Genomic DNA, 288,358 nt, shown 5'->3' with positions numbered 1-288,358 from the left:
TAGTATCTAGTGGGAGTGGTGGAGTGCTAAAAGAACGAGTCAAAGTCTTAGTTACAAAACTCTTATCGGCACCCGAATCGAATAAACAAGAGACATAAGAATCGTTGAGAAGGAACGTACCCGTGACTAGTTCATTGTCATCCCGGGATTCCTCGGTGTTGATGTTGAAAGCTCGACCGTGTGTATTGGGGTTAGCTTTCTTCTTTGGGCACGCATTCCTATAATGACCCGGTTGGCCACATTCATAACAAACACCTGGTCTTGGTGCGTTGGGCCCCTTTTGAGCAACGGGGGCGGTATTCCTACAATCGTGGGCCACGTGGCCACTCCTTTGGCACTTGACGTAAAATGGTTTGCCACATTCACCAAGATGATGTTTGTAGCACTTGTTACAATAAGGCAAGTTTCCGGCATAATTCTTCTTGCCGTCGGAGGTGAAAGGCTTTTTGGTGAAGTTGTTGATGTTGTTGCTTGATGGAGTGGCTTCCCATTTTCTTTTGTTGCCACCCGACTTGTCCTCGGCTTTAGGTGCCGATACTATGATTTCATCCACCGTTTCAATCAATTTATGGGCCATATTCAAAGCTTCTTGATGATTGGTGGGTTTGAATGACATTACTCCGTGTTTGATGCTCTTTCGAAGACCATCCATGTAAAGTTCAACCATTAAAGACTCGGGGTTCACAAGGTTTGGGAACATCAAGGCTAGTTCGGAAAATCGTTGATTATAAGCCCTGAGGTCGTTTCCGACCACCTTTAGAGTTCTTAGCTCTTGTTCGAGCTTTCGGGTTTCCTTGCGCGGAAAGTATTTGGTGATCATCTTTTCTTTCAAATCGGGCCAAGAGAGAGCGTGGGCTTCATCGGTACCTACCGATTGTACATACGTGTTCCACCACGTGAGAGCTATACCGACAAAAGTGTGGGTGAAATATTTAACCTTGTCTTGGTCCCGGCAGCCGCTTATGCTAAAAACGGCTTCCGTTTGCTCAAACCATCGAGTGAGAGCAACCGGTCCTCCGGTCCCATCAAAAGTATGAGGTTTGCACCCCATGAAAGCTTTGTAGGAGCATCCCTCGTTTGAGTTACCGGCACCATTGTTGTTGTTGTTGTTGTGGTTGTTGTTATTGTTGTTGTTGTTGGAAGAGTGACCGGCCATGGTCGCATCTACGGCGGTGGCTATCATTCGTTGAAGAGCTTGTTCGGGAGTTTCATTGCATGGTACACGGCGAGGAGGCATTGTTCCTTCAAAACACAAGAATATCGTTGATTAGTATTCTCAATAATACTAACCGTGATATGGAATAAGGATAAAGAGAAAAATTTCCTTGACTCGCCTTAAATTCTTTATGTCATAATGTCGGAACGTTCATATGAGTCACCGTAATATAATCCTGGAAATTATATTACCCTGATTCATATGAGCATTCGACATTATTTCATATAGTCAAGGTGGCGTGTCAATCAAATTAAAAAATGTGAGATTAAGATGAAACAAGAGTAGATATGAGTAGAAACGTTTGAGTATAAATACACAAGTAGTCAAGTAATTCCTACTTCAAGTCTATATGCCGGTTGTAGTCTAGACTCACTAATGTACCCTATGACTCGGGGTTGACACTAATGAACTCTAAATCCCAACAACCAACGCTCTGATACCATCTGTAGCGACCCGACAAAATCGTCATTGACGGCGCCGTCAATGACGATTTTGTCGGGTCGCTACAGTTCAAATTGATTAAGGGAAAACTAACTGCTAAGGCAATTTTAGACTATCTTGATGTTACATATGATGGTATGGATGAGGTTAGACAAAATAAGATAATAGCATTGAAAAGAGAATATGAAATGTTCTTTGCCTATAAGAGTGAGACCCTTAAGCAAACCTTCATTAGGTTTAACTCCTTAGTTGAAAGTTGAAACCTTCATTAGGTAAGGATGGTATGGTTGATGTTCTTTGCCATACAAAGTGAGCAAGAAACCAAGAGCTAGGTATGGTAGTAAATCAGTCAAGGGCCCTAAATCTGAGTGTTACAATCGTGGGAAGGTAGGACACTTTGCATCTGAGTGTATGTCCAGGAAACCTTCATCACATGCTAACTCATTTTCTAAAGCTAAAAAGTACAAGAACAAGTACAAGGCAATGAAGGCTCAAATGAAGGAGAAATCAAAGGTTGATAAGAAGGAGAAGAAACCAGTAAAGGTGCTAGTTGCTGAACATCATGATTAGGATGAAACCAGTTCATCTTCATCTTCCGATAGTGAAACTGATGAGGATTGTGCGGGTTATGCTTCTGGTAAAAAGCTGTGTTTGATGGCTAAAGAGGTTGATGAGTTTGGTGAGGATCATAGTTGTAGTGACCCGAACTTTTCCATGTTTATATATATTAATTGAGATTGATGTTTACATGATTAAATGTTTCCAACATGTTAAGCAATCAAACTTGTTAAGACTTGATTAATTGAAATAGGTTTCATATAGACAATTGACCACCCAAGTTGACCGGTGATTCACGAACGTTAAAACTTGTAAAAAAACTATATGATGACATATATATGGTTATATATATAGTTAACATGATATTATGATAAGTAAACATATCATTAATTATATTAACAATGAACTACATATGTAAAAACAAGACTACTAACTTAATGATTTTGAAACGAGACATATATGTAACGTTTATCGTTGTAACGACATTTAATGTATATATATCATATTAAGAGATATTCGTACATCATAATATCATGATAATATAATAATTTAAAATCTCTTTTGATATTATAAACATTGGGTTAACAACATTTAACAAGATCGTTAACCTAAAGGTTTCAAAACAACACTTACATGTAACGACTAACGATGACTTAACGACTCAGTTAAAATGTATATACATGTAGTGTTTTAATATGTATTTATACACTTTTGAAAGACTTCAATACACTTATCAAAATAATTCTACTTAACAAAAATGCTTACAATTACATTCTCGTTCAGTTTCATCAACAATTCTACTCGTATGCACCCGTATTCGTACTCGTACAATACACAGCTTTTAGATGTATGTACTATTGGTATATACACTCCAATGATCAGCTCTTAGCAGCCCATGTGAGTCACCTAACACATGTGGGAACCATCATTTGGCAACTAGCATGAAATATCTCATAAGATTACAAAAATATGAGTAATCATTCATGACTTATTTACATGAAAACAAAATTACATATCCTTTATATCCAATCCATACACCAACGACCAAAAACACCTACAAACACTTTCATTCTTCAATTTTCTTCATCTAATTGAACTCTCTCAAGTTCTATCTTCAAGTTCTAAGTGTTCTTCATAAATTCCAAAAGTTCTAGTTTCATAAAATCAAGAATACTTTCAAGTTTGCTAGCTCACTTCCAATCTTGTAAGGTGATCATCCAACCTCAAGAAATCTTTGTTTCTTACAGTAGGTTATCATTCTAATACAAGGTAATAATCATATTCAAACTTTGGTTCAATTTCTATAACTATAACAATCTTATTTCAAGTGATGATCTTACTTGAACTTGTTTTCGTGTCATGATTTTGCTTCAAGAACTTTGAGCCATCCAAGGATCCATTGAAGCTAGATCCAATTTTCTCTTTTCCAGTAGGTTTATCCAAGGAAATTAAGGTAGTAATGATGTTCATAACATCATTCGATTCATACATATAAAGCTATCTTATTCGAAGGTTTAAACTTGTAATCACTAGAACATAGTTTAGTTAATTCTAAACTTGTTCGCAAACAAAAGTTAATCCTTCTAACTTGACTTTTAAAATCAACTAAACACATGTTCTATATCTATATGATATGCTAACTTAATGATTTAAAACCTGGAAACACGAAAAACACCGTAAAACCGGATTTACGCCGTCGTAGTAACACCGCGGGCTGTTTTGGGTTAGTTAATTAAAAACTATGATAAACTTTGATTTAAAAGTTGTTATTCTGAGAAAATGATTTTTATTATGAACATGAAACTATATCCAAAAATTATGGTTAAACTCAAAGTGGAAGTATGTTTTCTAAAATGGTCATCTAGACGTCGTTCTTTCGACTGAAATGACTACCTTTACAAAAACGACTTGTAACTTATTTTTCTGACTATAAACCTATACTTTTTCTGTTTAGATTCATAAAATAGAGTTCAATATGAAATCATAGCAATTTGATTCACTCAAAACGGATTTAAAATGAAGAAGTTATGGGTAAAACAAGATTGGATAATTTTTCTCATTTTAGCTACGTGAAAATTGGTAACAAATCTATTCCAACCATAACTTAATCAACTTGTATTGTATATTATGTAATCTTGAGATACCATAGACACGTATACAATGTTTCGACCTATCATGTCGACACATCTATATATATTTCGGAACAACCATAGACACTCTATATGTGAATGTTGGAGTTAGCTATACAGGGTTGAGGTTGATTCCAAAATATATATAGTTTGAGTTGTGATCAATACTGAGATACGTATACACTGGGTCGTGGATTGATTCAAGATAATATTTATCGATTTATTTCTGTACATCTAACTGTGGACAACTAGTTATAGGTTACTAACGAGGACAGCTGACTTAATAAACTTAAAACATCAAAATATATTAAAAGTGTTGTAAATATATTTTGAACATACTTTAATATATATGTATATATTGTTATAGGTTCGTGAATCAACAGTGGCCAAGTCTTACTTCCCGACGAAGTAAAAATCTGTGAAAGTGAGTTATAGTCCCACTTTTAAAATCTAATATTTTTGGGATGAGAATACATGCAGGTTTTATAAATGATTTACAAAATAGACACAAGTACGTGAAATTACATTCTATGGTTGAATTATCAAAATCGAATATGCCCCTTTTTATTAAGTCTGGTAATCTAAGAATTAGGGAACATACACCCTAATTGACGCGAATCCTAAAGATAGATCTATTGGGCCTAACAAACCCCATCCAAAGTACCGGATGCTTTAGTACTTCGAAATTTATATCATATCCGAAGGGTGTCCCGGAATGATGGGGATATTCTTATATATGCATCTTGTTATTGTCGGTTACCAGGTGTTCACCATATGAATGATTTTTATCTCTATGTATGGGATGTGTATTGAAATATGAAATCTTGTGGTCTATTATTATGATTTGATATATATAGGCTAAACCTATAACTCACCAACATTTTTGTTGACGTTTTAAGCATGTTTATTCTCAGGTGATTATTAAGAGCTTCCGCTGTCGCATACTTAAATAAGGACGAGATTTGGAGTCCATGCTTGTATGATATTGTGTAAAAACTGCATTCAAGAAACTTATTTTGTTGTAACATATTTGTATTGTAAACCATTATGTAATGGTCGTGTGTAGACATGATATTTTAGATTATCATTATTTGATAATCTACGTAAAGCTTTTTAAACCTTTATTGATGAAATAAAGGTTATGGTTTGTTTTAAAATGAATGCAGTCTTTGAAAAACGTCTCATATAGAGGTCAAAACCTCGCAACGAAATCAATTAATATGGAACGTTTTTAATCAATAAGAACGGGACATTTCAGTTGGTATCCGAGCGTTGGTCTTAGAGAACCAGAAAATTTGCATTAGTGTGTCTTATCGAGTTTGTTAGGATGCATTAGTGAGTCTGGACTTCGACCGTGTTTTCTTTAAAAATGATTGCTTAACATTTTTGTTGGAAACTATATATTTTTAACATATGAATATTATGTGATATATTAATCTCTTAACGTGTTTGATATTATGTGATAGATGTCTACCTCTAGAACAAGTCCCATTGACTCACCTAATAATAATGAAGAGTCAAATGTAAATTGGAATGATTTGTGGACTGATTCACAAGTTCCCGAAGAGGAACCGGAAGAAGAGTCGGAACCGGAAGAAGCATCGGAACCGGAAGAAGAATCGGAACCGGATGAAGAAATAGAACCGGTGGGAGAAATAATAAAACGGTTAAGTAAAAGAAAATCCTCAACCAACCGACCAAAGTTAATTATGGTCAATGGTGTTTCCGCCAAGGAAGCAAAATATTGGGAGGATTACCAATTCTCCGATGAATCGGATTCCGACGAGAATTCCGATGATGTTATAGAAATTACCCCAACTGAATTTAAAAAGGCAAAAGAAAATAATAAGGGAAAGGGCATAAAAATAGAGAAATCTAATTCCAACCCCGATGAACTTTATATGTATCGTCAACCCCCGAAGTCCTTAAGTTGTAACAATGACCCGGGAACCTCTAAACCACCAGGTTTTTCTAAACCAATGTGGACAACGACGGCTCGTATTAGGGGAACATCATATATCCCTAGAAACTTGGCAAAACGAACCAAAACCGAAGAAGAAGAAACGAGCGAGTCGGAATAAGATAGTTGTATTCGTGTGGTGTAATATATGGAATATAGTGTTCTTATGCTTTATGATATATGTAAAAATTGCTTGTATTAATAAGTATTTTTTTTATGAATCTAACTCTTGTCTATTTTACAGTTTAAAAACACAAAATGGATAGACAACCCAATATTTTAAGAGACCTACCCGGAGACATGATTGATGAAATCTTGTCTAGAGTCGGCCAGAATTCTTCGGCACAACTATTTAAGGCGAGATCAGTTTGTAAGACATTCGAAGAACGTTCCAAGAATGTCTTGGTTTATAAGAGACTTTCGTTTGAAAGATGGGGGATATCACATTGGGAAACCCATAAGTTACGATGTGTTTACTTTGACGCATATATTGCGGGGAACCCAAATGCTATTTTACGCAACGGGTTAAGAAATTATTTTGACTCAATATATCCGAATATTGGACTTCGTGATTTAGAAAAAGCGGCTAACATGCAACATAAAGAAGCATGTTATGCTTACGGATTAGTAATGTTCGCTTCTCACCAAAGTGAGAACAAGAACATCGGGCTACAACTATTAAACAAAACGTTTCCACAAGTGACGGAGTCGGTAATTGGGGTAAGAAATGAGGTTTTTAGATTATTACGGGACTGTTGGACATTACGTAACCCTCGTCCCTTTGATGACGTTACAACACGCTGTCTTATCAACGGCCATAACGGTTATGTTGCACAAGACCAAGGATGGGAAGTAGTCCTAGTAAAACCAGAATGCATGACTTGTTTCTGGACGTATGAATTACGTGTCTTTATTGCCTTTGCTGAACGACTTGTGTACTAGCTAGAATTGTCTTCACAACTATCTTGTATCAAAGTTATTGTGTGCTATATTTCATGCTTTATGTAAAATAAGCGGTATTGTAAGTTTGTAAAATATTGTATAACAGTTTGAACGCGAAATATTATTATAATCAGTTTTTCATATAGAATTGTAGTAGTTGAATTGTATATTAGCTACTAAGTATGAACTTAACGGGTAGGTACTACCCGAATTTAAACTTATAAAACGCTAATATGAAGAAAAAGCTTTTATAAATGAGTTCATATTATGCTACGAAATACTATTAACTACTCTTAATATTCTGTATGATTAACTTGTTCCATTTAACTATTTTGAAGGAAATGGCACCGACTACTCGACACACCGTGAATATGAATGAAGAGGAATTCCGTACTTTTCTAGCTTCAAACATAGCCGCAGTACAGGCTGCGCTACATACCAACAATAACCTTGGATCTAGCAGTACAGGAAATCGTGTAGGATGCACCTACAAAGAATTCACTGCCTGTAAACCTTTGGAATTTGATGGAACCGAAGGACCGATCGGATTGAAACGGTGGACCGAGAAGGTTGAATCGGTGTTTGCCATAAGTAAGTGTACTGAAGAGGACAAAGTGAAGTACGCTACGCATACCTTCACAGGTTCTGCGTTAACATGGTGGAATATCTATCTAGAGCAAGTGGGACAAGATGATGCGTACGCACTACCGTGGTCAGCATTCAAGCACTTGATGAACGAGAAGTACCGTCCCAGAACCGAGGTCAATAAGCTCAAGACAGAACTTAGAGGGTTACGAACCCAAAGATTTGATATTACCACGTACGAAAGACGATTCACAGAATTGTTCCTATTGTGTCCGGGAGCATTCGAAGATGAGGAAGAGAAGATCGACGCGTTTGTGAAAGGATTACCGGAAAGAATCCAAGAAGATATAAGTTCACACGAGCCCGCCTCCATACAACAGGCATGTAGAATGGCTCACAAACTAGTGAACCAGATTGAAGAAAGAATTAAAGAACAGACTGCTGAAGAGGCCAATGTGAAGCAAGTCAAAAGAAAGTGGGAGGAAAACGGTGATAAGAATCACCAATACAACAACAATAGCAATTACAACAATAATCGCAACAATTATCCCAACAATCGCAACATCAATCGCAACTACAACAAACGGCCCAACAACAACAACAACAACAACAACAACAGCAACTACAACAATCATCCCAACAACAATAATAACCGCAACAACAACAACAATCAGAAGCAACTATGCCAAAGGTGTGAAAAGAATCACTCGGGGTTCTGCACCAAATTTTGCAACAAGTGTAAAAGAAATGGTCATAGCGCGGCGAAGTGTGAGGTCTACGGACCAGGGGTTAATAGAACGAAAGGAACAAATGGTGTCGGAATGAGTAATGGCGGAGCAAGTAGTGTCGGAGCAAGTTATGCCAATGTAGTTTGTTATAAATGTGGAAAACCAGGCCACATTATTAGAAATTGCCCGAACCAGGAGAACACGAATGGACAAGGCCGTGGAAGAGTTTTCAATATTAATGCGGTAGAGGCACAGGAAGACCCGGAGCTTGTTACGGGTACGTTTCTTATTGACAATAAATCTGCTTACGTTTTATTTGATTCGGGTGCGGATAGAAGCTATATGAGTAGAGATTTTTGTGCTAAATTAAGTTGTCCATTGACGCCTTTGGATAGTAAATTTTTACTCGAATTAGCAAATGGTAAATTAATTTCAGCAGATAATATATGTCGGAATCGAGAAATTAAACTGGTTAGCGAAACATTTAAGATTGATTTGATACCAGTAGAGTTAGGGAGTTTTGATGTGATAATCGGTATGGACTGGTTGAAAGAAGTGAAAGCGGAGATCGTTTGTTACAAAAATGCAATTCGCATTATACGAGAAAAAGGAAAACCCTTAATGGTGTACGGAGAAAAGGGCAACACGAAGCTACATCTTATTAGTAATTTGAAGGCACAAAAACTAATAAGAAAAGGTTGCTATGCTGTTCTAGCACACGTCGAGAAAGTACAAATTGAAGAAAAGAGCATCAATGATGTTCCCATTGCAAAAGAATTTCCCGATGTATTTCCGAAAGAATTACCGGGATTACCCCCACATCGATCCGTTGAATTTCAAATAGATCTTGTACCAGGAGCTGCACCAATAGCTCGTGCTCCTTACAGACTCGCACCCAGCGAGATGAAAGAACTGCAAAGCCAATTACAAGAACTTTTAGAGCGTGGTTTCATTCGACCAAGCACATCACCGTGGGGAGCTCCTGTTTTGTTTGTCAAGAAGAAAGATGGTACATTCAGGTTGTGTATCGACTACCGAGAGTTGAACAAACTTACCATCAAGAACCGCTACCCACTACCGAGAATCGACGACTTATTTGATCAACTACAAGGCTCGTCTGTTTATTCAAAGATTGACTTACGTTCCGGGTATCATCAAATGCGGGTGAAAGAAGATGATATTCCAAAGACTGCTTTCAGAACACGTTACGGTCATTACGAGTTTATGGTCATGCCGTTTGGTTTAACTAATGCACCAGCTGTGTTCATGGACCTTATGAACCGAGTGTGTGGACCATACCTTGACAAGTTTGTCATTGTTTTCATTGATGACATACTTATTTACTCAAAGAATGACCAAGAACACGGTGAACATTTGAGAAAGGTGTTAGAAGTATTGAGGAAGGAAGAATTGTACGCTAAGTTTTCAAAGTGTGCATTTTGGTTGGAAGAAGTTCAATTCCTCGGTCACATAGTGAACAAAGAAGGTATTAAGGTGGATCCGGCAAAGATAGAAACTGTTGAAAAGTGGGAAACCCCGAAAACTCCGAAACACATACGCCAGTTTTTAGGACTAGCTGGTTACTACAGAAGGTTCATCCAAGACTTTTCCAGAATAGCAAAACCCTTGACTGCATTAACGCATAAAGGGAAGAAATTTGAATGGAATGATGAACAAGAGAAAGCGTTTCAGTTATTGAAGAAAAAGCTAACTACGGCACCTATATTGTCATTGCCTGAAGGGAATGATGATTTTGTGATTTATTGTGATGCATCAAAGCAAGGTCTCGGTTGTGTATTAACGCAACGAACGAAGGTGATTGCTTATGCGTCTAGACAATTGAAGATTCACGAACAAAATTATACGACGCATGATTTGGAATTAGGCGCGGTTGTTTTTGCATTAAAGACTTGGAGGCACTACTTATATGGGGTCAAAAGTATTATATATACCGACCACAAAAGTCTTCAACACATATTTAATCAGAAACAACTGAATATGAGGCAGCGTAGGTGGATTGAATTATTGAATGATTACGACTTTGAGATTCGTTACCACCCGGGGAAGGCAAATGTGGTAGCCGATGCCTTGAGCAGGAAGGACAGAGAACCCATTCGAGTAAAATCTATGAATATAATGATTTATAATAACATTACTACTCAAATAAAGGAGGCGCAACAAGGAGTTTTAAAAGAGGGAAATTTAAAGGATGAAATACCCAAAGGATCGGAGAAGCATCTTAATATTCGGGAAGACGGAACCCGGTATAGGGCTGAAAGGATTTGGGTACCAAAATTTGGAGATATGAGAGAAATGGTACTTAGAGAAGCTCATAAAACCAGATACTCAATACATCCTGGAACGGGGAAGATGTACAAGGATCTCAAGAAACATTTTTGGTGGCCGGGTATGAAAGCCGATGTTGCTAAATACGTAGGAGAATGTTTGACGTGTTCTAAGGTTAAAGCTGAGCATCAGAAACCATCAGGTCTACTTCAACAACCCGAAATCCCGGAATGGAAATGGGAAAACATTACCATGGATTTCATCACTAAATTGCCAAGGACTGCAAGTGGTTTTGATACTATTTGGGTAATAGTTGATCGTCTCACCAAATCAGCACACTTCCTACCAATAAGAGAAGATGACAAGATGGAGAAGTTAGCACGACTTTATTTGAAGGAAGTCGTCTCCAGACATGGAATACCAATCTCTATTATCTCTGATAGGGATGGCAGATTTATTTCAAGATTCTGGCAGACATTACAGCAAGCATTAGGAACTCGTCTAGACATGAGTACTGCCTATCATCCACAAACTGATGGGCAGAGCGAAAGGACGATACAAATGCTTGAAGACATGCTACGAGCATGTGTTATTGATTTCGGAAACAGTTGGGATCGACATCTACCGTTAGCAGAATTTTCCTACAACAACAGCTACCATTCAAGCATTGAGATGGCGCCGTTTGAAGCACTTTATGGTAGAAAGTGCAGGTCTCCGATTTGTTGGAGTGAGGTGGGGGATAGACAGATTACGGGTCCGGAGATTATACAAGAAACTACCGAGAAGATCATCCAAATTCAACAACGGTTGAAAACCGCCCAAAGTCGACAAAAGAGCTACGCTGACATTAAAAGAAAAGATATAGAATTTGAAATTGGAGAGATGGTCATGCTTAAAGTTTCACCTTGGAAAGGCGTTGTTCGATTTGGTAAACGAGGGAAATTAAATCCAAGGTATATTGGACCATTCAAGATTATTGATCGTGTCGGACCAGTAGCTTACCGACTAGAGTTACCTCAACAACTCGCGGCTGTACATAACACTTTCCACGTCTCGAATTTAAAGAAATTTTTTGCTAAAGAAGATCTCACTATTCCGTTAGATGAAATCCAAATCAACGAAAAACTTCAATTCATCGAAGAACCCGTCGAAATAATGGATCGTAAGGTTAAAAGACTTAAGCAAAACAAGATACCAATTGTTAAGGTTCGATGGAATGCTCGTAGAGGACCCGAGTTCACCTGGGAGTGTGAAGATCAGATGAAGAAGAAATACCCGCATCTATTTCCAGAAGATTCGTCAACACCTTCAACAGCTTAAAATTTCGGGACGAAATTTATTTAACGGGTAGGTACTGTAGTGACCCGAACTTTTCCATGTTTATATATATTAATTGAGATTGATGTTTACATGATTAAATGTTTCCAACATGTTAAGCAATCAAACTTGTTAAGACTTGATTAATTGAAATAGGTTTCATATAGACAATTGACCACCCAAGTTGACCGGTGATTCACGAACGTTAAAACTTGTAAAAAAACTATATGATGACATATATATGGTTATATATATAGTTAACATGATATTATGATAAGTAAACATATCATTAATTATATTAACAATGAACTACATATGTAAAAACAAGACTACTAACTTAATGATTTTGAAACGAGACATATATGTAACGTTTATCGTTGTAACGACATTTAATGTATATATATCATATTAAGAGATATTCGTATATCATAATATCATGATAATATAATAATTTAAAATCTCTTTTGATATTATAAACATTGGGTTAACAACATTTAACAAGATCGTTAACCTAAAGGTTTCAAAACAACACTTACATGTAACGACTAACGATGACTTAACGACTCAGTTAAAATGTATATACATGTAGTGTTTTAATATGTATTTATACACTTTTGAAAGACTTCAATACACTTATCAAAATAATTCTACTTAACAAAAATGCTTACAATTACATTCTCGTTCAGTTTCATCAACAATTCTACTCGTATGCACCCGTATTCGTACTCGTACAATACACAGCTTTTAGATGTATGTACTATTGGTATATACACTCCAATGATCAGCTCTTAGCAGCCCATGTGAGTCACCTAACACATTTGGGAACCATCATTTGGCAACTAGCATGAAATATCTCATAAGATTACAAAAATATGAGTAATCATTCATGACTTATTTACATGAAAACAAAATTACATATCCTTTATATCCAATCCATACACCAACGACCAAAAATACCTACAAACACTTTCATTCTTCAATTTTCTTCATCTAATTGAACTCTCTCAAGTTCTATCTTCAAGTTCTAAGTGTTCTTCATAAATTCCAAAAGTTCTAGTTTCATAAAATCAAGAATACTTTCAAGTTTGCTAGCTCACTTCCAATCTTGTAAGGTGATCATCCAACCTCAAGAAATCTTTGTTTCTTACAGTAGGTTATCATTCTAATACAAGGTAATAATCATATTCAAACTTTGGTTCAATTTCTATAACTATAACAATCTTATTTCAAGTGATGATCTTACTTGAACTTGTTTTCGTGTCATGATTTTGCTTCAAGAACTTTGAGCCATCCAAGGATCCATTGAAGCTAGATCCATTTTTCTCTTTTCCAGTAGGTTTATCCAAGGAAATTAAGGTAGTAATGATGTTCATAACATCATTCGATTCATACATATAAAGCTATCTTATTCGAAGGTTTAAACTTGTAATCACTAGAACATAGTTTAGTTAATTCTAAACTTGTTCGCAAACAAAAGTTAATCCTTCTAACTTGACTTTTAAAATCAACTAAACACATGTTCTATATCTATATGATATGCTAACTTAATGATTTAAAACCTGGAAACACGAAAAACACCGTAAAACCGGATTTACGCCGTCGTAGTAACACCGCGGGCTGTTTTGGGTTAGTTAATTAAAAACTATGATAAACTTTGATTTAAAAGTTGTTATTCTGAGAAAATGATTTTTATTATGAACATGAAACTATATCCAAAAATTATGGTTAAACTCAAAGTGGAAGTATGTTTTCTAAAATGGTCATCTAGACGTCGTTCTTTCGACTGAAATGACTACCTTTACAAAAACGACTTGTAACTTATTTTTCCGACTATAAACCTATACTTTTTATGTTTAGATTCATAAAATAGAGTTCAATATGAAATCATAGCAATTTGATTCACTCAAAACGGATTTAAAATGAAGAAGTTATGGGTAAAACAAGATTGGATAATTTTTCTCATTTTAGCTACGTAAAAATTGGTAACAAATCTATTCCAACCATAACTTAATCAACTTGTATTGTATATTATGTAATCTTGAGATACCATAGACACGTATACAATGTTTTGACCTATCATGTCGACACATCTATATATATTTCGGAACAACCATAGACACTCTATATGTGAATGTTGGAGTTAGCTATACAGGGTTGAGGTTGATTCCAAAATATATATAGTTTGAGTTGTGATCAATACTGAGATACGTATACACTGGGTCGTGGATTGATTCAAGATAATATTTATCGATTTATTTCTGTACATCTAACTGTGGACAACTAGTTATAGGTTACTAACGAGGATAGCTGACTTAATAAACTTAAAACATCAAAATATATTAAAAGTGTTGTAAATATATTTTGAACATACTTTAATATATATGTATATATTGTTATAGGTTCGTGAATCAACAGTGGCCAAGTCTTACTTCCCGACGAAGTAAAAATCTGTGAAAGTGAGTTATAGTCCCACTTTTAAAATCTAATATTTTTGGGATGAGAATACATGCAGGTTTTATAAATGATTTACAAAATAGACACAAGTACGTGAAATTACATTCTATGGTTGAATTATCAAAATCGAATATGCCCCTTTTTATTAAGTCTGGTAATCTAAGAATTAGGGAACATACACCCTAATTGACGCGAATCCTAAAGATAGATCTATTGGGCCTAACAAACCCCATCCAAAGTACCGGATGCTTTAGTACTTCGAAATTTATATCATATCCGAAGGGTGTCCCGGAATGATGGGGATATTCTTATATATGCATCTTGTTATTGTCGGTTACCAGGTGTTCACCATATGAATGATTTTTATCTCTATGTATGGGATGTGTATTGAAATATGAAATCTTGTGGTCTATTATTATGATTTGATATATATAGGCTAAACCTATAACTCACCAACATTTTTGTTGACGTTTTAAGCATGTTTATTCTCAGGTGATTATTAAGAGCTTCCGCTGTCGCATACTTAAATAAGGACGAGATTTGGAGTCCATGCTTGTATGATATTGTGTAAAAACTGCATTCAAGAAACTTATTTTGTTGTAACATATTTGTATTGTAAACCATTATGTAATGGTCGTGTGTAGACATGATATTTTAGATTATCATTATTTGATAATCTACGTAAAGCTTTTTAAACCTTTATTGATGAAATAAAGGTTATGGTTTGTTTTAAAATGAATGCAGTCTTTGAAAAACGTCTCATATAGAGGTCAAAACCTCGCAACGAAATCAATTAATATGGAACGTTTTTAATCAATAAGAACGGGACATTTCAATAGTGGTAGTACATTTTTGGCTGATATGAGGGAAGCTGACTTGAAAAAGGATTCACCTCATTGGAAATCTGAAATGCTGTATAAGGTTGATAATTTTCGAACTTATACTGATGATGAAAAAGCTAAAATGTTTGACTATCTAAGAGTTGACTTATGCAGAGGCAGTAAACGTGAAGAAGTTTTTTATGTTGACTTATTTAAAAGCTGCAATCCGATGTTCATTTTCTCACTTTGGTAAGAAGCGAACATCACTAACCCGTAAGCATAACATGCTTCTTTATGTTGCATGTTAGAAGCTCTTTCTAATTCACGAAATCCTATGTTGGGATATGTTGAGTCAAAATAGGTTATTAACTCGTAGCGTAAAATTGCATTTGGGTTCCCCGCATTTAACGCTTTAAAGAAAATACGGCGTAACTTAAAGTCTCCCCAATGTGATATACCCCACCTATCAAAGGAAAGCCTTTTATAAACTAAGGCATTTCTGGAAAGTCTTTCAAATGTTTGACAAGTTAATTTCGCCATAACTAAATGTGCTGATGAATTCTGACCGACTCTAGACAAGATTTTCTCAATCATATCCTCTGGTAGGTCTTCTAAAATATTCGGTTGTCTACCCTTAACGTCCATTTTGTTTTTATACTGTAAAATAGACAAGGATTAGATTCGTAATAACAAACAATACAAGCAATTTTTGCATAGAACATAAAAGTACAAGCACACTACAATACATTTATTACACAACATGCTCACACCCCTCTAATCTGAATCACTGGTTTCTTCTTCTTTGGACTTGGTTCTTTTTCCTAATATTTTAGGGATATATGATGTTCCTCTAATACGAGTAGTCGTTTTCCACATTGGTTTAGAAAAACCTGGTGGTTTAGAGGTTCCCGGGTTATTGTCACGATATTGAAAATACGGGTGTTGACGGTACATATAAAGTTCATCGGGGTCGGAATCAGATTTCTCTATTTTGATGCCTTTTCCCTTATTATTTTCTTTTGCCTCATTAAATTGGGTCGGGGTAATTTCTATAACATCATCGAAATCCTCATCAGGATCCGATTCATCGGAAAATTGGTAATTTTCCCAATATTTTGCTTCCTTAGCGGAAACACCATTGACCATTATTAACTTTGGTCCATTGGTTGAGGATTCTCTTTTATTTGACCGGTTTTCTGTGGTTCCTACTATTCCCCCCTCTGTAACCTCTTCTTCTTTTGGTTCCTCTTCTTCTGGTTCCTCTTCTTCCGGTTCCGTTTCTTCTTCCGGTTCTTCGGGAACTTGTGAATCTTGCCAATATATATTCGACTCTTCGTTATTATTAGGTGAGTCAATGGGATTTGTGCTAGAGGTAGACATCTATCACACAATATCAAACATGTTAAGAGAATAATATATCACATAATATTTACATGTTAATAATATATAGTTTCTAATAAAAATGTTAAGCAATCATTTTTAAAGAAAACACGGTCGAAGTCCAGACTCACTAATGCATCCTAACAAACTTGATAAGACACACTAATACAAATTTTCTGGTTCTCTAAGACCAACACTCTGATACCAACTGAAATGTCCCGTTCATATTGATTATAAACGTTCCATATTAATTGATTTCGTTGTGAGGTTTTGACCTCTATATGAGACGTTTTTCAAAGACTGCATTCATTTTTAAAACAACCATAACCTTTATTTTATCAATAAAGATTTAAAAAAAAACATTACGTAGATTATCAAATAATTATAATCTAAAATATACTGTTTACACACGACCATTACATAATGGTTTACAATAGAAATATATTACATCGACATATGTTTCTTGAATGCAGTTTTTAAACAATATCATACAAATATGGACTCCAATTCTTGTCCTTATTTTAGTATGCAACAGCGGAAGCTCTTAGTATTCACCTGAGAATATACATGCTTTAAACGTCAACAAAAATGTTGGTGAGTTATAGGTTTAACCTATATATATCAAATCGTAACAATAGACCACAAGATTTCATATTTCAATACACATCCCATACATAGAGATAAAAATCATTCATATGGTGAACACCTGGTAACCGACATTAACAAGATGCATATATAAGAATATCCCCATCATTCCGGGACACCCTTCGGATATGATATAAATTTCGAAGTACTAAAGCATCCGGTACTTTGGATGGGGTTTGTTAGGCCCAATATATCTATCTTTAGGATTCGCGTCAATTAGGGTGTCTGTTCCCTAATTCTTAGATTACCAGACTTAATAAAAAGGGGCATATTCGATTTCGATAATTCAACCATAGAATGTAGTTTCACGTACTTGTGTCTATTTTGTAAATCATTTATAAAACCTGCATGTATTCTCATCCCAAAAATATTAGATTTTAAAAGTAGGACTATAACTCACTTTCACAGATATTTCCTTCCTCGGAAATAAGACTTGGCCACGGATCGATTCACGAACCTATACAAATATGTACATATATATCAAAGTAAGATCAAAATATAATTACAACCATTTTTATTATGTTTTAAAGATTTGAGTGTATTAAGTCAGATGTCCTCGTTAGTAACCTACAACTAGTTGTCCACAGTTAGATGTACAGAAATAAATCGATATATATTATCTTGAATCAATCCAGGACCTAGTGTATACACGTCTCAGGCTAGATCACAACTCAAAGTATATATATTTTTGGAATCAACCTCAACCCTGTATAGCTAACTCCAACATTACTGCATATAGAGTGTCTATGGTTGTTCCAAATAATATATATACATGGGTCGATATGATATTCAAAACATTTGCATACGTGTCTATGGTATCCCAAGATTACATAATATATTAGAATACATGTATAATACAATATAAGTTAGCTGGGATATGATTTGTATAGATTTGTTAAACATTTCCCGTAGCTAAAATAATCAAAAAAATATCCAATCTTGTTTTACCCATAACTTCTTCATTTTAAATCCATTTTGAGTGAATCCAATTGCTATGGTTTCATATTGAACTTAAGTTTATGAATCTATACAGAAAAATTATAAGTTTATAGTCAGAATTACAGGTTACAAGTCGTTTTTGTAAAGGTAGTCATCTCAGTCGAAAGAACGACGTCTAGATGACCATTTTGGAAAACATACTTCCACTCTGAGTTTAACCATGATTTTTGGATATAGTTTCATGTTCATAAGAAAAATCATTTTCCCAGAAGAACAACTTTTAAATCAAAGTTTATCATAGTTTTTAATTAACTAACTCAAAACAGCCCGCGGTGTTACTACAACGGCGTATATCCGGTTTTACGGTGTTTTTCGTCTTTTTCGTTTTTAAATCATTAAGTTAGCATATCATATAGATATAGAACATGTGTTTAGTTGATTTTAAAAGTCATGTTAGAAGGATTAACTTTTGTTTGCGAACAAGTTTAGAATTAACTAAACTATGTTCTAGTGATTACAAGTTTAAACCTTCGAATAAGATAGCTTTATATGTATGAATCGAATGATGTTATGAACATCATTAATACCTCAAGTTTTCTGGATAAAGCTACTAGAAATGAGAAAAATGGATCTAGCTTCAAAGGATCCTTGGATGGCTTGAAAGTTCTTGAAGCAGAATCATGACACGAAAACAAGTTCAAGTAAGATTTTCACTCGAAATAAGATTGTTATAGTTGTAGAAATTGAATCAAAGTTTGAATATGAATATTATCTTGAATTAGAAAGATAACTTATGGTAAATAACAAAGGTTCCTTGATCTTAGATGATTATTTGGAATGGATTAGAAAGCTTGGAAGTAGACTTGCAAACTTGGAAGTATTCTTGATTTTTATGAAACTATACTTATGGAATTTATGAAGAACACTTAGAACTTGAAGATGGAACTTGAGAGAGATCAATTAGATGAAGAAAATTGAAGAATGAAAATGTTTGTAGGTGTTTTTGGTCGTTGGTATATGGATTAGATATACAGGATATGTAATTTTGTTTTCATGTAAATAAGTCATGAATGATTACTAATATTTTTGTAATTTTATGAGATATTCCATACTAGTTTCCAAATGATGGTTCCCACATGTGTTAGGTGACTCACATGGGCTGCTAAGAGCTGATTATTGGAGTGTATATACCAATAGTACATACATCTAAAAGCGGTGTATTGTACGAGTACGAATACGGGTGCATACGAGTAGAATTGTTGATGAAACTGAACGAGGATTTAATTGTAAGCATTTTTGTTAAGTAGAAGTAATTTGATATGTGTCTTGAAGTCTTTAAAAAGTGTATGAATACATATTAAAACACTACATGTATATACATTTTAACTGAGTCGTTAAGTCATCGTTAGTCGTTACATGTAAATGTTGATTTGAAACCTTTAAGTTAACGATCTTGTTAAATGTTGTTAACCCAATATTTATTATAACTAATGAGATATTAAATTATTATATTATCATGATATTATGATATATTAATATATCTTAATATGATATATATACATTTAAATGTCGTTACAACGATATTCGTTACAGGTAAGTCTCGTTTCGTAATTCTTGAGTTAGTAGTCTTGTTTTTACATATGTAGTTCATTGTTAACACACTTAATGATATATTTAAATATCATTTTATCATGTTAAATATAGTGTATCAATATCTTAATATGATACATATGTATTTAGTAGACGTTATCATAACGATAATCGTTATATATATCATTTCGAGTTTCTTAACTTAGTAATATCATTTCTTATGTATATCACACATTGTTAATATACTTAGTGAGATACTTACTCATCATAATCTTATTTCAACCATATATATATGTCTATATATATACCACAACATGTAGTTTTTACAATTTTGTAACTTTCGTGAATCGCCGGTCAACTTGGGTGATCAATTGTCTATATGAAACTTATTTCATTTAATCAAGTCTTAACAAGTTTGATTGCTTAACATGTTGGAAACATTTAATCATGTAGATAACAATTTCATTTAATATATATAAACATGGAAAAGTTCGGGTCACTACAGTACCTACCCGTTAAATAAATTTCGTCCCGAAATTTTAAGCAGTTGGAGGTGTTGACGAATCTTATGGAAATAGATGCGGGTATTTCTTCTTCATCTGATCTTCTCATTCCCAGGTGAACTCGGTTCCTCTACGAGCATTCCATCGAACCTTAACAATTGGTATCTTGTTTTGCTTAAGTCTTTTAACCTCACGATCCATTATTTCGACGGGTTCTTCGATGAATTGAAGTTTTTCGTTGATTTGGATTTCATCTAACGGAATAGTGAGATCTTCTTTAGCAAAATATTTCTTCAAATTCGAGACGTGGAAAGTGTTATGTACCGCCGCGAGTTGTTGAGGTAACTCAAGTCGGTAAGCTACTGGTCCGACACGATCAATAATCTTGAATGGTCCAATATACCTTGGATTTAATTTCCCTCGTTTGCCAAATCGAACAACGCCTTTCCAAGGTGCAACTTTAAGCATGACCATCTCTCCAATTTCAAATTCTATATCTTTTCTTTTAATGTCGGCGTAGCTCTTTTGTCGACTTTGGGCGGTTTTCAACCGTTGTTGAATTTGGATGATCTTCTTGGTAGTTTCTTGTATTATCTTCGGACCCGTAATCTGTCTATCCCCCACTTCACACCAACAAATCAGAGACCTGCACTTTCTACCATAAAGTGCTTCAAACGGCGCCATCTCAATGCTTGAATGGTAGCTGTTGTTGTAGGAAAATTCTGCTAACGGTAGATGTCGATCCCAACTGTTTCCGAAATCAATAACACATGCTCGTAGCATGTCTTTAAGTTTTTGTATCGTCCTTTTGCTCTACCCATCAGTTTGTGGATGATAGGCAGTACTCATGTCTAGACGAGTTCCTAATGCTTGCTGTAATGTCTGCCAGAATCTTGAAATAAATCCGTCATCCCTATCAGAGATAATAGAGATTGGTATTCCATGTCTGGAGATGACTTCCTTCAAATACAGTCGTGCTAACTTCTCCATCTTGTCATCCTCTCTTATTGACAAGAAGTGTGCTGATTTAGTGAGACGATCAACTATTACCCAAATAGTATCAAAACCTCTTGCAGTCCTTGGCAATTTAGTGATGAAATCCATGGTAATGTTTTCCCATTTCCATTTCAGGATTTCGGATTGTTGAAGTAGACCTGATGGTTTCTGATGCTCCGCTTTGACCTTAGAATACGTTAAATATTCCCCTACGTATTTAGCAACATCGGCTTTCATACCTGGCCACCAAAAATGTTTCTTGAGATCCTTGTACATCTTCCCCGTTCCAGGATGTATTGAGTATCTGGTTTTATGAGCTTCTGTAAGTACCATTTCTCTCATATCTCCAAATTTTGGTACTCAAATTCTTTCAGCCCTATACCGGGTTCCGTCTTCCCGAATATTAAGATGCTTCTCCGATCCTTTGGGTATTTCATCCTTTAAATTTTCTTCTTTTAAAACTCCTTGTTGCGCCTCCTTTATTTGAGTAGTAAGGTTATTGTGAATCATTATATTCATAGATTTTACTCGAATGGGTTCTCTGTCCTTTCTGCTCAAGGCGTCGGCTACCATGTTTGCCTTCTCTGGGTGGTAACGAATCTCAAAGTCGTAATCATTCAACAATTCAATCCACCTACGCTGCCTCATATTCAGTTGTTTCTGATTAAATATGTGTTTAAGACTTTTGTGGTCGGTATATATAATACTTTTGACCCCATATAAGTAGTGCCTCCAAGTCTTTAATGCAAAAACAACCGCTCCTAATTCCAAATCATGCGTCGTATAATTCTGTTCGTGAATCTTCAATTGTCTAGACGCATAAGCAATTACTTTCGTTCGTTGCATTAATACACAACCGAGACCTTGCTTTGAGGCGTCACAATATATCACAAAATCATCATTCCCTTCAGGTAATGACAATATAGGTGCCGTAGTTAACTTTTTCTTTAACAATTGAAATGCTTTCTCTTGTTCATCTTTCCATTCAAATTTCTTCCCTTTATGCGTTAATGCAGTCAAGGGTTTTGCTATTCTAGAAAAGTCTTGGACGAACCTTCTGTAGTAACCAGCTAGTCCTAAAAATTGGCGTATGTGTTTCGGAGTTTTCGGGGTTTCCCACTTTTCAACGGTTTCGATCTTTGCCGGGTCCACCTGGATACTTCTTTGTTCACTATGTGACCGAGGAATTGAACTTCTTCCAACCAAAATGCACACTTTGAAAACTTAGCGTACAGTTTTTCTTTCCTCAATACTTCTAGCACTTTTCTCAAATGTTCTTCGTGCTCTTGATCATTCTTTGAGTAAATAAGTATGTCATCGATGAAAACAATGTCAAACTTGTCAAGATATGGCCCACACACTCGGTTCATAAGGTCCATGAATACAGCTGGTGCGTTAGTCAATTCAAACGGCATAACCATAAACTCGTAATGACCATAACGCGTCCTAAAAGCAGTTTTTGGAATATCATCCTCCTTTACTCGCATTTGATGATATCCAGAACGTAAATTGATTTTCGAATAAACCGACGAGCCTTGTAGTTGATAAAATAAGTCGTCAATTCTCGGCAGTGGATAACGGTTTTTGATGGTAAGTTTGTTCAACTCTCTGTAGTCAATACACAACCTAAATGTACCATCCTTCTTCTTGACAAACAAAACAGGAGCTCCCCATGGTGATGTGCTTGGTCGAATGAAACCATGTTCTAATAGTTCTTACAGTTGGCTTTGCAGTTCTTTCATCTTGCTGGGTGCGAGTTTGTAAGGAGCACGAGCGATTGGTGCAGCTCCTGGTACAAGATCTATTTAAAATTCAACAGATCGATGTGGAGGTAGTCCCGGTAATTCTTTCGGAAATACATCGGGAAATTCTTTTGCGACGGGAACATCATTGATGCTCTTTTCTTCAGTTTGTACTTTCTCGACGTGTGCTAGAACAGCATAGCAACGTTTTCTTATTAATTTTTATGCCTTCAAATTACTAATAAGATGTAGCTTCGTGTTGCCCTTTTCTCCGTACACCATTAAGGGTTTTCCTTTTTCTCGTATAATGCGAATTGCATTTTTGTAACAAATGATCTCTGCTTTCACTTCTTTCAACCAGTCCATACCGATTATCACATCAAAACTCCCTAACTCTACTGGTATCAAGTCAATCTTAAATGTTTCGCTAACCAGTTTAATTTCTCGATTCCGACATATATTATCTGCTGAAATTAATTTACCGTTTGCTAATTCGAGTAAAAATTTACTATCCAACGGCATCAATGGACAACTTAATTTAGCACAAAAATCTCTACTCATATAGCTTCTATCCGCACCCGAATCAAATAAAACGTAAGCAGATTTATTGAAAATAAGAAACGTACTCGTAACAAGCTCCGGGTCTTCCTGTGCCTCTGCCGCATTAATATTGAAAACTCTTCCGCGACCTTGTCCATTCATGTTCTCCTGGTTCGGGCAATTTCTAATAATGTGGCCTGGTTTTCCACATTTATAACAAACTACATTGGCATAACTTGCTCCGACACTACTTGCTCCGCCATTACTCGTTCCGACACTATTTGTTTATTTAGTTCTGTTAACCCCTGGTCCGTAGACCTCACACTTCGTCGGGCTATGACCATTTCTTTTACACTTGTTGCAAAATTTGGTGCAGAACCCTGAGTGATACTTTTCACACCTTTGGCATAGCTGCTTCTGATTGTTATTGTTGTTGCGGTTGTTATTGTTGTTGGGAAGATTATTGTAGTTGTTGTTGTTGTTGTGCCATTTGTTGTAGTTGCGATTGATGTTGTGATTGTTGGGATAGTTGTTGTTGTTTTGGTGACTCTTATCACCGTTTTCCTCCCACTTTCTTTTGACTAACTTCACATTGGCCTCTTCGGCCGCCTGTTCTTTAATTCTTCCCTCAATCTGGTTCACTAGTTTGTGAGCCATTCAACATGCCTTTTGTATGGAGGCAGACTCGTGTGAACTTATATCTTCTTGGATTCTCTCCGGTAACCCTTTCACAAACGCGTCGATCTTCTCTTCCTCATCTTCGAACGCTCTCGGACACAATAGGCACAATTTTGTGAATCGTCTTTCGTACGAAGTAATACCGAATCCCTGTGTTCGTAACCCTCTAAGTTCTGACTTGAGCTTATTGACCTCGGTTCTGGGACGGTACTTCTCGTTCATCAAGTGCTTGAATGCTGACCACGGTAGCGCGTAAGCAGCATCTTGTCCCACTTGCTCTAGATAGGTATTCCACCATGTTAACGCAATACCTGTGAAGGTATGCGTAGCGTACTTAACTTTGTCCTCTTCAGTACACTTACTTATGGCAAACACCGATTCGACTTTCTCGGTCCACCGTTTCAATCCAATTGGTCCTTCGGTTCCATCAAATTCCAAAGGTTTGCAGGCAGTGAGTTCTTTGTAGGAGCATCCTACACGATTTCTTGTGCTGTTAGCTGTATTGCTAGATTAAGAGTTATTGTTGATATGTAGCGCGGCCTGTATTGCGGCTATGTTTGAAGCAAGAAAGGCACAAAATTTCTCTTCGCTCATATTCAAGGTGTGTCGAGTAGTTGGTGCCATTTCCTTCAAAATAGTCAAATGAAACAATTTAATCATACAGAATATTAAGAGTAGTCAATAGTATCTCGTAGCATAATATGAACTCATTTATAAAAGCTTTTTCTTCATATTAGCGTTTTATAAGTTTAAATTCGGGTACTACCTACCCGTTAAGTTCATACTTAGTAGCTAATATACAATTCAACTACTACAATTCCATATGAAAAACGGATTATAATAATATATCACATACAAATATTCTTCAAACTTACAACTTCGCTATATTACATATAACATGAAATATAGTACACTATGATACAGGACAGTTTTGAAGATAAATCTAGTTAATACGCAAGTTGTTCAGCAAAGGAAATAAAGACACGTAATTCATAAGTCCAGAAACAAGTCATGCATTCTGGTTTTACTAAGACAACTTCCCATCCTTGGTCTTGTAGAAAATAACCGTTATGACCATTAGCTAGGCAACATGTTGTAATGTCGTCAAAAGGACGAGGGTTTCGTAATGTCCAACAGCCCCGTAACAATCTAAAAACCTTGTTTCTCACCCCAACTACTGAATCCGTCACTTGTGAGAAAGTTTTATTTAAAAGATGCAATCCGATGTTCTTTTTCTCACTTTGGTAAGAAGCGAACATCACTAAACCAGAAGCATAACATGCTTCTTTATGTTGCATGTTAGAAGCTCTTTCTAATTCACGAAATCCTATGTTGGGATATGTTGAGTCAAAATAGGTTCTTCACTCGTAGCGTAAAATTGCATTTGGGTTCCCCGCATTTAACGCTTTAAAGAAAACACGGCGTAACTTAAAGTCTCCCCAATGTGATATACTCCACCTATCAAAGGAAAGCCTTTTATAAACTAAGGCATTTCTGGAAAGTCTTTCAAATGTTTGACAAGTTAATTTCGCCATAACTAAATGTGCTGATGAATTTTGACCGACTCTAGACAAGATTTCCTCAATCATATCCTCTGGTAGGTCTTCTAAAATATTCGGTTGTCTACCCTTAACGTCCATTTTGTTTTTATACTGTAAAATAGACAAGGATTAGATTCGTAATAACAAACAATACAAGCAATTTTTACATAGAACATAAAAGTACAAGCACACTACAATACATTTATTACACAACATGGTCACACCCCTCTAATCTGAATCACTGGTTTCTTCTTCTTCGGACTTGGTTCTTTTTCCTAATCTTTTAGGGATATATGATATTCCTCTAATACGAGTCGTCATTTTCCACATTGGTTTAGAAAAATCTGGTGGTTTAGAGGTTTTCGGGTTATTGTCACGATATTGAAAATACGGGTATTAACGGTACATATAAAGTTCATCGGGGTCGGAATCAGATTTCTCTATTTTGATGCCTTTTCCCTTATTATTTTCTTTTGCCTCATTAAATTGGATCGGGGTAATTTCTATAACATCATCGGAATCCTCATCAGGATCCGATTCATCGGAAAATTGGTAATTTTCCCAATATTTTGCTTCCTTAGCGGAAACACCATTGACCATTATTAACTTTGGTCCATTGGTTGAGGATTTTCTTTTATTTGACCGGTTTTCTGTAGTTCCTACTATTCCCCCCTCCGGAACCTCTTCTTCTTCTGGTTCCTCTTCTTCTGGTTCCTCTTCTTCCGGTTCTGTTTCTTCTTCCGATTCTTCGGGAACTTGTGAATCTTGCCAATATATATTCGACTCTTCGTTATTATTAGGTGAGTCAATGGGATTTGTGCTAGAGGTAGACATCTATCACACAATATCAAACATGTTAAGAGAATAATATATCACATAATATTTACATGTTAATAATATATAGTTTCCAACAAAAATGTTAAGCAATCATTTTTAAAGAAAACACGGTCGAAGTCCAGACTCACTAATGCATCCTAACAAACTCGATAAGACACACTAATACAAATTTTCTGGTTCTCTAAGACCAACGCTCTGATACCAACTGAAATGTCCCATTCATATTGATTATAAACGTTCCATATTAATTGATTTCGTTGCGAGGTTTTGACCTCTATATGAGACGTTTTTCAAAGACTGCATTCATTTTTAAAACAACCATAACCTTTATTTTATCAATAAAGGTTTTAAAAAAACATTACGTAGATTATCAAATAATGATAATCTAAAATATACTGTTTACACACGACCATTACATAATGGTTTACAATAGAAATATATTACATCGACATATGTTTCTTGAATGCAGTTTTTAAACAATATCATACAAATATGAACTCCAATTCTTGTCCTTATTTTAGTATGCAACAGCGGAAGCTCTTAGTATTCACCTGAGAATATACATGCTTTAAACGTCAACAAAAATGTTGGTGAGTTATAGGTTTAACCTATATATATCAAATCGTAACAATAGACCACAAGATTTCATATTTCAATACACATCCCATACATAGAGATAAAAATCATTCATATGGTGAACACCTGGTAACCGACATTAACAAGATGCATATATAAGAATATCCCCATCATTCCGGGACACCCTTCGGATATGATATAAATTTCGAAGTACTAAAGCATCCGGTACTTTGGATGGGGTTTGTTAGGCCCAATAGATCCATCTTTAGGATTCGCGTTAATTAGGGTGTCTGTTCCCTAATTCTTAGATTACCAGACTTAATAAAAAGGAGCATATTCGATTTCGATAATTCAGCCATAGAATGTAGTTTCACGTACTTGTGTCTATTTTGTAAATCATTTATAAAACCTGCATGTATTATCATCTCAAAAATATTAGATTTTAAAAGTGGGACTATAACTCACTTTCACAGATATTTCCTTCCTCGGAAATAAGACTTGGCCACGGATCGATTCACGAACCTATACAAATATGTACATATATATCAAAGTATGATCAAAATATAATTACAACCATTTTTTATGTTTTAAAGATTTGAGTGTATTAAGTCAGCTGTCCTCGTTAGTAACCTACAACTAGTTGTCCACAGTTAGATGTATAGAAATAAATCGATATATATTATCTTGAATCAATCCACGACCCAGTGTATACACGTCTCAGGATAGATCACAACTCAAAGTATATATATTTTTGGAATCAACCTCAACCCTGTATAGCTAACTCCAACATTACTGCATATAGAGTGTCTATGGTTGTTCCAAATAATATATATACATGGGTCGATATGATATTCAAAACATTTGCATACGTGTCTATGGTATCCCAAGATTACATAATGTATTAGAATACATGTATAATACAATATAAGTTAGCTGGGATATGATTTGTATAGATTTGTTAAACATTTCCCGTAGCTAAAATAATCAAAAAATATCCAATCTTGTTTTACCCATAACTTCTTCATTTTAAATCCGTTTTGAGTGAATCCAATTGCTATGGTTTCATATTGAACTTAAGTTTATAAATCTATACATAAAAAGTATAAGTTTATAGTCGGAATTACAGGTTACAAGTCATTTTTGTAAAGGTAGTCATCTCAGTCGAAAGAACGACGTCTAGATGACCATTTTGGAAAACATACTTCCACTTTGAGTTTAACCATGATTTTTGGATATAGTTTCATGTTCATAAGAAAAATCATTTTCCCAGAAGAACAACTTTTAAATCAAAGTTTATCATAGTTTTTTAATTAACTAACCCAAAACAGCCCGCGATGTTACTACAACGGCGTATATCCAGTTTTACGGTGTTTTTCGTGTTTTCCGGTTTTAAATCATTAAGTTAGCATATCATATAGATATAGAACATGTGTTTAGTTGATTTTAAAAGTCAAGTTAGAAGGATTAACTTTTGTTTGCGAACAAATTTAGAATTAACTAAACTATGTTCTAGTGATTACAAGTTTAAACCTTCGAATAAGATAGCTTTATATGTATGAATCGAATGATGTTATGAACATCATTACTACCTCAAGTTTTCTGGATAAAGCTACTGGAAATGGGAAAAATGGATCTAGCTTCAAAAGATCCTTGGATGGCTTGAAAGTTCTTGAAGCAGAATCATGACACGAAAACAAGTTCAAGTAAGATTTTCACTCGAAATAAGATTGTTATAGTTGTAGAAATTGAATCAAAGTTTGAATATGAATATTAACTTGAATTAGAAAGATAACCTATGGTAAATAACAAAGGTTACTTGATCTTAGATGATTACTTGGAATGGATTAGAAAGCTTGGAAGTAGACTTGCAAACTTGGAAGTATTCTTGATTTTTATGAAACTATACTTATGGAATTTATGAAGAACACTTAGAACTTGAAGATGGAACTTGAGAGAGATCAATTAGATGAAGAAAATTGAAGAATGAAAGTGTTTTTAGGTGTTTTTGGTCATTGGTATATGGATTAGATATACAGGATATGTAATTTTGTTTTCATGTAAATAAGTCATGAATGATTACTAATATTTTTGTAATTTTATGAGATATTCCATACTAGTTGCTAAATGATGGTTCCCACATGTGTTATGTGACTCACATGGGCTGAAAAGAGCTGATCATTGGAGTGTATATACCAATAGTACATACATCTAAAACCTGTGTATTGTACGAGTACGAATACGGGTGCATACGAGTAGAATTGTTGATGAAACTGAAGGAGGATGTAATTTTAAGCATTTTTGTTAAGTAGAAGTAATTTGATATGTGTCTTGAATTCTTTCAAAAGTGTATGAATACATATTAAAACACTACATGTATATACATTTTAACTGAGTCGTTAAGTCATCGTTGGTCGTTACATGTAAATGTTGATTTGAAACCTTTAAGTTAACGATCTTGTTAAATGTTGTTAACCCAATGTTTATTATATCTAATGAGATATTAAATTATTATATTATCATGATATTATGATATATTAATATATCTTAATATGATATATATACATTTAAATGTCGTTACAACGATAATCGTTACAGATAAGTCTCGTTTCGTAATTCTTTAGTTAGTAGTCTTGTTTTTACATATTTAGTTCATTGTTAACACACTTAATGATATATTTAAATATCATTTTATCATGTTAAATATAGTGTATCAATATCTTAATATGATACATATGTATTTATTAGACGTTATCATAACGATAATCGTTATATATATCATTTCGAGTTTCTTAACTTAGTAATCTCATTTCTTATGTATATCACACATTGTTAATATACTTAGTGAGATACTTACTCATCATAATCTTATTTCAACCATATATATATGTCTATATATATACCACAACATGTAGTTTTTACAATTTTGTAACGTTCGTGAATCGCCGGTCAACTTGGGTGATCAATTGTCTATATGAAACTTATTTCATTTAATCAAGTCTTAACCAGTTTGATTGCTTAACATGTTGGAAACATTTAATCATGTAGATAACAATTTCATTTAATATATATAAACATGGAAAAGTTCGGGTCACTACAGTGCCTGCCCAAGTAGAAGCCTTCTTGCAGAAGTTGCCTTTATGGACCCTACTCTTGAAACTGATCATGAAGCTTTCTTGCCAAATACCTTTGCCAAGATAGTTAAGGTTAAAAAGGTCTTGATAAATAAGTTTGTCAGACCTACAGTGACCCCACCACTGTTCATGAAAGATATCTTGGAGAGTGAAGTTAAAGCTAAGGAGGTCAATATTTCAAATGATGAGAATAATTATCCCTCAAGCATCTACTACATGACTCCCAAAGAAAGACATATCAAGAAAGAAATAACTGAAAATAATCGAAGAAATTTAAAAATAGTTAAATCTTCAAGTTGTCTGAATGCTGAGCATGCTGCAGAAATTCATACGGGTCAACCAGAAGCAACAGACGAACCAGTAAACCCTAATACTGGTAAGTCCAAAGTGACTGCTAAGACCCCTACTGGTCAACCAGTAGCAGCTGACAAACTAGTAACTTTCCACACTGGTAAGTCAAAATCTAAAGGCAAAGCAGCAAACCACGATAATGGTACTGGCTCCACTCCAAAAGCTGCACATAAGGGAAAAGCTAAGATAGTAGAGTCAAGTATTGAGGCATCTATCACTGAGATACTGAATGTAAAGCTCGACTAGCTACTACTGGCTGTTACTCAAAGCCAGCAGCAGAACAAGTCACCCAGTACATCTACTACCAATCAGCCATCGAGACCAAAAGTGAGAAAATGCTACAAATGTGGTAGCAAAGCTCACTTAGCTAACCAATGTACAGAAACCATGACCCCCACTGCTATTGCTCCTTCAAGCAAACCAGCGAAAAGGAAGAAAACATTAAAGATGACTCTTCCAAAACTCATCCTTGGATGGGTTTCCAAAAGAACTAATCTCTTAGCTACTGTGCATGTCATTCGAAATAAGCAAATCTGGTATCTTGACAATGGATGTTCGAGACATATGACCGGATATAAGTCCCTGCTGATGGACTATCAAGAAAAAGATGGTACAGTTGTTTCATATGGAGATAATTCGTTAGGTTACACAAAGGTTTTGGTACTTTAAAAAATGGGAATGTTACATTTATAAATGTGGCATATGTCGTTGGGCTTAAACACAACTTACTTAGCATAAGCCAACTGACAAACAAAAGAAAGATAGTCCAATTCAGAAGGAAAATTGGTACTATTTTTGATAAGATAGGGAAGCCACTGCTGACAGTAAAAAGACATGAGAACATGTATCAAATTGACATGAACACAGCAGTCACAACAATTGATAGTTATTTTTATTCAAAGGTAGCAGATAACCTCAAGTGTTTATGGCACAAGACACTCTCACATCTCAATTTTAAAGATATTCATAAACTTTCAAGTAAAAGTTTAGTGTCTGGGCTACCCACTTTGTCATATGTGAAGGACATATTGTGTCCTGGTTATGAAAAAGAGAAGCATCACCATGCATCATTCAAGTCAAAACAGATTTCATCTGTTGAGAAACTATTTCACCTACTTCATATGGATCTCTTTGGTCCTGTTAATGTAGCCAGTTGTAGTGGTAAGAAGTACACATTGGTTATTGTTGATGAATATTCCAGATACACTTGGGTATTCTTTTTGAAGCAAAAGAGTGAAGTTGCTGATGAAATTATCAATTTTATCAAAAGAATGGAGCTATTGAATGGGCAATTGGTGAAGCAGCTAAGAAGTGATCATGGTACAGAATTCAAAAATGCAACTTTAGAAGAATTTTTTACTGACAAAGTTATTTCACAAAACTTTTCTGTTGTGAGAACACCTCAACAAAATGGTGTTACAGAAAGAAGAAACAGAGCTCTCATAGAAGCAGCAAGATCTATGTTGTCTGAGTCTGGGTTGAAGAATTCTTACTAGGCAGAAGCTGTGAATACTGCATGTTCTACCCAAAATAGATCTTTAATAGTGAAAGACATCAAAAAACTGCTTATGAAGTTCTCAAAGGAAGAAGACCCTCAATTTCATTTCTCATGTATTTGGCACTCCTTGTTACATTCGAAACAATAGGGACCATCTTGGCAAATTTGATGCTAAAGCTGATGAAGGAATATTTCTTAGATATTCCAACATGTCAAAGGCATATAAGGTCTACAACAAACAACAAAAGAAGGGGATGTTTTGAAGAATTTATTAATGTTACATTTGATGAAACTGTCCCCACCTTATCTTCTAGTCAAGAAGATGAGGAGTTACTATTTGAAGAGCCTACTCAGCAAGCCCTAGATGATGAAGAAGAACCAGCAACAATTTCCTCACCAATCCATGCTGCTGGGTTCTCTGATGATGAGATGGAATACTCTATTCCATCTGTGTCTAAGCCAAGTGGACCTACTGACTCTACTGAAGTACTACAACTTGAGCATAGGTCTGCTGGTTCTGAAGAATCACAACTTGGTACTGATTCCACTAATAATGAACAGTAGTCTCCTACTGCTGTGCATACTACTGAACCAACTTATGATCAAGATGTTGTATGTTCCACAACAAGCTCACCTATTCATAACACTAGATGGACCAGGGAGCATCCAATTGAGCAGATTATTGGTAAACTGGCTAGTTGTGTTAAGACAAGGAGGCATGCAACCAACAATTTCTGTATGCATGTGAATTTTGTGTCTACCATTGAACCTACTTGTCCTGAAGTAGCAATGAAAGATCCTAACTGGGCAGGAGCTATGCAAGAAGAAATCTACCAGTTTGATAGGAACAAGGTTTGGACATTGGTACCTAAACCTGATGATTAAACAAAGAAAATCATTGGTACCAAGTGGGTGTTTAAGAATAAGATGGATGAAGATGGGATTGTGGTCAGAAATAAAGCTAGATTAGTAGCTCAAGGGTTTAGACAAGAAGAAGGGCTGGATTATGGAAAAACATATGCACCAGTGGCTAGGATGGAAGCTATCAGATTAATTTTGGCATATGCTGCTAAGATGAACTTTAAAGTATTCCAGATGGATGTTAAATCTGCATTTCTTAATGGGAAGCTGCAAGAAGTCTATGTCAAGTAGCCACCTGGTTTTGTAAGCAGTAAATATTCAGACCATGTCTATAAGTTAGATGAAGCTCTTTATGGCCTAAAACAGGCACCAAAGGCATGGTATGAGACATTTCGTGTGTATCTCACTGGTTTAGGTTTTAAAATTGGAACGATTGATACCACTGTATTTTCAAAAGAGGTAGATGATGATCTCTTGTTGGTACATATATATGTGGAGGATATTATTTATGGTTCTACAAATGAAAAACATTATCAAAGGTTTTCAAAACCTATGTCAAAGACATATGAAATGAGCTTACAAAGAGATTTACAATACTTTCTAGGATTGCAAATTAAACAACTTGATGATGGAATTTTTATAAGTCAAGATAAATATATCAATGATATGTTAAAGAAATTTGATCTAACCTGTTTAAAAGACATAGGGACTCCAATGGCAGCATCCATTAAAATAGATGTTGATCTCAATGGTGAACCAGTCAATATCACTGAATATAGAGGTATGATTGGGTCCCTACTTTATCTTACAGCCAACAGACCTGATATTATGTTTGTCACATGTCTTTATGCAACGGAGTCCCCGAAGTTGCTCCACTGGAGACTGACAGAACAAGAGAATTATATGACTATTTCTTTAAAAGCAAATATGCTGATGTGATGACCAGAAGATCTAATCCTGGTAGGATCATCAAATGTCATAGAGCAACTAAGAGGACCTTCAGTATCAGCAGGGATAACAATGTTCATGAAAGAATAGATTATAAATATTTGAGGACATTTGGATTTGATGAATGGATGGAGATGCTGTAGTACTTCACTGTAAAAGGTCAAAGTAATCTCAAAGATACACTGAAACCTGAGTTACAAGACTTGTTTGATAAAGCAGCCAAGTATGGGAATGCTCCAATAGTAATAGTAGAAGAAGTGCTGGCTCAAAATCCAAAGAGGAAAAAATCTATTGGAAGTGGACCGCACATAAGAGATCTAATCATCTTGCCTCCTCAAATACCTGTATTCAAGATGGAAGACTTGCCTGGGCTGTTTTCTAAAGCCTGGAGAGCTGTTAAGATAAAAGAAGAAGAACTATCTGAAGAAGAAAATGAAAAGGAAAAAGATAAAGATAGATAGTCTTCTGTAGCTTAAAAAAATTGTATCTTTTGTTATTTCATACTCATTGTATTGGTCTGTAATTACTATATATATTGGTATAATGAATGTGAAATGAGTTCATCTTCAAAATCATATCAAATTATAAGATATAGATAATTCAGCAAAAGATCCCAAAACAAACCTAAAAGGGACAAAATTACTGTCTATTTTCATTAAGTCCTTAGTGCTGGCTTTAGTGTTTTCTTTATTAGTCATAGGTTTTGTCATCATCAAATAGGGGGAGATTATTGAGTCCCAAAAATAATTAAGGATTTAATTATGACAAAACAGCAATTACGAACACTAGAATGTTATGTGCAGCCAGCATAGGTTTAGTTATGTATAGACATCATTTGTTGATATGTCGAGTGTTCTCGTATGCTGCCTGGTCTACCAGTACAAGGTAGACAGTATTCTTCATTGAGCACAGGATGAGTGCCCAGTAAATCATGAAGATCAAGTGAATCAGTATAGAAGAGCTAGAATAGCTAGTAGCAGCATACAACACTTAGATAGCTATGCTCCATTACAAGCATAGTAGTTTCCTGAGTGGTCTACATCAATTGTACTATTCAACAGAAGTCAAAGACAAAGTTGAATAGAGAAGGACGCGTGTTGACGGCTGACAAGTGACCTTACAAGACCATGTGGAAATGCAGAAGTTTAACGCATGTGCAGACATGTGTAATACTTTGTCAATGCCTAGGAAACCCAACATTCTATTTGTTTATTCAAATAGTGGTGTCAAACCGAATTGGGGTGTTCCTGCAAATAACTACCAAAGAGGAAAGAAGAGAGCATGCTCTCTGATGCAGTTGTCCCCACAAGTATAGACATCCTTTGTACCAATGGACAATAGAACAATTACATGGATAATAGGACTACTATAAATAGAAGTATCCACTATTGTAATATTTAGTGGTGTGGCTTTATTTAATTAGAGTCCAAACGTGTAATAGCTTAAGATATCCTCTCTAACTAAAACTTAGGTGTAATCTGTAATCAACCAACTGTTATTCTGTCAAGAACAGTTGTGATTCTTTGTGATTCATATCAATAAAGAATAACCGTTGAAAATTACCCTTGACTCTTATTTAAATTGTATGCTTGAATACTAAACTGTTATATCACTTCAGGTAAACAAAACAATTGTATTCACCCCCTCTACAATACTCATGTTGTTAATTAAGGGACTAACAAAATCCTATGACGAACTTATTTGTATAAACGGAAGCGGATATTAGGAAAATTAATTCAATTATTTTGATTAGTAATCTGATTACAAGCATTATATACATAGACTACAAGCTAATTGCTAATTACAGCTACTAACAACCTCTAACAACCACTTGAATATGGTTTTATCACTGAAACAGAATTAGAATAGATTTACCATATTTAACCCTTTACTTTGCATATTTACAAAAGTTACTAAAACTTTATAATATTCAATATCCCCTCAAGTTAATGTCTTCAAACCCCAACCTTCTCGCAAGGATGGAGTGTTCTTGACTCAAAAACTTTGTCATGGTATATGTTAGTTGTAAATGAGTTGGGATATATGAAGTGTGTATGAATCAATATTGAATTTTATTCTTTTGAATTAAGTGGCAATCAATATCAAGGTGTTTTGGTCTTTTATGAAAGCATGTATTAGCATCAATTTTTGAGCTACTTTGTTGACAGAGAACATTCTAATTGAAACTTGCACCTGTATATGTAAATCTCTAAGCAAATAAGTCAACCATATCAAATCATAAGTGGTTGTGGTCATACTTATATATTCTGCTTATGTGGATAATCTTAATACAATGATTTGTCTCTTGATTTTCCATGAGACTAATGAATGACCCAGAAAGAAACAATAGCATGTAAGTGACTTTTTGGTCATTAAACTGGATGTCCAATTAGCATTTGAAAATCAATCAACCATGAGTAATGGTTGAACTGGATAAAATGACTCTTTGAGATAGAACCCTTTATATATCTCAGCAAATGTATGGCTGCATGCATATGTATAATTATTAGAGCGTAAAGGAATTGGCTAAGGTGTTGTAGTGAATAAGAGATATCACGTCATTGACAAGTATAATAAACGTCTTATGAGTCTTTTGTATGAATCTGTAGCAGGTAAAGGTTTTCCTTGTGTTAGAATAATTATAACCTATCCCTATATTAATGTCCTAATCTATTTGTGTATCATGATTGTTATCATTTAATATGAATTATGATAAACATTAAGTTGTAAGACGTTATGAGACTCTTCGTAAAAGCTCTATTTAGTTACCATAACGAAGTGATTTTAATACGTCTTGATGGGAGACTATGGAGATGCCACTCCTTAACGTACGGGAGTTGATCCCTACGTTGACCTCTCCTATAAATAGAGGTTTATGTTTTACCTCATTATGCTTATCACAATAACACATAACTTACTCCAATTCCATCACTAATTGAGAGGATCAAGTAGAAGATCAATCATCCTAACTCATGCTTATAGTTTCCACATCATCTTTCAGTTTAAGTAAGCTTTATCGTTATGCTTAATCTTTATGTTGTTATGTATTACATGATTAACATGATATGTTTAACACCTTCATCTAAAGATAACTTCAAATTCAAAGGCACTAGTAAATTAGTTGGCTTACTTGTAGAAAGCCATGCATACTTAACACATTAAGACTGTATTTCTTTTAATGAATATATGTGCCATTTTAAACTCCACACAACACAATACCCAAAAAATATCATGCAAACTCTATTTCTTTTATGGTAAATTTATCATCCATGTCATGTTTAAAAAGTTTCATCTCCATCTCATAATTGTCTGTAATTAAAATATCATCTATATAAACTAAGGCAGCTGTGAATAAACCTTTATCCTCCTGTGGAAACGAAGGATAATCATTTTTGGAATGTATAAAGCCTAAAAAACAAGATATTTGTTAGTTCATGATTCCATTGTCAAGAAGCTTGTTTCAAATCATAAAGTTACTTATTCAATTTGCAAACTTTTCCTGGTAAGCTTTAGTATATCCCTCTGGAGGATACATGCATATTTCTTCATCTACATAGCCATGTAAAAAAGCATTATTTACTGTTGGAGCTAATCGATCCATTGTGTCCCACATCAGAAAATGAAAGAAACAAATATGCATATATAAGTTTATGGGAACCTTCCTCTATCATCAATTGGTTTTAGAGAAATGTGGAACTCATGAATTTATATGCATGGCATGTTGGTGGACATGAAAACGATCCTACAAATGGTATCAGAGCCTGATTATAGCCCATATGTGTGGATGGTGCAGAATGGTAGTGGAGGTTCAAACCGAGATGACTATGGACGTGACCGAGGAGGAGGTCGGGTGTCCGGGAAGAGTCGAGATGGTATTGAACGTATCTGTGGAAGTAGCGTGGAATGAATCGATTAAGGGGGTGATTGTTAGAGCTAATCGATCCATTGTGTCACACATCGGAAAATGAAAGAAACAAATGTTTATATATAAGTTTATGGGAACCTCCCTCTCTCACCAATTAGTTTTAGAGAAATGTGGAACTCATGAACTTATATGTTGTATATGTTGGTGGACCTGAAAATGATCTTACATTTACATCATAAAACTTAAATGCTAAGCTTTTGTTACTGTAATAGCAATTATGACTCATATAATTGTTGTTTTAGCAACCTGTGAAAATTTGGTAGTGAGTTCCTTGTTCATAACCTCTACCCAACTAGCATGTGAAGCAGCTTATGAATATGTTGTTGGCTTAGTTGATGACAACACAATAAACAAAGAATCAACATATTCCTTTGTGAAATCTTGAGATTCATTCTAACTAAATAAAGGTGTGATACTGAAGAAGTGATATGATTAACTTTTTACAAGTATCAAGACTACTGGACGAGCCAACAGTTAGCTCAACAATGCATTAAAGCAAAGCCTACTGATATATTTCTATGCAGTTATTATCCCAAAATTGGCACAACATGGGTCAAGTCCTTGGCTTTTGCCATCATAACCCAAGAAAATTTTGATGATTCCATCACTCCTTTGCTCACCAAAAATGTTCATGAATGTGTTCAATCCTAGAAGGGGGACTTGACATAGTTGAGGAAAATTCACAAAAACTCAACCTACCACTTGTGCTCACCCACCTTCCTTACCCATCATTGTCCAAATCAGTTATTTCTTTAAACTGCAAGATAGATAACATGTATCACAACACCAAAGACGTCATAGTTTCTCATTGTCATTTTTGAACGAAAACGTTGAACTTAGCCAGTGAAGATGCGCCTTGTGAGGAAGCGTTTGACAAATTCTATTAGGGCATTTCAGGGTATGAACCTTACCGTGATCATATTTTAGGGCACTGGAAAGCAAGTCTTGAAAATTCATATAAAATTCTTTTATTGAAATACGAAGATCTCGAAAAGGATCCTACAAGCACTGCGAAGAGGCATGCATAATTCATCGATACAGCTTTTCAAGCGAAGAAGCGAGAGCTGGTGTAATTGAAACATAATAAGCTTATGTAGTTTTGTCAATATGAGCAACTTAGAAATGAATAAAATGGAAATAATTTACTTCACAAATCAGATGAAAGAAAAGATAGAAAAACTGATGTATGAAAAACTTGATGGAACTGGTTTAGTTCTCAAGTAAAGGAGAGCCATTAGAGATCACACCAGCCACGTTACATAAGTATGATATTATATGCTTTATTTTAGTTTTTATTTCAAAGTTATTTTATTGAATAATTGAGGGTTATATATGTCTCTCACAACTATCTATTTAAATTATATTTTTGTTACCGAGTGTGGATTGAATGATAAATTATGGTTAATTAAGTGCGATTATGGTCATGTTTTGATCTAATGTCAGCATACACGTTAACTTTCAGAGCGAGATTATTTTTCTGCTCGGCAAGATCACTTAGTCAAGCTTAACTCATCTTATGACCATACATCATGTTACGAGAGAAGTGTAATTCATGAAAGTTGGTAAAATCCTTTTCAAGACTTTATTTGTATGAACGAAAATATTATGAAAAGTAATTAATATTTCTTTTTGAACATCAACACCAACACACACTTACTTTTTGTTAACGACGTGACTCGAACTCACAACCTCACTAGTATTATATTGTTTACTTATCTAATTACAAGCTTTATTTAATTACCTAGACAACAAGCTAATAGCTAATTACAACCACTTTCAATCTCTAAAAACTATTTGACAATGACTTAACCGCCTACACTGTATTAGAATAATTTACATATTTAACCATCTACTTTGCTTATTTACAAAAGTGACTCAAACTTTATAATATTCTATATCCTTTTCTCAACTTTGAAAGGTCGAAACCCAACTTGCTCAAGGGAAAGAGTGTTGTTGACCCAAAACCTTTGTCGTAATGTATGCTAGCTGTAAATGACTTGGAATATGTGTAGTTTGTAAGAATCTATCTTGAAGTTTATTCCTTGTGAAGTAGCAATCAATATCAAAGTGTTTCTTTCTTTCCTGAAAGCATGTGATATCAGCTATTTTTTGAGCTGCTTTATAGTCACAACATAATGTAATTGGAACTTGCACATGTATATCTAGATGTTTAAGCAACTAAGTCAATCATATCAATTCACAAGTAGCTGCGGTCATACCTTCTTGTGTGAATGAGCTTGATACAGTGCCTTATTTCTTGATTTTTCATGAGGCCAACGAATGACCCAGAAAGACACAGTGGGTGACTTTCTGGTCATTAAACAAGATACCCAATCAGTATCTCAAAATCCAACAACCTTGTGTAATGGTTGAAATGTATAATAAACGCTTTTTGATATCGAATCCTGTAGAAATCTTAAAAATGTATGGTTACCTACCTATGTATATCTGTTTTGGAATGAATTGGCTAAGGTGTTTTAGTGAATAAAAGATATCAATTTTGGTCGTTAACAAGTATAACAAACATCCCATTTTGAACTCTGAACAACTCAATACCCAAAACATATGTTTCCAACCCCTGATCTTTGGTTAGTTTTGTTGGAGGTTTTATTAAAACTTTATGTAGGGTAAAATAAGCGATATCCGGATAAATCACTGAATCGTGGTATCACTTTTCGAAAGTAATTATTCGACCCTTGTTGCATGGGTTACACGAATATCATTTTGGGATAAGACAGAGATTAGTTCTTGTTATTGGCAGTAAACAAGAACTCTTTTTGCATAAGAGTATTAAGGTGTTTGTGTGTGTTTTTTTTATCATGAATGATAGTCCATATTTATAGGCACCCAAAAACAAGTATTATTCCACGATGGAGATGTTTCACCTACTCCACGATAGAGATGTTTCACTAACTCTACGATAGAGATGTTTCACTAAATCCACGATGGAGATGTTTCACTAACTCCACGATGGAGATGTTTCACTAACTCCACGATGGAGATGTTTCACCAACTTTTTAACAGCAAAAGTGGGTGCAGGAATAATATTTTCGTAATCACTCAAATTTGTGATGATGGAAAACCACTTTCGGGTCTGGGTAATCTATCACTTAATGGGTGTACACTCCGTACATCCTAACCCATTTACAAGTGTAGATTAAATCCCTCAATTACACTAAATTTCCAACAATCCTTCCCAATTTAGTGCAATTCGTTTCATGAGAATTAAACAAATTCAAACAAAAACTTATACATAAATGAAAATATCTTGAAGATTGAATTTTCACCTTAGTACATTACACATTCCAAATATTCGAGAATCGGGGTGTTCTAAGAATTGAACCCTTCAACCCATTTGAATAACTGAAAATAATATACACATAAGTTTTCAAATACTCTAAAGCTATCCTGACACTTTACAAGCCATGTGTCCATATCCTTTCATGAATGTATCTAAAGTAAAAGTCCAAGCTTTGTTAAAGCGGCAAAACTTCACATTCACATAGGTACTTCATTTCAGTCATGCACCTGCTCATGCACTTTTTCAAATGAACTATTAAGAAGCTAGTCTTCAACCTCAACTTCAGCAGGTCCGAGTACATACCTTACCTTGAGATGATATAAAATTTATATACTCCAAATTTCTAAGTATAAGCCTTCCACATTGAATTCAGCTTCTGATTTTCATCAGAAGGGAATTGGGTATCTTATAATTAGAAATTTATGTGGACTTTAAACCCATCCCCATAGCAGACTTGTCAACCAACTCTCTTGCCAATCCCTTCGTCAAGTGATCAGCTAAATTCTGTTGTGACCTCACGAACACTATAGAAATCACCCCATTCATGATAAGTTCACGAATCATGCTATGTCTGACACCTAAGTGTCTAGACTTTCCATTATACATCTGGCTATAAGCCTTTCCCAATGTCGTAGCACTATCACAATGAATAGACATGGGTGCTATAGGTTTAGGCCATAATGGTATCTCATGAAATGTCCCGTTCATATTGATTATAAACGTTCCATATTAATTGATTTCGTCGCGAGGTTTGACCTCTATATGAGACGTTTTTCAAAGACTGCATTCATTTTTAAAACAACCATAACATTTATTTTATCGATAAAGGTTTAAAAAGCATTACGTAGATTGTCAAATAATGATAATCTAAAATATACCGATTACACACGACCATTACATAATGGTTTACAATAAGAATATATTACATCAAAAATACTTTTCTTGAATGCAGTTTTTACATAATATCATACAAGCATGGACTCCAAATCTTGTCCTTATTTTAGTATGCAACAGCGGAAGCTCTTAATAATCACCTGAGAATAAACATGCTTAAAACTTCAACAAAAAATGTTGGTGAGTTATAGGTTTAACCTATATATTATCAAATCATAATAATAGACCACAAGATTTCATATTTCAATAAACATCCCATACATAGAGATAAAATTCATTCATATGGTGAACACCTGGTAACCGACATTAACAAGATGCATATAGAATATCTCCATCATTCCGGGAGACCCATCGGACATGATAATTTTGAAGTACTAAAGCATTCCAAATTCCAGAATGGGGCTTGTTGGGCCCGATAGATCTATCTTTAGGATTCGCATCAATTTGGGGGGTTTGTTCCCAAATTCTTAGGCTACCAAGCTAAAAATGGGCATATTCGGCTTCGATCATTCACCCATATAATATAGTTTCATTTACTTGTGTCTATTTCGTAAAACATTTATAAATTTGCATGTATTCTCATCCCAAAATATTAGATTTTTAAAAGTGGGACTATAACTCACTTTCACAGATTTTTACTTCGTCGGGAAGTAAGACTTGGCCCCTGGTCGATTCACGAACCTATAATAAATATGTACATATATATCAAAGTATGTTCACAATATATTTACAACATTTTTAATACGTTTTACTGTTTTAAGTTTATTAAGTCAGCTGTCCTCGTTAGTAACCTACAACTAGTTGTCCACAGTTAGATGTACAGAAATAAAGCAATATATATTATCTCGAATCAATCCACGACCTCGTGTATACAAGCCTCAAGCTAGATCACAACTCAAAGTATATAATATTTTGGAATCAACCTCAACCCTGTATAGCTAACTCCAACATTACTGCATATAGAGTGTCTATGGTTGTTCCGAAATATATATATAGATGGGTCGATATGATATGTCAAAACATTGTATTCGTGTCTATGGTATCCCAAGATTACATAATATAATAGAATACATGTATAATACAATATGAGTTAGCTAGGATATGATTAATATAGATTTGTTACCAATTTTCACGTAGCTACAACAAGAAAAATTATCTAATCTTGTTTTACCCATAACTTCTTCGTTTTAAATCCATTTTGAGTGTTTCAAGTTGCATGGTTTCATAATGAACTTAAGTTTATGAATCCAAACAGAAAAAGTATAAGTTTATAGTCAGAAATACAGGTTACAAGTCATTTTTGTAAAGGTAGTCATTTCAGTCGAAAGAACGACGTCTAGATGACCATTTTGGAAAACATACTTCCACTTTGAGTTTAACCATGATTTTTGGATATATTCATGTTCATAAGAAAAATCATTTTCCTGAAAGAACAACTTTTAAATCAAAGTTTATCATAGTTTTTAATTAACTAACCCAAAACAGCCCGCGGTGTTACTACGACGGCGTATATCCGGTTTTACGGTGTTTTTCGTATTTTCTGGTTTTAAATCATTAAGTTAGAATATCATATAGATATATAACATGTGTTTAGTTGATTTTAAAAGTCAAGTTAGAAGGATTAACTTTTGTTTGCGAACAAGTTTAAAATTAACTAAACTATGTTCTAGTGATTTCAAGTTTAAACCTTCGAATAAGGTAGTTTTATATATATGAATCGAATGATGTTATGAACATCATTACTACCTCAGGTTTTGTGGGTAAACCTACTGGAAATGAGAAAAATAGATCTAGCTTCAAAGGATCCTTGGATGGCTTGAAAGTTCTTGAAGCAAAATCATGACACGAAAACAAGTTCAAGTAAGATTTCCACTCGAAATAAGATTGTTAAAGTTATAGAAATTGAATCAAATTTTGGATATGAGTATTACCTTATATTAGAAAGATATCTTACTATAAATAAGAAAGATTTCTTGAGGTTGGATGATCAATCAAAGTGGATTTACAAGATTGGAAGTAAGCTAGCAAACTTGGAAGTGTTGTTGGTGTGTTCTTGAGTAGTTGTTTTATAACTTGGTTTATGTATAGATTTATGAACTAGATTGAGCTAGAATTTGTTGAAGATGATGAAGAACACTTAGAACAATGGAAGAACACTTGAGAGAGAGTAATTTGATTCAATAAAATTGCAAAGTGAATGTGTTTGTGTGTATGCATGATCACGTGAACTAAGGCCTTCAATATAGGCTCCATTAGTTTGTTGTTTTGTTAGATATTTCTTGCTAGATGTTAAATTATGGTTCTCACATGTGTTAGGTGACTCACAAGGGCTTCTAAAAGCTGATCATTGAAGTGTATATACCAATACTAAATACATTTAGAAGCTGGGTATTGTACGAGTCCGAATACGGGTGCATACGAGTAGAATTGTTGATGAAAGTGAATGAGGATGTAATTGTAAGCATTTTTGTTAAGTAGAAGTACTTTGATAAGTGTCTTGAAGTCTTTCAAAAGTGCATGAATACATATTAAAACACTAGATGTATATACATTTTAACTGAGTCGTTAAGTCATCGTTAGTCGTTACATGTAAGTGTTGTTTTGAAGCCTTTAGGTTAACGATCCTGTTAAGTGTTGTTAACCCATTGTTTATTATATCAAATGAGATGTTAAATTATTACATTATCATGATATTATGATGTATTAATATATCTTAATATGATATATATACAATTAAATATCGTTACAACGATAATCGTTACATATATGCCTCGTTTCGAAATACTTAAGTTAGTAGTCTTGTTTTTACATATGTAGTTCATTGTTAATATACTTAATGATATATTTACTTATCATAATATCATGTTAAATATATATATATATATATATATATATATATATATATATATATATATATATATATATATATATATATATATATATATATATATATATATATATATATATATATATATATATATATATATCCATATATATGTCATCATATAGTTTTTACAAATATTAACGTTCGTGAATCACCGGTCAACTTGGGTGGTCAATTGTCTATATGAAACCTATTTAAATTAATCAAGTCTTAACAAGTTTGATTGCTTAACATATTGGAAACACTTAATCATATAAATATCAATTTCATTTAATATATATAAACATGGAAAAGTTCGGGTCACTGCAGTACCTACCCGTTAAATAAATTTCGTCTCGAAATTTTAAGCAGTTGGAGGTGTTGACGTATCTTCTGAAAATAAGTGTGGGTACTTCTTTATCTGATCTTCTAATTCCCAAGTGAACTCGGGTCCTCTACGAGCATTCCATCGAACCTTAACAATTGGTATCTTATTTTGCTTAAGTCTTTTAACCTCACGATCCATTATTTCGACGGGTTCTTCGACGAATTGAAGTTTTTTGTTGATTTGGATTTTGTCTAACGGAATAGTGAGATATTCTTTAGCAAAACATTTCTTCAAATTCGAGATGTGGAAAGTGTTATGTACAGCCCTGAGTTGTTGAGGTAACTCAAGTCGATAAGCTACTGGTCTGACACGATCAATAATCTTGAATGGTCCAATATACCTTGGATTTAATTTCCCTCATTTACCAAATCGAACAACGCCTTTCCAAGGTGCAACTTTAAGCATGACCATATCTCTAATTTCAAATTCTATATCTTTTCTTTTAATGTCAGCGTAGCTCTTTTGTCGACTTTGGGCGGTTTTCAAGGGTTGTTGAATTTTGATGATCTTCTCGGTAGTTTCTTGTATTATCTCCGGACCCATAATCTGTCTATCCCCCACTTCACTCCAACAAATCGGAGACCTGCACTTTCTACCATAAAGTGCTTCAAACGGCGCCATCTCAATGCTTGAATGGTAGCTGTTGTTGTAGGAAAATTCTGCTAACGGAAGGTGTCGATCCCAACTGTTTCCGAGGTCAATAACACATGCTCGTAGCATGTCTTCAAGCATTTATATCGTCCTTTGGCTCTGCCCATCAGTTTGTGGATGATAGGCAGTACTCATGTCTAGACGAGTTCCTAATACTTGCTGTAATGTCTGCCAGAATCTTGAAATAAATCTGCCATCCCTATCAGAGATAATAGAGATTGGTATTCCATGTCTGGAGATGACTTCCTTCAAATACAGTCGTGCTAACTTCTCCATCTTTTCATCTTCTCTTATTGGCAGGAAGTGTGCTGATTTGGTGAGACGATCAACTATTACCCAAATAGTATCAAAACCACTTGCAGTCCTTGGCAATTTAGTGATGAAATCCATGGTAATGTTTTCCCATTTCCATTCCGAGATTTCGGGTTGTTGAAGTAGACCTGATGGTTTCTGATGCTCAGCTTTAACCTTAGAACACTTCAAACATTCTCCTAGATATTTAGCAACATCGGCTTTCATACCTGGCCACCAAAAATGTTTCTTAAGATCCTTGTACATCTTTCCCGTTCAAGGATGTATTGAGTATCTGGTTTTATGAGCTTCTGTAAGTACCATTTCTCTCATATCTCCAAATTTTGGTACCCAAATTCTTTCAGCCCTATACCGGGTTCCGTCTTCTCGAATATTAAGATGCTTCTCTGATCATTTGGGTATTTCATCCCTTAAGTTTCCCTCTTTTAAACCTCCTTGTTGCGCCTCCTTTATTTGAGTAGTAAGGTTAGTGTGAATCATTATATTCATAGCTTTTACTTGAATAGGTTCTCTGTCCTTTCTGCTCAAGGCGTCGGCTACCACATTTGCCTTCCCCGGGTGGTAACGAATCTCAAATTCGTAATCATTCAATAATTCAATCCATCTGCGCTGCCTCATATTCAGTTGTTTCTGATTAAATATGTGTTGAAGACTTTTGTGGTCGGTATATATAATACTTTTGACCCCATATAAGTAGTGCCTCCAAGTCTTTAATGCAAAAACAACCGCGCCTAATTCCAAATCATGCGTCGTATAATTCTGCTCGTGAATCTTCAATTGTCTAGACGCATAAGCAATTACTTTCATTCGTTGCATTAATACACAACCGAGACCTTGCTTTGAGGCATCACAACATATTACAAAATCATCATTCCCTTCAGGTAATGACAATATAGGTGCCGTAGTTAACTTTTTCTTCAACAATTGAAATGCTTTCTCTTGTTCATCCTTCCATTCAAATTTCTTCCCTTTATGCGTTAAGGCAGTCAAGGGTTTTGCTACTTTGGAAAAATCTTGGATGAATCTCCTGTAATAACCATCTAGCCCTAAAAATTGGCGTATGTGTTTTGAAGTTTTCGGGGTTTTCCACTTTTCAACGGTTTCAATCTTTGCTGGATCCACCTGAATACCTTCTTTTTCACTATATGACCGAGGAATTGAACTTCTTCCAACCAAAATGCACACTTTGAAAACTTAGCGTACAATTTTTCTTTTCTTAACAACTCTAGCACTTTTCTCAAATGTTCTTCATGCTCTTGGTCATTCTTTGAATAAATAAGTATGTCATCGATGAAAACAATGACAAACTTGTCAAGGTATGGTCCACACACTCGGATCACGAGGTCCATGAACACAGATGGTGCGTCAGTCAACCCAAACGGCATAACCATTAACTCGTAATGACCGTAACGTGTCCTAAAAGCAGTCTTTGGAATATCATCCTCCTTCACCCGCATTTGATGATACCCAGAACGTAAATCAATCTTCGAATAAACCGACGAGCCTTGTAGTTGATCAAATAAGTCGTCGATTCTCGGTAGTGGGTAACGGTTCTTGATGGTAAGTTTGTTCAACTCTCGGTAGTCGATACACAACCTAAATGTACCATCCTTCTTCTTGACAAACAAAACCGGAGCTCCCCATGGTGATGTGCTTGGTCAAATGAAACCACGTTCTAAAAGTTCCTGTAATTGACTTTGTAATTCTTTCATTTCCCTGGGTGCGAGTCTGTATGGAGCACGAGCTATTGGTGCAGCTCCTGGTACAAGGTCTATTTCAAATTCAATTGATCGATGTAAGGGTAACCCCGGTAATTCTTTCGGAAATACATCGAGAAATTCTTTTGCGACGAGAATATCACTGATGTTCTTTTCTTCAGGTTTAACTTCCTTGATGTGTGCTAGAATGACGTAACAACCTTTTCTTATTAGTTTTTGCGCCTTCAAACTACTAATAAGATTTAATTTCGCATTGTTCTTTTCTCCGTACACAATTAAAGGTTTTTCTTTTTCACGCATAATGCGAATCACATTTTTGTAACAAATGACCTCTTCTCTCACCTTTTTCAACCAGTCCATACCAATTATTACATCAAAACTCCCTAACTCGACTGGTATTAAATCAATTTTAAACGTTTCATCCCCCAGTTTAATTTCTCTATCCCGACATATATTAATTTACCATTTGCTAATTCGAGTAAAAATTTACTATCCAAAGGCATCAATGGGCAACTTAACTTAGCACAAAAATCTCTACCCATATAGCTTCTATCCGCACCTGAATCAAATAAAACATAAGCAGATTTATTATCAATAAGAAACGTACCCGTAACAAGCTCCGGGTCTTCCTGCACTTCTGCCGTATTAATATTGAAAACTCTTCCGCGGCCCTGCCCATTAGTATTCCCCTGATTCGGGTAATTACTTCTAATGTGGCCCGATTTTCCATATCCATAACAAACAAATGCGGCATTACTTTTTTTGCCACTATTTATTCCTTTAGTTCTGTTAAAATTTGGTCCGTAGACCTCACACTTTTTCGCACCATGGCCAGTTCTTTTACACTTGGTGCAAAATGTCGTGCAGAACCCATTCTGGTGGTACTCTTCACACCTTTGGCATTTTTAGTTTTTGTTGTCGTTGTTGTTATTGAGGTTGTTGTTGGGATTGTTATTGTTGTTGGAACGGCTGTTGTAGTTGTTGTTGTTGTTGGTACGTTTGTTATAGTTATTGTTAGGATTGCGGTTATTGTTGCGATTGTTGTTGCGGTTGTTGGGATAGTTATTGCGATTGTGGTTGTAATTGTTGTTGTTGTTGTATTGGTGACCCTTGTCACTGGTTTCTTCCCACTTTCTCTTGAGTTGTTTCGTGTTGGCTTCTTCGGCCGCCTGCTCTTTAATTCTTCCCTCAATCTGATTTATGAGTTTATGAGCCATTCGACTTGCCTTTTGTATGGAAGCGGGCTCGTGTGAACACACATCTTCTTGAATCTTTACTGGTAACCCTTTTATAAACGCGTCAATCTTCTCTTCTTCATCTTCGAACGTTCCTGGACATAATAGGCACAACTCTGTGAATCGTCGTTCATATGTGGTAATGTCGAACCCTTGTGTTCGTAACTCTCTAAGCTCTACCTTGAGCTTATTGACTTCGTTTCTAGGACGGTACTGCTCGTTCATCAATTGCTTGAATGCCGACCACAGTAGTGCGTAAGCAGCATTTTGTCCTACCTGTTCAAGATAGGTGTTCCACCACGTTAACACAGTACCTGTGAAGGTATGCGTAGCGTACTTAACTTTGTCCTCTTCAGTACACTTACTTATGACAAACACCGATTTGACTTTCTTGGTCCACCGTTTCAATCCAATTGGTCCTTCAGTTCCATCAAATTCCAAAGGTTTGCAGGCAGTGAATTCTTTGTAGGAGCATCCTACACGATTTCTTGTGGAATTAGTTTCACTGCTAGATCTAGAGTTATTGTTATTTTGCATCGCAGCCTGTACTGCGGCTATGTTTGCTGCAAGGAAAACACGGAAGTCTTCCTCGCTCATGTTCAAATTCTGACGAGTCGCCGGTGCCATTTCCTTCAAAATAGCCAAAAGAATTGAGTTAATTATATAGAATTTAAGAGTAGTCAATAGTATCTCGTAGCATTATATGAATTTATTTATAAAAGTTTTTTCTTCATATTAGCATTTTATAGTTTTAATTCGGGTAGTACCTTCCCGTTAAGTTCATACTTACTAGCTACTATACAACTACTACGCTTCTATATGAAAAACTTATTATAATAATATTTCGCGTTCAAACTTTATACAATATTTTACAAACTTATAATATCGCTATAATACATATAGGATGAAATATAGCACATAATAACTTTACTACTCGGCAGCTATAAAGGCAATTCTAGTTAATACGCAAGTTGCTCAGCAAAAGAAATAAAGACACGTAATTCATAAGTCCATAAACAAGTCATGCATTCTGGTTTTACTAAGACGACTTCCCATCCTTGATCTTGTGGAAAGTAACCGTTATGACCATTGGCTAGGCAGCATGTTGTCATGTCGTCAAAAGGATGAGGGTTTAGTATTGCCCAACAGCCTCGTAGCAATCTAAAAACCTTGTTTCTTACCCCAACTACTGAGTCCGTCACTTGTGAAAATGTTTTATTTAAAAGTTTCAACCCAATGTTCTTTTTCTCAATTTGATGAGAAGTGAACATTATTAACCCGTAAGCAAAACATGCTTCTTTATCTTGCATGTTAGAAGCTCTTTCTAAAGAACGGAGTCCTATGTTGGGATATATTGAGTCAAAATAGGTTCGTAACCCGTAGCGTAAAATTGCATCTGGGTTTTCCGCACTAAATGCCTTACAGAAAACTTGGCGTAACTTAAAGTCTCTCCAATGTGATATACCCCATCTTTCAAAGAAAAGCCTTTTATATACTAAGGCATGCCTGTAATGTCTTTTAAACGTTTGACAAACTAATTTTGCCGTAACTAATTGTGCTGATGAATTCTGCCCGACTCTAGACAATATTTCATCAATCATATCTCCTGGTAGGTCTTCTAAAATTTTTGGTTGTTTATCCTTAACGTCCATTTTGTTTTTATACTGTAAAATACACAAGGATTAGATTCGTAAAAGATAATTAACAAACAATACAAGCAATTTTTACATAGAACATAAAAGTACAAGCACACTACAATACATATAATACACAACATGATTACAATCCTCTAATCTGAATCATTGGTTTCTTCTTCTTCGGACTTGGTTCGTTTTCCTAATTTTCTAGGGATATATGGTGCTCCTCTAATACGAGCCGTTGTTTTCCACAATAGTTTAGAAAAACCTGGTGGTTTAGAGGTTCCCGGGTTATTGTTACAATTTAGGAAATACGGACGTTGCCGATACATATAAAGTTCATCGGGGTTGGAATCAGGTTTCTCTATTTTTATACATTTTCCCTTATTATTTTTTTTTGCCATATTAAATTGGGTCGAGGTAATTTCTATAACATCATCGGAATCCTCATCGGGATCCGATTCATCGGAACATTGGTAATCTTCCCAATATTTTGCTTCCTCGGCGGAAACACCATTGACCATTTTTAACTTTGGTCTGTTGTTGAGGATTTTCTTTTATTTAAACGATTTACTGTAGGTATCAATATTTCTTCCTCCGAAACCTCTTCTTCTTTCGGTTCTTCCTCCTCCGGTTTCTCCTCTTCCGGTTCCTCTTCTTTCGGTTCCTCCTCTTCCGGTTCCTCCTCTTCCGGTTCTTCTTCGAGAATTTGTGAATCTTCCCAAATTATATTTGACTTTTCATTATTATTAGGTGAGTCAATGGCATTTGTACTAGTGGTAGACATCTATCACACAATATCAAACACATTAAGAGGTTAATATATCACATAATATTTACATGTTAATAATATATAGTTTCCAACAAAAATATTTAGCAATCGTTTTTAAAGATTACACGGTCGAAGTCCAGACTCACTAATGTATCCTAACAAACTCGATAAGACACACTAATGCAAATTTCTGGTTCTCTAAGACCAACGCTCGGATACCAACTGAAATGTCCCGTTCATATTGATTATAAACGTTCCATATTAATTGATTTCATCGCGAGGTTTTGACCTCTATATGAGACATTTTTCAAAGACTGCATTCATTTTTAAAACAACCATAACCTTTATTTTATCAATAAAAGTTTAAAAAGCATTACGTAGATTATCAAATAATGATAATCTAAAATATACTGATTACACACTACCATTACATAATGGTTTACAATAAGAATATATTACATCAAAAATACGTTTCTTGAATGCAGTTTTTACATAATATCATACAAGCATGGACTCCAAATCTTGTCCTTATTTTAGTATGCAACAGCAGAAGCTTTTAATAATCACCTGAGAATAAACATGCTTAAAATGTCAACAAAACATGTTGGTGCGTTATAGGTTTAACCTATATATTATCAAATCATAATAATAGACCACAAGATTTCATATTTCAATAAACATCCCATACATAGAGATAAAATTCATTCATATGGTGAACATCTGGTAACTGACATTAACAAGATGCATATAGAATATCTCCATCATTCCGGGACACCCATCGGACATGATAATTTCGAAGTACTAAAGGATTCCAAATTCTAGAATGGGGCTTGTTGGGCCAGATAGATCTATCTTTAGGATTCGTGTCAATTTGGGGGTCTGTTCCCAAATTCTTAGGCTACCAAGATAAAAAGTGGCATATTCGGCTTCGATCATTCACCCATATAATGTAGTTTCATTTACTTGTGTCTATTTCATAAAACATTTATAAATTTGCATTTATTCTCATCCCAAAATATTAGATTTTTAAAAGTGGGACTATAACTCACTTTCACAGATTTTTACTTCGTCGGGAAGTAAGACTTGGCCACTGATCGATTCACGAACCTATAACAAATATGTACATATATATCAAGGTATGTTCACAATATATTTACAACATTTTTAATACGTTTTACTGTTTTAAGTTTATTAAGTCAGCTGTCCTCGTTAGTAACCTACAACTAGTTGTCCACAGTTAGATGTATAGAAATAAAGCAATATATATTATCTCGAATCAATCCACGACCTCGTGTATACAAGCCTCAGGATAGATCACAACTCAAAGTATATAATATTTTGGAATCAACCTCAACCCTGTATAGCTAACTCCAACATTACTGCATATAGAGTGTCTATGGTTGTTCCGAAATATATATATAGATGGGTCGATATGATATGTCAAAACATTGTATTCGTGTCTATGGTATCCCAAGATTACATAATATAATAGAATACATGTATAATACAATATGAGTTAGCTAGGATATGATTAATATAGATTTGTTACCAATTTTCACGTAGCTACAACAAGAAAAATTTTCCAATCTTGTTTTACCCATAACTTCTTCGTTTTAAATCCGTTTTGAGTGTTTCAAGTTGCTATGGTTTCATATTGAACTTAATTTTATGAATCTAAATAGAAAAAGTATAAGTTTATAGTCAGAAATACAGGTTACAAGTTGTTTTTGTAAAGGTAGTCATTTCAGTCGAAAGAACGACGTCTAGATGACCATTTTGGAAAACATACTTCCACTTTGAGTTTAACCATGATTTTCGGATATAGTTTCATGTTCATAAGAAAAATCATTTTCCCAGAAGAAAAACTTTTAAATCAAAGTTTATCATAGTTTTTAATTAACTAACCCAAAACAGCCCGCGGTGTTACTACGACGGCGTATATCCGGTTTTACGGTGTTTTTTGTATTTTCTGGTTTTAAATCATTAAGTTAGCATATCATATAGATATAAACCATGTGTTTAGTTGATTTTAAATGTCAAGTTAGAAGGATTAACTTTTGTTTGCGAACAAGTTTAGAATTAACTAAACTATGTTATAGTGATTTCAAGTTTAAACCTTCGAATAAGGTAGTTTTATATATATGAATCGAATGATGTTATGAACATCATTACTACCTCAGGTTTTGTGGATAAACCTACTAGAAATGAGAAAAATAGATCTAGCTTCAAAGTATCCTTGGATGGCTTGAAAGTTCTTGAAGCAAAATCATGACACGAAAATATGTTCAAGTAAGATTTCCACTCGAAATAAGATTGTTAAAGTTATCGAAATTGAATCAAAATTTGGATATGAGTATTACCTTATATTAGAAAGATATCTTACTGTAAATAAGAAAGATTTCTTGTGGTTGGATGATCACTCAAAGTGGATTTGCAAGATTGGAAGTACGCTAGCAAACTTGGAAGTGTTGTTGGTATGTTCTTGAGTAGTTGTTTTATAACTTGGTTTATTGTTAGGACCTCGAAGTTGTATAGTGTTAATGTGAATTAAGCTTAAATGAAGGTTCCTTAGAAGAGGGCTATATAAGGAACCTAAGTAGTCCTAATTAGATAGCCATTGTATTGTAACTGAGTTCTAGAAGCTGTGGAATGTAATTTGTACCGATTCTTTCTCATACTGAGTCTTCTTCCTACATACCGAATCTCACTCTATCTTATCATTTCTCTCAATCTTAACATGATCTGACCTGTCATTTGGTATCAGAGCTTCCAGGAAGTGATTCTACATCACTATATCGATCCAGAGATTGTAGATTACAGAATCTGAATACTCTCGGTAAAATGAATCAGATTCGGTATTATCGAAATTGATAATCTGACGTTCAGATTCTTGTGATAAGTTCAGCGAAGGTGTATTAGGTCTATCAGAAAGAGTTTCGATCATCATTACAGCTTATTAACTTCAATTATGGAGAATCAAGTTGATTTTTAGAGTTTGTGGCTAAAAATCTCGGTATTGCTTAATTCAAGCTTGATTCTAGATTTTTGTGAAGATTTAAAGATTCAGTTGTGTTCGTGAGGTGTTAAATCACATTTCTGTCAGTTCAATTTCTTCAATTCTTCAAGTTTTGAAGATTTGATCAACATTCGGTATCATAACCGTCATACCGAGTCTGCTTCATTACTGAAAATTCATCTTAAGTGTTGCAAATTGTGGTGTGTTTGTGATTTTATCACATTCGGTTTGATTATACGCAGCTAATTGGTGTAGTTTGAGAAAGGATTCTGTTATATTTCTAAGTTTTAGACTTAGACTCGGTATTGTCAACTGCTACAGTTGACATTCAGTATCCTGAATCTTCGATATCATTGATATTCTGTTTGTTACTAACTTGTTTTCTTGTGCATCAAGGTTACCGAATCTAATTCAAGGGAATTGGATTGAGTTTACACATAATATTTTACAGAATTTGACTACCGAGTCATTTACCGAATCAGAATCTCGGTTTCACTTAATTCTTTGGTTTTAAGTATTCTGAGGCTTCAAGTTGTGTGGTTACCGAATCCATACCGAATTTGGGTGTGTTACTTGTGATTCTTATCAGTTTCTGATACAGAATCTAGTTTACCGAATTGTTACCGAATCTGCTACAGTACCGAACCACTTACCGAATCTGCTACTATACCGAATCTTTACCGAATCTGACATTCTTGTTAGATTTTATACTGAACCCTGATCATAGATTGTGTTTAATACCGAATCTATACCGAATCTACCTCAATTTAAGATGTCTACTCAGGACACTCTTATCATTGGATCAGATTCCCGACCTCCAGTGTTGTTTGATGGCAAGTACACTCAGTGGCTTCATCGTATCACCCAGAATATAGACTATAAGGGTGAGAAAGCTAAACATATATGGGCTTCTCTGAGAGATGGTCCAGTTGTTGATTTTCATCCGGATACTGGTATGCCAATTCCAGTCTATGAACTTTCTGGTGATAAACGTGAAAGAGCTCAGGGTGACATAGAGGCTAAGAATATTGTCATGCAAGAATATTGTCATGCAAGCCCTCTTCTATATCCCACCATTACAAGGCTTAGCACACAATCTATGCAATTCCCGGGGTTCTAACAATCTCCCCCTTTGCATTGATTGTGTGCAAAAATTTAGCAACCTTACATATTACATACAAAAAATCTAAAACTACTAAACTAGTCTTCGATTTATGTATGTTGCCGTTGTTGATGATCTTGAATTTCTTAAATTCTTTGAGCTTCAACAGACTTCTTGAGAATCTTCTTTGATTTTGCAATTTGCTGAAGATCCCGTACTTTCCCTTATATCTCCCCCTCAAAATGTGATTATCCCTTAAGCATATTTTGATCTAAGAGGGAAAGGGTATCAGAGCCTACATAAAGATAATCGGCGTTGAATCTTCATGCATAGCTCCCCCTTGACTAATGCGGAAACTTAATCAAGGTATCAGAGTCAGGAATCGTGGTAAGCATGTGTTCACTCTCCCTGGAAAGAATAACCGGTACTCCCCCTGGAAGTAAGAACACTTTCTCCCCCTTGACAAGTTACGTCAGTCAAGGTATGATGTTTAACATCTATTTGAAGATCGGGTCCCATACTGAAGTATATGGAAACCGTAGTGAAGTTAAATCATCTTTGTTTGAAATACCACTGATAGGTATTATCAATGGCATCTATGGATTCTTCACTCCACTTTGTCGGGACACTTGGTTTAGCTTTTGAGAATAGTTCTGGTGATAGTGAAGGGAATGAAGTTTTAGCCATATTCACGGATCGTGGCTTAAACTTGAGCAACTCTTGAAAAGAGTATTTGGTTGTAGTTGTTGTTGTTGCTGAAGCAGGTGTGGTTCCAGCTTTGAATGATACTTGTTTCGGAAACTGAAGCTTTGAGGTTTGAGAAACAAGGTCCACTTTGATGCGAGGGGTTTTTCTCGAACCTGTGGATGACTTCTTGGTTTTGTGTGGAAACCAACCATATTGATCACGATAACCCATAATTTCTCTATTCTCCCCATATGTGGTTTTCAGAAACGGACGATTCACGTTGGTTTCATAACCGGAATAAATCTTTTTGCTCGAGGAAAATGTTGTCTTTGGTTTAGGAACTGTAGGAGGAGTGGATTCCATCTTGAGGACCTTCTTCTCAACCGTTTGAGGAGAATCTGGAATCGTAGACGTTGATTTATCCACTACAGATATCGGATCAGTATTAACTCCTAGTGACACCGTTTTGGGTTTTGGAATTGGTGTTGATTTAACATCTAACTCATTTTGTAACTCAGACATACGTTTCTCAAATTCACACATTAATGTTTGATTTTGAATCCGAGCATGATAAAGATCATTGCGAAGTTGAGTGATGATCTTTGAATCAAGCTCACGTTCCTTGAAAAGTATCAGTTTTTCAACAACCTGTGAACTTTGAAGAGTAATCACTTTCTTTTGAAGCTTTTCAGATTCTGATTTACTGTATGCAACGAGAGATTCCAGTTCTTTGATTTGAGCTTGCAACTTGGAAATTTCTGAAGATGTCGTTTGAACTTCTTGTTCTTTCATCTGCTCAAGTTCTGTTTGAAGTCGTTGATGAAGTTTGTGTTGTATAAAGATACAATAGGAAGGTTCACTTCTGTTGTGGCGTGAACAACTATATTCATAATGTGCAGTCTTTTCAACAGACGATGGTTCGCGTGGAGTCATTAACAAAGCAATTGACTCAAGTTGTTTAGCTTTTGTATCTTCCATAAATCTGATAAAAGCACATTTTTCGGGAGTGTTGTAACAACAAGAACATCTCTTGTCTCGATGATTGAATCTTACAATGAAATCGGGTGTCATCATCACGAAACGTTGAATAATATCAAGTATTATCGTCTTTTCTCCCCCTCAAAATATGATTCCGGTGAATCAAATTTTGTTTTTGAACGTTTTGTTGACTTTCGTTAAGTCCTCGTTAGTCTAGATTCGGTAACAGACCACCCTTGTAAATTATGATAAACTGACAGGGGCTGAATTGTCAAATATGCTGTCAGATTTGGTAAGAGACAGATCTTGCAAAAATTGAAACCTATCAGGGACTAAAAGTGACAATTTTGCTCCTGATTACCAAACTTGGGCTTATAGATTCGGTAACAATTGGGCTGATGAGTTGATTGGCCCAATAGCAATAAAACAAATATCCAGTACCGAGAGTCTGAATCAAATGTAATCAGATGGTGATTGTTCCTCAACTACCAAAGATAATATACCGAAGCTAATACCAAGTGTTGTACCGAATCAGGAGCCTAGTTGAATACCGAATGGATTACCGTAGTTAATACTGAATTCACTATACCGAGTGTGAACCGAGTCTGGTTGCTAGTATTATCATCTTCATCAAACATCTAGTCATGAAGAAATTCACCAAAATCTTGTAACCTTCAAATTGAGGTCTAAAATAGCCAAGTAAAGGCTCGATTAACACCTTTTGTTAAGCATCGAAGTCCACAACATCTTCAAAATCACTGAATTAAAGATGAAAAGCTCCAACAAAAATGAAGAACAAGCTAAAAATTGAAATCAAAATTCGTAGTGTTTCAGGTTATGATTCCTTGACGAAACTTGCTTAGAATCAATCCAGGAACACTCGAAAATTATCCTTATAACATAAAACCTCCTAAATCGTTCGAGTTAAAATGTTGACCGAGATGAGCAAATGGTTGACTTCGTGAATTCGAGTTTGAAACTTGAAGTTTGGATCTGAGATTTTGCGTACACGTTTACGATGAGATTGTGAACATATCTGCAATTTTACTTTGCTCTAATTCGTTCGAAATCATTCCGGAGACCAAACGAGCTTGAGTTCAGTTAACGATGAACTCGAGTTGATACGCCACTGCTTTGTTGTTGTTAGATCGAATTGAAGGTTGACGAGTGTTAGGATTTGCTTGTAGATCACGAATTTGTATCTAAATTGTGTTTATAATCATCTTTGAACGAATTGATGATTTTGAGCTTGAATAAAGATGAAGAACATGTGTAACTGTAGTGACTCTGACTTTTAATTTTTTGATTTTTATCTTCAAACACTTAACATGTTTATTCTATATCTTTCTGATCTGAAAACTCAAGCTTATTTGGTTACAGAATCTCAAGTTTTCATGACTACCGAATCTGCTTGAATTGTGTTTAAAAATTGACTAAGTGTTGTTCTGATTCTTTGTGTTATATAATTGATTTTGCATGATGAATTTGTATTGTGATGAATATCATATGAATGTCATGATTGTCAATTACTTGTTCATATTTGAGAATAAAGGATTTTTATATCTTTGAAAAACCATAAAAATCATAAAATATAAAAGATAAAACATATACAAAGGATTTCAAAGGCAAATAAGAATAGAGATATATGCTTTATGTTAAATATCTTGTGGTCTTCTATTTCTTATTTATACAGCTAAATGACGAACAATCACTTCATCAACTCTGAAACCAACATTCCCTGCAACTACTGGACTGCAATTCTAGAGAGACACACTCTGTGGCCTGCTCTAAACTCTACAGTCAGTGTACCTGTAACAGATCTGGAGCTACTTAACAGAACAATTAGGTTTGTGGAAGCTACACAACCTACTGCTGAAAATCCAGATGGAACACAAGCTCGTTTTGAATTTCAACTGAGAGGAATTCAAGGGAGGAGGAGTATCACTAAGGCTGATTTCAGGAGGATATTCAAACTTCCTATTGTGCAGAATGCTCCTGCTTTTCCTACTACTCAGCAGATGATGTCATCTGTCTTCGATCTTGGTTATGTTGGAGCCCGCAATGTTCCTCCGGCTAAGTTTCAGAAGAAATATATGCACTCAAGGTGGTATGTGATCTTCTCAATCATCAACGGATGCTTGCTGATGACAAGGAGTGGATCCGACAGCCTGACTGTGCCTATGCTGAAGTTGTTCTACTCTTTCATAAGAGTAGAAGCTCCTGACTATGCAGAACTAATATGGGATTTAGTTCAAGCTCAAGTTGATAAACCAAGGGGTTCATACATCCCTTGCGAAAGGTTTTTCTGTATCTTTATCCATGATGCTATAAATGCTTGCAGAAATGCAAATATATTTGTACCAGGTACACATGGATTACAGATGAAACGATTTTGGGAGCTAAAGATGAATACCCCGATGGTATCTGATAATCAATTCACTGCGCCGTTTCCAAATTGGCTAGTGAGGCAAGCTGAACCCCAAGACGCTCGTATGCGTTCTTATTTTGAGGCTGTAGGAATACCTCTTCTGAACCCGGTACAACAAGAACAAGTTGAACCCGCCGCGGTTCCAGCCCCAGAGGTTGTAGAGGAACCTGTAGTACAACCACCTGGACCAGCTAATCCTCCACTTAGGGTGAACCTTAAACGATCTAGGGCAGCACACCAAGCTCAACCCATGAGGATCAGGGAACCTAGTCCAACTAGGATTGAACCAACCCTTTCCACAACACCCGAAGTGAGCAGTGACACCGACACTTCAGCAACATCATCTGAATCATCTCCCAAACATTCTCCTAAGAGAAATCGATATATACCTGATGAGATGATTCAGACTCCGCCAACCCAACGAGTAACTAGATCTAGGACTTTGACACCTATCGTCCGCTAAACAGTTACTACAACCGTTGGTGATACGGACCAAGACCTAGAGCCAATTAGGTCACCCTCACCCATCTCCGTATCACATCCAATAATAACAGTAAGCCCTACGCTAAATGAAGTGCAAGCTTCAGTAGGCAAGAGATTTAAATGCATGGATGGTACAAAGACCACTAAGCCCATCCAATCTAAACAGGACTTAAGAATAAATCCTACAAAGCAAGGTGCTTCTGCATCTAAGGAAGTAAAGTCTTCCTCTGCAGTAAAGTCTGCGTTGACTCAATCAATTGAGGAAACTCAATCATTGAAGTCCAGAACAGCCGAAGGGGAGCCGAAAAATCTTGAAAAGGCACCCTACGTATCGGCTGGAAATCCTCCTGTGCCTCAACGTACAACAGGGTCTCGAGGTCCGGCTTATCTTGATGAGGGAGATCTGCCGCGTCCCATGGAAATGAGTCAACATGACAATCCTTCGGGATATTTATCAGACTTCCAGCAGACTGATCCCTTGGTTCATGAAAGTGATCCATTGGATCAAACCACTTCTCTTCTGGATTCTGAATCTTAGGGTCTGGAGGAAGAGTCCTTAACTGAAAGAGATTTGCCACCTCATGGTATATCAATGATTTCGGGAGTCGGAGATAGCAATATCTCTGCGAGAGCTAAACCGACGGGTAGTTCTGCTACTCTGTCAGAGTCCCATGAGACTAAAGTCATGGAGGCGGATGCTTCGAAAGAAACTTCGCCGGTGACAACTCCGGTTGTTACCCTCATGAATCTGACTAGTAGTATGTACAGCCCTACATATAAGAATAATACCGCACAATCATCCTTACCTACCCTCACGACAACTCAAACACTTCCATCGACATCACCTTCAACAGGTACTGCTGCTGCTACTGTTCCCATTGTTACTTTTCCATCATCACCCTCTCGTTTACCACATTTCTATGATGCTTTGGAGCAAGAATATTTCAGTCGTATGTTTTCTAGAGTCAATCTTGATGTTCTTCGACACACTTCACTTCAAGCATTGTTTCGTGCTCGTGTTCGATATCCACTTACTTCCTGCTCTTCTCCTTTGAGTCCTCACCGTGATGATGAACATGACGATTCTGATCCTCAGAATAGTCATGAGGGGGAGATAGGAGTAGATGGAGAATATCTATCGATGAACATTTCAACCAAGGGTGGTGGTGTGAGGTCTTCATTAGCTTCACAAGCTCAACAAGTTCAAACGGAATCAGAAATGGTTTCTACACATGATGAAATTGATGATAAGGAGCCTGAGCAAGTTATAATTCCAATTGTTCATAATGAGGCTGATAGTGGACCAGTAGATGAGGATTTGAACTTAAGTGATTTTTATCTTGAAGAGACGGATAATGATGGGTTTGTCATCTTAAGCAAGTTATCTTCAGTATCTTCAATTCTGGAAGATGTAGAGATTGTAGATGAAGGGAATCCTGATCCAGTAATTGAAAGTGATGATGAAATGGATTCTTCTGATGACGATGAAGACAATCTTTATGTTAATCCAAATGATGATGATATCTTTGATCATATTGAAGATAATGATGTTCCAAATGATGATGCAACAAATCCTGCTGATCATTCATCGAATTCTACATCCTCATCGAGTTCACATCCAACAAATGCTAATGAAAGCTCAACTTCTGGTGCATCTACATCAAGTGAAATAGTAAATTCTAGATTCAAATACAACCATGGAATATTCTTTAAGAATCAGGAACAAAGATTGTTATTGGGAGTTGAACATGATTTTATAACGTTACGAAACACATTCATGGAAGAAAATGCTTACAAGATCTTCCACATTAATGATACACCAAGGAGTAAAAGGTTTACTTATATAGGTTCACGATTGCTTCTAGCAAGTGAAAGGAATTGGTATGAGTTTATGTGGAGGAAACATATCAACAAAAATGAAGATGATTTGTGGCTTCAAAGAAAATATCGTATTTCAGAAGTGTTGAATATTGCTCGAGTCGGAGTAGAGATAAGTGAAAAGAAAGACGTCATCAGTCAGTTCCACGTTATTAGAGAAGATGAGAAAGAGTACAAGTTCACAGAAGCAGATTTTCATAATCTTGATATGCTTGAAATCATTCACATCTACAACTATCTCAGTATCATCACCATTCGACCTTTTGCTAAAGCTCAAGCTTTGAAAGCTGTGAAAAGATATATGATGGAGACAATTAAACTGATAAGACGTGAAGATTTTCAAATAGGTCTCGAAGCAAATAGGAAAAAGATTCGAATAACATGTCCGAATCAATTTACGGAGGGACTGAAGGATATGAGGATGTTTCAAATGCAATTCAAACCCGAAGGGTTTGTATTTGTAAATTCTCAAAAGGAAAAGGTGTTCATTCATACTGAAGAGCTGAATAAATATTCAGATGGAACACTTAAGGCTGCACTGAAGTATCTTAAAATTCGTCAAAGCAAGGTTGATGACTTTGATATAAAAATGGGTCTTGGAGAGTTTATAAAGCATATCAGAGATTGTTTAAAGCTCCGAATCCGTACAAGACAGTTTGAGATTCTTCATGGCCAGAGAAAGAGAAGGTATTTCAAGGAAATGGATGAATATCCATTACATGAGGGAGATCCAAGGAAAGTGTGGGGAGTCTGGAAAACTTCTAAGCAAATTTCAGAAAATCAAGTAGAAGTTTCAAAACTAGATGGCTCACGATGGAAACTAACGTTTGGACCTCTCAAGATTTCACAATAGGATTATATTGTAAAGTTCACATTTAACACTAAGGGGGAGATTGTTAGGACCTCGAAGTTGTATAGTGTTAATGTGAATTAAGCTTAAATGAAGGTTCCTTAGAAGAGGGCTATATAAGGAATCTAAGTAGTCCTAATTAGATAGCCATTGTATTGTAACTGAGTTCTAGAAGCTGTGAAATGTAATGTGTACCGATTCTCTCTCATACCGAGTCTTCTTCCTATATACCGAATCTCACTCTATCTTATCATTTCTCTCAATCTCAACATGATCTGACCTATCATTTATGTATGGATTTATGAACTATATTGAGCTAGATTTTGTTGAAGATGATGAAGAACACTTAGAACAATGGAAGAACACTTGAGAGAGAGTAATTTGATTCAATAAAATTGAAAAGTGAATGTGTTTGTGTGTATGCATGATCACGTGAACTAAGGCCTTCAATATAGGCTCCATTAGTTTGTTGTTTTGTTAGATATTTCTTGCTAGATGTTAAATGATGGTTCTCAAATGTGTTAGGTGACTCACACGTGCTACTAAGAGTTGATCATTGAAGTGTATATATGAGATGGCTCACCAAAATCCCTATTGACGCAGCACATCATTCATCGGTCCCATTACGAGGTTTTCCCTCTATATGATACGTTTTACAAACATTGCATTCATTTCAAAAGACGCGCTTTCTATATAAGAAAGTTTTAAAATTTGTATACATTTTTAAAGCATGTACATAAATATTTTTGACTTGTGGTGATTTCTACATATAGACAATCTCAATAAATGATAGTTCCTAATAATACATCAGTTGATTAAACAGTCAAAATATAATACATATTAATGTTTGAATGCAAGTTTCCTTAAAAAAATATGCCATGTAAGTCTTCATGCACATAGTAGTTAAACAGCGGAAGCTTCTATATACCTGAGAATAAACATGCTTAAAAGTGTCAACCAAAAAGGTTGGTGAGTTCATAGTTTATCATAATCAATCATTTCCGTAATAGTAATAGACCACAAGATTTCAATTTCCATAAATATTCGTACACTCGCAAGTGTATAAAAGTATTCTATAAGTTGTTGAGCGCTTCGGTAACCATACTTAACAATTAATGTGGCATATTCCCTTTATTATGAAATCTCCATACACTGTACCAAGTGTAGCAAAAAATGAAGTACTATGCAATCGTTTACGATACTTGAGCGACTAGCCCGGTTGGGATTGTCAAACCCGATAGATCTATCAATAGGATTCGCGCTTACATGCTCTTACAACATGTAAATATTAGTTACCAAGCTATTAGGGAAAAATAGCAAAGTGGTACAACTCAACATAGAATATGTTTTTAGTACTTATGTCCATTTCGTAAAACAGTTATAAAATACGCATGTATTCTCAGCCCAAAAATATATATAAAAAGGGAGCTATGAAAACTCACGTATCAATATTGTGGTTCAATATTGTAGGAAAAGTATGCAGACGTAACGGAAATGATAAATGCAAGGTTGGCCTTTGATTCACGAACAATACCCCCGATCAATACCCATAACCTCCTTTTTTAATACCCATGAATTCCTTAGCTTTAACCCATTTGAAAAATCAATTTTGAAATCACTTGAACATAACCTCGTCGTAGTATTTTATGTATATTACTAATACTAATATTAATGATTAATGATACTACTTAATAATAATACTAATATTAAAATTAAGAGTAATAATAATAAAAATAATAATAAGAATTTAGTACTACGGAGTAATATATCTATATCAATCTATGTGAATGAATTGAACCAGAAACATAATTATTCCATATATATAGTATAAATATAATAATTTAATAATATTGAAATAAAATATAATAATATAATATTATAATAAAGTAATAATATAATAATATTAAAATAATATAATAATAAAAGGAATCAAACGTGTGAATTAGAATTCAATAATATCTGCCGACAGTTTTTACGAACCGGTATTTCGTACTCTTGTTGCTAATAATTGACGGGTAAAAGTATGAGTAAAAATTCCACTTTTTATATTTGAATACATATATATCTGTTTTGGTCTTAAGCTTTATGAAATTAGTTGTAAAAAGATTCATTTATAAAGTTTATAAGCGTAATATGTGTTTTCCTAGTTTTTGACAGGACAAAGATATATAATATAATATAAATTTTAATATAACAATATAATAAATATAATAATATAATAATATTAAAATAAAATATAATAATATAATAATAAATTTAGAATCAAATTTGAATCATAACCTTTTAAAAAGTCGTATTTATTAAATACTTCAGGGGTATATTATGTAACTTATAATTAATAATTTCTATCATGTCACTTTCGTATGAATAGTAAATTAATTAATTTCATTTCATTTACTATTCATATGAATAGTAAATGAATTAATTTCGATTCAACTATTTAAGCTGCACGTTGTTGTACGTTGTTCTTTACAAATTGTACATTTTTAATTTAACTTCGTTTCTTAAAAAAAATTACAAAAGTTATATCATAAAAATAAAACGACTTAATGCGTAAAATTTTTAATTTGAAATAGCATCGTTTAATAGTAAATTTTTATCATTTCATATATAAATCATGACGGGTTCGAGTTTTAAATTATAGGTTGTTCGTGAATCGTAGGGTAAAGTCCAATGGTTAAAAAAATATTTTAATGCAACACATCAATTTGCTTATCTTGTCGGAATTATCATATTTTAAATTTGACCGAAATTTCCGGGTCATGACAATATTCCAATAGTAATTACATTTAGAAACTGGGTATTGTACGAGTACGAATACAGGTGCATACGAGTAGAATTGTTGATGAAAGTGAATGAGGATGTAATTGTAAGCATTTTTGTTAAGTAGAAGTACTTTGATAAGTGTATTGAAGTCTTTCAAAAGTGTATGAATACATATTAAAACACTACATGTTTATACATTTTAACTGAGTCGTTAAGTCATCGTTAGTCGTTACATGTAAGTGTTGTTTTGAAGCCTTTAAGTTAACGATCCTGTTAAGTGTTGTTAACCCATTGTTTATTATATTAAATAAGATGTTAAATTATTACATTATCATGATATTATGATGTATTAATATATCTTAATATGATATATATACAATTAAATGTCGTTACAACGATAATCATTACATATATGCCTCGTTTCGAAATCCTTAAGTTAGTAGTCTTGTTTTTACATATGTAGTTCATTGTTAATATACTTAATGATATATTTACTTATCATAATATCATGTTAACTATATATATATATATATATATATATATATATATATATATATATATATATATATATATATATATATATATATATATATATATATATATATATATATATATATATATATATATATATATATATATATATCTATATATATGTCATTATATATTTTTTACAAATATTAACATTCGTGAATCACCGGTCAACTTGGGTGGTCAATTGTCTATATGAAACCTATTTCCATTAATCAAGTCTTAACAAGTTTGATTGCTTAACATGTTGGAAACACTTAATCATATAAATATAAATTTCATTTAATATATATAAACATGAAAAAGTTCGGGTCACTACATCTCATGAATCAAGTTTCTAAGCCATTCTGATTCTTTACCAGCAGCAGGTAAAGCAACAAACTCAGATTCCATAGTTGAGTTGGTAATATATGTCTGCTTCTTAGAAGCCCATGAAATAGCACCTCCCCCAAGCAAGAATACCCAACCACTCGTTGAAGAATGATCTTCAATATTGGTTATCCAAATCGCATCAGAATATCCTTCTATTACCGAAGGAAACCCATTGTAAGATAAACTATAGTCCATAGTTTTCTTCAAGTAATTCAGTACCCGTCTAATTGCTTGCCAGTGATGAGTACTAGGATTACTAGTATATTTACTCAGTTTTCCCACTGCAAAAGCAATATCCGGCCTTGTACAAGTCATGACGTACATCAAACAGCCAATCACCTGAGAATACTCAAGTTGTGATACAGCTTCACCTTGATTAGGCAAAAACTTCTCACTTGGATCCACAGGGGTACTCACAGGAGTACATTCAAAGCAATTGAACTTTTTCAACACCTTCTCAATATAATGAGATTGACAAATTGAAATTCCTTTGCTTTCACGTTTGATCCTAATGCCAAGGATAACGTCAGCCTCCCCCATATCTTTCATGGAGAATTTTGATGACAAAAATTCTTTTGTTAAATCAACCTGAATTTGGTCAGTCCCAAAGATTAACATGTCATCAACATATAGACAAATTATAACTCCTTTACCAGAATTATCAAATTTACTATATACACATTTATCTGCTTGGTTTAATTTAAAACCACTAGATAAAACCACTTCATCAAACTTCTGATGCCATTGCTTAGGTGCTTGTTTCAAACCATATAAGGACTTCACAAGTTTACACACCTTGTCTTTATTTCCTGGCATGACAAAGCCCTGAGGTTGGTTCATATAAACCTCTTCATCCAATTCACCATTCAAGAATGATGTCTTCACATCCATCGGGTGAAGAGCTAGATTGTGAATCATAGCCAAAGCAATCAACAGTCTAATGGTAGTGATACATGCCACGGGAGTATAAGTATCAAAATAGTCAATTCCAGACTTTTGTCTAAAGCCTTGAATGACTAACCTTGCCTTGAACTTTTCAATAGTTCCATCCACCTTCATCTTCTTTTTGAAGATCCATTTGCAACCCAAAGGTTTGCAACCAGGAGGTAGATCAGCTAACACCCAAGTGTTATTGCCCATGATGGAATCCATCTCATCATTAATTGCCTCTTTCCAGAATGCAACATCCTGATACCTCATTGCTTCATCATATGTTTTGGGATCATCATCAACATTGAAACAATAAGAATATTGGGTAGAAACATCATCCCTGGAACCTTCAACTAAGTATAGTTGAAAATCTGGTCCAAATGATTTAGGTTTCCTTTCTCTTTTGCTTTTCCGAAGCTCAAGTGACTGATCAACAGCCTTTTCAGAGACTTCATCGTTACAATCCTTGTTGATTCCATTGTTACTTGGAATCATATTCTTTGGTCTATGTATAGATGAAAATCGATTTTCATCAAAGATTGCATCCCTTGAATCAATCACAGAATTGATTGAGACAAACTCATTAGGCTCTATTACATAGAACCTATATGCCTTGGAATGTTCAACATATCCAACAAATATGCAATCTATACCTCTTTCACCTAAACTTTTCTTCTTGGGATCAGGCAGTCTTACGAAGGCCCTATGATGTGAAGCGAGGTGTATATAAAATAGTTATTATTTTACTAGGAAAATACTATTAAATACGATACAATTTTACACAAGATATTTATTTATTTATAGAATGGATATACTTAAACCTTGCTACAACACTTATAGGCAGTGTACCTAATCGTACAGTAGTGTAGTTTTTAGTAAGTCCGGTTCGTTCCACAGGGAAATCTTTAAACAAAGCTCAACGCTATATTAGTTTACTTTTATAAAAATACAAATATATATATAAGTAATATTATTATTATAAAGGGGGGTTTTTTACCGTTTAATGACCGGTTTGTCGATTTTAAGACTTTAGTCGCAGTTAAAACCTAATGTAAAATATAAAATAAATACAAGACTTAAATTAAAGCGTAAAGTAAATAACGATAATGAAATTGCGAATAAAAGTGCGATAAAATAAACTTGCGATAATTAAAAGTACGATAATTAAAAGTGCGATTAAATAATAATAAAAGTGCGATAATTAGAAGTGCAATTAAATATAAAATAAAAAAAATAAAATATGAAATAAAAGAATTATGCTTATTTAAACTTCCGTAATCATGATGTTTGACGTGTTGATTTTAGTTTTATGCCCATGGGTTAATTGTCCTTTGTCCTGGATTATTCAATATGTCCGTCTGGTTTTTGTCCATAACAGTCCATCAGTCATAAATATAAATTGCAAGTGTCCTTGTCAAATTATTATTATACCCGAAGTTAAATATTCCAACTAATTGGGGATTCGAATTGTAACAAGGTTTTAATACTTTGTTTAATGAATACACCAGGTTATCGACTGCGTGTAAACCAAGGTTTTACTACTTTGTTAACAATTACACCAATTACCCTTGAATGTAATTTCACCCCTGTTTTAATTATTCTAGTGGCTATTAATCCATTCCCGTGTCCGGTTAAATGAACGATTATTCGTACATATAAATACCCCGCCCATCGTGTCCGATTGAGTTTATATGGTAATTTATAGGGACGCCCAATTGTAAATCTTTATATTAACATTAACAAACTTTCATTTAGTTAAACAAATATAAAGCCCATTAATAGCCCATAGTCTAATTTCCACAAGTGTCGTTCTTTTGTCCAAACCCCAATTATGGTACAAAGCCCAATTACCCAATTTTAGTAATTAGCCCAACATCATGATTACTTCGTTTTAAATAAGCATAATAATAACTTAGCTACGAGACATTAATATAAAAAGGTTGAACATAACTTACAATGATTAAAAATAGCGTAGCGTTACATGGACAGAATTTCGACTTACACCCTTACAACATTCGCTAACATACCCTTATTATTAGAATTAAAATTAAAATTAAAATTAAAATATAAATTATATATATATATTACTCGTATGAATGAGAAGAAAAAAGATGATATAATTTGATCAGAATTCGGTTGGCTTTATAGCCAGAGTTGAAAATTGGGGCTCCGCGACTCGCGGCAAAATGCCCTTAAAACTCCGCGAGTCGCGGAGAGGTATTTACAGCTCACACCCTTGGAGTTTCTTGCTGCCGACGGTTTTTATTATATATATATATAATATATATATAATTAATATAATTAATTATATATTATATTATATTTATATACATAGTTAACTTGTAATTTTTAGTCCGTTGCGTCGAGCGTTAAGAGTTGACTCTGGTCCCGGTTCCGGATTTTCGAACGTCCTTGCGTACAATTTTATATTTTGTACTTTGCGTTTTGAATCTTGTACTTTTGTGATTTCGAGACGTTTCTTATCAATAATTGGAACCTTTTTGATTGTCTTTTGTACTTTTGAGCTTTTTGGTCGTTTGCGTCTTCAATTCGTCGAATCTGTCTTTTGTCTTCACCTTTTATTATTTAAACGAATATCACTTGTAAATAGAACAATTGCAACTAAAAGCTTGTCTTTCTTGAGGAATAATGCTATGAAATATATGTTCGTTTTTAGCATTATCAAATATTCCCACACTTGAGCGTTGCTTGTCCTCAAGCAATATCGTCTTAAAATACTAGAATCACTTCTTTATTCTTCACACTTTGTACATCAGTGATTTCTATACGGCGGTATAAACAATGGTAGTAACGATATAGTTTACAGTCCCACATGACTATAAAAATTTAGATCCATTAAGGAAATTGGATCTTTATGAAAACATTTGATCTTTTGAAAATTAAATCTAGTTTTTACCCTAGATAAGTTTTCCGGAATAACCCTTTACCGGTGTTTGCAAAATATTTTTGTGGGTTTGGTGGGTTTCAGATTTGAAAATTTTAGCTCAAAACTTGCGGTTTTGTGTCACCCACTTGCTAACCTTGTATTTGGAAAGCAACACGTCCAGTTTACTTGTTCCGTATATTACCTTTCGGCAAACTACCGTCCGGTTGTAAAGGAAAGCGTTGAACAAGCAACTGTTTAAGGCAATGTCCCGTGACATGCTTTTGATTATGGTCTATAACGTGTCGGACGCAATTACTATCCTTGGTAGGAGCAATAGTAAAGCTCACCCTTATAATTTGTCGGTCTGGCACAAGGTCCTGTCTTTGACCATGCTATGCAACCACCGTTCTTACGGTTGACACCCGATTTAGTTCAGGTGACCTAATGAATTCCAGGTGAATTCCTAGGATTTTACGTTCAATCGTAATGAACGCATTGAAAATAGGGTTTTCAGAAAACAAATCGGTTTGTAATTTTGATCAAAATATTTTCTCGTTTAAGCTCGAGTTTAGATATCATCGAATTCCATGAGTTTGAATTCTCAATCTTTAAGGTCAATCTCTAGGATTGAGTAATATCAGTCTTAAAAGCTGATTTTTAATCTTTAAGGAGATTATCCTTTCTGGGGATCTGATTCATTAGTCTTATCAAGCTAATTTGCACGGTGCCTCCCCATTGTACGAGATAAATCCTTCTCATGGTTAGGATAAATCTGACCACTTGGCGACCCTGTTTAATGCTGAGGTCCGTGGATTTCCTGCTGATTTTAGTGATGACTTTTCTAGATTTTTCGTCAACCTACAGCTGGTCTGGACGACAACTTCATGACCTAAATCAAGAAGCGCGTGTCTTTTTCGGAAGACTTTACTTCCTTTTAATGATGGAATTGATTCATCGTGTAGATCCATCTCTTCTTTTCTTTCATTGGGTAAAACAGTTTAGTTTAGTCCAAAGCAAAAGTATTTTCAGTTATTTGTTACAGATATATGTGACATATGTTTAAAATAATTTGGTAAATTTTCCCACACTTGGCTTTTTATTTTTCTTTTTATCGTCCTCTATTCCATTTTAAATGAATTTTAACATTTTAATTTGTTTCTCAATTTATGTCCTTTCCGAGGTAACAATAATTTCGGTGTTAAAACCTAGTTTTATCGTTCATAAATATGTATAAACATGATTTTGAATTCATTTAATTGAAAATTTTGAAAAATTTTACTAGAATTGGGTAGTCAGTATATAAGACTAGGGCTGTTCTTTTTTATCAGAGAGCACTAGATTCTAATACAACTACTGCTTTACTAGTATTTTTAATGGTAACCAAGTGTATAAAGTAAAAAATTTTAAAATCCGAAAGAATTTAACCCCTTCCCACACTTAAGATCTTGCAATGCCCTCATTTGCAAGAAATCAGTAACAATTTAAATTATTGAGGGTGATTTGTGTGAAAATGATTAAATTTTTACCAAAGTTTCCAAATATATTGGCGTTTGTTTGCTGAATGATAAATGGTGCACATCATTTGTTCATTCCGTCTTGTTGTTATTTCACATATATTTTGCATCTTGTCGTCAAAATTAGTTGCTTTTGCTGAACTTAATGCCAGTCTTTGAAAATGCGTTGTTTTACCCTGTTGTGTACATAAGATAAACTGCAAACATATATACATATTTTTGAAGTTTGGTTTATTACCCCACATTCAAAAATTATTAAAATCTAAGAATAAAAGTTAGATAATTATAAAAATGATTACAATATTAACAAAAAATATTAAATGTATCAATAATTACAAATTACAAAATAATAAAAAATAATAAGTAAACTAAGGATGATATTGGTACCAATAGGGGTTCCACGCATAACCATAAGTGCTATAGAATGCTTCGGCAGGGTCATACGTAGGATATGGTGGCTGCATCTCTATCGACCAAGGAGGGAAGACGGGTTTTGGTGTAGGAATATAGTTTCTACCTATATGTTGGCAATGCGCTATGATCTGGTTCTGATGAACTTGCCAATCTTCAAATGCTCTCTGTCTAGCATTTTCGTATTCCTGAGAAGCTATAAACCTATGCATTTCTTGCATCTCATTCCCCCCTCCTACATTACCTTGTTCCTGGTTTCTCTCTACCTGTGGATGTCTACCATTGTATCGTACTGCGGCGTTATTTCGCCGCTTCAAAACTTTCGCACCATGGTATACATTTAAACCTATAGTGTCGCGGGGTTCCGGCTCTTCTAGTAATAATCCCCCCCGACTTATATCCACACCGAGATATTCACCAATCAAAGTAATAAAAATACCACCTCCTATTATGCTATGTGGACGCATCCCCCGAACCATAGCTGATAAATAATAACCCACACAATATGGTATACTTACAGCGCTGTGTGGGTCTCGAATACACATATGGTAAAACAAATCTTGTTCATTTACCTTTTCTTTGTTTTTACCCCTTTGTGTAATCGAATTAGCTAAAAACCTATGTATTACTCTTAATTCGGCTCTATCTATATCCAAATAAGAGTAGTTTCCCCCTTTGAAACGGTGATGGCTTGTCATTTGACTCCACACACCGTGTGTATCAAAATTCTCATCTATCTTTCTACCGTTTAGTATCAATCCTCTACAATCGGCAGACGCTAATTCCTCAGGCGTATATATACGTAAAGCCTGAGCCATGTCCAGTAAAGACATGTGGCGCATCGAACCGCCTAACAAAAATCTAATAAAAGAACGATCGGTTAAACTAGCTACCCGATCATTCAACTCTATACTACATAACAACTCTTCACACCATACTTTATATACAGGTCTGCGTATGGTGAATAAACATATCCAGTCATTAAAAGAAGAATTACCATACCTCTGTACCAGTAATTCCCTAATTGGCCCGGCCAATTCTACAGCTTCTAAGGGTCCCCATTCTATGACCCTCGGTACCTCAACAACCTTAGAGTGAAGAGTATGCAAACCCCGTTGATATTTTGGATAATCTATCCAAAGTCTGTCAAATCTCAGGTTCGGGTGCAACTGTTCCAAGTGCATATCTGAAAAGGTCATGACTGGATGAGGTACATCCTGCTTGTAGTAGTTATCTACCTCCTGTTGTTCCAAGTTCTTAGCAGGAGCATGGCGGGCTTGGGATGAAGATTCACCCCATTCATTCTGCAAAACACATCAAACACAAATTTTGTGCATCCAAATATGCATTAGTGTCAGCAAAATCATCAATCAAAATAATTACAATGACATTATCAATTTATATCAAACTTAAGCTCATTTTCACATTTTTATCAAATCTACACTTTTTCAAATAATCATATATGAAAATTTTTGCCAAGTTCATAAGCATTCAACTCAAATAACATGTCAAAATAATCATTACTAGCAAATAAACAAGTCTCAAATGGCATTATCTTTCAAAAATCAAGTTCATGAATTTTGGACTTGAAAAAGTCCACTTTAATTCTCAAAATCATGTTTAGGCTCAAAGTTTGGATCATTTAACTACCTAGACATGTTACACTACTCAATTTAGCAACAATTCATGACAAAAATCGGCCATAACCTGTTTATATCAAAAAGCCCCAAATTACTCAAGAACACAAACCCTAGATTATTCAAAATTTGAAGTTTAAGGCTTCTAATCATGTTAAACAGCATCAATCTAGGTTATACAATCATAATACATAAACAATTTAAGTCTAATTACACTAAAAAGCATCAAAATCAAATTGGGAAAAAAATAGCTCAAGAACACTAAAATTCGAATTAAATGGTGTTTAGGTGTAGAAATTTACCGTTTTTCTTGAGTAGTTCTTAGATATCATCCTTCTCAACATGATTTTAGCAAAAAATTTGGTGATTAACGGTTAAAAATTGAGATTTTTGGAGGTGATTTTCGGTGGTTTTCGGGTTCTTTTTTCGCAGTATTTGGGTGTTTATGTGTGTGGGAGAGTGAACTGATCGTTCAGCTCTTTTATTTTTTTTCTGATTTTTGATCCCTCCGCGACTCGCGGAGGTTTTGCACTGCAAACTCCGCGAGTCGCGGAGTTTACTCTCTTTTTTTTTTTTTTTTTTTTTATAATCTTTAACTTATAAAACAATTAAGAAATTAATTTTAAAATTTTGTTTCCCTTGTTATTTAGGACGAGGTCGTTTCGGATCGATGTCCTAGTCCGTCCTTCGACAAAATTTTAAAATTTGTCTTTTTGTAGCGATTGTTTTAAAAGCTAAGATTTTTGGTTTTTTTTTTTTCAATGTTTTTGGCATACTTTAAATCAATAAGATTAAAAATAATGATAATAAAAGTTCTCGTCCCTCCCTCGGGTAAAGCAATTTCGGTTCAAAGACCTAGTCTTCAACTTACGACGAATTTTAAAAATCATATTCTTAACTTAATGAGATAAAGTAAATTTTTGTTTTTAAATTCACACAACATAAATATAAAATTCAAAATTAATATTAAAAATTAAAAATTCACACCAAACTTAAAATTTGAAATGCATAAAATTAAAATTTCATATTTTAAAAATTAAAAATTCACACCAAACTTAATTTAAAAATTCATATTATAAATTCACACCAAACTTATATTAATTTTTCAAATATTTACAATTTTAAAAATATTGTTTTTACAAAGTTTACAATATTAATTTAAGATTTAAATATTAATTTTAAATATGGTAAAAATAAAATTAAAAATCTTTTTGTCTTTTTATCCCACTTTAATCAATCAAATATTATCAAAAATATGCGCCCCTCTTTTCGGTAAAGTAATTTCGGTTCCAAGACCTAATTTAACTCATGACGAATTTTTGAAATATTTTGGGTTGATTGATTAAAGATATTTATACCTTAAGAATAAACGTTAAATTTCGCAGTGATGTAATAAATTTTTGAAGGATATCAATAATTTCGGTCGCCAAACCTAATTTTATTTAATACCAATTTAATACTTTTTAGCGAACAAATTAGCGTTTATTATCAAAAGGTTAAAAATAAAAAAAAATAAAAACTGTACAGACATACCTGTGAAATAGATTTCTTAGTTATATGATCTATTATATTCATAAGATAGTCGGTTTAATTGGTTTTCCATGGCTGCATAGGCGTAACCTCGAGCATTCATTGTCTTTTCTTCTAAACATATGAACGGTCCGTCTCTGCATAAAGTAACAAATTCGGTATTTGAATAGGTTTGATTATTTGAACATTTACCTCCATGTGACCATTTTCCGCATTTGTGACATCGTTCTAGGTGTCGTGCTCTTCTTTTCGCTGCGGATTTTGATTTTCCTTTACCAAATTGTAACTTATTATCTTCGCATCTGGATCCTTTTCTAACTCTGTCCATTCTTTCTCTGATTACTGATACTAATTCACCGGTAGTATGTCATTATTTCTTTTAGTGATCAAAGCGTGTAGCATTAGACCATGGTTTAGTTCACAGGCAGTCTTCATTTCGTAAAAACCTAAAAAAAATAAAAATTCAGAATGGGGGGAGAAGACTAGTTCTTTAGGGTCTGCTAGGGAAAGACCATACGTGTTCCATTTTCGAGAACTACACGAAAACAGACAATCTAACTCTAACAGAAATACATATTATCCTTTAAAGACTTGATTCTCCCCACACTTAGTTAGCTGTGGTGTCGAAATTGTGATTAACTTCGTTGTCGACTTCCATCGGACCATGTATGTAATGTTTAACTCTGTGACCATTAACTTTAAATTCAATCCCATTTGAATTTATTAATTCTATCGTTCCGTATGGGAAAACTCTTTTGACTATGAATGGTCCAGACCATCTTGATTTCAATTTTCCAGGAAATAGCTTGAATCGTGAATTGAAAAGAAGAACTCTGTCTCCTTCTTTAAATTCTTTTGAACTTCTGATTCTTTTATCATGCCATTTCTTCGTTCTTTCTTTATAGATTAACGAATTTTCGTATGCTTCATGTCTTAATTCTTCTAATTCGTTTAGTTGACTTAATCGTAGACGTCCGGCTTCATGTAAATCAAGATTACATGTCTTCAAAGCCCAAAATGCTTTGTGTTCAATTTCTACTGGAAGATGACATGCTTTTCCATAAACAAGTCTAAAAGGTGTGGTTCCAATTGGAGTTTTGTAGGCTGTTCTAAAAGCCCAGAGTGCATCCTCCAATTTAATGGACCATTCCTTCGGATTTGATCCTACGGTTTTCTCTAGAATACGTTTTAAGGCTCGGTTGGTATTTTCAACTTGTCCACTTGTTTGTGGATGATATGCGGTGGAGATTTTATGAGTTACTCCATATCTTTTAAGAACTTTCTCAAGTTGATTATTACAGAAATGAGTACCCCGATCACTTATTAAAGCTTTCGGTGTTCCAAACCTTGCAAAAAGACGTTTTAAAAAGTTGACTACAACTCGTGCATCGTTAGTTGGGAGAGCTTGTGCTTCCGCCCATTTAGATACATAATCAATGGCTACGAGTATATATAGATTATTATGAGATTTTGGAAATGGACCCATAAAGTCAATACCCCAAATGTCAAATACTTCACATACTTGGATGACATTTTGTGGCATTTCATCACGTTGACTTATTCTTCCGGCCCTTTGACATGCATCACAGGATTTGCAAAGAAGGTGTGCGTCTTTGTAAATTGTAGGCCAATAGAATCCAGCTTCATAAACTTTTCTTGCTGTTAGTTGAGGCCCATAATGCCCTCCTGTTGGTCCTGTGTGACAATGGTTTAAAATTTTACTAGCTTCATATCCAAATACACATCGGCGTATTATTCCATCGGGACAACTTTTAAACAGATGTGGATCTTCCCAGAAATAGTGTTTTATATCACTGAAGAATTTCTTTCGTCTTTGGTACGATAATCCTTTTTCAAGGAATCCACAAACTAAGTAGTTTGCAAAGTCTGCAAACCATGAGATTTCTTTATAATCTATCTTCAATAGATATTCATCAGGAAAGTTGTCTTTTATGGCTGATTCATTTAGAACTTCTAACTCAGGATTTTCAAGACGAGAAAGATGATCAGCGGCGAGATTTTCTGCTCCTCTTTTATCTCGGATTTCAATATCAAACTCTTGTAAGAGTAAAATCCAACGGATTAATCTTGGTTTAGCATCTTGTTTTGAAAATAGGTATCTAAGAGCAGAATGGTCGGTATAGACCACCGTTTTTGCTAGAACGAGATATGATCGAAATTTGTCAAAAGCAAAGACAATAGCAAGGAGTTCTTTTTCAGTAGTTGTATAGTTCGTTTGTGCTCCTTGTAATGTCTTACTAGCATAATATATAGGTTGAAATCGTTTTTCAATCCTTTGTCCTAAAACGGCTCCCATTGCAAAATCACTTGCATCGCACATTAGTTCAAATGGTAGATTCCAATTTGGTGTTATCATGATCGGCGCATTAGTGAGTTTTTCTTTAAGAATATTAAAAGATTTGATACACTCATCTGAAAAGATGAATGGCGCATCCTTTTCTAGGAGTTTATTCATAGGAGTGGCAATTTTAGAAAAATCTTTTATGAAACGTCGGTAAAAACCGGCATGCCCTAGAAAACTCCTAACTCCTCTAACATTTGTGGGATGTGGAAGTTTAGCAATTACATCTACTTTAGCTCTATCCACTTCAATTCCTTCTTTTGAAATTTTATGTCCAAGAACGATGCCTTCTTTAACCATGAAATGGCATTTCTCCCAATTAAGTACTAGATTTGATTTTTCGCATCTAATTAGCATTCGTTCCAGATTAACTAGACATGATTTAAATGTATCACCGAAGACTGAAAAGTCATCCATGAATACTTCCATGCATTCTTCTATCATGTCATGAAAAATCGCCATCATACACCTTTGAAAGGTTGCAGGGGCGTTGCAAAGTCCAAATGGCATGCGTTTGTAAGCAAAAGTACCATAAGGGCACGTAAATGTGGTTTTCTCTTGATCTTCGGGTGCTATTGGAATTTGAAAATATCCGGAAAATCCATCTAGAAAACAATAGTAACTATTTCCGGCTAATCTTTCCAACATTTGATCTATGAAAGGTAAGGGAAAGTGATCTTTTCTGGTGGCGTCATTTAATTTTCTATAATCAATACATACACGCCATCCTGTTACAGTCCTAGTAGGAATAAGCTCATTTTTCTCATTTGTGATGACAGTCATGCCACCCTTCTTAGTTACGCATTGAACTGGGCTTACCCATGGACTATCAGAGATTGGATAAATTAAACCTGCATCTAGCAGTTTAATAATCTCTTTCTTAACTACATCTTGCATATTAGGATTTAGTCTTCGTTGGCGTTGCACATACGTTTTATGACCTTCTTCCATAAGGATTTTATGTGTGCAATACGAAGGACTTATTCCTTTAATATCATGAATCTTCCATGCAATGGCTGGTTTATGAGCTTTCAACACAGAAATGAGCTGTGATTTCTCATTTTCAGTAAGAGAAGACGATATTATTACAGGTAATTCAGATTCACCATGTAAATAAGCGTATTCCAAATGGTTTGGAAGTGGCTTTAACTCTAATTTCGGAGGTTCTTCTATCGATGATTTATATCGATATCTGTCTTCTTCTTTTAGCATTTGAATTTCTTCTGTTGTTGGTTCATATCCATTAGCTATAAGTGTAGCTAACATTTCAGCTTCATCAATTGGTTCATTTCCTTCTCCTAAAGAACATTCTCCTGTTCCTTGTAATTCTGGAAATTCTTCTAATAATTCTGCATGTGCATCTATAGTTTGAATATAATAACATGTATCATCTGCAGATTGTGGTTGTTGCATGGCTCTATCAACTGAAAAGGTAACACTCTCATCCTCTATACTTAGGGTCAGTTTCTTACCGAACACGTCTATCATTGCTTTAGCCGTGTTTAAGAATGGTCTTCCTAATATGAGAGGAACTTGAGAATCTTCTTCCATGTCCAAAACAACAAAATCTACTGGAAATACTAAAGTACCAACTTTAACTAGCATGTTCTCCATTATCCCTCTAGGATATTTTATTGATCTATCGGCTAGTTGTATGCTTATTCTGGTTGGTTTTAATTCTCCGAGGTCTAGTTTAGCGTATAGTGAATACGGCATTAGATTTATACTAGCACCTAAGTCTGCCAATGCTTCTATTGAACTAAGACTACCCAGAAAACATGGAATTGTGAAACTTCCTGGATCAGATAGTTTTTCTGGTATCTTATTCAATAGCACTGCTGAACAATTAGCATTCATAGTAACAGCCGAGAGTTCTTCCATTTTCTTTCTATTTGAGATTAGATCTTTCAAGAATTTAGCATATCTAGGCATTCCTGAAATCACATCAATGAAAGGAAGATTTACATTTATCTGTTTAAACATATCCAAGAATTTGGATTGCTCGGCTTCAAGTTTCTCTTTCTTCATTTTACTCGGGTAAGGAAGTGGTGGTTGGTATGGTTTAACATAAGGTTTATCCTTAACTGTGTTATCTTCATTAACCTTTTCAACTACCGGTTCTTTTTCCTTATCTTGATCAGGTTGTGGTTCTTGTGGAGTAGGAATAGTTTCATCAGAAGTTACAGGTATTTCAGGTGGTTTAAGTGTTGTACCACTTCTTGTGGTAATAGCTTTAGCTGTTTCATTCCGGGGGTTAGCATTTGTATCGCTTGGTAAACTTCCCGGTTTTCTTTCACCTATTAACCTTGCTAGGTTACTTACTTCTTGTTCCAGATTTTGAATAGAAGCTTGTTGATTTCTAAATGCTTGAGCATTTTGTTCATTGGTTTGTTTTTGAGATGTGAAAAACTGCGTTTGAGTTTCAACTAGCTTCGTCATCATATCTTCTAAATTCGGCTTTTTATCATCGGTTTGTTGTGGTGGTTTGTTTTGGAAATTCGGTCTTTGCTGATTATAAGTATTATTGGATACTTGTTGATTGCTAGGACCTTGTTGGTTATTGTATGGAATATTTCGGTTATAATTCTGGTTTTGATTGTAAATCGGTCTTGGCGGTTGATAATTATTCTGATAATTATTTCCAGGCCTTTGGTTTATGTATGAAATATTCTCTCTTTGTTCCATTGTTAATTCAATACTGAGACAATCTTTTGTCAAATGTGGTCCTCCACACTGCTCACAACTAATTCGTATTGAGTGAATATCCTTAGTCATCTTTTCCATTCGTCTCTCGAAAGCATCTATCTTTGCGGAAATGGAATCTAAGTCATGGCTAGAATCGGCTCTAGCTGCTTTAGATGATCTAATGATATCTTTTTCTTGGTGCCACTCATGTGAGTGGGAAGCAGTGTTATCAATAATTTTGTAAGCATCAGTTTCGGTTTTCTTCATAATAGAACCACCAGCTGCTATATCTATATCTTTTCTTGTAGTGATGTCGCATCCTCGGTAGAATATTTGTACTATTTGACAGGTGTCTAAACCATGTTGCGGACATCCTCTTAATAACTTTCCATATCTTGTCCACGCCTCATATAGAGTTTCATTTGGCTTTTGTGTAAACGTAACAATTTCTGCTTGAAGTCTTACGGCTTTAGATGCAGGAAAGAATTGTTTAAGAAATTTGTCAATTAAAACATCCCATGTATCGATCGCCCCTTCAGGTAACGATTCCAACCAATCTTTGGCTTCTCCCTTTAAAGTCCAGGGAAATAACATGAGATATATCTGTTCATCCTCCACTTCTCGTATTTTAAATAGTGTGCAGATCCTATTAAAGGTACGTAGATGTTCATTTGGATTTTCCTTCGGCGCACCACTAAATTGGCATTGATTAGTCACCATGTGTAAAATTTGTCCTTTGATTTCATAATCTGGCGCATTAATGTCTGGATGAGTAATTGCGTGACCTTGGCCAGTGCGTTTAGCTCTCATTCGGTCTTCCATACTTAAAGGTTCCAGATTCTCCATAATTGAATTTGTTGAATCGGTATCACTGAATGATTCTGATTTAATAGTTCGTTCCTCAACAATCTCTGTTTGAATGATTGGTGGTTCCGGAGGAAAATTTAGTGGTTCAGGATCTATGAACCGTTCCTGAATATTCTCTGGATTCTCAATTGTGAGGTTGGTTTCAAAAACTGGATTATCGGAAATTTGAACTGAAGTACTTGGTCGACTGGATGACGATTCTAAAGAAAAATCAACGGCGGTTATATTTGTTAAACGATGTCTTGATCGAGTTACAGGTGGTGAACGTACAAAAGGTGATGAACGTCTTGCTCGGTGCATTCACTGAATATCCTATTAGTTTTAAAAAGGAAAGAAAAATTATAATAAGTTATCCAATCAATAGACTTTTCTGATTTTGCCCACGTTTCGAATAGCCAAAAGATGCAGCAGAGGGGCAGGATTCGTTTGGTCTCAATATAATTGAGGACTGTTTGGCTCCAATAACCCGGTCCACGTACAAATCCAACTATTACTACGAACCAGAAAATTTTGATGTCTATTAATTTAACCACTTAAAATAAATTTTCGTAATTTTAAGAAATTTAGATAAGAAGTAGAAAAAATTCTAAGTCCTAAAAACTAGAATAGCGAGAAATAAGAAAGACAAAGAGTTCGTCGAAAAAAAATCGAAAAAGAAAAAATGGTTGAAAAATAAAAGGTGACGGAAAAATAAAAGAAACTTATAAAAACTTAAAAATACTTAACTAACCTAACCTTATTACTACAACTAACTTAAAATTATAATCGCAAATTGAAATTACTAATTGGAATGATAATTGATACATAGTAAAAGGTGTCTAAAAATATTAAAGCTTACAGTAGAAACTAAATCCCAAATGGAAATAACTTAAAAAGAAACTAAAACTTAAAAAGTCGTCGCAAAATTCTAAAGCACCTAAATCTTAGTCTAAAGAAAAAGCACTTAAGGAATTCTACGGCAAAGCCTAAAAATATAGGAGTAAAAATAACTATAGCTAAAACTAAGTTTAAAATTAAATATGAGCTAAAAAAAAAAAAATATTACGCTACAATGATTAAAAAGGTACAAAATATAAAAATATACAAAAAGTTGTAAAAAGTACAATTTTTATAAAAATATTATTTTTATATTATTTATTTTACTAAACTACTAATTTTATAATTTAATAAAACTAATTTAATACTAAATACATAAATAAATAAAAAGTAAAAATAAAAACTAAAACTAATAATAATAATAATAATTATAATTAGGTTTTAATAATAATAATAATTAAAAATAACCCGTAATCAATGCTTGATTAGGGTTTTTGTCCGTGTGTCAGATGCCCTCCGCGAGTTGCGGCAAATAAAGAAGAAATCCCCGCGAGTCGCGGGGTTCCAGAATTCAGTTGACAGGTTTCACTTTTTACGCGTTTTTCTTTATTTTTTTTTTTTTTTTTTCTGTTTTTAATTTAAATAAACGATTTTAAAATAAAACTTATATTTTTATAAACTAAAATAGAAATAAAGAAACTTATAAAACTTAAATATTTACAAAATCTTAAAAATACATATATTTTTGTTTTTCTTTTTATATTTTTGAATATTTAAAACGTATTTTTACAAAAACGACTTTTAATAAAAGTAACTAAAAATTTTTTTTTTCCTTTTTATATTAGCGTTGCGCTTCCGGCTTTTAAGATACTCCCCGGCAGCGGCGCCAAAAATAACTTGATGTGAAGCGAGGTGTATATAAAATAGTTATTATTTTACTAGGAAAATACTATTAAATACGATACAATTTTACACAAGATATTTATTTATTTATAGAATGGATATACTTAAACCTTGCTACAACACTTATAGGCAGTGTACCTAATCGTACAGTAGTGTAGTTTTTAGTAAGTCCGGTTCGTTCCACAGGGAAATCTTTAAACAAAGCTCAACGCTATATTAGTTTACTTTTATAAAAATACAAATATATATATAAGTAATATTATTATTATAAAGGGGGGTTTTTTACCGTTTAATGACCGGTTTGTCGATTTTAAGACTTTAGTCGCAGTTAAAACCTAATGTAAAATATAAAATAAATACAAGACTTAAATTAAAGCGTAAAGTAAATAACGATAATGAAATTGCGAATAAAAGTGCGATAAAATAAACTTGCGATAATTAAAAGTACGATAATTAAAAGTGCGATTAAATAATAATAAAAGTGCGATAATTAGAAGTGCAATTAAATATAAAATAAAGGAAATAAAATATGAAATAAAAGAATTATGCTTATTTAAACTTCCGTAATCATGATGTTTGACGTGTTGATTTTAGTTTTATGCCCATGGGTTAATTGTCCTTTGTCCTGGATTATTCAATATGTCCGTCTGGTTTTTGTCCATAACAGTCCATCAGTCATAAATATAAATTGCAAGTGTCCTTGTCAAATTATTATTATACCCGAAGTTAAATATTCCAACTAATTGGGGATTCGAATTGTAACAAGGTTTTAATACTTTGTTTAATGAATACACCAGGTTATCGACTGCGTGTAAACCAAGGTTTTACTACTTTGTTAACAATTACACCAATTACCCTTGAATGTAATTTCACCCCTGTTTTAATTATTCTAGTGGCTATTAATCCATTCCCGTGTCCGGTTAAATGAACGATTATTCGTACATATAAATACCCCGCCCATCGTGTCCGATTGAGTTTATATGGTAATTTATAGGGACGCCCAATTGTAAATCTTTATATTAACATTAACAAACTTTCATTTAGTTAAACAAATATAAAGCCCATTAATAGCCCATAGTCTAATTTCCACAAGTGTCGTTCTTTTGTCCAAACCCCAATTATGGTACAAAGCCCAATTACCCAATTTTAGTAATTAGCCCAACATCATGATTACTTCGTTTTAAATAAGCATAATAATAACTTAGCTACGAGACATTAATATAAAAAGGTTGAACATAACTTACAATGATTAAAAATAGCGTAGCGTTACATGGACAGAATTTCGACTTACACCCTTACAACATTCGCTAACATACCCTTATTATTAGAATTAAAATTAAAATTAAAATTAAAATATAAATTATATATATATATTACTCGTATGAATGAGAAGAAAAAAGATGATATAATTTGATCAGAATTCGGTTGGCTTTATAGCCAGAGTTGAAAATTGGGGCTCCGCGACTCGCGGCAAAATGCCCTTAAAACTCCGCGAGTCGCGGAGAGGTATTTACAGCTCACACCCTTGGAGTTTCTTGCTGCCGACGGTTTTTATTATATATATATAATATATATATAATTAATATAATTAATTATATATTATATTATATTTATATACATAGTTAACTTGTAATTTTTAGTCCGTTGCGTCGAGCGTTAAGAGTTGACTCTGGTCCCGGTTCCGGATTTTCGAACGTCCTTGCGTACAATTTTATATTTTGTACTTTGCGTTTTGAATCTTGTACTTTTGTGATTTCGAGACGTTTCTTATCAATAATTGGAACCTTTTTGATTGTCTTTTGTACTTTTGAGCTTTTTGGTCGTTTGCGTCTTCAATTCGTCGAATCTGTCTTTTGTCTTCACCTTTTATTATTTAAACGAATATCACTTGTAAATAGAACAATTGCAACTAAAAGCTTGTCTTTCTTGAGGAATAATGCTATGAAATATATGTTCGTTTTTAGCATTATCACCCTACAACCCCATACCCGAAGATAATTCAAGTTAGGTTTCCTTTTATTCCAAAATTCATAAGGTGTAATCCTGTTTCTTTTGTTAGGAACACTATTAAGCAAATAACAAGCTGTTAACATAGCTTCCCCCCAAAATCCTTCACTTAAACCCGAATATGATAACATGGAATTAACCATTTCCTCGAGGACCCTATTCTTCCTTTCAGATATACCATTTTGTTGTGGAGTATAAGGAGCAGTGGTCTCATGGATAATACTAACGGATTGAAAATACGATTGGTCAATGTATTCACCTCCCCTATCCGTTCTAAGTCTTTTAATCAAAGCCTTTTGTTGTAATTCTACTTCAGTTTTAAATATTTTAAATTTATCTAATGCTTCATCCTTAGTATGTAACAAATAAACATAGAAAAACCTAGAAGCATCATCAATAAAAGTCACAAAATATTTCTTGTTCCCTAAAGTAGGAGTAGCATGCAAATCACATAAATCACTATATATTATTTCCAAAATTTCAGTATCACGATGTACATTTTGAAATGGTTTCTTAGTGATCTTTGTTAACATACACGTTTTACACTTTTCATTGTTCATGTCAAAGGCCGGTATTAATCCATCTTTAGACATATCTTGCATTCTTTTAAAGTGTACATGTCCTAGTCTAGCATGCCAAAGTGTAGAATTATTTATGCTAGAAGTAGATATAAAAGCAAAATTAACATTCAAGTGATTAATGTTAAGTCTAAACATTTTATTGCATAAATAACCAAAACCAACAAACATACCATGTTTTGACAAAACAAACCTATCAGATTCAATCACTTGTTTATAACCACAATAATTTAACACACTACTGGAAACTAAATTTTTCCTTATTTGTGGTACATGCAAAACTGTAACACCCCGTTTTCCCCGTATATGATTTATAGGTAAATTGGTTATGTACGAATGGTGTAAGAAAGGTTCGGGGCATTTTCTAGTATTAAAGCTTTGGGTGCGAGAAGTTATGACAGGTCACGCCTTGGGTCGCGGCGCGACACAGAAGGCCGCGGCGCGGCATTACACTAGAATCAGGATCAGAAAGCTTGTAAACAAAGTCACCAGTTCGAGGCATCCATCGCGGCGCGACGAATTAGGTCGCGGCGCAGCAATACGGGCAGACTGGCACCAATTTTGTGTAATTTTAAATGAGGAGCAAGGGCATTTTAGTCTTTTCACATTTGAGCCAGATTTGGGGTTTTAACCTCATCAACTCATTCATTTTCTTATTTTCTTTTATCTTTTCTTTTCATTTTCTCTCAAGAAACTCAATTTCCCCAAGTGATTCAAGTGAGATTTTAGAAAGGAAGAAGCGGGTTTTGATCTTTGGCGTAGTTGACAAGTTTGTTCTCCTCGTTCTTAGCTACACGGTGATACTAGTGGTAAGCTCTAATGTAACGACCCGTCAAAATCGCTATTGACGCGGCACGTTAATCATTGATTCCACAGTGAGGTTTTGACCTCTATATGATACGTTTTGATAAAATATTGCATTCATTAAAATAAGTAACTTTCTAAACATAGAAAGTTATAAACATGTGGGCAAGTGCTTAGGTATAAGCAAAACCCCGAAATACATAAGTCTTTAATTTACAGGTTGACATCACAGTCCAATTATTTATTACACAACGCAGTTTTATTTTGAATGCAATAAACTTTGTACAAAGCATGAGAGACTCCATGCAGGCAACAAGCACATCACAGCGGAAGCATTCTAAGAACCTGAGAATAAAACATGCTAAAAAGTCAACACGAATGTTGGTGAGTTATAGGTTTAATTGCTCGAGTCATAAACATATATAAAGATAGACCACAAGATTTCATCAAAAGTTAATAGATTCTACGTAACAGAGCACCCTGGCAACTAAACTTAACGCTATAGTGATAATTACCCCATTCGTTTTAATACACGCAAACCAACGTGTCTTAAACTCAAATAACATACGTCCGTTAAAAGGCTAGCGCTCTAGCTCGGACGGGGATGTCAAGCCCTATGGATCCATATACAATTATTCGCGCCCACCAGTCCATATCCTATGTACTGGCAGCTACTAGTTACCAAAGCTAAGGGATTTTCGGTTTAACTCAGTGTAGAATTTAGTATGTACTTATGTCTTATCGCGTTTAAAATAAATTGCATGTATTCTCAGCCCAAAAATATTTAAAGTATTCAAAAAGGGAGACTATAACTCACAGTTCAATATTGTGATTCAATATTGTAGGGAAATAGCGTAGACGTAATGATGGTAGACGACTGTATGGTTGGCCTTGGATTCTAGAACAATACCCCGAACAATACCCAATATTACCTTAGCTTGAAACGGTTTGAAACCCGAATTAAAATACCCTCGTAAATACCTTATTATTATTAAACTTAAATTATAATATTAAAATTATAAATATCTTATCGTTTACAGAAGGAAGAAAAGAAATTGGGGTGAGTAACTCGTCGAACAAACTGGCGTATTTATAATACTTTTTCATTTACTGTAGCTCATGCGATCGCATGAGTTTTCAGTGTTTTTGCCATGCGATCGCATGGCGTTTTGTTTCTAGTTTGTCGACATCAAATAGTGCTACTGTAGCAATTCACTGTAGCAAAGTCAATTTTACTGTAGCAATTCACTGTAGCAAAGTCAATTTTACTGTAGCACTGTAGCAAAGTACGATTTCACTGTAGCAAATAGTGTTTTACTGTAGGAAAGTCGTTTTTACTTGTACATATACATATATACATACATATAATTGTTCATGAATCGTCGAGAGTAGTCAAAGGTAATTGTATATATGAACAGTTCTAAAATTTTGAGACTCAATCTAACAGACTTTGTTTAACGTGCCAAAATAATAAATCGTATAGAGAATTGGTTTAAATTAGTCGAAATTTTCCGGGTCATCACAGTACCTCCCCGTTAAAGAAAATTTCATCCCGAAATTTTTGAGTAGTACCTGTTCATGAGCGATATCAGTGAACAAATGTGGATACTTTTGCTTCATTTGATCTTCACGTTCCCAAGTAAACTCGGGTCCTCGTCTTGCATTCCAACGAACTCTAACTATCGGTATTTTGCTTTGTTTTAATTGTTTGACCTCACGGTCCATGATTTCAACAGGTTCTTCGACAAAATGGAGTTTATCATTAATTCGTATTTCGTCAAGAGGAATTACGACATCCTCTTCAGCTAAACATTTCTTCAAATTTGACACGTGAAATGTGTCGTGAACACTACTAAGTTCTTGCGGTAGCTTTAATCGATAAGCAACTGCTCCAATTCTTTCGGTGATTTCAAAGGGTCCTACGTACCTAGGACTTAGCTTTCCTCGTTTACCGAATCGTACAACGCCTTTCCAGGGTGACACTTTCAACATGACTTTGTCGCCCACTTGAAATTCTAGCGGTTTTCTTCTTACATCAGCATAACTCTTTTGGCGACTCATGGCCGTTTTCAATCGCTGTTGTATTTGAATGATCTTTTCGGTGGTTTCGTGAATAATTTCTGGTCCAGTAAGTTGTCTTTCTCCTACTTCACTCCAACAGATAGGAGATATGCACTTTCTACCGTAAAGTGCTTCAAATGGTGCTGCGTTGATGCTCGTATGATAGCTGTTATTGTATGAAAATTCTGCCAACGGTAAGTGTCGATCCCAACTGGTTCCAAAGTCAATCACGCATGCCCGTAACATGTCTTCCAATGTTTGTATTGTTCTTTCACTTTGACCATCTGTCTGTGGGTGATAAGCGGTGCTCATATCTAATCGAGTTCCCAATGCTTTTTGTAATGATTGCCAAAAACGTGATGTGAATCGGGTGTCACGATCAGATATGATGGAGATAGGTACACCATGCCTGGAAACTACTTCCTTCAAATATAGGCGTGCTAATTTCTCCATACTGTCTGTCTCCTTTATTGGTAGGAAGTGAGCTGATTTAGTTAGACGACCAACTATCACCCAAATAGTATCATGACTACTTGCAGTCCTTGGCAATTTCGTAATGAAATCCATGGTTATTCTTTCCCATTTCCACTGCGGAATTTCTGGTTGTTGTAGTAATCCTGACGGCTTTTGGTGCTCAGCTTTGACCTTTGCACACGTCAAACATTTGCTTACATAAGTAGCAATTTCTGTCTTCATATTAGGCCACCAATAAAACTTCTTGAGATCGTGGTACATTTTCCCATTTCCTGGGTGAATTGAGTACCTCGTTTTGTGTGCTTCATCCAGTACTAGTTGCCTTAGGTTACCATGTTTTGGTACCCATATCCTACCAGCAAAATACAGGGTTCCATCGGCTTTTACTTCAAGTTGTTTTTCTAACCCTTTGCTCATTTCGCCTTTTTCGTTTTCTTCTTTTAAAGCTTCTAACTGTGCTGCTTGAATTTGCTTTGTGAGATCAGTACGAATTGTAATATTCAAAGCTCGAACCCTAAGAGGTTTTACTCTTTCTTTTCGACTTAAGGCATCAGCTACAACATTAGCCTTTCCGGGGTGGTAACGGATTTCACAATCGTAATCGTTTAACAACTCTACCCAGCGACGTTGCCTCATATTGAGTTGTTTTTGATCAAAAATATGCTGAAGACTCTTATGGTCAGTGTACACTGTACACTTGGTGCCATATAGATAGTGTCTCCATATTTTGAGTGCAAAAACTACTCCTCCAAGTTCTAAATCATGCGTCGTATAGTTCTTTTCATGAATTTTTAGTTGTCGTGAGGCATATGCGATGACTTTTGTGCGTTGCATTAATACACATCCTAAACCTTGGCGTGAAGCATCACAATAGATCACGAAATCATCATTTCCTTCCGGTAATGACAAAATGGGTGCAGACGTTAACTTCTTCTTTAATAACTGGAATGAGGATTCCTGTTCTGTGGACCAATCATACTTCTTTCCCTTTTGAGTCAATGCAGTTAAGGGTTTGGCGATTCTAGAGAAATCTTGAATGAATCTTCGGTAGTAACCAGCAAGACCTAAGAATTGGCGAATTTGTGTTGGAGTCTTCGGGATTTCCCATTTACTAATGGCTTCGATCTTGGCGGGGTCAACTTTAATTCCATGTTTACTGACAACATGGCCCAAAAATTGTACTTCTTGTAACCAGAAATCACATTTCGAAAATTTTGCGTACAATTCTTCTTTCTTGAGTATCTCTAGTACCAGTCTTAAGTGTTGCTCATGTTCTTCCTTGTTCTTTGAGTAAATCAATATGTCGTCGATAAAAACAATAACAAATTTGTCTAAATACGGTCTAGAGATGCGATTCATTAGATCCATGAATACTGCTGGAGCATTAGTTAATCCAAAAGGCATGACTAGGAACTCATAGTGACCGTAACGGGTTCTGAACGCGGTTTTAGGAACATCTTCTTCCTTCACTCTCAGTTGATGATATCCGGAGCGTAGATCAATCTTAGAATAAACACTTGATCCTTGCAATTGATCAAACAAATCATCAATCCTCGGTAATGGGTACCGATTCTTGATCGTTAATTTGTTTAATTCTCGGTAATCTATGCACATTCTCATAGATCCATCCTTCTTCTTGACGAACAGAATAGGAGCACCCCAAGGTGAAAAACTAGGACGAATAAATCCACGGTCTGATAATTCTTGCAACTGGTCTTGTAATTCTTGCATTTCTGAAGGTGCAAGTCTATATGGAGATCGGGCTACAGGTGCAGCTCCTGGTATGAGATCAATCTGGAATTCTACACATCTATGTGGAGGTAGCCCCGGTAATTCTTCTGAAAATACTCCGGGATATTCTCTTACAACCGGCATGTCATTAATGCTTCTTTCTTCAGTATCGATCTTCTTTATGTGTGCCAGAATAGCATAACAACCTTTTCTTATAAGTTTCTGGGCCTTCATACAGCTGATAAAGTTCAGCTTTGAGTTGCTCTTCTCCCCATAAATCATTAATGACGTTTCATCCTTACGAGGGATGCGGATTGCTTTCTCAGCGCAAACAACTTCCGCTCTTGTTTTGGACATCCAGTCCATGCCAACGATTATGTCAAAACTTCCTAATTCTACGGGTATCAAATCGATTTTGAAGGTTTCACCAGCGAGATTCATTTCGCAACCATGGCAAATTTTATCGGCTTTTATCAGTTTACCATTAGCTAATTCAATAGTATATTTATCGTCTAGAGGTAATGATGCACATTTTAGTTTAAAACTAAAGTCTTTACACATATAACTTCTATTAGCACCCGTATCAAACATAATAGAAGCTAGTTGATTATTAACGGTAAACGTACCCGTGACAAGATTAGGATCCTCACGTGCTTTACTGGCACTAACATTAAATGCCCTCCCACGTGCGGGTTCTTTGTTCTTCTCCTTATCAGGGCATTGATTTATAAAGTGACCAGACTTCCCGCATCCAAAACATTTCTTGACATCGGTCAGTTTTGTCTTTACTTCAGAAACGGTGGCATAACAATCTTTCGCCACATGTCCTTTCTTGTTGCACTTATCACAGACCACTTGACAATAACCTGCATGATGTGTGTAACATCTTTTGCAGAACGGATGGGGTCCCTTATAGTTTGGACTTGCAGTTGCCCCATCTTGTTTACCTTTAAAAGTTTCTTGTTTCTTCAGGTGAGTACTTTTGCCCTTATAGTCTTCCCATTTCCTCTTTCCTTCAGTTGTCTTGACTTCGGTAATTGGTGCCTTAATCGAACTCTCTGTGATCTGGTCCATGAGTTGGTGTGCCATTTTCATGGCTTCCTGCATCGTATTCGGTTTGGACGATGTAACATTTCCTTTGATATTGATCGATAAACCGTCAATATACATTTCTATCTTTCGTTTCTCATTTGGCACCAATTCGGGACACAACAAGGCTAGTTCCATGAAACGCTTTTCATAGTTATTGAGATTCGCGCCGATAACCTTCAGATTACGTAACTCAGATTCCATTTTTCTGATCTCGTTTCGAGGACAGTACTCCTCGATTAGCATCTTTTTCAGTTCTTCCCAAGAGATATCATATGCCGTATCTATTCCTTCTGCTTTAGCATAATTGTTCCACCAAGTAAGTGCACCATCTTGCAACGTGCACGAAGCATACTTTGACTTGTCTCCGTTCGCACAATTACTGATTTTGAAAACGGACTCCATCTTTTCAAACCATCGGGTTAGACCGACTGGTCCCTCAGTTCCACTAAACGTCTGTGGTTTGCATCCTTGAAAAGTTTTGTATGAGCATCCGTTTCGTGAATTTGTGTTTACGGCTACTGCTTTAGCTGCTGCTTCGGCTGTTGCTTTTGCTGCTTCGGTTGCAGCAATTCTTTCATTCACACGTTTCTCGACTAGTTGCTCAAACTCAGCATCCGACATTTGAGGCATGTTTCTTCAATAAACACAACAGATATAATTTAATCATATAGAATATTATAGGTAAAATGAGTTGTCAATAGTTAATCGTAGCATATTAATAATATGAACCGATTATTATAAAAGCCTTTTCTTCTTATTAGCATTTTATAATTATTTCTAGGGTATTACCTACCCGTTAAGTTCATACATAATAGCTAGTACAAGGAATTAACTACTAAAATCCTAACAATATTCCACTATGAAAAATTATAGCGAGTTACTACATTATTATGTAATAATAATAGTAAGAAGTAGTAATAATACAAATAATCATTCCATGCATTTATTATTAATAAACCAAAATAATACAATACCATACAATACTGATATTTTACATATGCTTATTTTACATAACAAGATAGAGTAGCACACATAAGTAATAAAATAGCGCATGGAAGATTTATGGTTGCGAGGTCGTTCATTCAGAACTATCAGAAACTTCTTCCCATTTGGTTCTCTCTGCCAATTGTTTGTGTGCACATGGTCCGACAGACATTCTGGCAGTGTATTTTATTTTTAGTTGGGGTTTTGAGGTACCCGTTACCTCAGTGGGTTTAATACAATAAGGGTGGTTACGGATCGAATGGTCCTGTTCTTTTTTAATAATTAAGGACATTTTATTATTGTGGTTGTTTTTATTATCTATAGCAAGTTGGAATTTCTCCTTAGTGATCTCTTTTATTTCATTAGCGAAATCCTCCTCCTTACTGATTTCGTCTGATGACGAACTGTCTGAGTCATGTGTAGGAGAATATGATGACGAACTGCAAGAATATGTACCGGTGGTCATGAACCGAAATCTGCCAGGCGTAATCGGCACAACCCGCCCGTCGGCGGTATATCTGGACCAATGTCCATATTTGTTTAGAAATGGACGATCCTCGTTTACTCCAGGGATCATGGGTCCATGCCAACGATACTGTGGCTCTGGAAAACTAAAGCTGGGTGGAGCTGGAACCTCCTCTGGGTTTACCGGGAGTTGAGATTGCCCGGCTAACACAATTTCTTCTTTAATAGGTATTGGAACGCCCTTTTTAGTTGTGGATAGAATAGATTCTGTGTCCGATTCCGAGTCGTACAAAATGATAGGATTAGAAGAAGTCATCTATCACATAATTGAAACAACAATTACGTTAGCATATAAATATATCACATATAATGTTTTTGACCAAATGATAAGTAAAAATCAGTAAAAACAGATATGGTCATAGTCCAGACTCACTAATGCATCCTAAAAATTACCAGTTAAACACACTAATGTAATTTCTAGTTCCCTATGACCTCAAGCTCGGATACCAACTGTAACGACCCGTCAAAATCGCTATTGACGCGGCACGTTAATCATTGATTCCACAGTGAGGTTTTGACCTCTATATGATACGTTTTGATAAAATATTGCATTCATTAAAATAAGTAACTTTCTAAACATAGAAAGTTATAAACATGTGGGCAAGTGCTTAGGTATAAGCAAAACCCCGAAATACATAAGTCTTTAATTTACAGGTTGACATCACAGTCCAATTATTTATTACACAACGCAGTTTTATTTTGAATGCAATAAACTTTGTACAAAGCATGAGAGACTCCATGCAGGCAACAAGCACATCACAGTGGAAGCATTCTAAGAACCTGAGAATAAAACATGCTAAAAAGTCAACACGAATGTTGGTGAGTTATAGGTTTAATTGCTCGAGTCATAAACATATATAAAGATAGACCACAAGATTTCATCAAAAGTTAATAGATTCTACGTAACAGAGCACCCTGGCAACTAAACTTAACGCTATAGTGATAATTACCCCATTCGTTTTAATACACGCAAACCAACGTGTCTTAAACTCAAATAACATACGTCCGTTAAAAGGCTAGCGCTCTAGCTCGGACGGGGATGTCAAGCCCTATGGATCCATATACAATTATTCGCGCCCACCAGTCCATATCCTATGTATTGGCAGCTACTAGTTACCAAAGCTAAGAGATTTTCGGTTTAACTCAGTGTAGAATTTAGTATGTACTTGTGTCTTATCGCGTTTAAAATAAATTGCATGTATTCTCAGCCCAAAAATATTTAAAGTATTTAAAAAGGGAGACTATAACTCACAGTTCAATATTGTGATTCAATATTGTAGGGAAATAGCGTAGACGTAATGATGGTAGACGACTGTATGGTTGGCCTTGGATTCTAGAACAATACCCCGAACAATACCCCGAACAATACCCAATATTACCTTAGCTTGAAACGGTTTGAAACCCGAATTAAAATACCCTCGTAAATACCTTATTATTATTAAACTTAAATTATAATATTAAAATTATAAATATCTTATCGTTTACAGAAGGAAGAAAAGAAATTGGGGTGAGTAACTCGTCGAACAAACTGGCGTATTTATAATACTTTTTCATTTACTGTAGCTCATGCGATCGCATGAGTTTTCAGTGTTTTTGCCATGCGATCGCATGGCGTTTTGTTTCTAGTTTGTCGACATCAAATAGTGCTACTGTAGCAATTCACTGTAGCAAAGTCAATTTTACTGTAGCAATTCACTGTAGCAAAGTCAATTTTACTGTAGCAAAGTACGATTTCACTGTAGCAAATAGTGTTTTACTGTAGGAAAGTCGTTTTTACTTGTACATATACATATATACATACATATAATTGTTCATGAATCGTCGAGAGTAGTCAAAGGTAATTGTATATATGAACAGTTCTAAAATTTTGAGACTCAATCTAACAGACTTTGTTTAACGTGCCAAAATAATAAATCGTATAGAGAATTGGTTTAAATTAGTCGAAATTTTCCGGGTCATCACAGTACCTCCCCGTTAAAGAAAATTTCATCCCGAAATTTTTGAGTAGTACCTGTTTCATGAGCGATATCAGTGAACAAATGTGGATACTTTTGCTTCATTTGATCTTCACGTTCCCAAGTAAACTCGGGTCCTCGTCTTGCATTCCAACGAACTCTAACTATCGGTATTTTGCTTTGTTTTAATTGTTTGACCTCACGGTCCATGATTTCAACAGGTTCTTCGACAAAATGGAGTTTATCATTAATTCGTATTTCGTCAAGAGGAATTACGACATCCTCTTCAGCTAAACATTTCTTCAAATTTGACACGTGAAATGTGTCGTGAACACTACTAAGTTCTTGCGGTAGCTTTAATCGATAAGCAACTGCTCCAATTCTTTCGGTGATTTCAAAGGGTCCTACGTACCTAGGACTTAGCTTTCCTCGTTTACCGAATCGTACAACGCCTTTCCAGGGTGACACTTTCAACATGACTTTGTCGCCCACTTGAAATTCTAGCGGTTTTCTTCTTACATCAGCATAACTCTTTTGGCGACTCATGGCCGTTTTCAATCGCTGTTGTATTTGAATGATCTTTTCGGTGGTTTCGTGAATAATTTCTGGTCCAGTAAGTTGTCTTTCTCCTACTTCACTCCAACAGATAGGAGATCTGCACTTTCTACCGTAAAGTGCTTCAAATGGTGCTGCGTTGATGCTCGTATGATAGCTGTTATTGTATGAAAATTCTGCCAACGGTAAGTGTCGATCCCAACTGGTTCCAAAGTCAATCACGCATGCCCGTAACATGTCTTCCAATGTTTGTATTGTTCTTTCACTTTGACCATCTGTCTGTGGGTGATAAGCGGTGCTCATATCTAATCGAGTTCCCAATGCTTTTTGTAATGATTGCCAAAAACGTGATGTGAATCGGGTGTCACGATCAGATATGATGGAGATAGGTACACCATGCCTGGAAACTACTTCCTTCAAATATAGGCGTGCTAATTTCTCCATACTGTCTGTCTCCTTTATTGGTAGGAAGTGAGCTGATTTAGTTAGACGATCAACTATCACCCAAATAGTATCATGACTACTTGCAGTCCTTGGCAATTTCGTAATGAAATCCATGGTTATTCTTTCCCATTTCCACTGCGGAATTTCTGGTTGTTGTAGTAATCCTGACGGCTTTTGGTGCTCAGCTTTGACCTTTGCACACGTCAAACATTTGCTTACATAAGTAGCAATTTCTGTCTTCATATTAGGCCACCAATAAAACTTCTTGAGATCGTGGTACATTTTCCCATTTCCTGGGTGAATTGAGTACCTCGTTTTGTGTGCTTCATCCAGTACTAGTTGCCTTAGGTTACCATGTTTTGGTACCCATATCCTACCAGCAAAATACAGGGTTCCATCGGCTTTTACTTCAAGTTGTTTTTCTAACCCTTTGCTCATTTCGCCTTTTTCGTTTTCTTCTTTTAAAGCTTCTAACTGTGCTGCTTGAATTTGCTTTGTGAGATCAGTACGAATTGTAATATTCAAAGCTCGAACCCTAAGAGGTTTTACTCTTTCTTTTCGACTTAAGGCATCAGCTACAACATTAGCCTTTCCGGGGTGGTAACGGATTTCACAATCGTAATCGTTTAACAACTCTACCCAGCGACGTTGCCTCATATTGAGTTGTTTTTGATCAAAAATATGCTGAAGACTCTTATGGTCAGTGTACACTGTACACTTGGTGCCATATAGATAGTGTCTCCATATTTTGAGTGCAAAAACTACTCCTCCAAGTTCTAAATCATGCATCGTATAGTTCTTTTCATGAATTTTTAGTTGTCGTGAGGCATATGCGATGACTTTTGTGCGTTGCATTAATACACATCCTAAACCTTGGCGTGAAGCATCACAATAGATCACGAAATCATCATTTCCTTCCGGTAATGACAAAATGGGTGCAGACGTTAACTTCTTCTTTAATAACTGGAATGAGGATTCCTGTTCTGTGGACCAATCATACTTCTTTCCCTTTTGAGTCAATGCAGTTAAGGGTTTGGCGATTCTAGAGAAATCTTGAATGAATCTTCGGTAGTAACCAGCAAGACCTAAGAATTGGCGAATTTGTGTTGGAGTCTTCGGGATTTCCCATTTACTAATGGCTTCGATCTTGGCGGGGTCAACTTTAATTCCATGTTTACTGACAACATGGCCCAAAAATTGTACTTCTTGTAACCAGAAATCACATTTCGAAAATTTTGCGTACAATTCTTCTTTCTTGAGTATCTCTAGTACCAGTCTTAAGTGTTGCTCATGTTCTTCCTTGTTCTTTGAGTAAATCAATATGTCGTCGATAAAAACAATAACAAATTTGTCTAAATACGGTCTAGAGATGCGATTCATTAGATCCATGAATACTGCTGGAGCATTAGTTAATCCAAAAGGCATGACTAGGAACTCATAGTGACCGTAACGGGTTCTGAACGCGGTTTTAGGAACATCTTCTTCCTTCACTCTCAGTTGATGATATCCGGAGCGTAGATCAATCTTAGAATAAACACTTGATCCTTGCAATTGATCAAACAAATCATCAATCCTCGGTAATGGGTACCGATTCTTGATCGTTAATTTGTTTAATTCTCGGTAATCTATGCACATTCTCATAGATCCATCCTTCTTCTTGACGAACAGAATAGGAGCACCCCAAGGTGAAAAACTAGGACGAATAAATCCACGGTCCGATAATTCTTGCAACTGGTCTTGTAATTCTTGCATTTCTGAAGGTGCAAGTCTATATGGAGATCGGGCTACAGGTGCAGCTCCTGGTATGAGATCAATCTGGAATTCTACACATCTATGTGGAGGTAGCCCCGGTAATTCTTCTGAAAATACTCCGGGATATTCTCTTACAACCGGCATGTCATTAATGCTTCTTTCTTCAGTATCGATCTTCTTTATGTGTGCCAGAATAGCATAACAACCTTTTCTTATAAGTTTCTGGGTCTTCATACAGCTGATAAAGTTCAGCTTTGAGTTGCTCTTCTCCCCATAAATCATTAATGACGTTTCATCCTTACGAGGGATGCGGATTGCTTTCTCAGCGCAAACAACTTCCGCTCTTGTTTTGGACATCCAGTCCATGCCAACGATTATGTCAAAACTTCCTAATTCTACGGGTATCAAATCGATTTTGAAGGTTTCACCAGCGAGATTCATTTCGCAACCATGGCAAATTTTATCGGCTTTTATCAGTTTACCATTAGCTAATTCAATAGTATATTTATCGTCTAGAGGTAATGATGCACATTTTAGTTTAAAACTAAAGTCTTTACACATATAACTTCTATCAGCACCCGTATCAAACATAATAGAAGCTAGTTGATTATTAACGGTAAACGTACCCGTGACAAGATTAGGATCCTTACGTGCTTACTGGCACTAACATTAAATGCCCTCCCACGTGCGGGTTCTTTGTTCTTCTCCTTATCAGGGCATTGATTTATAAAGTGACCAGACTTCCCGCATCCAAAACATTTCTTGACATCGGTCAGTTTTGTCTTTACTTCAGAAACGGTGGCATAACAATCTTTCGCCACATGTCCTTTCTTGTTGCACTTATCACAGACCACTTGACAATAACCTGCATGATGTGTGTAACATCTTTTGCAGAACGGATGGGGTCCCTTATAGTTTGGACTTGCAGTTGCCCCATCTTGTTTACCTTTAAAAGTTTCTTGTTTCTTCAGGTGAGTACTTTTGCCCTTATAGTCTTCCCATTTCCTCTTTCCTTCAGTTGTCTTGACTTCGGTAATTGGTGCCTTAATCGAACTCTCTGTGATCTGGTCCATGAGTTGGTGTGCCATTTTCATGGCTTCCTGCATCGTATTCGGTTTGGACGATGTAACATTTCCTTTGATATTGATCGATAAACCGTCAATATACATTTCTATCTTTCGTTTCTCATTTGGCACCAATTCGGGACACAACAAGGCTAGTTCCATGAAACGCTTTTCATAGTTATTGAGATTCGCGCCGATAACCTTCAGATTACGTAACTCAGATTCCATTTTTCTGATCTCGTTTCGAGGACAGTACTCCTCGATTAGCATCTTTTTCAGTTCTTCCCAAGAGATATCATATGCCGTATCTATTCCTTCTGCTTTAGCATAATTGTTCCACCAAGTAAGTGCACCATCTTGCAACGTGCACGAAGCATACTTTGACTTGTCTCCATTCGCACAATTACTGATTTTGAAAACGGACTCCATCTTTTCAAACCATCGGGTTAGACCGACTGGTCCCTCAGTTCCACTAAACGTCTGTGGTTTGCATCCTTGAAAAGTTTTGTATGAGCATCCGTTTCGTGAATTTGTGTTTACGGCTGCTGCTTTAGCTGCTGCTTCGGCTGTTGCTTTTGCTGCTTCGGTTGCAGCAATTCTTTCATTCACACGTTTCTCGACTAGTTGCTCAAACTCAGCATCCGACATTTGAGACATGTTTCTTCAATAAACACAACAGATATAATTTAATCATATAGAATATTATAGGTAAAATGAGTTGTCAATAGTTAATCGTAGCATATTAATAATATGAACCGATTATTATAAAAGCCTTTTCTTCTTATTAGCATTTTATAATTATTTCTAGGGTATTACCTACCCGTTAAGTTCATACATAATAGCTAGTACAAGGAATTAACTACTAAAATCCTAACAATATTCCACTATGAAAAATTATAGCGAGTTACTACATTATTATGTAATAATAATAGTAAGAAGTAGTAATAATACAAATAATCATTCCATGCATTTATTATTAATAAACCAAAATAATACAATACCATACAATACTGATATTTTACATATGCTTATTTTACATAACAAGATAGAGTAGCACACATAAGTAATAAAATAGCGCATGGAAGATTTATGGTTGCGAGGTCGTTCATTCAGAACTATCAGAAACTTCTTCCCATTTGGTTCTCTCTGCCAATTGTTTGTGTGCACATGGTCCGACAGACATTCTGGCAGTGTATTTTATTTTTATTTGGGGTTTTGAGGTACCCGTTACCTCAGTGGGTTTAATACAATAAGGGTGGTTACGGATCGAATGGTCCTGTTCTTTTTTAATAATTAAGGACATTTTATTATTGTGGTTGTTTTTATTATCTATAGCAAGTTGGAATTTCTCCTTAGTGATCTCTTTTATTTCATTAGCGAAATCCTCCTCCTTACTGATTTCGTCTGATGACGAACTGTCTGAGTCATGTGTAGGAGAATATGATGACGAACTGCAAGAATATGTACCGGTGGTCATGAACCGAAATCTGCCAGGCGTAATCGGCACAACCCGCCCGTCGGCGGTATATCTGGACCAATGTCCATATTTGTTTAGAAATGGACGATCCTCGTTTACTCCAGGGATCATGGGTCCATGCCAACGATACTGTGGCTCTGGAAAACTAAAGCTGGGTGGAGCAGGAACCTCCTCTGGGTTTACCGGGAGTTGAGATTGCCCGGCTAACACAATTTCTTCTTTAATAGGTATTGGAACGCCCTTTTTAGTTGTGGATAGAATAGATTCTGTGTCCGATTCCGAGTCGTACAAAATGATAGGATTAGAAGAAGTCATCTATCACATAATTGAAACAACAATTACGTTAGCATATAAATATATCACATATAATGTTTTTGACCAAATGATAAGTAAAAATCAGTAAAAACAGATATGGTCATAGTCCAGACTCACTAATGCATCCTAAAAATTACCAGTTAAACACACTAATGTAATTTCTAGTTCCCTATGACCTCAAGCTCAGATACCAACTGTAACGACCCGTCAAAATCGCTATTGACGCGGCACGTTAATCATTGATTCCACAGTGAGGTTTTGACCTCTATATGATACGTTTTGATAAAATATTGCATTCATTAAAATAAGTAACTTTCTAAACATAGAAAGTTATAAACATGTGGGCAAGTGCTTAGGTATAAGCAAAACCCCGAAATACATAAGTCTTTAATTTACAGGTTGACATCACAGTCCAATTATTTATTACACAACGCAGTTTTATTTTGAATGCAATAAACTTTGTACAAAGCATGAGAGACTCCATGCAGGCAACAAGCACATCACAGTGGAAGCATTCTAAGAACCTGAGAATAAAACATGCTAAAAAGTCAACACGAATGTTGGTGAGTTATAGGTTTAATTGCTCGAGTCATAAACATATATAAAGATAGACCACAAGATTTCATCAAAAGTTAATAGATTCTACGTAACAGAGCACCCTGGCAACTAAACTTAACGCTATAGTGATAATTACCCCATTCGTTTTAATACACGCAAACCAACGTGTCTTAAACTCAAATAACATACGTCCGTTAAAAGGCTAGCGCTCTAGCTCGGACGGGGATGTCAAGCCCTATGGATCCATATACAATTATTCGCGCCCACCAGTCCATATCCTATGTATTGGCAGCTACTAGTTACCAAAGCTAAGGGATTTTCGGTTTAACTCAGTGTAGAATTTAGTATGTACTTGTGTCTTATCGCGTTTAAAATAAATTGCATGTATTCTCAGCCCAAAAATATTTAAAGTATTTAAAAAGGGAGACTATAACTCACAGTTCAATATTGTGATTCAATATTGTAGGGAAATAGCGTAGACGTAATGATGGTAGACGACTGTATGGTTGGCCTTGGATTCTAGAACAATACCCCGAACAATACCCCGAACAATACCCAATATTACCTTAGCTTGAAACGGTTTGAAACCCGAATTAAAATACCCTCGTAAATACCTTATTATTATTAAACTTAAATTATAATATTAAAATTATAAATATCTTATCAATTTTACTGTAGCAATTCACTGTAGCAAAGTCAATTTTACTGTAGCAAAGTACGATTTCACTGTAGCAAATAGTGTTTTACTGTAGGAAAGTCGTTTTTACTTGTACATATACATATATACATACATATAATTGTTCATGAATCGTCGAGAGTAGTCAAAGGTAATTGTATATATGAACAGTTCTAAAATTTTGAGACTCAATCTAACAGACTTTGTTTAACGTGCCAAAATAATAAATCGTATAGAGAATTGGTTTAAATTAGTCGAAATTTTCCGGGTCATCACAGTACCTCCCCGTTAAAGAAAATTTCATCCCGAAATTTTTGAGTAGTACCTGTTTCATGAGCGATATCAGTGAACAAATGTGGATACTTTTGCTTCATTTGATCTTCACGTTCCCAAGTAAACTCGGGTCCTCGTCTTGCATTCCAACGAACTCTAACTATCGGTATTTTGCTTTGTTTTAATTGTTTGACCTCACGGTCCATGATTTCAACAGGTTCTTCGACAAAATGGAGTTTATCATTAATTCGTATTTCGTCAAGAGGAATTACGACATCCTCTTCAGCTAAACATTTCTTCAAATTTGACACGTGAAATGTGTCGTGAACACTACTAAGTTCTTGCGGTAGCTTTAATCGATAAGCAACTGCTCCAATTCTTTCGGTGATTTCAAAGGGTCCTACGTACCTAGGACTTAGCTTTCCTCGTTTACTGAATCGTACAACGCCTTTCCAGGGTGACACTTTCAACATGACTTTGTCGCCCACTTGAAATTCTAGCAGTTTTCTTCTTACATCAGCATAACTCTTTTGGCGACTCATGGCCGTTTTCAATCGCTGTTGTATTTGAATGATCTTTTCGGTGGTTTCGTGAATAATTTCTGGTCCAGTAAGTTGTCTTTCTCCTACTTCACTCCAACAGATAGGAGATCTGCACTTTCTACCGTAAAGTGCTTCAAATGGTGCTGCGTTGATGCTCGTATGATAGCTGTTATTGTATGAAAATTCTGCCAACGGTAAGTGTCGATCCCAACTGGTTCCAAAGTCAATCACGCATGCCCGTAACATGTCTTCCAATGTTTGTATTGTTCTTTCACTTTAACCATCTGTCTGTGGGTGATAAGCGGTGCTCATATCTAATCGAGTTCCCAATGCTTTTTGTAATGATTGCCAAAAACGTGATGTGAATCGGGTGTCACGATCAGATATGATGGAGATAGGTATACCATGCATGGAAACTACTTCCTTCAAATATAGGCGTGCTAATTTCTCCATACTGTCTGTCTCCTTTATTGGTAGGAAGTGAGCTGATTTAGTTAGACGATCAACTATCACCCAAATAGTATCATGACTACTTGCAGTCCTTGGCAATTTCGTAATGAAATCCATGGTTATTCTTTCCCATTTCCACTGCGGAATTTCTGGTTGTTGTAGTAATCCTGACGGCTTTTGGTGCTCAGCTTTGACCTTTGCACACGTCAAACATTTGCTTACATAAGTAGCAATTTCTGTCTTCATATTAGGCCACCAATAAAACTTCTTGAGATCGTGGTACATTTTCCCATTTCCTGGGTGAATTGAGTACCTCGTTTTGTGTGCTTCATCCAGTACTAGTTGCCTTAGGTTACCATGTTTTGGTACCCATATCCTACCAGCAAAATACAGGGTTCCATCGGCTTTTACTTCAAGTTGTTTTTCTAACCCTTTGCTCATTTCGCCTTTTTCGTTTTCTTCTTTTAAAGCTTCTAACTGTGCTGCTTGAATTTGCTTTGTGAGATCAGTACGAATTGTAATATTCAAAGCTCGAACCCTAAGAGGTTTTACTCTTTCTTTTCGACTTAAGGCATCAGCTACAACATTAGCAATTCACTGTAGCAAAGTCAATTTTACTGTAGCAAAGTACGATTTCACTGTAGCAAATAGTGTTTTACTGTAGGAAAGTCGTTTTTACTTGTACATATACATATATACATACATATAATTGTTCATGAATCGTCGAGAGTAGTCAAAGGTAATTGTATATATGAACAGTTCTAAAATTTTGAGACTCAATCTAACAGACTTTGTTTAACGTGCCAAAATAATAAATCGTATAGAGAATTGGTTTAAATTAGTCGAAATTTTCCGGGTCATCACAGTACCTCCGAATTTCATTTTCGTGTTCATCATTCAAATTAGGGGCTTTTGATTGTATGATTCATAGATAGAACCCATTTAGTTGTTAATTGAAGATTAACACCAAGATTCGGGTTTGTAAGTGTTAGAGGCGGGTTTTGGGTTGGTTAATGATTTAACCATGTTTAAGACTCGTAAATGGTGTACAATCACTAGCATTAGTGATTATTGGTATTTTGGAGACTTTTAGGGTTTTCGTGGTTGACTAATTTTGACTAGAGTCAAAATTAGGGTTTGTTGAGGATTATGACCCGAATGTCGATTCGATGCGGTTTGTAAACTTAAAATGGATTAAGTTGAAGTATAAAACCGAGTTAAACATGTTTTGGTGTCAAAACTTGTAAATGGTGAGATTTTGACCTTATGGGTCAAAATTAAGGTTTATGGGCGATTTTGAGAACGATAAGTGTTTAACACTTGTGTTCGGATTTAATTGGCATATTAGGACCATTATCACTTGTGTTAGTGATTATTGGGTAGTTTGGGCGCGGTTTGTCCTTGGAAGTGCATTTGGGTCGAAATTGCACTAAGTGTCGAATTGGGTGGTTTGTAGATCCAATCTAAAGTGTGTTGTTGAATTTGTGATAATGGATTAGGTACTTTCCATTGATGAGTTGCAGATTACTTGGTAGCACTTCTGCAAGGCGACAAGGTGAGTGTTAATATCCTATATGCATATGTATGTGTAGGATGGGTGCGGGTCGGGTGAAGTGGTTCTCGGTTATAGAGCTCACTTCACCTATAGGTGGATTGATGGACTTGTGTATAGGTCCAATTGTCACGGTTGTGCGTTTTGGTTAACCACCTTTGACGAGGTGTACAACTTGTGTGTACGTTACCACCTGGGCGTGTGATGTGGATTATATAACCCCAATGGCGAAGGGTTAATATTGTGAGTGGAATAATTATACGTATGTGTATATGGCGTATTTATTTGTGAATTTTATGGTATGAACCATCGAGCTGGTAGTGCCATAATGTGTGTGTGTGTGTGATAGGATGTGAACCACGAGCCGGTAGCATCAAGTGTGAACCACGAGCCGGTAGTACTATAAAATAATTGATGTGAACCACGTGCCGGTAGCATCGAGTGTGAACCACGTGCCGGTAGCACTATAAAATAATTGATGTGAACCACGTGCCGGTAGCATCGAGTGTGAACCACGAGCTGGTAGCACTATAAAAGAGTATGGCTCAAATGCGTTTGGTGTGAACCACAAGCCGGTAGCACCATAGCGTTATGGTTAACCTTGGGTGTTTTACGCGTTGTTATATATATATATATATATATATATATATATATATATATATATATATATATATATATATATATATATATATATTGCATACGTATAATGTTGTATTGACGTGATGTAGCTAACCTTCTGGTTGTAGCTTATTGGCATTGTTCACCACGTTGTTTGCGAACTTACTATATTGTTGGTGTTTTTAGCTTGTGCTTAGTGAACGTACGGTATGCTAGGTTTAGCTTGCCTTATACTTTATGCTTCAGTTTGCGCTATTTGATTATTATTGTGGCGTGCCCATTTTATGCATATATATGTATGTAGTATATTTTCACTCACTAAGCGTTAACTTACCCTCTCGTTGTTTATATTTTTATAGATTTGCGTGGAGGCGGTGGCTCGGGTAAACGTGGGGACTAGTGGACTCGCGTAGTTTGCTTTAGAAGATGTGCTTTTGGATTTATTAGGATTGGGTAGCGTATCCCCAATCACCATGCTCGGTTTTGTGGAAACTAAATTAGTCGGGTCGTGTATGCCTGTTTGGATAATTAACTCACGTATTAAATGTTTTAAGGTTATTGAACCTTCTATTGTATTAAAGATGTTTACGGAAACACAATTGGGACCTAAAGTGTTATTTAAAGTGTATTAAAAGGAAAAAAATTTATGGGCCGGTTTTAATACGGGTTGGGTCGTTACAAGTGGTATCAGAGAATGGTCTAAGGGATTTAGGTGACTTGAGATAGGTACCTAGACTTAGACTTTTGTGTGTGATTATTTTTTGCGGGACTTGTAGGATTACGGGTCGAAATGGGTTTAGTTAGTGCCTTGTTTATAGGTTGACTAACGTTTATATTAGTAATGCGGATATTATTAATATATGATTGTGTTGTGATGATAATTCTCGCGTGTGTTTATATCGCGTAGAATTTCGTTTGTGTTTGTTTATATCATCGAGCGAGGCAGTCATTGTACTAACGAGTTGAGATGACGTGTGTGCGTAATAAGGACTTGCAAACCTTATTACGAGTGCAAATCGTGTCAAACAAGGGATGTACGATGAGTGTTTAGCAAGATGGGGCGGTGTTGTGTGTGTGTTTTATACGTTCGTGATCTAATCGCTTTGCATTCTTTAGAATGACGACGCGAAACGAGATCGGGACGAATGACGAGGAGTTTAACTCTAGAGTTGCGGCCGCCGTTGCGGAGCAAATGAGTGCGTTTCGAGAAGAAATGGATAGGAAGTATTCCGAATTTCGGGGTAGTAGTGAAATGGAGCGTTGTCTTAAGAGCTTCATGAGGACTAAACCCCCGATGTACGACGGAAAACCGGATCCTTTAGTAAGCACAACTTGGATCTCGGATGTCGAAGGGTGTTTTCGTACTATTGAATGCCCTCCCGAGAAAAGGACAAGACTCGCTACTAGTTTGTTGCGGGGTAGGGCAAAGGATTGGTTGGATGGTAAGATTGATCTTGTCAGTGGCGAAAAGTTTATGGCCTTATCGTGGGACGAGTTTAAGGAGGAATTCTTCGAGGAGTTCCGGACTTCGGCCGATTTGTAGGAATTGCGTAATGAGTTGCGAAATTTGCGACAAGGGTCTATGGATTTGAATACTCTCAAGACGCCCTTTATGGCGAAGGCTCGTTTTTGCCCAGAGTATTTGGGGAATGATCATTTGTTGATGCAAGATTTCTATCGAACCTTGAATGATGACTTGAAGAGTAATATTAGCAGAGTTCAGGAAAAATCGTTTGCGGAGTTATTTGCCGCGGCTAGAGGTTTCGAGTCGTATTCACGATCGAAGAAAGGTGAACCTTCAAGGGAGAGAAGGGTTGTTTCGTATGGTGCTCCGAGTAAGAGGACTAAGGGTCCGAGTGTGAGCACGGTGGTACGCGGACGGGTATACCGGATTCTAGTACATCTAGATGTTACAATTATGGCATGAGGGGTCACAAGTCTTGGGAATGTTCGGTACCAAAGGGTGATGGTATGGTGTGTTTCAATTGCCAAGAAGAAGGACATCGTAAGTCGGAATGTCCCAAGTTAGCGGGGACGGGTGCGGCAAGGAGACGTTAAGGTACGTTTCGTTTTAATAAATATGCCCTTTGATTATTTATTAAGTACCGTTTGAATTTGAGTTTATTAAATGCATTGTGTTGTGCATGTTGTTGTTATGGGTGACGTTCCTAATGGAAGTACCCTATGGTGACGTTTGATTGTCGGGCGAAGGGCGTAAGACTTGGTGCAATTAAGCATTCCTTAGTATTTGGGAAATGTTTCTACCAAGCCATGGAAATGGGTTTTGGTGTTCGATTGTTAAGCGCGTGTTCGCTTGTATGTTGGAGTTGATGAACCATGAGGTTCGACGGGTGGGATGAAACCCTTGAAATCGAGTGTTTTGGATCTCGATGTACATTGGTAAAAGAGTCTACGTGACGTGACATTAGGTGCCTCTTTTATATCTACTAGCGTGATGTTCGACTTCGATTGTGTTGCGGTTACATTGTACTTGAGGTACCGAAGTGAAACCCCTAGGTACATGAGTAAACGGGTGGAATTTGACAAACTATAGCAATTGGATGATTGCTAGAGTAAAGTTTGCGTAGTGGTGATGAACTCTTCGTTCGAAGTATTAATGGATTGGTTGAAATCCTTCGTGTGCTCAAGGTTGGAGCAAGATGTAGTGATGGGTCTTGTGAACCCAATTGTTGGTAAAGTCTACCTTTGGTAGCATTGTACGGGTGTACGAGATGCGGTTATGCAACGTAATTCCAAGTGGGGAGTTACACTCCCGCACGAGGAGGTTTTAGTGTGAGATTTCGGATAATGCTTATGGTAGATCCGAAATTTGTGTCGGGACCTAGATTTGGTCGATTTGTGGTGGAGTACAATTTCGGTAAAATTGTACCTATCATTTTAGATTTGAAATATCACCAAGGTGGTAATGTGGTAAATCTTGTTGAGAGATAATGGACGGGTATGGCAAGCAGGGTGGAATCCCTCGGTTAAGGGATGTGCGTGGTGGATTCTCTTATAGAGAATTATTGTTTTGTGCCTATGTTCGATATAGGTGGTTCTTGCTCGATTGTGTGAATGGTTAGTGGTATCCGTTAGGATTCACTATAGCGTAGCAGAGCGCGATGCTACGCTACTCGTTGTTCGAGGCCAAAAGGGCGTTGATTGGTGAAGCATGACCTTAGGGGTCCGCTGACTTCATCATGGTTATCGATTGGTGAAGCATGACTTTCGGGGTCCGCTGACTTCATCAAGGGAGTAGTGTTACGTCGTCATGGTATAACATTATCGGGAAATGCGAGTACCAGTGGGAAATGAGAGTACCATTCATGAGTTGTGTTGTGGGACGTGAATATCGGGTTGTTCGTATTCACAATATTTCGGGTTGTTTCGGCCATGTTGTGTTGTGATCTATTGGTTGTTTTATACACCAATGGTGGGGTCGTAAGGACCGTGTGGTGTGATCTATCGGTTGTTTTATATGCCAATGGTGGGGTCGTGAGGACCATGTTGTATGATTAGTGATACGATAGCCGCGCTTCGCTCACGTGTTGTTACGGGTGTGACAATAGTCGATTTTGTACACCTTGGGTTAGCATTGCCATGGTCGTTTTGGGCGCTAACGGTTTTAGCCGTTGCTTGTTATGATGTTACGGTAGTTGCGTATTGGTCGTATTGCGCACTACAAGGGATGTATAGTGATTGGTGTTATCCGTAAGGATTCGTTTGGTTCGGTCTTCATCGTTTCGGGTTGTTGACCTTAGGTTTAGACTTGGTTGCCTTTAGCGTTGTACTCGGTAAGGGTACGCTAAGGGGTTGATATCTCGGTGCAAGATTGGTTGAGTTTTCCCGATATGAGGGATTGAGTTAGTGCTAATGCTCGGAAATTGTAGAATTTGATAAATCGCGGGTGACGATTTAGTTGTTAAGGGTAACTCTTTGAGAAGAATTGTCTAAGGGATCGTTGTAGACTTCGGTTGTTGCGTGTATTGTACGTCTCGAGAATGCAAGCAAGTGTGTAATTTGTCATTGGATTAACCTTCGGGTTAGTGAAATTGTGGTAGAAGTCGGTTTGAAACGCATGTTCGAGGACCATTGAGTATGGGTCCGTTTGAGTTTGTGACTAGGATCACGAGGACCTGATCGAATTTAAGTGGGGGAGAGTTGTAACACCCCGTTTTCCCCGTATATGATTTATAGGTAAATTGGTTATGTACGAATGGTTTAAGAAAGGTTCGGGGCGTTTTCTAGTATTAAAGCTTTGGGTGCGAGAAGTTATGACAGGTCACGCCTTGGGTCGCGGCGCGGCATTACACTAGAATCAGGATCAGAAAGCTTGTAAACAAAGTCACCAGTTCGAGGCAATCGTCGCGGCGCGACGAATTAGGCCGCGGCGCGGCAATACGGGCAGACTGGCACCGATTTTGTGTAATTTTAAATGAGGAGCAAGGGCATTTTAGTCTTTTCACGTTTGAGCCAGATTTGGGGTTTTAACCTCATCCACTCATTCATTTTCTTATTTTCTTTTATCTTTTCTTTTCATTTTCTCTCAAGAAACTCAATTTCCTCAAGTGATTCAAGTGAAATTTTGGAAAGGAAGAAGCGGGTTTTGATCTTTGGCGTAGTTGACAAATTTGTTCTCCTCGTTCTTAGCTACACGGTGATACTAGTGGTAAGCTCTAACTCCAAATTTCATTTTCGTGTTCATCATTCAAATTAAGGGCTTTTGATTGTATGATTCATAGATGGAACCCATTTAGTTGTTAATTGGAGATTAACATCAAGATTCGGGTTTGTAAGTGTTAGAGGCGGGTTTTGGGTTGGTTAATGATTTAACCATGTTTAAGACTCGTAAATAGTGTACAATCACTAGCATTAGTGATTATTGGTGTTTTGGAGACTTTTAGGGTTTTCTTGGTTGACTAATTTTGACTAGAGTCAAAATTAGGGTTTGTTGAGGATTATGACCCGAATGTCGATTCGATGCGGTTTGTAAACTTAAAATGGATTAAGTTGAAGTATAAAACCGAGTTAAACATGTTTTGGTGTCAAAACTTGTAAATGGTGAGATTTTGACCTTATGGGTCAAAATTAGGGTTTATGGGCGATTTTGAGAACGATAAGTGTTTAACACTTGTGTTCGGGTTTAATTGGCATATTAGGACCATTATCACTTGTGTTTGTGATTATTGGGTAGTTTGGGCGCGGTTTGTCCTTGGAAGTGCATTTGGGTCGAAATTGCACTAAGTGTCGAATTGGGTGGTTTGTAGATCCAATCTAAGTGTGTTGTTGAATTTGTGATAATGGATTAGGTACTTTCCGTTGATGAGTTGCGGATTACTTGGAAGCACTTCTGCAAGGAGACAAGGTGAGTGTTAATATCCTATATGCATATGTATGTGTAGGATGGGTGCGGGTCGGGTGAAGTGGTTCTCGGTTATAGAGCTCACTTCACCTATAGGTGGATTGATGGACTTGTGTATAGGTCCAATTGGCACGGTTGTGCGTTTTGGTTAACCACCTTTGACGAGGTGTACACCTTGTGTGTACGTTACCACATGGGCGTGTGATGTGGATTATATAACCCCAATGGCGAAGGGTTAATATTGTGAGTGGAATAATTATACGTATGTGTATATGGCGTATTTATTTGTGAATGTTATGGTATGAACCATCGAGCCGGTAGTGCCATAATGTGTGTGTGTGTGATAGGATGTGAACCACGAGCCGGTAGCATCAAGTGTGAACCACGAGCCGGTATCACTATAAAATAATTGATGTGAACCACGTGCCGGTAGCATCGAGTGTGAACCACGTGCCGGTAGCACTATAAAATAATTGATGTGAACCACGTGCCGGTAGCATCGAGTGTGAACCACGAGCCGGTAGCACTATAAAAGAGTATAACTCAAATGCGTATGGTGTGAACCACGAACCGGTAGCACCATAGCATTATGGTTAACCTTGGGTGTTTTACGCGTTGTTATATATATATATATATATATATATATATATATATATATATATATATATATATATATATATATATATATTGTATACGTATAATGTTGTATTGACGTGATGTAGCTAACCTTCTGGTTGTAGCTTATTGGCATTGTTCACAACGTTGTTTGCGAACTTACTATATTGTTGGTGTTTTTAGCTTGTGCTTAGTGAACGTACGGTATGCTAGGTTTAGCTTGCCTTATACCTTAATGCTTCAGTATGCGCTATTTGATTATTATTGTGGCGTGTCCATTTTATGCATATATATGTATGTAGTATATTTTCACTCACTAAGCGTTAGCTTACCCTCTCGTTGTTTATATTTTTATAGATTTGCATGGAGGCGGTGGCTCGGGTAAACGTGGGGACTAGTGGACTCGCGTAGTTTGCTTTAGAAGATGTGCTTTTGGATTTATTAGGATTGGGTAGTGTATCCCCAATCACCATGCTCGGTTTTGTGGAAACTAAATTAGTCGGGTCGTGTATGCCCGTTTGGATAATTAACTCACGTATTAAATGTTTTAAGGTTATTGAACCTTCTATTGTATTAAAGATGTTTATGAAAACACAATTGGGACCTAAAGTGTTATTTAAAGCGTATTAAAAGGAAAAAATTTTATGGGCCGGTTTTAATACGGGTTGGGTCGTTACAAAAACATCAAACAAACAAACTGTTTTTCCAGAACTAAAACACAAATCCACACTTCCACGTCCATGAACAAAGGCTGTTGACTCATTTCCGATATGAAGAATTGATCCATCAGTCACGGACTCGTAAGTCTTGAACCAAAATCTATCCTTGCATACGTGGGTGGTAGCTCCCGAGTCAACCCACCGCGCGACATCATCATCCTGCACAAAATAAGCCTCAGATATATATATGAAACATAATAATTCTTATTTGAATTATTAAATATATTCTGACCTTTTGAGTTGTGGTTGTTTAAATCATTTCTGGAACCGCTTGTGCTAGATCCTTTGGCATTATTATTACCAAAAATAACCTTGCAATCCCTTTTCATGTGTCCAGTTTTACCACACTTCCAACAAGTCAATTTAGACTTCTTATTCGGATTAGCCTTGTTATAATCTTGATGTTTACGTTTGCCCTTTTTGTCATTATTACCAGTGAACTTTTTATGTTCCACCATATTGACAACAGACGTACCAGCAACTTCGTTGCTCTTTGGCTTGCCATTATCCTGCAACCTGAGGGATTCCTCAATACGCAGATGACTACCTAACTCAACAAGAGTTAACTCCTCCTTCTTATGTTTCAAAGAATGTTTAAATTCTTTCCAAGATAGAGGTAGTTTATCAATTATGCTTGAGACTTTAATAGACTCATCCATATTCATTTTATGTTGTGTGAATTGACCAAGTATACGAATGAGCTCATTGTATTGTTCCAAGACCGGTCTAGAATCGACCATCTTGTAATTATTAAAATTACTCACAAGGAACTTTTTACTAGAAGCATCCTCAGACATATACTTGGTTTCTAAACAGTCCCATAGTTCTTTAGTAGATTCAAGATTTTGGTAAATATCAAAAAGGGAATCAGGCATACCATTGAGGATTAAACCTCTAGCGATGTAGTCATCGTTCTCCCACTTGCACCTTTTCCGAGTTTATTCAACAGTGGCATCATCACCATGATCTTCAGGAATTGGTGTGCTGAGTACGTACACCACACTCATGCTGCTCAGAAAGAAGTGCATCTTCTTTTGCCATCTCCTAAAATTAATTCCCTCAAACTTATCAAGTTTGGAGAAATTCGTCGTCATGTGTTTCATCGTAGCCGCCATCGATTATAACAGATAATTACTTTCGATTGTTGGAGGTTTTATTAAAACTTCGTGTAGAGTAAAATAATCGATAGCCGGATAAATCACTGAATCGTGGTATCACTTTTCGAAAGTAATTATTCGACCCTTGTTGCATGGGTTACACGAATATCACTTTGGGATAAGACAGAGATTAGTTCTTGTTATTGGCAGTAAACAAGAACTCTTTTTGCATAAGAGTATTAAGGTGTTTGTGTGTCTTTTTTCTCATGAATGAAAGTCCATATTTATAGGCACCCAAAAACAAGTATTATTCCACGATGAAGATGTTTCACCTACTCCACGATAGAGATGTTTCACTAACTCCACGATGGAGATGTTTCATTAACTTCACGATGGAGATGTTTCACTAACTCCACGATGGAGATGTTTCACCAACTTTTTAACGGCAAAAGTGGGTGCAGGAATAATACTTCCGTAATCACTCAAATTTGTGATGATGAAAAACCACTTTCGGGTCTGGGTAATCTATCACTTAATGTGTGTACACTCCGTACCTCCTAACACATTTACAAGTGTAGATTAAATCCCTCAATTACACTAAATTTCCAACAAATTTTATTTTCATCCAAGGATTATTTTAAGTGTTTTATATAATAATTGTCAGTAATTAAAATATTATCCACATAAACGAAGGCAACTGTGAAAAAACCTACAAACAATGAATAGTCATGTTTAAATTGTACAAATCCTAATAAACAAGATATTTAATCATTTCATGATTCCATTATCTAGTGGCTTATTTTAAATCATAAACCGAATTAGTACATTTACAGATTGTCATGGTAATGCTTTAATTTAATATATCCCTTCGGAGGAGACATACAAATTTTTACATCTAGCTGGCCATATAAAAAAAGCATTATTTACCTAATTAATGTAAAGGCCAAGCTTTTGTTGTTGCAATAGAAATTTTGAATCTTACAGTCGTTGCTTTAACAACGGGTGAAAAAGTATGTTTATCATCAACTCATTCCATATGGTAAAAAACCCTTACACTAATCCTTCGTTCCATCCGCATTATATTTAGTCTTGAAAACCCACTTAAAAGTAATTTCCTTATTGTGTGGCGAGTAACTTAGACGTCATGTCTGCAGTATTGTGTTGGTGACGGAGTACTCATGAAGTTGTGGATCAGACTAATAATGTTGATAAGTCGTTATAATTCATGTGTTTCCTAAAACATTAAAAGAACCGCCGAAAACACTAGAAGAACCACCCCCTTGGAAGCAGCCTGACCATATAAAGTGGGGAGGAAGAGATGGTATTTTGGTCAGGTTAGGGTTCAATGATTTCTTTGTGCGTTCTATGTTGTAATAGCATATTCTTAGCTTTCAAAATCGAGGGAATGGTTTAGAACGGGTAATCACATCTATGATGCTTTTATTAGAGGGTGGTAGTTTTTGAACTATTTGCATCACAAGTCTTATATCGGTAATGGGAGCATAGGGAGCATCAACATCCGCTAAATTATCAGATACATTCCTTAAGGTATAACAACAATCAGTTATAGTAAGATCACCTTTTTGGGTATTGTGAAAGGTGTCTTGCAGTTGTAGGCGTCTACTAGACATTTTGTGATGTAATGAAAAAAATTTAAATTCATCCCACGAGATCTTTTGGGGTGCATTCATCATTAGATATATAAGTTAAAATAGGCCAGAATCGCATATGGTATAAAATCCGGATTTAACATTGGAATTTTTTTTTTTTTTTTGAAAGGCAATAATTTATTAATATAAATAAGACTAGCAAAAAGCCAGTATTACAACATCCCTAAATAATAATTCCTAGACTCCACGATCAACAATTCCTAAAATATCTTACAACTCGATTCAAAATACAATGACCTCGACTAGTAGGACACATGGTTACAATCAAACAATCTAATAATCTACCACCATTCAATTAACTTTGGAATTCATGGCACCCCATAGTCCATCATTATCACCGGTGGCTTTTTACTTGCCGGTAATATGTCCAGTTACCATGGAACCATTGCACAAGTCTAAAAAATATGATTTTAAACTTTGTATTTTATCCAAAATGGATTGTGAGTATACATTGCCTTGAGAAAAGACGAGTTGTGTGGTGTGGGTATGATAATGAAGGTTAATACTAATGAAAAATTAAAAGAATAAAATAGAAATAAAAAGTCAGTACCATTACCTTAGGTTACAATATTAACCAATAAACCCCTATAAAATTTAATATCTATCAACTATCTAACAACAGTTTCTTTGTATGTATGTTTCTTTGGTTGTAAGGTGTTTAATATTGAGTGGTAAAATGGTATGTTTATTACGTATTACATTAACCACTATATACAGAGTACATGAATCATAAACCTTAACGGGCCAAGCTCATTAATACACTTGGGATGAGCCTAATCTAAATACATTACAATTACCTATGCACTAACATCCCCAGCAATTTTATTGGGAGGAGAAATCCAAAATATTAACTGGATATGAAATTGGTGAATAGAGATGTAGGTAGACCCTTGATGAAAATATATGCATAATGAAACCTTGATGCAACATGTAGAATTTTAAAAATTCCAAGAGCAACCTGGTCACGAACAAAGTAAATATTAATCTCAATGTGCTTGGTTCGTTGGTGTTGTATTGGATTAGCTGTCATATAAACTGAACTGATGTTCACATGAAACAATAGTAGCCTTAAATGGTGAGGTATGAAGTTCTCGTAGAAGATTGTGTAGCCAGCATGTCTCAGCAACAACGTTGGCAACACCCCAGTATTCATCTTCGACACTAGATCTTGATACTACCTATTGCCGCTTCGAGGACCATGATAAAAGATTATCACCAAGAAAGACACACTGTTCAGATGTGGAACGACGTGTGGTGGGGTATCCACCCCAATCAGCATCATAATATGCAACAAGACCATATGTGGATTAGACGTGTATATGTAGACCATGATCAAGTGTGCCACGAAGGTAGCACAAAATGCGCTTAAGAGCAAGAAAATGTGACTCGCGTAGATCATGCACAATAAGGCATATCTGCTGAGCTGCATAGGATATGTTAGGCGAGTAACTGTGTGTCAGCAGGCGTGCCACAAGGATTACACTATGTAATGACCCGGAATTTTCCGACCAAATTATACTTATGAGATTAATATTTACATAAATTAAACCATACCAACATGATAAGCAATCCAAATTGTTGAGACTTGTGTTTATGAAAAGAGTTTTACACAACGTTTGACCATCCAATATGACCGATGATATCACGAACTATATAACATACGATAATTATACGTTTGTGTATATATATATATATATGTATTTATATATATTTAACATGATCTAAGGATGGTTTAACATCTCATTGTGTACTAATGACAATGAGTTATAAGTATATTTTGAAACTACTAACTTAAGTTTTCAAAACGATAACTATACGTAACATTCTTTGATATATATACTTATAACCTATAATGCTTATACATGTATCGTATATATAATGTATTTAATTACTTTTTAAGGACTTAAATACATAAAACAATATAAGTATATTCACAAAAGATAGCTATATTTGAATTCTCGTTCCGTTTCCTCAAGATTTCTATACGTATATCTAGGGTATATGTACCCGTATCATACCCAGCTTCTATACGTATTTACTATTGGTATATACACATCAAATCAACATCCTAATCAATATTATTACTGCCCTAGATACGAGGTAACTAGGTTTTGTCAAGTAGTATGAATTATTAGTAAGAAAACAAAATTAGAAATCTTTTTTTTTTATAAACTAAAAACGTTTTTATAAATGAACACCATTTCTTCACTCCATTTTCTCATACCTACACCCTCATTTCTCTCTCAAAATACTCCTAACTTCATACTTGATCATCTCCAAGCATTTTTCCCATCATTTAGCTTCAATTACAAGCCTTAAACACCATAAGAAAACTCTTTCAAGAACATATCAAAATAACCACCCATTTGAAGAAGTTTACTTCCAACCTTTTGATCTAACTCCACCACTCTTTGATTCCAAGATTTTTTCTTATCTTTTGCAGTAACTTTGTCCAAGTAACTTGAGGTAGTAACCTTGTTCATAATCTTATTCAATTCATATTCATATAGCTATCTTATTTTGTGGTATAAAATTTTAACAACAAGAACATAGTTTGAATGATTTCAAACTTGTTCGCAAACTAAATAGATCATTCTAACTTGACTTTTAAAACACTTCAAGACCTGTAATATATCATAATGATATGCTAACCTAACAAGATATAACTTGGTTTTACAAAGAACATCATAAAAACTGAATCTACGTCGTCGGAGTGCAACCGAGGGCTGTTTTGGGTTGGATAATTAAAAACCATCTTGAACTTTGAATTGGAAGTTCATGTTCTGGAAAAATGATATTTCTTATGAATATGTTAACATATAAAAATTTCATGGTTTAACTCAAAGTGTAAGTATTTTTAGAAAAATGATCATTAAATGTTGTTTTTATGATGGAAAATGATCACTTTCATAAGTTTCACCAAAGTTTGACCTATAACCTATGATTTCGAATACAAACTAAGGTATTTTCAGTTCATATTCTTAAAATTTGACTCGATCCAAGGAAGTGGCAAGTTGAACCAACAAAAACGGAGTTGTAATGAAGAAACTACGACTAAAACAAGATTGGGTATCCGAAGCTAGTTTAGCTACGAAAATATTTGGAGAAAAAGTAAATTAATCATATCTTTTCTAATTAATATGATATTTTATATATAATTACTTATGATTTGATTTTATATATTTCAGGACCACCTGTAAACAACACGAGAAGATTAATCATAAGACCTCATGATTGTACGCAACACGTCATTTGACAACATGGTACCATGGGTCGAGATTAATTATGATCAATACGAATACGACGGGGTCTTTATTTATTTTATTTAAGCAACTAATTGTGGACCACTAACATCGGACTGCTAACTACGGACTAAGAAAATATTAAAAGTATTAAAAGTATATATATATATATATATATGTAACGATTACTTAAAAAGAAAATATGTTGATATATTATATATATGGTTAGGTTCGTGATATCTATCGCAGACCAAGTTGAATTAAATACCTTCAAGGCAAAGGTGAGTTTCATTTGCTCCCTTTTTAATTGCTTTTGCAATATATATTTTTGGGCTGAGAATACATGCGCTGCTTTTATAAATGTTTACAAAATAGACACAAGTACTTAAAAATATATTCTACGTTGAGTTGTACCACTGGCATATTTCCCTGTAGCTTGGTAACTACTATTTACATGGGTATTGTAAACGCGAATCCTATTGATAGATCTATCGGGCCTGACAACCCCAACCGGACTGGACGACCAGTATTCAATGGTTGTACAGTACTTCGTTTTGGTGACTACACTTGGTACGGTGTAGTGAGATTTCATAATAAAGAGAATATGCGACGTTGATTAAATGTTAAGTATGGTTACCAAGTGCTCAACCACTTAGAATGCTTTACATACACTTGCGAGTGTATTATGTTTATGATTATGAAATCTTGTGGTCTATTAACATATTGAAATGATTGTTATGATAAACCTATGAACTCACCAACCTTTTGGTTGACACTTTAAAGCATGTTTATTCTCAGGTATGAATTAAGTCTTCCGCTGTGCATTTGCTCAATATAAGGACATTACTTTGAGCCGATCATCGCAATGGGACCAAATGTTGATGACTTCGTCCAGGTGGATTAGGACGGGTCCTTTAAGTTGGTATCAGAGCGGTGGTCGTAGCAAACCAGGTCTTGCATTAGTGTGTCTAACAAGTAGTTGTTAGGATGCATTAATGAGTCTGGACTTCGACCGTGTCTACATGTCAAAAGTTTTGCTTATCATTTCTAGTCGGAAATCATCTGCTTATCATCCTTAGGAAATTACCTGCTTATCATTCATAAGTCTATACACATTTTACTGCATTTACTGCATTGATAATGTATAGACGAATTCTTATCTTAGCATATCTGTTATTGCGAACTTTGACTGATATCTTTTCAAAGATTCTCCGTAATTTACGGGATTTTGGTATTATATATACATATGTAAATTATGTATTGAAGAGTACCAAATCTAACTCCTATAATCTATCCCATACCAAAAATTCATTTTCCCCATTATACAAGATGGATTCCGCATCTAGTTTGAATTCTTCAGATTCCGACAGTTATGCCGATATGGATTTCCATTCGGGCTCCGAAAGCAGCGTCACCGGAATGGATCAACCAATTTCCCATCATCTATTCTGGATGAATTGGGGATGGGTTCATAATATACTAAATCACTAGAGACAAGAAGAAGGTGATCCATTCCATCCACCAAATTGCCCTCTTGGCAATGAACCTGAAGCACATACCGGCGAACCTATTTGAAACACCATTTTCTCTCTCATTTCTAGAGTATCTCATCACGATTATATACTATCTCATATTACAAATCTTGTTCATTCGCTCGCTCCAACCGCCAATCATCCCGGTGTACTAGCAGAAGTTAACGGACTTCGCGCTCGCGTGACAGCTTTGGAGAACATGGTGCGAAGGTTGCAAACACCAGCAGCAGCACCAACAGCATAATCAGCACCACCATCAATAACATCAACAATACCATCATCACCACTAACAAACAACATCCGCATCACACGTCTCGACATCATAATCTGTCCCACAAACATCAACATCATACGCACCATAGATACCAAGGAGTACCAACAATAATGAACGATGAAGTATTGATCCATAACTTCATTAATATTCTGCGAAGAATATGTGGTTTCAAAAAGTTTTAGAGATTTCTTATTCTAGCTCAAACCGAAAAGCAAATGAGTTTAATATCATATTAACTCATTAAATTCATGATTTCATCTGAAGAAAATATATATGTATATATGTTTTCATAAAGATTGTAATTAAAAGTTCTTTTGTACAAAATATTAATGGTGAAATATTTTTTTAACGAGTAGGTAATACCCGAGGAATAATTAGATTTCATCTTAATAAGTTACATTGTACATTCGTCAAAGCTGATTCAACAGTCATTTACTATCCTACTTACAACCACCGATATACGTATCCGTTCACCGCAGAATAACCATTTTCATTCAATTTCATATTTGTATTTTGACTTCCCAGAATCCAACAAGTGGAATATGAAGAAAACATATGACAAAATAAAATCTGTTAGAAACAAACAAATTAACTATGAAAAATTTTGTAAAGAATCCACGCTAAATGTTCCAGCTAACTGTTCCTAGCTAACTGATTACATTTTATTTATCGCAGTTTATTTATCGCAATTTAATTATCACACTTTTATTTATCGTCATTTAATTTCTGTAATTATTTTACGCACTTTAAATATCGGGACACGTATACAATGTTTTGACATATCATATCGACGCATCTATATATATTATTTGGAATCACCATAGACACTCTATATGCAGTAATGATCGAGTTCTCTATACAGGGTTGAGGTTAATTCTACAATAATATATATAGTTTGAGTTGTGATCGAGTCTGAGAGGTATACGGGTCACGACACGTATTAATTAATTCGTATATTATATATTAAACTATATATGAATTATTGGACTGTTACTGTGGACTATCGACTGTGGACTAATGACATTGGACAATTAAAATGAATTAAACATATTGATTATAACCTATGAAACTAAACATTTCTTCAAGATTGCCACTTGATTTCATCTTAAACCTCATTGTATCTCGACGATTACAATTAGCGTTCAAATCTATCATTATTCTTAAAAACACCTCAATCGAGAGGATAAACCAACCGCACTTCATCTACGGAAGAAAAGATTGATGCATATAGTTATGCACCTGAAAAACCCTCGGAAACTGAGTAAACATTTGACACGTATCTGTTCTAGTTCCTTTGACGTTGTTACCGAAGATCGTTTTGCAATCCCTTTCCAAAGTAGCTAATTTTGTCACAGCTCCAACAAGTCAACTCCGACTTTTCATCCGAAACAACTTTATTATAACCGCGATATATATGCGTACTCTTTATTGTTACTGGGGAACCTTTTATATTCCACAATATTACCATCAGCGATTAATCATTCTAAAAACACAATTCTCCTGAAACTATCTCAGTTTGATAACCGATGACCCAGATCAGTTAACTTTGAAAATGCTGACGAAGCAGCATGTTGTAGATGATCTTAATGGCCAAAAGTTTGATGATAAAGAAAGGAGTGTTAGGAACGCTCGATAGAAAATTTAGTACCGAAAAGCGGATTATGTGAAACTATGAAGAAAGCCGTGGACAAATCACAAAGAATAAGTTTGCCTTCAAAGAATCCAAATGATTCTGTGCCTGCTGAAATCGTTAGCAAACATCTTATTTCTCATTCTAAACCTTCACAGATAAATCTTCTTCATCATCCATTGATATTAGAAATTCTAAGATATTCTCGTATGTTCTATTATAAATATCCTCCATATTTCTGGCGATATTTTCACAACTATTCTTATCTGAGATCATTTATCTCTCCACAATATCTGAAGCATGGATTAGTATAATATAATGACACTTGATCAACGTCATTATATTACAGTAAGTCATGCTGAGTTTCTAATGAAGCATGATGATTCACAGTACCGTCATCATGTGCCATTTACACGACTCTTACATTCTATCTAATCTCTAAACATATCAAGAGAATATTTTTCTGGATGACTCGGTCTTCTCCAGGGTATTCTGGTAAATTAACAAATCAAAATCGTTCGATTACCATTTTCTTCTTAGAGCATTAGCTATGTTCATTCTGGATTTCATATCTACGAATTTCGGACCATTACTCGCTTGACTCGAAGTCGGGAAGAGAAAACGAAAGCATGAAGTTCCGAAAAATAATGAAGAATATAAACTTCGATAATAACCCCGTAATTACAAACCGTGTATATCGATACAGATAGCAATATAGAGACACGGGAGAATTAGAAACACTATAAACACAAGAGTATAGTAGAAGTAAATAGATTCTTCTGGTGGTAGATGAAAAAAAAGAATGACAGATATAAAAGTTAGGAGTATATCAAGAATCAGGACTGGATGGAGCATATTGATGAATGCTTTAAAGTAAGAATCAAGGGAGAAAGAATAGAAGGTGTGAGTCGTGGAAAATAAGGAAACGAAGGGGTGAATTTATAGTGAAATATCCGACAGAGCAATCGAAACAGATTATTGCATATAATCAAAGAAGATCCTGATTTCCTTAATCACCAAAGAACCAAATCTTATTACGTAAGATTCTCTTTAAATCCCTTAAATCCCGGAAACCAATCATAACTACGTCATCGGTTAAGACGAATATATTTTACTCATCTCACTCTTTTACGATAGTCTCATTTATATTCTTCGCATAATCGAATCGTTTTATCTACATTACTCAATGATGATAAAACTCCATTATCACCTTATATTTGTCATGAAAACCTTCTTATTGTTATCCATAACAACCTCTATCAAATTTCGGGGACGAAATTTCTTTAACGGGTAGGTACTGTAATGACCCGGAATTTTCCGACCAAATTATACTTATGAGATTAATATTTACATAAATTAAACCATACCAACATGATAAGCAATCCAAATTGTTGAGACTTGTGTTTTTAAAAAGAGTTTTACACAACGTTTGACCATCCAATATGACCGATGATATCACGAACTATATAACATACGATAATTATATGTTTGTGTATATATATGTATTTATATATATTTAACATGATCTAAGGATGGTTTAACATCTCATTGTGTACTAATGACAATGAGTTATAAGTATATTTTGAAACTACTAACTTAAGTTTTCAAAACGATAACTATACGTAACATTCTTTGATATATATACTTATAATCTATAATGCTTATACATGTATCGTATATATAATGTATTTAATCACTTTTTAAGGACTTAAATACATAAAACAATATAAGTATATTCACAAAAGATAGCTATATTTGAATTCTCGTTCCGTTTCCTCAAGATTTCTATACGTATATCTAGGGTATATGTACCCGTATCATACCCAGCTTCTATACGTATTTACTATTGGTATTACACATCAAATCAACCTCCTAATCAACATTATTACTGCCCTAGATATGAGGTAACTAGGATTTGTCAAGTAGTATGAATTATTAGTAAGAAAACAAAATTAGGAATCCTTTTTTTTTTTATAAACTAAAAACGTTTTTATAAATGAACATCATTTCTTCACTCCATTTTCTCATACCTACACCCTCATTTCTCTCTCAAAATACTCCTAACTTCATACTTGATCATCTCCAAACATTTTCCCCATCATTTAGCTTCAATTACAAGCCTTAAACACCATAAGAAAACTCTTTCAAGAACATATCAAAATAACCACCCATTTGAAGAAGTTTACTTCCAACCTTTTGATCTAACTCCACCACTCTTTGATTCCAAGATTTTTTCTTATCTTTTGCAGTAACTTTGTCCAAGTAACTTGAGGTAGTAACCTTGTTCATAATCTTATTCAATTCATATTCATATAGCTATCTTATTTTGTGGTATAAAATTTTAACAACAAGAACATAGTTTGAATGATTTCAAACTTGTTCGCAAACTAAATAGATCATTTTAACTTGACTTTTAAAACACTTCAAGACCTGTAATATATCATAATGATATGCTAACCTAACAAGATATAACTTGGTTTTACAAAGAACATCTTAAAAACTGAATCTACGTCGTCGGAGTGCAACCGAGGGCTGTTTTGGGTTGGATAATTAAAAACCATCTTGAACTTTGAATTGGAAGTTCATGTTCTGGAAAAATGATATTTCTTATGAATATGTTAACACATAAAAATTTCATGGTTTAACTCAAAGTGTAAGTATTTTTAGAAAAATGATCATTAAATGTTGTTTTTATGATGGAAAATGATCACTTTCATAAGTTTCACCAAAGTTTGACCTATAACCTATGATTTCGAATAAAAACTAAGGTATTTTCAGTTCATATTCTTAAAATTTGACTCGATCCAAGGAAGTGGCAAGTTGAACCAACAAAAACGGAGTTGTAATGAAGAAACTACGACTAAAACAAGATTGGGTATCCGAAGCTAGTTTAGCTACGAAAATATTTGGAGAAAAAAGTAAATTAATCATATCTTTTCTAATTAATATGATATTTTATATATAATTACTTATGATTTGATTTTATATATTTCAGGACCACCCGTAAACAACACGAGAAGATTAATCATAAGACCTCATGATTGTACGCAACACGTCATTTGACAACACGGTACTTTATGTACGCAACACATCATTTGACAACATGGTACCATGAGTCGAGATTAATTCTGATCAATACGAATACGATGGGGTCTTTATTTATTTTATTTAAGCAACTAATTGTGGACCACTAACATCGGACTGCTAACTACGGACTAAGAAAATATTAAAAGTATTAAAAGTATTAAAAGTATATATATATATATATATATATATATATATATATATATATATATATATATATATATATATATATATATATATATATATATATATATGTAACGATTACTTAAAAAGAAAATATGTTGATATATTATATATATGGTTAGGTTCGTGATATCTATCGGAGACCAAGTCGAATTAAATACCTTCAAGGCAAAGGTGAGTTTCATTTGCTCCCTTTTTAATTGCTTTTGCAATATATATTTTTGGGCTGAGAATACATGCGCTGCTTTTATAAATGTTTACAAAATAGACACAAGTACTTAAAAATATATTCTACGTTGAGTTGTACCACTGGCATATTTCCCTGTAGCTTGGTAACTACTATTTACATGGGTATTGTAAACGCGAATCCTATTGATAGATCAATCGGGCCTGACAACCCCAACCGGACTGGACGACCAGTATTCAATGGTTGCACAGTACTTCGTTTTGGTGACTACACTTGGTACGGTGTAGTGAGATTTCATAATAAAGGGAATATGCGACGTTGATTAAATGTTAAGTATGGTTACCAAGTGCTCAACCACTTAGAATGCTTTACATACACTTGCGAGTGTATTATGTTTATGATTATGAAATCTTGTGGTCTATTAACATATTGAAATGATTGTTATGATAAACCTATGAACTCACCAACCTTTTGGTTGACACTTTAAAGCATGTTTATTCTCAGGTATGAATTAAGTCTTCCGCTGTGCATTTGCTCAATATAAGGACATTACTTGGAGCCGATCATCGCAATGGGACCAAATGTTGATGACTTCGTCCAGGTGGATTAGGACGGGTCTTTTCACACTACATCATGTCTGAACCCTGTAAAATGTCCATAACATAGTTATGTTGAGATAAAAACTTGCGTGTAGTGTTGCGAGTAGCAGAAATACCAAGAAAATGGTTAAGGGACACTAAATCAGTCATAGAAAACTCACTATCGAGTTGTCCAATAATGTTTTGCAACAACGAAGTAGAGGATGCAGTAAGGAGGATGACATCAACGTATAGAAGTATGTAAGCGGTCGGTTTATCGTGATGATAGAAAAATATAGACCAGTCAGTCAAATACGCAGAAAACCACGTGTCAGACCATAGTCAGCATATCATTGATACCAAGCGCGTGGGGCTTGTTTCAGGCCATATAGAGAGTGCTGCAGGCGACATACATAATCAAGGAATCTAGTATCTCGGTATACAGGCGGTTGATCCATATAAACAGTCTCCTGTAATTCACCATGAAGAAAGGCATTCTTCACGTCTAGTTGTTGAATGGGCCAATGACATGAGACAACCAAACTTAACACGCTACGAATGGTGGCCGGTGATGAGTTCGTTGCAAACATGATTTCTTACTCTCTTTTAACTTTATAATTTAATTAAACTTTGACTCGACTATGAATAAACTCACGAGAAACAATGACTCGGTAGTTGTAGTTAGCAAGTGTTCCGTTTAAGATTCTTCTCAAGAGAGCGGTGAATGCTAGTTGAATCGATGAAAACTCATAATCATCCTAAGGTTTGTTTGATTGGGGGTTTTAAAGTTTAGATATTAACAAAACTAATTCAATTTAAAACTAGAAACTAAAAATGATTAAGCAAATATTAAATATTAAAGGCATGTACACTTGCTTAATCCACTTGATGCATTATGGTTGTTCTATTGTTCACTTAAGAGCTAATTGTGTTCAAATTTTGGACTAGTATCCCTACTAGATGTTAATATGATCAATCAACACTTACAAATTCCCATAAGCTTGCATTAATTGAATCTAGTTGAATCATCTAATTACCTTTAGTACCTAGCCTAGGTTAAAGTCCCCTAAAACCCTTTGGTAATCAAAATCCCTTAAGAAAACCAACCTCACTATGTTGACTAAAGACCAAATGAAAACCAACCCAATTTAAGACCCCAATCCCTTGAAAGCCCCAAATTGATTGTCTAGATCACCTAAGTGTTGAAGTATGGTATGAAATGCTTCCCTAATCAAATCCGTTTGAAAGTTCCACAAATAATATAATTAAAGTCAAGCCTAAAACAAGCATAGCAAAGGATCTTGTGACTAGTTCTAATGACAAGCCAAGATTATCAACTCAAATGATCATCCAAACATAATCAATTAATAAGATAAGAACAACCCGTAGCAATCAAGTAACATAAACAAGTGTACATAATAAGTCTAGCCAATCATGGCTAGAACAAGATCAATACAAGCTATAATAGTAAATATAAACATCATTAAGAAATAAACAAGAATAGATTGTACTAAAATTAAGAAATTACAAAAGTGACTAGATGAAGAAGATGAAGATGGTGAAGAACAAGCCCTAGAACTTGATTCAATCTTCAAATCTTTGATGTAGAATGGAATAGATGATGGAATCTTGATGAAAACCTTAAGAAAATAGCTAAGAAACTCTATTTTTGATCAGCCACCATGAACTATTCTAATGAGTGAATGATATATTAAAACCCTTAATCTCTTCTTTTTTATACTCTTCAAAAACTGCCCAGAAAACAGAGGTGGAACGTCGTTCCTCTATAAGGAACGCCGTTCCTTTACTCTTGATGTAGAATGCTGTTCTGGATGTGAGAACGTCGTTCTTGGCTTCATGTGGAATGCCGTTCTTAATTCAAAACGTCGTTCTTGAATTGTGCTAGAAATGCCATCTTGTTCTGCCTTCATTTCCTTTGTAAATTTCCCAAGTAGAACGTCGTTTCTGGCTTTGGAATGTCATTCTTATGTATGGAACGGCGTTCCCTGATTATGGAACGTCTTTCTTGTCTTCCAGGATGAGCACTTTGCAGTTTTCTTGAAACACTTGCACATTTTGGTCAATTTTACACCACATTTACACTTAAAACTACAATAGCACTCAGAATGCGATAAAACCAAAGATCATAAATTTTCGAGCACTTTGAAAACGAAAACTGAGTAAAACGAGGTACATTTGCGTGAGAAACATAGTGTGGATGAGCAATATCAGCCGGTTTGACAACAGACTAAAAGTCTAATCGCAATCAATACCAATTTATTGGCTATTACCATTAGCAACTAACCTGGATTTTTAACGAACTAGGGAACCATCAACTTGATACTTCTACTTAAATTACCACACAAAATGAACTACAGTAGCCCCGGGTGGGCATGGAACAAGTACCCAAGTGCCATTAGAAATAAGATCATGATATTCCTTATCCATGGCTTTATGCTAGGTAGGATCCTTACGAGCCTGTAAATATGACCAGGGAACGGAAGAAGGGTTAGTAATAGTAGTAGTGTGTAAGTTGAGCAGGGTGGTAGGTTTAGTGATGTCGTGTTTGCCACGGGTCATCATAGGGTGTGGAGAAGGAGGTGATGGAGAGGTGGTTGGGGTGGGAGTGGGTGAATCAATGGTCGAGGTAGCAGAATGTTGGGTAATAGGTGTAGGTTGAGCCTGAAAGGCTGGAGGAAATGACGGTGAAATAGAGTCAAGAAACTCATAAGATGGATGTTATGTGGGAATACCGAACCAAACAGAAAGACGGTTTCATTAAAGACAACATGACGTGAGATGGTGATCTTTTGAGTAGAATGATCAAGGCAACAAAACCACGATGATCTGATTGGTATCCAAGGAAGATACAAGGCGTGGAGCGTGGTGCTAGTTTGTTAGTGGTACTAAGGTGAGGAAAACACACGTAACTGAAAACACGTAAGTGGGTATAAGCTGGGTGTTGTTTGAAAAGTCGAAAGTGAGCTGTGTCATTTTGAATGGTTGAGGAAGGTAGAATGCTAAGAAAATGAGTGAACGTGTTAAGGGCCTCTGCCCAATATGTGGGCGGAAGACGTGCATGAGATAATATGGTGTGAATGTTGTTGTTAATAGTTGGAAGCATTCTTTCAAACTTACCATTTCGGTGAGGCATGTATGGGCAAGAAAAACAAGAATGGATGTCATTATTGGTAAAGAAGTCATGAAATGCATTATTGTCGAATTCACCTCCTTTGTAATATTGAAAGGCTTTTACTATGCATTTAAATTGGGTTTGAACATTCGTTGAGAAACGTAGACATTTTTTAAATACATCATATTTGTGTCGTAAAGGATAAACTCACAAGTAATAATGCGTATAATAATCAAGAAAAATAATATAATATTTTAAACCACTCAAGCTATTAATTTGTGATGTCCAAATGTCAAGATGGATAATATTAAAAGGGAAATTGAAAATAGAATTCAAAGTATTAAAAGGAAGTCGGACGTGTTAGTCAAGCTGACACGGTTTGCACAACACACACAATTTTTCTTTATGACAAGAGATAAATTGACTTGAAGTTAATTGTTAAAGTGTAGTGTATAAATATGTCATGTTTAGCTAGCCTACCTACTAATTTGTCTTGATCCAAATTTAATATTAAGCGGACAGCAAAGTTTGATTAAAATATTACGGAGTAATTATGGAAGATGCTACTAAGTATGTAGTAATAATGCATGTAATATTTTTTTCTAATTAAAAAGTAGTACTATATTATTAGATTAGATGTTAATCTGCTATACCTACCAAGTATCCAGACTTAGTAATAAATAAAATATAAGAAACGTAAAGCACGATATAGCTGCACCTATGGATCTTTAAATTTGGAATTAGTTTACTTACTAAATTCACAATCCTCACTAAAAAGTAACAAAACTTGCTAAACCATCCTATCCATCTTTTTAATGGAGGAGATGTTGAAAACACTTCCTCAACACACTTGTAGCTGGTCTAAAGGCAAGATAACTTTTTACAAGTATCAAAACTACTGGACGAGTCAACAGTTAGTTGTGGGAGGACATCTAGCTCAACAAAGCTTTAAAGCTTACCCGACCGATATATTTCTATGCAGTTCCCCCAAAACCGGCACTACTTGGCTCAAGTCGTTGGCTTTCGCCATCGTTACCCGACAAAAGTTTGATGACTCCACCACTCCTTTGCTCAACAAAAATGTTCATGAATGTGTTCCATTCCTAGAAAGGGGACTTGAAATAATTGAGGAAAATCACAAAAACTCGGGCTTACCACTTGTGGCCACACACTTTCCTTATCCTTCATTGCCCGAATCAGTCATTGCTTCAAACTGCAAGATAGTTTATGTGTATCGCAACATTAAAGATGTCATAGTTTCTCATTATCATTTTCGTACGAAAGCGATGAACATAACCAGTGAAGACGCGCCTTTTGAGGAAGCGTTTGAAGAGTTCTGTCAAGGCATTTCGGGGTATGGACCTTATTGGGATCATATTTTAGGGTACTGGAAAGCAAGTCTTAAAAGGCCAGACAGAATTCTTTTTTTGAAATACGAAGATCTGAAAAAGGATCCGACAAGCAATGCGAAGAAGCTTGCAGAGTTCATGGGTTACCCCTTTTCGACTGAAGAAGAGAAAGCGGGCGTTATTGAAAAGATTACAAGTTTATGTAGTTTTGAGAATATGAGCAACTTGGAAGTTAATAAAACGGGAAGTATTAGAGTTGGTGGGTTGGAAAACAAGCTTTATTTCAGAAAGGCTGAAGATGGAGATTGGAAAAACTACTTTACAAATGAGATGAAAGAAAAGATAGACAAATTAATTGATGAAAAACTTAATGGAACTGGTTTAATTCTCAAACATAACTGTTAAATATCACACTGGCCTTGTTACATATGCTTGATATTATATGCTTTAATTTTAGTTTTCATTTCAAAGTTATGTTATGTTATTGAATAATTGAGGGCTATGTATGCCTCTCTGTACTGTCTATGTCAGTTACTTGTTTGTTAAAGAGTGTGGAGTGAATGATGAATTGTGGTTACTAAAATGTGATTATGGTGTTGTTTTATTCAGTTGGTAATATTCAAATGAGTTTTTTCAAACTATGTTTACAGGATCTGAGTTGTCTGAAACATGAGAGTGTCTAACAGATCTTATATCATCCATGTGAGTATGTGACCATGTCAACCCGACCCGTCCAGACCCGTTTTGACCCATTACCTAACCAACCCAATCACATCTTTACTTGAACGAAAAAGCACACTAGAAATGGCGATTCATCGTACTATGTAAAAGGACAAGCCGGTTTGCAAACATGCTTTGCAGCTTATTTATAGACATTCACACATTCAGTAACACTGCTGTTCTAACCACAGCTTGATCAAACAAAACATCCAATAAACAGTATAATTTAAACCATTCTGTATAATATAAAACTTACCAGCACAATCCATTATTTAATGTATCTTCAATTATATAATTTTGAAATTTATCATGAGCTCGCTCCATAAACACGAATCCTCTGTTCGATAAACACACGGCAAACAGGACATGTTGCCCGTCCCCGGGTCCCGGGTCCCGGTTCCATACTCATCATTACAACTAGCACAAACAACTTGATGTGCACAAGGCAAGAACACAACAGAAACTTCATCTTTCAAGCAAATTATGCATTCGCAATCGACCCCATCTTCTGTTTCATCAAGATCATCTAGTTCATTAAGCAACCTTGCAATGGTTGGGAGGGGCCCATTTGGAACCTCTGATGTTGATCGATTAGTTGACTGGTTATCTAAATTAATAGTGGACGTTTTAAGACGTGAATTTTATGTTCGAGTCTTTGAAGGTCATCTTTGTGACGTTGGAAGTCGAGCTCGATTTTGGACCATAAAGCAAATAAAAAGCAAATACAACACAGCTAACAATTAACAACAATTTCATCATCTTAGCTTCACGTTTTGTTTTTTTCACATCTTGTTCAGTCATGTTCTTGTAAGCCTACAAACCGGGTATAATGTTAACTGATCTAGCGCACATCCGAGGATCGAACCAATCAATAAACTTGCAATTCAACATTTGCGATCAAAAGAAACAAAATGTCAACGAACTTAACACTTTATTCAATTTTTCAGCAATTTAGGTTACAATACCTTTAATGGAGACGCATAAAAACAAGGATCGGGGTTTCTCTGAGTCCAGGAAGTTCGAATTACAGATAGACAACTGTACTTGTTAGACTATAGATTTATGATAGTCCATATAGTTTGGTTAATGGGCTTAGACTATCTATATAGTCTAATCTATCTATCTATACTTTCTATTAAATTGCTAAAATGATGATGTTATCCTAACCTTATTTTAACCCATCATTTGACACATGTCATCTTCATAATAATAATGGTGATGTCATTAATATTTAATAATTTATATAAATAAATAAAACAATTTAGAAAATAATTAAATCTATCATTTTTTTCTTAAAATATTAAAATTTAATTTTATAACGAGACTTACACTTCATAAATTAAAAAAAATCTACTAATTTTGTTTTGAAAATATTAAAAGAAGTTTACTATTGTGTAGTATTATTTTGTATTTTTAGTACAAGTGCTATTAAAGTCATTAGTTTTTAGCTATGTTTAACAATTGTCTTTTAAGATTTCATATGAGAATATTTATCAAAAGTTTGATAAGTCATGTGTTGTACATTTATTTTATATCTCTAAAATGATAATGTCATAAATAAATTTTATTTAAGCTTAAAAAAATTTTAAAATAAAAGAGAACATTTTAAACCCCCATGATGATGTCATTAAAATAATTAATTGTATTTAATAAAAAAATTAACATGTTAATTGTATAATATATGAAGCATAATGTACAACTTTATGAAAAACATCTCATTACCATATGTACAATATTTGAGACATTATGTACGACATTATGATAAAACACATGCATAACCATATGTATAAACTTTAAAACAAATAGTACACTCTTTTACAAAACACCCCATAATAATATAATAATATAATAATAATTATTGTTATATTATTATTCAAATGCGAGTTCTCTTTACGGGATTAATTACGTTATATATGTATACGAAATACATGTTTTGATACAAGATGTAGTGTATGCTTTTATGACAAGAAAAATAGTAATTGTAATAAAAAGTGAAAGATGGTGATGAGAGAATAAATGTAGTTCAGTTATTCTGATCAATTTAAGTACGTCGATATGTTTGTAAAAACAACGACAACTTTCTTAGTCGGAATCCGTGATTTCACGGGTCATTAAACTAAATGACTTTAGCATTTACGTTCACTTAATGCCTAAAACATATCATGTTAAACTGTTTCGTTTAGATAAACCCGTGTTTTCACGGGTCATTTCACTAGTAAACTTCTCAAATGACAACATCATTAAGCTAAATTACCCTTTATTTTTCATAATGATGATGTCATAATTATATATTAAATTAATTAAAAAAATAATACAAAATTTTATATAATAGGAAATATTAATCTCTCCTAAATTGTATTTTTTTGTTCTAAAAAAATTAAAAGGCATTTATTATTATTAATAATTATTATTATTATTAAAAATATAAATATAAATATTCAACTTTGAGCGAACTTTATGTTTGTAAAATCAACGACAATTTTCTTAGTCGGAATCCGTGGTTCCACATGTCAATAAACTAAATGACTTTAACATTTATATTCACTTAATATCTAAAACATATTATTAAACAGTTTCATTTAAATAAACCCGTGTTTCCACGGGTCATTTCACTGGTAAATTATGATAGTCCATATAGTTTGGTTAATGGGCTGAGCTCTATAACCAAACTATATGGACAGTAGCGATTCAAGGATTGAATCTCAGTGGTGTCCCGAATTTTTTTTCAGTACCAATTATATTTGAATGTAATTTTATTGGTTTATTTACCTTTAGAAGATTACAAATTCGAAATATATATGGGGTCCGGCTAGTAAAATTTAGTAGTTTTCTATTTCCTATAAAGTTTAAAGAAAACGCTATAAATTCGAAAAACATATAGGGTCATGTAGTTAAATTTAGTGGTGTCCTATACAATTTAAAGGTATTTTCTACACAAAATTTTTAAACTAGTGGTGTCTTGTGACCCCACGAGCCATAAGTTAAAGTCGCCACTGTATAAGGACTTCTATAGTCTAAGACCATCTTTATCCCTGAAGGGGATGATGGGTGTGTTGGGTGGGGTGAGGTTCTTGATGAGCGTGCTGCCATACCGGTGTGTAATGGGGTGGAGTGTTAAGTGGCATGTTGGGTGATGTGTTAAAATCTGATTGGAAGTTGGGTGAAAAGGGGGATAAAAACTAATTAAAAAATGGGAATAAATGCAACACGCGTACGAAGGTATCGGTGCTTACTTGAAGCACGCCTGTAGCACATGAAGCAACACACCATGGTTATAGGTGTGTTGGCCAACACATGACCCAACACGCCAGGGTTAAAGAAGGTCTAACAGTACCAACATTCGACTATAACGGGATAGGTTTTTTTATTTTGTTAATTTGGTACGTCAAAGAGTCTAGGATTTTTTCAAACGATGGTGTTAGATTGAATGAATCGTTTGGTTCAAGGAACTGTTATAAAGCATTCCACACAAAGGAAATGACGTAAATAACCCTCACTTATTGTACTCGTGATGTGACTTAATGGTCACTTTTAGCGATACTTTGACATAGGGACCACTCACGTAACCTTCGTAATCAAGGTCCCGAGTAGATATAGGTATGGTACTGTACCTGTTGTTACCACTATTTTCTTTCTTCAAAATTGGATACCGAGTACCGTACCATTATTACGGTTCATTAACGGTATATGATAGAAGCCGGTTCGAGATGGCTAGTCTCCAAAGGATTAAAGAGAAAAATAGACTTTTGGCTAACACCAATTTTCATTCATCATACTTAAAATAAAAGATGCAATACAATTTATACTAAATGAATAAAAGGAAACGTGCTACTGTAACTACCTACTATCCTAATAATATGGAGATCATGGAAATAAGCATGCCTACACCACTATCCACTTCTTGGAAAATAAAAGAATACATGGGCCATGATGCAAGTGACATGGCAGTAAAAGAAAACATTCAATTAAAAAGAACAAACGTGCAGATCTTTGCTAACGGCTAGACTTGCTTTACTTCTGACTTAGCAATACTTAGACTTGTCCCATGCCAAGATGCTATCAATACCCCCTAGTTCAACTTCAACCTTGTCCTCAAGGTTGTAACTTGTCGTTGGAAGAGTTTCAGATGTCTCGAGAAACAAGAATTGTGGTGGATTGCAACGGTGACCAGGGTAGAATTTTTCCGGGAAACGAAAGCACAAACCTTGGCTACGTCGGCTTTGAACTTCTGCTGGGGTTAGACGAAGAACGGGAAGGGTGGTATTAGTGGTGCTAGGGCTGGACAGTAAGGGTGTGACAGGAGACGTAGAGGCGATGGTGTTCGTGGTGGGAGTGTAAGGAGGTGTCTCGATTATGGAAGGAACTAAATTATGACCCGAGGCTAACTTATCTTCAATTAACTTGGCTAAGCCATAGGTTTGGTGTAGTGTGGTGGGGTTGCGTGTTGCAATTTCCCGTTGGATATCTGGACATAACCCGGAAATAAAGCAATTGAGGAGTGCGGTTGGAGAGAGCCCCGTAACACAATTGATAATGCGCTCAAACTCAGTTTGATAGGCGGCAACAGACCCTGTTTGTTTAAGCTTAAACAAAGTGGCTTGATGATTTTCAAATGATGATGGGCCGAACCTTAGTTCTAGGTTTCGGGTAAACATCATCCAATCACCGAGCAAGTGGTTGTTGTGAAGATACTTGAACCAACTAAGGGCTTCACCTTGGAAGTGGAATGAAGTGATAGAGACTCGTTGATCATTAGGAATGTTGTAGAACGATAAGTATTGATCGGCTTGGAACAACCAATCTAGGGGTGCGGTTGTAGTGACCCGAACTTTTCCATGTTTATATATATTAAATGAAATTGTTATTTACATGATTAAGTGCTTCCAACATGTTAAGCAATCAAACTTGTTAAGACTTGATTAATTGAAATAGGTTTCATATAAACAATTGACCACCCAAGTTGACCGGTGATTCACGAACGTTAAAACTTGTAAAAACTATATGATGTCATATATATGGATATATATATATATATATATATATATATATATATATATATATATATATATATATATATATATATATATAGTTAACATGGTATTATGATAAGTAAACATATCATTAAGTATATTAACAATGAACTACATATGTAAAAACAAGACTACTAACTTAAGGATTTCGAAACGAGGCATATATGTAACGATTATCGTTGTAACGACATTTAAATGTATATATATCATATTAAGATATATTAATACATCATAGTATCATGATAATGTAATAATTTAACATCTCTTTAGATATAATAAACAATGGGTTAACAACATTTAAAAAGATCGTTAACCTAAAGGTTTCAAAACAACACTTACATATAACGACTAACGATGACTTAACGACCTAGTTAAAATGTATATACATGTAGTGTTTTAATATGTATTCATACACTTTTGGAAGACTTCAATACACTTATCAAAATACTTCTACTTAACAAAAATGCTTACAATTACATCCTCGTTCAGTTTCATCAACAATTCTACTCGTATGCACCCGTATTCGTACTCGTACAATACACAGCTTTTAGATGTATGTACTATTGGTATATACACTCCAATGATCAGCACTTAGCAGCCCATGTGAGTCATCTAACACATGTGGGAACCATCATTTGGCAACTAGCATGAAATATCTCATAAAATTACAAAAATATTAGTAATCATTCATGACTTATTTACAAGTAAACAAAATTACACATCCTTTATATCTAATCCATATACCAACGACCAAAAATACCTAAAAACACTTTAATTCTTCAATTTTATTCATCTAATTGATCTCTCTCAAGTTCTATCTTCAAGTTCTAAGTGTTCTTCATAAATTCAATAAGTTCTAGTTTCATAAAATCAAGAATACTTCCAAGTTTGCTAGCTTACTTCCAATCTTGTAAAGTGATCATCCAACCTTAAGAAATCTTTCTTATTTACAGTAAGATATCTTTCTAATACAAGGTAATACTCATATTCAAACTTTGATTCAATTTCTATAACTATAACAATCTTATTTCGAGTGGAAATCTTACTTGAACTTGTTTTCGTGTCATGATTCTGCTTCAAGAACTTTCAAGCCATCCAAGGATCCTTTGAAGCTAGATCTATTTTTATCATTTCCAGTAGGTTTACCTACTAAAATTAAGGTAGTAATGATGTTCATAACATCATTCGATTTATATATTCGAAGGTTTAAACTTGTAATCACTAGAACATAGTTTAGTTAATTCTAAACTTGTTCGCAAATGAAAGTTAATCCTTCTAACTTGACTTTTAAAATCAACTAGACACATGTTCTATATCTATATGATATGCTAATTTAATGATTTAAAACCTGGAAACACGAAAAACACCGTAAAACCGGATATACGCCGTCGAAGTAACACCACGGGCTGTTTTGGGTTAGTTAATTAAAAACTATGATAAAATTTGATTTAAAAGTTGTTATTCTGGGAAAATGATTTTTCTTATGAACATGAAACTATATCCAAAAATCATGGTTAAACTCAAAGTGGAAGTATGTTTTCCAAAATGGTCATCTAGACGTCGTTTTTCGACTGAAATGACTACCTTTACAAAAATGACTTGTAACCTGTATTTCTGACTATAAACTTATACTATTTCTTTTTATATTCATAAAATATTCATAAAATAGAGTTCAATATGAAACCATAGCAATTTGATTCACTCAAAATAGATTTAAAATGAAGAAGTTATGGGTAAAACATTGTTGTAGCTAGGGGAAATATTGTAACAATTCTATACAAATTATATCCTAGCTAACTTATATTGTATTATACATGTATTCTAATATATTATGTAATCTTGGGATACCGTATACACGTATGCAAATGTTTTGACATATCATATCGACCCATGTATATATATTATTTGGAACAACCATAGACACTCTATATGTAGTAATGTTGGAGTTAGCTATACAGGGTTGAGTTTGATTCCAAAAATATATATACTTTGAGTTGTGATCTAGCCTGAGACATGTATACACTGGGTCGTGGATTGATCCAAGATAATATATAACAATTTATTTCTGTACATCTAACTATGGACAACTAGTTGTAGGTTACTAAAGAGGACAGCTGACTTAATAAACTTAAAACATTAAAACGTATTAAAAATGTTGTAAATATATTTTGAACATACTTTGATATATATGTACATATTTGTTATAGGTTCGTGAATTGACCAGTGGCCAAGTCTTACTTCCTGAAGAAGTAAAAATCTGTGAAAGTGAGTTATAGTCTGAAATGTCCCATTCATATTGATTATAAACGTTCTATATTAATTGATTTCGTCGCGAGGTTTTGACCTCTATATGAGACGTTTTTCAAAGACTGCATTCATTTTTAAAACAACCATAACCTTTATTTTATTTATAAAGGTTTAAAAAGCATTACGTAGATTATCAAATAATGATAATCTAAAATATACCGTTTACACACGACCATTACATAATGGTTACAATAAGAATATATTACATCAAAAATAAGTTTCTTGAATGCAGTTTTTACATAATATCATACAAGCATGGACTCCAAATTTTGTCCTTATTTTAGTATGCAACAGCGAAAGCTCTTAATAATCACCTGAGAATAAACATGCTTAAAACGTCAACAAAAATGTTGGTGAGTTATAGGTTTAACCTATATATTATCAAATCATAATAATAAACCACAAGATTTCATATTTCAATATACATCCCATACAAAGAGATAAAAATCATTCATATGGTGAACACCTGGTAACCGATATTAACAAGATGCATATAAGAATATCCCCTATCATTCCGGGAAATCCTTCAGACATGATAAAAACGAATTCGAAGTACTAAAGCATCCGGTACTTTGGATGGGATTCGTTAGGCCCAATAGATCTATCTTTAGGATTCGCGTCAATTAGTAGATCGGTTTAGTAATTCTTAGGCTACCAAGCAAAAGGGGCATATTCGGTTTCGATCATTCACCCATATAATGTAATTTCATATACTTATGTCTATTTCATAAAACATTTATAAAACTGCATGTATTCTCATCCCAAAATATTAGATTTTAAAAGTGGGACTATAACTCATTTTCACAGATTTTTACTTCGTCGGGAAGTAAGACTTGGCCACTGGTCGATTCACGAACCTATAACAAATATGTACATATGTATCAAAGTATGTTCAAAATATATTTACAACATTTTTAATACGTTTTACTATTTTAAGTTTATTAAGTCAGCTGTCCTTGTTAGTAACCTATAACTAGTTGTCCATAATTAGATGTACAAAAATAAATCGATATATATTATCTTGAATCAATCCACGACCCAGTGTATACACGTCTCAGGCTAGATCACAACTCAAACTATATATATTTTTGGACTCAACCTCAACCCTGTATAGCTAACTCCAACATTACTGCATATAGAGTGTCTATGGTTGTTCCAAATAATATATATAGATGGGTTGATATGATATGTCAAAACATTTGCATACGTGTCTATGGTATCCCAAGATTACATAATATATTAGAATACATGTATAATACAATATAAGTTAGTTAGGATATGATTAATATAGATTTGTTACCAATTTTCACGTAGCTACAACAAGCAAAAATAACCAATCTTGTTTTACCCATAACTTCTTCGTTTTAAATCCGTTTTGAGTGAATCCAATTGCTATGGTTTCATATTTAACTTAAGTTTATGAATTTATACAGAAAAAGTATAAGTTTATAGTCGGAATTATAGTTTACAAGTCGTTTTTGTAAAGGTAGTCATTTCAGTCGAAAGAACGCCGTCTAGATGACCATTTTGGAAAACATACTTCCACTTTGAGTTTAACCATGATTTTTGGATATAGTTTCATGTTCATAAGAAAAATCATTTTCTCAGAAGAACAACTTTTAAATCAAAATTTATCATAGTTTTTAATTAACTAACCCAAAACAGCCCGCGGTGTTACTACAACGACGTATATCCAGTTTTACGGTGTTTTTCGTGTTTTTCGGTTTTAAATCATTAAGTTAACGTATCATATAGATATTGAACATGTGTTTAGTTTATTTTAAAAGTCAAGTTAGAAGGATTAACTTTTGTTTGCGAATAAGTTTAGAATTAACTAAACTATGTTCTAGTGATTTCAAGTTTAAACCTTCGAATAAGGTAGTTTTATATATATGAATCGAATGATGTTATGAACATCATTACTACCTCAGGTTTTGTGGATAAACTTACTTGAAATGAGAAAAATAGATTTAGCTTCAAAGGATCCTTGGACGGCATGAAAGTTCTTGAAGCAGAATCATGACACGAAAACAAGTTCAAGTAAGATTTCCACTCGAAATAAGATTGTTATAGTTATAGAAATTGAATCAAAGTTTGAATATGAGTATTACCTTGTATTATAAAGATATCTTACTGTAAATAAGAAAGATTTCTTGAAGTTGGATGATCACCTTACAAGATTGGAAGTAAGCTAGCAAACTTGGAAGTATTCTTGATTTTATGAAACTAGAACTTATAGAATTTATGAAGAACACTTAGAACTTGAAGATAGAACTTGAGAGAGATTACTTAGATGAAGAAAATTGAAGAATGAAAGTGTTTGTAGGTGTTTTTGGTCGTTGATATATGGATTAGATATAAAGGATGTGTAATTTTGTTTTCATGTAAATAAGTCATGAATGATTACACATATTTTTGTAATTTTATGAGATATTTCATGCTAGTTGCCAAATGATGGTTCCCACATGTGTTAGGTGACTCACATGGGCTTCTAAGAGCTGATCATTGGAGTGTATATACCAATAGTACATACATCTAAAAGCTGTATATTGTACGAGTACGAATACGGGTGCATACGAGTAGAATTGTTGATGAAACTGAACGAGGATGTAATTGTAAGCATTTTTATTAAGTAGAAGTATTTTGATAAGTGTCTTGAAGTCTTTCAAAAGTGTATGAATACATATTAAAACACTACATGTATATACATTTTAACTGAGTCGTTAAGTCATCGTTAGTCGTTACATGTAAATGTTGATTTGAAACCTTTAAGTTAACGATCTTGTTAAATGTTGTTAACCCAATGTTTATTATATCTAATGAGATGTTAAATTATTATATTATCATGATATTATGATATATTAATATGATATATATACATTTAAATGTCGTTACAACGATAATCGTTACATATATGTCTCGTTTCGAAATCCTTAAGTTAGTAGTCTGGTTTTTACATATGTAGTTCATTGCTAATATACATAATGACATGTTTACTTATCATTTATCATGATTAAACATAGTGTAACAATATCTTAATATGATTCATATGTAATTAGTAAGACGTTGTTATAACGATAATCGTTATATATATCGTTTCGAGTTTCTTAATTCAATAAACACAATTTTTTGTATATAACTCATTGTTAAAATACCTAATGAGATACTTACTTATCATAATATCATGTTAACTATATATATAATCATATATATGTTATCATATAGTTTTTACAAGTTTTAACGTTCGTGAATCACCGGTCAACTTGGGTGGTCAATTGTCTATATGAAACCTATTTCAATTAATCAAGTCTTAACAAGTTTGATTGCTTAACATGTTGGAAACACTTAATCATGTAAATATTAATTTCATTTAATATATATAAACATGGAAAAGTTCGGGTCACTACATAGTCCCACTTTTAAAAATCTAATATTTTGGGATGAGAATACATGCAATTTTATAAATGATTTACGAAATAGACACAAGTAAATGAAACTACTTTATATGGGTGAATGATCGAAGCCGAATATGCCCCTTTTTAGCTTGGTAGCCTAAGAATTTGGGAACATACCCCCAAATTGACGCGAATCCTAAAGATCGATCTATCGGGCCCAACAAGCCCCATTCTGGAATTTGGAATGCTTTAGTACTTCGAAATTATCATGTCCGATGGGTGTCCTGGAATGATGGGGATATTCTATATGCATCTTGTTAATGTCGGTTACCAGGTGTTTACCGTATGAATGATTTTTATCTCTATGTATGGGTTGTATTGAAATATGAAATCTTGTGGTCTATTATTATGATTTGATAATATATAGGTTAAACCTATAACTCACCAACATTTTTGTTGACGTTTTAAGCATGTTTATTCTCAGGTGATTATTAAGAGCTTCCGCTGTTGCATACAAAAATAAGGACAAGATTTGGAGTCCATGCTTGTATGATATTGTGTAAAAACTGCATTCAAGAAACTTATTTTTGATGTAATATATTCTTAATGTAAACCATTATGTAATGGTCGTGTGTAAACGGTATATTTTAGATTATCATTATTTGATAATCTATGTAATACTTTTTAAACCTTTATCGATAAAATAAAGGTTATGGCTGTTTTAAAAATGAATGCAGTCTTTGAAATACGTCTCATATAGAGGTCAAAACCTCGCGACGAAATCAATTAATATAGAACGTTTATAATCAATATGAACGGGACATTTCAGTTGGTATCCGAGCATTGGTCTTAGAGACCCAGAAATTTACATTAGTGTATCTTATCGAGTTTGTTAGGATACATTAGTGAGTCTGGACTTCGACCGTGTTTTCTTTAAAAACGATGGCTTAACACTTTTGTTGGAAACTATATATTATTAACATGTAAATATTATGTGATATATTAACCTCTTAATGTGTTTGATATTGTGTGATAGATGTCTACCACTAGTACAAATCCCATCGACTCACCTAATAATAATGAAGAGTCGAACATAATTTGGGAAGATTCACAAATTCCAGAAGAGGAACCGGAAGAAGAGGAACCGGAAGAAGAGGAACCGGAAGATGAGGAATCAGAAGAGGAGGAACCGAAAGAAGAAGAGGTTCCGGAGGAAGAAATATTGATACCCACAGTAGATCGATTAAATAAAAGAAAATCATCAACCAACAGACCAAAGTTAAAAATGGTCAATGGTGTTTCCGCCAAGGAAGCAAAATATTGGGAAGATTACAAATTTTCCGATGAATCGGATCCCGATGAGGATTTCGATGATGTTATAGAAATTACCTCGACCCAATTTAATATGGCAAAAGAAAATAATAAGGGAAAAGGTATAAAAATAGAGAAACCTGATTCCAACCCCGATGAACTTTATATGTATCGGCAACGTCCGTATTTCCTAAATTGTAACAATAACCCGGGAACCTCTAAACCACCAGGTTTTTCTAAACCATTGTGAAAAACGACGGCTCGTATTAGAGGAACACCATATGTCCCTAGAAAATTAGGAAAACGAACCAAGTCCGAAGAAGAAGAAACCAGTGATTCAGATTAGAGGGTTGTAATCATGTTGTGTATTATATGTATTGTAGTGTGCTTGTACTTTTATGTTCTATGTAAAAATTTCTTGTATTGTTTGTTAATTATCTTTTACGAATCTAATCCTTGTCTATTTTACAGTATAAAAACACAAAATGGACGTTAAGGATAGACAACCAAAAATTTTAGAAGACCTATCAAGAGATATGATTGATGAAATCTTGTCTAGAGTTGGGCAGAATTCATCAGCACAATTAGTTACGGAAAAATTAGTTTGTCAAACGTTTGAAAGACATTCCAGGCATGCCTTAGTATATAAAAGACTTTCCTTTGAAAGATGGGGTATATCACATTGGGGAAACTTTAAGTTACGCCAAGTTTTCTTTAAGGCATTTAGTGCGGGAAACAAAGATGCAATTTTACGCTAGGGGTTACGAACCTATTTTGACTCAACATATCCCAACATAGGACTCCGTTCTTTAGAAAGAGCTTCTAACATGCAACATAAAGAAGCATGTTATGCTTACGGGTTAATAATGTTCGCTTCTCATCAAATTGAGAAAAAGAACATTGGGTTGGAACTTTTAAATAAAACATTCTCACAAGTGACGAACTCAGTAGTTGGGGTAAGAAACAAGGTTTTTAGATTGCTACAAGGCTGCTGGGCATTACGAAACCCTCGTCCTTTTGACGACATTACAACATGATGCCTAGCCAATGGTCATAACGGTTACTTTCCACAAGATCAAGGATGGAAAGTCGTCTTAGTAAAACCAGAATGCATGACTTGTTTCTGGACTTATGAATTACGTGTCTTTATTTCTTTTGCTGAACAACTTGCGTATTAACTAGAATTGCCATTATAGCTGCTGAGTAGCAAAGATATTATGTGCTATATTTCATCCTATATGTATAATAGTGGCATTGTAAGTTTGTAAAATATTGTATAAAGGTTTGAACGCGAAATATTATTGTAATAAGTTTTTCATATAGAAGCGTAGTAGTTGAGTTGTATAGTAGCTAGTAAGTATGAACTTAACGGGTAGGTACTACCCAAATTAAAACTATAAAATGCTAATATGAAGAAAAAGCTTTTATAAATAAGTTCATATAATGCTACGAGATATATTGACTACTCTTAAAATTCTATATGATTAACTCAATTCTTTTGGCTATTTTTGAAGGAAATGGCACCAGTGACTCGTCATAATTTGAACATGAGCGAGGAAGACTTCCGTGTTTTCCTTGCAGCAAACATAGCCGCAGTATAGGCTGCGATGCAAAATAACAATAACTCTGGATCTAGCAGTGGAACTAATTCCACAAGAAATCGTGTAGGATGCTCCTACAAAGAATTCACTGCCTGCAAACCTTTGGAATTTGATGGAACTGAAAGACCAATTGGATTGAAACGGTGGACCGAGAAAGTCGAATCGGTGTTTGCCATAAGTAAGTGTACCGAAGAGGACAAAGTTAAGTATGCTACGCATACCTTCACAGGTACTGCGTTAACATGGTGGAACACCTATCTTGAACAGGTAGGACAAAATGCTACTTACGCACTATCATAGTCGGCATTCAATCAATTGATGAACGAGCAGTACCGTCCTAGAAACAAAGTCAATAAACTCAAGGTAGAACTTAGGGAGTTACGAACACAAGGGTTCGACATTACCACATATGAACAACGATTCACAGAGTTGTGCCTATTGTGTCCAGGAGCGTTCGAAGATGAAGAAGAGAAGATCAACGCATTTGTAAAAGGGTTACCAGTAAGGATTCAAGAAGATGTGAGTTCACACGAGCCCGCTTCCATACAAAAGGCAAGTAGAATGGCTCATAAACCCATAAATCAGATTGAGGGAAGAATTAAAGAGCAGGCGGCCGAAGAAGCCAACACGAAACAACTCAAGAGAAAGTGGGAAGAAACCAGTGACAAGGGTCACCAATACAACAACAACAACAATTACAACCACAACCGCAACAACAATCGCAACAATAATCGCAATCCTAATAATAACTACAATAAACGTTCCAACAACAACAATAACTACAACAATCGTTCCAACAACAATAACAATCTCAACAACAACCTCAATAACAACAACGGCAACAAAAACCAAAAATGCCAATGGTGTGTGTAACGACCCGACCAAAACCGTTATTGACGGCGCCGTTAACTTAGGTCCCGTTGCGTGGTCGTAGTCCCTATATGAGACTCGTTTGACCAAAATTATGTCGCATTCATTTGAAAGGTACAAGACTTGCAAGTTTAGTTTACAAAACCGTTCGACAACAAGTCTAAGTTTACAAAAGTCATAAAGTATAAATGAAATAACTTGCGACAAAATTAGTTTAAAAACACAGTTGCTATAAATAGCGTAAGTATGTAAACAAAAGTTTGAATCCAAAAGTGCTATCCCTAGCGTATGTATGCATGGTTGACTCCAATCAAGTAATCAAAGAGTGCGGAAGCATGTATCAAGTAGCCAAGTATGAACCTGAGAAAACATGTAGAAAACTATCAACGAAAAACGTTGGTGAGATCATAAATGTATTTGTGAAAGTATGTTTTTGAATCACAAGGTTTAGTATCAAGGCGTATACATCTCTAAAGATGTGTTTGTAAACCATAAGATTTAGTATAAAGTGAATATCTAGCGTATACATCCCAAAAGATGTTGTCTGTATCACGAGCACCCAATTACCAAAACTTAACTGAATCTTACCTCTGCATAATAGTGTTAGAACCTACACTATATACTGAAAATACGTTTCATCCGTCAGATGAGGGTTCGTCAAACCCGCATGGCCACACAACATAATTTCTCGCTCACACCCTACAAGTGTAACTAATGGTAATTGAACTTGAGGATTTTCGTTCTAACTCGTATGTATCTTTGCTCTTGTATTCGCATTTGTATTCAAAGTATGAAAGTATAAACCGTATAAATGTATATAAAGTATATGTTTCTCAGCCCACGATTTAAAAGTATAAAAGTATTTGCAAAGGTGGGACTATGATCTCACCTCGAGTGCACGAGTATAAAAGTACTTCACAAAGTAACGTATGCATGAAAGTTGCTTAGCCTTGACCTAAACAAGTAAGTTGTGTCAATTAACCGGTTACGATACAAGGTCGGGTGAAATGTGTTCAATTAGTCCTATGGCTCGTTACGACTCGATTAAATATAGCATGTGAATCAATTTGTCAAGTTTCATACAAGAATCACATATAAAAGCATGTTAGAACGATTGCATAAAAGTTTGGTTAAGCTTGACTAAAAGTCAAACTTGGTCAAAGTCAACGAAAAAGTCAACACGTTCGGGTCGGGTCCCGGACTATTTTTCTATGCTAGTTATTCATATACAAGTATATTAGAACAAGTTTCATGTGAATCGGAGGTCGATAGCTAGTCAAACATTTCACGTGAAAAGGGACATAATGAGCAGAATCTGGCCAGGCCAGTTCGCGCGCCGCGCAGGGATGGGGCGCGCCGCGCCACCATCTGGGCAGACCCTTTTCTGTTTTTCAAAGTATGCGCGAACCAAAACTCTTTCCAACCCAATTCTTGACCCGCAAACACCCAAAACATGTGTCTTATATCATCGAAAAGGTATTTTTACAAGGAATACAACTAAACACAATTCATCAATCACAAACATCATTTACAATAGCCGAAATCTCATTAAGTGATCAATAAAAGTCCATTTTCAAAGTTTCAAGTTCATCAATCGCATTTTAAGTTTCGGGAATCCAATTCACACATATGATATGCCGTTTTGAAGGTAATGAAGCATACATTACTACTAAACACTAACAATTAACATTTCATGGCATTCAAGCATCAAAAGTTCATGTCAAGAACTATCAAACCCTAGTCAAACATCACAAAATCCTTAATCGGGTTTTTGAAGTTTTCTTAATCAACCTACACATCAAAATGTAGCTAATGATACTAGTAACACAATTAAAACATGAACTTTAACAATTAAACAACTTTTAATCATCCAAAATCAAAGATTAAGCTAACCCACTTCAAAAGTTCAAACTAGTTACTCAAATCAACAAATCGAGCAAACAAAACATATATTCATGCTAGACACGAGCCATAGACACTAACTAACACAATTTTAAGTCAAAAACACGAATTTATAGAAATCTAGAGTTTTTAGAAAGTTACCCAAACTTGATGAAATTTGTATCAAAATGTAGAGGATGAAGAGAGGATCACGAAAATGTAATTTGTTTTGAAGTTTGCTTCCAATCCCGAATTTAGATGATGATTTTATGAAGTTGGGGTTTGTGTTCAAAAATGAGAAGTAGAGAGAAAGGGAAGGATGAAGGTGGGTGGTGATAATGAATGGATGAGATGGGGTTTGACTAGTTGACCTAGTCACTAGTTAGGCCCCTTTGCAACTTTGGTCCCTCGAGTTTCAAAGCGGGTGCGGGAATTAACCAAACGAATATTTTAAAAACGCTCGTGTAAACGGGTGACGTTAAAATTAAATAACGAGGGATATTATTTATAAAAAAAAAGACGGTGTTAAAATAAATTTAACGGAAAAACGCGGGATGTTACATTATCCACACCTCAAAAGAAATTTCGTCCCGAAATTTAGTTGGAAGTAGTAGTTGTTGAATCTTCCTCGAGATCTTGTGTTGCCAATTCTACGAATGAGGGAGAAGTACGTTCTAGGGTATTTCAACGAACTTTGACGGTCGGGGTTTCACGTCGTCTTAGAGTTTGGGTTCACGATTCATGGTTTCAACCGGTCCTCCTAGGAATGAAGTTTATTGTCGATAGTAAGCTCATCGAAAAGAAATGACAAGTTCTTGTTTCGCAATACACGTCCTTAAGTTGACACATCGAATGTAGGATAAACGGAGACTCAAAATGAGCCAGAAAATCTAAACGGCTAGCAACGGGTCTAAAACGCCCCAAGATTTCAAAAGGATTAAAATATCACGGATTTAGCTTTCTATGTTTCCCGAAACGGATTACACCTCCTCAAAGTGCGACTTTTAACGTGACGCGGTTTCCCATGGAATTCGAAAGGTTTACGTGTAACATCGGCATAGCTCCTGGTGATTACGAGTCGCGTTGGGTCTTGCTTGAATATGGATAAATCCTCTCGATTGCTCATGAATAAGCTCGGCCCCGGTGAATTGATCATCGTTTACTTGGTTTCGACAAAAAGGAGGATGACGTTTCCGGTCACATGTGGTTTCAAAAGGTGTGACGTTAAAACTCGAATGAAAATCATTGTAGTACGAGGATTAAGCTAAAGGAAAATACTTTTCTCAAGTAAATTTGAAGTCAGTAATACAACTCGTATTATGGATTCTAAGGTTTAAATCGTATGTTTGTTCGGTCCGTCGGGTTGCGGATGGTACGCGGTACTCATGTCTAAACGTGGTCCCGAGGCTTTTTGTAAGGCACTCCGAAATCTAAAAGTGAAACGAGGATCTCGATCCGAAACAAAGTACATTCCGTAAGGTATATTTGAACAAGTTTGTTAGGACAAGTTTCTCAAGAAAATTCGCGTCGCGGAAGATTTATCGGTTTCCAAATACGTTCGTCGAGACTATTCACCCTCGAGGCGAATACTAGTATAACGTGAAGAGTCTCTCTCCATTGAGAATTTAAAACAAAAGATTTCCTGAACCAGAATTACGAGTGTAAGGCGAGAGAAGTTTCCGCCTCGATGCGAGCATAACGAGTAAATTGTAGTTAGTCAATAAGACTGTGCGAGGACGAGATAGTATACACGTGTAACATACGGTTGAAGTCGAAAGGAATCGGTAATTCATTCGGAAGCATAAGTATAGTTCGACAAAAATCGAAGGTGTGTCCCCGGTATGGTTGTTATCAATATTCTCGGAGTTTTCAGATGTCCAACATGAATAGATGAAGTCATGTACATGGCTCATGGTGGTGTTTAGGTTGATCGAGTCTAACCACCATCACGTGTCACTAGAACTTTGGTATGTCTTACCGTAATATAACCACATTGATCGAGTGTCGTTATATTACGCTAACTCATACCTCCATTCCCACATCACTCTATAGATTCAAGTTCGTGTAATCGTGAAGTTTAAAATAAACAAAGTGTAACGACGTCTCTAACGTGACTCGTATTGAATCGAAAGAATTAGTGCAACTATAAAGAAGCGTTCCCCGAGGGAAGTGTATAAATGATTGTTCACGTCAATGTGGTTCGAGTCAGACAATAAGGTATTCATGTATGAAAAGAGTAACGAGTCATGATAACGAGTAGCACGCAACCGTAGTGATAAATGTTAATGACGATACTCACCTAGAGTAGTGATGGTAGTAACACCAAAAAGTAGATAGTAAGAAACACCAGCGGGAAACTGATAGTAAGTTGAAACGGTGGCAAATAACAATCCGGGAGACAGAGTTCCCGAACAAGTGTGACTAATGAAGTCGTCGCCATCCATACGTGTATGAATCATGAATTTACGTGTGTTACCAAAAAGTGGCAGAATACGAGTTCGTATGATGAAGGTTGGGTACCATTAAAAAGTTTGCCTAAGAATGATTCAAGTATAATGCACAAGTAGTCAAGTAAGTGCTATCTATAGCAAATGTATGTCAGAATGCAAATGCTAACTATCCGGTTGTAGTCTAGACTCACTAATGCGTCCTAACGACTCTGTTAGACACACTAATGCACGTCCTAGTTCCCTACAACCAACGCTCTGATACCACTTGTAACGACCCGACCAAAACCATTATTGACGGCGCCGTTAACTTAGGTCCCGTTGCATGGTCGTAGCCCCTATATGAGACTCGTTTGACCAAAATTATGTCGCATTCATTTGAAAGGTACAAGACTTGCAAGTTTAGTTTACAAAACCGTTCGACAACAAGTCTAAGTTTACAAAAGTCATAAAGTATAAATGAAATAACTTGCGACATAATTAGTTTAAAAACACAGTTGCTATAAATAGCATAAGTATGTAAACAAAAGTTTGAATCCAAAAGTGCTATCCCTAGCGTATGCATGCATGGTTGACTCCAATCAAGTAATCAAAGAGTGCGGAAGCATGTATCAAGTAGCCAAGTATGAACCTGAGAAAACATGTAGAAAACTGTCAACGAAAAACGTTGGTGAGATCATAAATGTATTTGTGAAAGTATGTTTTTGAATCACAAGGTTTAGTATCAAGGAGTATACATCTCTAAAGATGTGTTTGTAAACCATAAGATTTAGTATAAAGTGAATATCAAGCGTATACATCCCAAAAGATGTTGTCTGTATCACGAGCACCCAATTACCAAAACTTAACTGAATCTTACCTCTGCATAATAGTGTTAGAACCTACACTATATACCGAAAATACGTTTCATCCGTCAGATGAGGGTTCGTCAAACCCGCATGGCCACACAACATAATTTCTCGCTCACACCCTACAAGTGTAACTAATGGTAATTGAACTTGAGGATTTTCGTTCTAACTCGTATGTATCTTTGCTCTTGTATTCGCATTTGTATTCAAAGTATGAAAGTATAAACCGTATAAATGTATATAAAGTATATGTTTCTCAGCCCACGATTTAAAAGTATAAAAGTATTTGCAAAGGTGGGACTATGATCTCACCTCGAGTGCACGAGTATAAAAGTACTTCACAAAGTAACGTATGCATGAAAGTTGCTTAGCCTTGACCTAAACAAGTAAGTTGTGTCAATTAACCGGTTACGATACAAGGTCGGGTGAAATGTGTTCAATTAGTCCTATGGCTCGTTACGACTCGATTAAATATAGCATGTGAATCAATTTGTCAAGTTTCATACAAGAATCACGTATAAAAGCATGTTAGAACAATTGCATAAAAGTTTGGTTAAGTTTGACTAAAAGTCAAACTTGGTCAAAGTCAACGAAAAAGTCAACATGTTCGGGTCGGGTCCCGGACTATTTTTCTATGCTAGTTATTCATATACAAGTATATTAGAACAAGTTTCATGTGAATCGGAGGTCGATAGCTAGTCAAACATTTCACGTGAAAAGGGACATAATGAGCAGAATCTGGCCAGGCCAGTTCGCGCGCCGCGCGGGGATGGGGTGCGCCGCGCCACCATCTGGGCAGACCCTTTTCTGTTTTTCAAAGTATGCGCGAACCAAAACTCTTTCCAACCCAATTCTTGACCCGCAAACACCCAAAACATGTGTCTTATATCATCGGAAAGGTATTTTTACAAGGAATACAACTAAACACAATTCATCAATCACAAACAACATTTACAATAGCCGAAATCTCATTAAGTGATCAATAAAAGTCCATTTTCAAAGTTTCAAGTTCATCAATCGCATTTTAAGTTTCGAGAATCCAATTCACACATATGATATGCCGTTTTGAAGGTAATGAAGCATACATTACTACTAAACACTAACAATTAACATTTCATGGCATTCAAGCATCAAAAGTTCATGTCAAGAACTATCAAACCCTAGTCAAACATCACAAAATCCTTAATCGGGTTTTTGAAGTTTTCTTAATCAACCTACACATCAAAATGTAGCTAATGATACTAGTAACACAATTAAAACATGAACTTTAACAATTAAACAACTTTTAATCATCCAAAATCAAAGATTAAGCTAACCCACTTCAAAAGTTCAAACTAGTTACTCAAATCAACAAATCGAGCAAACAAAACATATATTCATGCTAGACACGAGCCATAGACACTAACTAACACAATTTCAAGTCAAAAACACGAATTTATAGAAATCTAGAGTTTTTAGAAAGTTACCCAAACTTGATGAAATTTGTATCAAAATGTAGAGGATGAAGAGAGGATCACGAAAATGTAATTTGTTTTGAAGTTTGCTTCCAATCCCGAATTTAGATGATGATTTTATGAAGTTGGGGTTTGTGTTCAAAAATGAGAAGTAGAGAGAAAGGGAAGGATGAAGGTGGGTGGTGATAATGAATGGATGAGATGGGGTTTGACTAGTTGACCTAGTCACTAGTTAGGCCCCTTTGCAACTTTGGTCCCTCGAGTTTCAAAGCGGGTGCGGGAATTAACCAAACGAATATTTTAAAAACGCTCGTGTAAACGGGTGACGTTAAAATTAAATAACGAGGGATATTATTTAAAAAAAAAAGACGGTGTTAAAATAAATTTAACGGAAAAACGCGGGATGTTACAGTGTGAAGAGTACCACCAGAATGGGTTCTGCACGACATTTTGCACCAAGTGTAAAAGAACTGGCCATGGTGCGAAAAAGTGTGAGGTCTACGGACCAAATTTTAACAGAACTAAAGGAACAAATAGTGGCGAAACAAGTAATGCCGCCTTTGTTTGTTATGGATGTGGAAAACCGGGCCACATTAGAAGTAATTGCCCGAATAAGGGGAATACTAATGGGCAAGGCCGCGGAAGAGTATTTAATATTAATATGGCAGAAGTGCAGGAAGACCCGGAGCTTGTTACAGGTACGTTTCTTATTGATAATAAATCTGCTTATGTTTTATTTGATTATGTTATGACCCGGAAATTTCCGACCAAATTTAAACTTAATCTTTATATGGTTTCGACATGATAATCAAATTCTATTTAATTGAAACTCAAAATCTTTGAACTGTTTACATGGATACATTTAAACCTTTAACCATCCTCGATGATTCACGAACGATTGGGTCTAAATAAATATGTAATTATATATGTATACATAAATTCTATACATAAGTAGTATTATATATATATTGTAAATTATAAATATTAAAGAGTCAATAAGTTATATAATTGATAGTAATATATTTGTAATATTAATATTACTACCATTAATTTCACTATTATAATCAATATTTGTATCATTAATATAATTATATAATGTATATATGAAATTTGATGTGTACAAATATTAATATTAATATTAGTATTATAATCATTATTAATTCTATTGTTATAATTAATATCTGTTTCATTAATATTAGATATTAAAATTGTATAATTAATATTATTATGATTAATATTATTATATATACTTATTATTAGTATTAATATTATTAATAATTAATGTATACATTTATTTATATAAATTATAATCAGATACACATGTATACACATACAAAATACAGTGTATATATATTCAAAGATATATACAGATATATATCTATATAAACACCGTATATACATATTAAATACAGTCCAATACGTATTCTGTTAGCCATCACCATCGTTGTAAATTATTTTCTTCTTCTTCTGTTCTTAATTGGTACTCTTGTCTCTAATCTGAATTACACAACGAAATCAACTCTGTATCCAAACAAAATCAGTTGAAGATCGATGTCAATTTTATCTCCTTCTTATTTGTTTTCTTCCTGATAGAATAATTCCTGTCTCTATACTGATTACAACCAATCTCCACTCGGAGATACAAAACAAAAGGTGATAGATATCAAAGCCAGAAATCGTACAAATCTGTTTTCAATCACGATCAAATAATTTTTTTTTTTTTGATTTTAGTTTCTTATCTGAATTCACTAGCCAGCTATGAAATGTCCCGTTCATATTGATTATAAACGTTCCATATTAATTGACTTCGTCGCGAGGTTTTGACATCTATATGAGACGTTTTTCAAAGACTGCATTCATTTTTAAAACAACCATAACCTTTATTTTATCGATAAAGGTTTAAAAATCAATACGTAGATTATCAAATAATGATAATCTAAAATATACCGTTTACACACGACCATTACATAATAGTTTACAATAAGAACATATTACATCAAAAAATAAGTTTCTTGAATGCAGTTTTTACATAATATCATACAAGCATGGACTCCAAATCTTGTCCTTATTTTAGTATGCAACAGCAGAAGCTCTTAACAATCACCTGAGAATAAACATGCTTAAAACGACAACAAAAATGTTGGTGAGTTATAGGTTTATCCTATATATTATCAAATCATAATAATAGACCACAAGATTTCATATTTCAATATACATCCCATACATAGAGATAAAATTCATTCATATGGTGAACACCTGGTAACCGACATTAACAAGATGCATATAAGAATATCCCCTATCATTCCGGGAAATCCTTCGGACATGATAAAAACGAATTCGAAGTACTAAAGCATCCGGTACTTTGGATGGGGTTCGTTAGGCCCAATAGATCTATCTTTAGGATTCGCGTCAATTAGTAGATCGGTTTACTAATTCTTAGGTTACCAAGCAAAAGGGGCATATTCGGCTTCGATCATTCACCCATATAATGTAGTTTCAATTACTTGTGTCTATTTCGTAAAACATTTATAAAACTGCATGTATTTTCATCCCAAAATATTAGATTTTAAATAACTCACTTTCACAGATTTTTACTTCGTCGGGAAGTAAGACTTGGCCACTGGTTGATTCACGAATCTATAACAAATATGTACATATATATCAAAGTATATTCAAAATATATTTACAAAACTTTTAATACATTTTGATGTTTTAAGTTTATTAAGTCAGCTGTCCTCGTTAGTAACCTACAACTAGTTGTCCAAAGTTAGATGTACAGAAAAAAATTGAAATATATTATCTTGAATCAATCCACGACCCAGTGTATACACGTCTCAGGCTAGATCACAACTCAAAGTATATATATATTTGGAATCAACCTCAATCTTGTATAGCTAACTCGCACATTACTGCATATAGAGTGTCTATGGTTGTTCCAAATAATATATATACATGGGTCGATATGATATGTCAAAACATTTGCAAACGTGTCTATGGTATCCCAATATTACATAATATATTAGAATACATGTATAATACAATATAAGTTAGCTAGGATATGATTTGTATAGATTTGTTAAACATTTCCCGTAGCTAAAATAATCAAAAAATATCCAATCTTGTTTTACCCATAACTTCTTCATTTTAAATCCGTTTTGAGTGAATCAAATTGCTATGGTTTCATATTGAACTCTAATTTAAGAATACAAACAGAAAAAGTATAGGTTTATAGTCGGAAATTTAAGTTACATGTCAATTACTAAAGAGGTAGTCATTTCCATCAAAAAAACGACATCTTGATGACCATTTTGGAAAATATACTTTCACTTTGAGTTTAACCATAATTTTTGGATATAGTTTCATGTTCATAATAAAAATAATTTTCCCATAAGAACAACTTTTAAATCAAAGTTTATCATATTTTTTAATTAACTAACCCAAAACAGCCCGCGGTGTTACTACGACGGCGTATGTCCGGTTTCGAGTTTCTAAATTCAATAAACTCAATTTTATGTATATAACTCATTGTTAAAATACCTAATGAGATAATTACTTATCATAATATCATGTTAACTATATATATAATCATATATATGTCATCATATAGTTTTTACAAGTTTTAACTTTCGTGAATCACCGGTCAACTTGGGTGGTCAAATGTCTATATGAAACCTATTTCAATTAATCAAGTCTTAACAAGTTTGATTACTTAACATGTTGGAAACACTTAATCATGTAAATAACAATTTCATTTAATATATATATATATATATATATATATATATATATATATATATATATATAAACATGGAAAAATTTGGGTCACTACAGTACCTACCCGTTAAATAAATTTCGTCCCGAAATTTTAAGCAGTTGGAGGTGTTGACGTATCATCTGGAAATAATTGCGGGTATTTCTTCTTCATCTGATCTTCTCGTTCCCAGGTGAACTCGAGTCCTCTACGAGCATTCCATCGAACCTTAATAATTGGTATCTTGTTTTGCTTAAGTCTTTTAACCTCACGATCCATTATTTCGACGGGTTCTTCGATGAATTGAAGTTTTTTGTTGATTTGGATTTCATCTAACAGAATAGTGAGATCTTCTTTAGCAAAACATTTCTTCAAATTCGAGACGTGGAAAGTGTTATGTACAGCCACGAGATGTTGAGGTAACTCAAGTCGTTAAGCTACTGGTCCGACACGATCAATAATCTTGAATGGTCCAATATACCTTGGATTTAATTTCCCTCGTTTACCAAATCGAACAACGCCTTTCCAAGGTGCAACTTTAAGCATGACCATCTCTCCAATTTCAAATCCTATATCTTTTCTTTTAATGTCAGCGTAGCTCTTTTGTCGACTTTGGGCGGTTTTCAACCGTTGTTGAATTTGGATGATCTTCTCGGTAGTTTCTTGTATTATCTCTGGACCCGTAATCTATCTATTCCCCACTTCACTCCAACAAATCAGAGACCTGTACTTTCTACCATAAAGTGCTTCAAACGGCGCCATCTCAATTGAATGGTAGCTGTTGTTGTAGGAAAATTATGCTAACGGTAGATGTCGATCCCAACTGTTTCCGAAATTAATAACACATGCTTGTAGCATGTATTCAAACGTTTGTATCATCCTTTCACTCTGCCCATCAGTTTGTGGATGATAGGCAGTACTCATGTCTAGACGAGTTCCTAATGCTTGCTGTAATGTCTACCAGAATCTTGAAATAAATCTGCCATCCCTATCAGAGATAATAGAGATTGGTATTCCATGTCTGGAGACTACTTCCTTCAAATACAGTCGTGCTAACTTCTCCATCTTGTCATCTTCTCTTATTGGCAGGAAGTGTGCTAATTTGGTGAGACGATCAACTATTACCCAAATAGTATCAAAACCACTTGCAGTCCTTGGCAATTTAGTGATGAAATCCATGGTAATGTTTTCCCATTTCCATTCCTGGATTTTGGGTTGTTGAAGTAGACCTGATGGTTTCTGATGCTCAGCTTTGACCTTAGAACACATCAAACATTCTCTTACGTATTTAGCAACATCAGCTTTCATACTCGGCCACCAAAAATGTTTCTTGAGATCTTTGTACATCTTCCCCGTTCCAGGATGTATTGAGTATCTGGTTTTATGAGCTTCTCTAAGTACCATTTCTCTCATATCTCCAAATTTTGGTACCCAAATCCTTTCAGCCCTATACCGGGTTCCGTCTTCCCGAATATTAAGATGCTTCTCCGATCCTTTGGGTATTTCATCCTTTAAATTTCCCTCTTTTAAAACTCCTTGTTGCGCCTCCTTTATTTGAGTAGTAAGGTTATTGTGAATCATTATATTCATAGATTTTACTCGAATGGGTTCTATGTCCTTCCTACTCAAGGCATCGGCTACCACATTTGCTTTCCCCGGGTGGTAACGAATCTCAAAGTCGTAATCATTCAACAATTCAATCCACCTATGCTGCCTCATATTCAGTTGTTTCTGATTAAATATGTGTTGAAGACTTTTATGGTCGGTATATATAATACTTTTGACCTCATATAAGTAGTGCCTCCAAGTCTTTAATGCAAAAACAACCGCGCCTAATTCCAAATCATGCGTCGTATAATTTTGTTCATGAATCTTCAATTGTCTAGACGCATAAGCAATTACTTTCGTTCGTTGCATTAATACACAACCGAGACTTTGCTTTGAGGCGTCACAATATATCAAAAAATCATCATTCCCTTCAGGTAATGACAATATAGGTGCCGTAGTTAACTTTTTCTTCAATAACTGAAACGCTTTCTCTTGTTCATCCTTCCATTCAAATTTCTTCCCTTTATGCGTTAATGCAGTCAAGGGTTTTGCTATTCTGGAAAAGTCTTGGATGAACCTTCTGTAGTAACCAGCTAGTCCTAAAAACTGGCGTATGTGTTTCGGAGTTTTCGGAGTTTCCCACTTTTCAACGGTTTCAATCTTTGCTGGATCCACCTGAATACCTTCTTTGTTCACTATATGACCGAGGAATTGAACTTCTTCCAACCAAAATGCACACTTTGAAAACTTAGCGTACAGTTTTTCTTTTCTCAACAACTCTAGAACTTTTCTCAAATGTTCTTCGTGCTCTTGATCATTCTTTGAGTAAATAAGTATGTCATCGATGAAAACAATGACAAACTTGTCAAGATATATCCCACACACTCGGTTTATGAGGTCCATGAACACAGCTGGTGCGTTAGTCAATCCAAACGGCATAACCATAAACTCGTAATGACCGTAACGCATCCTAAAAGCAGTCTTTGGAATATCATCCTCCTTCACCCGCATTTGATGATATCCAGAACGTAAATCGATCTTTGAATAAACAGACGAGCCTTGTAGTTGATCAAATAAGTCGTCGATTCTCGGTAGTGGGTAGCGGTTCTTGATGGTAAGTTTGTTCAACTCTCGGTAGTCGATACACAACCTAAATGTACCTTCCTTCTTCTTGACAAACAAAACAGGAGCTCCCCACGGTGATGTGCTTGGTCGAATGAAACCACGCTCTAAAAGTTCTTGTAATTGGCTCTGAAATTCCTTCATTTCGCTGGGTGCGAGTCTGTATGGAGCACGAGCTATTGGTGTAGCTCCCGGTACAAGGTCTATTTGAAATTCAACGGATCGATGTGGGGGTAATCCCGGTAATTCTTTCAGAAATACATCGGGAAATTCTTTTGCGACGGGAACATCACTGATGTTCTTTTCTTCAGGTTTAACTTCCTCGATGTGTGCTAGAATGACATTACAACCTTTGCTTATTAGTTTTTGTGCCTTCAAACTACTAATAAGATTTAATTTCGCGTTGTTCTTTTCTCCGTACACCATTAAAGGTTTTCCTTTTTCACGCATAATGCGAATCGCATTTTTGTAACAAACGACCTCTGCTCTCCCCTTTTTCAACCAGTCCATACCAATTATTACATCAAAACTCCCTAACTCGACTGGTATTAAATCAATTTTAAACGTTTCATCCCCCAGTTTAATTTCTCTCTCCCGACATATATTATCTGCTGAAATTAATTTTTCGTTTGCTAATTCGAGTAAAAATTTACTATCCAAAGGCGTTAATGGGCAACTTAATTTATCACAAAAATCTCTACTCATATAGCTTCTATCCGCACCCGAATCAAATAAAACATTAGCAGATTTATCGTCAATAAGAAACGTACCCGTAACAAGCTCCGGGTCTTCCTGTGCTTCTGCCGCATTAATATTGAAAACTCTTCCACGGCCCTGCCCATTAGTATTCCCCTGATTCGGGCAATTTCTAATAATGTGGCCCGGTTTTCCACATTTATAACAAAGAGTGTTGGTATTACTTGCTCCGACACTATTCGTTTCGGCATTACTTGTTCTGGCATTATTTGCTCCCTTAGTTCTGTTAAACTTTGGTCCGTAGACCTCACACTTTGTCGCGCTATAACCATTTCTTTTACACCTGTTGCAAAATGTCGTGACAAACCCCTGGTGATTTTCTTCACACCTATGACATGGCTGTTTTTGGTTTTTGTTGCCGTTGTTGTTATTGAGGTTGTCGTTGGGATTGTTATTATTGTTGAAACGGTTGTTGTAGTTGTTGTTGTTGTTGTTGTTGTTGGGATGTTTGTTGTAGTTATTGTTAAGATTGCGGTTATTGTTGCGATTGTTGTTGCGGTTGTTGGGATAGTTGTTGCGATTGTGGTTGTAATTGTTGTTGTTGTTGTACTGGTGACCCTTGTCACCGTTTTCCTCCCACTTCCTCTTGAGTTGTTTCATGTTGGCTTCTTCGGCTGCCTGCTCTTTAATTCTTCCCTCAATCTGATTTATGAGTTTATGAGCCATTCGTCTTGCCTTCTGTATAGAAGCGGGCTCGTGTGAACTCACATCTTCTTGAATCCTTACTGGTAACCCTTTTACAAACGCGTCGATCTTCTTTTCTTCATCTTCGAATGCTCCCGGACACAATAGGCATAACTCTGTGAATCGTCGTTCATATGTGGTAACGTCGAACCCTTGTGTTCGTAACTCTCTAAGTTCTGCCTTGAGTTTATTGACTTCGTTTCTAGGACGGTACTGCTCGTTCATCAATTGCTTGAATGCCGACCACGGTAGTGCGTAAGCAGCATTTTGTCCTACCTGTTCAAGATAGGTGTTCCACCACATTAACGCAGTACCTGTGAAGGTATGCGTAGCGTACTTAACTTTGTCCTCTTCAGTACACTTACTTATAGCAAACACCGATTCGACTTTCTCGGTCCACCGTTTCACTCTAATTGGTCCTTCGGTTCCATCAAATTCCAAAGGTTTACAGGCAGTGAATTCTTTGTAGGTGCATCCTACACTATTTCTTGTGCCGTTAGCTGCATTGCTAGATTCAGAGTTATTGTTGGTATGTAGCGCAGCCTGTACTGCGGCTATGTTTGCAGCAAGAAAGGTACGAAATTCCTCTTCGCTCATATTCATGGTGTGTCGAGTAGTCGGTGCCATTTCCTTCAAAATAGACAACTGAATCGAGTTAATCATACAGAATATTAAGAGTAGTCAATAGTATTTCGTAGCATAATATGAACTCATTTATAAAAGCTTTTTCTTCATATTAGCGTTTTATAAGTTTAAATTCGGGTACTACCTACCCGTTAAGTTCATACTTATTAGCTAATATACAATTCAACTACTACAATTCCATATGAAAAACTAATTATAATAATATATCACATGCAAATATTCTTCAAACTTACAACTTCGCTATATTACATATAAAATGAAATATAGTACACTATGATACATGACAGTTTTGAAGATAAATCTAGTTAATACGCAAGTTGTTCAGCAAAGAAAATAAAGACACGTAATTCATAAGTCCAGAAACAAGTCATGCATTCTGGTTTTACTAAGACGACTTTCCATCCTTGGTCTTGTGGAAAATAACCGTTATGACCATTTGCTAGGCAGCATGTTGTAACGTCGTCAAAAAGACGAGGGTTTCGTAATGTCCAACAGCCCCGTAATAATCTAAAAACCTTGTTTCTCACCCGAACTACTGAATCCGTCACTTGTGGGAAGGTTTTATTTAAAAGTTGCAATCCGATATTCTTTTTCTCACTTTGGTAAGAAGCGAACATCACTAACCCGTAAGCATAACATGCTTCTTTATGTTGCATGTTAGAAGCTCTTTCTAATTCACGAAATCCTATGTTGGGATATGTTGAGTCAAAATAGGTTCTTAACCCGTAGCGTAAAATTGCATTTGGGTTCCCCGCATTTAACGCTTTAAAGAAAACACGGCGTAACTTACGGTCTCCCCAATGTGATATACCCCACCTATCAAAGGAAAGCCTTTTATAAACTAAGGCATTTCTGTAAAGTGTTTCAAATGTTTGACAAGTTAATTTCGCCATAACTAAATGTGCTGATGAATTTTGATCGACTCTAGACAAGATTTCCTCAATCATATCCTCTGGTAAGTCTTCTAAAATATTCGGTTGTCTACCCTTAACGTCCATTTTGTTTTTATACTGTAAAATAGACAAGAATTAGATTCGTAAAAGATAATTAACAAATAATACAAGCAATTTTTACATAGAACAAAAAAAATACAAGCACACTACAATACATATAATACACAACATGATTACAACCCTCTAATCTGAATCACTGGTTTCTTCTTCTTCGGACTTGGTTCATTTTCCTAATTTTCTAGGAATATATGGTGTTCCTCTAATACGAGCTGTCGTTTTATATAATGGTTTAGAAAAACCTGGTGATTTAGAGGTTCCCGGGTCATTGTTACATTTTAGGAAATACAGATGTTGTCGATACATATAAAGTTCATCCGGGTTGGAATCGGGTTTCTCTATTTTTATACCTTTTCCCTTATTATTTTCTTTCGCTTTATTAAATTGGGTCGAGGTAATTTCTATAACATCATCGGAATCCTCATCGGGATCCGATTCATCGGAAAATTTTTAATCTTCCCATATTTTGCTTCCTCGGCGGAAACACCATTGACCATTATTAACTTTGGTCCGTTGGTTGAGGATTTTCTTTTATTTAATCGATTTACTATAGGTATCAATATTTCTTCCTCCGGAACCTCTTCTTCTTCTGGTTCCTCCTCTTCCGATTCCTCCTCTTCTGGTTCCTCTTCTTCCGGTTCCTCCTCTTCCGGTTCCTCCTCTTCCGGTTCCTCCTCTTCCGGTTCTCTTCGGGAATTTGTGAATCTTCCCAAAATATATTCGACTCTTCATTATTATTAGGTGAATCAATGGGATTTGTACTAGAGGTAGACATCTATCACACAATATCAAACACGTTAAGAGATTAATATATCACATAATATTTACTTGTTAAGAATATATAGTTTCCAACAAAAAAAATGTTAAGCAATCGTTTTTTTTTTAAGAAAAACACGGTCGAAGTCCAGACTCACTAATGCATCCTAACAAACTCGGTAAGACACATTAATGCAATTTTCTGGTTCTCTAAGACCAACGCTCGGATACCAACTAAAATGTCCCGTTCATATTGATTATAAACGTTCCATATTAATTGATTTCGTCGCGAGGTTTTGACCTCTATATGAGACGTTTTTCAAAGACTGCATTCATTTTTAAAACAACCATAACCTTTATTTTATCGATAAAGGTTTAAAAAGCAATACGTAGATTATCAAATAATGATAATCTAAAATATACCGTTTACACACGACCATTACATAATGGTTTACAATAAGAACATATTACATCAAAAAATAAGTTTCTTGAATGTAGTTTTTACATAATATCATACAAGCATGGACTCCAAATCTTGTCCTTATTTTAGTATGCAACAGCGGAAGCTCTTAATAATCACCTGAGAATAAACATGCTTAAAACGTCAACAAAAATATTGGTGAGTTATAGGTTTATCCTATATATTATCAAATCATAATAATAGACCACTAGATTTTATATTTCAATATACATCCCATACATAGAGATAAAATTCATTCATATGGTGAACACCTGGTAACCGATCTTAACAAGATGCATATAAGAATATCCCCTATCATTTCGGGAAATCCTTTGGACATGATAAAAACGAATTCGAATTACTAAAGCATCTGGTACTTTGGATGGGATTTGTTAGGCCCAATAGATCTATCTTTAGGATTCGCGTCAATTAGTAGATCGGTTTACTAATTCTTAGGTTACCAAGCAAAAGGGGCATATTCGGCTTCGATCATTCACACATATAATGTAGTTTCAATTACTTGTGTCTATTTCGTAAAACATTTATAAAACTGCATGTATTCTCATCTCAAAATATTAGATTTTAAAAGTGGGACTATAACTCACTTTCACAGATTTTTTACTTCGTCGGGAAGTAAGACTTGGCCACTGGTCGATTCACGAACCTATAACAAATATGTACATATATATCAAAGTATATTCAAAATATATTTACAACACTTTTAATACATTTTGACGTTTTAAGTTTATTAAGTCAGATGTCCTCGTTAGTAACCTACAACTAGTTGTCCAAAGTTAGATGTACAGAAAAAAATTGATATATATTATCTTGAATCAATCCACGACCTAGTGTATACACGTCTCAGGCTATATCACAACTCAAAGTATATATATATTTGGAATCAACCTCAACCCTGTATATCTAACTCCCACATTACTGCATATAGAGTGTCTATGGTTGTTCCAAATAATATATATACATGGGTCGATATGATATGTCAAAATATTTGCATACGTGTCTATGGTATCCTAAGATTATATAATATATTAGAATACATGTATAATACAATATAAGTTAGCCAGGATATGATTTGTATAGATTTGTTAAACATTTCCCGTAGCTAAAATAATTAAAAAATATCCAATCTTGTTTTACCCATAAGTTCTTCATTTTAAATCCGTTTTGAGTGAATCAAATTGCTATGGTTTCATATTGAACTCTAATTTAAGAATGAATACAGAAAAATTATAGGTTTAAGTCAGAAATTTAAGTTACATGTCAATTACTAAAGAGGTAGTCATTTCCGTCGAAAAAACGACATCTTGATGACCATTTTGGGAAACATACTTTCACTTTGAGTTTAACCATAATTTTTGGATATAGTTTCATGTTCATAAAAAAATCATTTTCCAAGAAGAAAAACTTTTAAATCAAAGTTTATCATATTTTTTAATTAACTAACCCAAAACAGCCCGCGGTGTTACTACGATGGCGTATGTCCGGTTTTACGGTGTTCTTCGTGTTTCCATGTTTTAAATCATTAAGTTAGCATATCATATAGATATAGAACATGTGTTTAGTTGATTTTAAAAGTCAAGTTAGAAGGATTAACTTTTGTTTGCGAACAAGTTTAGAATTAACTAAACTATGTTCTAGTGATTACAAGTTTAAACCTTCGAATAAGATAGCTTTATATATATGAATCGAATGATGTTATGAACATCATTACTACCTAAATTTTTCTGAATAAAGCTACTGGAAATGAGAAAAATGGATCTAGCTTCAAAGGATCCTTGGATGGCTTGAAAGTTCTTGAAGCAGAATCATGACACGAAAACAGTTCAAGTAAGATTTTCACTCGAAATAAGATTGTTATAGTTGTAGAAATTGAATCAAAGTTTGAATATGAATATTACCTTGAATTAGAAATATAACCTACTGTAAATAACAAAGGTTCCTTGATCTTAGATGATTACTTGGAATGGATTAGAAAGCTTGGAAGTAGACTTGCAAACTTGGAAGTATTCTTGATTTTTATGAAACTATACTTATGGAATTTATGAAAAACACTTAGAACTTGAAGATGGAACATGAGAGAGATAAATTAGATGAAGAAAATTGAAGAATGAAAGTATTTTTAGGTGTTTTTGGTCGTTGGTATATGGATTAGATATAAAGGATGTGTAATTTTGTTTACATGTAAATAAGTCATGAATGATTACTCATATTTTTGTAATTTTATAAGATATTTCATGCTAGTTGCCAAATGATGGTTCCCACATGTGTTAGGTGACTCACATGGGCTGCTAAGAGCTGATCATTGGAGTGTATATACCAATAGTGCATACATCTAAAAGCTGTGTATTGTACGAGTACGAATACGGGTGCATACGAGTAGAATTGTTGATGAAACTGAACGAGGATGTAATTGTAAGCATTTTTGTTAAGTAGAAGTATTTTGATAAGTGTCTTGAAGTATTTCAAAAGTGTATGAATACATATTAAACACTACATGTATATACATTTTAACTGAGTCGTTAAGTCATCGTTAGTCGTTACATGTAAATGTTGATTTGAAACCTTTAAGTTAACGATCTTGTTAAATGTTGTTAACCCAATGTTTATTATATCTAATGAGATGTTAAATTATTATATTATCATGATATTATGATATATTAATATATCTTAATATGATATATATACATTTAAATGTCGATACAACGATAATCGTTACATATATGTCTCGTTTCGAAATCATTAAGTTAGTAGTCTTGTTTTTACATATGTAGTTCATTGTTAATACACTTAATGACATGTTTACTTATCATTTATCATGATTAAACATAGTGTATCAATATCTTAATATGATTCATATGTATTTAGTAAGAAGTTGTTATAACGATAATCGTTATATATATCGTTTCGAGTTTCTTAATTCAATAAACTCAATTTTATGTATATAACTCATTGTTAAAATACCTAATGAGATACTTAATTATCATAATATCATGTTAACTATATATATAATCATATATATGTCATCATATAGTTTTTACAAGTTTTAACGTTCGTGAATCACTAGTCAACTTGGGTGGTCAAATGTCTATATGAAACCTATTTCAATTAATCAAGTCTTAACAAGTTTGATTGCTTAACATGTTGGAAACGCTTAATCATGTAAATAACAATTTCATTTAATATATATATGAACATGGAAAAATTCGGGTCACTACAAGCTATAGCAATTAATTGTACGAATCTGTTTCCAATCTCTTTCTACTTTTAACTCTTTGTATCCTTCTTCTTGGTTTGATTCTTCATGTCGATCTCTTCCCTGCTAAAAGCACCATAAGTATCACTCTTTCTCTATATAGATAGAAGAGCACATATACATAGACATGAATATTTTCTTTCCTCTGACTACCATCTTCTTTACCACATTCATCACTAAACTGCCATCACAATCACATGAACAACCACCCTCGTCACCTCTTCGAAACCAAATCATCAAACCCATTTGAGAAACCATCACTTTTGATCATCACTTCAATCGGGAGCCACCACCTACGGACCAACACCATAAACCTTCCACCACTATCAACTTTGATCACCATTTGATGCCACCAAACATAACCCAATTAAGTAACTACCACTGATGTTGTACTATGTTTTCTCTTATTCAAAATCCACTGCTTTCCTTTCTTTGTTCATTGTTATTATTACTCAAAACCACCAAGAATACCGCCACCACCTTAATCTAAACCACCACAATTAATACTATACTAAACCTCCTCGTTCCATTTATTTTTCTGTCATCTGTTTCTACTTCTGTTATCTACTACACGCCACCACCTTCATCCTAACTCTCAACCTCAACAAACCCAAACAATCGCTCTCTCTCTCTCTACTCGCTGTCTTTTCTTTTTCTTGGTAAAACTACATTTCACCACTCTTGTTAAAACCGCTACTACACCCGTTTTCTTTTCTGTTTGTAAACTCAACACGATCACCTCAAACTACACCTGTCATGTTCGATTATGGTATGTTTATGTTATATATATTATTTTTTTTACGAAAGCACTACACTTACCACTATCTTATAATGGCTTTTGCCTTTGAATATTTCCATAGATGTCCGACATGTACCAACCAATCATCACCACCGCACATTTTTATTTATGCTTCCACTTGTTTTGGTATTACTATAATAAAGAATGATGACAAGTTGAAAAAATGTTTGCCACTTCCATTTTAAATAAGAAAAAGAAACCAGAGTTTGTTAATACAGCGATTTAAATTATTTCGATTGTGCCCACAAAAGGTGATCCACTCATATTGTCGAGTGCTTTTATTGGAGAGTATTACTTAAAGGGAGAAAATGGAATGAGTTGTAAAGGAAATCAAACCCCATCTACACTTACTCGCCATCTAGTAACAGTTACAGTTACTTTGTGTTTCTTAGTACAGCAAGAATATTAAAGATGATGGAGGTTAAGGATAACAGTAAAGATGATAGTTAATAATTTAACAGTGATGACGATTAAAGGAAGATGATGAACAATTAGAATAATAACACATGATAATAATTAGGATGTTAAAAAGATGATAATGATTCTAGGGTTGGATGTTTTGAAGATGATGATATGATTATACAATTAAAGAAGATAATGTTATAATTCACGAATAAAGATACACGATGGTGACACATAAATGATACTGTCATGATGAAAACAGAAAAACCGATTGTGATTAGTGAAACGACCCGTCCTAATCCATCCGGACGTAGTCCAGGTCGATTATAAACGATTCACAATAGTTGATTACATCGTGAGGTACTTGACCTCTATATGATACATTTTACAAACATTGCATTCGTTTTTGAAAAGACAATCTTTCATTACATCAAAAGTTGACGACAGACATACCATTTCATAATATATCTAACTATAATTTACTTAGTAATAATCTTAATGAACGCAATGACTCGAATGCAACGTCTTTTGAAATAAGTCATGAATGACTCCAAGTAATATCTCTAAGATGAACAAAAGCACAGCGGAAGATTTCTTTCATACCTGAGAATAAACATACTTTAAAGTGTCAACCAAAAGGTTGGTGAGTTCATTAGTTTAACATAAATAATCATTTCCTTCATTTTAATAGACCACAAGAATTTCATTTCCAGTTCTCATAAATATACGTCCCATGCATAGAGACAAAAATATCATTCATATGGATTGAACACCTGGTAACCGACATTAACCAGATGCATATAAGAATATCCCCTATCATTCCGGGATCCTCCTTCGGACATGATATAAATTTCGAAGTACTAAAGCATCCGGGACTTTGGATGGGGTTTGTTAGGCCCAATAGATCTATCTTTAGGATTCGCGTGAATTAGGGTGTCTGTTCCCTAATTCTTAGATTACCAGACTTAATAAAAAGGGGCATATTCGATTTCAATAATTCAACCATAGAATGTAGTTTTCAATTACTTGTGTCTATTTCGTAAAACAGTTATAAAAGCGCATGTATTCTCAGTCCCAAAAATATATATTGCAAAAGAATTTAAAAAGGGAGTAATGAAACTCACAATACTGTATATTATAGTAAAAATACATATGATGACATTGAACAACTGAACAATGCAGGGTTGGCCTCGGATTCACGAACCTATATCATTTGTATATTTATATTAAAACATATAATCATGATTGAACAAATATTTTTATTATGTTTTAATTTATATATTATTTATAGTTAATGTGAGTATATATTCAAAATGATTAATATTTATATAGTTATATTAATATGTCCATATTTATATACATAATTGTTTAATATTACATTTAAAAATTGATAGTGGTCATTTGAAAGTATTTATATGAATAATCTTAATAGGTTTGGTATATACAGTTATGTGAAATTTAATTATAATTATAGTACATGTAATAAGTATATTTAATGTTCAAAATATTTATTTACTAAAATGATAGTTTTGATAATAATGATTTATTAATAATAATAAAGATAACTTTATTAAAAATGATGATACTAATAATAAGAATGATAATAATAATCATAATCATAATAATAATGATAATACTTATAATAATAATTATAATGATAATACTAATATTCATAATGATAATACTAATAGTTATAATGATAATCTAATATTCATAATGATAATACTATTATTATTAGTAATACATTTAATAATACTAATACTAGGAACAACATTAGTAATAACAATAATAAAGATAATAATAATCATAATAATAATAATAATAAATAATAATAATGATAATGATAGTGAAAATAATAAGGAAAATAAATGACTACCTCAAAAGGAGCTTTTAAAAAAAATATTGTTGTGAACCAGACTCGAACTCCTGACCTCTCGGTTACCCATCACCTCCTTAAACCGTCTGGGCTGAGACCCGTTTTCTGATTATAATGATAAACCATTTTTATTTATATCGATTATCTTTCTGATTACCTTTCATCTTCTTCTTCACTAACAGACTCGATTCGATACAACACTTATCAAATTGAGTTTCCAGATTCAATATGAATTTAAAATAGAAACAGAAACCTTTTAAACGTTTAAATAGATTAACAATCCAAAATTTAAAAGAATAAAAAAAACAGTCGCTGTAAAGAAGAAAAAAACGAAGAACTTGAATTGTTGATTTTGAAATAAAGATCGTTTTAGGTGAAACTTACAACATGAATTAGGTAGTAAATTCCTCATAAAAGCTTCTGTGATTATCAATTTATTCAGAAACAATCACACAAACTCTAATTTCGCGATGAACACGATGTTTGACTTTTAAAGCTAGAAACTTTGACTTGCAAATTTGAACTCAATATAAGAATTTGGGATTTGAAACTTTGCAGTGAGTTTACATAGACGATTACTAACTAAACTGCATTTACACATTTTGGAAATTATTTCGAATTTGAAGGATTGATTAAAGGATATGAGAACAGGGGACAGAACTGGGTTTCTTAATTTCTTTCTGTTTAATTCAACAATTTAAGAGCTGTTAAAGTAATTGTGATTGATAGTTGATGAAATAAGGGCGACTCCCTTAATTTACGCTGGAATGTATCGAGTTTTATAACAGTTGAAGGGTCGATTACTATGAATTAGACAGAAAAGATAAAAAATAAAATAAATAAGTAAGTAAATAAATAATTTAGATATTGAAAGCTAACTGAATTTGGATTATACATAAGATTTGATTCGATTACAGAGATAAGAAACAAAAATCGCTAATAGTGATGGGAAGCAGGAAGCGTAATTACATATCTGTGTTCATACTTGTGTAAGTTAGTATTGATAATAAATAAATTTATTAATAATAATAATAATTATATATAACATCATATATATATATATATATATATATATATATATATATATATATATATATATATATATATATATATATATATATATATGTATATCTAATCATTATATATATAAATATATATAATAGAATTTTTATATGTAAGTATTTTTATATATCTTATTTTCTACATTGGTTAATATATTTGTATATATATATATATATATATATATATATATATATATATATATATATATATATATATATATATTTATAATTCATAAAATTTTATAATTAATAATTATATTAGTATTATTAATAATACTATCATTAATATTACCTATAATGATATTATTGATAAAAGAATAATAAATATTGTGATAAATGATAATTGTAATAATTTAATTAATACCAATGATAATAATAATCTTATTAGTGATACTAAAAATATTACTAACACAAATATTAATAGTAATAATATTAATGAAAATTATGTTAATAATATTAATATATAAATTATATTCAATCTTGTAATTTAATGTAATTTCATTTATTATTTATGTAATATAATACTACATGATGACTTTTAATAAATAGTTAATATATATTTTATATATATTTAACAGAAATAATAGATTTATAATAACATGTACCTATTTATATATATTCACAATATTTAATTATTCTAATTGTTATATTACATTTTAAATTTCAATTATTTAAAGTATAGTTTAATAAATCAAAATGTTTTATATTCTTATAATTATATTTATATAATATATACATATTTAATTACAAATAATGTTCGTGAATCATCGGGAATAGTCAATGGTCAAATGGTTTCATAAAACCAGTTCAAAGATTTTAAGATTCAAGATTATAGATTTTGATTACCGTGTCGAAGTTCTATAAAGGTTAAATTTAAATTTGGTCGGAAATTCCTGGGTCGTCACAGTACCTACCCGTTAAAGAAATTTCGTCCCGAAATTTGAGTGGAGTTGTCATAGCTAATAATAAGAATGTTTTCATGACGAATATGGGTTGATAAATAAAGTTTTATTATCATTGAGTAATATGGATAAAATGATTCGATTAATCGAAGCGTATAAATGAAGTTATCACAAAAGATCGAGATGAAGAGATGGAGATTTTCCATAACTTTTGACGTAGTCGCGATTGAATTTAGAAAATAGGGTGCTTCTTAACTTTTGGCGTAGGGGGGTTGAATTCCGGAATTCAAGGAATTTAAAGAAAATCTTCGAAATCTAAAAGATTTGATTCTTCAGCGAATAAGGAAATTAAGATCTCTATAATTAAATACGATGATCTGCCTTGATTACTATGTCCGATATTTTCATTATAAATTAAACTCTTCTGTGCTATTATTCTCACCATTCCTATACTTTCTTTCTTAGTTCATACATCCAAAAGATCGTAAGAATATTTAATCCCATTCTAATCCTTGATATTTTCCTAATTATCATTTCTGTCATCCTTCTTTTCAATCTTTCACCAGAAAGATTTGGTTACTTCTACTATTACCTTGGGATGATTCTATTCTTAATTCTACCGTGTCTTTATTTTGCTATTCTTATTAATATCCATGGTTTGTAACCTCCGTGTTGTTATTGAGCTTTATATTTTCTCTTATATTTTGGAGCTCTTTACCTTTTTATTATCCTCCCGACCTCTAGTAAAGCGAGTAACGGTCCAGAATTCATAAGTATGGAATTTCGGATGAACATCATGTTCTAAATAAGAAAGAATGTATTAGCACTATTTGATTTGTCAATTTACCAGAATCACTGAGAATAGAACTATCAAGAATATATTTTCTTGATATGTTCAGAAGTTAATCAAAATGAAAGAGTTATGTAACATGACACATGATGATGTTATAATCTGTGAATCATCATGTTCCATTTAGAAACCCAGCATAACTTACTGTAATATAATCACGTTGATCAAGTGTCATTATATTATACTAACTCATGCATCAGTTCCCAACATTACTTCAATAACATTCATATTTTAAGCTCGAAAGTTTACAGAATATAGAAACTAACAGTTTCTATATGATGTAACACTGATAGCACGAAGAGATTAATGATTTCAGATAAGAATAGTTATGAAAATATATTCAGAAATATCGAGGATATTTATAATGAAAGATACGATAATACCTTGGAATATCTAAAATCAGAGGATGATAGAAACTATTTTCCGCAAGGGTTTACAGTAAGGAGCAAGATATTCGCTAAAGACTTTATCAGGCATTGAATCATTTGGATTCTTTGAAGTCAAACTTATTCTTTGTGATTTGTCCACGGCTTCCTTCATAGTTTCGCATAATCCGCTTTTCAGTACTAAATTTTCTATTGAATGTTTCCAATACTCCATTCCTTATCATCAAACTTTTGACGGTTAAGGTCGTGTACAGTTTTTGCCGCTAAATTCAGCTTTTTCAGAATTTGTGGTATTGATTTGTAGACTGGGTGCTTTTCAGAATTTCAGAATGGAAGATCATAATTCTAAGAGATAAATGTTATATGTTTACATATAACTGTTGATGTAGACATTCTGCGAGATTTCAGAATATTGATTGCTGATTCTTGGTGTTTGGTACGGCAATTCTAGTTATCAGATGCGGATGAGTAGATGATAGGATTTCAATGAATATAATAACTTTTCATAAAGTCAAAGATCAATGATGTTGCTGGTAAGTTTACTGCTAATGTAGTGAGATTTAAACGGTTTTCCGGTATTGATGACGAAAGGCAACTTATATATCAGGGTTATAATAAGCTAATCCGAGTGAAAAGTCGAAGTTGACTTGTTGGAGTTGTGACAAAATTGGCTAATTTGGAAAGGGATTGCAAAGTTATGTTGGGTAATAATAACACTAAAGGGATTAACACAGTTATGTGTTAAATGTTTACTCAGTTTCCGAGAGTTTTTCAGGTGCATAACTATATGCATAAATCTTTCCTTCCGTAGATTAAAAGTAGTTGGTTCATCCTCTCGATGTAGGTATTCCCAAGATTTGTGAAAGGTTTGAACGCAGATTGTAATTGTCAAGATACAAATAAGGTTTAAGATGAAATCAAGTGGCAAACTTGAAGAGTTGTTTAGTTTCATATGTTATAATCAATATTTTAAATCAATTTGATTGTCCAATGTTCTTAGTCCACAGTCGATAGTCCACAGTAACAGTCCAATAATTCATATATAGTTTAATATATAATATTCGAATTAATTAATACGTATCGTGACCCGTGTACATGTCTCAGACTTGATCACAACTCAAAGTATATATATTATTATAGAATCAACCTCAACCCTGTATAGAGAACTCGATCATTACTGCATATAGAGTGTCTATGGTTATTCCAAATAATATATATATATATATATATATATATATATATATATATATATATATATATATATATATATATGCGTCGATATGATATGTCAAAACCTTGTATACGTGTCCCGACATTTAAAGTGCATAAAATAAATACAGAAATTAAATGACGATAAATAAAATTGCGAGAATTAAATTGCGATAAAATAAATTGCGATAATTAAATTGCGATAATTAAATTACGATAATTAAATTGTGACAAATAAAATGTAATCAGTTAGCTAGGAACTGTTAGCGTGGATTCTTAACAAAATTTCTCATAGTTAATTTGTCTGTTTCTAACAAATTTTATTTTGTCATATGTTTTCTTCATTATGCCACTTGTTGGATTCTGATAGGTCAAAATCCGAAAATGAAATTGAATAAAAAAAATGGTTATTCTGTGGTGAACGGATACGTATATCGGTGGTTGTAAGTAAGATAGTAAATGACTGTTGAATCAGATTCGAAGAATGTACAGTATAACTTATTAATGTGAAATTTAAATATTCCTCGGGTATTACCTACCCGTTAAAATATTTTCACCATTAACAGTTTATACGAAAGAATTTTTAATTATAATCTTTATGAAAATATATATACATATATATTTTCTTCAGATGTAATTATGGATTTAATGTGTCAATATGATATTAAACTCATTTGATTTTCGATTTGAGCCAAATAAATAATCTCTAAAACTTTTAAAAACCACATATTCTTCGCAGAATATTTCTTAAATGAAGTTATGAATTAATACTTCATCGTTCATTGTTGTTGGTACTCCTTGGTATCCATGGTGCGTATGACGTTGATATTCGTGTGACAGATTGTGAAGTTGAGGTTTACGATGCGGTTGTTGTTGTTGGTGGTAATGGTACTGTTGGCGTTGATCATGGTAGTACTGGTTATGCTGCGGGTGTTGCTGGTGGTGTTCGTAACCTTCGCACCATATTCTCGAAAGCCACTACCCGAGCGCGAAGCTCGTTGACTTCTTCTATTATGCCGGGGTGATTTTCGGTTCGGACGAGCGGATAAATATGATCTAGAATTTGGTATAGTATATAATCGTGACGAGATACTCTGGAAATGAGAGAGAAAATGGTGTTTCGGACAGGTTCCCCGGTAAGTGCTTCAGGTTCTTCGCCAAGAGGGCAATGTGGTGGATGAAAAGGATCACCTTCTTCTTATCTCCAATGATTGAGGAGACTACGAACCCAGCCCCAATTCATCCAGATTAGATGATGGCTGATTGGTTGGTCCATTCCGGTCACACTGCTTTCGGAGTTTGAGTGGGAATCCATGTCGGATTCCGAGGAATTCGAACTGGTTGAGGGATCCATTTCGTACAATCGGATGAAAGATTTTCGATATGAAATAGATTATAGGATGTAGATTAGTACCCTGCAATAAATGATTTACATATGCATATATAATACTAAAATCCCATAAGTTACGGAGGAATCTATGGAAGCTGTCAGGAAAAGTCTACAGTAATAAATATGCTAAGATATGAATTTTGTCTATACACTATCGATGCTTTAAATGCAGTAAGACGTGTCTAAACTTTAAGGATGATAATCAGTTGATTTTCGACTAGAAATGATAAGCCAAACTTTTGACATGCAGACACGGTCGAAGTCCAGATTACTAATGCATCCTAATAACTATCAGTTAGACACACTAATGTAAGACCTGGTTCGCTAAGACCACTGCTCTGATACCAACTGAAACGACCCGTCCTAATCCATTCGGACGAAGTCCAGGTCGATTATAAATGATTCACAACAGTTGATTACATCGCGAGGTACTTAACCTCTATATGATACATTTTACAAACATTGCATTCGTTTTTGAAAAGACAATCTTTCATTACATCAAAAGTTGACGACAGGCATACCATTTCATAATATATCTAACTATAATTGACTTAGTAATAATCTTGATGAACGCAATGACTCGAATGCAACGTCTTTTGAAATATGTCATGAATGACTCCAAGTAATATCTCTAAGATGAACAAAAGCACAACGGAAGATTTCTTTCATACCTGAGAATAAACATACTTTAAAGTGTCAACCAAAAGGTTGGTGAGTTCATTAGTTTAACATAAATAATCATTTCCTTCATTTTAATAGACCACAAGAATTTCATTTCCAGTTGTCATAAATATATGTCCCATGCATAGAGACAAAAATATCATTCATATGGATTGAACATCTGGTAACCGACATTAACTAGATGCATATAAGAATATCCGCTATCATTCCGGGATCCTCCTTCGGACATGATATAAATTTCGAAGTACTAAATCATCCGGGACTTTGGATGGGGTTTGTTAGGCCCAATAGATCTATCTTTAGGATTCGCGTGAATTAGGGTGTCTGTTCCCTAATTCCGAGATTACCAGACTTAATAAAAAGGGGCATATTCGATTTCGATAATTCAACCATAGAATGTAGTTTTCATTTACTTGTGTCTATTTCGTAAAACAGTTATAAAAGCGCATATATTCTCAGTCCCAAAAATATATATTGCAAAAGAATTTAAAAAGGGAGTAATGAAACTCACAATACTGTATTTTGTAGTAAAAATACATATGACGACATTGAACAACTGAACAATGCAGGGTTGGCCTCGGATTCACGAACCTATATCATTTGTATATTTATATTAAAACATATAATCATGATTGAACAAATATTTTTATTATGTTTTAATTTATATATTATTTATAGTTAATGTGAGTATATATTCAAAATGATTAATATTTATATAGTTATATTAATATGTCCATATTTATATACATAATTGTTTAATGTTACATTTAAAAATCGATAGTGGTCATTTGAAAGTATTTATATGAATAATCTTAATAGGTTTGGTATATATAGTTATGTGAAATTTAATTATAATTATAGTACATGTAATAAGTATATTTAATGTTCAAAATATTTATTTACTAAAATGATAGTTTTGATAATAATGATTTATTAATAATAATAAAGATAACTTTATTAAAAATGATGATACTAATAATAAGAATGATAATAATAATCATAATCATAATAATAATGAAAATACTTATAATAATAATTATAATGATAATACTAATATTCATAATGATAATACTAATATTTATAATGATAATACTAATATTCATAATGATAATACTATTATTATTAGTAATACATTTAATAATACTAATACTAGGAACAACATTAGTAATAACAATAATAAAGATAATAATAATAATAATAATAATAATAATAATAATAATAATAATAATAATAATAATAATAATAATAATAATAATAATAATAATGATAGTGAAAATAATAAGGAAAATAAATGACTACCTCAAAAGGAGCTTTTAAAAAAAATATTGTTGTGGACCAGACTCGAACTCCCGACCGCTCGGTTACCCATCACCTCCTTAAACCGTCTGGGCTGAGACCCGTTTTCTGATTATAATGATAAACCATTTTTATTTATATCGATTATCTTTCTGATTACCCTTCATCTTCTTCTTCACTAACAGACTCAATTCGATACAACACTTATCAAATTGAGTTTCCAGATTCAATATGAATTTAAAATAGAAACAGAAACCTTTTAAACGTTTAAATAGATTAACAATCGAAAATTTAAAAGAATAAAAAAAAAACAGTCGCTGTAAAGAAGAAAAAAAAAGAAGAACTTGAATTGTTGATTTTGAAATAAAGATCGTTTTAGGTGAAACTTACAACATGAATTAGGTAGTAAATTCCTCATAAAAGCTTCTGTGATCATCAATTTATTCAGAAACAATCACACGAACTCTAATTTCGCGATGAACACGATGTTTGACTTTTAAAGCTAGAAACTTTGACTCGCAAATTTGAACTCAATATAAGAATTTGGGATTTGAAACTTTGCAGTGAGTTTACATAGACGATTACTAACTAAACTGCATTTACACATTTTGGAAATTATTTCGAATTTGAAGGATTGATTAAAGGATATGAGAACAGGGGACAAAACTGGGTTTCTTAATTTCTTTCTGTTTAATTCAACAATTTAAGAGCTATTAAAGTAATTGTGATTGATAGTTGATGAAATAAGGTCGACTCCCTTAATTTACACTGGAATGTATTAAGTTTTATAACAGTTGAAGGGTCGATTACTATGAATTAGACAGAAAAGATAAAAAGTAAAATAAATAAGTAAATAAATAATTTAGATATTGAAAGCTAACTGAATTAGGATTATACATAAGATTTTATTCGATTACAGAGATAAGAAACAAAAATCGCTGATAGTGATGGGAAGCAGGAAGCGTAATTACATATCTGTGTTCATACTTATGTAAGTTAGTATTGATAATAAATAAATTTATTATTAATAATAATAATTATATATTACAGCATATATATATATATATATATATACATATATACATATATATATATACATATATACATATATATATATATATATATATATATATATATCTAATCTTTATATATATAAATATATATAACAGAATTTTTATATATAAGTATTTTTATATATCTTATTTTCTACATTTGTTAATATATTTGTGTATATATATATATATATATATATATATATATATATATATATATATATATATATATATATATATATATATATATATATATATATATATATATAATTCATAAAATTTTATAATTAATAATTATATTAGTATTATTAATAATACTATCATTAATATTACCTATAATGATATTATTGATAAAAGAATAATAAATATTGTGATAAATGATAATTGTAATAATTTAATTAATAAAAATGATAATAATAATCTTATTAGTGATACTAAAAATATTACTAACACAAATATTAATAGTAATAATATTAATGAAAATTATGTTAATAATATTAATATATCAATTATATTCAATCTTGTAATTTAATGTAATTTCATTTATTATTTATGTAATATTATACTACATGATGACTTTTAATAAATAGTTAATATATATTTTATATATATTTAACAGAAATAATAGATTTATAATAACATGTACCTATTTATATATATTAACAATATTTAATTATTCTAATTGTTATATTACATTTTAAATTTCAATTATTTAAAGTATAGTTTAATAAATCAAAATGTTTTATATTCTTATAATTATATTTATATAATATATACATATTTAATTACAAATAATGTTCGTGAATCGTCGGGAAGAGTCAATGGTCAAATGGTTTCATAAAACCAGTTCAAAGATTTTAAGATTCAAGATTACAGACTTTGCTTATCGTGTCGGAGTTCTATAAAGATTAAATTTAAATTTGGTCGGAAATTCCCGGGTCGTCACAGTTAGATAATAATTCGTGAAGTTGGATGATGATTTGTTAAACGAATGATTTAAGATTATGATTATAATGATGATGGTTACTTGATACATGTTAAATATGATCATGAGATAAAGTTGTGATTATGGTTGATTTCATCCTCGGGTCGAATTGTTTTAAAGAAGAATAAGAACACAGGAATCAGGTTAAAAAGAATTAAATTAGGAGTTAAAACAGAAATAAGAATGCAGAAGAATGGTTGGTGTGGTGTTTGGTTTAACTGAGAGGTCATGAGTTCGAACCTAGGCTGCTGCAGTATATTTTTTTTTATCAATAAATAAGCTGTTCAGGTTGGGTTAGGCAGTTGGGCTGCCACATGTCTGTTGGACCGTGATTTATGTTGGGCCTGGTTAACGAGCTTTATTAAGTAGGAGAGAAAAGGAAACAGACTAGTATCGGGTTAATTAAATTAAAACTCTAATAATAAATAGATATGCAAGAACAGAGGGACGGTTCATGAGGGTGTGGAGTTAGCGGGAGGTCGCGGGTTCAAACTCGGGCTTGGGCATTATATTTTTAAGGGCTACACCTTTGAGGTAGTATTACTAGTACCATTATTATTATTATTGTTATTATTATTATCGTATCATTATTAGTATTGACATAAATATTATTATTATTAATACTATCATTTTATGAATTAAGAAAATAAGTATCATTATAGTTATTAATATAAAAATTGGTATCATTATTATTATTTGTAAAATCATTATTTCTATAGTTATTATTATTATTATTCATTATTGTTAAAATTAATATTTTTTATTAAAAAGTATCATTTCTATAAAAGTTATCATTTTATCATTCATATTAAAAGTATCATTTTAACCCTAATATCATTATTATTATTTTTATCATTACTAATATTATTTTAGTATTATTATAATTTCAACAAACAAACGATATATATATATATATATATATATATATATATATATATATATATATATATATATATATATATATATATATATATATATATATATATATATATATATATATATATATATATATATATATATATATATATATATATATATATATAATACAACCATAGTAATATTTTATGGTAATTATTTATTTAAGATTTATAAAATAAAGATAATGTATTTAAGTTATTAATAAAACATGATTTAAAATAACAATTAAAATCAATGATAATATATAAATTTATTCGATTACTCTTATATGTGTTAATATATATATAAATAATATAGGTTCGTGAATTCTAGGTCAACCCTGCATTGTTCAATATAGTCATATGTATTTTTACTACAAAATACATTAGGGGAGTTTTATTTGCTCCCTTTTTAAATGGTTTTGCAATATATATTTTTGGGACTGAGAATACATGCGCTGCTTTTATAACTGTTTTACAAAATAGACACAAGTAATCGAAACTACATTATATGGTTGAATGATCGAAGCTGAATATGCCCCTTTTTGTTTGGTAGCCTAAGAATTAGGGAACATCACTAATTTTGAGAATTAGTGCACGCCTAATTGACGCTAATCCTAAAGATAGATCTATTGGGCCTAACGAACCCCATCCAAAGTACCGGATGCTTTAGTACTTCGATGTTGTTTTTATCATGTCCGAAGGATTTCCCGGAATGATAGGGGATATTCTTATATGCATCTTGTTAATGTCGGTTACCAGGTGTTCACCATATGAATGATTATTTTTGTCTCTATGCATGGGACGTATATTTATGAGAATTGGAAATGAAATCTTGTGATCTATTAAAATATTGAAATGATTGTTATGATAAACTAATGAACTCACCAACCTTTTGGTTAACACTTTAAAGCATGTTTATTCTCAGGTATGAAAGAAATCTTCCGCTGTACATTTGCTAATTATAGAGATATTACTTGGAGTCATTCATGACATATTTCAAAAGACGTTGCATTCGAGTCGTTGAGTTCATCAAGATTAATATTAAGTCAATTATAGCTGGATATATTATGAAATCGTATGCATGCTGTCAACTTTTGATGTAATGAAAGGTTGTCTTTAAAAAAATGCAACGTTTGTAAAATGTATCATATAGAGGTCAAATACCTCGCGATGTAATCATATGTTATTGTATTCGTCCTTATGGATTAGGACGGGTCGCTTCAGATTCTAGTGCGGATAGAAGCTATATGAGTAGAGATTTTTGTGCTAAGTTAAGTTGCCCATTGACGCCTTTGGATAGTAAATTTTTACTCGAATTAGCAAACGGTAAATTAATTTCAGCAGATAATATATGTCGGGATAGAGAAATTAAACTGGGGGATGAAACGTTTAAAATTGATTTAATACCAGTCGAGTTAGGGAGTTTTGATGTAATAATTGGTATGGACTGGTTGAAAAAGGTGAGAGCAGAGGTCGTTTGTTACAAAAATGCGATTCGCATTATGCGTGAAAAGGGAAAACCTTTAATGGTGTACGGAGAAAAGAACAATGCGAAATTAAATCTTATTAGTAGTTTGAAGGCATAAAAACTAATAAGAAAAGGTTGTTACGTCATTCTAGCACACATCAAGGAAGTTAAACCTGAAGAAAAGAACATCAATGATGTTCCCGTCGCAAAAGTATTTCCCGATGTACTTCCGAAAGAATTACCGGGATTACCCCCACATCGATCGGTTGAATTTCAAATAGACATTGTACCAGGAGCTGCACCAATAGCTCGTTGATAATGCTAAAAACGAACATATATTTCATAGCATTATTCCTCAAGAAAGACAAGCTTTTAGTTGCAATTGTTCTATTTACAAGTGATATTCGTTTAAATAATAAAAGGTGAAGACAAAAGACAGATTCGCCGAATTGAAGACGCAAACGACCAAAAAGCTCAAAAGTACAAAATACAATCAATAAGGTTCCAATTATTGATAAGAAACGTCTCAAAATTACAAGAGTACAAGATTCAAAACGTAAAGTACAAGATATTAAATTATTCGCAAGGACGTTCGAAAATCCGGAACCGGGACCAGAGTCAACTCTCAACGCTCGATGCAACGGACTAAAAATTTCAAGTCAACTATGCACATGAATATAATATAATATATAATTAATTTTTAAAATTAATATATGTATTATATTATGTTTAAAAACCGTCGGCATAAAAAAACAAAGACTTTTGAGTCTCCCCAGCTGGCCATGCGATCGCATGGCCTGGAAGGCATAAATCCATGCGATCGCATGGTGCACAGTTCCAGCCCACATGCCTATAAAAATCGAGCTTTGGTGCACCACAAAAAAAACATCTTTTTCTTCTCCCCATTCAACGTATAATATTTATATTTATATTATAATTTTAATTTTAATTTATAATAATAAGGGTGTGTTAGCGAATGTTGTAAGGGTGTAAGTCGAAATTCTGTCCGTGTAACGCTACGCTATTTTTAATCATTGTAAGTTATGTTCAACCTTTTTAATTTAATGTCTCGTAGCTAAGTTATTATTATGCTTATTTAATCCGAAGTAATCATGATGTTGGGCTAATTACTAAAATTGGGTAATTGGGCTTTGTACCATAATTGGGGTTTGGACAAAAGAACGACACTTGTGGAAATTAGACTATGGGCTATTAATGGGCTTTATATTTGTTTAACTAAATGATAGTTTGTTAATTTTAATATAAAGATTTACAATTGAACGTCCCTATAAATAACCATATACACTCGATCGGACACGATGGGCGGGGTATTTATATGTACGAATAATCGTTCATTTAACAGGACACGAGAATGGATTAATAGCCACTAGAATTATTAAAACAGGGGTGAAATTATGTACAAGGACACTTGGCATAATTGATAACAAAGTATTAAAACCTTGGGTTACATTCAGTCGACATCCTGGTGTAATTATTAAACAAAGTATTAAAATCTTGTTACAGTTTAAGTCCCCAATTAGTTGGAATATTTAACTTCGGGTATAAGGATAATTTGACGAGGACACTCGCACTTTATATTTATGACTGATGGACTGTTATGGACAAAAACCAGACGGACATATTAAATAATCCAGGACAAAGGACAATTAACCCATGGGCATAAAACTAAAATCAACACGTCAAACATCATAATTACGGAAGTTTAAATAAGCATAATTCTTTTATTTCATATTTAATTTCCTTTATTTTATATTTAATTGCACTTCTAATTATAACACTTTTATTTATTGTTATTGTATTTAATTGCACTTTTAATTATCGTACTTTTTAATTATCGCAAGTTTATTTTATCGCACTTTTATTTATCGCAATTTCATTATCGTTATTTACTTTACGCTTTAAATTAAGTCTTTTATTTATTTAATATTTTACATTTTGTTTTAACTGCGACTAAAGTTTTAAAATTGACAAACCGGTCATTAAACGGTAAAAACCCCCCTTTATAATAATAATATTACTTATATATATATTTGTATTTTTATAAAATAAAACTAATATAGCGTTAAGCTTTGATTAAAAGATTTTCCCTGTGGAACGAACCGGACTTACTAAAAACTACACTACTGTACGATTAGGTACACTGCCTATAAGTGTTGTAGCAAGGTTTAAGTATATCCATTCAATAAATAAATAAATATCTTGAGTAAAACTGTATCGTATTTAATAGTATTTCCTTGTAAAATATAAGCTATTTTATATACACCTCGCATAACATCAAGAATTTTTGGCGCCGCTGCCGGGGACAATTTAGCTTAAAAGCCGGAAGCGCAACGCTAATATATATAAAAAAAAAGATTTTTCTTTTTAGTTTACTTTTATTAAAATACGCTTTTGTAGAAATACGTTTTAAATATTCAAAAATATAAAAAGAAAAACAAAAATATAAATATTTTTAAGAGTTTGGTAAATATTTAAGTTTTATAAAGTTTCTTTATTTCTATTTTTAGTTTGTAAAAATATAAGTTTTATTTAATTTATAAATATATTTTATAAATATATTATACAGCAAAAAAAATATATATATTAAAACTCGAAGTCCGATACTGTAGCAGCCCACTCTGAGGCCCGAAACCCTAGCCCATGCGATCGCATGGCCTGGTAGCTTAGAAATCATGCAATCGCATGAGCTCGTCTGACACGCCACAGTTGACTGCAGCTAGCATTTATTACGGATAATAATTATTATTATTTTTCTTAAACCCTAATTAGGGTTGTTTTTTTATTTAGTTTAGTTATTTTATTATTTGTATTATTTAGTATAATTAGTTTAGTTAGTTTATAAAATTAATAGTTTTATAAAATAAATAATATAAAAATAATATTTTTATAAAAATTGTCCTTTTTACAACTTTTAGTATATTTTTATATTTTGTCCCTTTTTAATTGTTTTAGTGTAATATTTGTATTTTTCGCTCGTATTTAGTTTTTAAACACAGTTTTTGCCATAGTTATTTTTATTTCTAGATTTTTAGGCTTTGCCGTAAAATCCCTTAAGTGCTTTTTCTTTAGACTAAGATTTAGGTGCTTTAGAATTTTGCGACGCCTTTTTAAGTTTTAGTTCCTTTTTAAGATATTGCCATTTGGGATACAGTTTTACTTGTAAGCTTTAATATTTTTAGACGCCTTTTACCTATGTATCAATTATCATTCCAATTAGTAATCTCAATTTGCGATTATAATTTTAAGTTAGTGATAGTAATAAGGTTGGGTTAGTCAAGTATTTTTAAGTTTTATAAGTCACTCTTTTTCTTTCTTATTTTTCGACGCCTTTTATTTTTCGACCTTTTTTGACGCGCTCTTTTTCTTTCTTATTTCTCGCTATTCTAGTTTTAGGACATAGATTTTTATTCTACTTCTTATCTAAATTTCTTAAAATTAAGAAAATTTATTTTAAGTGGTTAAATTGATAGACATCAAAATTTTCTGGTTCGTAGTAATAGTTGGATTTGTACGTGGACCGGGTTATTGGAGCCAAACAGTCCTCAATTATATTGAGACCAAACGAATCCTGCCCCTCTGTTGCATCTTTTGGCTATTCGAAACGTGGGCAAAATCAGAAAAGTCTATTAATTGGATAACTTATATAATTTTTTTCTTTCCTTTTAAAAACTAATAGGATATTCAGTGAATGCACCGAGCAAGATGTTCACCACCTTTTGTACGTCCACCACCTGTAACTAGATCAAGACATCTAGCAAATATTACCGCCGTTGATTTTTCTTTAGAATCGTCATCCAGTCAACCAAGTACTCCAGTTCAAATTTCCGATAATCCATTTTTTGAACCCGACCTCATAATTGAGAATCCGGAGAATATTCAGGGACGATTCATAGATCCTGAACCATTAAATTTTCCTCCGGAACCACCAATCATTCAAACAGAGATTGTTGAGGAACGAACCATTAAATCAGAATCCTCTAGTGATTCTGATTCAACAAATTCAATTATGGAGAATCTGGAACCTTTAAGTATGGAAGACCGAATGAGAGCTAAACGCACTGGCCAAGGTCACGCAATTACTCATCCTGACATTAATGCGCCAGATTATGAAATCAAAGGACAAATTCTACACATGGTGACTAATCAATGCCAATTTAGTGGTGCGCCGAAGGAAGATCCAAATGAACATCTTCGTACCTTTAATAGGATCTGCACACTATTTAAAATTCGAGAAGTGGAGGATGAACAGATATATCTCATGTTATTTCCCTGGACTTTAAAGGGAGAAGCCAAATATTGGTTGGAATCGTTACCTGAAGGGGCGATTGATACATGGGACGTTTTAGTTGAAAAATTTCTTAAACAATTCTTTCCGGCATCTAAAGCCGTAAGACTTCAAGGAGAAATTGTTACGTTCACACAGAAGCCGAATGAAACTCTATATGAGGCGTGGACAAGATTTGGAAAGTAATTAAGAGGATGTCCGCAACATGGTTTAGACACCTGTCAAATAGTACAAATATTCTACCAAGGATGCGACATCACTACAAGAAAAGACATCAATATAGCAGATGGTGGTTCTATTATGAAGAAAACCGAAACTGATGCTTACAAAATTATTGATAACACTGCTTCTCACTCACATGAGTGGCACCAAGAAAAAGATATCGTTAGATCATCTAAAGCAGCTAGAGCCGATTCTAGCCATGACTTAGATTCCATTTCCACAAAGATAGATGCTGTCGAGAGACGAATGGAAAAGATGACTAAATATATCCACTCAATACGAATTAGTTGTGAACAGTGTGGAGGACCACATTTGACAAAAGATTGTCTCAGTATTGAATTAACAATGGAACAAAGAGAGAATGTTTCATATCTAAACCAAAGGCCTGGAAATAATTATCAGAATAATTATCAACCGCCAAGACCGATCTGCAATCAAAACCAGAATTATAATCGAAATATTCCATACAACAACCAACAAGGTCCTAGCAATCAACAAGTATCCAATAATACTTACAATCAGCAAAGACCTAATTTTCAAAACAAACCACCACAAACCGATGATAAAAAGCCGAATTTAGAAGATATGATGACGAAACTAGTTGAAACTCAAACGCAGTTTTTCACATCTCAAAAACAAACTAATGAACAAAATGCTTAAGCATTTAAAAATCAACAAGCTTCTATTCAAAACTTGGAACAAGAAGTAAGTAACCTAGCAAGGTTAATAGGTGAAAGAAAACCGGGAAGTTTACATAGTGATACAAATGCTAACCCCCGGAATGAAACAGCTAAAGCCATTACCACAAGAAGTGGTACAACACTTAAACCACCTGAAATACCTGTAACTTCTGATGAAGCTATTCCTACTCCACAAGAACCACAACCTGATCAAGATAAGGAAAAAGAACCGGTAGTTGAAAAGGTTAATGAAGATAACACAGTTAAGGCTAAACCTTATGTTAAACCATACCAACCACCACTTCCTTACCCGAGTAAAATGAAAAAAGAGAAACTTGAAGCCGAGCAATCCAAATTCTTGGATATATTTAAACAGATAAATGTAAATCTTCCTTTCATTGATGTGATTTCAGGAATGCCTAGATATGCTAAATTTCTGAAAGATCTAATCTCAAATAGAAAGAAAATGGAATAACTCTCGGCTGTTACTATGAATGCTAATTGTTCAGCAGTGCTGTTGAATAAGATACCAGAAAAATTATCTGATCCAGGAAGTTTCACAATTCCATGTTTTCTGGGTAGTCTTAGTTCAATAGAAGCATTGGCAGACTTAGGTGCTAGTATAAATTTAACGCCGTATTCATTATACGCTAAACTAGACCTTGGAGAATTGAAACCAACAAGAATAAGTATACAACTAGCCGATAGATCAATAAAATATCCTAGAGGGATAATGGGGAACATGCTAGTTAAAGTTGGTACTTTAGTATTTCCAGTAGATTTTGTTGTTCTGGACATGGAAGAAGATTCTCAAGTTCCTCTCATATTAGGAAGACCATTCTTAAACACGGCTAAAGCAATGATAGGCGTGTTCGGTAAGAAATTGACCCTAAGTATAGAGGATGAGAGTGTTACCTTTTCAGTTGATAGAGCAATGCAACAACCGCAATCTGCAGATGATACATGTTATTATATTCAAACTATAGATTCACATGCAGAATTATTAGAAGAATTTCCAGAATTACAAGGAACAGGAGAATGTTCTTTAGGAGAAGGAACTGAACCAATTGATGAAGCTGAAATGTTAGCTACACTAATAGCTAATGGATATGAACCAACAACAGAAGAAATTCAAATGTTAAAAGAAGAAGACAGATATTGATATAAATCATCGATAGAAGAACCTCCGAAATTAGAGTTAAAGCCACTTCCAAACCATTTGGAATATGCTTATTTACATGGTGAATCTGAATTACCTGTAATAATATCATCTTCTCTTACTGAAAATGAGAAATCACAACTCATTTCTGTGTTGAAAGCTCATAAACCAGCCATTGCAAGGAAGATTCATGATATAAAAGGAATAAGTCCTTCGTATTGCATACATAAAATCCTTATGGAAGAAGGTCATAAAACGTATGTGCAACGCCAACGAAGACTAAATCCGAATATGCAAGATGTTGTTAAAAAAGAAATAATTAAACTGCTAGATGCAGGTTTAATTTATCCAATTTCTGATAGTCCATGGGTAAACTCAGTTCAATGCGTGCCTAAGAAGGGTGGCATGACTGTCATTACAAATGAAAAAAATGAGCTTATTCCTACTAGGACTGTAACAGGATGGCGTGTGTGTATTGATTATAGAAAATTAAATGACGCCACCAGAAAAGATCACTTTCCCTTACCTTTTATTGATCAAATGTTGGAAAGATTAGCCGGAAACAGTTACTATTGTTTTCTTGATGGATTTTCCGAATATTTTCAAATTCCAATAGCACCCGAAGACCAAGAGAAAACCACATTCATGTGCCCTTATGGTACTTTTGCTTACAAACGCATGCCATTTGGACTTTGCAATGCCCCTGCAACCTTTCAAAGGTGCATGATGGCGATTTTTCACGACATGATAGAAGAATGAATGGAAGTTTTCATGGATGACTTTTCAGTCTTCGGTGATACTTTTGAATCATGTCTAGCTAATCTTGAACGAATGCTTATTAGATGCGAACAATCAAATCTAGTTCTTAATTGGGAGAAATGCCATTTCATTGTTAAAGAAGGCATCGTTCTTGGACATAAAATTTCAAAAGAAGGAATTGAAGTGGATAGAGCTAAAGTAGATGTAATTGCTAAACTTCCACATCCCACCAATGTTAGAGGAGTTAGGAGTTTTCTAGGGCATTCCGGTTTTTCCCGACGTTTCATAAAAGATTTTTCTAAAATTGCCACTCCTATGAATAAACTCCTAGAAAAGGATGCTCCATTCATCTTTTCAGATGAATGCATCAAATCTTTTAATATTCTTAAAGAGAAACTCACTAATGCGCCGATCATGATAACACCAAATTGGAATTTACCGTTTGAACTAATGTGCGATGCAAGTGATTTTGCAATGGGAGCCGTTTTAGGACAAAGAATTGAAAAACGATTTTAACCTATATATTATGCTAGTAAGACGTTACAAGGAGCACAAACGAATTACACAACTACTGAAAAAGAATTCCTTGCTATTGTCTTTGCTTTTGAAAAATTTTGTTCATATCTCGTTCTAGCAAAAACGGTGGTCTATACCGACCATTCTGCTCTTAGATACCTATTTTCGAAACAAGATGCCAAACCAAGATTAATCCGTTGGATCTTACTCTTACAAGAGTTCGATATTGAAATCCGAGATAAAAGAGGAGCAGAAAATCTCGCCGCTGATCATCTTTCTCGTCTTGAAAATCCTGAATTAGAAGTTCTAAATGAATCGGCCATACAAGACAAATTTCCTGATGAATATCTATTGAAGATAGATTATAATGAAATTCCATGGTTTGCAGACTATGCAAACTATTTAGTATGTGGATTCCTTGAAAAATGATTATCGTACCAAAAACGAAAGAAATTCTTCAGTGATATAAAACACAATTTCTGGGAAGATCCACATCTGTTTAAAAGTTGTCCAGATGAAATAATACGCCGATGTGTATTCGGAGATGAAGCTAGTAAAATTTTAAACCATTGTCACACAGGACCAACAGGAGGGCATTATGGGCCTCAACTAACAGCAAGAAAAGTTTATGATGCTGGATTCTATTGGCCTACAATTTACAAAGACGCACACCTTCTTTGCAAATCCTGTGATGCATGTCAAAGAGTCGGAAAAATAAGTCAACGTGATGAAATGCCACAAAATGTCATTCAAGTATGTGAAGTATTTGACATTTGGGGTATTGACTTTATGGGTCCATTTCCGAAATCTCATAATAATCTCTACATTCTCGTAGCCATTGATTATGTATCTAAATGGGCGGAAGCACAAGCTCTCCCAACTAACGATGCACGAGTTGTAGTTAACTTTTTAAAACGTCTTTTTGCAAGGTTTGGAACACCGAAAGCTTTAATAAGTGATCAGGGTACTCATTTCTGTAATAATCAACTTGAGAAAGTTCTCAAAAGATATGGAGTAACTCATAAAATCTCCATCGCATATCATCCACAAACAAGTGGACAAGTTGAAAATACCAACCGAGCTTTAAAACGTATTCTAGAAAAAACCGTAGGATCAAATCCGAAGGAATGGTCCATTAAATTGGAGGATGTACTCTGGGCTTTTAGAACAGCCTACAAAACTCCAATTGGAACCACACCTTTTAAACTCGTCTACGGAAAAGCATGTCATCTTCCAGTAGAAATTGAACACAAAGCATTTTGGGCTTTGAAGACATGTAATCTTGATTTACATGAAGCCGAACGTCTACGATTAAGTCAATTAAACGAATTAGAAGAATTAAGACATGAAGCATACGAAAATTCATTAATCTATAAAGAAAGAACGAAGAAATGGCATGATAAAAGAATCAGAAGTTCAAAAGAATTTAAAGAAGGAGACAGAGTTCTTCTTTTCAATTCACGATTCAAGCTATTTCCTGGAAAATTGAAATCGAGATGGTCTGGACCATTCATAGTCAAAAGAGTTTTCCCATACAGAACGATAGAATTAATAAATTCAAATGGAATTGAATTTAAAGTTAATGGTCACAGAGTTAAACATTACATAGATAGTCCGATGGAAGTCGACAACGAAGTTAATCACAATTTCGATACCACAGCTAACTAAGTGTGGGGAGAATCAAGTCTTTTAAGGATTTTATGTATTTCTGTTAGAGTTAGGTTGTCTGTTTTCGTGTAGTTCTCAAAAATGGAACCCGAATGGTCTTTCCCTAGCAGACCCTAAAGAACTAGTCTTCTCCCCCCATTCTGAATTTTTATTTTTATTTAGGAAATAAAGACATCCTGTGAACTAAACCATGGTCTAATGCTACATGCTTTGATCACTAAACGTAATAATGACACACTTCCGAGTGAACTAGTATCAGTAATCAGAGAAAGATTGGACGGAGTAAGAAAAGAATCCAGATGCGAAGATAATAAGTTACAATTTGGTAAAGGAAAATCAAAATCCGCAGCGAAAAGAAGAGCACGACACCTTGAAAGATGTCACAAATGCGGAAAATGGTCACATGGAGGTAAATGTTCAAATAATCAAACCTATTCAAACACCGAATTTGTTACTTTATGCAGAGACGGACCGTTCATATGTTTAGAAGAAAAAACACTGAATGCTCGAGGTTACGCCTATGTAGCCATGGAAAATCAATTAAACCGACTATCTTATGAATGGGATAGATCGTATCACTAAGAATACTATCCCACAGGTAAGTCTGTACAGTTTTTATTTTTTATTTTTATTTTTAACCTTTTGATAATAAACGCTAATTTATTCGCTAAAAAGTATTAAATTGGTATTGAATAAAATTAGGTTTGGTGACCGAAATTATTGATATCATTCAAAAATTTATTACATCACTGCGAAATTTAACGTTTATTCTTAAGGTATAAATATCTTTAATCAATCAACCCAAAATATTTCAAAAATTCGTCATGAGTTAAATTAGGTCATGGAACCAAAATTACTTTACCGAAAAGAGGGGCGTATATTTTTGATAATATTTGATTGATTAAAGTGGGATAAAAGCCAAAAAGATTTTTAATTTTATTTTTACCATGTTTTAAAATTAATATATAAAAATTAAAATAATATTGTAAACTTTTTAAAATTAATATATTTAAAATTGTAAATATTTGAAAAAATTAATCTTTTTAATATAAGTTTGTATGTATAAAAACAAAAATATAATATAAGTTTGGTGTGAATTTATAATATAAATTTTTAATTAAGTTTGGTGTGAATTTTTAATTTTATGCATTTTAAATTTAAGTTTGGTGTGAATTTAAAAACAAAAATTTACTTTATTTCGCTAAGTTAAAAATATGATTTTTAAAATTCGTCGTGAGTTGAAGACTAGGTCGTTGAACCGAAATTGCTTTACCCGAGGGAGGGACGAGAACTTTTATTATCATTATTTTTAATCTTATTGAATTAAAGTATGCCAAAAACATTAAAAAACCCAAAAATCTTTACTTTTAAAATCGCGCTTTGATTTGACAAATTTAAAAATTTTGTCAAGGGACAGACTAGGACATTGATCCGAAACACCCTCGATCCTAAAGGAAAACAAATTTTTAAAATTTAATTAATTATAAGTTTTATAAAGTATAAGGTTTTATTTAAAAAAAAAAAGGGCAAAACACTGTAGCCGGGTACCCATGCGATCGCATGGGAATCACCCTATACCTCCATGCGATCGCATGGAGGCAAATTTCTGGCCAGATCAAAATAGACAGCGAGTCTGTTCTTCAACACAAACACACACATTTACACGAACCAACCCCAAAATCCTCTCTAAAATTCTCCATTTTTCACCGTAATTCATCATTTTTCTCGCTCTAATCATGCCTAGATTCTCATTCTTCAGCAAAATGGTAAAAATTACACCCCTAAACTCATAAATTTGCTAGTTTTTGTGATAAATTCCAATTTTTTACCTAATGCAATTTTGTTAATTTCTAGTGTAATTAGTGTTAAATTGTTAGTATTTTATGCATGTATAACCTAGATTGATGCTATTTAACATGATTTAAAGCTAAAAACTTCAAAAATTTTAGAAATCTAGGGTTTGTGTTCTTGAGCAATTTGGGGCTTTTTGATATAAACAGGTTATGGCCGATTTTTGTCATGAATTATTGCTAAATTGAGTAGTGTAACATGTTTAGATAGTTAAATGATCCAAACATTGATCCTAAACATGATTTTTAGAGATTAAAGTGGCCTTTTTAAGTCCAAAATTCATGAACTTGATTAATTTGATATATTTGCCATTTGAGACTTGTTTAATTATTAGTAATGACTATTTTGACATGTTATTTGAGTTAAATGCTTATGAATTTTGTATACATTTTCATATGTGCTTATTTGAAAAGTGTAGAATTGTGAAAAATTGTGAAAATGTGTATAAGTTTAATTTTGATTTACATGTTATAGTGATTGTTTTAAGTTGTTATTTTGCTAACACTAATGCATATTTGGATGCACAAATTTTGTGTTTAATGTGTTTTGCAGAAAGCCGATACGGGAGGTTCAGGAGCATCATCATCTAGACGACCATCACCAGCACCAGAACCCGAACCAGAACCAGAAATGCAACACGAACAAGAACCACAACAAGAACCACAACAACAGTCTGATCAGCACATACCTTATTATGATCCGGTACAGTTTGTTGATGAATTCATAGTATTCCCAATGAGGCCGCCAGTAGAATTCCCAACGATTCCAGAGCACACTCTGCATCCTAATCTAAGATTTGATAGGAGATGGAGAGATTACGAGACATATCAAAGGAACACATTCAAATTGGAAACAAAAAATGTAGAGGTGCCAAGGGTAATCGATTGGGCCCCTTTGGAAACGGTCCATCTAGCTGACCGTGTTAGACAGCTTTTGGTACAAAGGTATGGCAGTTCTTCTTTTACAGATTGGGAATGTCTTTTCACCATTCGTAGACCTGTATATAAGGAATGGTGTGTTGAGTTGATGAGTACTGTATCACTTGATACAAATATAGTTAGAATAGATGATAGAAGATTTCTTAGGTTTATCCTTGGCAGTAGGATGTACAGAATGTCCATGCTGGACATGGCCAGGGCCTTACAGATATATACTCCTGGTGAGTTGCTATTACCCGATTGTACAAATTTGATTCATTATGGTGAAAGGGTAGATAGTAACTTTGACGCTGACGCCATTTGGAGGCGTATGTCACATTTTGATGTTTTTACACGAGCAGGAGGACATTCCTATACACATATTGACAGAGTCGAGCTTCGTATTATTCATAGATTTTTGGCTAACTCAATTACACAGAGAGATCACAATAAAGAAAAAATTACCTTACATGATTTATTCTACCTAAAGTGTATTCGGGATCCTAGAAGCTTTGTCAATATCCCTTACTGTGTTGTTTTTTATTTATCTAAAATGGTAGAGGGAATGCAGGACGGGAGTATAATAGGAGGAGGTATTTTTGTTACTCTCATTGGAGAGTATTTAGGTGTTGATAGAAACCAAGGGGGTCCATTACATCTTTGTAGAGAACAGGTTGAGCCTTTAGGATTGAAAGTTTATGTGGGTGCTAAGGTATTGAAAAGTAGACGTAACCAGGCAGTACCCTATGAGGGATCTCTTCCTCAGGTAGAGAGAGGCTCAGACGAGAAAATGGAGGAGGCGGAAGACATTAGGGATGTCTTTCGAGATGCTATTCTTGACGTCCACGTTCGTATAGATGAGGAAGCAATGACGAACGCGGCCATACATAGTATGTACGAGCAGTGGAACTCCGAGCGAGTATACGAGGATTATAGGCGACGCCAACACGATAGCTGGGTAGTTCATGAGCCAGCTATCATATCAGGTACCAAATAATTACGTGCCTACTCGACCTGCTCATTTTCCGCCACACAGCCCCGATATCCGACCACCCTTTAACCGGTATGACCATAACCAAGCCTATCAGAACACCTATAACCAACAATGGAACCCACCTGATGAGATGAACTGGAACCCCTATCCAGACTGATTTGGTTCCATTTGGTTATTTATATGATTTTTATGTTTTTATCTTTTTACTTATTCATGTTTAAACTTATGTTATTGAATATACTTATGTAATCTTTATCATTTTTATTATTATTGTGTACTAATATTTCACATTTAGGATTTGAAAGTGGGATATTAAGTCCCATTTCAAATTGTCATGCATGTTTATATTTGTATGTATGTATATTGTAAATTGTACAAAACAGGGTAAAACAGCGCATTTTCAAAGACTGGCATTAAGTTCAGCAAAAGCTACTAATTTTGACGACAAGATGACAAATAAATGTGATGTAACAACATACAGAATGAACAAATGATATACACCATTTATCATTCAGCAAACAAACGCCAATATGTTTGGAAACTTTGGTAAAATTTAATCATTTTTCTACGCTAATCACCCTCAATAATTTAAATTGTTACTGATTTCTTGCAAATAAGGGTATTGCAAGATCTTAAGTGTGGGAAGGGGTTAAATTCTTTCGGATTTTTAAATTTTTTTACTTTAAACACTTGGTTACCATTAGAAATACTAGTAAAGTAGTAGTTGTATTAGAATCTAGTGCTCTCTGATAATAAAGAACAGCCCTAGTCTTATATACTGACTACCCAATTCTAGTAAAATTTTTCAAAATTTTCAATTAAATGAACTCAAAATCATGTTTATACATATTTATGAACGATAAAACTAGGTGTTAACACCGAAAATATTGTTACCTCGGAAAGGACATAAATTGAGAAACAAACAAAAATGTTAAAATTCATTTAAAATGGAATAGATGACAATAAAAAGGAAAATAAAAGCCAAGTGTGGGAAAAATTACCAAGTTATCTTAAACATATGTCACATATTTCTGTAACAAATAATTGAAGATACTTTTGCTTTGGACTAAACTAAACTGTTTTACCCGATGAAAGAAAAGAAGAGATGGATCTACACGATGAATCAATTCCATCGTTAAAAGGAAGTAAAGTCTTTCGAAAAAGAAACGTGCTTCTTGATGTAGGCCATGAAGTTGTCGTCCAGACCAGCTGTAGGTTGATGAAAAATCTAGAAAAGTCATCTCTAAAATCAGCAGGAAATCCACGGACCTCAGCATAAAATAGGGTCGCCAAGTGGTCAGATTTATCCTAACCATGAGAAGGATTTATCTCGTACAATGGGGGGCACCGTGCAAATTAGCTTGATAAGACTAATGAATCAGATCCCCAGAAAGGATAATCTCCTTAAAGATTAAAAATCAGCTTTTAAGACTGATATTACTCAATCCTTGAGATTGGCCTTAAAGATTGAGAATTCAAACTCATGAAATTCAATGATATCTAAACTCGAGCTTGAACGAGAAAATATTTTGATCAAAATTACAAACCGATTTGTTTTCTGAAAACCCATTTTTAATGCGTTCATTACCATTGAACGTAAAATCCTGAGAATTCATTGAAATTCATTAGGTCACCTGAACCAAATCGGGTGTCAACCGTAAGAACGGTGGTTGCATATCATGGTCGAAGACAGGACCTTGTGCCAGACCGAAAAATCATAGGATGATCTTTACTATTGCTCCTACCAAGGATAGTAATTGCGTCTGACACGTTATAGACCATAATTAAAAGCATGTCAGGGGACATTGCCTTAACAGTTGCTTGTTCAACGCTTTTCTTTACAACCGGACGGTAGTTTATCAAAAGGTAATATACGGAGCAAGTAAACTGGACGTGTTGCTTTCCCAACACAAGGTTAGCAAGTGGGTGACACAAAACCGCAAGTTTTGAGCTAAAATTTTCAAATCTGAAACCCACCAAACTCACAAAAATATTTTGCAAACACCGGTGAAGGGTTATTCCGGAAAACTTATCTAGGGTAAAAGCTAGATTTAATTTTCAAAAAAATCAAATGTTTTCATAAAGATCCAATTTCCTAAAGGATCTAAATTTTCATAAGTCATGTGAGACTGTAAACCACATCGTTACTACCATTGTTTATACCGCCGTATTGAAATCACTGATGTACAAAGTGTGAAGAATAAAGAAGTGATTCTAGTATTTCAAGACGATATTGCTTGAGGACAAGCAATGCTCAAGTGTGTGAATATTTGATAATGCTAAAAACGAACATATATTTCATAGCATTATTCCTCAAGAAAGACAAGCTTTTAGTTGCAATTGTTCTATTTACAAGTGATATTCGTTTAAATAATAAAAGGTGAAGACAAAAGACAGATTCGATGAATTGAAGACGCAAACGACCAAAAAGCTCAAAAGTACAAAATACAATCAATAAGGTTACAATTATTGATAAGAAACGTCTCAAAATTACAAGAGTACAAGATTCAAAACGCAAAGTACAAGATATTAAATTATTCGCAAGGACGTTCGAAAATTCGGAACCGGGACCAGAGTCAACTCCCAACGCTCGACGCAACGGACTAAAAATTTCAAGTCAACTATGCACATGAATATAATATAATATATAATTAATTCTTAAAATTAATATATATATTATATTATATTTAAAAACCATCGGCATAAAAAAAACAAAGACTTTTGAGTCTCCCCAGCTGGCCATGCGATCGCATGTCCTGGAAGGCATAAATCCATGCGATCGCATGGTGCACAGTTCCAGCCCACATGCCTATAAAAATCGAGCTTTAGTGCACCACAAAAAACATCTTTTTCTTCTCCTCATTCAACGTATAATATTTATATTTATATTATAATTTTAATTTTAATTTATAATAATAAGGGTGTGTTAGCGAATGTTGTAAGGGTGTAAGTCGAAATTCTGTCCGTGTAACGCTACGCTATTTTTAATCATTGTAAGTTATGTTCAACCTTTTTAATTTAATATCTCGTAGCTAAGTTATTATTATGCTTATTTAATCCGAAATAATCATGATGTTGGGCTAATTACTAAAATTAGGTAATTGGACTTTGTACCATAATTGGGGTTTGGACAAAAGAACGATACTTGTGGAAATTAGACTATGGGCTATTAATGAGCTTTATATTTGTTTAACTAAATGATAGTTTGTTAATTTTAATATAAAGATTTACAATTGAACGTCCCTATAAATAACCATATACACTCGATCGGACACGATGGGCAGGGTATTTATATGTACGAATAATCGTTCATTTAACCGGACACGGGAATGGATTAATAGCCACTAGAATTATTAAAACAGGGGTGAAATTATGTACAAGGACACTTGGCATAATTGATAACAAAGTATTAAAACCTTGGGTTACATTCAGTCGACATCCTGGTGTAATTATTAAATAAAGTATTAAAATCTTGTTACAGTTTAAGTCCCCAATTAGTTGAAATATTTAACTTCGGGTATAAGGATAATTTGACGAGGACACTCGTACTTTATATTTATGACTGATGGACTGTTATGGACAAAAACCAGACGGACATATTAAATAATCCAGGAAAAAGGACAATTAACCCATGGGCATAAAACTAAAATCAACACGTCAAACATCATAATTACGGAAGTTTAAATAAGCATAATTCTTTTATTTCATATTTAATTTCCTTTATTTTATATTTAATTACACTTCTAATTATAACACTTTTATTTATTGTTATTGTATTTAATTGCACTTTTAATTATCGTACTTTTTAATTATCGCAAGTTTATTTTATCGCACTTTTATTTATCGCAATTTCATTATCGTTATTTACTTTACGCTTTAAATTAAGTCTTTTATTTATTTAATATTTTACATTTTATTTTAACTGCGACTAAAGTTTTAAAATCGACAAACCGGTCATTAAACGGTAAAAACCCCCCTTTATAATAATAATATTACTTATATATATGTTTGTATTTTTATAAAATAAAACTAATATAGCGTTAAGCTTTGATTAAAAGATTTTCCCTGTGGAACGAACCGGACTTACTAAAAACTACACTACTGTACGATTAGGTACACTGCCTATAAGTGTTGTAGCAAGGTTTAAGTATATCCATTCAATAAATAAATAAATATCTTGAGTAAAATTGTATCGTATTTAATAGTATTTCCTTGTAAAATATAAGCTATTTTATATACACCTCGCATAACATCACTCGTGCTCCATACAGACTCGCACCCAGCGAAATGAAAGAATTACAATGTCACTTACAGGAACTTTTAGAGCGTGGTTTCATTCGACCAAGCACATCACCGTGGGGAACTCCTGTTTTGTTTGTCAAGAAGAAGGATGGTACATTTAGGTTGTGTATCAACTACCGAGAGTTGGACAAACTTACCATCAAGAACCTCTACCCACTACCGAGAATCGACGACTTATTTGATCAACTACAAGGCTCGTCGGTTTATTCGAAGATTGATTTACGTTTTGGGTATCATCAAATGCGGGTGAAGGAGGATGATATTCCAAAGACTGCTTTTAGGTCACGTTACGGTCATTACGAGTTTATGGTTATGCCGTTTGGGTTGACTAATGCACCAGCTTGTTCATGGACTTCATGAACCGAGTGTGTGGACCATACCTTGACAAATTTGTCATTGTTTTCATCGATGACATACTTATTTACTCAAAGAATGACCAAGAGCATGAAGAACATTTGAGAAAAGTGCTAGAGTTGTTAAGAAAAGAAAAACTGTACGTTAAGTTTTCAAAGTGTGCATTTTGGTTGGAAGAAGTTCAATTCCTCGGTCATATAGTGAACAAAGAAGTTATTCCGGTGGATCTAGCAAAGATTGAAACCGTTGAAAAGTGGAAAACCCCGAAAACTCCAAAACACATACGCCATTTTTAGGGCTAGCTGGTTATTACAGGAGATTCATCCAAGATTTTTCCAAAATAGCAAAACCCTTGACTTCATTAACGCATAAAGGGAGGAAATTTGAATGGAAGGATGAACATGAAAAAGCGTTTCAATTATTGAAGAAAAAGTTAACTACGGCACCTATATTGTCATTACCTGAAGGCAATGATGATTTTGTGATATATTGTGACGCCTCAAAGCAAGGTCTCGGTTGTGTATTAATGCAACGAACTAAGGTAATTGCTTATGCGTCTAGACAATTGAAGATTCACCAGCTGAATTATACGACGCATGATTTGGATTAGGCGCAGATGTTTTTGCATTAAAGACTTGGAGGCACTACTTATATGGGGTCAAAATATTATATATACCGACTACAAAAGTCTTCAACACATATTTAATCAGAAACAACTGAATATGAGGCAACGTAGGTGGATTGAATTGTTGAATGATTACGACTTTGAGATTCGTTACCACCCGGAGAAGGCAAATGTGGTAGCCGATGCCTTGAGCAGAAAGGACAGAGAACCCATTCGAGTAAAAGCTATGAATATAATGATTCACACTAACCTTACTACTCAAATAAAGGAGGCGCAACAAGGAGTTTTAAAAGAGAGAAATTTAAAGGATGAAATACCCAAAGGATCGGAGAAGCATCTTAATATTCGGGAAGACGGAACCCGGTATAGAGCTGAAAGAATTTGGGTACCAAAATTTGGAGATATGAGAGAAATGGTACTTAGAGAACTCATAAAACCATATACTCAATACATCCTGGAACGGGGAAGATGTACAAGGATCTCAAGTAATATTTTTGGTGGCTGGGTATGAAAGCCGATGTTGCTAAATACATAGGAGAATGTTTGATGTGTTCTAAGGTCAAAGCTGAGCATCAGAAACCATCAGGTCTACTTCAACAACCCGAAATCCCAGAATGGAAATGGAAAAATATTACCATGGATTTCATCACTAAATTGCCAAGGACTGCAAGTGGTTTTGATACTATTTGGGTAATAGTTGATCATCTCACCAAATCAGCACACTTCCTGCCAATAAGAGAAGATGACAAGATGGAGAAGTTAGCACGACTGTATTTGAAGGAAGTCATCTCCAGACATGGAATACTGATCTCTATTATCTCTGATAGGGATGGCAGATTTATTTCAAGATTCTGGCAGACATTACAGCAAGCATTAGGAACTCGTCTAGACATGAGTACTTCCTATCATCCACAAACTGATGGGCAGAGTGAAAGGATGATACAAATGCTTGAAGACATGCTACGAGCATGTGTTATTGATTTCATAAAAGTTGGGATCAACACCTTCCGTTAGCAGAATTTTCCTACAACAACAGCTACCATTCAAGCATTGAGATGGCGCCGTTTGAAGCACTTTATGGTAGAAAGTGTAGGTCTCCGATTTGTTGGAGTAAATTGGGGGATAGACAGATTACGGGTCCGGAGATAATACAAGAAACTACCGAGAAGATCATCCAAATTCAACAACGATTGAAAACCGCCCAAAGTCGACAAAAGAGCTACGCGAACATTAAAAGAAAAGATATAGAATTTGAAATTGGAGAGATGGTCATGCTTAAAGTTTCACCTTGGAAAGGCGTTGTTCGACTTGGTAAACGAGGGAAATTAAATCCAAGGTATATTGGGCCATTCAAGATTATTGATCGTGTCGGACCAGTAGCTTACCGACTTGAGTTACCTCAACAACTCGTGGCTGTACATAACACTTTCCACGTCTTGAATTTGAAGAAATGTTTTGCTAAAGAAGATCTCACTATTCCGTTAGACGAAATCCAAATCAACAAAAAACTTCAATTCATCGAAGAACCCGTCGAAATAATGGATCGTGAGGTTAAAAGACTTAAGCAAAACAAGATACCAATTGTTAAGGTTCGATAGAATGCTCGTAGAGGACCCGAGTTCACCTGGGAACGAGAAGATCAGATGAATAAGAAATACCCGCACTTATTTTCAGAAGATACGTCAACACCTCCAACTGCTTAAAATTTTGGGAAGAAATTTATTTAACGGGTAGGTACTGTAGTGACCCGAACTTTTCCATGTTTATATATATTAAATGAAATTGTTATTTACATGATTAAGTGCTTCCAACATGTTAAGCAATCAAACTTGTTAAGACTTGATTAATTGAAATAGGTTTCATATAGACAATTGACCACCCAAGTTGACCGGTGATTCACGAACGTTAAAACTTGTAAAACTATATGATGTCATATATATGTATATATATATATATATATATATATATATATATATATATATATATATATATATATATATATATATATATATATATATATATATATATATATATATAGTTAACATGGTATTATAATAAGTAAACATATCATTAAGTATATTAACAATGAACTACATATGTAAAAACAAGACTACTAACTTAAGGATTTCGAAACGAGGCATATATGTAACGATTATCGTTGTAACGACATTTAAATGTATATATATATCATATTAAGATATATTAATACATCATAATATCATGATAATGTAATAATTTAACATCTCATTTGAAATAATAAACAATAGGTTAACAACACTTAACAGGATCGTTAACCTAAAGGCTTCAAAACAACACTTACATGTAACGACTAACGATGACTTAACGACTCAGTTAAAATGTATATACATGTAGTGTTTTAATATGTATTCATACACTTTTGAAAGACTTCAAGACACTTATCAAAATACTTCTACTTAACAAAAATGCTTACAATTACATCCTCATTCAGTTTCATCAACAATTCTACTCGTATGCACCCGTATTCGTACTCGTACAATACACAGCTTTTAGATGTACGTACTATTGGTATATACACTCCAATGATCAGCTCTTAGTAGCCCACATGAGTCACCTAACACATGTGGGAACCATCATTTGGAAACTAGCATGAAATATCTCATAAAATTACAAAAATATTAGTAATCATTCATGACTTATTTACAAGTAAACAAAATTACACATCCTTTATATCTAATCCATATACCAAAGACCAAAAACACCTACAAACACTTTCATTCTTCAATTTTAATCATCTAATTGATCTCTCTCAAGTTCTATCTTCAAGTTCTAAGTGTTCTTCATAAATTCTATAAGTTCTAGTTTCATAAAATCAAGAATACTTCCAAGTTTGCTAGCTTACTTCCAATCTTGTAAAGTGATCATCCAACCTCAAGAAATATTTCTTATTTACAGTAAGATATCTTTCTAATACAAGGTAATACTCATATTCAAACTTTGATTCAATTTCTATAACTATAACAATCTTATTTCGAATGGAAATCTTACTTGAACTTGTTTTCTTGTCATGATTCTGCTTCAAGAACTTTCAAGCCATCCAAGGATCCTTTGAAGCTAGATCTAATTTTCTCATTTTCAGTAGGTTTACCTACTAAAATTAAGGTAGTAATGATGTTCATAACATCATTCAATTTATATATATATAACTACCTTATTCAAAGGTTTAAACTTGTAATCACTAGAACATAGTTTAGTTAATTTTAAACTTGTTCTCAAACAAAATTTAATCCTTCTAACTTGACTTTTAAAATCAACTAGACACATGTTCTATATCTATATGATATGCTAACTTAATGATTTAAAACCAGGAAACACAAAAAACACAGTAAAACCGGATATTCGCCTTCGTAGTAACACCACGGGCTGTTTTGGGTTAGTTAACTAAAAACTATGATAAACTTTGATTTAAAAGTTGTTATTCTGGGAAAATGATTTTTCTTATGAACATGAAACTATATTCAAAAATCATGGTTAAAATCAAAGTGGAAGTATGTTTTCCAAAATGGTCATCTAGACATCGTTCTTTCGACTGAAATGACTACCTTTAAAAAAACGACTTGTAACCTGTATTTCTGACTACAAACTTATAATTTTTGTGTTTAGATTCATAAAAGAGAGTTCAATATGAAACCATAGCAATTTGATTCACTCAAAACGGATTTAAAACGAAGAAGTTATAGGTAAAACAAGATTGGATATTTTTTGATTGTTGTAGCTACGGGAAATATTGTAACAATTCTATACAAATCATATCCTAGCTAACTTATATTGTATTATACATGTATTCTAATATATTATGTAATATTGGGATACCATAGACACGTATGCAAATGTTTTGACATATCATATCGACCCATGTATATATATTATTTGGAACAACCATAGACACTCTATATGCAGTAATGTTGGAGTTAGCTATACAGGGTTGAGGTTGATTCTAAAAATATATATACTTTGAGTTGTGATCTAGCCTGAGACATGTATACACTGGGTCGTGGATTGATCCAAGATAATATATATCGATTTATTTCTGTACATCTAACTATGGACAACTAGTTGTAGGTTACTAATGATGACAGCTGACTTAATAAACTTAAAACATTAAACCGTATTAAAAATGTTGTAAATATATTTTGAACATACCTTGATATATATGTACATATTTGTTAAAGGTTCGTGAATCGACCAGTAGCCAAGTCTTACTTCCCGACGAAGTAAAAATCTGTGAAAGTGAGTTATAGTCCCACTTTTAAAAATCTAATATTTTGGGATGAGAATACATGCAATTTTATAAATGATTTACGAAATAGACACAAGTAAATGAAACTACTTTATATGGGTGAATGATCGAAGCCGAATATGCCCCTTTTTAGCTTGGTAGCCTAAGAATTTGGGAACAGACCCCCAAATTGACGCGAATCCTAAAGATAGATCTATCGGGCTCAACAAGCCCCATTCTGGAATTTGGAATGCTTTAGTACTTCAAAATTATCATGTTCGATGGGTGTCCCGGAATGATGGGAATATTCTATATGCATCTTGTTAATGTCGGTTATCAGGTGTTCACCGTATGAATGATTTTTATCTCTATGTATGGGATGTATTGAAATATGAAATCTTGTGGTCTATTATTATGATTTGATAATATATAGGTTAAACCTATAACTCACCAACATTTTTGCTGACGTTTTAAGCATGTTTATTCTCAGGTGATTATTAAGAGCTTCCGTTGTTGCATACTAAAATAAGGACAAGATTTGGAGTCAATGCTTGTATGATATTGTGTAAAAACTGCATTCAAGAAACTTATTTTTGATGTAATATATTCTTAATGTAAACCATTATGTAATGGTCGTGTGTAAACGGTATATTTTAGATTATCATTATTTGATAATCTATGTAATGCTTTTTAAACCTTTATCGATAAAATAAAGGTTATGGTTGTTTTAAAAATGAATGCATTCTTTGAAAAACGGCTCATATAGAGGTCAAAACCTCGCGACGAAATCAATAAATATGGGACATTTATAATCAATATGAACGGGACATTTCAGCGGTACCGTCAAAGGATGGAAAGTGGATTTTTGGTGATTTGAGGCTAGTCTGTGGTGGTAGCGGGTTGTATGGCGATGGAGGTGGCGGGTTGTACGGCGGTGGAGGTGGCAGTGGCGGGTTGGATGGTTCAGCAGCTTCTTTTTTGGTGAGGTTGGTGTTAAGAAGAGTGATTTGTTTCAAGACATTTTCTAGAAGTTGGACCATGTTGGTGGATTGGCGGGAGAGGGTTTCGAGTGAAGTTTTGGTAGCCGTGGAGTTGATGAGGAGTGTAGACATGTTTTCATTGAGGTTTGTTAGAGTTTCTTCGTTTGATCGAACGGCTTGGCGGGGAGGCATAGTGAGTTTAGGCAATGAAAGCACCAATTATAGAAGCCGGTTCGAGATGGCTAGTCTCCAAAGAATTAAAGAGAGAAATAGACTTTTGGCTAACACCAATTTTCATTCATCATACTTAAAATAAAAGATGCAATACAGTTTATGTTGGAAACTAAACTTGATTTGGGCTATTTGTTTTGGATATGGGCTTGCAAGTATACAAGTATATGGATCAAGATTGTAGTTCAATATCTAGAAACTTCATGTAATGTGTAGTAGTCAATGTGTGTAGAATAATCATGTAAAAATATCTAAGTCTAGAAAATATTTAGGAAATATCTAGATATTAGTTGATGAAGAGTTCTAGACTACTCCATTGAGTAGAATAAATAGAGGGCTTCACCCCTCATTTGTAATCAAGCAAATCATGTAATAAACAAAGCCTTCAAGATCAATCAAACATTTAAATCATCAATGCTCTTTTTCACAAATAATATACACATAACCTCCTATTTCTAACAATTTATACTAAATGAATAAAAGGAAACGTGCTACTGTAACTACCTACTATCCTAATAATATGGAGATCATGGAAATAAGCATGCCTACATCACTATCCACTTCTTGGAAAATAAAAGAATACATGGGCCATGATGTAAGTGACATGGTAGTAAAAGAAAACATGCAATTAAAAAGAACAAACATGCAGATCTTTGCTAACTGCTAGACTTGCTTTACTTCTGACTTAGCAATACTTAGACTTGTTCCATGCCAAGATGCTATCAGTATAGCTCCGGTACTAATACGGTAAAAACAGGTACCTACATGATACCGAAATAAGTAACAAAAAATAGGCTCAATATCCTTACTCATTTCTTTATTAACATTATCAAACTAGTAGTATATTTGACACCAACTTTTTTTAATACACACTTTTGTTCGTAATATCATTGTTTAAATCGAAAATAAAGAAAAATATGATGCAAAATTTTCATTTGTATCTGCATCCTTGTTTGTTTATAACCACGAGGGGCCGGTACATCTTCAGGTGGCAAAATGGAAGTAAATAACCATTTGCAATATAATTTTCATCGTGATTATGTTGATAAACATTCTATTGATTATATTGCAAAAATAGAAGTAAACACCTTCGTTGATGCGAACTGTTGGATATGTGATAGCATCTTGGCATGGGGCCGAACTAAACAAGCCAACCCGAGTTCGTCAATAATGGATCCTCTTCACAGTCTTGGCCCAAATGGATAAACCGGTCAAAGTAGTAGTTTATTTGCAATTGTAGTTGGTGAAGAATAAATTATGGGTAGTGTTGGTACGTGGGTATTGCCACATAGATTGCATATCTCACATGCAAATATAATCAGTACCCCACATTTCTCATATTCCATATAATTTGCAGTAGTGGTTTAATTCTAGAAAGGGTCATGTAGTGGTAGTTTAGTTTTAAGGTCCACGTACTTAGGAGAAGTTATTTTCCCTGCTTACTATATGTAATCATAATTTTAGTAAACCTATGAATGAAAAAGTTTGGTGTTTGCCAAAGTCTCTCTTCTTAATCTATATTTCTTGGGAGATTGACCATCTCGAATCGGTCTTCTATCATTGGTGCTTTCATTGCACTTACTCACCATGCCGTCACGACAATCCACTCCATCCTTTGAAGAATCACTCACCATGCTCAGGGAATCCATGAATGAACTAAAAGCTACAATCACTACCATGTCCCAAAATCAAACAACTCAAACAAATGCCATCGTCTCCCTTTTACAATCCATCACCAAGCAACTCACTCCATCAGTGCAACAAGAATCTTCAACTTCTAACCAAAAATCTCCAATACCTACCAACACATCAACCAACTCCCACCTCAAATCTCCAAAAATTCACCTACCTGCGTTCGATGGTACCGCACCACTTGATTGGTTATTCCAAGACGATCAATACTTTAACTTTTATCGCATTTCCTATGAACAACGGGTCTCGTTGGCTTCTTTCCATTTCAATGGTGAAGCCCTCAGTTGGTACAAATACCTCTACAACAACAACTTGTTAGGTGATTGGCCACAATTTACCCGAGCACTTGAACTCCGTTTTCGCCCTTCATCTTTCGAGAACCACCAAGCCAAATTATTCAAGCTCCAACAAACAACCACGGTTGCCGCCTACCAATCCGAATTTGAAAGGATAAGCAATTGTGTGACCGGGCTCTCTCACACAGCTCTTCTCAATTGTTTCATCTCGGGTTTACGCCCTGACATCCAACGTGAATTGGCTACGCTCCACCCGACCACACTCCATCAAACATACGGTTTGGCTAAACTCATTGAAGACAAGTTAAATGCAGGCTTTGAGTCTCCTACTGCTACCTCTCATGACTCTCCCTACACTCCCAACAACAACAATTCCCTCACCACAGCCTCTAATACCCTTACCACTACACCACTATCACCATCTCCATCCAAACAGTCCACTCAAACCAACTCCCTCCCAGTTCTTCGTCTTACTCCGTCCAAAGTACAATCACGCCGTAGCCAAGGCTTGTGCTTCCGTTGCCCCGAGAAGTTTTACCCTGGTCATCGATGCAACCCGCCACAGTTTTTACTCATCGAGACAACTGAAACTATTTCACCCGCAAATTCCAACCTTGAGGACAAGGTTGCAGTCCAACTGGAGGGTATTAATAGCATCTTGGCATGGGGCCGAACTAAACAAGCCAACCCGAGTTCGTCAATAATGGATTCTCATCACAGTCTTGGCCCAAATGGATAAAACGGGTCAAAGTAGTAGTTTATTTGCAGTTGTAGTTGGTGAAGAATAAATTAAGGGTAGTGTTGGTACGTGGGTATTGCCACATAGATTGCATATCTCACATGCAAATATAATCAGTACCCCACATTTCTCATATTCCATATAATTTGCAGTAGTGGTTTAATTCTAGAAAGGGTCATGTAGTGGTAGTTTAGTTTTAAGGTCCACGTACTTAGGAGAAGTTATTTTCCCTTGCTATAAATTTGTAATCGTAATTTTAGTGAACCTATGAATGAAAAAGTTTGGTGTTTGCCAAAGTCTCTCTTCTTAATCTATATTTCTTTCGAGATTGACCATCTCGAATCGGTCTTCTATCAGTATGTTTGTATTTGGAAACACTATTCTAAATATACCTATATAAATGACGGACCGCGCATTGCGACAGTTCCATTTAGATAGACGTTGCCTAATTCATGTTGGTAACGCCAGAATATGTTATACACAAAATGGCTATGTATGTTTATGTATCCCGCGCGTTGCTGCGGTTGGACTAATACATATAACCAGTATCTTTTAAATTTACGATCTTACACAAAAGCTTTTCGTTCTCGGTGGATAAATTAAGTAGATCGTACAATTATTTTTTGAATAAAAAACACGCGAGTTTAATTTTAGAAAAGTCATTAGATATAGAAGCAAGGTAAGAGTACTCAGAGAAGTGTTCGTGTATAATTAATTTTATATAATAACTATATTTGCACATTCGTAAATAATTTATGGACTTAAACCGTAAATGTGTATTAGCGCCAGTTCATACTTATGAACTGTAAAATGTATTCAAGTTTTTAGGAACATACCCACCAAAAAACGTAGTTACATTAGATTCTTAATGCATATATATAGTGAATAATAATATAGAAAACGGTAAAAATGAAAAATCGAACTCATGTATTTAATTGTTGTTGACGTGCTTTATGGGTTTTAATAAAAATGATACAATCTAAGAAACTCATCTAAATCTTGATCTTTTAAATCATGCCATACTATTATAACAGTTCATTCTTGGCACACTTTTTCAAATATTACTATGAATAACTAGAGTTGTAATCACTTGCATCCATAAATTTGCTTGAAAACAAAGGGACCAATGAGAACGCGACATGTGGCGCGAAAATCACATGTGATTGAAAAAAAAAAATTCGAAAATTTTTTTTTTCAAATTTTTTTTCCGAAAATTTTTTTTTTCCGAATTTTTTTTTTTAAAAATCATATGTGATTATGCATGTCAATCACATGTGATTGTAAACCCAATCACATGTGATTATGCATGGCAAATCCAATCACATGTGATTGTACAATTCAATCACATGTGATTGTGCAGGTAAATCACATGTGATTGTAAAAATAAAAAAAAAAATTTAAAATTTCGAAAAAAAAATTCAAAATTTATTTTTTTAAAAAAAATTTTTGATTTTTTTTTTCAATCACATGTGATTTTCGCGACACGTGTCGCGCTCTCATTGGTCCCTTGAATCTCAACTTAATTTATGGACTCAAATGAATATTCCTCTGAATAACTAATCTATAATATATTTTTACAAAAAGTTATCATCAAAATTTGATATATAACTTCAATCAATAGAATGATTTAGATAGTTTTATGTGTAACATCCTAGTTTTCACTCCCAACTATAAGCCGCGCCGCGGAGGAATGGGGCGCGCCGCGCCTCAGAACTAGAGCTGAAGGAGGGTTCTTTGGAAAATGACTGATGTGGTTTTATGCTTTAGGCCGCGCCGTGGACCTGGAGGTTGCGCCGCGCCTTAACACATGGTCGGGTGCTGAAGCTTTTTTCTAAAAACAAATAAATGAGAGGCGTTTGGTCCTTTCACTTTGAGGTCGGGTTTTTGGCCACAAAACGGATCACAAGCTCATCTAGAGCTCATTTCTTATTCACACAAACACCCTCATATTATCTTAGAGATAGAAAGAGAGTTTTAGAGTGAGAGAACTTGATTTGAGGAAGAAGAAGTGGAAATCTCTTCAAGGTGCAAGTATTAAGGTTTTTCATCTCGTTCTTGGCTACAAATCGATAGTAGTGGTAGGTTCTAACTCCGAATTTTATTTGTTGATTTGATATTCAAAGTTAGGGTTTGAGCTTAAATTGTTGAGAAACCCATTGATGCTCATGAAATGAGTTTATTGTAGCTAGTAATTGGGTTTAGACTCATTGTTGGTAGGTTTTGGGTTGGAAGACCTATTGGTCATGTTAGGGCTTGTAATTTGGGTATAATCACTAGGGTTAGTGATTATGTTGATGTTGGAACCCAAATGGGTGTGTTTGGAAACTCGATTTTGAAAAGTGTCAAAATTAGGTTTGTGACTTGATTTTGGGAAAGACAAGTGTTTAGCACTTTCGATATGGGTTAGTTGGTATTATAAGACAATTTTCACTAGTGTTAAGTGATTATTGGTTAGTTTGATGCTTGGAAGTGCAATAGGGTCATAATTGAACTAAGTGTCAGATTGGGTTGGGTTGTAATCCACCCTAATTGTGTTGTTTGCAATGTGATAAATGGAATAGGTACATTCCATTGACGATTGTGGTTTTTGCAATCGCATTTATCAAGGCGACAAGGTGAGTGTAAAATATTATATACGTATGATTGCATAGATGGGTGCGGGTGAGGTAGAGTGATCCTTGTGCATTCGGGTTCACTTTACATATGTTTGGGATGATGGACCTCGTGAGTTTCGGGTCCACTTGACACGTTTGTGCATTTTGGATTACCACCCTTGGGTAGTGAATCTCGTGTGTTTTTGGATTCACATTGGTGTGAGTAAGCCAATCCCGTTGATGTTGTTGAGGACTTGGGAAAGTGAATAGCGTGTGGTTTCAGATTCACAATGTCACGTGTGGTTTTGGACATTCCCGTTGTTGTTGTTATGACTTAGGGTAGTGAATCTCGTGTGGTTTCGGATTCACTAGGGCGCGTGTGGTTTCGGCCAACCCTATTGTCATTGAGGTGAAGGTAGTGAATCGCGTGTGGTTTCGGATTCACTAAGGTGCGTGTGGTTTCGGCCAACCTTCATGGGTTTGAGGTTAAGGGGTTAACCTTGGGATTTTGGGTATATATATATATATATATATATATATATATATATATATATATATATATATATATATATATATATATATATATATATATATATATATATTGTTGTGTTGTAGCTAATCTTGCGAATTTGACATGGTGGTACGTAGTGTATAGCTTACTTAGTTATGCATGGATGCGGTATGTGTTTATTACTTGTGTCGGTGATACATATTCATTTTATGCATATGTATGTATATAGTATGTTTACATTCACTAAGCTTTATAGCTTACCCTATCGTTGCTTATATTTTTTTATAGGTTCGTAAGGTTGAGGTGGCAAGGGTAAGTATGTGAATTAGTGGACTACCGCGTGATTTTTTAGAAGACTTTGCTTTTGGATGTGAGTTAGGATTGGGAGTGCAAACCCAATCACCATGCTCGGTCTTATATTGGAATTTAAACGCTTTGGGTCGAAAGTATTTTTGGTTATGTTTAACGGGTCTTGGGTTGTTTGCCCATTTTGACACCTAGAATTATGTATTGATTAAATTAATGTTGTTTAAACTTGTCGATGAAATGTCCCGTTCATATTGATTATAAACGTTCCATATTAATTGATTTCGTTGCGAGGTTTTGACCTCTATATGAGACGTTTTTCAAAGACTGCATTCATTTTTAAAACAACGATAACCTATAAAAGTTTAAAAAGCATTACGTAGATTATCAAATAATGATAATCTAAAATATACCGTTTACACACGACCATTACATAATGGTTTACAATAAGAATATATTACATCAAAAATAAGTTTCTTGAATGCAGTTTTTACATAATATCATACAAGCATGGACTCCAAATCTTGTCCTTATTTTAGTATGTAACAGCGGAAGCTCTTAATAATCACCTGAGAATAAACATGCTTAAAACGTCAACAAAAATGTTGGTGAGTTATAGGTTTAACCTATATATTATCAAATCATAATAATAGACCACAAGATTTCATATTTCAATATACATCTCATACATAGAGATAAAAATCATTCATATGGTGAACACCTGGTAACCGACATTAACAAGTTGCATATAAGAATATCCCCTATCATTCCGAGAAATCCTTCGAACTTGATAAAAACGAATTCGAAGTACTAAAGCATCCGGTACTTTGGATGGGGTTCGTTAGGCCCAATAGAACTATCTTTAGGATTCGCGTCAATTAGTATATCGGTGTACTAATTCTTAGGCTACCAAGCAAAAGGGGCATATTCGGCTTCGATCATTCACCCATATAATGTAGTTTCATTTACTTGTGTCTATTTCGTAAAACATTTATAAAACTGCATGTATTCTCATCCCAAAATATTAGATTTTAAAAGAGGGACTATAACTCACTTTCACAGATTTTTACTTCTTCGGGAGTAAGACTTGGCCACTGGTCGATTCACGAACCTATAACAAATATATATATATATATATATATATATATATATATATATATATATATATATATATATATATATATATATCAAAGTATGTTCAAAATATATTTACAACATTTTTAATACATTTTGATGTTTTAAGTTTATTAAGTCAGCTGTCCTCGTTAGTAACCTACAACTAGTTGTCCATAGTTAGATGTACATAAATAAATTGATATATATTATCTTGAATCAATCCACGACACAGTGTATACACGTCTTAAGCTAGATCACAACTCAAAGTATATATATTTTTGGAATCAACCTCAACCCTGTATAGCTAACTCAAACATTACTGCATATAGAGTGTCTATGGTTGTTCCAAATAATATATATACATGGATCGATATGATATGTCAAAACATTTGCATACGTGTCTATGTTATCCCAAGATTACATAATATATTAGAATACATGTATAATACAATATAAGTTAGCTAGGATATGATTTGTATAGAATTGTTACAATATTTCCCGTAGCTACAACAATCAAAAAATATCCAATCTTGTTTTACCCATAACTTCTTCGTTTTAAATCCGTTTTGAGTGAATAAAATTGCTATGGTTTCATATTTAAATCTATTTTATGAATCTAAACAGAAAAATTATAGGTTTATAGTCGGAAATATAAGTTACAAGTCATTTTTGTAAGAGGTAGTCATTTCAGTCGAAAGAACGACGTCTTGATGACCATTTTGAAAAACATACTTTCACTTTGAGTTTAACCATGATTTTTGGATATAGTTTCATGTTCATAAGAAAAATCATTTTCTAAGAAGAACAATTTTTAAATCAAAGTTTAATATAGTTTTTAATTATCAAACCCAAAACTGCCCGCGGTGTTACTACGACGGCGTATGTCCGGTTTTACGGTGTTTTTCGTGTTTCCAGGTTTTAAATCATTAAGTTAGCATATCATATAGATATAGAACATGTGTTTATTTTATTTTAAAAGTCAAGTTTGAAGGATTAACTTTTGTTTGCGAAACAAGTTTAGAATTAACTAAACTATGTTCTAGTGATTTCAAGTTTAAACCTTCGAATAAGGTAGTTTTATATATATGAATCGAATGATGTTATGAACATCATTACTACCTCAGGTTTTGTGGATAAACTTACTAGAAATGAGAAAAATAGATCTAGCTTCAAAGGATCCTTGGATGGCTTGAAAGTTCTTGAAGGAGAATCATGACACGAAAACAAGTTCAAGTAAGATTTCCACTCGAAATAAGATTGTTATAGTTATAGAAATTGAATCAAAGTTTGAATATGAGTATTACCTTGTATTAGAAAGATATCTTACTGTAAATAAGAAAGATTTCTTGAGGTTGGATGATCACTTTACAAGATTGGAAGTAAGCTAGCAAACTTGGAAGTATTCTTGATTTTATGAAACTAGAACTTATAGAATTTATGAAGAACACTTAGAACTTGAAGATAGAACTTGAGAGAGATCAATTAGATGAAGAAAATTGAAGAATGAAAGTGTTTGTAGGTGTTTTTGGTCGTTGGTATATGGATTAGATATAAAGGATGTATAATTTTGTTTACATGTAAATAAGTCATGAATGATTACTAATATTTTTGTAATTTTATGAGATATTTCATGCTAGTTGCCAAATGATAGTTCCCACATGTGTTAGGTGACTCACATAGGCTGCTAAGAGCTGATAATTGGAGTGTATATACCAATAGTCCATACATCTAAAAGCTGTATATTGTACGAGTACGAATACGGGTGCATACGAGTAGAATTGTTGATGAAACTGAACGAGGATGTAATTGTAAGCATTTTTGTTAAGTAGAAGTATTTTGATAAGTGTCTTGAAGTCTTTAAAAAGTGTATGAATACATATTAAAACACTACATGTATATACATTTTAACTGAGTCGTTAAGTCATCGTTAGTCGTTACATGTAAATGTTATTTTAAAACCTTTAGGTTAACGATCTTGTTAAATGTTGTTAACCCATTGTTTATTATATCTAAAGAGATGTTAAATTATTACATTATCATGATATTATGATATATTAATATATCTTAGTATGATATATATACAGTTAAATGTTGTTACAACGATAATCGTTACATATATGTCTCGTTTCGAAATCATTAAGTTAGTAGTCTTGTTTTTACATATGTAGTTCATTGTTAATACACTTAATGAAATGTTTACTTATCATTTATCATGATTAAACATAGTGTATCAATATCTTAATATGATTCATATGTATTTAGTAAGACGTTGTTATAACGATAATCGTTATATATATCGTTTCGAGTTTCTTAATTCAATAAACTCAATTTTATGTATATAACTCATTGTTAAAATACCTAATGAGATACTTACTTATCATAATATCATGTTAACTATATATCATATATATGTCATCATGTAGTTTTTACAAGTTTTAACGTTCGTGAATCACCGGTCAACTTGGGTGGTCAATTGTCTATATGAAACCTATTTAAATTAATCAAGTCTTAACAATTTTGATTGCTTAACATATTTAAAACACTTAATCATGTAAATAACAATTTCATTTAATATATATATAAACATGAAAAAGTTCGGGTCACTACAGTACCTACCCGTTAAATAAATTTCGTCCCGAAATTTTAAGCAGTTGGAGGTGTTCACGTATCTTCTGGAAATAAGTGCGGGTATTTCTTCTTCATCTGATTTTCTTGTTCCAAGGTGAACTCGGGTCCTCTACGAGCATTCCATCGAACTTTAACAATTGGTATCTTATTTTGCTTAAGTCTTTTAACCTCACGATCCATTATTTCGACGGGTTCTTCGACGAATTGAAGTTTTTCGTTGATTTGGATTTCGTCTAACGGAATAGTGAGATCTTCTTTAGCAAAACATTTCTTCAAATTTGAGACGTGGAAAGTGTTATGTACAGCCGTGAGTTGTTGTGGTAATTCAAGTCGTTAAGCTACTGGTCCGACACGATCAATAATCTTGAATGGTACTATATGCCTTAGCTTTAATTTCCCTCATTTACCAAATCGAACAACACCTTGCCAAGGTGCAACCTTAAGCATGACCATCTCTCCAATTTCAAATTCTATATCTTTTCTTTTAATGTCGGCGTAGCTCTTTTGTCGACTTTGGGCGGTTTTCAACCGTTGTTGAATTTGGATGATCTTCTCTGTAGTTTCTTGTATTATTTCCGGACCCGTAATCTGTCTATCCCCCACTTCACTCCAACAAATCGGAGACCTGCACTTTCTACCATAAAGTGCTTCAAACGGCGCCATCTCAATGCTTGAATGGTAGCTGTTGTTGTAAGAAAATTCTGCTAACGGTAGATGTCGATCCCAACTGTTTCCGAAATCAATAACACATGCTCGTAGCATGTCTTCAAGCATTTGTATCGTCCTTTCGCTCTGCCCATCAGTTTGTGGATGATAGGCAGTACTCATATCTAGACGAGTTCCTAATGCTTGCTGTAATGTCTGCCAGAATCTTGAAATAAATCTGCCATCCCTATCAGAGATAATAGAGATTGATATTCCATGTCTGGAGATAACTTTCTTCAAATACATTCGTGCTAACTTCTTCATCTTGTCATCTTCTCTTATTGGCAGGAAGTGTGCTGATTTGGTGAGACGATCAACTATTACCCAAATAGTATCCATGGTAATGTTTTCCCATTTCCATTCCGGGATTTCGGGTCGTTGAAGTAGACCTGATGGTTTCTGATGCTTAGCTTTGACCTTAGAACACGTCAAACATTCTCCTACATATTTAGCAACATCGGCTTTCATACCCGGCCACCAAAAATGTTTCTTGAGATCCTTGTACATCTTCCCCGTTCCAGGATGTATTGAGTATATGGTTTTATGAGCTTCTCTAAGTACCATTTCTCTCATATCTCCAAATTTTGGTACCCAATTCCTTTCAGCCCTATACTGGGTTCCATCTTCTCGAATATTAAGATGCATCTCCGATCCTTTGGGTATTTCATCCTTTAAATTTCCCTCTTTAAAAACTCCTTGTTGCGCCTACTTTATTTGAGTAGTAAGGTTAGTATGAATCATTATATTCATAGCTTTTACTCGAATGGGTTCTCTGTCCTTTCTGCTCAAGGCGTCGGCTACCACATTTGCCTTCCCTGGGTGATAACGAATCTCAAAGTCGTAATCATTCAACAATTCAATCCATCTGCGCTGCCTCATGTTCAGTTGTTTCTGATTAAATATGTGTTGAAGACTTTTGTGTTTGACCCCATATAAGTAGTGCATCCAAGTCTTTAATGCAAAAACAACCGCGCCTAATTCCAAATCATGCGTCGTATAATTCTGCTCGTGAATCTTCAATTGTCTAGACGCATAAGCAATTACTTTCGTTCGTTGCATTAATACACAATCGAGACCTTGCTTTGAGGCGTCACAATATATCACAAAATCATCATTCCCTTCAGGTAATGACAATATAGGTGCCGTAGTTAAATTTTTCTTCAACAATTGAAACGCATTTTCTTGTTCATCCTTCCATTCAAATTTCTTCCCTTTATGCGTTAATGCAGTCAAGGGTTTTGATATTTTGGAAAAATCTTGGATGAATCTCCTGTAATAACCAGCTAGCCCTAAAAATTGGCGTATGTGTTTCGGAGTTTTTGGGGTTTCCCACTTTTCAACGGTTTCAATATTTGCTGGATCCACCTGAATACCTTCTTTGTTCACTATATGACCGAGGAATTGAACTTCTTCCAACCAAAATTCACACTTTGAAAACTTAGCGTACAGTTTTTCTTTTCTCAGCAACTCTAGCACTTTTCTCAAATGTTCTTCGTGCTCTTGATCTTTCTTCGAGTAAATAAGTAGGTCATCGATGAAAACAATGACAAACTTGTCAAGATATGGCCCACACACTCGGTTCATGAGGTCTATGAACACAGCTGGTGCGTTAGTCAATCCAAACGGCATAACCATAAACTCGTAATGACCGTAACGTGTCCTAAAAGCTATCTTCGGAATGTCATCCTCTTTCACCCGTATTTGGTGATATCCAAAACGTAAATCGATCTTCGAATAAATCGACGAGCCTTGTAGTTGATCAAATAAGTCATCGATTCTCGGTAATGGGTAACGGTTCTTGATGGTAAGTTTGTTCAACTCTCGGTAGTCGATACACAACCTGAATGTACCATCTTTCTTCTTGACAAACAGAACAGGAGCTCCCCATGGTGATGTACTTGGTCGAATGAAACCACGCTCTAAAAGTTCCTATAAATGACTTTGTAATTCTTTTATTTCGCTAGGTGTGAGTCTGTATGGAGCACGAGCTATTGGTGCAGCTCCTGGTACAAGGTCTATTTGAAATTCAACAGATCGATGTGTGGGTAATCTCAGTAATTCTTTCAGAAATACATCGGAAAATTCTTTTGCGACGGGAACATCATTGATGTTCTTTTCTTCAGGTTTAACTTCCTCGATGTGTGCTAGAATGACATAACAACCTTTTCTTATTAGTTTTTGCGCCTTCAAACTACTAATAAGATTTAACTTCGCGTTGTTCTTTTCTCCGTACACCATTAAAGGTTTTCCTTTTTCACGCATAATTCGAATCGCATTTTTGTAACAAACGACCTCTGCTCTTACCTTCTTCAACTAGTCCATGCCAATTATTATATCAAAACTCCCTAACTCGACTGGTATTAAATCAATCTTAAATGTTTCATCAGCCAGTTTAATTTCTCTATCCCGACATATATTATCTGCTGAAATTAATTTACCATTTGCTAATTCGAGTAAAAATTTATTATCCAAAGGCGTCAATGGGCAACTTAATTTAGCACAAAATTCTCTACTCATATTGCTTCTCTCCGCACCCGAATCAAATAAAACATAAGCAGATTTATCGTCAATAAGAAACGTACCCGTAACAAGCTCCGGGTCTTCCTGTGCTTCTGCCGCATTAATATTGAAAACTCTTCCATGGCCATGCCTATTAGTATTCCCCTGATTCGGGCAATTTTTAATAATTTGGCCTGGTTTTCCACATTTATAACAAACAGCGTTGGTATTACTTGCTCCGACACTATTCATTCCGGCATTACTTGTTCCGACTCTATTTGTTCCTTTAGTTCTGTTAAACTTTGGTCTGTAGACCTCACACTTTGTCGCGCTATGACCATTTCTTTTACACCTGTTGCAAAATGTCGTGCAAAACCCCTGATGATTTTCTTCACACCTATGACATGGCTGTTTTTGGTTTTTGTTGCTGTTGTTGTTATTGAGGTTGTTGTTGGGATTGTTATTGTTGTTTAAAAGGTTGTTGTAGTTGTTGTTGGGATGTTTGTTGTAGTTATTGTTAGGATTGCGGTTATTGTTGCGATTGTTGTTGCAGTTGTTGGGATAGTTGTTGCGATTGTGGTTGTAATTGTTATTGTTGTTGTACTGGTGACTCTTGTCACTGTTTTCCTCCCACTTCCTCTTGAGTTGTTTTGTGTTGGCTTCTTCGGCCGCCTGACCTTTAATTCTTCCCTCAATCTGATTTATGAGTTTATGAGCCATTTGACTTGCCTTTTGTATGGAAGCGGGCTCGTGTGAACTCACATCTTCTTGAATCCTTACTGGTAACCCTTTTACAAATGCGTCAATCTTCTCTTCTTCATCTTTGAACGCTCCCGAACACAATATGCACAACTCTGTGAATCGTCGTTCATACGTGGTAATGTCGAACCCTTGTGTTCGTAACTCTCTAAGCTTTACCTTGAGCTTATTGACTTCGTTTCTAGGACAGTACTGCTCGTTCATCAATTGCTTGAATGCCGACCACGGTAGTGCGTAAGCAACATTTTGTCCTACCTGTTCAAGATAGGTATTCCACCACGTTAATGCAGTACCTGTGAAGGTATGCGTAGCGTATTTAACTTTGTCCTCTTCAGTACACTTACTTATGGCAAACACCGATTCGACTTTATCGGTCCACCGTTTCAATCCAATTGGTCCTTCGGTTCCATCAGATTCTAAAGGTTTGCAGGCAGTGAATTCTTTGTAGGAGCATCCTACACGATTTCTTGCGCCGTTAGCTGCATTGCTAGATTCAGAGTGATAGGTCAGATCATGTTGAGATTGAGAGAAAAGATAAGATATAGTGAGATTCGGTATATAGGAAGAAGACTCAGTATGAGAGAGAATCGGTAAAATTACATTCCACAGCTTCTAGAACTCGGTTACAATGCAATGGCTATCTAATTAGGACTACTTAGGTTCCTTATATAGCCCTCTTCTAAGGAACCTTCATTTAAGCTTAATTCACATTAACACTATACAACTTCGGGGTCCTAACAATCTCCCCCTTAGTGTTAAATGTGAACTTTACAATATAATCCTATTGAAAACATCTAAAGGAACTTTGTTCCTCTGAAGTGAACTTTAGATTTGAATCCCTTGAGATTCTCATATCTTCGTATATTCACTCTTGTTTTGAGACGACTTTTCAATCTAGTAAGAATGTACTTGACAATCTCATTATCTTCAGTTGAATAGCATTTATTGATCAGTCTCCATCTCATGTATTTGAAAGCATACATCAACGTTCCGTCTGAGTATCTTCTGAAATCTGAGACTCTGATGAAGATCTTTGTATAGTGAGAATTGACAAATGCAAACTCATATGGAGAGTCGCTCACTTCAAGTAAAGACATGTATCTTAGCTCTTTAATCACTTGATTTGGCGGTTTGATTCCGAGCTTTTTGTGTCCAGATTCCAAACCCATTTGAAAATCATGAACATATATCCATCTCATTGAATCAAGAATAAACCTGTAGACTGCCTTCATTGCAGTAGCATGATAAGTTGTTGCAGATTCATTCAAGTTAATCAAATAATTGTAAATGAAAATAATGTCGTCCATCTTTAGTTTATCAAAATCCGCTTCTGAAAACTGATAATCCTCACCATCCATTCTTGTAACTTGAAACAATGGCATCTTCACTTCATCCTTATTAATTATCAAAATCTTATTTATGCTTTTGATCTCTGAATTCTGCTGAATATGAAGTTTCTCTTCATTCTTCAATTTGAATTTATTGCGAACACTCAAATAAGCTTTGAGATATTCTGGCTTCTTATGATATTTCCATGCACCCAGAACACTCATTGATGCAGAAAGGACGAGATCAGAATCACCATAGATTCTATACGCTTGATGTTCAATGAATGGTGAATGAAGAATCTTTTTCTCTTCATCCTCACTTAGTTGGTAATCAGCATCACGCTCAAGAACAATCTCTGCAGTTTGAAATGGAACATTCAAATCAGGAGGAGTCATAGTATCTTTTTTGCCATTAGAGAAAATCTCCTTTTCGAAGTGTATTCCAAATTCATCAGTTGGAGATGTCAAGTTAATAAATTGATGATCATTGAATTCATTGGCGATACTCGATGACCCCTTCAAAATATCTTCAATGTTGTCAAAATTTTGATTGTTCTCTTGAGATGACTTATTCTTTAATTGATCAACTGTATCCATAATCATTAACATCCCTGAGTCACCCTCTCTCTGACTTTCGGATTCATCTAGAAAACTTTCACACTGCTGGATTTCCTCAATTTCATCACTACCGTAATCAGATATATCAACATCTTTATCCTTCTGTTGACTAGATATACCAGCTTCATAATCACTGGACCGATGACCACTTTGTCTATTCTCCCCCTCATGAAGATTATCGGGATCGAAATCATCATGATCAGGCATGTGAATTGGTCCAGGTGACTTGCATGGAGAGAAAGGATACACTATCCTTGCTTGCTCAAGGTAAATCATCATAGTCTCGCGAACTTCATCAAGATCAGTCCGTTTAGCAAACTCAGCAAGATAGAGCTCCTCCACCTCATTGTCAGAGAGATAATGTAATCCATATCTATTTGAAATCCGAGAAGGTGACCCAGTTGGTGAAACAACGTTGTAACCATGAACAAAAGCAGCATTAGCAGCATCTATTAAAGGCGATGTCGATGGAAGTGTTTGAGTTGCCGTGAGGGCAGGTAAGGATGATTTTGCGGTATTATTCTTATATGTAGGGCTGTACATACTACTAGTCAGATTCATGATTTCCCCTTCTGATGGAGGTTGGGTAACAACCGGAGTTAGCACCGACGAAGTTTCTTTCGAAGCATCCGCCTCCATAACTTTAGTCTCATGGGACTCTGACAGAGTAGCAGAACTACCCATCGGTTTAGCTCTCGCAGAGATATTGCTATCTCCGACTCCTGAAATCATTGATATACCATGAGGTGGCACATCTCTTTCAGTTAAAGACTCTTCCTCCAGACCCTGAGATTCAGAATCCGGAAGAGAAGTGGTTTGATCCAATGAATCACTTTCATGAATCAAGGGATCAGTCTGCTGGAAGTCTGATAAATATCCCGAAGGATTGTCATGTTGACTCGTTTCCATGGGACGCGGCAGATCTCCCTCATAAGATAAGCAGGACCTCGAGACCCTGTTGTACGTTGAGGCACATGAGGATTTCCAGCCGATACGCAGGGTGCCTTTTCAAGATTTTTCGGCTCCCCTTCGGCCGTTCTGGACTTCAATGATTGAGTTTCCTCAATCGATTGAGCCAGCGCAGACTTTACTGCAGAGGAAGACTTTACTTCCTTAGATGCCGAAGCACCTTGCTTTGTAGGATTTATTATTAAGTCCTAATTAGATTGGATGGGCTTAGTGGCCTTTTTACCATCCGTGTGTTTAGATCTCTTGCCTACCGAAACTTGCGCTTCATTTAGCGTAGGGCTTACTGTTATTATTGGATGTGATACGAAAATGGGTGAGGGTGACCTAATTGGTTCTAGGTCTTGGTCCGTATCACCAACGGTTGTAGTAACTGTTTGGCGGACGATATGTAGTGACCCGAACTTTTCCATGTTTATATATATTAATTGAGATTGATATTTACATGATTAAATGTTTCCAACATGTTAAGCAATCAAACTTGTTAAGACTTGATTAATTGAAATAGGTTTCATATAGACAATTGACCACCCAAGTTGACCGGTGATTCACGAACGTTAAAACTTGTAAAAACTATACGATGACATATATATGGTTATATATATAGTTAACATGATTTTATTATAAGTATGTATCTCATTAGGTATTTTAACAATGAGTTATATACATAAAAATGAGACTATTAATTTAAGAAACTCGAAAATGATATATATAACGATTATCGTTATAACAACGTCTTACTAGGTACATATGAATCATATTAAGATATTGATACACTTGGTTAATTATGTTAAATGATAAGTAAATATATTATTAAGTGTATTAACAATGAAATACATATGTAAAAATAAGACTACTAACTTAATGATTTCGAAACGAGACATATATGTAACGATTATCGTTGTAACGACATTTAATGTATATATATATCATATTAAGAGATATTCATACATGATAATATCATGATAATATAATAATTTAAAATCTCATTTGATATTATAAACATTGGGTTAACAACATTTAACAAGATCGTTAACCTAAAGGTTTCAAAACAACACTTACATGTAACGACTAACGATGACTTAACGACTCAGTTAAAATGTATATACATGTAGTGTTTTAATATGTATTTATACACTTTTGAAAGACTTCAATACACTTATCAAAATACTTCTACTTAACAAAAATGCTTACAATTACATCCTCGTTCAGTTTCATCAACAATTCTACTCGTATGCACCCGTATTCGTACTCGTACAATACATAGCTTTTAGATGTATGTACTATTGGTATATACACTCCAATGATCAGCTCTTAGCAGCCCATGTGAGTCACCTAACACATGTGGGAACCATCATTTGGCAACTAGCATGAAATATCTCATAAAATTACAAAAATATGAGTAATCATTCATGACTTATTTACATGAAAACAAAATTACATATCCTTTATATCTAATCCATACACCAACGACCAAAAACACCTACAAAAACTTTTATTCTTCAATTTTCTTCATCTAATTGATCTCTCTCAAGTTCTATCTTCAAGTTCTAAGTGTTCTTCATAAATTCTACAAGTTCTAGTTACATAAAATCAAGAATACTTTCAAATTTGCTAGCTCACTTCCAATCTTGTAAGGTGATCATCCAACCTTAAGAAATCTTTGTTTCTTACAGTAGGTTATCATTCTAATACAAGGTAATAATCATATTCAAACTTTGGTTCAATTTCTATAACTATAACAATCTTATTTCAAGTGATGATCTTACTTGAACTTGTTTTCGTGTCATGATTCTGCTTCAAGAACTTCGAGCCATCCAAGGATCCGTTGAAGCTAGATCCATTTTTCTCTTTTCCAGTAGGTTTATCCAAGGAACTTAAGGTAGTAATGATGTTCATAACATCATTCAATTCATACATATAAAGCTATCTTATTCGAAGGTTTAAACTTGTAATCACTAGAACATAGTTTAGTTAATTCTAAACTTGTTCGCAAACAAAAGTTAATCCTTCTAAATTGACTTTTAAAATCAACTAAACACATGTTCTATATCTATATGATATGCTAACTTAATGATTTAAAACCTGGAAACACGAAAAACACCGTAAAACCGGATTTACGCCGTCGTAGTAACACCGCGGGCTGTTTTGGGTTAGTTAATTAAAAACTATGATAAACTTTGATTTAAAAGTTGTTATTCTGAGAAAATTATTTTTATTATGAACATGAAACTATATCAAAAAATTATGGTTAAACTCAAAGTGGAAGTATGTTTTCTAAAATGGTCATCTAGACGTCGTTCTTTCGACTGAAATGACTACCTTTACAAAAACGACTTGTAACTTATTTTTCTGACTATAAACTTATACTTTTTCTATTTAGATTCATAAAATAGAGTTCAATATGAAACCATAGCAATTTGATTCACTCAAAACGGATTTAAATTGAAGAAGTTATGGGTAAAACAAGATTGGATAATTTTTCTCATTTTAGCTACGTGAAAATTGGTAACAAATCTATTCCAACCATAACTTAATCAACTTGTATTGTATATTATGTAATCTTGAGATAACATAGACACGTATACAATGTTTCGACCTATCATGTCGACACATCTATATATATTTCGGAACAACCATAGACACTCTATATGTGAATGTTGGAGTTAGCTATACAGGGTTGAGGTTGATTCTAAAATATATATAGTTTGAGTTGTGATCAATACTGAGATACGTATACACTGGGTCGTGGATTAATTCAAGATAATATTTATCGATTTATTTCTGTACATCTAACTGTGGACAACTAGTTGTAGGTTACTAACGAGGACAGCTGACTTAATAAACTTAAAACATCAAAATATATTAAAAGTGTTGTAAATATATTTTGAACATACTTTGATATATATGTATATATTGTTATAGGTTCGTGAATCAACCAGTGGCCAAGTCTTACTTCCCGACGAAGTAAAAATCTGTGAAAGTGAGTTATAGTCCCACTTTTAAAATCTAATATTTTTGGGATGAGAATACATGCAGGTTTTATAAATGATTTACAAAATAGACACGAGTACGTGAAACTACATTCTATGGTTGAATTATCGAAATCAAATATGCCCCTTTTTATTAAGTCTGGTAATCTAAGAATTAGGGAACAGACACCCTAATTGACGCGAATCCTAAAGATAGATCTATTGGGCCTAACAAACCCCATCCAAAGTACTGGATGCTTTAGTACTTCGAAATTTATATCATATCCGAAGGGTGTCCCGGAATGATGGGGATATTCTTATATATGCATCTTGTTAATGTCGGTTACCAGGTGTTCACCATATGAATGACTTTTATCTCTATGTATGGGATGAGTATTGAAATATGAAATCTTGTGGTCTATTATTATGATTTGATATATATAGGTTAAACCTATAACTCACCAACATTTTTGTTGACGTTTTAAGCATGTTTATTCTCAGGTGATTATTAAGAGCTTCCGCTGTCGCATACTTAAATAAGGACGAGATTTGGAGTCCATGCTTGTATGATATTGTGTAAAAACTGCATTCAAGATACTTATTTTGTTGTAACATATTTGTATTGTAAACTATTATGAAATGGTCGTATGTAAACAGGATATTTTAGATTATCATTATTTGATAATCTACGTAAAGCTTTTTAAAACCTTTATCTATGAAATAAAGGTTATGGTTTGTTTTAAAAATGAATGCAGTCTTTGAAAAACGTCTCATATAGAGGTCAAAACCTCGCAACGAAATCAATTAATATGGAACGTTTTTAATCAATAAGAACGGGACATTTCAGTTGGTATCCGAGCGTTGGTCTTAGAGAACCAGAATTTTGCATTAGTGTGTCTTATCGAGTTTGTTACGATGCATTAGTGAGTCTGGACTTCGACCGTGTTTACTTGAAAAATGATTGCTTAACAAATTTTGTTGGAAACTATATATTTTTAACATGTGAATATTATGTGATATATTAATCTCTTAACGCGTTTGATATTATGTGATAGATGTCTACCTCTAGAACAAGTCCCATTGACTCACCTAATAATAATGAAGAGTCAAATGTAAATTGGAATGATTCGTGGACTGATTCACAAGTTCCCGAAGAGGAACCGGAAGAAGAGTCGGAACCGGAAGAAGAGTCGGAAACGGAAGAAGAATCGGAACCGGAAGAAGAATCGAAACCGGTGGGGGAAATAATAAAATGGTTAAGTAAAAGAAAATCCTCAACCAACAGACCAAGGTTAATTATGGTCAATGGTGTTTCCGCCAAGGAAGCAAAATATTGGGAGGATTACCAATTCTCCGATGAATCGGATTCCGACGAGAATTCCGATGATGTTATAGAAATTACCCCAACTGAATTTAAAAAGGCAAAAGAAAATAATAAGGGAAAGGCATAAAAATTGAGAAATCTAATTCCAACCCCGATGAACTTTATATGTATCGTCAACCCCCGAAGTCCTTAAGTTGTAACAATGACCCAGGAACCTCTAAACCACCAGGTTTTTCTAAACCGTTGTGGAAAATAACAACTAGTATTAGGGAAACATCATATATCCCTAGAAACTTGGCAAAACGAACCAAAACTGAAGAAGAAGAAACAAGCGAGTCGGAATAAGATAGTTGTATTCGTGTGGTTTAATATATGTAATATAGTGTGCTTATGCTTTACGATATATGTAAAAATTGCTTGTATTAATAAGTATTTTTTTTATGAATCTAACTCTTGTCTATTTTACAGTATAAAAACACAAAATGGATAGACAACCCAATATTTTAAGAGACCTACCCGGAGACATGATTGATGAAATCTTGTCTAGAGTCGGTCAGAATTCCTTGGCACAACTATATAAGGCGAGATCAGTTTGTAAGACATTCGAAGAACGTTCCAAGAATGCCTTGGTTTATAAAAGGCTTTCGTTCGAAAGATGGGGGATATCACATTGGGAAATCCATAAGTTACGATGTGTTTACTTTGACGCATATATTGCGGGGAACCCAAATGCTATTTTACGCAACGGGTTAAGAAATTATTTTGACTCAGTATATCCGAATATAGGACTTCGTGATTTAGAAAAAGCGGCTAACATGCAACATAAAGAAGCATGTTATGCTTACGGATTAGTAATGTTCGCTTCTCACCAAAGTGAGAACAAGAACATCGGGCTACAACTATTAAACAAAACGTTCCCACAAGTGACGGAGTCGGTAATTGGGGTAAGAAATGAGGTTTTTAGATTGTTACGGGACTGTTGGACATTACATAACCCTCGTCCCTTTGATGACGTTACAACACACGGTCTTATCAACGGCCATAACAGTTATGTTCCACAAGACCAAGGATGGGAAGTAATCCTAGTAAAACCAGAATGCATGACTTGTTTCTGGACGTATGAATTACGTGTCTTTATTGCCTTTGCTGAACGACTTGTGTACTAGCTAGAATTATCTTCACAACTATCTTGTATCAAAGTTATTGTGTGCTATATTTCATGCTTTATTTAAAATAAGCGGTATTGTAAGTTTGTAAAATATTGTATAAAAGTTTGAACGCGAAATATTATTATAATCAGTTTTTCATATAGAATTGTAGTAGTTGAATTGTATATTAGCTACTAAGTATGAACTTAACGGGTAGGTACTACCCGAATTTAAACTTATAAAACGCTAATATGAAGAAAAAGCTTTTATAAATGAGTTCATATTATGCTACGAAATACTATTAACTACTCTTAATATTCTGTATGATTAACTTGTTCCATTTGATAATTTTGAAGGAAATGGCACCGACTACTCGACACACCGTGAATATGAATGAAGAGGAATTCCGTACTTTTCTAGCTTCAAACATAGCCGCAGTACAGGCTGCGCTACATACCAACAATAACCTTGGATCTAACAGAACAGGAAATCGTGTAGGATGCACCTACAAAGAATTCACTGCCTGCAAACCTTTGGAATTTGATGGAACCGAAGGACCGATCGGATTGAAACGGTGGACCGAGAAGGTCGAATCGGTGTTTGCCATAAGTAAGTGTACTGAAGAGGACAAAGTGAAGTACGTTACGCATACCTTCACAGGTTCTGCGTTAACATGGTGGAATACCTATCTAGAGCAAGTGGGACAAGACGATGCGTACGCACTACCGTGGTCAGCATTCAAGCACTTGATGAACGAGAAATACCGTCCCAGAACTGAGGTTAATAAGCTCAAGACAGAACTTACAGGGTTACGAACCCAAGGATTTGATATTACCACGTACGAAAGACGATTCACAGAATTGTGCCTATTGTGTCCGGGAGCATTCGAAGATGAGGAAGAGAAGATCGACGCGTTTGTGAAAGGATTACCGGAAAGAATCCAAGAAGATATAAGTTCACACGAGCCCGCCTCCATACAACAGGCATGTAGAATGGCTCACAAACTAGTGAACCAGATTGAAGAAAGAATTAAAGAACAGACTGCTGAAGAGGCCAATGTGAAGCAAGTCAAAAGAAAGTGGGAGGAAAACGGTGATAAGAATCACCAATACAACAACAACAGCAATTACAACAATAATCGCAACAATTATCCCAACAATCGCAACATCAATCGCAACTACAACAAACGGCCCAACAACAACAACAACAACAACAACAACAACAGCAACTACAACAATCATCCCAACAACAATAATAACCGCAACAACAACAACAATCAGAAGCAGCTATGCCAAAGGTGTGAAAAGTATCACTCGGGGTTCTGCACCAAATTTTGCAACAAGTGTAAAAGAAATGGTCATAGCGCGGCGAAGTGTGAGGTCTACGGACCAGGGGTTAATAGAACGAAAGGAACAAATGGTGTCAGAACGAGTAATGGCGGAGCAAGTAGTGTAGGAGCAAGTTATGCCAATGTAGTTTGTTATAAATGTGGAAAACCGGGCCACATTATTAGAAATTGCCCGAACCAGGAAAACGCGAATGGACAAGGCCGCGGAAGAGTTTTCAATATTAATGCGGCAGAGGCACAGGAAGACCCGGAGCTTGTTACGGGTACGTTTCTTATTGACAATAAATCTGCTTACGTTTTATTTGATTCGGGTGCGGATAGAAGCTATATGAGTAGAGATTTTTGTGCTAAATTAAGTTGTCCATTGACGCCTTTGGATAGTAAATTTTTACTCGAATTAGCAAATGGTAAATTAATTTCAGCAGATAATATATGTCGGAATCGAGAAATTAAACTGGTTAGCGAAACATTTAAGATTGACTTGATACCAGTAGAGTTAGGGAGTTTTGATGTGATAATCGGTATGGACTGGTTGAAAGAAGTGAAAGCAGAGATCGTTTGTTACAAAAATGCAATTCGCATTATACGAGAAAAAGGAAAACCCTTAATGGTGTACGGAGAAAAGAGCAACACGAAGCTACATCTTATTAGTAATTTGAAGGCACAAAAACTAATAAGAAAAGGTTGCTATGCTGTTCTAGCACACGTCGAGAAAGTACAAACTGAAGAAAAGAGCATCAATGATGTTCCCATTGCAAAAGAATTTCCTGATGTATTTCCGAAAGAATTACCGGGATTACCCCCACATCGATCCGTTGAATTTCAAATAGATCTTGTACCAGGAGCTGCACCAATAGCTCGTGCTCCTTACAGACTCGCACCCAGCGAGATGAAAGAACTGCAAAGCCAATTACAAGAACTTTTAGAGCGTGGTTTCATTCGACCAAGCACATCACCGTGGGGAGCTCCTGTTTTGTTTGTCAAGAAGAAAGATGGTACATTCAGGTTGTGTATCGACTACCGAGAGTTGAACAAACTTACCATCAAGAACCGCTACCCACTACCGAGAATCGACGACTTATTTGATCAACTACAAGGCTCGTCTGTTTATTCAAAGATTAACTTACGTTCCGGGTATCATCAAATGCGGGTGAAAGAAGATGATATTCCAAAGACTGCTTTCAGAACACGTTACGGTCATTACGAGTTTATGGTCATGCCGTTTGATTTAACTAATGCACCAGCTGTGTTCATGGACCTTATGAACCGAGTTTGTGGACCATACCTTGACAAGTTTGTCATTGTTTTCATTGATGACATACTTATTTACTCAAAGAATGACCAAGAACACGGTGAACATTTGAGAAAGGTGTTAGAAGTATTAAGGAAGGAAGAATTGTACGCTAAGTTTTCAAAGTGTGCATTTTGGTTGGAAGAAGTTCAATTCCTCGGTCACATAGTGAACAAAGAAGGTATTAAGGTGGATCCGGCAAAGATAGAAACTGTTGAAAATTGGGAAACCCCGAAAACTCCGAAACACATACGCCAGTTTTTAGGACTAGCTGGTTACTACAGAAGGTTCATCCAAGACTTTTCCAGAATAGCAAAACCCTTGACTGCATTAACGCATAAAGGGAATAAATTTGAATGGAATGATGAACAAGAGAAAGCGTTTCAGTTATTGAAGAAAAAGCTAACTACGGCACCTATATTTTCATTGCCTGAAGGGAATGATGATTTTGTGATTTATTGTGATGCATCAAAGCAAGGTCTTGGTTGTGTATTAATGCAACGAACGAAGGTGATTGCTTATGCGTCTAGACAATTGAAGATTCACGAACAAAATTATACGACGCATGATTTGGAATTAGGCGCGGTTGTTTTTGCATTAAAGACTTGGAGGCACTACTTATATGGGGTCAAAAGTATTATATATACCGACCACAAAAGTCTTCAACACATATTTAATCAGAAACAACTGAATATGAGGCAGCGTAGGTGGATTGAATTGTTGAATGATTACGACTTTGAGATTCGTTACCACTCGGGGAAGGCAAATGTGGTAGCCGATGCCTTGAGCAGGAAGGACAGAGAACCCATTCGAGTAAAATCTATGAATATAATGATTCATAATAACCTTACTACTCAAATAAAGGAGGCGCAACAAGGAGTTTTAAAAGAGGGAAATTTAAAGGATGAAATACCCAAAGGATCAGAGAAGCATCTTAATATTCGGGAAGACGGAACCCGGTATAGGGCTGAAAGGATTTGGGTACCAAAATTTGGAGATATGAGAGAAATGGTACTTAGAGAAGCTCATAAAACCAGATACTCAATACATCCTGGAACGGGGAAGATGTACAAGGATCTCAAGAAACATTTTTGGTGGCCGGGTATGAAAGCCGATGTTGCTAAATATGTAGGAGAATGTTTGACGTGTTCTAAGGTCAAAGTTGAGCATCAGAAACCATCAGGTCTACTTCAATAACCCGAAATCCCGGAGTGGAAATGGAAAAACATTACCATGGATTTCATCACTAAATTGCCAAGGACTGCAAGTGGTTTTGATACTATTTGGGTAATAGTTGATCGTCTCACCAAATCAGCACACTTCCTGCCAATAAGAGAAGATGACAAGATGGAGAAGTTAGCATGACTGTATTTGAAGGAAGTCGTCTCCAGACATGGAATACCAATCTCTATTATCTCTGATAGGGATGGCAGATTTATTTCAAGATTCTGGCAGACATTACAGCAAGCATTAGGAACTCGTCTAGACATGAGTACTGCCTATCATCCACAAACTGATGGGCAAAGTGAAAGGACGATACAAACGCTTGAAGACATGCTACGAGCATGTGTTATTGATTTCGAAAACAGTTGGGATCGACATCTACCGTTAGCAGAATTTTCCTACAACAACAGCTACCATTCAAGCATTGAGATGGCGCCGTTTGAAGCACTTTATGGTAGAAAGTTCAAGTCTCCGATTTGTTGGAGTGAAGTGGGGGATAGACAGATTACGGGTCCGGAGATTATACAAGAAACTACCGAGAAGATCATCCAAATTCAACAACGGTTGAAAACCGCCCAAAGTCGACAAAAGAGCTACGCTGACATTAAAAGAAAAGATATAGAATTTGAAATTGGAGAGATGTTCATGCTTAAAGTTGCACCTTGGAAAGGTGTTGTTCGATTTGGTAAACGAGGGAAATTAAATCCAAGGTTTATTGGACCATTCAAGATTATTGATCGTGTCGGACCAGTAGCTTACCGACTTGAGTTACCTCAACAACTCGTGGCTGTACATAACACTTTCCACATCTCGAATTTGAAGAAATGTTTTGCTAAAGAAGATCTCACTATTCCGTTAGATGAAATCCAAATCAACGAAAAACTTCAATTCATCGAAGAACCCGTCGAAATAATGGATCGTGAGATTAAAAGACTTAAGCAAAACAAGATACCAATTGTTAAGGTTCGATGGAATGCTCGTAGAGGACCCGAGTTCACCTGGGAGCGATAAGATCAGATGAAGAAGAAATACCCGCATCTATTTCCAGAAGATTCGTCAACACCTTCAACAGCTTAAAATTTCGGGACGAAATTTATTTAACTGGTAGGTACTGTAGTGACCCGAACTTTTCCATGTTTATATATATTAATTGAGATTGATATTTACATGATTAAATGTTTCCAACATGTTAAGCAGTCAAACTTGTTAAGACTTGATTAATTGAAATAGGTTTCATATAGACAATTGACCACCCAAGTTGACCGGTGATTCACGAACGTTAAAACTTGTAAAAACTATACGATGACATATATATGGTTATATATATAGTTAACATGATTTTATTATAAGTATGTATCTCATTAGGTATTTTAACAATGAGTTATATACATAAAAATGATACTATTAATTTAAGAAACTCGAAAATGATATATATAACGATTATCATTATAACAACGTCTTACTAGGTACATATGAATCATATTAAGATATTGATACACTTGGTTAATTATGTTAAATGATAAGTAAATATATTATTAAGTGTATTAACAATGAAATACATATGTAAAAATAAGACTACTAACTTAATGATTTCGAAACGAGACATATATGTAACGATTATCGTTGTAACGACATTTAATGTATATATATCATATTAAGAGATATTCATACATGATAATATCATGATAATATAATAATTTAAAATCTCATTTGATATTATAAATATTGGGTTAACAACATTTAACAAGATCGTTAACCTAAAGGTTTCAAAACAACACTTACATGTAACGACTAACGATGACTTAACGACTCAGTTAAAATGTATATACATGTAGTGTTTTAATATGTATTTATACACTTTTGAAAGACTTCAATACACTTATCAAAATACTTCTACTTAACAAAAATGCTTACAATTACATCCTCGTTCAGTTTCATCAACAATTCTACTCGTATGCACCCGTATTCGTACTCGTACAATACACAGCTTTTAGATGTATGTACTATTGGTATATACACTCCAATGATCAGCTCTTAGTAGCCCATGTGAGTCACCTAACACATGTGGGAACCATCATTTGGCAACTAGCATGAAATATCTCATAAAATTACAAAAATATGAGTAATCATTCATGACTTATTTACATGAAAACAAAATTACATATCCTTTATATCTAATCCATACACCAACGACCAAAAACACCTACAAACAATTTTATTCTTCAATTTTCTTCATCTAATTGATCTCTCTCAAGTTCTATCTTCAAGTTCTAAGTGTTCTTCATAAATTCTACAAGTTCTAGTTACATAAAATCAAGAATACTTTCAAGTTTGCTAGCTCACTTCCAATCTTGTAAGGTGATCATCCAACCTCAAGAAATCTTTGTTTCTTACAGTAGGTTATCATTCTAATACAAGGTAATAATCATATTCAAACTTTGGTTCAATTTATATAACTATAACAATCTTATTTCAAGTGATGATCTTACTTGAACTTGTTTTCGTGTCATGATTCTGCATCAAGAACTTCGAGCCATCCAAGGATCCGTTGAAGCTAGATCCATTTTTCTCTTTTCCAGTAATTTTATCCAAGGAACTTAAGGTAGTAATGATGTTCATAACATCATTCGATTCATACATATAAAGCTATCTTATTCGAAGGTTCAAACTTGTAATCACTAGAACATAGTTTAGTTAATTCTAAACTTGTTCGCAAATAAAAGTTAATCCTTCTAACTTGACTTTTAAAATCAACTAAACACATGTTCTATATCTATATGATATGCTAACTTAATGATTTAAAACCTGGAAACACGAAAATCACCGTAAAACCGGATTTACGCCGTCGTAGTAACACCGCGGGCTGTTTTGGGTTAGTTAATTAAAAACTATGATAAACTTTGATTTAAAAGTTGTTATTCTGAGAAAATGATTTTTATTATGAACATGAAACTATATCAAAAAATTATGGTTAAACTCAAAGTGGAAGTATGTTTTCTAAAATGGTCATCTAGACGTCGTTCTTTCGACTGAAATGACTACCTTTACAAAAATGACTTGTAACTTATTTTTCCGACTATAAACTTATACTTTTTCTGTTTAGATTCATAAAATAGAGTTCAATATGAAACCATAGCAATTTGATTCACTCAAAACGGATTTAAAATGAAGAAGTTATGGGTAAAACAAGATTGGATAATTTTTCTCATTTTAGCTACGTGAAAATTGGTAACAAATCTATTCCAACCATAACTTAATCAACTTGTATTGTATATTATGTAATCTTGAGATACCATAGACACGTATACAATGTTTCGACCTATCATGTCGACACATCTATATATATTTCGGAACAACCATAGACACTCTATATGTGAATGTTGGAGTTAGCTATACAGGGTTGAGGTTGATTCCAAAATATATATAGTTTGAGTTGTGATCAATACTGAGATACGTATACACTGGGTCGTGGATTGATTCAAGATAATATTTATTAATTTATTTCTGTACATCTAACTGTGGACAACTAGTTGTAGGTTACTAACGAGGACAACTGACTTAATAAACTTAAAACATCAAAATATATTAAAAGTGTTGTAAATATATTTTGAACATACTTTGATATATATGTATATATTGTTATAGGTTCGTGAATCAACCAGTGGCCAAGTCTTACTTCCCGACGAAGTAAAAATCTGTGAAAGTGAGTTATAGTCCCACTTTTAAAATCTAATATTTTTGGGATGAGAATACATGCAGGTTTTATAAATGATTTACAAAATAGACACAAGTACGTGAAACTACATTCTATGGTTGAATTATCGAAATCAAATATGCCCCTTTTTATTAAGTCGGGTAATCTAAGAATTAGGGAACAGACACCCTAATTGACGCGAATCCTAAAGATAGATCTATTGGGCCTAACAAACCCCATCCAAAGTACCGGATGCTTTAGTACTTCAAAATTTATATCATATCCGAAGGGTGTCCCGGAATGATGGGGATATTCTTATATATGCATCTTGTTAATGTCGGTTACCAGGTGTTCACCATATGAATGACTTTTATCTCTATGTATGGGATGAGTATTGAAATATGAAATCTTGTGGTCTATTATTATGATTTGATATATATAGGTTAAACCTATAACTCACCAACATTTTTGTTGACGTTTTAAGCATGTTTATTCTCAGGTGATTATTAAGAGCTTCCGCTGTCGCATACTTAAATAAGGACGAGATTTGGAGTCCATGCTTGTATGATATTGTGTAAAAACTGCATTCAAGATACTTATTTTGTTGTAACATATTTGTATTGTAAACCATTATGAAATGGTCGTATGTAAACAGGATATTATAGATTATCATTATTTGATAATCTACGTAAAGCTTTTTAAAACCTTTATCTATGAAATAAAGGTTATGGTTTATTTTAAAACTGAATGCAGTCTTTGAAAAACGTCTCATATAGAGGTCAAAACCTCGCAACGAAATCAATTAATATGGAACGTTTTTAATCAATAAGAACGGGACATTTCACGATAGGTGTCGAAGTCCTAGATCTAGTTACTCGTTGGGTTGGCAGAGTCTGAATCATCTCATCAGGTATATATCGAGTTCTCTTAGGAGAATGTTCAGGAGACGATTCAGATGCTGTTACTGAAGTGTCGGTGTCACTGCTCTCTTCGGGTGTTGTGGAAAGGGTTGGTTCAATCCTAGTTGGACTAGGTTCCCTGATCCTCACGGGTAGGTTCCTCTATAACCTCTGGGGCTGGAACCGCGGCGGGTTCAACTTGTTCTTGTTGTACCGGGTTCAGAAGAGGTATTCCTATAGCCTCAAAATAAGAACGCATACGAGGGTCTTGGGGTTCAGCTAGCCTCACTAGCCAATTTGAAATCGGTGCAGTGAATTGATTATCAGATACCATCGGGGTATTCATCTTCAGCTCCCCAAATCGTTTCATCTGTAATCCATGTGTACCTGGTATAAATATATTTGCATTTCTGCAAGCATTTATAGTATCATGGATAAAGATACAGAAAAACCTTTCGCAAGGGATGTATAAACCCCTTGGTTTATCAACTTGAGCTTGAACCAAATCCCATATTAGTTCTGCATAGTCAGGAGCTTCTACTCTTATGAAAGAGTAGAACAACTTCAGCATAGGCACAGTCAGGCTGTTGGATCCACTCCTTGTCATCAGCAAGCATCTGTTGATGATTGAGAAGATCACATACCACCTTGAGTGCAGATATTTATTCTGAAACTTAGCCGGAGGAACATTGTGGGCTCCAACATAACCAAGATCGAAGACAGATGACATTCAAAACGAGCTTGTGTTCCCTTTGGATTTTCAGCAGTAGGTTGTGAAGCTTTCACAAACCTAATTGTTCTGTTAAGTAGCTCCAGATCTATTACAGGTACACTGACTGTAGAGTTTAGAGCAGGCCACAGAGTGTGCCTCTCTAGAATTGCAGTCCAGTAGTTGCAGGGAATGTTGGTTTCAGAGTTGATGAAGTGATTGTTCGTCATTTAGCTGTATAAATAAGAAATAGAAGACCACAAGATATTTAACATTAAGCATATATCTCTATTCTTATTTGCCTTTGAAATCCTTTGAATATGTTTTATCTTTTATATTTTATGATTTTTATGGTTTTTCTAAGATATAAAAATCCTTTATTCTCAAATATGAACAAGTAATTGACAATCATGACATTCATATGATATTCATCACAATACAAATTCATCATGCAAAATCAATTATATAACACGAAGAATCAGAATAACACTTAGTCAATTTTTTAAACACAATTCAAGCAGATTTGGTAGTCATGAAAACTTGAGATTCTGTAACCAAATAAGCTTGAGTTTTCAGATCAGAAAGATATAGAATAAACATGTTAAGTGTTTGAAGATAAAAATCAGAAAGTTTCAAGGTACCAAAAGTCAGATTCGGTATCAAGAGAAGAACAGATTTGGTATCTCCAAAATTAACATAAAGTCACTCAAATATGCATATTCTATCATGTAAAATCACAACCATAATCAATTAACCACTCAATTAGAAGCAGATCAACATGTTAATCGTATGAACAGACTCGGTACAGTATACAGAACATATTCGGTAAATACAGAATCCATCAAACAATCAATTAAACATGTAATCAAACTTGGTTAAATGATAGATCAATCAATATAACTCAGAGTAGACAAGAATTCATGTTAATTAACCAAAACAATTGAGATTAATCAAAGTTTAAAAGAATACGACTCAGACTCGGTATAATCAACAGAATTTCAAAATTGAGAGTCACAATCCAGTTATTTTGATCTTTTCTGGTTGAAAAACATTTAATTATCTCAGATCTACACGAATGTAACTAAAGCAATGATAAAAATGAAATTATACCAAAGATTTGAAGAAACAGAAGAACAGATTCGGTAGATTAGGTAGATTCGGTATGATCAATAAGACTCGGTAGGTAATTAAGCACAGTAAGAGAGTAGTTTGACTTTGACCCTCCTTTTATAGATACCGAAGATAAAATACCGAATGGGCTTTACCGAATGGGCCTATTTTACCGAATACAGTCCACTTTTCAAAAGTTTATCAAATTTAACTTCAAAATCTCGACAAATTGACTTTTCCTATTAAAATTCATTCAATCTTTTCATGGTAAACAATTTTGAGGCAATTTTTGAAAAACTTTGAACTTACCGAATCTGTACTGTTGGATGTCAGATTCGGTATAATGCTAAAAATAGCATTTATTCAGTAAAAATCAAATATTTTTGGATTTTATCTTTTCCAATTTTTATGAGATTTGTACTTAAAAGAACTTTGAATTTGTGAACAAAGTACAAATCTTCAGTGAGACAAATTGATAAAACGGGTTGCATACTGAGATGTATACAAGCCTTAGTGAATTATTTTAGATATAAAACAAAGAATTTATGAATTCACTTTTGAAAAACAATATTTTTGAGTAATTTTCTCATTTTCTCCCTTTTTCTCCCCCTCAAAATGTGATATACAAGAACGTAAATCAGCATTTTGATAAAATTCCCAAGAAAATGAATTAACTCCCCCTTGAAATATGGTATCAATAAGTTACCTCCCCCTTTCGTAACCATTGAATAATTATATCCAGGAAGTTATCATAAATCTAAAGCTCCCCCTTAAAAGATGATATCCAAAGCATATGAAAGTAGTTGCTCCCCCTAGAAAGTATCTACTCCCCCTAAACACAAGAGCCCAAGAATAAGTCCCAACAGATCTAAGGAATATCAAGCACTATACTCTGCCATGCCAATATCTTTGATCAAGAACTTTAGCCTAAGTTCATCTAAGGGCTTAGTGAACATGTCAGCTAATTGCACTTTGGTAGGCACAAAGTATAACTCTACATCCCCTTTCTCTACATTGTCCTTAATGAAATGATAGCGAATATCTATGTGTTTAGTCTTAGAATGCTGGACCGGGTTGCTTGTTATTGCAATAGCACTTTGTGAATCACAGTAAATCGGGGTCTTAGAAAACTTAAAGCCATAGTCTGAAAGTTGAATTTGCATCCATAAAACTTGTAAACAACAATGAGCTGCAGCAATGTACTCAGACTTAGCTGTTGATAAAGACACACAGTTCTGCTTTTTGGATGACCAACCAACTAGCCTATTCCCCAACATCTGAATTGATCCAGATGTGCTTTTTCTATCAACATGGCAACCGCCATGATCCGCATCACTATAAGCAGTGAGATTGAAATCGGATCCATGAGGATACCAGATCCCATGGTTAGGTGTACCTTTAAGGTACTGAAAAATCCTAACAGCCGCTTTGGAATGAGATTTCTTAGGGTTTGACTGAAAGCGGGCACAGACAGTTACAGCAAGTGTAATGTCAGGTCGACTTGCAGTCAGATACATTAAAGAACCAACCATGCTTCGATAAATTGTAACATCAAAGGGTTCCCCATTAGTATCAGCATCCAGTAAAGTCCTCATTGGGGTTGTCATTGGTTTTAAAGCAGTCATTTTAAAACATTTTAGCATATCATTGATATACTTTGTTTGACTGAGAAAAATCCCGTTTGGTAATTGTTTTACTTGTAACCCCAAAAAGAAATTTAACTGGTCAAGCATGCTCATTTCGAATTTGTTGGCCATAAGGTCACCAAATTCTTTGCATAAGGCCGGGGACGTGGAACCAAAAATAATGTCATCAACGTAAATTTGAACCAAGAGAATGTGACCGTGGTTTTTACGGATGAATAGCATTGTATCAATCGTTCCACAAGAGAAGCCATTGTCCAGCAAATACTTTGTTAAGGTCTCGTACCATGCACACGGTGCTTGCTTCAGACCATACAAAGCTTTTTCCAAGTAGTATACGTGATTTGGATGAATGGGATCAACAAAGACTTCTGGTTGATCAACATAGACTTCCTCTTGAAGATAACCGTTCAGAAAAGCAGTTTTGACATCCATTTGAAACACCGTGAACTTCATATGAGAAGCAAATGAAAGGAAAATACGAATAGCCTCAATCCTAGCAACCAGAGCAAACGTTTCATCATAATCAATACCCTCTTGTTATCGATATCCCTTGGCCACAAGATGTGCCTTATTCCGAACCACAATTCCATCAGAATCCTTCTTGTTCTTAAAAATCCACTTAACCCCTATTGGTCGTTGACCCATTGGTCTTGGAACTAATCGCCATACTTTCAACCATTCAAATTGATTGATCTCTTCTTGCATTGTAACCACCCAGTTCGGATCTAGTAAAGCTTGAGCAACCGTTGTTGGTTCAATCTTACTAAGAAAAGCAGTGTATAGACACATATTCCAAGTAGCCCTTCGAGTTGAGACTGGAGCAGATGCATCACCAATAATAAGATCTATTGGATGACTTTTAGTCCATCGGTTGTGTGGAAGATGTTGTACATCAGTGGCATCCATTGTAACATCAACCGTTGTTGACGTTGAACCTTGATCAGCTTGATCTGATGTAACATGATCTAATGGATTCAATTGATTATCTGAAGAAACAGCTGGAGTTGTATCAACTGATGAATCTTGAATTGGTTAAAGATTATCAGTAACAGGAGGTGGTAGGGAGGATGAAGAAGCAACAGGTGAATCAGTTGGTGTTGTATCTTCATCAAAAATACTTTGTTGAGTCTCCACAGTAGTTGACTGTGACGGTGTAACCGGTACGGTTTGAACATTTGAAATCTGTTGAGGAGCATAAAGACTATCAAACAAGATATCCAGGTCCTCTGATGTAACCGTAGGAACATCCTTCGTCGAGAAAGTTGAGTTTTGCGTGGAAGAAGAAGTAGCCAGGTTAGGATCGGGTTTTGAACTGATTTGTTCAAAAGCCATTCCCGAAAATTCATCGAACTTGACATTTATGCTCTCTTTAATCTTTTTTGTCCGTTTGTGATAAACCCGATAAGCAACTTTGTTCGAAGAATAACCGAGAAATATGGCTTGACCGCCATTTGGATCAAACTTTCCGAGGCTGTCAAAAGCGTTAAGCACATAGCATATACAACCAAAGACACGGAAATATTTGACATTCGGGCGTCTACCATATAATAACTCATATGGAGTTTTATCAAAACGTTTATTAACAATACAACGATTTTGGGTAAAGCATGAAGTTGAAATGGCCTCCCCCACATTTTTGGAGGTAGTTTGGAGTAAGCAAGCATCGTTCGAGCTGCTTCGCACAACGTACGATTACGTCGTTCAACTACTCCATTATGTTGGGGGTCCGAGCAGCAGAGAACTGATGTTCAATGCCTTGGTCTTTCAAATAACTATCAAGCAAGTCATTCTTAAATTCCGTCCCATTATCAGTCCGAATGCTCTTAACATGTTTGTTAAAAGAGCGTTGAGTCTTTTTAATGAACTCAATGATAATGGCAGAGGTCTCTGACTTAGTTCGCAAAAGAAAAATCCATGTAAACTGGGTATAGTCATTGACAATGACAAGCACATGTTTCTTGCCACCGAGACTAGAAATATGCATGGGTCCACATAAGTCCATATGCAATAATTGCAAAGACGATGAAGTACTGGGGTTTTGCTTAAGCGGATGATTAGACCGTTTCAGCTTACCCATCACACATGATGGACACACATGATGCTTATCATAGTGAAAGGTTGGAATACCATCAACTAAGTCTTTAGAGACTAGTCGATTGATACCCTTGTGATTCAGGTGTGACATCCGATGATGCCATAACCATGAATTTTCTTTGGTAGAACGAGTAGCCAAACACATGGTTGTATGTGAAGGTGCATCATTGAGGTCAATAGTGTATAGTGAAGCACAACGTTTACCAACAAGAAGATCATTTCCTTCGGTGGATTGCACCGAGCATTGTCGACGTTCAAACAGAACTTTAAGATCTCCATCGTAGAGTTGACTCACACTAAATAAACTGCACCCCAAACCTTCAACATAAGAAACCCTTTTGATTGTTATGCCATTTTGCACATAATCTCAGTAACCCGTTATCGCTGCAATTTCATCATTTCCAAAAGTAACCGTTCCTAGGAATTTGTCAATGAAGTTGACAAGCAAGGATTTATCGCCCGTCATGTGTCGAGAACAACCAGAATTGATATACCAAACACAGACGTCGAAACCCTATAAATGTGAATTTCCTAGAATTTAGGTACCCAAAGTTTCTTGGGTCCTTTACGGTTAGTACCAGCAATAAACTTTGGATCAAAAACAAGATAATCACGTAAAGCATCATGCAGTTTAGACAATAAAGCATCATTTAAAACCACATTACATGAAGCATTATACGTAATATCAAGTTTTACATCGTTATCAGAAGTCTTAACACACAACTTATTCCAAGTAGATGTTTTGTTCACTGACGAAAATTGAAAAACATGAGATGATTTCCTAGGCCGACTAGCAGATTGCGTTGGTTTAGTTGCTACTTTCTTAGTCGTGGACTTAGGAACCCATACAGATTTGTAATTCAAGTTTGGATTATGACCTCTGACACGAAAAACACCTTTGTTAGTTAGACATCCAAACTTTTCAGTTGACACATGAGATGATTGATTTTGCAAAATTTCCAATTTGATTTTACGTTCTTTTGCATCATACTCACTTAAATCAGGTTTAGGACTTGTGTGTTGGGTGAACTTAACTGATGTCGTTAAAAGACTCGCTTTTGAAGTTTTTGTCATTGGAATCATAAGAATCTTTTCAGTTGACACAGAACCATCGGGAGAATGAACCTTTTTGACAACAAATTGAGTTGTAGAAACAACTTTTGAACCACAATTGCCAAATTGAGAACGTAGAGGATTTTTAAGAATAGTAATGGGTTTTACATCCTTAGATGTTGACGTTCCCTTTCCCTTCTTAGTAATCCCACCAATACATTCAAGCACATTGGTTTCAACATTAGACGATTGCTTAAGTGTGTTAGCCTGTTTCAGTTGAATTATCTTTTGTTTTAAGCTTTTAATCTCAAGACATAATTCTTCAGCAGAAACTATCACTTCACCCTCCTTAAAAACATAGGAACATTCTTTCTTAGGCAGTGAAGGCAATTTATCACACAGAGCAAGCATTTGTTCTAATGATTGGCACTTAAGTTGCAAGTCAATATTCTCCTTTTCTAGTTGAGCTACTATACGATTCAAATTACGTACAGCCGGTAAATGCAAATAATAATCGTGCAAAGGATCACGTTGACTTTCAAAATCTATCAAAGGTTCAATGATCGGTTCAGTATGAGGTTCTAATTTTTCATCTAAAGAATTTTGACCTAGAGATTCTGTCTCAAAGAAAACAGTTAGTTCATGTGCTAGGTCTTCACGGAAAACATTATCAGAACATTCAGGTAAAGCAGGTAGAATTGGTTTCACATCAAAAGTTGGTTCATCAAACACCTCATCTATGTTAACAATGCTAGAACTAGGTTTGTTAAACACATCATTCTCAAGCATTAAAATGTATTTCTCTAGCATGAGTGTAGGAATGTAAACCAATCTACGTGTCGGCACATAATTAGCACATTGCACATTCTTTTCAGTTTCAATAAGTTCCTTCAAGAAATCAGGATTTGATTTACCCATTTTTGCATTAATTTTCTCATACATTGAGCTAATTTGATGGTACTTTTTAGATTTACGATTAACAATAATATCATCAAAATCAGCATCAGAAGTGTAGTGACCCGAACTTTTCCATGTTTATATTTATTAATTGAGATTGATATTTACATGATTAAATGTTTCCAACATGTTAAGCAATCAAACTTGTTAAGACTTGATTAATTGAAATATGTTTCATATAGACAATTGACCACCCAAGTTGACCGGCGATTCACGAACGTTAAAACTTGTAAAAACGACATGACGATATATATATGGATATACATATGGTTAACATGAGATTATGATAAGTAAGTATCTCCATAAGTATATTAACAATGAGTTATATACATATAAACAAGACTACTAACTTAAGGATTTCGAAACGAGACATATATGTAACGATTATCGTTGTAACGACATTTAAATGTATATATATATATATATATCATATTAAGATATATTAATATATCATAATTTCATGATAATATAATAATTTAACATCTCATTAGATATAATAAACAATGGGTTAACAACATTAATTGAGATCGTTAACTTAAAGGTTTCAAAACAACACTTACATGTAACGACTAACGATGACTTAACGACTCAGTTAAAATGCATATACATGTAGTGTATTTAGATGTATTAAAATACTTTTGGAAGACTTCAAGACATATATCAAAACACTCATACTTAACGAAAATGGTTACAGTTACTTTTCCATTCTTTTCTTTCATCAAGAATTCTAGTCGTATTCTTACCCGTATTATACACAGCTTCAAAACGTACTTACTATGAGTATATACCAATAGGAACTAGCATGGGATTCCACTCTTGATTATGTCATGTATGACTAATCAATTTTAACTTCTATCATGAGCTAGTCAACTAACTAGAACTCCTTTTAACCCCACTCACCACTCACCAATTACCACTCATCATTCACTCCATTTCACTTCCAATTTCTTTCTAATTCTCTCTCAACACACACACACACTATTATGAACGTATTTTTCCAGTAGTTAATCATCATCTTCATCAAAAATCACTTCAAGAATCAAGCTATAATCATCATAGGAAGAACACTTCAAGAACACTTCAAAAATCCCTTCAAGTTTACTAATTTACTTCCAAGCTTTCTAATCCATTCCAAGTAATCATCTAAGATCAAGAAACCATTGTTATATACAGTAGGTTATCTTTCTTATTCAAGGTAATATTCATATTCAAACTTTGATTCAATTTCAATAACTATAAACTATCTTAATTCGAGTAAAAATCTTACTTGAACTTGTTTTTGTGTCATGATCCTACTTCAAGAACTTTCAAGCCATCCAAGATCCTTTGATGCTAGATAATTTCTTGTCACTTCCAGTAGGTTTACCTACTAAACTTGAGGTAGTAATGATGTTCATAACATCATTTGATTCATATATATAAAACTATCTTATTCGAAGGTTTAAACTCGTAATCATTAGAACATAGTTTAGTTAATTCTAAACTTGTTCACAAAAAAAAGTTAATCCTTCTAACTTGACTTTTAAAATTAACTACACACATGTTCTATATCTATATGATATGCTAACTTAATGATTTAAAACCTGGAAACACGAAAAACACCGTAAAACCGGATTTACGCCGTCGTAGTAACACCGCGGGCTGTTTTGGGTTAGTTAATTAAAAACTATGATAAACTTTGATTTAAAAGTTGTTATTCTGAAAAAATGATTTTTATTATGAACATGAAACTATATCCAAAAATTATGGTTAAACTCAAAGTGGAAGTATGTTTTCTAAAATGGTCATCTAGACGTCGTTCTTTCGACTGAAATGACTACCTTTACAAAAATGACTTGTAACTTATTTTTCCGACTATAAACCTATACTTTTTCTGTTTAGATTCATAAAATAGAGTTCAATATGAAACCATATCAATTTGATTCACTCAAAACGGATTTAAAATGAAGAAGTTATGGGTAAAACAAGATTGGATAATTTTTCTCATTTTAGCTACGTGAAAATTGGTAACAAATCTATTCCAACCATAACTTAATCAACTTGTATTGTATATTATGTAATCTTGAGATACCATAGACACGTATACAATGTTTCGACCTATCATGTCGACACATCTATATATATTTCGGAACAACCATAGACACTCTATATGTGAATGTTGGAGTTAGCTATACAGGGTTGAGGTTGATTCCAAAATATATATAGTTTGAGTTGTGATCAATACTGAGATACGTATACACTGGGTCGTGGATTGATTCAAGATAATATTTATCGATTTATTTCTGTACATCTAACTGTGGACAACTAGTTGTAGGTTACTAACGAGGACAACTGACTTAATAAACTTAAAACATCGAAATATATTAAAAGTGTTGTAAATATATTTTGAACATACTTTGATATATATGTATATATTGTTATAGGTTCGTGAATCAACCAGTGGCCAAGTCTTACTTCCCGACGAAGTAAAAATCTGTGAAAGTGAGTTATAGTCCCACTTTTAAAATCTAATATTTTTGGGATGAGAATACATGCAGGTTTTATAAATGATTTACAAAATAGACACAAGTAAGTGAAACTACATTCTATGGTTGAATTATCGAAATCGAATATGCCCCTTTTTATTAAGTCTGGTAATCTAAGTATTAGGGAACAGACACCCTAATTGACGCGAATCCTAAAGATAGATCTATTGGGCCTAACAAACCCCATCCAAAGTACCGGATGCTTTAGTACTTCGAAATTTATATCATATCCGAAGGGTGTCCCGGAATGATGGGGATATTCTTATATATGCATCTTGTTAATGTCGGTTACCAGGTGTTCACCATATGAATGATTTTTATCTCTATGTATGGGATGTGTATTGAAATATGAAATCTTGTCGTCTATTGTTACGATTTGATATATATAGGTTAAACCTATAACTCACCAACATTTTTGTTGACGTTTAAAGCATGTTTATTCTCAGGTGAATATTAAGAGCTTCCGCTGTTGCATACTAAAATAAGGACAAGATTTGGAGTCCATGTTTGTATGATATTGTGTAAAAACTGCATTCAAGAAACTGATTTCGATGTAACATATTTGTATTGTAAACCATTATGTAATGGTCGTGTGTAAACATGATATTTTAGATTATCATTATTTGATAATCTACGTAAAGCTTTTTAAACCTTCATTTATAAAATAAAGGTTATGGTTTGTTTTAAAAATGAATGCAGTCTTTGAAAAACGTCTCATATAGAGGTCAAAACCTCGCAACAAAATCAATTAATATGGAACGTTTTTAATCAATAAGAACGGGAAATTTCAGTTGGTATCAGAGCGTTGGTCTTAGAGAACCAGAAAATTTGCATTAGTGTGTCTTATCGAGTTTGTTAGGATGCATTAGTGAGTCTGGACTTCGACCGTATTTTCTTTAAAAATGATTGCTTAACAATTTTGTTGGAAACTATATATTTTTAACATATGAATATTATGTGATATATTAATCTCTTAACGTGTTTGATATTATGTGATAGATGTCTACCTCTAGAACAAGTCCCATTGACTCACCTAATAATAATGAAGAGTCAAATGTAAATTGGAATGATTCGTGGACTGATTCACAAGTTCCCGAAGAGGAACCAGAAGAAGAGTCGGAACCGGAAGAAGAATCGGAACCGGAAGAAGAATCGGAACCGGAAGAAGAAATAGAACTGGTGGGGGAAATAATAAAACGGTTAAGTAAAAGAGAATCCTCAACCAACCGACCAAGGTTAATTATGGTCAATGGTGTTTCCGCCAAGGAAGCAAAATATTGGGAGGATTACCAATTCTCCGATGAATCGGATTCCGACGAGAATTCCGATGATGTTATAGAAATTACCCCAACTGAATTTAAAAAGGCAAAAGAAAATAATAAGGGAAAGGGCATAAAAATAGAGAAATCTAATTCCAACCCCGATGAACTTTATATGTATCGTCAACCCCCGAAGTCCTTAAGTTGTAACAATGACCCGGGAACCTCTAAACCACCAGGTTTTTCTAAACCAATGTGGACAACGACGGCTCGTATTAGGGGAACATCATATATCCCTAGAAACTTGGCAAAACGAACCAAAACCGAACAAGAAGAAACGAGCGAGTCGGAATAAGATAGTTGTATTTGTGTGGTGTAATATATGTAATATAGTGTGCTTATGCTTTATGATATATGTAAAAATTGCTTGTATTAATAAGTATTTTTTTTATGAATCTAACTCTTGTCTATTTTACAGTATAAAAACACAAAATGGATAGACAACCCAATATTTTAAGAGACCTACCCGGAGACATGATTGATGAAATCTTGTCTAGAGTCGGTCAGAATTCCTCGGCACAACTATTTAAGGCGAGATCAGTTTTTAAGACATTCGAAGAACGTTCCAAGAATGCCTTGGTTTATAAAAGGCTTTCGTTCGAAAGATGGGGGATATCACATTGGGAAATCCATAAGTTACGATGTGTTTACTTTGACGCATATATTGCGGGGAACCCAAATACTATTTTACGCAACGGGTTAAGAAATTATTTTGACTCAGTATATCCGAATATAGGACTTCGTGATTTAGAAAAAGCGGCTAACATGCAACATAAAGAAGCATGTTATGCTTACGGATTAGTAATGTTCGCTTCTCACCAAAGTGAGAACAAGAACATCGGCCTACAACTATTAAACAAAACGTTCCCACAAGTGACGGAGTCGGTAATTGGGGTAAGAAATGAGGTTTTTAGATTGTTACGGGACTGTTGGACATTACGTAACCCTCGTCCCTTTGACGACGTTACAACACGCTGTCTTATCAACGGCCATAATGGTTATGTTCCACAAGACCAAGGATGGGAAGTAATCCTAGTAAAACCAGAATGCATGACTTGTTTCTGGAAGTATGAATTACGTGTCTTTATTGCCTTTGCTGAACGACTTGTGTACTAGCTAGAATTATCTTCACAACTATCTTGTATCAAAGTTATTGTGTGCTATATTTCATGCTTTATGTAAAATAAGCGGTATTGTAAGTTTGTAAAATATTGTATAAAAGTTTGAACGCGAAATATTATTATAATCAGTTTTTCATATAGAATTGTAGTAGTTGAATTGTATATTAGCTACTAAGTATGAACTTAACGGGTAGGTACTACCCGAATTTAAACTTATAAAACGCTAACATGAAGAAAAAGCTTTTATAAATGAGTTCATATTATGCTACAAAATACTATTAACTACTCTTAATATTCTGTATGATTAACTTGTTCCATTTGACTATTTTGAAGGAAATGGCACCGACTACTCGACACACCGTGAATATGAATGAAGAGGAATTCCGTACTTTTCTAGCTTCAAACATAGCCGCAGTACAGGCTGCGCTACATACCAACAATAACCTTGGATCTAGCAGTACAGGAAATCGTGTAGGATGCACCTACAAAGAATTCACTGCCTGCAAACCTTTAGAATTTGATGGAACCGAAGGACCGATCGGATTGAAACGGTGGTCCGAGAAGGTCGAATCGGTGTTTGCCATAAGTAAGAGGACAAAGTAAAGTACGCTACGCATACCTTCACAGGTTCTGCGTTAACATGGTGGAATACCTATCTAGAGCAAGTGGGATAAGACGATGCGTACGCACTACCGTGGTCGGCATTCAAGTACTTGATGAACGAGAAGTACCGTCCCAGAACCGAGGTCAATAAGCTCAAGACAGAACTTAGAGGGTTACGAACCCAAGGATTTGATATTACCACGTATGAAAGACGATTCACAGAATTGTGCCTATTGTGTCCGGGAGCATTCGAAGATGAGGAAGAGAAGATCGAAGCGTTTGCGAAAGGATTACCGGAAAGAATCCAAGAAGATATAAGTTCACACGAGCCCGCCTCCATACAACAGGCATGTAGAATGGCTCACAAACTAGTGAACCAGATTGAAGAAAGAATTAAAGAACAGACTGCTGAAGAGGCCAATGTGAAGCAAGTCAAAAGAAAGTGGGAGGAAAACAGTGATAAGAATCACCAATACAACAACAACAGCAATTACAACAATAATCGCAACAATTATCCCAACAATCGCAACATCAATCGCAACTACAACAAACGGCCCAACAACAACAACAACAGCAACTACAACAATCATCCCAACAACAATAATAACCGCAACAACAACAACAATCAGAAGCAGCTATGCCAAAGGTGTGAAAAGTATCACTCGGGGTTCTGCACCAAATTTTGCAACAAGTATAAAAGAAATGGTCATAGCGCAGCGAAGTGTGAGGTCTACGGACCAGGGGTTAATAGAACGAAAGGAACAAATGGTGTCGGAACGAGTAATGGAAGAGCAAGTAGTGTTGGAGCAAGTTATGCCAATGTAGTTTGTTATAAATGTGGAAAACCGGGCCACATTATTAGAAATTGCCCGAACCAGGAGAACACGAATGGATAAGGCCGCGGAAGAGTTTTCAATATTAATGCAGCAGAGGCACAGGAACACCCGGAGCTTGTTACGGGTACGTTTCTTATTGACAATAAATCTGCTTACGTTTTATTTGATTCGGGTGCGGATAGAAGATATATGAGTAGAGATTTTTGTGCTAAATTAAGTTGTCCATTGACGCCTTTGGATAGTAAATTTTTACTCGAATTAGCAAATGGTAAATTAATTTCAGCAGATAATATATGTCGGAATCGAGAAATTAAACTGGTTAGCGAAACATTTAAGATTGATTTGATACCAGTAGAGTTAGGGAGTTTTGATGTGATAATCGGTATGGACTGGTTGAAAGAAGTGAAAGCAGAGATCGTTTGTTACAAAAATGCAATTCGCATTATACGAGAAAAAGAAAAACCCTTAATGGTGTACAGAGAAAAGGGCAACACGAAGCTACATATTATTAGTAATTTGAAGGCACAAAAACTAATAAGAAAAGGTTGCTATGCTGTTCTAGCACACGTCGAGAAAGTACAAACTGAAGAAAAGAGCATCAATGATGTTCCCATTGCAAAAGAATTTCCCGATGTATTTCCGAAAGAATTACCGGGATTACCCCCACAGCGATCCGTTGAATTTCAAATAGATCTTGTACCAGGAGTTGCACCAATAGCTCGTGCTCCTTACAGACTCGCACCCAGCGAGATGAAAGAATTGCAAAGCCAATTACAAGAACTTTTAGAGCGTGGTTTCATTCGACCAAGCACATCACCGTGGGGAGCTCCTGTTTTGTTTATCAAGAAGAAAGATGGTACATTCAGGTTGTGTATCGGCTACCGAGAGTTGAACAAACTTACCATCAAGAACCGCTACCCACTACCGAGAATTGACGACTTATTTGATCAACTACAAGGCTCGTCTGTTTATTCAAAGATTGACTTACGTTCTGGGTATCATCAAATGCGGGTGAAAGAAGATGATATTCCAAAGACTGCTTTCAGAACACGTTACGGTCATTACGAGTTTATGGTCATGCCGTTTGGTTTAACTAATGCACCAGCTGTGTTCATGGACCTTATGAACCGAGTGTGTGGACCATACCTTGACAAGTTTGTCATTGTTTTCATTGATGACATACTTATTTACTCAAAGAATGACCAAGAACACGGTGAACATTTGAGAAAGGTGTTAGAAGTATTGAGGAAGGAAGAATTGTACGCTAAGTTTTCAAAGTGTGCATTTTGGTTGGAAGAAGTTCAATTCCTCAGTCACATAGTGAACAAAGAAGGTATTAAGGTGGATCCAGCAAAGATAGAAACTGTTGAAAAGTGGGAAACCCCGAAAACTCTGAAACACATACGCCAGTTTTTAGGACTAGCTGGTTACTACAGAAGGTTCATCCAAGACTTTTCCAGAATAGCAAAACCCTTGACTGCATTAACGCATAAAGGGAAGAAATTTGAATGGAATGATGAACAAGAGAAAGCGTTTCAGTTATTGAAGAAAAAGCTAACTACGGCACCTATATTGTCATTGCCTGAAGGGAATGATGATTTTGTGATTTATTGTGACGCATCAAAGCAAGGTCTCGGTTGTGTATTAATGCAACGAACGAAGGTGATTGCTTATGCGTCTAGATAATTGAAGATTCACGAACAAAATTATACGACGCATGATTTGGAATTAGGCGCGGTTGTTTTTGCATTAAAGACTTGGAGGCACTACTTATATGGGGTCAAAAGTATTATATATACCGACCACAAAAGTCTTCAACACATATTTAATCAGAAACAACTGAATATGAGGCAGTGTAGGTGGATTAAATTATTGAATGATTACGACTTTAAGATTCGTTACCACCCGGGGAAGGCAAATGTGGTAGCCGATGCCTTGAGCAGGAAGGACAGAGAACCCATTCGAGTAAAATCTATGAATATAATGATTCATAATAACCTTACTACTCAAATAAAGGAGGCACAACAAGGAGTTTTAAAAGAGGGAAATTTAAAGGATGAAATACCCAAAGGATCGGAGAAGCATCTTAGTATTCGGGAAGACGGAACCCGGTATAGGGCTGAAAGGATTTGGGTACCAAAATTTGGAGATATGAGAGAAATGGTACTTAGAGAAGCTCATAAAACCAGATACTCAATACATCCTGGAACGGGGAAGATGTACAAGGATCTCAGGAAATATTTTTGGTGGCCGGGTATGAAAGCCGATGTTGCTAAATACGTAGGAGAATGTTTGACGTGTTCTAAGGTCAAAGCTGAGCATCAGAAACCATCAGGTCTACTTCAATAACCCGAAATCCCGGAATGGAAATGGAAAAACATTACCATGGATTTCATCACTAAATTGCCAAGGACTGCAAGTGGTTTTGATACTATTTGGGTAATAGTTGATCGTCTCACCAAATCAGCACACTTCCTGCCAATAAGAGAAGATGACAAGATGGAGAAGTTAGCACGACTGTATTTGAAGGAAGTCGTCTCCAGACATGGAATACCAATCTCTATTATCTCTGATAGGGATGGCAGATTTATTTCAAGATTCTGGCAGACATTACAGCAAGCATTAGGAACTCGTCTAGACATGAGTACTGCCTATCATCCACAAACTGATGGGCAGAGCGAAAGGACGATACAAACGCTTGAAGACATGCTACGAGCATGTGTTATTGATTTCAGAAACAGTTGGGATCGACATCTACCATTAGCAGAATTTTCCTACAACAACAGCTACCATTCAAGCATTGAGATGGCGCCGTTTGAAGCACTTTATGGTAGAAAGTGCAGGTCTCCGATTTGTTGGAGTGAAGTTGGGGATAGACAGATTACGGGTCCGGAGATTATACAAGAAACTACCGAGAAGATCATCCAAATTCAACAACGGTTGAAAACCGCCCAAAGTCGACAAAAGAGCTACGCTAACATTAAAAGAAAAGATATAGAATTTGAAATTGGAGAGATGGTCATGCTTAAAGTTGCACCTTGGAAAGGCGTTGTTCGATTTGGTAAACGAGGGAAATTAAATCCAAGGTATATTGGACCATTCAAGATTATTGATCGTGTCAGACCAGTAGCTTACCGACTTGAGTTACCTCAACAACTCGCGGCTGTACATAACACTTTCCACGTCTCGAATTTGAAGAAATGTTTTGCTAAAGATGATCTCACTATTCCGTTAGATGAAATCCAAATCAACGAAAAACTCCAATTCATCGAAGAACCCGTCAAAATAATGGATCGTGAGGTTAAAAGACTTAAGCAAAACAAGATACCAATTGTTAAGGTTCGATGGAATGCTCGTAGAGGACCCGAGTTCACCTGGGAGCGTGAAGATCAGATGAAGAAGAAATACCCACATCTATTTCCAGAAGATTCGTCAACACCTTCAACAGCTTAAAATTTCGGGACGAAATTTATTTAACGGGTAGGTACTGTAGTGACCCGAACTTTTCCATGTTTATATATATTAATTGAGATTGATATTTACATGATTAAATGTTTCCAACATGTTAAGCAATCAAACTTGTTAGGACTTGATTAATTGAAATATGTTTCATATAGACAATTGACCACCCAAGTTGACCGGCGATTCACGAACGTTAAAACTTGTAAAAACGACATGACGATATATATATGGATATACATATGGTTAACATGAGATTATGATAAGTAAGTATCTCCATAAGTATATTAACAATGAGTTATATACATATAAACAAGACTACTAACTTAAGGATTTCGAAACGAGACATATATGTAACGATTATCGTTGTAACGACATTTAAATGTATATATATCATATTAAGATATATTAATATATCATAATATCATGATAATATAATAATTTAACATCTCATTAGATATAATAAACAATGGGTTAACAACATTAATTGAGATCGTTAACTTAAAGGTTTCAAAACAACACTTACATGTAACGACTAACGATGACTTAACGACTCAGTTAAAATGCATATACATGTAGTGTATTTAGATGTATTAAAATACTTTTGGAAGACTTCAAGACATATATCAAAACACTCATACTTAACGAAAATGGTTACAGTTACTTTTCCATTCTTTTCTTTCATCAAGAATTCTAGTCGTATTCTTACCCGTATTATACACAGCTTCAAAACGTACTTACTATGAGTATATACCAATAGGAACTAGCATGGGATTCCACTCTTGATTATGTCATGTATGACTAATCAATTTTAACTTCTACCATGAGCTAGTCAACTAACTAGAACTCCTTTTAACCCCACTCACCACTCACCAATTACCACTCATCATTCACTCCATTTCACTTCCAATTCTCTTTTTAATTCTCTCTCAACACACACACACACACACTATTATGAACGTATTTTTCCAGTAGTTAATCATCATCTTCATCAAAAATCACTTCAAGAATCAAGCTATAATCATCATAGGAAGAACACTTCAAGAACACTTCAAAAATCCCTTCAAGTTTACTAATTTACTTCCAAGCTTTCTAATCCATTCCAAGTAATCATCTAAGATCAAGAAACCTTTGTTATATACAGTAGGTTATCTTTCTTATTCAAGGTAATATTCATATTCAAACTTTGATTCAATTTCTATAACTATAAACTATCTTAATTCGAGTAAAAATCTTACTTGAACTTGTTTTTGTGTCATGATCCTACTTCAAGAACTTTCAAGCCATCCAAGATCCTTTGAAGCTAGATCATTTCTTGTCACTTCCAGTAGGTTTACCTACTAAACATGAGGTAGTAATGATGTTCATAACATCATTCGATTCATATATATAAAACTATCTTATTCGAAGGTTTAAACTCGTAATCATTAGAACATAGTTTAGTTAATTCTAAACTTGTTCGCAAACAAAAGTTAATCCTTCTAACTTGACTATTAAAATTAACTACACACATGTTTTATATCTATATGATATGCTAACTTAATGACTTAAAACCTGGAAACACTAAAAACACCGTAAAACCGAATTTACGCCGTCGTAGTAACACCGCGGGCTGTTTTGGGTTAGTTAATTAAAAACTATGATAAACTTTGATTTAAAAGTTTTTATTCTGAGAAAATGATTTTTATTATGAACATGAAACTATATCCAAAAATTATGGTTAAACTCAAAGTGGAAGTATGTTTTCTAAAATGGTCATCTAGACGTCGTTCTTTCGACTGAAATGACTACCTTTACAAAAACGACTTGTAACTTAGTTTTCTGACTATAAACCTATAATTTTTCTGTTTATATTCATAAAATAGAGTTCAATATGAAACCATAGCAATTTGATTCACTCAAAACGGATTTAAAATGAAGAAGGTATGGGTAAAACAAGATTGGATAATTTTTCTCATTTTAGCTACGTGAAAATTGGTAACAAATCTATTCCAACCATAACTTAATCAACTTGTATTGTATATTATGTAATCTTGAGATACCATAGACACGTATACAATGTTTCGACCTATCATGTCGACACATCTATATATATTTCGGAACAACCATAGACACTCTATATGTGAATGTTGGAGTTAGCTATACAGGGTTGAGGTTGATTCCAAAATATATATAGTTTGAGTTGTGATCAATACTGAGATACGTATACACTGGGTCGTGGATTGATTCAAGATAATATTTATCGATTTATTTCTGTACATCTAACTGTGGACAACTAGTTGTAGGTTACTAACGAGGACAGCTGACTTAATAAACTTAAAACATAAAAATATATTAAAAGTGTTGTAAATATATTTTGAACATACTTTGATATATATGTATATATTGTTATAGGTTCGTGAATCAACCAGTGGCCAAGTCTTACTTCCCGACGAAGTAAAAATCTGTGAAAGTGAGTTATAGTCCCACTTTTAAAATCTATTATTTTTGGGATGAGAATACATGCAGGTTTTATAAATGATTTACAAAATAGACACAAGTACGTGAAACTACATTCTATGGTTGAATTATCGAAATCGAATATGTCCCTTTTTATTAAGTCTGGTAATCTAAGAATTAGGGAACAGACACCCTAATTGACGCGAATCCTAAAGATAGATCTATTGGGCCTAACAAACCCCATCCAAAGTACCGGATGCTTTAGTACTTCGAAATTTATATCATATCTGAAGGGTGTCCCGGAATGATGGGGATATTCTTATATATGCATCTTGTTAATGTCGGTTACCAGGTGTTCACCATATGAATGATTTTTATCTCTATGTATGGGATGTGTATTGAAATATGAAATCTTGTGGTCTATTGTTACGATTTGATATATATAGGTTAAACCTATAACTCACCAACATTTTTGTTGACGTTTAAAGCATGTTTATTCTCAGGTGAATATTAAGAGCTTCCGCTGTTGCATACTAAAATAAGGACAAGATTTGGAGTCCATGTTTGTATGATATTGTGTAAAAACTGCATTCAAGAAACTGATTTCGATGTAACATATTTGTATTGTAAACCATTATGTAATGGTCGTGTGTAAACAGGATATTTTAGATTATCATTATTTGATAATCTACGTAAAGCTTTTTAAACCTTCATTTATAAAATAAAGGTTATGGTTTGTTTTAAAAATGAATGCAGTCTTTGAAAAATGTCTCATATAGAGGTCAAAACCTCGCAATGAAATCAATTAATATGGAACGTTTTTAATCAATAAGAACGGGACATTTCAAGAAGAATGCACAAAATGCGGTGGTAAACCAACTTGAAAGTAATCGAAATGATATAATCCTGGAATCTCTTTGGAAGCTCCATCTAAGATCTTAGGATCTTCAAAACCCAACCCCCACTTTTCACCATGAATCGTTTTTGGTCTACTCATGAAAATCGTTTGTTTTGAAAGTTCCATATCTATGATAGCTTTGGATTGCTCTGTTCGATAGAGTTTTTCCTCATATCGAGCAAGTTGAGCTTTCATTAGAACAGACTATTTTGACAACGAAGAGATTTCAATGTCTTTTTCAATTATATCGTTTTCCAAATGAATAATTTTCTTGTTTAGCTTTGAAAGTGTGGGTTCATGTTGGTTTTTTAAATCAGAAAGATCTTTTTCTAAGAATTGAACTTTTGCTGCAAGTCGTTCAGATTTTAAACGATAATCAGTTCGTTCGACTTTAATCGGATGAATTATCTTTTTAAGATCTTCCAACTCAGATTCCGAGGAGCTGAGTTGGACGGTCAACTTTTGCAATTCCGATTGTAATTTGGATGAAGATGGTTTGGTCTCAGAAAGTTTGATTTTATATTTTAAAACCTTGTTTTCAGATTTTAAGCCTTTGACTTCTTTTGACATTGAGACCAGATTCTTCATCAAGTCATTTTGCATTTTTATAAAATCAGGTGAGATTTCAGTTGATTGTACCTCATCATCATCAGATGTTGAGTCAGAATTCTCCAATGCTTCCTTAGCTTTGATGAGCTTAGTCACCTTGCAAACATTTGCATGTTTCACCTCTGAGTCTGAATCATCAGTCCAGTTAAACCAAGTATCATCAACCGGTTTCAGCTCTCCCCCAGTTTCCACAATCTTAGCCATCAACATTTTCTTCTTGTAGTAAGCTGCGTCCTTCTTCTTAGGCATCTTGCACTCATGAGAGTAATGACCAGCTTTACCACAATTGAAACAGATTGAATCTTCCTTCTTGGAATCATCAGCACGTTGTTGTTTGGATTGATCAGCTTTCTTGTAGTACGAGGAAGATGATGAGTGTTTGCGTTGATTGCTTGATTTGCCTTTAAACTTGTGTTTGTTCAAGGCGTTTGTGAACATGGCTGCCATCTTGACTAATTCAAGGTGTGAATCATCCACATCAGAAAGATTCAACTCTTCAGAATCAGTTGATTCTTCAACAAGCACTTTCTTGGACAAACTTTTGGAAAATGATTTGCTCTTCTTTTTGGCAATTAGGGCAAGAGGATCGCCCAGAGAAGACTCTTTCCTTCCTTCTTGAAGTTTAGACACCTCAGGTTGGTAATGCATAAGAACTCTAACAAGCTTATGAATAGTCAACTTGTCAATCTCTTTGGTAGATCGAACAATGGTTCCATAAGGAAGCCAATCAGTATTGAGCTTTTTGAGGAATTTCATGTTGACTTCAGCATGTACTTTTACAATCTTACACTTTTTCAACTCATTGAGAACACCATTGAAATGACGGTAGGTATCCTTGAGTTGTTCTTCTAGTTCCTGCTTGAAATCTTCATACAATCCCAGAGCCTTATTCAATTTAGTAACGTCTGACATGTCATAACCTTCTTGTTGTCGTTTGATCTCATCTCATATATCTTTTGCAGTAGTGTTTCTATCAACATTTTCAAATAGCTCATATGGGATAGCTTGCATGACAATATTCTTAGCCTCTATGTCACCCTGAGCTCTTTCACGTTTATCACCAGAAAGTTCATAGACTGGAATTGGCATACCAGTATCCGGATGAAAATCAACAACTGGACCATCTCTCAGAGAAGCCCAAATATGTTTAGCTTTCTCACCCTTATAGTCTATGTACTGAGTAATACGATGAAGCCACTGAGTGTACTTGCCATCAAACAACACTGGAGGTCGGGAATCTGATCCAATGATAAGAGTATCTTGTGTAGACATCTTAATTTGAGGTAAATTTGTATAGATTCGGTATTAAACACAATCTATGATCAGGGTTCAGTATAAAATCTAACCAGAATGTCAGATTCGGTAAAAGATTCGGTACAGTAGCAGATTCGGTAAGTGGTTCGGTACTGTTGCAGATTCGGTAATAATTCGGTAAACCAGATTCTGTATCAGAAACTGATAAGAATCACAAGTAACACACCCAAATTCGGTATGGATTCGGTAACCACATAACTTGAAGCTTCAGTACACTTAAAACTAAAGAATTAAGTGAAACCGAGATTCTAATTCGGTAAATGACTTGGTAGTCAAATTCTGTAAAATATTATGTGTAAACTCAATCCAATTCCCTTGAATTAGATTCGGTAACCTTGCTGCACAAGAAAACAAGTTAGTAACAAACAGAATATCAATGATACCGAAGATTCAGGATACCGAATGTCAACTGTAGCAGTTGACAATACTGAGTCTAAGTCTAAAACTTAGAAATATAACAGAATCCTTTCTCAAACCACACCAATTAGCTGCGTATGAACAAACCGAATGTGATAGAATCACAAACACACCACAATCTACAACACTTAAGATGAATTTCCAGTAATGAAGCAGATTCGGTATGACAGTTACGATACCGAGTGTTGATCAAATCTTCAAAACTTGAAGAATTGAAGAAATTGAACCGACAGAAATGTGATTTAACACCTCACGAACACAACTGAATCTTTAAATCTTCACAAAACACCAGAATCAAGCTTGAATTAAGCAATACCGAGAGTTTTAGCCACAAACTCTTAAAATCAACTTGATTCTCCATAATTGAAGTTAAAAAGCTGTAATGATGATCGAAACTCTTTCTAATAGACCTAATACACCTTCGCTGAACTTATCACAAGAATCTGAACGTCAGATTATCAAATTCGATAATACCGAATCTGATTCATTTTACCGAGAGTATTCAGATTCTGTAATCTACAATCTCTGGATCGATATAGTGATGTAGAATCACTTCCTGGAAGCTCTGATACCAAATGATAGGTCAAATCATGTTGAGATTGAGAGAAAAGATAAGATAGAGTGAGATTCGGTATATAGGAAGAAGACTCGGTATGAGAGAGAATCGGTAAAATTATATTCTACAGCTTCTAGAACTCGGTTACAATGCAATGGCTATCTAATTAGGACTACTTAGGTTCCTTATATAGCCCTCTTCTAAGGAACCTTCATTTAAGCTTAATTCACATTAACACTATACAACTTCGGGGTCCTAACACAGAGTTATTGTTGGTATGTAGTGCGGCCTGTACTGCGGCTATGTTTGCAGCAAGAAAGGTACGAAATTCCTCTTCGCTCATATTCATGGTGTGTCGAGTAGTCGGTGCCATTTCCTTCAAAATAGCCAACTGAATCGAGTTAATCATACAGAATATTAAGAGTACTCAATAGTATTTCGTAGCATAATGAAACGACCCGTCCTTATCCACCTGGACGAAGTCATCAACATTTGGTCTCATTGCGAGGTGTTGTCCTAAATATGCCATGAATGACTCCATGTAATATGAGCAGATTCACAGCGGAAGACTTAATTCGTACCTGAGAATAAACATGCTTAAAAGTGTCAACCAAAAGGTTTGTGAGTTCATAGGTTTATCATAACAATCATTTCAATATCTTAATAGACTACAAGATTTCATATACACAAACGTTTTAATAAAAATATTCTAAGTGGTTGAGCACTTGGTAACCATACTTAACATTTAATCAACGTCGCATATTCCCTTTATTATGAAATCTTACTACACCGTACCAAGTGTAGTCTATAAAACTAAGTACTGTGCAACGGTTGAATACTGGTCGTCCAGTCCGGTTGGGGTTGTCAGGCCCGATAGATCTATCAACAGGATTCACGTTTACAATACCGCATGTAAATGGTAGTTACCAAGCTACAGAGAAGTATGCCAGTGGTACAGCTCAACGTAGAATATATTTTTAAGTACTTGTGTCTATTTTGTAAACATTATAAAAGCAGCGCATGTATTCTCAGCCCAAAATATATATTATAAAAGCAATTAAAAAGGGAGCAAATGAAACTCACCATACTGTATTTTATAGTAAAAATACATAGGACGACATTGAACAAGTGTAGGGTTGGCCTCGGATTCACGAACCTATCCATATATATAATATATCAACATATTTTCTTTTCAAGTAATCGTTACATATATATATATATATATATATATATATATATATATATATATATATATATATATATATATATATATATATATATATATATATATATATATATATATATATATATATATATATATATATATATTTAAATATATATATATATATATATATATATATATACTTATAATACTTTTAATATTTTCTTAGTCCGTAGTTAGCAGTCCGATGTTAGTGGTCCACAATTAGTTGCTCAATAAAATAAATAAAGACCCCACCATATTCGTATTGATCAGAATTAATCTCGACCCATGGTACCATGTTGTCAAATGACGTGTTGTGTACATAAAGTACCGTGTTGTCAAATGACGTGTTGCGTACAATCATAAGGTCTTATGATTAATCTTCTCGTGTTGTTTACGGGTGGTCCTGAAATATATAAAATCAAATCATAAGTAATTATATATAAAATATCATATTAATTAGAAAAGATATGATTAATTTACTTTTTCTCCAAATATTTTCGTAGCTAAACTAGCTTCGGATACCCGATCTTGTTTTAGTCGTAGTTTCTTCATTACAACTCCGTTTTTGTTGGTTCAACTTGCCACTTCCTTGGATCGAGTAAAATTTTAAGAATATGAACTGAAAATACCTTAGTTTGTATTCGAAATCACAGGTTATAGGTCAAACTTTGGTGAAACTTATGAAAGTGATCATTTTCCATCATAAAAACAACATTTAATGATCATTTTTCTAAAAATACTTACACTTTGAGTTAAACCATGAAATTTTTATGTGTTAACATATTCATAAGAGATATCATTTTTCCAGAACATGAACTTCCAATTCAAAGCTCAAGATGATTTTTAATTATCCAACACAAAACAGCCCCCGGTTGCACTCCGACGACGTAGATTCAATTTTAAGGTGTTCTTTGTAAAAACAAGTTGATCTTGTTAAGTTATCATATCATTATGATATATTACAGGTCTTGAAGTGTTTTAAAAGTTAAGTTAGAAGGATCTATTTAGTTTGCGAACAAATTTGAAATCATTCAAACTATGTTCTTGTTGTTAAAATTTTACAACACAAAATAAGATAGCTATATAAATATGAATCGAATAAGGTTATGAATAAGGTTACTACCTCAAGTTACTTGGACAAAGTTACTGCAAAAGATAAGAAAAATCCTAGAACCAAAAGAGTGGTTGAGTGGGATTGAAAGATTGGAAGTAAACTTGTATTCTTGGAAGGATTATTGAAGTGTTCTTGAAAGGTTTTTCTTATGATGATTATAGATTGGTTTTTGATCTAGTTTTTGATTTAAGTATTGAAGGTTTGCTGAATGGTTTGAGTATATAATTAGAGAGTGTTTTAGAGATATAAAATTGGAGTTAGAAATCAAAAACATGGAATGATATATAAATAAATATGAAATGTGCTATATGTATGTAAAAACAAAATCCTAATTTGTAATTTTGTATAATTATTGTATGCTAGAGGTCAAAAAGTGTTTCCCTCTCATTTAGGGCAGTACTTTTGGTGATTAAGATTTTGATTTGATGTGTATATACTAATAGTAAATACGTATAGAAGCTGGGTATGATACGGGTACATATACCCTTGATATACGTATAAAAATCTTGAGAAAACGGAACGAGGATTCAAATATAGCTATCTTTTGTAAATATACTTATATTGTTTTATGTATAAAAGCCCTTTAAAAGTGATTAAATACATATTTATACGATACATGTATAAGCATTATAAGTTATAAGTATTTATGTCAAAGAACGTTACGTATAGTTATCGTTTTAAAAACTTAAGTTAATAGTTTCAAAGTATACTTATAACTCATTGTTATTAGTACACAATGAGATGTTAAACCATCCTTAGATCATGTTAAATATATATTAATACATATATATACACAAACGTATAATTATCGTATGTTATATAGTTCGTGATATCATCGGTCAAATTGGACGGTCAAACGTTGTGTAAAACTCTTTTCAAAAACATAAGTCTCAACAATTTAGATTGCTTATCATGTTGGTAAGGTTTAATTTATGTAAATATTAATCTTATAAGTATAAAACGATCGGAAAAATCCGGGTCGTTACAGTACCTACCCGTTAAATAAATTTCGTCCCGAAATTTGATCGAGGTCGTCATAGCTAACAATAAAAATGTCTTCATGACGAATATAAGTTGGTAAATAGAGTTTTATCATTATTGATTAATATAGATAAAACTATTCGATTATATGAAGCGTACGAATGAAGCTATCACATAAGGGTGAAATGAGAAAAATAAAGTCTCTTCATATCTTTTGACGTAGACATGATTGATTTTCGGAGTTCAAGGGATTTAAAGAAAAATCTTGAAAATCTATTAGATCTGATTCTTTGGGATATATGGAAATTAAGATCTTTATAATTAAATGCGATCATCTGTCTCGATTGCTTTGTCTGGTATATCAACTATAAATGAATTTCTTCCGTTCCATTATTTCCACCAGTCCAATTCTTTCTTTCTCGATCCATACTTTCAAACGATTGTGAAAATGCTTAATCCAGTTCTGATCCTTGTCCCCATCCTTACTATCGCAACATTCCTTCTCCTTTTCCAACTTCCACCAGAGGAATCTGCTTTCTTCTACTTCGCCCTTGGGGTTATAGTGTTTTTAATTTTCCCGAGTCTTTATGTTGCGATAAACATTGATATACACGGTTTGTAATTTATGTGTTGTTATAGGGCTTTATATTCTCCCTTATATTTCGAAGCTCTATGCTTTTGTTTTCTCTTCCCGACTTCAAGTCAAGCGAGTAATGGTCCAAAATTTGTAGATATAAATTTTCGAATGATTATAATGTTCTAAGAAGGAAGGAACGTGATAGCACAATTTGATTTTCAAATTTATCAACATCACGGAAGATAGAACCATCAAGTATACATTTTCTTGATATGTTCAGAAGTTAAATAGAATGAAAGAGTTATGTAACATGACACATGATGACGTTATGATCTGTGAATCATCATGTTCCAATAGAAACTTAGCATGACTTACTGTAATATAATCACGTTGGCCAAGCATCATTATATTATACTAACCCATGCTTCAATTCCCAACACTTCTCCACAATTCATTCATAATTTATACTTAGATTTTACAGAGGTTTCCAATATAATGGGGTACAGAAAACACGAAGAGGTAGATAATTTCGGACAAGAATATTTATGAAAATATCCTCAGAAATATTGAAGATATTTATGATGATATTTTGGAGTTTCTAAGTTCGAAAGTTGATAAGGAAAAATTTTCCGCAAGATTTTAACATGACTTCGGAGCAAGATATTCTCTAAAGATTTCATCGGATCCAAAATTACCTGGATTCTTTGAATATAGGGTTTGGTCCTTGTATTTGTCCTTGGTCTCCTTCATGATTAGCTCAATTTGTTTTTCAGTACCAAATTTTCTATTGAGTGTTTCCAACACTCCATTCTTTATCATCAAGCTCTTGGCCATTTAGGCCATCTACAATTTTACTGTTTCCTCTGCATTTATTGCAGGCATATCTGAATCAACGATTATCAATCCGAGGTGGTTTCAGGAGAATTGTGTTTTTAGATGATTAAACGCTGATGGTAATATGGTGGAATATGAAAGGTTCCCCAGTAACAATAAAGAGTACGCATATATATCAAGGTTATAATAAGGTTGTTTCGGATGAAAAGTCGGAGTTGACTTGCAGGAGCTGTGACAAAATTTGCTACTTTCAAAAAGATTACCAAATTATTTTGGGTAATAATAACACTAAAGGAATTAGCACAGCTACGTATTAAACGTTTACTCAGTTTTCGAGGGTTTTTCAGGTGCGTAACTATATGCATCAATCTGTTCTTCCGTAGATGAAGTGCGGCTGGTTCATCCTCTCGATTGAGGTGTTTTCAAGTATCATCAAAGGTTTGAACGCAGATTGAAATTGTCAGGATACAAATGAGGTTTAAGATGAAATCAAGTGGCAAATTTGAAGAATTGTTTAGTTTCATATATTATAATCAATATTTTAATTCATTTTTAACTGTCCAATCTTGATAGTCCACAATCGATAGTCCACAGTTAACAGTCCAATAATTCATATATAATTTAATTTATAATATTCGAATTAATTAATACGTATCGTGACCCGTATACATGTCTCAGACTCGATCACAACTCAAATTATATATATTATTGTAGAATCAACCTCAACCATGTATAGAGAACTCGATCATTACTGCATATAGAGTGTCTATGGTTATTCCAAATAATATATATAAATGCGTCGATATGATATGTCAAAATCTTGTATACGAGTCCCGATATTTAAAGTGCGTAAAATAAATAACATAAATTAAATAATGATAAATAAAGTGCGTAAAGTAAATAACATAAATTAAATGACGATAAATAAAATTGCGAGAATGTAAATTGCGAAAATTAAATTGCGATAAATAAAATGTAATCAGTTAGCTAGGAACAATTAGCTAGGAACAGTTAGCATGGATTCTTAACAAAATTTCTCATAGTTAATTTGTTTGTTTCTAACAAATTTTATTTTGTCAAATGTTTTCTTCATTATGCCACTTGTTGGATTCTGATAGGTCAAAATCCAAATATGAAATTGGATGAAAATGGTTATTCCGTGGTAAATGGATTTGTATATCGGTGAATGTAAGTAGGATAGTAAATGACTGTTGAATCAGATTCGAAGAATGTACAGTGTAACTTATTAGTGTGAAATCTAAATATTTCTCGGGTATTACCTACCCGTTAAAATATTTTCACCATTAACAGTTTGCACAAAAGAATTTTTAATTACAATCTTTATGAAAACATATATGCATATATATTTTCTTCAGATGTAATCATGGATTTAATGAGTTAACATAATATTAATCTCATTTGATTTACCATTAGAACTAGAATGGATAATCTCCAAAACTTTAGAGATTACTTAATCGCCATGTCGAACGGGGATAAATGATGTAGAACATCATGTAGAACGATGATTACGCTTGAGGTACAGAATGAGGTGTTGAGGCATGGATTGTTGATGATACTGGTGCTGTTGCTGATGGTACTGTTGGTGCCGATAATGTTGTTGAAGTTGGTAAATCTTGCACTATATTCTCCAAAAATCATTACTCAAGCGCGAAGCTCGTTGACTTCTTCGATTACTCCGGGATGCCTGTCGGTAAGAACGAGCGAATGAATAAGGTTTATGAAATGTCCCATTCTTATTGATTAAAAACGTTCCATATTAATTGATTTCGTTGTGAGGTTTTGACTCTATATGAGACGTTTTTCAAAGACTGCATTCATTTTTAAAACAAACCATAACCTTTATTTCATAGATAAAGGTTTTAAAAAGCTTTACGTAGATTATCAAATAATGATAATCTAAAATATCCTGTTTACATACGACCATTTCATAATGGTTTACAATACAAATATGTTACAACAAAATAAGTATCTTGAATGCAGTTTTTACACAATATCATACAAGCATGGACTCCAAATCTCGTCCTTATTTAAGTATGCGACAGCGGAAGCTCTTAATAATCACCTGAGAATAAACATGCTTAAAACGTCAACAAAAATGTTGGTGAGTTATAGGTTTAACCTATATATATCAAATCATAATAATAGACCACAAGATTTCATATTTCAATACTCATCCCATACATAGAGATAAAAGTCATTCATATAGTGAACACCTGGTAACCGACATTAACAAGATGCATATATAAGAATATCCCCATCATTCCGGGACACCCTTCGGATATGATATAAATTTCGAAGTACTAAAGCATCCGGTACTTTGGATGGGGTTTGTTAGGCCCAATAGATCTATCTTTAGGATTCGCGTCAATTAGGGTGTCTGTTCCCTAATTCTTAGATTACCAGACTTAATAAAAAGGGGCATATTTGATTTCGATAATTCAACCATAGAATGTAGTTTCACGTACTTGTGTCTATTTTGTAAATCATTTATAAAACCTGCATGTATTCTCATCCCAAAAATATTAGATTTTAAAAGTGGGACTATAACTCACTTTCACAGATTTTTACTTCGTCGGGAAGTAAGACTTGGCCACTGGTTGATTCACGAACATATAACAATATATACATATATATCAAAGTATGTTCAAAATATATTTACAACACTTTTAATATATTTTGATGTTTTAAGTTTATTAAGTCAGCTGTCCTCGTTAGTAACCTACAACTAGTTGTCCACAGTTAGATGTACAGAAATAAATCGATAAATATTATCTTGAATCAATCCACGACCCAGTGTATACGTATCTCAGTATTGATCACAACTCAAACTATATATATTTTGGAATAAACCTCAAACCTGTATAGCTAACTCCAACATTCACATATAGAGTGTCTATGGTTGTTCCGAAATATATATAGATGTGTCGACATGATAGGTCGAAACATTGTATACGTGTCTATGGTATCTCAAGATTACATAATATACAATACAAGTTGATTAAGTTATGGTTGGAATAGATTTGTTACCAATTTTCACGTAGCTAAAATGAGAAAATTATCCAATCTTGTTTTACCCATAACTTCTTCATTTTAAATCCGTTTTGAGTGAATCAAATTGCTATGGTTTCATATTGAACTCTATTTTATGAATCTAAACATAAAAAGTATAGGTTTATAGTCGGAAAAATAAGTTACAAGTCGTTTTTGTAAAGGTAGTCATTTCAGTCGAAAGAACGACGTCTAGATGACCATTTTAGAAAACATACTTCCACTTTGAGTTTAACCATAATTTTTGGATATAGTTTCATGTTCATAATAAAAATCATTTTCTCAGAATAACAACTTTTAAATCAAAGTTTATCATAGTTTTTAATTAACTAACCCAAAACAGCCCGCGGTGTTACTACGACGGCGTAAATCCGATTTTACGGTGTTTTTCGTGTTTCCAGGTTTTAAATCATTAAGTTAGCATATCATATAGATATAGAACATGTGTTTATTTTATTTTAAAAGTTAAGTTAGAAGGATTAACTTTTGTTTGCGAACAAGTTTAGAATTAACTAAACTATGTTCTAGTGATTACAAGTTTAAACCTTCGAATAAGATAGCTTTATATGTATGAATCGAATGATGTTATGAACATCATTACTACCTTAAGTTCCTTGGATAAACCTACTGGAAAAGAAAAAAATGGATCTAGCTTCAAAGGATCCTTGGATGGCTCGAAGTTCTTGAAGCAGAATCATGACACGAAAACAAGTTCAAATAAGATCATCACTTGAAATAAGATTGTTATAGTTATAGAAATTGAACCAAAGTTTGAATATGATTATTACCTTGTATTAGAATGATAACCTACTGTAAGAAATAAAGATTTCTTGAGGTTGGATGATCACCTTACAAGATTGGAAGTGAGCTAGCAAACTTGAAAGTATTCTTGATTTTATGTAACTAGAACTTGTAGAATATATGAAGAACACTTAGAACTTGAAGATAGAACTTGAGAGAGATCAATTAGATGAAGAAAATTGAAGAATAAAAGTGTTTGTAGGTGTTTTTGGTCGTTGGTGTATGGATTAGATATAAAGGATATGTAATTTTGTTTTCATGTAAATAAGTCATGAATGATTACTCATATTTTTGTAATTTTATGAGATATTTCATGCTAGTAGCCAAATGATGGTTCCCACATGTGTTAGGTGACTCACATGGGCTGCTAAGAGCTGATCATTGGAGTGTATATACAAATAGTACATACATCTAAAAGCTGTGTATTGTACGAGTACGAATACGGGTGCATACGAGTAGAATTGTTGATGAAACTGAAAGAGGAAGTAATTGTAAGCATTTTTGTTAAGTAGAAGTATTTTGATAAGTGTATTGAAGTCTTTCAAAAGTGTATAAATACATATTAAAACACTACATGTATATACATTTTAACTGAGTCGTTAAGTCATCGTTAGTCGTTACATGTAAGTGTTGTTTTGAAACCTTTAGGTTAACGATCTTGTTAAATGTTGTTAACCCAATGTTTATAATATCAAATGAGATTTTAAATTGTTATATTATCATGATATTATCATGTATGAATATCTCTTAATATGATATATATATATACATTAAATGTCGTTACAACGATAATCGTTACATATATGTCTCGTTTCGAAATCATTAAGTTAGTAGTCTTATTTTTACATATGTATTTCATTGTTAATACACTTAATAATATATTTACTTATCATTTAACATAATTAACCAAGTGTATCAATATCTTAATATGATTCATATGTACCTAGTAAGACGTTGTTATAACGATAATCGTTATATATATCATTTTCGAGTTTCTTAAATTAATAGTCTCATTTTTATGTATATAACTCATTGTTAAAATACCTAATGAGATACATACTTATAATAAAATCATGTTAACTATATATATATCCATATATATGTCATCGTATAGTTTTTACAAGTTTTAACGTTCGTGAATCACCGGTCAACTTGGGTGGTCAATTGTCTAAATGAAACCTATTTCAATTAATCAAGTCTTAACAAGTTTGATTGCTTAACATGTTGGAAACATTTAATCATGTAAATATCAATCTCAATTAATATATATAAATATAAACATGGAAAAGTTCGGGTCACTACAGTACCTACCCGTTAAATAAATTTCGTCCCGAAATTTTAAGCTGTTGAAGGTGTTGACGAATCTTCGGGAAATAGATGCGGGTATTTCTTCTTCATCTAATCTTCACGCTCTCAGGTGAACTCGGGTCCTCTACAAGCATTCCATCGAACCTTAACAATTGGTATCTTGTTTTGCTTAAGTCTTTTAACCTCACGATCCATTATTTCGACGGGTTTTTCGATGAATTGAAGTTTTTCGTTGATTTGGATTTCATCTAATGGAATAGTGAGATCTTCTTTAGCAAAACATTTCTTCAAATTCGAGACATGGAAAGTGTTATGTACAGCCGTGAGTTGTTGAGGTAACTCAAGTCGGTAAGCTACTGGTCCGACACGATCAATAATCTTGAATGGTCCAATATACCTTGGATTTAATTTCCCTCGTTTACCAAATCGAACAACGCCTTTCCAAGGTGCAACTTTAAGCATGACCATCTCTCCAGTTTCAAATTCTATATCTTTTCTTTTAATGTCAGCGTAGCTCTTTTGTAGACTTTGGGCGGTTTTCAACCGTTGTTGAATTTGGATGATCTTCTCGGTAGTTTCTTGTATAATCTCCGGACCCGTAATCTGTCTATCCCCCACTTCACTCCAAAAAATTGAAGACCTGCACTTTCTACCATAAAGTGCTTCAAACGGCGCCATCTCAATGCTTGAATGGTAGCTGTTGTTGTAGGAAAATTCTGCTAATGGTAGATGTCGATCCCAACTGTTTCCGAAATCAATAACACATGCTCGTAGCATGTCTTCAAGCGTTTGTATCGTCCTTTCGCTCTGCCCATCAGTTTGTGGATGATAGGCAGTACTCATGACTAGACGAGTTCCTAATGCTTGCTGTAATGTCTGCCAGAATCTTGAAATAAATCTGCCATCCCTATCAGAGATAATAGAGATTGGTATTCCATGTCTGGAGACGACTTCCTTCAAATACAGTCGTGCTAACTTCTCCATCTTGTCATCTTCTCTTATTGGCAGGAAGTGTGCTGATTTGGTGAGACGATCAACTATTACCCAAATAGTATCAAAACCACTTGCAGTCCTTGGCAATTTAGTGATGAAATCCATGGTAATTTTTTCCCATTTCCATTCCGGGATTTCGGGTTGTTGAAGTAGACCTGATGGTTTCTGATGCTCAGCTTTGACCTTAGAACACGTCAAACATTTTCCTACGTATTTAGCAACATCGGCTTTCATACCCGGCCACCAAAAATGTTTCTTGAGATCCTTGTACATCTTCCCCGTTCCAGGATGTATTGAGTATCTGGTTTTATGAGTTTTCTAAATACCATTTCTCTCATATCTCCAAATTTTGGTACCCAAATCCTTTCAGCCCTATACCTAGTTCCGTCTTCCCGAATATTAAGATGCTTCTCCGATCCTTTGGGTATTTCATCCTTTAAATTTCCCTCTTTTAAAACTCCTTGTTGCGCCTCCTTTATTTGAGTAGTAAGGTTATTATGAATCATTATATTCATAGATTTTACTAGAATGGGTTCTCTGTCCTTCCTGCTCAAGGCATCGGCTACCACATTTACCTTCCTCGGGTGGTAACGAATCTCAAAGTCATAATCATTCAATAATTCAATCCACCTACGTTGCCTCATATTCAGTTGTTTCTGATTAAATATGTGTTGAAGACTTTTGTGGTCGGTATATATAATACTTTTGACCCCATATAAGTAGTGCCTCCAAGTCTTTAATGCAAAAACAACCGCGCCTAATTCCAAATCATGCGTCGTATAATTTTGTTCGTGAATCTTCAATTGTCTAGACGCATAAGCAATCACCTTCGTTCGTTGCATTAATACACAACCGAGACCTTGCTTTGATGCGTCACAATAAATCATAAAATCATCATTCCCTTCAGGCAATGACAATATAGGTGCCGTAGTTAGCTTTTTCTTCAATAACTGAAACGCTTTCTCTTGTTCATCATTCCATTCAAATTTTTTCCCTTTATGCGTTAATGCAGTTAAGGGTTTTGCTATTCTGGAAAAGTCTTGGATGAACCTTCTGTAGTAACCAGCTAGTCCTAAAAACTGGCGTATGTGTTTCGGAGTTTTCGGGGTTTCCCACTTTTCAACAGTTTCTATCTTTGCCGGATCCACCTTAATACCTTCTTTGTTCACTATGTGACCGAGGAATTGAACTTCTTCCAACCAAAATGCACACTTTGAAAACTTAGCGTACAATTCTTCCTTCCTCAATACTTCTAACACCTTTCTCAAATGTTCACCGTGTTCTTGGTCATTCTTTGAGTAAATAAGTATGTCATCAATGAAAACAATGACAAACTTGTCAAGGTATGGTCCACACACTCGGTTCATAATGTCCATGAACACAGCTGGTGCATTAGTTAAACCAAACGGCATGACCATAAACTCGTAATGACCGTAACGTGTTCTGAAAGCAGTCTTTGGAATATCATCTTCTTTCACCCGCATTTGATGATACCCGGAACGTAAGTCAATCTTTGAATAAACAGACGAGCCTTGTAGTTGATCAAATAAGTCGTCGATTCTTGGTAGTGGGTAGCGGTTCTTGATGGTAAGTTTGTTCAACTCTCGGTAGTCGATACACAACCTGAATGTACCATCTTTCTTCTTGACAAACAAAACAGGAGCTCCCCACGGTGATGTGCTTGGTCGAATGAAACCACGCTCTAAAAGTTCTTGTAATTGGCTTTGCAGTTCTTTCATCTCGCTGGGTGCGAGTCTGTAAGGAGCACGAGCTATTGGTGCAGCTCCCGGTACAAGATCTATTTGAAATTCAACGGATCGATGTGGGGGTAATCCCGGTAATTCTTTCGGAAATACATCGGGAAATTCTTTTGCAATGGGAACATCATTGATGCTCTTTTCTTCAGTTTGTACTTTCTCGACGTGTTCTAGAACAGCATAGCAACCTTTTCTTATTAGTTTTTGTGCCTTCAAATTACTAATAAGATGTAGCTTCGTGTTGCTCTTTTCTCCGTACACCATTAAGGGTTTTCCTTTTTCTCGTATAATGCGAATTGCATTTTTGTAACAAACGATCTCTGCTTTCACTTCTTTCAACCAGTCCATACCGATTATCACATCAAAACTCCCTAACTCTACTGGTATCAAGTCAATCTTAAATGTTTCGCTAACCAGTTTAATTTCTCGATTCCGACATATATTATCTGCTGAAATTAATTTACCATTTACTAATTCGAGTAAAAATTTACTATCCAAAGGCGTCAATGGACAACTTAATTTAGCACAAAAATCTCTACTCATATAGCTTCTATCCGCACCCGAATAAAATAAAACGTAAGCAGATTTATTGTCAATAAGAAACGTACCCGTAACAAGCTCCGGGTCTTCCTGTGCCTCTGCCGCATTAATATTGAAAACTCTTCCGCGGCCTTGTCCATTCGTGTTCTCCTGGTTCGGGCAATTTCTAATAATGTGGCCCGGTTTTCCACATTTATAACAAACTACATTGGCATAACTTGCTCTGACACTACTCGTTCCGCCATTACTCGTTCCGACACTATTTGTTCCTTTCGTTCTATTAACCCCTGGTCCGTAGACCTCACACTTCGCAGCGCTATGACCATTTCTTTTACACTTGTTGCAAAATTTGGTGCAGAACCCCGAGTGTTACTTTTCACACCTTTGGCATAGCTGCTTCTGATTGTTGTTGTTGTTGCGGTTATTATTGTTGTTGGGATGATTGTTGTAGTTGCTGTTGTTGTTGTTGTTGTTATTGTTGTTGTTGTTGTTGGGCCGTTTGTTGTAGTTGCGATTGATGTTGCGATTGTTGGGATAATTGTTGCGATTATTGTTGTAATTGCTGTTGTTGTTGTATTGGTGATTCTTATCACCGTTTTCCTCCCACTTTCTTTTGACTTGCTTCACATTGGCCTCTTCAGCAGTCTGTTCTTTAATTCTTTCTTCAATCTGGTTCACTAGTTTATGAGCCATTCTACATGCCTGTTGTATGGAGGCGGGCTCGTGTGAACTTATATCTTCTTGGATTCTTTCCGGTAATCCTTTCACAAACGCGTCGATCTTCTCTTCCTCATCTTCGAATGCTCCCGGACACAATAGGCACAATTTTGTGAATCGTCTTTCGCACGTGGTAATATCAAATCCTTGGGTTCGTAACCCTCTAAGTTCTGTCTTGAGCTTATTGACCTCGTTTCTGGGACGGTACTTCTCGTTCATCAAGTGCTTGAATGCTGACCACGGTAGTGCGTACGCATCGTCTTGTCCCACTTGCTCTAGATAGGTATTCCACCATGTTAACGCAGAACCTGTGAAGGTATGCGTAGCGTACTTCACTTTGTCCTCTTCAGTACACTTACTTATGGCAAACACCGATTCGACCTTCTCGGTCCACCGTTTCAATCCGATCGGTCCTTCGGTTCCATCAAATTCCAAAGGTTTGCAGGCAGTGAATTCTTTGTAGGTGCATCCTACACGATTTCCTGTTCTGCTAGATCCATGGTTATTGTTGGTATGTAGCGCAGCCTGTACTGCGGCTATGTTTGAAGCTAGAAAAGTACGGAATTCCTCTTCATTCATATTCACGGTGTGTCGAGTAGTCGGCGCCATTTCCTTAAAAATTATCAAATGGAACAAGTTAATCATACAGAATATTAAGAGTAATTAATAGTATTTCGTAGCATAATATGAACTCATTTATAAAAGCTTTTTCTTCATATTAGCGTTTTATAAGTTTAAATTCGGGTAGTACCTACCCATTAAGTTCATACTTAGTAGCTAATATACAATTCAACTACTACAATTCTATATGAAAAACTGATTATAATAATATTTCGCGTTCAAACTTTTATACAATATTTTACAAACTTACAATACCGCTTATTTTAAATAAAGCGAGAAATATAGCACACAATAACTTTGATACAAGATAGTTGTGAAGATAATTCTAGCTAGTACACAAGTCGTTCAGCAAAGGTAATAAAGACACGTAATTCATACATCCAGAAACAAGTCATGCATTCTGGTTTTACTAGGATTACTTCCCATCCTTGGTCTTGTGGAACATAACCGTTATGGCCGTTGATAAGACAGCGTGTTGTAACGTCGTCAAAGGGACGAGGGTTACGTAATGTCCAACAGTCCCGTAACAATCTAAAAACCTCATTTCTTACCCCAATTACCGACTCCGTCACTTGTGGGAACGTTTTGTTTAATAGTTGTAGCCCGATGTTCTTGTTCTCACTTTGGTGAGAAGCGAACATTACTAATCCGTAAGCATAACATGCTTCTTTATGTTTCATGTTAGCCGCTTTTTCTAAATCACGAATTCCAATATTCGAATATATTGAGTCAAAATAATTTCTTAACCCATTGCGTAAAATAACATTTGGGTTCCCCGCAATATATGCGTCAAAGTAAACACATCGTAACTTATGGATTTCCCAATGTGATATCCCCCATCTTTTGAACGAAAGCCTTTTATAAACCAAGGCATTCTTGGAACTTTCTTCGAATGTCTTACAAACTGATCTCGCCTTAAATAGTTGTGCCGCAGAATTCTGACTGACTCTAGACAAGATTTCATCAATCATGTCTCCGGGTAGGTCTCTTAAAATATTGGGTTGTCTATCCATTTTGTGTTTTTATACTGTAAAATAGACAAGAGTTAGATTCATAAAAAAAATACTTATTAATACAAGCAATTTTTACATATATCATAAAGCATAAGCACACTATATTACATATATTATACCACACGAATACAACTATCTTATTCCGACTCGCTTGTTTCTTCTTCTTCGGTTTTGGTTCGTTTTGCCAAGTTTCTAGGGATATATGATGTTTCCCTAATACTAGCTGTTATTTTCCACAACGGTTTAGAAAAACCTGGTGGTTTAGAGGTTCCTGGGTCATGGTTACAACTTAAGGACTTCGGGGGTTGACGATACATATAAAGTTCATCGGGGTTGGAATTAGATTTCTCTATTTTTATGCCCTTTCCCTTATTATTTTCTTTTGCATTTTTAAATTCAGTTGGGGTAATTTCTATAACATCATCAGAATTCTCGTCGGAATCCGATTCATCGGAGAATTGGTAATCCTCCCAATATTTTGCTTCCTTGGCGGAAACACCATTGACCATAATTAACCTTGGTCGGTTGGTTGAGGATTTTCTTTTACTTAACCGTTTTTTTATTTCCCCCACCGGTTCCGATTCTTCTTCCGGTTCCGATTCTTCTTCCGTTTCCGACTCTTATTCCGGTTCCGACTCTTCTTCCGGTTCCTCTTCGGGAACTTGTGAATCAGTCCACGAATCATTCCAATTTACATTTGACTCTTCATTATTATTAGGTGAGTCAATGAGACTTGTTCTAGAGGTAGACATCTATCACATAATATCAAACGCGTTAAGAGATTAATATATCACATAATATTCACATGTTAAAAATATATAGTTTCCAACAAAATTTGTTAAACAATCATTTTTCAAGTAAACACGGTCGAAGTCCAGACTCACTAATGCATCCTAACAAACTCGATAAGACACACTAATGCAAAATTCTGGTTCTCTAAGACCAACGCTCGGATACCAACTGAAATGTCCCGTTCTTATTGATTAAAAACGTTCCATATTAATTGATTTCGTTGCGAGGTTTTGACCTCTATATGAGACATTTTTCAAAGACTGCATTCATTTTTAAAACAAACCATAACCTTTATTTCATAGATAAAGGTTTTAAAAAGCTTTACGTAGATTATCAAATAATGATAATCTAAAATATCCTGTTTACATACGACCATTTCATAATGGTTTACAATACAAATATGTTACAACAAAATAAGTATCTTGAATGCAGTTTTTACACAATATCATACAAGCATGGACTCCAAATCTCGTTCTTATTTAAGTATGCGACAGCGGAAGCTCTTAATAATCACCTGAGAATAAACATGCTTAAAACGTCAACAAAAATGTTGGTGAGTTATAGGTTTAACCTATATATATCAAATCATAATAATAGACCACAAGATTTCATATTTCAATACTCATCCCATACATAGAGATAAAAGTCATTCATATGGTGAACACCTGGTAACCGACATTAACAAGATGCATATATAAGAATATCCCCATCATTCCGGGACACCCTTCGGATATGATATAAATTTCGAAGTACTAAAGCATCCGGTACTTTGGATGGGGTTTGTTAGGCCCAATAGATCTATCTTTAGGATTCGCATCAATTAGGGTGTCTGTTCCCTAATTCTTAGATTACCAGACTTAATAAAAAGGGGCATATTTGATTTCGATAATTCAACCATAGAATGTAGTTTCACGTACTTGTGTCTATTTTGTAAATCATTTATAAAACCTGCATGTATTCTCATCCCAAAAATATTAGATTTTAAAAGTGGGACTATAACTCACTTTCACATATTTTTACTTCGTCGGGAAGTAAGACTTGGCCACTGGTTGATTCACGAACCTATAACAATATATACATATATATCAAAGTATGTTCAAAATATATTTACAACACTTTTAATATATTTTGATGTTTTAAATTTATTAAGTCAGCTGTCCTCGTTAGTAACCTACAACTAGTTGTCCACAGTTAGATGTACAGAAATAAATCGATAAATATTATCTTGAATCAATCCACGACCCAGTGTATACGTATCTCAGTATTGATCACAACTCAAAGTATATATATTTTGGAATCAACCTCAACCCTGTATAGCTAACTCCAACATTCACATATAGAGTGTCTATGGTTGTTCCAAAATATATATAGATGTGTCGACATGATAGGTCGAAACGTTGTATACGTGTCTATGGTATCTCAAGATTACATAATATACAATACAAGTTGATTAAGTTATGGTTGGAATAGATTTGTTACCAATTTTCACGTAGCTAAAATGAGAAAAATTATCCAATCTTGTTTTACCCATAACTTCTTCATTTTAAATTCGTTTTGAGTGAATCAAATTGCTATGGTTTCATATTGAACTCTATTTTATGAATCTAAACAGAAAAAGTATAGGTTTATAGTCGGAAAAATAAGTTACAAGTCGTTTTTGTAAAGGTAGTCATTTCAGTCGAAAGAACGACGTCTAGATGACTATTTTAGAAAACATACTTCCACTTTGAGTTTAACCATAATTTTTGGATATAGTTTCATGTTCATAATAAAAATCATTTTCTCAGAATAACAACTTTTAAATCAAAGTTTATCATAGTTTTTAATTAACTAACCCAAAACAGCTCGCGGTGTTACTACGACGGCGTAAATCCGGTTTTACGTTGTTTTTCGTGTTTCCAGGTTTTAAATCATTAAGTTAGCATATCATATAGATATAGAACATGTGTTTAGTTGATTTTAAAAGTTAAGTTAGAAGGATTAACTTTTGTTTGCGAACAAGTTTAGAATTAACTAAACTATGTTCTAGTGATTACAAGTTTAAACCTTCGAATAAGATAGCTTTATATGTATGAATTGAATGATGTTATGAACATCATTACTACCTTAAGTTCCTTGGATAAACCTACTGGAAAATAGAAAAATGGATCTAGCTTCAACGGATCCTTGGATGGCTCGAAGTTCTTGAAGCAGAATCATGACACGAAAACAAGTTCAAATAAGATCATCACTTGAAATAAGATTGTATAGTTATAGAAATTGAACCAAAGTTTGAATATGATTATTACCTTGTATTAGAATGATAACCTACTGTAAGAAACAAAGATTTCTTGAGGTTGGATGATCACCTTACAAGATTGGAAGTGAGCTAGCAAACTTGAAAGTATTCTTGATTTTATGTAACTAGAACTTGTAGAATATATGAAGAACACTTAGAACTTGAAGATAGAACTTGAGAGAGATCAATTAGATGAATAAAATTGAAGAATAAAAGTGTTTGTAGGTGTTTTTGGTCGTTGGTGTATGGATTAGATATAAATGATATGTAATTTTGTTTTCATGTAAATAAGTCATGAATGATTACTCATATTTTTGTAATTTTATGAGATATTTCATGCTAGTTGCCAAATAATGGTTCCCACATGTGTTAGGTGACTCACATGGGCTGCTAAGAGCTGATCATTGGAGTGTATATACCAATAGTACATACATCTAAAAGCTGTGTATTGTACGAGTACGAATACGGGTGCATACGAGTAGAATTGTTGATGAAACTGAACGAGGATGTAATTGTAAGCATTTTTGTTAAGTAGAAGTATTTTGATAAGTGTATTGAAGTCTTTCAAAAGTGTATAAATACATATTAAAACACTACATGTATATACATTTTAACTGAGTCGTTAAGTCATCGTTAGTCGTTACATGTAAGTGTTGTTTTGAAACCTTTAGGTTAACGATCTTGTTAAATGTTGTTAACCCAATGTTTATAATAGCAAATGAGATTTTAAATTATTATATTATCATGATATTATCATGTATGAATATCTCTTAATATGATATATATACATTAAATGTCGTTACAACGATAATCGTTACATATATGTCTCGTTTCGAAATCATTAAGTTAGTAGTCTTATTTTTACATATGTATTTCATTGTTAATACACTTAATAATATATTTACTTATCATTTAACATAATTAACCAAGTGTATCAATATCTTAATATGATTCATATGTACCTAGTAAGACGTTGTTATAACGATAATCGTTATATATATCATTTTCGAGTTTCTTAAATTAATAGTCTCATTTTTATGTATATAACTCATTGTTAAAATACCTAATGAGATACATACTTATAATACAATCATGTTAACTATATATATAACCATATATGTCATCGTATAGTTTTTACAAGTTTTAACGTTCGTGAATCACCGGTCAACTTGGGTGGTCAATTGTCTATATGAAACCTATTTCAATTAATCAAGTCTTAACAAGTTTGATTGCTTAACATGTTGGATACATTTAATCATGTAAATATCAATCTCAATTAATATATATAAATATAAACATGGAAAAGTTCGGCCACTACAGTTTAGAATATGAGATAGTATGTAATCACGATGAGATATTCGAGAAATAATGGTGGAATTGATATTTCGGACTGGTTCACCGGTAAGTGCTTCAGGTTCTTCGCCAAGAGGTGAATGGTTGATGGAATGGATCACCCTTTTTTTTTGTCTCCAATGATTAAGTAGGCTACGAACTCATCAGTTGAATTGGTTGATTCATTCTGGTGACACTGCTTTCGGAGCTTAGGTGAAACTCCATATCGGAATAGCTGTCGGAATTCGAGGAATTCGAACTGGTTGAGGGATTCATCTCGTACGATCAGATGATGGATTTTCAACAAGAAATAGATTATAGGATGTAGATTAGTACCCTGCAATACCTAATTTACATATGCATATATAATACTAAAATCCCATAAGTTACGGAGGAATCTACGGAAGCTGTCAGGCAAAAGTAACAATAACAGATACGCTAAGATATGAATTTATCTATACACTGTCTATGCAATAGAGGCAGTAAGACGTGTCTAGACTTTAAGGATGATAAGCAAGTAATTTTCGACACGAAATGATAAGCAAAATGTTTAACATGCAGACACGGTCGAAGTCCAGACCCACTAATGCATCTAAACAACTATCAGTTAGACACACTAATGCAAGACCTGGTTCACTAAGACCACCACTCTGATACCACATGAAACGACCCGTCCTTATCCACCTGGACAAAGCATCAACATTTGGTCTCATTGCGAGGTGTTGTCCTAAATATGCCATGAATGACTCCATGTAATATGAGCAGATGCACAGCGGAAGACTTAATTCGTACCTGAGAATAAACATGCTTAAAAGTGTCAACCAAAAGGTTGGTGAGTTCATAGGTTTATCATAACAATCATTTCGATATCTTAATAGACCACAAGATTTCATATACACAAACGTTTTAATAAAAATATTCTAAGTGGTTGAGCACTTGGTAACCATACTTAACATTTAATCAACGTCGCATATTCCCTTTATTATGAAATCTCACTACACCGTACCAAGTGTAGTCTAAAAAACGAAGTACTGTGCAACCGTTGAATACTGGTCGTCCAGTCCGGTTGGGGTTGTCAGGCCCGATAGATCTATCAACAGGATTCACGTTTACAATACTGCATGTAAATGGTAGTTACCAAGCTACAGGGAAGTATGCCAGTGGTACAACTCAACGTAGAATATATTTTTAAGTACTTGTGTCTATTTTGTAAACATTATAAAAGCAGCGCATGTATTCTCAGCCCAAAATATATATTACAAAAGCAATTAAAAAGGGAGCAAATGAAACTCACCATACTGTATTTTATAGTAAAAATACATAGGACGACATTGAACAAGTGTAGGGTTGGCCTCGGATTCACGAACCTATCCATATATATAATATATCAACATATTTTCTTTTCAAGTAATCGTTAAATATATATATATATATATATATATATATATATATATATATATATATATATATATATATATATATATATATATATATATATACTTATAATACTTTTAATATTTTCTTAGTCCGTAGTTAGCTGTCCGATGTTAGTGGTCCACAATTAGTTGCTCAATAAAATAAATAAAGACCCCATCGTATTCGTATTGATCAGAATTAATCTCGACCCATGGTACCATGTTGTCAAATGACGTGTTGCGTACATAAAGTACCGTGTTGTCAAATGACGTGTTGCGTACAATCATAAGGTCTTATGATTAATCTTCTCGTGTTGTTTACGGGTGGTCCTGAAATATATAAAATCAAATCATAAGTAATTATATATAAAATATCATATTAATTAAAAAAGATATGATTAATTTACTTTTTCTCCAAATATTTTCGTAGCTAAACTAGCTTCGGATACCCGATCTTGTTTTAGTCGTAGTTTCTTCATTACAACTCCGTTTTTGTTGGTTCAACTTGCCACTTCCTTGGATCGAGTAAAATTTTAAGAATATGAACTGAAAATACCTTAGTTTGTATTCGAAATCACAGGTAATAGGTCAAACTTTGGTGAAACTTATGAAAGTGATCATTTTCCATCATAAAAACAACATTTAATGATCATTTTTCTAAAAATACTTACACTTTGAGTTAAACCATGAAATTTTTATGTGTTAACATATTCATAAGAGATATAATTTTTCCAGAACATGAACTTCCAATTCAAAGTTCAAGATGATTTTTAATTATCCAACACAAAACAGCCCCCGGTTGCACTCCGACGACGTAGATTCAATTTTAAGGTGTTCTTTGTAAAAACAAGTTGTATCTTGTTAAGTGTAACGACCCGGATTTTTCCGATCGTTTTATACTTATGAGATTAATATTTACATAAAATAAACCTTACCAACATGATAAGCAATCCAAACTGTTGAGACTTATGTTTTTGAAAAGAGTTTCACACAACGTCTGACCGTCCAATTTGACCGATGATATCACGAACTATATAACACACGATAATTATACGATTATGTATATGTACATATCTATACATATTTAAGATGATTTAAGGATGGTTTAACATTTCATTGTGAACTAACAACAATGAGTTATAAGTATACTTTGAGACCACTAACTTAAGTTTTCAAAATGATAACTATATGTAACGTTCTTTGACATATATACTTACGATTATGTGGAGTGCACACTTGTTTGAACTTATCTTGATTATGACGGGGGTTCAGGGGCAGCGCCCCCGATAAGCGGGGTCCAAGGGGTGGCAACCCCTGGCGGGGTCCAAGGGGCAGAGCCCCTGGTGTAAGAATCCGAAACTAATCCTTCCGGACAAAGTCTTCTACAGTTGGTCCCATTGCGGTGATCGACTCCAAATAATATCCTTAACACAAGCAAATGCACAGCGGAAGACTTAATTCGTACCTGAGAATAACATGCTTTAAAATATCAACATAAAGTTGGTGAGATATATAGGTTTTGTTGCTAGCAGCGTTATAACTATGGACCACAAGATTTCAAGTTTATACATAATACACTCCTCGTGTATAGAAAAGACGTTGAGAACTTGGTAACCATACTTAACATTTAAATCACAGTAGCATACTCTTAAATAAACCCTACACCGTACCAAGTGTAGTAACGAAATGAAGTACTGTGCAACCGTTAAATGCTGGTCGTCCAGCCCGGTTTGGGTTGTCAGGCCCGATAGATCTATCAACAGGATTCGCGTTTACGCTCCTCACGTAAATATTAGCTACCAAGTATAAAGAAATATGCCATGGTACAACTCAACGTAGAATTTATTTTTGATCACTTGTGTCCATAACGTAAATCATTTATAAAAACAGCGCTTGTATTCTCAGCCCAAAAATATTTAGAGTTTAAAAGGGACTATATACTCACCATACTGTATTTTGTAGTAAAAATACATACAACATCATTGATCAAGTATAAGGTTGGCCTCGGATTCACGAACCTATATCATGTATATATATATTAACACCTAAAATGGTAATCGAATAAATTCATATATCATATCATAATTTATATGATATATAGTCTTAAGTTGTCTATTTATATTTAATGTAATTAATATTTATATAGTTTTGTTAATGTGTATATATATATGATTAGTGTTGATAAAAATCCATAATTTGTTATATTATATAGATTATATAATTAGTATTTATTTGGTAAAATAATTTTAATATTTATAACTAAAATAAAATTTGTATCATTTTATGATAATAATAATAATAATATTAAAATTACAAGTAATGTTATTACTAATAATAATAATAATAATAATAATGATAAAAATATTAACAATGATAATTTTAATAAAAATGTTAATTTTAATAATAATGATAATAAATAATATTAATGATAATTAAATTTTAATAGTAATGATAATGATAATGATAGTAATAATAATAATTATAAAACTACCTTTAAAGGCTTAAAAATAATAAACTACCTGAGCTGGGATTCGAACCCATGACCTTTAGTTTAGCACCCCACTCCCTAATCCACTTGTCTATATCTGTTTTTCCGAAATTTATTGCGTCCCATATACATATGACCCGTAAATCAAAACAGCAGTCCAATTCCAAAAGTCCAATAACAATTAAAGGTATCTCGGCCCAAATAAAAAAATAAGATCTCGGCCTAATCACTCAGTAACCCATCAAAGAATCATAGGATTCGGTTTTAACGAAAACAAAATAAAACACGGTAAGGGCAAGTTGTATACAACCACTCCCCTCATTCCCTTTTTAAATCCTCATCATTATTATTAAATCATTATCATAATTTGTCAACAGGAGCTTCAATCAGTGGAATATAGATGTCGGTTTTCATGTGCCTAAGTAATCGATACAGTAGAGTAATCTTTATCTTCTTCATTCGAAAAAAAAATTAAATAACAGAAGGAATTCGTTGGGTTTGGTTCTGGGTTTGTGGGTTTCAATCGAATCAAAAACATGATGTAGCAACCATGGTGATCAAAGGTTGGTTGCAATTAGAATAATAAATGAGGGTGTCGTGGTGATATTCATGGTTCTTCGGTTAAGAGAGAGATGGTGAAGGATATGGGGGATTCGAATTGGGTTGTTTCACAAAGGTGACCAATGATAATGATATGGGTGATTTTCGATAGTATGGTTGATCAAGGGTGATAGTTTGTGGAGTGGAGGTGGTGACTGGAGATCATGGTGATGACAATATAATGAAGGTGGTTGCGAGGGTTTTGAAGAGGGTGACGATGATGGGTTAAAGGTGGTGTGAGGTGATTGAGTGAGGTGGTTTTGTTGAATGAATTTCGGAGTAAAATTATATATAGCAACGTAACAATAACCAAAGTTCGAATGACTGTTCATCGTCTTCAAAAAAAATGGGTTTCGTGTTGAGAGAAAAATACCATAGCAGCTAATCCGATATTTTAATGAGGAATAGCTGAAACATAAAAGGAAATAAACGGAGCAATAAAAATGGCATTGACTTTGGTTGTGGCGATTGAGGCAGTTTGCGAAATCAGGGAATACAAAGTGGCTCATGGTGATCGAGAGGTGATTTCGAAGGTGGAGATGATAAAGTGGTGGTGATGGGTTTTACGGTGGTGGTCACAAAGAATAAGGTAACGGCGTTTGTTTGATAACAATCGAATAATGGTGAGTTTAGTTTTCGATGGAGAGGGTTGTGGTGATCGAGAATGGTGAACCAAAGGTGGTTAGGAGTTGGTGGTTATGACCCGAAAAGGATTGGTGTCATGAAGGTGGTGCTAAACGGAGATGGTGACGGTTGTTGAATGGTGATTCCGGTGGTGATCGTGGTGGGATTTGAACAAGAAGAAGAAGCATGGTTAGGATATGTACAAAGTGAGAGCACTAAAAAAAATGGTGTTATGATACAGAACTAATGAATGTCACAAATAATGAGATGAACATCCTTACCTTATGCACCTAAGTCACTAACTGTAGTTATTTAATAATCGTTGTGGTAGATCCCGTGGGAGTATTATATAGAAAGAAAAGCAATCAAATCATATTATTTAAATACAGTGGAAAACGCGTGAGAAAAATAATTAGCTGTATTAAGTTGTATTATCTTACCGACAGTTATCTCAGATAGCCATAACATGTCCTTTGCTAAACAGTTAATGTATAAAAGTGTCCATAAAAATCTCAAAATTTTAGATTAAACATAATTAATTATTTCACTCACTACCTTTTTGAAACCTGATCAAAAAGGTTCGTCTAAAATTTTATTTTTAATTCCAAGTAATATATACGGAGTACTAAAACTCAACTTTTCAAAGTAAAAAAAATATTTTTAATAATCCCAAATATTATATATCTTAATTATGGATCATCGTTTATCTTCTTAAAATCACATAAGTTGGAACTAAGTTTGTCTAAATAATAATCGAATGATCAACGAGGGTTACAACACATAAATGTTCGTGAATCGTCAGGCTTGGTCAAAGGGTATCTAGTTATCCAAATACAGATTTCAAACTTTCTAGACTCAACATTAGGGTTTTTGCTTATCGTGTAGGAAACATATAGAGATTAGGGTTTAAATTTGGTCGGAAATTTCCGGGTCGTTACAGCACCTACCCGTTAAAGAAATTTCATCCCCGAAATTTGATAGAGGTTGTCATAAATAACAATAGGAATGTTTTCATGACGAATATGAGGTAATAATAGAGTTTTATCTTTATTGGAAGATATGGATAAAACGATTCGATCATGTGAAGCGTACGAGTGAAGCTATCACAAAAGAGTGAAATGGGTAAATATGAAATTGTTTTAACCGATGACGTAGTTATGATTGATTTCTGGAGTTTACGGAGAGAAAATCTTCGTAATAGGATCTAGTTCTGCGGTGATTTAGGAAATCAAAATCTTCTTTGATTAATGCAATAATCTGTTCTGATTTCTCTGTCAGATATATTGCTATAAATCCACCCCCTTCGTTTCCTTATTCTCCACACCTTTTATTCTTTCTTCCTCTACTCATTCTTAATATGCTACATCCAATCCTGATTCTTATTATACTTCTAACTTTCATATCTTTCATTCTTCTTTTTCATTTGCCGCCAGAAGAATCTATTCACTTTTATGATTTCCTTGGAATTATAATGTTTCTAATTCTCCCGTGTCTTTACGTCGCAATACGTATTGATATACACGGTTTGTAATTCCTGGGTGATTGTTGGTTTTTATTTCCTTCATTATTTTTCAGAGCTTCATGCTTTCGTTTTCTCTTCCCGACTTCGAGTCAAGCGAGTAATGGTCCGAAATTCGTAGGTATGCAATTTGCAATGAACATTGTTAATGTTCTAAGAAACAATTGGTAACAGCACGATTTTGATTTGTCAAATTACCAGAATATTCTGAAAAAGACCGAATCATCAAGAGAATATTTTCTTGATATATTTAGAGGTTAGATAGAATGTAAGAGCCGTGTAACATGACACATGATGATGGTACTGTGAATCATCATGCTTTATTAGAATCTCAACATGGCTTAATGTAATATAATGAAGTTGATCAAGTTTCATTATATTATACTAATTCATGTATCAGTTCCCAACACTACTTCAAAACATTCCTATTTTAAACTCGAAGGTTTCAGAATTTAGAAACTAACACAGCTTCTTTTATATTGTAACGCACATATTACGGAGAGATAAATGATCGCAGATAGGAATAGTTGTGAAAATATCTCTAGAAATATGGAGAATATGTATAACAGAAGATACGAAGATATCTTATAATATCTAAGATAAGATGATGATGAAGAATATCATCTGGAAAGGTTTAGGATAAGGATTAAGGTTCTTACTAATGATTTCAGCAGGCACTGAATCATTTTGATTCTTTGAAAGCAGATTCAGTTCTTGTGATTTATCCACACCTTCCTTCATACTTTGCTCCATCCGTTTTCCAGTTCCAAACCTCCTCTTTTCTGAGCTTTATCAATACATTATACTTTATCGTCAACTTTTGACTACTAAATTCATTTACAGTTTTTGCTGCTTCATTAGCATTTCAAGAACTACTTCATAGTTCAGGGTGTTTTTCAGAAACTTCACATTCAGAATATGAAATTCTTAGGGATAGAAGTTATAAGTATAACTGGAGAGATTCTGCGAATTTTCAAAATACTGATTGCGGGTTCCGCCAAAGAGATAACGAGCTGCTGGTACATCTGTTGATGATGTCGCGGAATATGAAAGGTTCCTTGGTAATGATGGCGAAAGGATAACGTATATGTCGAGGTTATAATAAGACTAGTCTTGTTGAGAAATCGAGGTTAACTTGCTGGAGCTGTGACAAAATTGGCGACTTTGAAAAGGAATCATAAGGTTGTTTTTGCTAATGAATGGTAAAGGATTCAACACGGGTACGTGTTAAACTAAGAATTTAGGTTCGAGAGTTTTTCAGATGTATAACTGTATGCATAAATCTTTCTTCCGTAGACGAGGTGCGGCGAGTTCAACTTCTCGATCGAGGTGTTTTCAAAAATTATGAAAAGATTTGAAAGCGGATTGTAATTGTCGAGGTTCAAATGAGGTTGAAGATGAAATCAAGTGGCAAACTTGAAGAATTGTTTAGTTTCATATGTTATAATCAATATTTTAATTCATTTACTTGTCCAAAGTTAGCAGTCTAATAGTCCGATTGTCCAATGGTCCAATAGTTCAACAGTTCAATATATTCATATATAATTTAATATACATAATTAATACGTATCGTGACCCGTGTACCGGTCTCAGTGTCGATCACAACTCAAAGTATATATATATATTGGAATCAATTCCGACCCTGTATAGCCAACTCCCACCTTCACATATAGAGTGTCTATGGTTGTTCCAAAATATATATATAGATGGGTCAATATGATAAGTCGAAACCTTGCATACGTGTCCCGTTATTTAAAATGCGTAAAATAAATAAATATATATCATGACCCATTATACAACGTGTTGTCTCAGAATTAATCCGACGTATTGTTGTACATGTGTCCTGACGG

At 34.4% G+C, this 288,358-nt stretch overlaps 1 protein-coding gene and 1 pseudogene across 1 annotated transcript; both read left to right on the top strand.

The window, feature by feature from the left end:
- The first annotated feature begins 37,941 nt into the window (after positions 1 to 37,941).
- Positions 37,942 to 39,342, top strand: LOC139860409 (flavonol sulfotransferase-like; annotated as a pseudogene).
- Positions 39,343 to 130,127: 90,785 nt separating this feature from the next.
- Positions 130,128 to 131,066, top strand: LOC139860407 (flavonol sulfotransferase-like). Its single transcript, XM_071849169.1, has one exon. It carries the CDS (start codon positions 130,128 to 130,130, stop codon positions 131,064 to 131,066), a length of 939 nt encoding a protein of 312 aa, XP_071705270.1.
- The last annotated feature ends 157,292 nt before the right edge of the window (positions 131,067 to 288,358 follow it).

Source organism: Rutidosis leptorrhynchoides, chromosome 7 (assembly GCF_046630445.1).
Source record: "Rutidosis leptorrhynchoides isolate AG116_Rl617_1_P2 chromosome 7, CSIRO_AGI_Rlap_v1, whole genome shotgun sequence".
In the NCBI taxonomy this organism is placed as follows: domain Eukaryota; kingdom Viridiplantae; phylum Streptophyta; class Magnoliopsida; order Asterales; family Asteraceae; genus Rutidosis; species Rutidosis leptorrhynchoides.
This window is presented reverse-complemented; position numbering and strand designations above follow the sequence as displayed.

Coding starts and splice junctions, on each gene's coding strand:
- LOC139860407 (XM_071849169.1), top strand. CDS start 130,128: ATGGAGGAGATGTTGAAAACACTTCCTCAACACACTTGTAGCTGGTCT.